This window comes from Carettochelys insculpta, chromosome 24, assembly GCF_033958435.1.
Source record: "Carettochelys insculpta isolate YL-2023 chromosome 24, ASM3395843v1, whole genome shotgun sequence".
In the NCBI taxonomy this organism is placed as follows: domain Eukaryota; kingdom Metazoa; phylum Chordata; order Testudines; family Carettochelyidae; genus Carettochelys; species Carettochelys insculpta.
The window spans coordinates 1,831,313-2,119,670 of record NC_134160.1 but is presented as its reverse complement, the minus strand read 5'-3'; the positions used below and the strand labels follow the sequence as shown (position 1 = coordinate 2,119,670).

Sequence of the window (288,358 nt, the reverse complement as noted above, 5' to 3'; positions counted from 1 at the left end):
CCATCTTTGCTGCCTCTGCAGAATTATGAATATCAGCTGGCAAGATAAATTTTTAAATGCAATGTTCTGTCAAGATCTGGCATACCCAGCCTCATAGCAAGCCTCAACAGCAGAAGACTACAATGGCTTGGTCATGTGAGAAGAATGGGTGACGAACGTCTTCCCAAAGAAATCCTCTTCGGTGAACTGTCATGTGGGTTGAGAACATAAGCAAGACCGAAGCTAAGATTCAAGGATACATGCACAAACACCATGAAAAAGTTCAACATCATTCCAAAATCCTGGGAATCTACATCACCAGATTGAAAGACCTGGCGACGACTGCTATGACAGGGCACATCATCCTTGGATAGTATATGTGCAAGCCACGCAAAAGAACTTCATCTTAGAAGGAAAAACTCTGACTCCAGAACTTGGAAATAGGCTGACATGCGGTTATTGCAATCGACTGTGCAAATCCAATATTGGATGGATAAGCCAAGAGAGAAGCTGTAGCCTCAAACACTGCCCACAGATCCTCACTGCCACTGCTAACCACTGTCTCTCAAGATGAAAAGGGGCCATGGTATTGTGTCTACAAGTGAGGGATGCACTAGAGGTTGAACCTCTCTAGTTTGGCTCTAGATTATGGATGTTGTTGGACCAGGGAGTGCTGGTCTAGAGAGGTTCAACCTGTTCTGTGTTGTTCCATAGGAGCAAATTTTCCTAATCTAGATAAGTGTTCTGAAAATTCTCCCAGGATATCTTGGTTTATTCAGACTGAATTTACCTGTCTCTTGTTGCATCACTTCCTGCCCTTGCTAGCCTTTTAAACTTTTCAGGCTAATGTAGCATTCAGAACCCCATGCTGAGAACTCCCTAGGGAATGGGCAGAATCTCCCCGTGGGGCACACAGGGTGACTCCTTTACCAGAAACTAAAGTAGCTTTTTGTGGCCCATCCCATTTGGGAGCCCAGTACTCCTTGGGATAACGGGTGTGTTGTTCACCAGACATGGGAAGTCATTCTTCTGCTCTCCTCAGCACTGATTCAGCCTCAGCTGGAGCACTGTGTCCAGTTCTGGGCCTCACATTTCAGAAAAGAGGTGGAGAAATTGTAGAGGGTCCAGAGAAGAGCAACTAAAACAATTAAGGTCTAGAAACTGACCAATGAGGAAGATTTAAAGAATTGGGTGTGTTTAGATTGGAAAAGAGAAGGCTGACTGAGTATGTGATACCAGCTAAAAGGGTGTTACAAGGAGGAGGAAGAAAAATTATCCTCTAATGAAAGGAAGCAATAGGCTTCAATTACAGCAAGGGAGGTGTAGCTTGGACAATAGGGAAAACTTCTGAACTGTCAGGGTGGCTAACCACTGGAATAAATTGCCTAGGGTGGGTGTAGACTCTCATCACTGGAGAGATTTAAGAGCGGGTTGGACAAACACCTGTCAGGGAGGAGCTAGATGATGTTTGGACCTGTTGTAATGGTAGGGAACTGGACTTGACAACCTCTTCAGGTCCCGTCCAGTTCTAGGCTTCTCACCTGTGAATGGTCAGAGATCCCTCCCACAGCCTATGGCAGAGGAGGACTGGAAGACCTGTGCAGCTGTGGATCTTCTTGCGCTGGCTGGCCTTTTCCTTTCCTCACCTGTATGGAGCAGACACCAGCATTCCCTGTAAGCTGAACACTTGGGCAGCTGCCCAGGAGAGATTCAGGTGCTAACCAGAGGATTAGCAGAGTGCCCACAGCCCGCAGTGTGTGTTTTTACTGGTGGTGCACATCCCCACATGCTTCAGTGCACTAACAAAATTTATTCTGCACACGTGGGAAAAATTAGAGGGACCACTGGCAAACACCAGCAGTGAGTCTCTGTGAATCCCGTCCCACCTTGCAGGCAGTGAAATTATGCTGGTTGCATCATGAGGGTTTTCCATTGACATCGAGCACCCCCCATGCACCGTGATGCACAGCAGAATTACAAATGCTTCCTTGAGATTTCTGATACCGCCAGAAACCATTTGTTCCAGAGGAAGTGACAAGAGAAGTTTCTCATGGGGCTATGGGGCTACCCATGTGAATATGGCGGGGAAGGATGGCCTTGTAGTTAAGATGCTAGCTAGAGAACTGGGAATTGGGGTTTAAATCCTGGGTCTGCCACACCCACTCTATGACCATGGGCAAGTCACTTAATTTCTTGGTGCCTTGGGCTCCATCTCAAGAATGACTTTGAGTCTGTCCAGTCGATTTAGGTTGCTAGTTCTCTGGGGAAAGGGCTCTCTTACTCCATGTAGGTACAGTACCGGTGTTCTCTGTAAACTGAGCTCTTGGGTCACCCAGGAGAGATTCGGGTGCTGCCCAGCTGATTAGCAGATCCACCTACAGCCTGCAGCATGTGTTTCTATGGGTGGTGCACATCCACACATGCCTCAGCGCACACAACAACATTTATTCCACCCATGGATAGAAAAACTTAGAGGGCGTCCTGGTGACCATATTCAAGTCTAAAGGCTATAGTGCCTGATTCAGCTACCCTAATTCACAGGGTACCTCCTAGTCCATTAAACAACTCCTCTCATTTCAACAGATCCATGCATGCAGCAAGGCAAGTAGAGTTGCAGAACTAGACACCTTGTTGTTTTTAAGCCCTTGGAATGATCAAGAGACTGACTGGGACCGAGGGGGAGAAAGGAGTGGGTTCATTTACCTTCACTTCTGCTAGATATACTCCCAGGCTTTAGCCTAAACTACTGAAAACACAAAAACTTTAGAGCTCATTTACGTTGTGAACTCATTAAATGCTAAGGAGTTACATCTCCTATTTCAACAGGCATGAGGCCTTATTAATATTTATAGAAACTATTAAATAGCAATACATTTATAAGATCTCAGAAAAATGCAGGGCCATTCTTTGTAATAGATTTTTGTAGAACATCATTATAACTGCAGGAGATGTTCTACTCTGTCCCTCCTACAGTTTAAATAGTAATAATATGGATTTATTCTCTCAACGTTTATACAAGATTCCTAAAAAAAGCCCTCTTTTAATTACCTTGCCAGTCTATCAATAAAAGCCTGTGGGCAATGCAATTTCAGCTCTTAGAAGGTTGCATAAACTGCAATCAGAAAACTTGAGTGAAAGTGTCCGTAGGCACCAATCTAATTGAATGCAATACACATGGTCTGCGGCTCAGGAAGGGGCAATTGGGTTTATTTGGAGGACATGCATGTTAGAAATGAGTCTGGAGTCCTCTGAACTCCTTGAATCAGAAAAATGGGGCAGAATATTGTTTGCATGTATGAAATACAGCTCTCTGCAAGGTTGCAAGCCAGGGCATACTTAAAAGCCATATAAGCCCTCAAAGTAAGACTTGATTATTTCATGGGCCAATCACCTGTTCTGCTGGACAAGGTGATTTTCATTGTAATTTCTAGCACCACTTCACGTGGCTCAGCAGAAGATGTCCCTGGAACAGCCTTTCGTGTGGTTTCTTGGTTCATCTGATTTTAGTGGCAGTGAGAAAGTAGGTATGGAATCTCTCGGTGCCCTCCCTAGCGAGCTGATATCTGTGGATCACAGCTGAATCTGTGCCACAAATTGACTTCATCTTGCCTTGCCAAAATATGTTTAAAAATCAGTTTGGGCTTAATGACACATTTCATTTTGAAAATGAAATATTTAATTCACATTTGCTTTATGTTCAAATGACAAAATGTAGTGAATTTGACACACATTTGCAAAATGGGTTGGTTTTCCCAGATCTACTTTTGTGGGGTAAGGAGCAAAAATTGTTTTGGCTGAAAAATATCCCCCAGCTTTATTCGCTGTCTTATAAAAGATGAAAACCCCATTCAGCTGCAAAACTGGGCAAAGGTTCCAGGGGAACACTACTGCATCTGGGCTGTTTTGTCTGTTCCTGTTCTGAATGTGATGGAATCAGGTACATTTCTCTGATCAAAGGCACCATTCACTATGGAGTCTTGGTGTTGAATGCGAAGACTCAGGCGCATAGCATGGTCTTGGAATTAATTCCTCTATGGTGCCAATGAATGGGAGTTGTCATCCCCATCAAACTCAGCATCTGTCCCCCACCACCACCCCCTGCCCCTCTGCACCTGGAAGAAGTCCAATGGAAGGGATGCCTGCTGGGGAGGAGTCAGTGATGACACAGGCATCTCATTACAAGGTCAGATGAGATGCCCTGTTAGAAATTCTAATTAGAATGGTTTCCAGCCATCCGTTGTGAGGGGATGCACCAAAGGTGGAGATAGCTGTGGTGGTATCACATTAATCATTTTACAGCTAGCGGCTTTTTCATTTAATGCAGAAGATGCCTTGCTGGTTAGCAGAAGAGCAGATAGCCTCTCAAAATGGAAACTGAGGGCAGTGGCTTCTGTGCCAGCTGAGGTGGCTTTATTGGCTATTTTTTCTGCATTCCCAGAAACTACATTCGTGGAGGTCATTTAGAAGAGATCCACTTTTTCATAATAATAATACAATGGGCCTCCTCCTGAGCCCTCCTGGAAGTCTCTTTCCTTTTGGGATTAAAAATAAAAGCATTGAAGTTGAGCCCCATTTAAAAAAATTCCTTCTGAGTATTTGCATCCAGTGTTTGGTTAACCTTCGCCTAACTCTCTCATCAGCGGTAATTAAGGTTCCAAGTCTGTAAAATCTTTTCAGTATTCCTTGCTTCAGAGTTAATTTGCTTCCTCTCCTGCCTTGCAGAACCACCTGATTAGAGGTGAAATAACTTTAAATATGCCCAATTCCACACTTACAGCTTTATTTGGTCATTAGATATTTATAAAAGAGGTGCTTTATTTTCTTTGAAAGGAAAACGAGACCTATTCCTCCTCCAAGCATTTCTCATCATGCTCACATAGCTGATTATTAGCGATACAGAATTAATGTCACTGCAGTGACAGTGGCTTTGCTTTGTGAATGATTTCAGTGCCTGAGGGCCCATGTCTTGCTGCTGGAGGTAGACCCACAAAAGGCATGTAGCAGATTAGTGCAAGACAAAGCCAGTAGCTAGGGCCCCTCTTCAGAAAGATATTTAGGCACGTGTGTGGCACTTAAAATAATTGTACAGGATCTTTTGCAGGGGCTAAGGCAAAACACCACATTTATTGATAATACATCTATCTCAATGACCTCCAGAGGTCTCTCCCTGCCCTATGATTCTATGACAATGACCTACAGTGCAAGATACCCGATCCCAATCAGCTTCCCAAGTAGATATCACCTGCTCAATCATGGTTACACCTGATGGGTTCACAGAGGAAGCAGCCCTTCCTCCTGCCTACCCCTTTGCAAGAAGAATTCATTTGTAGGTGTTTAATATCTTTCTGTGATGTCCTTAGCAGCTTGTCTCCCTGTTCTCAGAAGTTATTCTGACTTTAGAAAAAGTTCCCAACACCACAGATGGGGGAAGGGGCTCTGGCACGTTTTGAACTTCCTTTCCAGTCCTCTCCTGCCCCCTTTCTGTTACTCTCCTTGACACACTGAAACATGCTATAAGGCTTTGGTGTGGCTTCATAAATGATTTACCTGCTAAAAGTTTGATGAGTAAAGGGGTGAAAAATGAAGAATCCAGCACAGTGAGATGTTGCATTATTGACAAGTGAAAGAAACTAATCACTTAGTCAGTGTGATTGCCCAATGAATGGGAGAAGGGCTTTCATTTCCTATTTGGAATATCTCTTTCCTTTAGAAATGAGTACAATAAAGGGGGACATAGCCTTAAACCTGGGACAGCTTTTCATTAGGGCAGGGGAGGGATTCTTTCTCCTCTTGTAATTAATTAAATAAATAAATAAGAACCAAGTTTTTGTTGGGGATTCCTGCAGCTTCCAGAGAGGCACCATTTGCTAGATTAATAAACTGAGAAATAAATGACAGCCAAACTGAGAGAGAGCTGTATCTATAGCTACATGCAGCCCTGCTGAGAGCGGGGACCAACTGCCTCAGGCCCAGTGGTTCAAAAGGGCCTGGTGCTCCCAGCTGCTGCCATTACTACAGCAGCAGCAGCAGCAGCTAGAACCCTGGGCTGTTTACATGGCCACCAGAGTCCCCTTCTGCCCAAGTCCCCACCCCTTGCAGGAACACGATGCAGCCCCCCACACCTTGCACAGGGGCTCAGCTAGTCTGTCACCTCCTCTCCCAGGTGTTTGTGTTTGTTTTTATATATATATAACATTTCTAGGTAGTGCAAAACTGCAGGTGACATTAGGATTCTAATAGAGAATCCCACGTAACTAGTTCATAGCAAGAACAGAAACTGGCTCAAATTCAATTTTCTGACCAAAGCTGGAAAGAAGAATGGGACATACCTTCACCTTAATTCATTACTCTTTCACTACATGAACAGTAATGTTATAGTTATTCTTTACAGCCCCTTTTAGACAACTCTGTTCTCTAGGGAATACCGAGTATCACTATTTACGGAGCAGTGCTGGAGATACGTGTTATATTTTGGTGCATCTACCAATGTAATGCAATTATTAAGGTCACAATTTTATTTAAAATCCTGTGAGGCACCCTTACATGAATTTAGGTGTTGTTTTTATTATATCACTTGCCAATTCCTAATATTGTCTTTACACAAATTTTTGTTAGATTAAACTGTTTGTTTATTCCATTATGCATTTCCTTAGGAACCATAAATATATGCATAGAATGCTCTAGGGATACTGGCGGGCCATAAGATAGTATTGCAGTGTACTTCATTACCACCAGCTGTGATTGAAATAAAGAGTCTTGGTGGGTAATTTAGAAACCTACTGGACCAAATAAAATTGAACATCGGGACCTGGTGTATGTGGAACACAGAAAGTTTTAAAGTTTCATTGAAACTTTTCCTCTCACCTCTTTAGCCCTGATTCAGGAAAGCACATAACCTCATACTTCAGACCTACTGACTCTGGTGGGAGTGAAGCACACTCCTAGGGGCTATCTAGAAAAAAATGATGTCTTGATTTGGGGCTGAAGTCTCTTCTCCACAGTGTACCTCTAGAAACCCAACCAGCAAATGCACTGAAGTTTTATTCCTTATTTTTATGTGTTTTAGGTGGCACATTGAGGTTCTAACCAAAACCTGACCCTGCTGTGGTAGGTGCTGAATTATGCATAGTTTGAATTACAAAGAACAATTAGTTACAGTTAGAAATGGTCAAAAATGGGAACATTTTTCATAAACATTTATGAAAAGATATAATCTCTGTAGTGGTGCAGTCACTCACTTCAGCAGGGAAAGGGTTATAGCAGGCCAGGAGAGGCTTGTGCAACCTTGACCAATTAGGGTGAATATCAGTCAGCCAATCAGGGCCAGACGGAGCTCTATAAAAGGCTGCAAGGGCTGAGTAGAGCTCACTCTTGCTCCAGTGGTTAAGGAGGAACAACCTGTCTGCCTGGGAAGTTGCAGAGGGTACCCAAGACAGAAGCATGCTGGGGAAAAGCAGGCAGAGCTGGAGAGCTCGGGCTTCCTCCAGCTCCCAGGCTGCAGGCGTGTTACGAGGGCCTGAGGGGTACTAGCGCTGCAGGGAGGCAACCAGGGCGGGAGAATGCAGCAGATCCACACCCCTATGCCAATGGAGAGTGAATATTTCAGGGGGCAGTTTGCTCAAGGCAGGGGCTAGATGATGACTGGTAGTGGGTCACTGAGGCAGGGTGGGTAAAGGGGGATCCCTGGGATGGGAGGACCCCAGAGTGTGGCAGCATTGCTGTGGGGCAGTACCTTGAGGAGAGGGTACCGGGGGCTGGAAGGGACAGAGGGCTTGCAGTAACTCAGAGGGTGGGTAATTGAGGGTGAGACACTGGTCAATGGGGGACACTCCAGGGCTGGGAAAGCTAATTCCTGAGGAAATGAGCCGTAGATGCCACAGCAGTGAATCGACCTTCCTACTGTCTCCTTGTCATAGAAAACTGTCAACATTTGATTTTTCCCTGATGAGCCCCACTTCCTACCAAAAGCTAGACAAGAAAGGCCAAGAGCAGGCGAACAGGAGCGCTGCTCAGCTCAGGAACGAGGGCACAGAGAAATGAAATTACTTTCACACAGGGCGTCTATGGCAGAGCCAGGAACTGAACCCTCACCTCTGGAGCCTCAGTCCACTGCCTTTCCCACAGAATGTCCTCCTCAGGAGCAAAGGTAGAAATCCAGTTAAGCACTTTCTTCCTGAGCCTGGCATGAAATTTTAGCTGAGTGACACCAACAGGCAACAAGGTTTCACAGTGCCCCAAACATCTGCCCAATGCACGCAGGAGGTTTATTTTACTGGTGTTACTCTTCCCCTCATTGTCACGCCGCTGTTCCTCAGTAGCTGGCCATGCTGGAGGCTAGCAGCCTGCAAAGTCCACAGTTGCTGTAGTGACGGTGGGGCGGTACAGGCGGCTCTGCTGACGTTACAGAAGTTGTCCGCAGAGGATGATGGACCAGGGCTGGAGACTGGTACCTGTCCCTTTCTGGCCAGGCTCATCTCACTTGATAGGTTTGTCCCAACCTAGTGGGCTGAAGCAAGAAGCGGACAGTGTGAAAAAACACACCCCACTGTCTAGGGCACATTGCAATGGCAAAGCTGCTGTCTGCGTCTCTGTCTGTTCAAGTACTTCTCCTAAACCGTGAAAGTGAGGCCCACCACATTTGGCACACAGCTTCCTCCTCTCAGTGCTTAAAGCAAGCTCGGGGTTTGTTTGTGACAAAAGAATAGGCTGTGCCTGGACTGGGATTGCTTCCCAGGAAACCATACAGAAAAAGAGACAATCACCAGGCAGCTGAAAGAGGCTTGTTGAGGGGTGCACCTCCTCCCTCCCCACTGTCTGGGGCTGCTGCATCCCCGAGTCTCCCACGCATCTGGTAGGAAGGATGAGGCGGGGTTGAAGCTTATTGCTCAGATTTGTATGGGGACGTTGCTGGCTCTTCCCCTTTGGCAGTGAGTGAGGGGAAGTACGTACTTTGCTGCATTCTCCTCTCTGGCTGGGGAGCTCGGGGGTGGACAGAACTTAAATGCGTGTAAGGACCTGAGCAATGCTGGCTAAATGTGCTAGTGGGTGTGAGGCAGAGGGACAGTAAAACAAATACCCTGCCCTGGAAAGCCCAGGCAATCCTCAGGCTGCTGGTTCCGTGGTCTGTCCTGTGGAGATGTCAAGGATGCACAATCCCAGCTCCCGTACCAGAGTTCCCACCAACTAGCCCCTCTGGCCAAGGAGAAGCTTGTGGTATCTGTAAAGGATCTGTGATGGGTGATCTCTGGAATGCCATCAATCTTCATGAGTCAGGAGCGGATGGAGTGGTGTAGTCACAAGGGAGTTATCCTGTCTCGCCTGACAAATGAAGATAAATGGCACGACATCAGCTATTTATTTACACAGTTTACAGGGGGTGCATGAGTGTATGAGCAAGAGAGACAGCATGTGCATCCTTACATACTGGTGTGTCCAATGGCTTTTCACCAGCAGGAGTTTTGGATTGCTGTTTCAGAGTAGCTGTCTTCCTCCTTTGTGTGCACCACACGTTAGTATCTGGATTGCTCAGCCATCTGGCTGCTGCTGCGTCTTCCAGGGGACCAAGGTGTTGCAGTTCACCCTCCGGTCTTCTAACTGTGCACTTAGTGACCACATGTACAGACACCTGCATGCCTGCCCTGCAGTTACACTGTGCAGCCTGGGCAAAGCCAAATTTCTGCATTCTGGCTGTCACTCTGGCTGTTCAGTCAGCAGCCTGGGGAACCTTGTTCAGGATCTGTGATCCAGGTTGCCAATAAGTGGGTGTCCATCACAGCTTCCTCTGGGCTGTGGCATTGACAAATCAGTCACAAATCAATCTAGAATTTGGAAAAGCTTTGGCAGGCTAATTCCTAAAGGGCGAAGTTCAGAGTTAAGCCCAGAGCTCTGCATGGACATAAAACTCTGATCTGCAGCATATGAGAAGGCTGGTTTTCCAGTCTATTGGACAAAGTCTTGGGTGGATAGAGACCAGTCCATGTTCTCTGTGTCCTCTGCCTAGGGCTGAACTTAGTAGCTGTGGGCATGAAACCACCAGCTTTGGGGTCATTTGCAGAAGCTTCCGAAATGTGCCCATTAAAGGTGGCTGAAAACAATCAAGTTTTGATTAAAAAGGGGGCCAATTTCTCACAGGAAATTTGGTGGAAAATGTTCCTGTTTTTTTTCAACCATCTGGGAGGCACTTTACTCTCTGCTAATGTGCAATTAACCAATCTCTTTGAAAAACAAGGCACATTTTCAAGTATAAGAAGTCCTGTGGCACCTTATAAACTAACAGATATTTTGGAGCATAAGCTTTTGTGGGCAAAGACCCACTTCATCAGATGCATCTGGCGAAGTGGGTCTTTGCCCACAAAAGCTTATGCTCCAAAATATCTGTTAGTCTATAAGGTGCCACAGGACTTCTCGTTGTTCTCAAAGATACAGACTAACACGGCTCCTCTCTGATAGTCTTCAAGTATTTAACTTTTGGTGTCCCAAACAGAGACTTGGCTAGTTACTATGTGAGTCTCATATACTCCTTTCTCTTTAGGTGTAAAAACACCCCTTTCTCTGAATGGGTAGCTTGTAAAAAGGAGAAGAAATTTATTAATTCAGAACAAACATTTGGCTTCTGCCAGAGACAACTTCAGTATTTCAACAGCAAGAACTTGGTCTCATCCCCTCCATATTCAGCCTTATATCGTGCTCCACCTAGAGGACACAACAAGGTGCTCTGCCAAGATCTGATGTGATGCCCTAGAAAAGTATTTTACATAGGTGGGTGGTGCCTAGGAAGTAATCTGCTCTTTGTGCTGGAACGACTGTCACGTGAAATAACTTGGTGGAGACAAACTGCTGTTGTCTGACAAATGAACACAAAGGGAACTTCTTTTTGCAGGTGCAATTTGTACTTCTAAAATAAATGGCAGATGCAAATGACAGCCCTTGTATGCCTCATCTGAGCTGCTCCAGCAGCTGGGTAGCTCGGAGTGTGAGCTCAAATGAGGGCACAAATTGAAAAGTATCTATTTTTAAAAAGCTAGCCTAAAATGTGATGAAACATCCTGAGTGACACAGCAAACTGCACCCTGCTTTAAGGAGGGCTTTGCCCAGTTCTGCAGTTATGTAATGAACTCTAATGAGCCTGATTTGCTACTATTCACACTTCAGCATCAGTTGTACCTGGCAAATCCTTAAGCTGACTCCCATGTTCTTTGGTAACCTTGCACTGAGCACATATGGGCTAACCTGCTGCATTCTGCTCTCCTGTGAAAGTTTCAGCAACCTTCCATTAGCAGGCAATGTGCAAGAAAGCAGCACTGAGCTGGCAAGCAGATTCCAAATAAAATCCATCACACAGCGCTTGCTTTTTCTGGAATATTGTTCTCCTTACCCCCTTGCATAGTCAGGGATTCCAGAGCCTGATTCATTCTACACACTTCCCTGTGACCCGTGTCTGACACACTTTTGATTTCAGCATTCATTAAGTCAGGCAAATCACAGTGGAGCTCTACAAGCGTCACAATGGACCTGCTTTCAGTATTTTGTCTTTCCAGATGGAAGGAGCTATCAATCATGCAGCAGTGCCTGACTTCGCTGGGTGCAGCGAAGGCCTCTCATGGGGGCACATCAATCAGACTGCTTTGTTTTCTGGATGTCGTTCATTACCACCACTGTTAAGTGGGTCATGAACCACCCGGTTTCATTTGCACTGACTGACCCTTCTTTTAGCAGGGCTGGTTCCTAATCATCTGTTTCCTGTCCCACCCAGAGACTTGAGTCACACCTGGCAGATCATATAACACAAGGATTCTGATTGAACAATATGTTAGCATCACATCCAGGCTTCTAAGGAGCAGAATACTAACAGATAGCAGTTGGCTGAGATCTTTCCAGCTCACTTCATGCATAGGCTACTGACTAGCCATTACATCAGGGTTCGGTCAGCAACCTTTCCAAGGCGGAGTGCTGAAATTTGACCTTTTGACTTCTATGTACAACCCGAGTGCAGGTGATAGATTTTACTGTTGAGATGGTGGTTGGTAGCATTAGCTGGTCTTTTCTTAAGCCACAGGTGGCCTGGCTTTGAGCAAGCTCCCAGCTGCATGGTGGAGGAGGGGAGGGGCTGAGCTCCTGCCTTGTGTGCCAACGAAAATCTGCTCATGCGCTGCTCTTGGCACCTATGCTGGGAGTTGCTGAACACACTGATAGATAGATAGTAAATAGAACCCGTGCTTTGTTTTCTGCTCAAGGCACAGGTTTTAGGACTCAGAAAACTTGGATTAAAATCTCAGCTCTGCCACAGACTTCCTGTGTGACCTTGAGCAAATTCCTTAATATTAAAGCAGGCAGAGATATATATATTTTTCATTTTAAAACATTTCAGTGAAACCAACAAGCCAACTAACATATTCCAATGCAAACAGCCTGGATATTCATTTACAAGGTTTTTCTGTTTTTGTTTTTTGTTTTTTTTTAAATTACAAGCCAGAACATTGTTAATGGAAATAGATCTATTTTTTTTCCTTTTTCTGTTTAATCAAAAAGTCATTTTTCTGAGCACCTCTCTTTAATTTCTCTGGATCTCAGCTCTCCCTGTAGAAAGTGGGAGCTAGAAGACAACCTTTTGTCTGTCTCATCTCTGAAGCTCGGTCTGTCTCGTAAAATGATATTTACTTTCGGAGGAGGGGGAGTGATTCTCCTGCTCTCACACATACTCGTGGTCGCAGGGGCATGGCACAAGCAAGGAAAACACACCTCTAGCTCAGAGTAGCCTTTCAATGCACTTGTGGCTCACCAAGTGTGGAGGGCCCAGATTTCACTTGGGAGCTCTGGTCCTTCCATATTAATGGTGGGTAGGGTTTGAAGCAGTGCCTTGAGGAGAAAGGCACTGTTGTCCTTCACCCACCTGGTCTAAGTCTGATTCATTAAAAAACCCAGCTGGGAAATGTCTCCATGTGAGTTAACTAAGCCTCACTTCAGCAAAGCAAAATAAAAGCCAATCTAATTATATCGGTTACTGTTCCCAGTCACTGCTTTGGTGAGCAATTGACTTGTTGTGTTACTTATTTAAACCACCACAGAACCAGGGCTCTGTATGTTTTATGCTACTAAAAAGCAGGAGGCCATGTGTTTAGAACTGGGTTGTATGCAGACATGCTGGTGGCGGTTGGTGCTGCATTGGTTCTGGTCAGGGAACTGCATCTTTCTCACATACATGTGTCCAGAGTGGCCTCTTAAGTTCTATTCCATGGGAGAAAAACTGCAGTTTGCAGCTAAAGGGAGTTACCTGAGGTGCATTGCAACACAGCTGAGGAATTGGCCCTGTGGTGAAATCTACCATTGGGAAGAGAGCTCACAAAAATTGTATTGGTAGGTACACGTCTCATATGGAGACTATGGACTTTGGTTTTTGTTCTCAGACTTACTCCTTTTTTGACCATTAAGCACCTGGGGCCAGCACAAGAGGTTACAGGGATGAATTTCATGGTTAAAGTGAGAGTACAGTTCTAAAGGTAATATATCACAATCTTTTTGCAGACTGCAGGGCACATCATAAGTGTATCCAGATATTCTGACATCCCATGTAAACAGCATGACACTAAAGGTTGTGAAACACCCTTTTGTGCTGCCTGGCTGGAGAGCCATCCTCCGAGTCTGCATCCTGGTTTTCAGTAAGCAATTCTTAGCCTTTTAGCAAGGCAGAAGCTTGAAATCTGTGCATGGATTTACCCTCTCACTGTAACCACTCCCTCCACCCCTTATTTTCAGCAAATAAATATACAAACTCGTTTATATTTGCACTTGCAAACTGAAGCCAATTCAAATCAAAACCAAAAATGATCTGGCAAGTAAGCAGTTTTCTTCATGGGGGAAAAAAACAAAACCAAACCAAAACATAGCTTTGTGCCCGTCCATAAAAGTGAGTGAATGCTGAATGCTATTTGTTGATTTCTTTTTTCCAAAAAAATTTTTAGCACAAAATGGCTTTTTGAATGCTCTGAACATTTTTGCAAACATACATTGTACTGTTTTACATTTTTCTGTTTGATGAAAAAACTCGCACCAGAAAAAAGTTGATTCAATTTGCATGGAACTAAAATGGAAAAAAAGGCTGATTTTTGTGGTTCCCCATTTGTTCTCTCTTTTCCCCTTTTCCCACTGAAAGATGTGGGAGGGAAGGAGAAGGAGTCTAGAAGAAATGCAAAATTTCCATTTAGGTTCTAATTGTTCTGTCAAAAAATCTTATAATTCTCCAGAAAATTGGAACAATTGATTTTCATTTCATTGAAAGAATGTGGAAGATAACAACTCCCTCCCTTGGACCAGGGTTAGGATTGTCTCCAATTGTGAGACTGCAGATTTTTGTGTTGGTATGGGTCCCCTGCTCATCCAGTCCAAGACTGTAGCTCTCCTATGTCCTGTAGTACAGCTGCTCATCTCTCTCTCTCATGACATTGCTTGGAAAAGAGGAGAGAATGCTAATTGCTCTGCTGCGTGTGTGTGTGCACGCGGATGCATGGATGATCCTTAATTAGGGCTTGTTTTCATATCAAGACAACGGTAACATAGGAAGACTGAAAATCATTCTCTGAGAAATCTGGATCCAGGAACAGCTCTGTGGCAAGACTCTATCAATATTTAGAATGCTCAGAGCATACGTTTAATTGAAGCAGTCAAGAGGATGTAAGGCGCAGAGAGTTGGGGAAGAACTATTCTCTTGGTCTTTATGGATTCAAATTTATATTCAAATTAACCCCCGGCTCAATGGAGTCCCACTAATCCTTTTACAAAAGCTTGGTGCACTAATCCCAGCCCAGCACTAACCAGGCGGCTGTTTAAACAGTTACCTAGATTAGTTTCCATATTTACAAATAAATCCCATCTGGAGTGCAATTTAGCTGGGGGGCTGACTTTTTGCCACCGTTAGGAAGCAAACGCTTCACAGGGGATGAGAAAAAGGTAACTCCAAGCTCCTGCCTGGCTAAAAGGCTAAGAATTGCCTAATGAAAATCAGGGTGCAGACATGAAGGCTGGTTCTCCAGCCATGCAGCACAAAATGGCATTTTACAACCTTGTTTAGCGCCACACTGCTTGCAGCGTCCACTCCCAACGTCCAGCTTTCGGGTGCAACACACTTTCCAACGATCTGTGTTTTGCTGCCCCTTTGCTTTCCAGCAAGGATGGGGGCTGCTGCCTGCAGCATCGGTGAAAAGGTATCCAAAGTGTGTTGTGTCCCTTTCAAAGAATATTTTTAAATTCACCTGAGGTTGCAGCTGTTGCTGGAGGCTGCAGGGTCCGTGCTGGGTGGTGAATCTAGGACATGAAGATGGGCAGCTTTAAAAGGGCAGGGCTGACATGGCTGTAGTGGGAGCTGACTGCCAAGTGACACTGCCACTTGCAGCATTGCTGCTGTGTTATTGGTCCCAGGAGAGAAGAGGAAGTGGCCTAAGGGTATGTCTACATTACGTGGAGGGTCAAGGTCGATCTTCCAGAGTTCAATTTCGTGTGCCTGGAAGAGACGTGCAAAATGGAACTATCCGGTGTCAGCAGTCGATCCCTGTGCTTCTCGATATTGCGAGGAGTAAGGACATCCTCTGAGAAGGCAGTCAGGTGAGCTGACTGCAGTAAGTTCATTCTAAGCATGCAACTGCTGGAACTAGAACTGCCTATCTGCAGTTGACTTAGCCGCCTAGTATAGACCAAGCTTAAATTCTGTAGGGGAGAAAGACAAACTGTTTGGCTGACACCAACCTGAAGAAGAACTCAGGGTAAGCTCAGAGCTTCTCTATCTCTCACCAACAGAATTCGGGCCAATAAGTGACATTACTTTTTATTCTTTGCATAGTATCTAGGATCAGGACTCCAGGGGCCAAGCACTTGAGCGTCTGTTCTCAGTGGCCTTTGGGAGTTGCCCAGGGAGAGGAGAAGAGAGGGAAAGAGATGTGTAGTAATCTGTGTTCTTTCTCATGTGAAATAGGGTTTCGGTTCATCTTGCCAGACCCATTGAAAAAGCAGGAAGTACTTGGGGCCAGTGTTGCAGGGCAGAAAGGGAGAGAGTAAACATGCCGTGGTGAGGACTTGAAAGGGGATTGGTGCTAACGCAGAGGCAGTCGTTTGTTTGTTGCTAGATTTCTGGCTTGAATCTGGTCCAAACAACTAGCAGTGCCTCAAGTCACTGCCATCCGATGGCAGTCTGCTGACGGTTGCTCTCAGTCCATAAGAACATAATGATCAGACTGGGTCAGACCAGAGGTCCATCAGCCCATTGTCCTGTCTTCTCACAGTGGCCAGTGCTGGATGCCTCAGAGGGAGTGAACAGAGCAGGAAATCATCAAGTGGTTCCTCCTCTGTTGCACATTCCAGCTTCTGGCAGAGGCCAGGGACACCATTCCTACCCAGCCTGGCTAATAGCCATTGATGGACACAACCGGCATTAATTTATCTAGCTCTTTTTTGAACCCTGTTAAATTTCTGGTCTTCATAACATCCTCTGGCCAGCAGTTCCACAGGTTAACTTTGCATTGTGTGAAGAAGTACTTCCTTTTTTTTTGTTTGAAATTTGCTACTTATCACCATTTGGTGACCCCTAGTTCTTGCATTGTGGGAAGGAGTAAGTAATTCTTCTTTGTGTACTTTTGCCATTCCAGTCATGATGTTATAGACCTTTATAATATCCCATCTTTGTCATCTCTTTTCCCAGGTGAAAAGTCACAGTCTTATTAATCTCTCCTCATATGGCAGGTGTTCCAAACCCGTAATCATTTTTGTTGCCCTTTTCTGAACTTTTTCCGATGCCAAGATGTATTTTTGAGAAGAGGAGACGACATCTGCACACAGTATTCAAAATGTGGGTGTACAATGAATGCATATAGAGGCAATAAGATATTGTCTATCTTATTTCTTTAACCCTTTCTTAGTGCTGGGAGTGGGAGTCAAAAATCAAGTCTGGTTATTAAACGATTAAGATGCCATCATGCTCTTCCAGGTTATCTCTCTCATTATCATTGCTACTGAGCAGCCCAATTCCACCATAGACTCTCTGCAGCCACCTTCTTATTAAATAGACTCCAGTCTAAATGGTGGATGAAGCAGAGTCAGGGCTGTGTTTGTAGTGGTTCAGGCTTTCTCTGGGCTAGTCCTGAAGTGAATTGCAAGAACGCTCATCCCAGTATATTCAAGTGGATACACTGGAGGTTTCCCAGCCTAGCAATGAGCATAACAACCTTCATTCCAAGCAGAAAGCTGCACTCGATTCTACCCTCCTACCCACCTCCCAGCCAACTCGCCCATTAGTGTCCCGGTGCGTGGATTGCAGACAGCTTCCACTCGCGGAGAAATAAAAGGGGAATTATATTAATAAGCTGGTGCAATTTATGGCTCTGGCATACGGTATAAATAGGGATCAAAGCAAGAAAGAGAGAATGAGCCAATGTAGCAACATTAGCCAGTAATAGCTAAGAACTGAAGTGGGGAAAGAAGCATGCAGACAGGCAGTGCTGCATCTCTTGATTACCCATTATCTCCCATCAATACATTGCTAAACGTTTATCACTAAATTATCCTGTCTAATGTGAAGTTTCCCATCAGGCTGGTATGAAATGCGTTATTGTCTGTCAAATCACTTGGTTAATGGAAAAAAAGACCGATTATCTCCATTAGATTTTGGTCAGATCCCCTTATCTGTTACTTTTACTAACTCCTTGTAATGGAATCAGACTAATCTAAAATGACAAAGAATCAATTAAAGTGACATGCAAATGGGTGAGCTGAATAAACCCCTGTACCGCCTCTTGTTGGAGCTTGTTAAAGAATATGAACTCTGAATTATTCAGAGGGGTCACTTATTATTCTTTGTCACTCACTGATTGTGGATTTGTTTTCAAGTAGTTTCCTTTTCCAGTATTGTTTCCAGTTCAGGAGACCTCCTGTCATTAACTTCAACACTAGCCTTCCTCTCCCCTTGGGGAAGGAAAACTCTAGCTAGTTTCCCCCCAGAGCATGCCATGGAGAGGGAAGGCAAAGTCTGCTATCTGCACCAGTAGAACAAGAATTAAATGCCACCCCCTGCACCCTAGCGAGACCACCTCTTTGCTGGAGGCAGTTTTGGGAAAGCCCTCAGCAGAGTTTCCCTAGTGCTGACAGAAAGGATCATGGAATCATAGAATGCAATGGGACCTCAGGGGGTGGGGGGACATCTAATCCAGTCTCCAGCCCTCATAGCAGAATCAGACCACATCTAGCTCAGTAGTGTCCCACACACTAGCCACATGTGACTACTTGGCCAGTTAAGTGTGGCTAGTTGGCTTGAGCAATAAATATACTTTTGGACTAATGTGGCTAGTTTGCTTCAGAATGGTTTGGACACCACGGAATTCCAGGTCACCTCTGACAGGTGTGTGTCCAACCAGCTCTTAAATTCTCCAGTGATGGAGATCTCACAATCTCTCCAAGCAGTTCATTCCAGTGCAGCAGCCTTTGCAAAGTCTTTGGGGCCTAGGGCAGGAGGAGGGAATGTGCCTCATCAGGAGGCAGCTCGTTCCTGTCCCCGTCTGCAATGGTGGTAGAGTTCCCTTCCCTGTGGGAGTGGGGAATCTAGGTGGTATGCCCCTGTCCCTGGCATTTCTGGTCACATCCAAACTGTAGCCGTTTTTCATCCCCACTCAGAACCTGGGCATTTGGACCTCATGCAGCCAGCCGTGCATTTGGTTTTAGTTTTACAGCAGAAGAACGCTTTTCAGGCAGAGACCCGAAGCCAAGTGCATTTATTGCCTCTCTTGGTTTAAGACAGATGACAGCCAAGATGTGCATCAAATCCCCATCGCAGGTGGCCTTCCTGCAGTTGGGGTGGAGAGGTGGAAGGGATCTGGCTGGGCCAAATCATCCTTGGCCTGCCTTTCGCAAAACCAGCACAAATGTTGAACCATTAGTATGTATTTGTCCCTTCTCCCTCCTTTCAGCTTTTGCCTCTTCCTTCCTATAGCATCACGCAGTGCAGATGAGGCATGTCTTAATCAAACCAGCCAGCTACAGAGCACCGCTCCAAAAACATCCTAAGGGAATAGTCGATATAAGAAAGAAAACATCAGTGTCAAAGTGGCAACTCGACCTTAACTCATCTCAAGTAGTGGAGTATTGCAGTGTGCAAGTAAATAAGAGTCTACTGAAAGTTCTACCATTTCGGAACCCTGGGATGGTGCTGAGTAGCAGGAGACCCCTAACTCCCATGACACTCCATCCAGCAAGGAACAGTGGAGCCCCCTGCACACCCGTCATGCATTAACAGATAATAGGAGCAAGCAGGCTCATTATAGAAGTACCTAGCTTTTAGTATCTGCTGCAGCAGATGGAGAGCAGCTCCTTGCTCTTCCAGTGCCCTGCACCGTGTGTCGTCATTCCCACGTGCATGGAGTGGCTGACAAAGGCTGCTGGTCCAAGCATTCATTGTAATTTGCTATTGTTGGAGTTGTATTGTGGTACTGAATTGTTAGAGGGTGCTCACTTGGGTGGTAGCATGGGATGGCCCTTGATGTGTGTGATCACTAGCATTGAATATTTGCTGGGGAGCACGTGGTAGCTGCTGGGAAGGGAAGGGACACCACCAGCTCAGTGCAGGAGGACAAGGGGAGAGAGAAGATGTGCTTGCACCTCTGCTCCAGGCACAGAGGGCAATATGGGAGAGAGCGAACTCCAGAGCAGGAAGGGAAATCAGAAAAGAGGCTGGTATCTGTCTCTCTAATAGGGCTGGTCCATAAAGAATTAAATATTTTCTTATTGTTCAACACTTACATTGAAATTTTGGATGAAACCAATTGAAACAGCAAATTTCCATTTTGAAGGCAGTTTTGTTGTATCAAAGGTAGCTTTGGAAGGGGGTTAAGTTTTTACCACCTTTTGCTTTTTCTCTGCCTTCCCTTTTCCAGTGGAAGTATCGGGAATAAAGGAAAACAGGGTGGGAAGAGAGACAAATTAAGAAATAAAACAAACATTTTTATTTTGGTCCATTGAATCAAAAAAAAATTGAAACTTCTGAAGAATTTTTCGGGGAGGGGGGCCAGGAATGCTCATTTCATCTAAAATGCCACGTTTCAACCAGCCACAGCATCTGACTCTCCCCTTCCTTTTATCTTGTCCTGAAGAAAATGCTGGGATGCCTTTTTGTCCAGGTTGGGTTTTGATTGGCACGACACATGGTGGAACAGTTGCACTGACTCCCTCTCTCGGCAGGGGTCAATTTACAAGAAACAAATCCAAAGTGTTTGCTATTGAGCATCAGACCAGTGGTGCATCCAGTCCCTAATCTGGCTTCTCACAGCAGCTGAGGCCAAACAATTTAGAAGACATGTACTCTGATGTCCTCTTTAGTGATCACATCACCTCTCTTTCCTGGTGCTGTGGCTGCTCAGCAATTTCCAGAATCACCTTGTATCAGTCCCTGAGCTTGTCTGGCTACATGTACCACCGATGATCAGGCCATGCGCATGCTTTATTCCTCCCCTCTTGGTCTGAGTTCTGCTGCCCCCCCCGCCCCTCCCATAAAACCAAGGGGTCTGGTTGTTTGCAGAATAGGGTGATGAAAGGGGGCAGAACCTGCCCTGGTGCACAGAAGCTGCATTTCCTTATATGGGTTCTCAGTATTAATGCTATGAAGTTGGTTGGGCCCAGAGCCAACACTGAATCACAGATTAGTGGGCTGGGCAATGTATTGGGCTGCTGTTGCCATTGGTGTTCCCCACCGGGCAATCATGGAGCTAGCTCAGCAGCACTTGTTAGGCAGTTGTAAAGACTGCAGATGCCTTTGTGCTTTATCCTCGTCACTGTGATAACTGGACTTTCATTCCCAGTTTATTGCTGTGATTGTTTTCTCATCTGTGGGAGACAAAAGCTGTGAAACCCAGTAAGCGTTGCTGAGTCGAATGCTCCTCACAGACCCAAACCCATGCCTCCCAGGCTGCCCGCCCATTCCTATGTCAATTCCAGCAAAGTTGGCTCTTCTCTGAGCCTCTGATTTCTCTCTTTGGCCTCTCTGTGTGTGCATGAGCTCCAGTGTTTCCTGTGAGCTGCCTGTTTCTCAGTGGTGGGTTGTTATACCCTTTCCTCCTCTCTCTTCTATTTTGCTGTTTGTATGAAAAACAAAAGATTGGTCCAAAAGCCAAAGCAAGAGTAGATTTGAAGAGCAAATAAGAGAGAAGGTTGTTTCCTAACCACAGAGTTGACCCTGGGATTTCACTTACAGAATCACACAGAATCACAGAATCATAGGGCTGGAAGGGACCTCAGGAGGTCATCTAGTCCAGCCCCCTGCTTCAAGCAGGATCAACCCCCACTAAGTCATCCCAGCCAGGACCTTGTCCAGCCGGGACTTAAAAACCTCAAGGGATGGAGAATCTACCACCTCTCTAGGCAACGCATTCCAATACTTCACCACCCACCTGGTGAAGAAGTTTCTCCTCATATCTAACCTACACCTTTCCCTCTTCAACTTCAGACCATCACTCCTTGTTCTGCCATCTGACACCACTGAGAACAGTTTCTCACCCTCATTCTTAGAGCTCCCCTTCAGGAAGTTGAAGGCTGCTATTAAATCACCTTTACGTCTTCTCTTCTGTAAACTAAACAAGCCCAAATCCCTCAGCCTATCCTCATAGGTCTTATGCGCCAGACCCTTCATAATTTTTGTTTTGTTAAATCCACATTCTTTTTATACTGGGGGCCCAAAACTGGACACAACATTCTAGATGTTGCCTCACCAGTGCACTTCTCCTTCGGTCATGCTGGAACACATTTGATTTTAAATTCTAAACTTCGTCAGCGCTCAGGTCTCAGCTGATAGTTATTTTTCTCCTTCTGCATTTCTAAGAAATGCCAGCTTCCCCACCATGAACTTCCTCCACATCAAAGTTTGCTCATTGGCCACCATTGCAAGTGACGAATAATAGAAAGAATGGGTGAGGCTGGGAAGCAAAGAAGATCCATTCAGTTCACACTGCAGGGGGAGTCTTTAATTTCCAGTCCATGCTCAAGCCGTCCAGCTCTTGCTGTCAGCAGGCAATCCTTGACTGTGCCCCTGCTGCTGAAATCTGAGTCAGCCTTTCCTGACGAGCTTTAGGAGTCAATCTAAGTGAATGAAATGTTTGAGTGTCTCATGGGTAATTGAAGGGTCAGCACAGGTCGTGCAGGTCAGTTGCTTCTTTCTAAACATCTTTGTCTGGTTTCTTGTTAGTCCCCAGACAAGCCCCCAGTGAATTAACTTCCTCTCTTTTTTTCTTAACATCCATATCCCAAGAGGCCAGGGGCTTACCACTGCTGTAGCCAGTCATACACTTTCTTCCTTTGCAGATATTAATTTTTTGTTTATAGAAAAATCAATAAAGCTTGAGTTATCAAAAGCTGTGTGTGTCAGTGGAAAAGGCACCAAATCGATAGTGAAATATTATGTTACTTAATGGCTGCTGTAAAGAGTTCTGCTATGAGTCTTTAGTAGACGTAAATGATGAAAGCATTGGAGAGGTTAGTCTAACCGTATGTTTTCTAACGTGTTTTAGCTATACCGTACGTTACTTTGCCCCAGGAGAGATCAGTTGACAGAAGGTTGTGATAGCTCAACTCCCTGATATGTGGCCATCTAATTTTACCAGACGTGGGGAAAACAAGCAGGTGTAGTAGATATGTTTGACTAGTTATTTCAAATGTCCAACTTCTTAATACTCTCCTGGATTTTTGCACTCTGCACTGAGTGAATACACTGTTCTATACACTCACTCAGTGTATGTAGCAGCACTTCAGCTCATCATGTCTCATTCCTGTCATGTTTTTCACCCCTGCTTCTATATCTCAAACAGCAGAGAGGATAAATTTCCAGTGCACAGTGATTGCTATTGTGTAGGAGCACCTGATAATAACAGCCTCTTTAAAGCAGTTACTATTCTCCTAGATGGTTAAAATACAACCTCTGACAAGGGAAGAAATTAAACTTATTGATTCTTCCCCATTTCCCTGTTCAATTTACATTTCCAAAAATGTTGAGGCCTTCACTGATGCATTCAAGGGTGGCTTTTTAAAAGCTTTAACAACCTGACATTTTTGTGGTTTGTTTATATTTTTATTGCATATAATTACCCCATTAAACAGTCCTTCCAAGACGTATTTTGGTGTTTGGAAAACACTGGCATTTTCTCCAAGTTCCCAGAATGTCTGCAGTGTTGGGTTGGATGTTACCATGACAATGCATCTTTGTTTGCACCAGCATTGGTAATTGTTGTTACCGACAAGAAAAAATAAATCCTGATTTATAGATGAATTAAAAAGTCATGTGATAGGAAATTCTGCCTGCGAACGCTTGAAGGTCAAGCTGCACTCCTCTTGGAAGCAATATTAATTGATTTGATTACATATGCAAACTTCTGAGTCTGAAGAGCTTGTCAGAAACTTATAGGAGTTTCCCTGAAGTCTTGAGGCAGCCAATCAGAAAGTTCATTTATAGCCTTGGTCAATATTTAACCACAGGTCGATACAGCAGAAGTTAATATCTGCTCAGTCGTAGGAGACCTCTAGGAATAATAGCAGTTACCTCCTTATTCGGGGTGGGGAAAAGGTTTCTTCATCTAAGAGCTAATGAAGAATGGAATATCCCAAGCTCTCACTTACTCTGAGGGATCCCCACACATGCCTTGGGCTCTATCCAACAAACTATGAGGTACCTTCCTGCTGTTGGTGTCTTGACTCCTGCTACTCCTTTTTGAGGGTAGAACTACACTGCAAAGTTACCTTGCAATAACAGCTGTTTTATCAAAATAACTGCGAGCGTTTACACAAGGAAACTGCTATTTTGAAATAATTTCAAGGTAGCAGACAGTTTATTTTGAATTTTGTAAACCTCATTGTACAAGCAATAGTGCCTATGCCAAAACAGATATTTCGGAATCCAGACTGTGTAGACAGGGAACAGGGGCTATTTCAAAATAAACTATTCCAGAACAGCTTATTCTGAAATAATTCTGCTATTTAGACATAATATTTTGGATTAGAGCTTTATTGTGTGTGGACTGGTTATGTCTACACTAGGGAGTTTTGTTTATAAAACTGGGATTTTGTTGACAAAACTCGTGGAATGTCTATACCCACAATGCATTTTGTCAAAAGAAACTGTCAGCAAAAAAGCCTTATAGGTGCTCCGGGGGGCACTTTTGTCGAAAGAGCAGATCTAAAGATTGATCCGCTTTTATATACGGACACGATCTGTTGACAGAAGTTTTGTCTGAACGTCTCTTCCAACAGTAACAAATGTAGACAAATGCTTCTACTGTAGACCTAGCCTGAATCTCTTGGCCATCTTTGACCTGAAGGATGCCCTAGAACAGAATGTAAGTCTTGCCCAGTGGCAGACAAGTACATTCACCCTTCTGGCTAGCTCACTTCTTCTCTGGTTCCTCTCTGTTTGCAGCTTCTTCCTGCGGGCTTTCACTGTGGGCAAGAAGTCACCAGCTGAGGGATTTCTTTTTATTATGGTTTTAATATTCATGAGACACACACATTAACAAAGAGGCAATTGCCCCAGTTAACACGGAAGCATCTTTCCTCCACTTCTCTTGTAATTTGATGCTTGTGCTTCTCTCATAAAAAAGTTTCCTAGTCAAACTACCTCAGACCTTGAGTTCCTGCAAGAGCCCGCTGAGCATCTGTAATTAAGCTGTGATTAGCCAGCTATAAATACACTTTCTGAAGCCAGCAGTGCACTCTTAGGGCAACTGGAAGCAATATAGGGCAGTGAACTGTGAACGCCAAAGTGGCATAATACAACTTGTGAGGTATAGCCAGAGCAAAATCAGTTGTGGGGCTTTAATTCCCATAGCCTGGCTTTTTGAGAAGATGGTAAAATCTCAGATGTTGGATCAACGTGCTGCTGTTACTATTTGAGAAAAGCCTCCAGGCTCCATTAATGTTGCTGCTTTCGGGTGATAAAGGAACATATCAGGGTGGCATCTCTAGGGAGCTTCTGCATCACTCGGTTCCCGTGACGGGCACTAACAAGTGGAGGAATCTGCTGAGCACTTGGGTGGTCGCCCAGGAGAGAATAGGGTGCTGCCCAGCTGATTAGCAGAGCTCCCACAGCCTCCATGTGTTTCTAGTGGTGATGCACATTTGCACAAGCCCCTGTGCACATAAGAAAGTTTATTTTGCACATGGATGGAAAAAATTAGAGGGCCCATGGGCTCCCCTGCATTTTAAAGGGAGTCAGGTGCCAAAATACCTTTCACACCTGGCCTCCAGGTAACCCGAGAAAGGGTCTGTTAAACTGGCCTTTCCTCCCACGTCATTTTACTGTGTCTCTGTCTACAAAAATACAACCAATAATCAAGACTGGTTGTTTCCCTGCCCTGTAGATATCCTCAGTGCTGCACAGGGTGCCTACCGGAGAAGTTCCTACCCTAGAGAGGAGGTCAAATGGGTGGGTGCCGGGACATTCCCCGAGACATTCCCCAGCTGAACAAGGAGATGCTGTAATTGGGGGTTGGGGAAGTGGGTGCAAAATGAGCAGCATGCAAAGTGGAGGAGCCCTACCAGGGAGAGGTGGTGGAGAAGCATGGGGTTTTTCAGGCCTGGAGGCAGGAATTTCTGGGGGTGGGGTGGGGGTGCTTTCTGTAAAGGTGGACTGCAATTTTTTTTAAAGATAAAGGAGTTCAAAATGGCCATGCAATGAGTGTGCGTAAGAGAGGTTAATGAAAAATTTGAGTGGAAACAGTGACTGGCAAAATGATTTTGTTATAACATACTAAACATTTACACAGTAATAAATCCTTCATAGAAATTACCTCCGGATCTTGCTGTGATATCATACACGGAAAACAATATTCCCTTGCATCCCTCCCTTTCTTGTTGCTAGTGGCCAAAGGCATGCTGGGAAATGTGGTCCCTTCCCTGCTCCGGGGCCAGTTTCCTCGGCAGGTATCGGAGGGGTAGCCGTGTTAGTCTGGATCTGTAACAGCAACGAAGGGTCCTGTGGCACTTTATAGACTAACAGAAAAGTTTTGAGCATGAGCTTTCGTGAGCACAGACTCACTTCATCAGATGCTGGGCAGCATCTGATGAAGTGAGTCTGTGCTCATGAAAGCTCATGCTCAAAACTTTTCTGTTAGTCTATAAGGTGCCACAGGACCCTTCGTTGCTGTTTCCTAGCCAGGGAGCTGGAGAAGGAACTGCAGCTCCCATGGCACATCGGGCTACTCCATCATGACCTGAAGGTTCTCCCTGCACAGTTGTTGTGAACGACCACCTTCACACCATCACCTTACCCTTCCTCCCCCTACACAGGTACAGGCCTGATTTTGTAGGAGGCAATAGGACTTAAGGTACAGGCAAGGAGGAGGTGGGGTTGTGCAAAGCTGCAGATCAAGGCTGGCAGGGGGACTGAACTCCATACACAAGAAGCGGGTAAGAGACTCACGTGGGGCAGATAGGCAGAGGCCCCCGAGAGCCAGCAGTTTGGGTGCTGTGATGTGCACAGGCGATGCTGATTGTTCCCCAGCGGCCTACCAGAAAGTGAACGAAGATGCCCGTGGACAGCCAGATGCTGAGCTTCCAGGAAAAAGCAATGCCGGAGGTGCTGCAAATCCCTCCTGTATCATCACACCAGCATTTGCTTATTCTTCTAGCCGCAGGCTGTGCTGAATGCTCCACTGAGGGCACCAGCAAGTTTTAACTCAACTTCAGTTTGCTTCACATAGGGCAGCAGGTCCACGTAGATGTTTATTTCAAATGAGAGAAACTCAACCCCACGTATGTGTACGTATGTAAAGGACCAGAGCAATTCCTCTCTGGCTGCTAAATCTCCATCTGTTTTGTATGGCCATATTGCCCCATGCAGCTCTGAGTGGGTACCTGCACCACAAAGCTGCATTCACAGTCATCCTGCAATGTTTCTTAATAACCATGGCGCTGCTCGTCCGAAATGGCACTTGTCCTTTAAACTGGTGCTGTCATTCATTTCCAGAGCTCCCCACTTGTCATTAGATTGCCTGGACACAATGTAAGGAGCACAGATGAGAGAGAAGAAAAGGACATTTCTGGAGAAGCACAATCATTTGCTGGCCACTTTCCTTCAACTGGCTTCTAAAATCTATTCTCTGTCCCTGAAATTGTTATTTTTCACTCCATCATATGCCATCAGTGCAATAGGAGCCTAACCTGCCCCCAGCATTGTCTCTATTTCTTTCCATCCATGGGCAGAATAAATTTTGTTGTGTGCATCAAGGCATATGGGGATGTGCACTATGCATAGAAACACATCCTGCCATCTGTGGGTGCTCTACTAATCAGCTGGGCAGCATCTGAATCTCTCCTGGATGGCGCCACAAGCATCCAAGTTAAAGGGAATGCTGTCAGTGGGTCACTAACACACTGGCTGAGCAGGTCTGTGTACTCCTCTGTGGCCAGGCCATGAAGTACTCACCACTCAGAGAAGAGCTCTTGGTTCATTCTCTGCTAGTCATTCAACCAGGGTCACTATTCAAGGTTATGGCTGCATTACAAATATGCTTCCTGCACTATTAACCTCAGGGATGAAAGTAACTTAAATTTCTTACACAGTCCCAATGCAAACCCGGGTTCCTGCTGGCTTTTGCTGCAGTTCAGCCAGCTCTTGCTGGAGCTGCGTACCAGGGCACACCAGCTTTCACCTCTGATTAACAGGTAAAAGTTTTGCTATTAGTTGTGGGCCCAGTTTGAATCTTAACATTCCCAGATGGTTGAGATCTGTTTTTTTCTGGTTTCAGGCCCATCATCTGTTCCCTGGAGGTGCCACTTAATATTCCTGTTGTTATGCAAATCCAGCGGTGCATCTATCCGAGCTCCCTGGAGCGTACAGCCCGGTCTGATCTGGTTAAGATCCACTCTGCAACAAGACATGTGCAACACATTCATTTCAAGATGAAATATTGATACGTTGTGCCTTTGACTACCGGCAGAAGCTGTTTTATCCCATTCACCAAGCATTACCTGTTGCAGCCGTACTGACCCCTGAAGCCCATGTAATGGCTGGGAAGCAAGATAAACATACAGATGGATAAACGTGAGCAAAGCAAACAGCATATCTTTTCAGCTTCTGCAACATCCCCCCTGCAAGCTGTGAACTCATCAGGTCTCAGATACTAAGTGGGGCTGGACTGGGTCAAGATTTAGATGGGAGAAGCTTAAGCAAAATCCAGGTATCAGCAGTTCAGTAGGTGGTAGGTACTCTGCAGTGTTCCCTGTAAGCTGAGCACTTCAGCGGTCATCCAGGACACCCCACTGCTCATCAGAAGTGGTATGGTGTCACCATAAGTGTGTGACGGGAGGACGTGATGCAGGAGGTGCGTGTAGCCTCCCCCCCCAGCACACACCCCATGAGACTTGCCAAATAGCTCTGATGTTCCCACTGAACAGAAGCACCCCATTCCGTGGAGGGAGAAGGGGGCTGAGGTGCTAAAAACTGGTCTTTGCTCCCCCCACACCCCCTGACAAAATCTTCCTAAAATAAGCACAGGTGCATCCGTGGAGCTAAAGTATGTGACTTTGTAAAACATGATCTTGCTCCTCTAAGGTTCGAATTCAATATTGCAGTTACAGTCATCACAGAAACAAAGGAAGGAAATCCGAGGTTGGATATAGGGGCTGTGAGGGGGCAAACACAGCCTGTAATAAGGTACAGCTCCCATACACATCTCAGGAATGCATTCAGTGGGTGGCAAAGGAAGGCAGGTTATCTAGGTGCCTTGGTTTTGAGGCTTGGAGATGAAGTGGACAGGGCATTAGACCTAGAGTGAACAGGTCTCTGCCACTCAGCTGCTGGCTGACCTTGGTCAAGTCCCTTTGTTTTCCCTCCACCCTTTGTCTGCCTCTCAACAGCCAATCCATCTACCCTTAACTCTTGTACTTCACCAGGAGGTAGTGAGTAACGGAAGTGAATGGGAAAGTTTATCACATGGAGCCACAACAGTGCAGATGCTGTAGTAAGTAGGTCTAAACTACACTGATTTAAGTTGTGCTATTAATGTAACTCAGATTGTGTAGCTTAGATCAACCTTTCCCAGTAGTGTAGACCTGCCCTTAGATTGCAAACTCCTCACATCAGGGACTGGCTCTGGAGTTCTTGCAGTAGTGAGCACAGCAGGAACCAAACACAGTCATATACCCACTCCCATTTCCCATCTTATACATATGGGAAATTTCCACTTCATGCATCTGACAAAGTGGACAGCAGCTCATGAAAGCTGATTCCTAAATAAATGTGTTAGTCTTTAATGTGACACAGGACTCCTTGTTGTTTTTGATGAAATGGACTATCTCAGCAACCCCTCTGAAACTTGTCAGAAATGGCAACACTCGCTCATGTCTGAGCAGAACTCAACTCAGGCTGGGTACGTTTTGGAAAATGGAATCACTGAGCAATTCCTGTCTCTGCCATCCTGGTTTCAGTAACAGTAGCTAATGCAAAACAAAACAAAACCACCACCACCACCAACAACAACAACAACAAAAAACCCAACAAGAAGTCCTGTGGCACCTTACAGACTATCAATAGAGTAGCTAGTACTGAGCTCGTCCCTTGACTACAGTGGCTGCTGGCAGTCCAGGCTGAGATACATTGGCTGCACACAGATCCAAAACAGAACATGTATGTGAAGCACAAAACAGGTCCAAGCACCCCTTTGCCTTTTCCAGTCCCATCACCCTTGGGTTTATTTTCTCCGTCCAGGTACCGCCCACCCTAAAATTAACCCACATGCCTCTTTAATGCACCTTGTCAGATGACAGATACCAGGAGAGGAATTAGTAATTAGGAACTCCACTCTCATCAAGGAAAGTAATTAGTGGGAATGCATGCAGTTTACAAAAGCCAGTTCAATTAAAAAGAATAACAAGCTTTTTACAGCAACAAAGAAACAACTAAGTAGACCTCAGTGAGTAAATAAAGCTGTAATCAGTGTGATTAATTTAAAATCTCAGGAAGGGATGCATTGGGTTGATATTGTAAAAAGTCTAATGGATCCCATGGGACAACAGAAGAAATCATTTTATTATAAAAGAGAATGAGGCCTCATTAATCGCAAATAACGAGAAAAAATATAAAACTGACAAACGTGGCATTTTTGCCATAAATTCTTCTTCTTTTTTGTTTGTTTTGTACACAATGGCTGCTTTCTTCAAGGCTCATACATAAATCTCCATGTGTCATTTGCCTAAAATAAACAAAATGCCATGAAGGCATAGCAATAGATTGGCCAGAATTTTATCTGAGCATTTTAAAGGGCTTTTTTCATTTGGGATGTTAATTTAAATGCAATTTCTGCATAGAGGATATTTTTATCGTGAACCAGTGTGGAATTACAAATGTCTCTTATAAAGAAGGCCAAAAATAGAAGTTCAGTTTTGAAGCATTGTGTTGCTCCAGGGGAGAGGCAAGCATGCATTTGTGTACAAAAAACAAGACAACTGTTCATGCTCAAAAGCTTTGAGAACAGTGGGAGAATAAATTGGACACCCAAAGGGTAGGGTACAATGATAATGCATGGGTGTTTATTTCTGGCCATGGTCTCATCACTGCAGTATTTGAGTGTGCTTTTATAATCATCTGCCTCAATACCGGCAGCTGGCAATGCAGCCATGTCTAAAGCACTCTGGAGTTCTCTGCAGCGGAGGGTTTAGCAAACTAACTGGAGAACTAGCCATTACTAGCAGGCTGCAAAGGCAGCTCTGTCCCTGGGGTGGAGGCAGGCAATGTCTCACAGTGCTCTTCCACCCTCTGGGTAATCGTAGAAGCCATAGTGACAAGAGGCTGATGGAAGAAGTTACAGTCAACCTTCCTCATATGAAAGAGCCAGCCTAGTCATCAAGGAGGGGCAATTAGCCTTGGTTTGTCCTTTTGAGCTTCTGCAGAATTGAAAGACTTAAAGAGAGGGGAAAAAACCCCAACACTGTGTTGCTATTTCCCTGTCTTTCCTGTAGTTAATGGGTTCGGTAATCCAGATCTGTAGCAATAAAATAAAATAAAACTGAAGATTAAATTCACGAAGGCTTTTCTTAAATCCGAAATTGCCAAATTGCGTGGTAAACTGAAATGTGGCCCTGCTTGCCGGTGTGTTTAACCTTGTGCTGTAACATGCTGTACAAGAACTTGCCTTGTAAATTGTAACTAACTTTTATTTAGCTCATCTTCTGGGGAAAGATGATGATTTTATGGCATTTTATTACACTTCATAATAATTTAAAGCGCAAGTTTAGTACGTCAATAAAACCTATTTTGCAATAAGCGGGTGATGGGGTAGGAAATGTATATTCATTTGACTTTTGTTTAGGTTGTAAAATATAGGTAGATAATTTAAAAACCTGCTGTCTATTCTGGAGGGGAAGAAATACCAATTTTTTCCCCCTTCCTGGCTTGCTTGCTTCATTTGTAGCAAATAGTTTCTGCATTATCTCTTGCCAGTAATGCATAAGGAATAGAATAAATGCAACTCCAAACTTAAGTAGTTTTAGTACTTTTTTTTCAACGTCATAAAACAGGGCTTCTGTACCATTGGAATTGGTTGACTTTTGTAGTTGAAAAAATTTGGAAAGGAAAAAGGGGGTTTCAACCAATTTTTTTTTTTTTTTGTTTTGGTCCAATATTTTGCTGGAGGTTTTTTGTTGCTCCCCCCAGCAAACAAAACCAGACACTTAAAATTATTTTGGTGTGGTGGGTGCGGTTAAGGAAAATATTTCGGACAATCTCTAGTTAGTTTACTTTTGGCGTGTGGCTAGGATTTGATGCAAAGTCAAAAACATTTCCCAGGAAAGGTTTTAAATGACAATTACAATGGCACTGAAAAATAATTGGCATATTTTTGCCCACCCCATGTAGCGTAGAAATCTATCTGGCTATTATTCAGCCCTCAGCACTGTAAATCTCAACACTTCACCTACAGTGTTGAATGGTATCCTCTGGACATGCCCATTAACCATTGTTCCCTGTAAGGTGAGCACTTGGGTGGCCACTCAGGAGAGATTCAGGTGTCGCTCAGCTGATTAGCAGAGTGCTGACAGCCATCCATAGAGGGCAGCATGTGTTTCTGTTGGCGGTGTGCCTCCACAAATGTCTTGGTCCACTTAATAAATTTTATCCTGTCCATGGATGGAACCCTGCAAGTGACACAGGAGTGTCATTGTAATCACTTTACATGTGGCGCACTGAGGCCCATGCAAACTTCTGGGCAGTCTGCTCCGGCTGCAGCAAAGCACTTGAGCACGTTGGTCGTTCCAACCAAAGGGGTCTGGCCAGCAGAAGCAGATTTTTATTTGACCAAAAGGCCAGTGTCTGGCAATGGCATATTTCTTGCTGGAAGGTTGTTTGTTTCTGTACTAAGCTTGTTAAACAGGCAACTAGGAAATTATGTGCATCTAAGGTTTGTGGAAAAAATAGGACATGATATAATTATATTTAGAAACAGAGCACATGATCCTGTAATTCAATTGACTAGGTCAGATTCCCAAGGCTTATCCAAACAGAAACTTTCTGAAGTTTGCCTTTTACTCACCTTATGTCTAAGGCTACGTCATGCCTGCAGTTAGCAATCACGTTGCAAAGCAACAGCTCTTCTGTCCTGTAGCTGGGGAAAGATGAGCATGGCTTTCCTGCTCAAACACCTTCTGCTAGAAACAGGGTCATTCTGTAACCTTGACTTTACATGACAGAAGGACCAACTGCTTGTAAAGATAAGGCCGTAAGAAATTACTGTACAAGAAAAAGCCACTCCGCTCCAGAAGCCTGTCCTTTTAAAATTAATCCCAGTCCCCACCTCTGCTTTTATCTCTTCTTCCTTAATCCCCTGACTATTCCTCTCCTTCTATTTCTTACCATAAAAATGTCCAGCTGTCTCCTAAGCTCATGTGCACAAGCTGTTCTTTGACTTTATCTGGCAGCTTCTTCCGAAGGTTTGTGCTTCTTTTAAAGGGTGGGGGGAACCAAACCCCGAGGAGTGATTTGCCTGTTTAGGATAGTTTTGAAGGTCTTTGCATCTGGAGGATTCATTATGTTCCACTTTACTGAACCCATTTGTAACTGTGACCTCTTCCATCTGGTAACTCCAGAATCTTCTCTGTCCTTATGCAACTAGTTTCAGATGCTGCAGTCTGTCCTCTCAGGAATAGCTGTGAAGCAAGGAAATATCCTGTTTGCCCTGCCCTATACCCAGTCCAGAGCAATAATATTTATTGTAAGAGAAACTCCACAGCCCTACCTGCCGTAGGGGACACAGTGCCCTTCCAAGCCCTTTGATTAATCTGGCGCCTTTCTTTCAAAGTTAGTGTGAAAAGCTACACACAGTGAGTCGTTTGCTGTATGGCAAAATGACTGTTTTTTATCATTTCTCACTGTTTCCTTCCACAGACCTGAGGAAGAGCTGTGTAGCTTGAAAGCTGACACCTTCCAGGAGCAGCAGTTGGTCCAATAAAAGACATTCTCTCACCCACCTGGTCTCTCTCATGTCTTGGGAACAGCACTGCTGTAAATTCTCAAATCTTGTTGATTGGCCCACCATCTATTAACTCACTGTTTGCATACAAGCAGACACAGTTTACTCCTATCACAGTTTACTTGTTACATTTTTGGATCAGTTTATGTATGATTGGCTTGACAGATCCACCTGCAAGAACTGTACACTCCTGGCCAACTATTTCATTTAATATGCTTTCTGTATTTGCAGCCAGATTGCTTCGTTTGCTTAATTCAATGGGCCAGTGACATCCCAACATGCCCATATTTTTCATAGAATTATTATTGGGATAGAAATACAGTACAACCGTGAAATATGCGCATTCAAGTTGCATGTATCTCAGTTTAACGTGACTCAGGGTGGTGGGGAGCTGGTGCCTGGTTCTGGGCTGCCTGCCGCTGCTCAGGGGAGTGGGGAAACTGACCAGCACTGCAGCTGGTCCAGGGCTCTAGCTGGGTGTGCGAGCTCTGGGCTGAGGCAAGGGGTGAGGGGTTCTGTGTGCATGACCACCCCTAGTCCTCTCTCACCACAGCAGCTTGGCACCAGGTGAGACACCTCTCCATGGTCACCACAGCTTCAATAGGCACAGCACGTGGAGGGGCTCCTGTCCCCAAGACAGGGCAGGCCTGGACTAGACCAGGTGTGATGAGGGAGGTTTCCCCTGTCTCCCAGCAGCCAACATGAGCTCAGAGGCAACTCTGGGTTGGGTGCCTTGGCTAAGAGAGAGGCACATTCCTTCAGTGCCGGCATGGAACTTCTATGGCTGGGGAAGACGGGCCCCTGCCCTGTCCCTGCCATACAGCTGTCGCAGCAGTTCTGCCGCTCATACCAAAGCCCTCCGCCTCAGTCCTGAACCCCTCCGTTCCCCAGCCCCTTGGTCCCACCCCAGATGCACTCTGTGTGCAGACCCGTTTTTGTGGTATGATAATCACCTCCATTTTGGTGCACAGAAGGAAAGTCATTCCCCACACAGATGTAAACGAATTAAAGGGGCCACTGGCAAAGGATCTTGCATTTGATATTTTTAAATTAAAATTCCAAGCATCTGTCATAAGAATGAAGCCCCCAAAGTGATTTATGTCCCTATAAGTATTCCAACTATTTCCTGAAACATGACCTCTTGTCTTAGTCATAACAATGTATCGTGATCCATTTTGGAAGAGCTCTGTACAGAGGTATAATGGACCAGTCTAGTTTCTTTGTCTTGCATAGCAGTGAAACCTTGGCACTCATCCAGTGAGTTAGTTAAGCAAGACCTCCCTCTTGCAAATACAAGTTGGCCGGCTGTAGTCAAATTATGTTTCTCAAGGTCTTCCCTCACTGAGTGCCATGAAGCTATTTTTCAGCTAAACACACACATAGGTTACGGTCACACTACAGTGCTCTGTTGACAGAAGTCCCTGTGGGAAGAGACTTCCTGACAAAACTTCTGTTGACAGAGTGTGGCCACACACAAAAGTCAATCAGAAACGTGCTCCACTCTGTCGACAGAGCAGCTGGATTGCCCAGCTGCTCTCGTGACAAAACAGGCACTGAAAGCACAGGAGACAGGGCTGCCCATTGTTGTGGATGCCCTGTCAGTTGACAGAAGGTCCCTGTTCCCTGAGTGTCCACACAGCTTTTTTGTCAACAGAATATCTTGACAGTGGCATTCTGCCTCAAGGCTTTGTTGTAGAACGCTGCCAGCAAAAGTGCTGTGTTTTGTCCAGATACTGCTGACAAATCCCATTTTGTGCATGCACGCTCCATGAGTTTTGTAAACCCAACCAGGGTTTTGCCAGCTAAATTTGCTAGCGTAACCACAGCCTCTATGGGCCATTGTATTTTGTGTCCTGTTCCTTCATCCTGCAGAGCTATGCAAGATGAGCCAGGTAGCAAGGAAAACAAACTTTAATTAAAACACACCTGAATAAACAGAGATTGGATGCAGCACTGAAATCGACTGGTGACATTGTGAAATCAAGCCCCACCTGTAAGAGATTCCATGGTCCAAGAGCACCCCAAAAAGAGTTCACTTCCGTGCTCATTGGAAAGGGTTTCGTTTTTGCTTAATGGGAGCTGGATCAGGATTGGGCCCTCGTGAGGGATTCTGTGTAAGACAGCATCATCCTAAAGAACACGAGGCCAACAGCCTGCTAAAGTGAACTGGACAGAACCCTTGGGATGCCTTGTATGCGTACTTGTGTATTGGCTCAGGAGTGGGCTAGGTGTCACTGAACTGACCACTGCGAGCTCCAGGGTAAATGAGCCCGTGCTAAATTAACAAGAAGCCTTTCAAGATTTCCTAGACTTTGAGGAAAGCTTGGTAATACAGCGGAACCCCCTCACAGTTGTCACCTATATGCACACTAAGCTGCAGACAAGATGGGGAACGAATCTGGCTAAGAGAGATGTAATTACCCTAAAGCAAAACAGGAGAGACCAACACTTGGACCTGAATCTCCACAGCCTGCTAATTAAGTGTTTTATGTCAAAGTGATGTGTAAACATCAGCTAATTAATCCTCCAAGCACCCCCACATGGTGATTAAGCAAATATCACTGGCTCTGTTTACACAGGTGGGGAAAGTGAAAGTCCAATGTGACTTGTCCAGGGCCAGACAATGAATAAGTAGCAGAGCTGTAATGAAAGCACACATTATAATCGAAGATGAAGTCAGTGGATATCTTGTCATTGACCTTAGCATGCATTGTATGAGTCCAATAACAAGAAGTCCAGTGGCACCTTATAGACCAATAGATATTTTGGAGCATAAGCTTTCGTTGGCAAAGACCCGCTTCGTCAGATGCATCTGATGAAGTGGGTCTTTTCCCACAAAAGCTGATGCTCCAAAATCTTTGTTAGTCTACAAGGTGACACAGGACTTTTTGCTGCTTTTGGAGATACAGACTAACGTGGCTACCTCTCTGACACTTGTATGAGTCCAATGTAGCACGAAAACGAATTTGTGCTGATGTTTGTCAACCCTGTAGCCTGCATTTTATGGACCCATCACCACGTGAGTGACGACTTCTTTGGGTATCTACTGTGTGTTTCAACCTGAGCAGAGAATTATAGGAATTTCTTTCATCTCCTTTCCAATTCAAAAATGTTGCATTACACAGGCTTCTCTGCAGGGACACAGAAGGATGCTATTGACAGCAATGAAATCTTCATCAGTAAGTAATGTTTTGCATGAAAAAATTGTGCTAAGTAGCCAATTTATCTGGCCCACATCAACACAGTATTTGAGAAGTTCACAGTCCTAATTGAACATGGTCTGTAGTGGGGTCAAGTGGAGCCCTGGAGATAACTATGCTTCTAAGCTGTTTTTGTGACATTCCAGCTGCGTTCCATATGACATATACATTGTAATTGTATCCAGTCAAATATTTAATGGAGTTTGAAATGAAAATTTTAGCTTAGCCTTTTACATTCTTCCCCCCTCCCCACCTCAAGCAGCTTGGGTGTTCCTTCTCAATTATCTTCATCTAAACATACCATTTTTACAGACCGTTGCTGGGAAGCCTACCGTAACTTGCATCTTAATGCTTAAGAGCACAATGAAAATATTCTTTCCCTAAATAAATGCTGAAGTCCCTGTGTAGGAAAACTCAGAAGCAAGAGGTGTCTGTTACCAAGTTCAGACTCCAACCGATCTCTTTCCAGCAAAGGGAAATGTTTGCTCTGTTACCTCCATGCCCCATGTATTTCCACTGGAAAAAGATCAAAGTGTTTGCATTAAGTTTTCCCAAACTTTTAATAACATAATTTCACCCCTGAGAATTTTCCAGCAGATTAATACATAGGCCAGTTTTTATGTTACCTAATTCCACTTGCCTGAGATCAGTGTTTTACTGCCATATCAGTGTTTTCAAATTGCTCTATATTTTCTTAGCTTGATGGGAATTTACAGCACCAAGAGTGGAATGAAATGAGGCTTTTTTGGTGTGTCTGGGAAATTATTTTTGTCAATGATTTCTGACTGGACTCTTTACCCCACTGATTAATTTTGATAACGAATTATAAAAGAAGTGGTTAGTGCAAATACCTAAATAATTATGGAGGTCATTAAGAGACTAGGAGCCTCCATACTGTGTGTGTATTTGCTGTGATTTTTTTTCCTTGGGTCAAGAAAGAGAAAATAGACATGTAAACAGAACTCTGCTGAGAGTGTGTACTTGTTAGAACAGATCTTATAGTTTGTATTGAGCTGAAAGGAGACACAGAACCATAGGACTGGAAGGGACTTCAAGAGGTCATTGAGTCTAGTCCCCTGCAATCATGGACCAAGCACCGTCTACCCATCCCTGACAGATATTTATACAGCCTGCTCTTAAACATCTCCAGCGATGGAGATTCCACAACCTCACCAGGCAATTTATCCCCATATTTAACTACCCTGACAGTTAGGAAGTTTTTCCTAATGTCCAACCTAAACCTCCCTTGCTTCAGTTTAAGCCCATTGCTTCTTGTCCTATCCTCAGAGTTTAAGAAGAGTAATTTTTCTCCTCTGAAACACTGTGAATATTGAAATGCTACTTTAGAGATTTCAGGCTCTTGAGAGGTATTCATCACTCATAGAAATCAATCAGATTCTACTGGCTGATCGCTGATTTCACTGACTGATCAGGTATGCAGCTAGTCCAATGAAATGTGCCAACCTTACATGAGTAACCAATATAGATTTTGTTCACTGATCCTTTAGATATATGGGTTCATTTTCTAGGTCATTAACAGAGAAAATCACTATACCAGATAATTGCTGATAATTATTACTGTGTATTGTTTAATGCATTTATGTGAAGATAAAGAATAACTTCCTTTCTTTCCTCAGGAACTTGAGAGCTATTAAGCCTTTTGTGTTGCTTATTATATTGCTGGATGTTTTCAAACCATACAATTAGTGCAAAATGTAACAATTTGCTCATTGCACTTGATTATAAGTGTATGGGGGTTTGTTGGTTTTTGCCCTCCTAAGTATTTTTATGTCTTATTTCCATACAGGAAATTAGTTCCAAATTACAGTCAAGATTCTTCTTTCAATTCATTAAAGCATTCTTGGCATTGTGGGATGGTGTGGAGGGGAACAAGGGCTCTAACAGCCTTCCCAGGCTTTTGGCAAGGTGAAGGGGAGCTGGGCTCTGAGCTCCTGGAAGAGGTGTGGCCTTGGGCCGAGGCCTTAGATGGAAGGTGTGGGGCTGGAGCAGCCAGCCTTCCATGCTGCCTGGAGTGCAGTGCACTTCCCGCCACCCCTCAGAGTGTTCTGTGCAGTGCTTTAAAGGGGCCAGGGCTCCAGCCACCACTGCTGCTGCAGCAGGAGCAGCAACAGTGACCTAGAGTCCTGGGGCCTTTAGTATCACAGGCACCTGGGGCTACTGTCCTGCCCCACAAGCAGCAGGTTTAAAATAAACCAGATGAAATGTTTGTTGACACCGAATGCCCAGCGAACCTGCGGCACTCTTTGCCAGAGGATGTGGTGAGGACCAGGACTTTAATAGGGTTCAAAAAAGAGCTAGATAATTTCATGAAGGTTAAGTCCATCCATGGCTATGAGCCAGGATGGGTAAGGATGAGGTACTTAGCCTCTGTTTTGGAGGAAACTGGGAATGGGTGACAGGGAAGGGATCACTTGAGGATTCTCTGTTCTATTCCTTCCCTCTGGGGCACCTGGCATTGCCCACTGTCGGAGAACAGGACACTGGGCTAGATGGACCTTCAGACTGACCCAGTGTGGTCATTCTTATGTTCATCTATTTATGTATGTTCCCACAAAGCCCCAGGTGCAATCCTGTTGTGCTGGCCCATTCATCTCATTGGTACCTAACTGTGCAGCCACAAGTGGGTGTTCTGATCGCCCCACCTGAAGATCTTACAGATAGCCCTGCTGCTCTCTGGCCATTTGAGTCACAACCTGAAGCTCCTGTGCAGATTTCAGTCACTTTCCATGAACCAGCAGCTGCAGGCTGTATTATTTACTACTTTAATAGTACGTGCTTTGTAACATGCCCGAAGATGTCCTGCTCATCGTCACAGCTAATTTCAACTAGGCCCTTTTCTGAGGTGCTGACAGGTGTGAGTTTGAGGAGTTTGTCAAACTAAACCCAGTGTCTGGATTCTGGTTGGGACCAGAGCTAGAGGTGTCTGGACTCTCAGGACTAAAAAGGCTGCCTCCCACTCCCTAGTCAAGCCCCCTGCACAGGTCTACAAGGATCAGTTATGCATCTAGACCTCTGGATGCTGATTTGAAACAAAGCCAGACGCTGCAGTTTGCTCATTACTAATATGTGTATGATACATGAATTATTTCCAGTTAGCATTATAGGACCTTACTCTTACTGATTGCCTGCAAGAAAAATCCCTTTTAAAAATGACTTTAAAGGTACCCTGAGCACTTCTTTGTGCAGTGTGGGATTGGCCTCCGAAGTGGCTATATGCTATGTCACTTTTCAGGAGCACTCTTACAGGGGATAAGGGCTCCTTTTTTTCTCTTTAGGGGTGATGACAGTTTAAAAAATGCCTTGTCTTGTCTGCACTCTTTTCATTTGGCAGAATTTGGTAGCTTATATAATTTGGCAGCGATCCCCTGTCTAAACCATGTCCAACAATTCATGCAATAAAGTTAATGGACTTTTCCATCTTTGAACAGCTGAATCCTTCCTGAGCAGCTGCTCTGGGTTATTGATGAACTAATTGGGATGCTGCCTGAGGTGTGCCACTTGACTGAAATACATTTTTACATATTCCAGTTTACACCAGAAGAAAGATATTTCTAAATGTTCCTGCTAGAAGGAGCATAGCTTTGAATGTTTGGGTCCAACACCCTGGACCCAGGGAGGCAAGGGGAAGTGAATGCACACAGCAGAATTCAAAAACATAACCAACCAGATTCTCACTGGCAATAAAACCCAGTTGATTTTTTTTCTTTTTTGCTTAACCATTTTTTCTAATGAAAAATTAACTTTTTGCACAAATTGAAAATTGGAACATAGAAAAGTTTATTTGATTTTATTCCTCTCTCCCTGCCCTCTCCCCTTCAGATGGTAGCACAGTGTCACGACGCAGGCTCAAAAAAACACAAAACCAAATATTTTGGTTTTAGTTTCATTTGATGAATAGCCTTAACATTTCCAAAAAATTCAAACAAAATTTTTTTTCACAGAAGATATTTACCATTTTCCAGCTAAGTCTTCTTACCATCCATTTATTCTTCAGCTCCTTAAATGTATTTTGTTCTGATTGACCAGATGCAGCACTGGGGCATGTGGGGGAACCTCCAGTGATTTAAAATGCAGCTTATGGATCCAGTCTCCAAAAGTGCTTGCTCATTCTGATCTAGACAGGACCAGGATGTGTTGGGTGGTTCACCTCTTTGTAGAAAGCATTGCAAATGGAGATGATGCTATTGTCTGCTCTGTGTTTCTATCTTCACTACACTGCTCCAATTCCCCTGATGGGTCTGTTTTTGTTGAAATAGGTCTTAGACAGATGTTGCAATTCCCTTTGTGAAGAGAGGTGTGCTTGGGAGCATGGATACCAGCCATTATTATTCCAGCACTGAGTAGAAGGATTTGAGCTATATGCAAGGGTTTTTCTGCATGTTTTGTGCAGCAAAACAAAGGGAAATTCACTGGAAGTGAAGTCTGAAGTGGGACTTTTATTTAAAGAAAAAGCACTTTCAATATGTGCTGGAGGGATTTTAGCCTCAGGAGCCTCTATTCTTACAAAGTGGTGGCAAGTAACAGAACCCCAAACCTCATCCAAATCAATTAATCGAAGGGAGCAATAACTATAACTACCTGAGCTCATGTGCTGATTTTGGAACCAAGCCGGCTTCCCTGGAGCTGTGCGAGGGAAAGGGTAGATTCTGCTTTCATTCACCCTGCTAGAAACCAGGAACAACCAGCTACGGGAAGCACAAGTCAGGCCCAGAGTCCCAGAGAGTTGGTTTTGCAGAGGCGGCTGAGTCCAATTCAGTGCGGGGGCATCTGGGATATGTTAGGACCTGCACCGAAGCCCCAGGTGCTCAACAAGAATCTTCCCATTGGTGTCAGTGGGCTTTGGAGCAGGCTCTTGGAAGATGTCACGTACAGTACTCAGAGTCAGTCTGCCCATTCCCGTAAGTACGCTAAAAGACTGTGCCCATGAACAGATGTATGGAGATGTCTTCCTCTATCTCTCCCATGTGGGGCATCCCAGGAGTTTCCTTCCCCACCTGTAATCTGTTTACAGATGCCTGAGATAGACGTTAGCATCTTGGGCCATAGTTGTTAGTCTCCTAGCACCGAGCCCCCAAATATTTCCTCTCCATAGGTAGAATAAATTTTATGTGCACTGAGGCACATAGAGATGTGCACCACCCATAGAAACACAGGCTGTCAGGTGTGGGTGGCTGGGGACATTCTGCTAGTCAGCTGGGCAGTACATGAGTCTCTCCTGGGTGGATGCTTGAGTGTTCAGCTTACAAGGAGCTCTGTCTTCTAACCATCACATCCATGACCCCGCAAGCTATTTGGTGCTCTCCGTTCTCCATCATTCCCAGCCCACTTACACAGTCTGAGTCAAAGCCCTGGAATGCGTGGCCCTTGTTATGCCTGGCTGGGTATGTTCTCTGATGGAATATCAGCTCAGGAGGCAGAGACCCTGGTAAGAGCCAACTCTTACTGCATCGTCTGCCTCTGAAATTCCCCTGGACGCCCTTTGGGTGCCTTTGCAAAAGTACAGGGAGAAAGACAGGCTTGGTTCCACCCTCTCAGGCAAGCCCACCTGCTGGGTGTTGCAATCTGGGTTCGCAGGTGGGCGTCTTTAGGCAATGCTCTGCCTCGGAGCTGGCAGGTTTTCTGTGATATGCTTGGTTTGTTTACTGGCGTGCCTGTGTCTTGCAGCTTATTTTGCACACAGAGAGAGGAGACTGGCAAGGGCAAGCATACAGATCAGCAAGCTCTCTCTCTGTGCTGGTTTGCCATTGCCTGTTCCGTCCCAGGAGAGGCTAGTTAAAGGCAGGGGGCTCCCGTAAGCCCCATGCGAATGACCCTTGGAAGAAATAAAGTGCCAAGTTGATTTTATGTTTTGCCTGTAGGATTTTAATGGCACAATGAATTCATGATGCTGAATTTGTGATTTGTAATGTGCATACAAACAGGTCAATACCATAATGCATGAAATATGGACTCCACTAAATGTTTAATCCTGAATTTTCAAAGAGTTCCACAGATTTTATTAGCCACTCAACTCACATTAAAGTGAGAGAGAAGGCAGCCGGTCCATTAAAATTAACAGGATCATTAAATCAGCAGGAGCTAGTGAGCTATATTCTATGAAGCTCAAGAAACCTGGGAGATAACCCTTATTAGAAGACTTACATAAAGTTACATCGAAGTTTAAATAATAGAATCCTAGAACTGGAAGGGACCTCACGAGGTCATCAAGTCCAGTCCCCTGCCCCCATGGCAGGACCACACACCACCTAGATCTTCCTGACAAATATTTATCTAACCTGCTTTTAAATATCTCAAATGATGTAGATTCCATAACCTCTCTAGGCAATTTATTCCAGTGCTTGACCACCCTGACAGTTAGGAAGTTTTTCCTAATGTCCAACAAAAATCTCCCTTGCTGCAATTCACACCCATTGCTTCTTGTCCTGTCCTCATAGGTCAAAGAGAACAATTTTTCTCCCTCCTCTTTGTAACACCATCTTAGGTACTTGAAAGCTGCTATCATGTCCCCTCTGTCTTCTCTTTTCCAAACTAAACAAACACAGGTATTACACTCAGGGGGAGCTGTGTTAGTCTGCAGCTTCACAAATAACGAGTAGTCTTGTAGCACCTTAAAGACTAATAAGCTTATTTATTAGGTAATGAGCTTTTGTGGCTAAGACCCACTTCTTCAGATTTGGACAGTTCTTTCAGTCACACACAACGGCACTTTCACTTTTCCAGTGGTGAGAAAAGTTACCAAGAGAGAGCAAAAGTAGGTGGATTTTTCCATTTTGTTTGTCTTAGTTTCCCCAAATTCTATGCCCAGTGGAAACAAGAGGGAAGATTTTTAAATGTATGGGAAAATGATTTTTTTTCCTCACCAAAACAAAAGGAAGTTTAAAAAAAAATGAAAAGTTTTAAAATTAATTATAAAAATTTTAATTAAGAAATTATTTTGCAACATAAAATTAATGAAAATATTTTTATGGAAAATCACAGTTTCAACCAAATTTATTTAAACTAATTTCTGGAAAACTTTTTTTCTTTGTAGCATATTTCAAAGCACTTTGCCAAGAGTTGTTTCACGTGAACATTGAAATTTGAGCTATTTTTTTACTACAAAAGTCACATGACACATTTGCTTCCCTGATTGCATGAGTGTAGCTCTTAGAACATTGATTCTGATGTTCATTCAAATTCTAAATTTGCTTCCTATTACTCTTTTGCAATGGGCAGCTAAATCATGCTCAGAGGGGTAGCTGTGTTAGCCTGTAGTGAATGCATCTGATGAAGTGCGCTTTACCCATGAAAGCTTACGCCCAAATAAATCTCTCTCTAAGGTGACACAGGACTCCTTGTTTTTCCAAATTATGCTGTTATAGCAAAGATTCCTGCTACTAAAATTGTTTGATGGACCCTTCTAGCAGCATATCATGGGGAAAAGAGGGAAATGCTGTTTTTCTTTAAAAAAAAAAGGGATTAGAGAAAAAATTCCCAAGGTTTCCAAATCCCCATATATAAAATCTGGAGCCATTAAATAGTTTGCTCTGAGTAGAAATGCTTAAAGCTTACAGAACATGTCAGCAATTTTTCAGGTGAAGTTAAAATAGATGAGAGGGAGTGAAAGCGTCTTTCAATTAGCATAGAAAAGCCCAGGCCCTCTAAGAAGCCATTTACTGTACAGTGTTTAAGATAATCACCATTCAGTGCTTGCATCAGCCAGTGCCAGAGGCCCCCTGTTCAAAATGGCTTTTAAGCCCAGTAGAACTCTGGCGTACACTGTAAATCCCATCAGAAATAAATAAATAAATAAAACCCCCACAAGCCCTTCAGCCATCAGAATTTCAGTAATGTTTGTTGTGTGTTATTTTCATTTGCCTGGGTAATGGAATTTGTTGGAATTAGGGGTCTGGCTAATAACATTTTCCAACCCTCTAGAACACACGGGAGCTGTGGAGAATGCAGATGTAAAAAGAGAGCAGTATTGATTTGAATAAATTGGCCCCTGATAGCATCAATTACCCACTTTGGATGGCTGTTTGCTTGGTGGCTGCCAGGCTTAGATTGTGTTGCATTAGCCACCAATTCTGTGTGTTCCCAGTGTTCCAGCAGCTTTTTCTTAGGATTTGTGTGTATGGATATGGAGAAATCTCCCCATGTCCTTGGAGTAGATGGTAGAGGGGGGCTCCATGAGACTAGAATTAAAACGGGCTCTAAGACTTCTCAATGGCTGCCCATCAGACCACTATATTTATTCAAGCCCTGAGTGACTGTGGCCAGTTGACTTACTTAATTATCTCTTTCCTAATGGTTCTGGGTGAATACTAAGGTCTAGGTCTGAGGAAGCTTGGTTTAGCCCAGATGACAGGAGCAAGGGCATATGGGAAGGTTCTGCCAAACTGAAGTCCCGCCTGACCAATCTGATTAGCTTTTATGATGAGGTAACAAGCTCTGTGGACATGGGGAAGTCAGTGGATGTGATATATTTTCACTTCAGCAAAGCTTTTGATACCATTTCCCACAACATTCTTGTCCATAAGTTAACGAAATATGGATTGGATCTTTGGACTATAATATGGATAGAAAGCTGGCTTGACAGTTGGGCCCAACAGGTAGTCGTCAATGGCTCAATATCTGGATGGCGGTCGGTTTCAAGCGGAGTCCCGCAAGGCTCGGTTCTGGGGCCGGTGTTGTTCAACATCTTTATTAATGACCTGGATGAGGGACTGGATTGCATCCTCAGCAAGTTTGTGGATGACACAAAACTAGGGGGAGAGGTAGATACATTGGAAGGTACAGAGAGAATCCAGAGTGACCTGGATAAATTGAACGACTGGGCCAAAAGAAATCTGATGCAGTTCAGCAAGGAGAAGTGTAGAGTCCTGCACCTGGGGCGGAAGAATCCCAAGCATTGTTACAGGCTGGGGACTGACTGGCTCAGCAGTAGTACGATGGAAAGGGACCTAGGGGTTATGGTGGATGAAAGGCTGGATATGAGTAAACAGTGTGCCCTTGTAGCCAAGAAGGCTAACGGCATACTAGGGTGCATTAGGAGAAGCATTTTGAGCAGATCTAGAGAAGTAGTTATTCCCCTCTATTCAGCACTGGTGAGAACACATCTTGAATATTGTGTCCAGTTTTGGGCCCCCCAGTATAAAAAGGATGTGGATTTGCTGGAGCAGGTTCAGCAGAGGGCAACAAAAATGATTAAGGGATTGGAGCACAAGACCTATGTGGATAGGCTGAGGGGTCTGGGCTTGTTTAGTTTACAGAAGAGAAGACTCAGGGGTAATTTAATAGCAGCCTTCAACTTCCTGAAGGAGACTGCTAAAGAGGATGGTAAGAAACTGTTCTCAGTGGCGTCAGATGGCAGAACAAGGAGCAATGGTCTGAAGTTGAAAATGACTCCAAATGTGAGGAGGATGAAATGTAGAACCAGCAATAAAACCAATCACTTTACAAGTGAAAACCAGAAATCCCCTGCACTGCTGGGGTGTCAGTGGCAGTACCAGTGCCTTGGATGCATTCATTGTCTTCTGCTCCCAAACTATTCGATGAGGCTCTGACCAAGACGCGGGCAGTAATGGATTTTCAATGTCTTGTATAAGAACCAGCAGCCAGATCTAGTGGAAGGACGCTGCACTGGGAGCCCAGCTCTGCCATGACTCTGTGTGACCTTGGCAAGCCCGTTTCCTTCCCACCCTTGTCTGTCGGACCTTCTTGGACTGTGAGATGCTTGGGACAGGGCCTATCTCTTACCATGTGGCTGTTCAGTGCCTGGCACAAAGGGGCCCTAATCTTGAGTGTTACTGTGATAGAAACAATAAAATCGTAACAGGGAAGCAGTAAAGAGTGTAATGGGATGGCTGGCACTTGGCAGCATGCAGCTCTGCAAATGAAATAAAAAATGGATCTTCTGATCTGCAGAAGGCGGGAAAAGAACATAGACAATTGGCACTGGAGGTCACAGGAAAAAAAACAGCTTGTGCTTGGAATTCAGTGCAGCTAATGTTCTGCAGTGCTTCATCTGACCTCTGTGACTGCCGCAGTCACTAAGACCTCCCCTGAGCTGCTGAGAAGTGCCGGCAGCTTGCATGAAAGTGGTACAGGGCAGCTTAAATTCAACAAGATTACAGGGGATTTTAAGAAAGGAGACTGGCTGAGTTTCCCCTACGGAGCCTCCCCCATTCCCCACCTCTCAGTATGGCTGGCCCGGACCATATTACAATGCATACCGAATTCTAGAGAGATGCTGCCTGAGTTCCAGTCATAGGGACAACTCCCAGCTGGGATCTAATTTCCCAGTAGCTCACCTGCATTAGTTCAGCTTTCCTGATATCCATACTTTACAGTGAGCAAAAGGGTTGTGTGGCAAGAGTCCATCGGGGCCAACAGCTACTGTGGGCTCTGGGGCAAGGTGGGAGGGTGTCAGGGCCTCACGCAGAAGGGGCAGGACCTCAGGCAGTCAGCCCTCAGCACCCTCCAGGCTACAGTGCCCACCCATCACTCAAAGCTACATGGAGCAGTGCTCTCATGCTCTGTTGGCAATTCAGATGGGGCCCGGGCTCCGGCCACCGCTCCTGCCGCTGTAGCAGTGGTGGCAGCAGGGAGCTCCAAGCCCCTTCGCTATCCTGGTGTGATGCATGTAGAGTCCGTGGCTTTCATCCCAGACTTAACCTTTCTGCCAGGGGGAGCCAGCAGCAGCCAGGGCTGGGTTCAATACCTGGGGGGTTCCTCTTCATCCATCCCACTCAGAACTGGTTCAAGCCCCCACCCAGTAACCTGGGAAGTTCCCACACCACCCATGTGTTCACTCACCAGAACAGAGCCACAGTGTGGGAAAGAGACATAATAAAAGGGAGGGACTTAGCTTGGCATTAATTTGGGAAAACACCGCAAGCAAGAGTTTAGAAACAAAGCCACCAGTGAAAGTCCCACCCCAAGTAGGACGGGCAGTGCCCTTGTCCTGTCAGGTTCTTCAGTCCAGCAATCGAGATGTCCCCGTCACGTGTCCAACCCTTCCCTGCAGATCACTCACAGTTGCTGCCCTTGGTCAGAGCAGGCCCAGAGTTGAGAGGCGCAGCCACAGAGTTCACCTCAAAACCTGGGTTGTGGGAGGTAGAGACAGCACATACTTCTGGTCATTTGCCACCTGCCTGCTCACCGCCGCCACCCTGCTGGCTGCTTGTCGTGTCTCTCCACTGCCGCGCTGCTGAGTGAGAGTCACCATCTGCTGCTGTCCACTTCTTGCCTGGGACGTCTGCCCATCAGTCTCAAGCAAATTCAACATTTAGCAAGCGGGGTTGAAGAAACACGACTCCAACACAATTCACATAATGATGCCTATTTAGCACTTTTTTTGAATGAGGAAGGGGGATGAGAGGTCAAAGCAGCATGATGAGAATTTAAGTAAAATTTAAGCAAGAATTTTCCAGATCTGAAGAAGTGGGTCTGTCCCACAAAAGCTCATCAGCTAATTAATTATTTTGTTAGTTTTTAAAGTGCTACAGGACTGCTTGTTTGTTTTGTGAAGATACAGACTAACATGGCTACCTCTCTGTGTTTGCATAGATACGCTCAGGGTCTCTGTCCCTTCCAGCTAGCTGTAAGGAACACACTGCTTCAGATCCTGCTTTCACAAGCATGCAGAAAGATCCTCCGTGCTAGGTGAGCTGCAATTAAGTGATGGAAGGGGCATAATCTATTTCTTGAAGTCTCTGTTCTGCCACACTCAACATGGGATGGTTTCTTGCACCTTTAGTCAGGCTGAGCTGTAACTCACAGAACAAATTGTCCCGCTGATGTTAGCAGACCTGTTCAAAGGTGTGACAAATACAGGAGAATGAAGCCATAAAGTAATTACAACTCCTGCCAGCATGGTCACCCTGAAGCGAAACTACTGCGTTTGCCACTTGGGAAATGGGCAAGTCCTGTGGTGCCAAATGAGACGATCCTCTCACTTACTAGAGAGGGGCTGTGACTGGCAGGGAATGATTAAGCATCATTTATTGCAAGGTGGTATTCTGTGGATCTGCACCAAGATACAGCTAGGATCATTGAACTACAAGCATTGGCATTGGCTCTATAGGTGCAGGGTCTGCCACATGCCGTGACTTGAAGTGCTCCCATTACATTCAGGACTTCCTGTTTGGTGCAGTGGCTCCCCACACGCCTGGCTGCAAGCTGAGTTTGCTCAGATCCCATGTCTGGTTCTTGTTTGGATAGTATGCTTTGGAAAAGAGAAAGAGTATTGCTTTTTGCATGGCGTTTGCTCTGTGAAGAGGCAAAGCTACAGGGTAGACAAAGCATCTGAGAATTATTGTCCTGGCAAAATCTCCTTTGTTCCAAAAGATTGGAAAGGTTCCAAATAGAAACTGAAGAGAACTTTCTATGCTCTCAGAGAGGAGATGTCATTAAAACTCTGTGAACGGAGCAAAGAGACAAGAAGTCAGAAGTGCTTCTGCCTTTGCTGCAGAGTTTCTATTTCCCCTTCAGCAAGTCATTTGACCTCTTAGTATGTCAAAGGCCCGTGAAAATAGGGAAGGAATATTTATGTGCCTCATAAGACAAGTGTCAATACTAACTCCTATTCACTGGACACCTTGAGAACTGCAGTGAAAGACCTTGCGTAGATACTATTATTTGTATAGTTTTACTTTTATTACAACGTCTTATTATGCAACTATGATGTGAACTAGTTCATTGACCATTGATATCAGAATGAAAACAGAAGCCGCTTCCCTAGGGAAGCCCCCCTGCTTTTCACGCCAAGAGCAGGGGTGCACAAAGTGGGGGGCCAGCCCCTTTGGGGGTGAATGACAGTTCATAAAGGAGGTGTAGAATGATTGACTGCTGGTTCATCCATCTAATTAAAAATATTGAAATATGTCACTGTTTTTATGTCTGTGTATTCACAGTTATATACCAATTAATAACGCTTTTACATTCTAAGACTTATTTTCTTACACGTGCAGAAAAGGAACAGAGAGGTAGCCATGTTAGTCTGTACTCCAACAAAATAAAGCAGCAGAAATGTAGCACTTTAAAGACTAATAAAATGATTTATTCAGTGATGAGCTTTTACCTGAGGAAGTGGGTCTGTCCCACAAAAGCTCATCACCGAATAAATCATTTTGTTAGTGCTTAAACTGCTACATTTCTGCTGCTTTGTTTTGTTGGAGTACAGACTAACACGGTGACTCTCTGTTACTATTAGACAGGTTGTGGGGCCTGCTAATTTCATGAAAAGTGAGGCCCGATGTAAAAAGTTTGTTCTCCCCTGACCTCGACAGACCTGCTTCACCTCATTCCCCACACAGAGAAGTTGGCATGAAACTGGAATTGCGTTTCTTCTAGAGCAGGATTCTCTGCAACTGTGCGATCGGAGTCCAATCCCAAAGTCACTTTGCTTACCAACAACAGCTCTTCTGAGCCTCACGCTGCATGGAGCCCATATGTTCCTCAAGTGCTGCCAAAGGAATTCTTGTTTACTAACATCTTGCTTCACCTGATTTCCAGAGAATGCTAAATGGCCCCATTGGCACCTTTTATCCTAAGTGATAGGAAAGCATTGACTGCTGCTTATAAACTGCCCTGCAAACAGCCAGGCAAGGAAAGGTCTGGAATTCAGAGAGCGTGGGCACAAGCGGCTCCAATGGGAGCTACACATACTCAGCACCTCTGATATATCCGGCCCAAACTTTTTCATCATTTGAACCACATCTTACCTTTTGGACCCACTTCCTCTCCCACTGAGGTCATAGCCACATTCCTCTGCCATTACCACCCCCAGGCAGCACCAGCATGGCGCCCATGGCCAAGAGTAACATTAAGATCACATTTAATGTGTTCTTTAACTTCTCTCGATGCTAGTCAGGGCTGGAAAAACAAGGAGGAGAGCCAATGCCCAGGTGGCCACCGGCATCTGAGTTCTAGGCATGTCTTCATAGCCCCCTCTTCTCTTTCCTCCTGGTGCAGACACTCATGCCAGAGCACACCCACGGCTTCCTGCTTAGACGAGATTCATGAATGATTCATGCCGTAGACAGCTGGTGCAAGCCTGGACCCCCCGCAGGGCAGGGACAGAGCCATTTTCTTCTGCTCCTGTGACGTTAGCTAGCTTGCTTCCCTGACGCAGCCTGATGTGTGCAGATCCCCGCTGAGGCACTGCCACCTTGGAGTTGATGTGAAAATCAGATCAGCGTTTCCACCCCATCCATCTCCCCCTGGTGCTGGGGCTGAGCCTCGGGGGGGAAGGAATCCCACTGCCTCCCCAACCCCCAGCGTCTTCAGCAAAACTCACTTCCATTCTTTTAGCCTTTGAATAGCTCCATGTGCTTTTTGGTTCAGGACCAGGCATGGGTCCTTTGGCCTTCTTAGTCCCCACTACGGTCAGAGCAATGGGCACCTGAGGCTAGTGTAGACACGGCCCCAATGAGCCGCAGTTCACCCACCAGTGTGTAACAAGCCAGGAGATGATCTACAGAGAAGGAGGGGGGTGTTGAGGCACCTGGAGTCCCTAGGAACCCACCTGACAGTGCCAGCAGGCTGATTTTGTGTAGAACAGGGGTCAGCAACCCCCGGCGTGGTTGGCAAGAGTGGCATGAGAGCCAAATGCTCAGCCCTGATGGGAGCTTGCTCAAAGCCAGGCCACCTGTGGATTAGCAGAAGACCAGCTAATGCTGCCAACCAGCACCTCAGCAGTAAAACTCTGCATTTGCATTGATGGTATTAATGAAGCTGCTGTAAGTAGGACTATTAGTGGCTTTAAAGAGTGTCACCAGCACTCGGACTGCACATAGAGGCCAAAAGTCAAATTTTGGCACTCCGCCTTGGTGTAGAAGCTTCCAGAGGGGAGGTGAATAACTGAGCTTCCACCCTCACCATCTAAGCATTAAGTTTTCAAACGGTTGGAGACCCCAGGGGTACATGCTAAAAGGATGAAATTCCCTCCTGCGCAGGGTGCCGGAACCAGGGGGATGCACCTTGTACATACAAGGACTCACCATCAGAGGGGCTGATTGCTTGTGTTCTGCTTAGGGGACAGTTTCAACAACCATGACTATGCATTCAAAGAGGGTCGTTTTCATTGCAACTGGCCAGAAAAGCCATCCAGACACACACATCGAGTGAGCCACTTCCCCCTTCAGTGGTTACACAGAACCCTAGCAAGGCTCTGCTATGTCCCAGATGTTGTCTATGGCCCCATTGTGCTCCCAGAGATGGCATTGTTTTACATTTTGGGCAAACCTGAGACATGCTTATTATTGAATTTCAGAGCCTCCTGTTTGTGTGCAGCTGGCGATGAGCCAGGGAGAGCTCTGAGAATGCTGTGGTCAGGGTGGGTAGGGGGAACAGTCAATAGTAACTTACAGTTTAATGAAGCTGTGGGTCTGTCTTACCTATAGATGTCAGCAGGGTATTGAAGGATGGCCCTTGCCTTGCCACCAGGCTTCTGGCTGGCTTACACAGAAGCGAAAGACAGAAGTGTAAAGGATACCATCTGGCCCACCCCGGATGGAGAATCTGCGATTTCACAGGTTGCTGCATGCAGGGCAGAGGATGAGGTTGTGCATCGAGGTTCTTTCTGAGCTGGGAAAAGCAGGCCCAGAGTTCAGGGATGAAATAACAGTTTGACATCAGGAATACACCAGGATGACCACTCCATCCAGAGTCCACACACCCCTCGATCGATGGGAATTCAGCGAACAGCTGATGGGAGGAAGTGTGTGTGTGCATGTGTGTGGAAACATGTCAGTGCCCACTCATGTAAGGAAAACCCTGCCAATGCAACTCACTCGTGTAGACAAGGCCTCATGGGGTCAAAGGAAGACTTTCCTAACAGAGAGGGACTTGAACTAGTGATGATGTTCAGCTTACCAAAGGGATTATTGGGAAATGAACTGTAAAGCTAGAAATAATTCATCTTGCTGAACGGCAGGAGCAGCCTAGGGACCATTTTCTCAAGGTTTATGTCTGAGCTGTTTCAGGTGCTTTCTGCATGGGGCAGAATCCAAAAGTCTTGGGGGTGTGGCCATCTGCTTGAATGGCTTTGTCCTAGAAACCTACCTGGGAAAGTCGCTAGGACAGGTTTTGTAGCCGGACTCTCAGTATTGTCTGGTTCCAAACAGGTGTTTAAATGTACAAGTCTGGCCTCCCGAGCACTCTGATTTTCAGCTTCTAGATGAATATAGCTGTGGCAGAGGCTCCTGAGGATTCAGGTGTTTGTGGAAAGGAAACGTCCCCCAACACTCCCAATTGTCACACGCAGGTTTGGATTCAGGGTGAGTTTTTAGCAAAGGTTCAGCTCTGGTCTAATTTATTTCAACAGAATTCTGCTCCCTGGAGTTAATGATAGTGAAGCGTTGGAGGTTTCAGGCCCACATCTGCCCTCACATGGGCAACTTCCATGGGGGTGCAAAGCTGTGAAGAATGAGAGAATTCAGCTGGTTTGTCCCTTTTTGCTCCTTTTCCCATAACAAGTCCGTTGATGTCAAGTATCAGAGGGGTAGCAGTGTTAGTCTGGATCTGTAACAGCAACGAAGGGTCCTGTGGCACCTTATAGACCAGCATCTGATGAAGTGAGTCTTTGCTCACGAAAGCTCAAGCTCAAAACTTTTCTGTAAGCCCACTGATGTTCCCCCTTTTCATTTACCATCCCCTTGCAGACAAGTCAGGGATTGGTCAATTTGGATCTAAAGATCTTCAAGTAATATGACCATGAGAGAGGGTAGTTAGTACTTAAAGCAAAGGCCTGGGAACCTATCATTCTGCCATTCTGCCACTGACCTACTACGTGGCCTGGTCAAGTCATTTTGCCTAGATTTCCCTTTAAATCTTTAAACCTGGAGTTTGACATACTCCAAGGGCCAAAGTAACTCCTGCCATAATATTAATAAGTCAGCAAATTCACAGTAGGGCTGAATTTAGCCCAACAGTGAAGGGTCAAGATCCTAATATATTATGCAAATTCTGACCACAGTCTTTGTTCAGAATCTTTAACATGCGCCCGGACAATGCAGGCCTCAAGGTCTGGGGCCTAATTGGAAAAGGCATGGCACAGACAGCAAAACAAAGCTTTTTGTAACTGCGCATAAAACAAGAGCTGAGACAGTATAACCTTAGTGTGAAAGCAGTAATTGGAACTTACCCTGAATTATAGACCCTTAACTCACTGAAGAGGGGCCTGGAAGTCTGTGACCCATTTGAGGGACAAATAACAGTGCATCTTCCTCAAATACTATTTTAAGTTCAGGAAAGGGTCTAACATACCAGCATGAGTGATGGTGTCCAACCCTCAGATGCCAATCTGAGCCCAGAAAGGGGTAGCATTGATAACTGTGTACTATCAATGTATGCACTGCTTATTGGTCTTTTGTCTCAAAGCCACATATGAATGTACCAGTGGAAAAACCTCCAGGAGTGCCACCTGTCATTTCTAAAGACCTGGAATTGGAATTTAACCTCTCTTCTGCAAGAGAAAACTTAGGGGATAACACCTTTGTACTCACCTGTAAACCTGAGCTACGGGAGGGCACTTATGTAATCTTTCAGACTATTGGCTTATTGCGCTCATTATGTCTTGCTGCTAGCATTTATCTAGGGGCCCAGGATTCATTGTAATCAGCTGTTTGTCAGGCTCACTGAGCTTAACAAGCAAAGTGACACTCTGCCAGCTGTAATAAAGGCCTTGTGCTTGAATCGACACGGTGTTAAACTTGTGTTCCTTCAAACAGCATTAAACCACCTGATAGGTCCTCAGATGCAAGGCATTGTACTAGTACAAAGATACTTTCATTTCTACAGGTATTTGCACTGTATTCTTTGCCTTATTTAACCTCAGCACATCATATGTCTCTTTAAATGGGAGAAAAATAATCCTCTCTCTTATTCTTTTGTTATCCTTTATCCTTCCTATAAAATCTATTGGAATGAGTATTTAAAGGCAACAAACCACATCTTGCAGTGATGCATCTCACATCCTTTTCTTAAATGAACTAACCACGCTGTGTTTTTAACTCTGCCCCCTGAGTTTTGACTGTCTTCTGGAAGGCTCAGGCATGTTCTGCTGTGCAGCTCAGAACTTGCACAAATCCTTCACAACTGAAAAGGGTTTAAAAGAGAGACCAAAGAGGGTAAAACATAACAATGTAGCAGCAGGGAACGACTAGAAGTCCAGCTGGACTTTTGCTTTGCACAGGTATAAGGTCCCATGCTGAACAGTGGCAGATTAGATGATGCGGGCTGAGAAGTTAAGAGGGAGAGGCAGAAACATATTTTGGAAATCCAGCCTGGTGAAAACACTCATCTATGTCTAGCAACAAACACCTGGAGGCTCTGTTGGAAAATGAGGCTTTGTTTAAATAAATACACAGGCATGACAAAACTTGCTTTCCATGATCACCTGAAGGCTTTTTGAAAGATTCCTGGTTGAAAAGAGGGAAGTGGGAACACAGGTGGGCAGCTCCCCCTCTCTCACCTTGTGGGACTAATAACAGAGAGATAGCCATGTTAGTCTATATTCTATCAAAACAACAAAGCAGACCAGTAGCATTTTAAAGACTAACAAAATAATTTATTAGGTGTTGAGCTTTCATGGGATGGACCCACTTCTTCAGACCTGGTCTGAAGAAGGGGTCTGTCCCATGAAACCTCATAATCTAATAAATTATTTTGATAGTCTTTAAAGTGTTACTGGACTGCTATTTTGTCCTGTGGGACTAATTGACAATGATCAGCCATGAATTTTGCCTTTTTGTGAGGGACATCTATTGTTAGATTAATTATTCATGCCTGGTGTGACTGGCAGCTGTGAGGCAGCGGGTTCACAGGCAGTGAAAGGTGATCCACTGAATGATAAGGTTAATTGCTCTCTCTGGTTACTGGTGGCATTCTGCTAACCATTTCTATTGAGAATTGTTCATGTTATTAAGGCAGACAGAAGTTTGTGTTGCTGGCCCTGACAAGGCCTGCCTGATCCTTTTCTACTAAACCAAAAACAACCCCTTTCCTGATGCAATCTACCCCAGCTGTGAGAGAATTTAGCTATCGTACATGCCACATTCATGCTAGGTTATGTGGGAGGAGCCTGGCAAAAACATCATCTCCCTTCTCCCTGTTTTGATATTTCTCTGCCTGCTGATCAGCATCCAGAACATAAAAGTGAATCTCTGCTATCGTCCTGACACACTCTCTTGGGCACATATTTCAAGGCTGTCAAAACAAAAAGCAGTCAAGTAGCACTTTAAAGACTAGCAAAAAGGTTGATTAGGTGAGCTTTCGTGGGACTCTGTTACTATTTCAAGGGTGGTGTTTTTCAGGTGTTGATAGAACGAGATTTCTGAGGATGCCAATTAAGAACAATTAATATGGAAAGGAATTGTTTGTCCATTCCTGGTGTACCATAAGTGAAGGTGTTATGGGTGGGTTTTTTAATGGAGCTGCACCACAGGAAAAAAAAATAAAATTCCCACTGAGTGTAAATCGCTGAACTCATGTTCCAAAGAAAACTGTCGTGGGTAGCATTTTCAAAGGTGTGTAATCAACTTAACAGCATCACTCCTATTTACAATAAAAGCAACAAAACAGTCATGTAGCACTTAAAGAATAACAAAGTAATGTATTAGGTGATGAGCTCTCGTGGGACAGACCCACTTCCTCAGATCTGTCAAAGCTCATCACCTAATACATTATTCTGTTAGTCTCTAAACTGCTACATGACTACTTCTTTGTTTTGATAGAATACAGACTAATGTGTCTATCTCTCTGTTACTGTCCCATTTTCAATAGTGATCTATGTTTCACTTGGGGAAATCCCATTGTCTGAACGATTTCAATGAGAAAAGAAGACCCATGTCTCTACTCATGACAGAGTGGTGTCTTCCTCTGTGAAATAACTCCAAAGAGAACTTGGCAGTGTGGTGACCTGTCTTTTCAAATGCTGCCATTCATCCTATGTGAGCAATCCAAGACCCTTGGAGTATGACCCTTATCGGAGAGAAGAATGGCCTGTGGTTAAAGCACTGGACTGGATTTCAGGATGGCTGGAGTCCACTGCTGACTTTCCTGCATTTACATCCCAAGTAACATTGCACAAATGACTGACTCACTCTGTGCCTCGATTTCCCAACCTGTAAACTAGGATTGATTTCTTTTTTTTAATTTTTTTCTTTTTTTTTGCATACCCATTTGTCTGACCTTTCTCTTTAGCCTGTAGGCTCTTTGGGGACAGGATCTTAACTGGAGCCTGTAATGGTTACTGGACATACTAATCCTACTTCTGACATTCTCCTCAGCCTACAAGTGTGGGGCTTCCTGTGGCACATCTCCCTCAAAATGTCAGAATGGAGATGCAAGGCACAGATAGGAGAGAATTTCCCCCTTAAATGCTGAAATCTATGCTCCCATGCCTAATATAACAAAGCAGAACTGTAAAGAGTGCATGCTAATAAAATGTTGGCCTTTAGAGTCCTGTAAGCTTTTATCGAGCTAATCAGATTTTAATTGCCATAAGACTCACATCAAAGAAAGAAAGATGTAAACAGAGGTTTTCTAAGAGCTGGAGCCCTCCGGGAATCTGAGCCTTTCCCAGACTCAGTGACATTAGTACCCATTCATTGACAAATGCACAGCATTAGCCTGAGTGCACAGCATTAGCCTGAGTGCTATGGAATATAGGCAGCAAATGTTCACAGGCAGTTCCTTGTGATTTTATTACCTACCCTGCTTAGAACTACCTCTGAGGAAGGGAGGTTAGACAGGTAAGTCCCATCACCAGTTCATGTTTCTCAGAAAATACGATAAATGTGGAAGTTTTCCTGTTGACTTCAGTGAGACACCCTATTCTCAAAGGTTTTCTTCAGAGCACAAATCCCTTTGATAACTTGAAGGAGAATCCTAGGGAACATTCACAAGCTAAAATTAAGCTTTTAATGGCAGGGACCGTGACTGCTTCTGTTTCTTCTAGAGTCCTAAGCACATTGCTCCATGCTAAGTACATTGCTCTGGGCTTAACAAATACTGATCTAAAAATGCAGCACAGCAGAGACAGTTGGAAAACAACAAATATTTTCTGTGAAGGATTTCCAAAGAAATTCAAAATTTCCCCTTTTTGCTGATTATTAACAAAAGAAAAACTTCAGGAAAAAAGTCTGTGTTCAGTTTCCTTCCTCTTGCATCACCCTTCTTTTCCTTACTGGAAAATGGAGAGGAAAAAGGAAAACAAAAAGTGTTGATTTTTGGTTCTTCATTGAAAACAGAATACAGCAAAATGTGCCTGAAAAGAAAATGTGGCACTGAATCCTGAAGTGTGGTTTTGCCTATGTTGAGTGATATTTTTGTTGACTTGTTACAGGGTTTCTATTGGGCCAGGGGAACTCTGTCTAGAAACAAAATCAATAGGAAAGGCATTAAACGCTTACTTGCTTACTTGCTTTTAAGACACAGATTACAGAAAGGATAGAGGCACCTTTTATACACACAGGAACAAACTCTTTTTTTCCTAGAAATTACTTTTTATTTAAAATTTAAAACCATAGTACCTCATACAGCAAACTGTGCACTTTGATATATCACAGTGTCTTAAAAAGGAAAATAATCAGAATTTTTTTCTTTTTTTCCTGGAAATTTTATTTACATCGGCCTAGAATGATCAGCAAGTAACACAGTTACTATGAAACCAAAATTGTTACAAAATGTTTACAAAAAACTATATTCATAGAAATTCTGCATGTCCACAAAGGAAAATCCCCTGAATGTCACAGAGACCAGTTTTTTGTTGTTTTTTTTTTTTTTTTTTTGAGAAACATGTCAAAGAAAATTATAGACAGCAAAGGGCATTCTGCAACAATACTCAGAAATCCGTATCATCTTGGCAGACTGGATTTAACTTGCAAGGTCCAGTCATCTTTCCAGAGCAAGAGAGCTGCGATTAAACCAAAGGTGTTGAGCAGGTTTCGACCTGGTCTCTTGCAGCAGGTTGGCACATAATACATGGGTCAACTTTGTGAGATCCCAAATAATGACTTCCTAGTGCTCGCTGCACTGATGTCTGTCTGCTATAGGGAGAAAAACTGGAGCTCTGACTGAGCAGAAACCTCCAGCATGGAAACACGTTATAGAATTTCTGACCCCAACCCCATACCTCTAAGAGAACAATAGCTATCTTGAAACATACTCCCGCAAACCCAATTTGCATATTTAATCAGTTGGTGTATAGGTTGGCTGAATGTGAGTTGCTGGAAATTTACACTAGCAATTAGCCAATCTCACACACACACCCCCGCCCACCCCACTACCCAACTTTTACCATATTGACAGTTTGGAAGAGTTTAACCATGGAAAAAGACCAAACCAGCCCATTGTAGTGTTACTTCATTGGTCTTAACAAGAGACTAAGGAGCGATCAAACATTGTAACAGTGAAGGTGAGCAGAAACAGCAGCATTTTATATCAATTTCCCCTCCTCCCTTAGCACACCTCTCCCCCACCCCCAAAATATCTGTTATTCAGTTATAAGCAGTGGAAATTAATTACTTTGTGTTGTATTTAAGAAACATGTATGTGCATGTGTGTGAGCAAGAGAAAATGATTTGCAAAGGATTTTCCATTTGTATGACATTTTCTAGCCATCTCGCTTCCTTTCCAATGGGTGTTTAGCTCCCAGTTCACCACCTCTCTACCATCATTTTTATCAAGGTCAGATGCAAGAAAAGCTACAATTTGATTCCAAGATAAAACATCGCCTTTTTCATGGGGGGAACAAAGCAAGAAAAGTACATTCTCTTGTGAAAAAGAAGCCAAAGTTCTCCCTGGAGCAAACGTGCTCATTCAGCCCAAACTCCAACACCTCAAAAACAAAAATCAAACAAAGAAAAGAAAGAGGAGGGGCGAGAACTGGAGTGTGCCTGAGACTGCAAACAGATTTGTTCCTTTGGGGTCAGGTGCAGTCTCCAAAAATGTCTCTAAATAAGAACATGAAAAATTGGATTAGTTTAGCAGCTGACTCCTGCTGTAGCCAGAAAACCTTCCTAAATTCACACTAAATAGGGCAAGCTTCATCCTGTGAAGAGACCAAGCCCAAGACATTACTTGAAGCCCTGCTAAAGCCCTCAAAGTAGGACTAAGTGGCGTATAAGCTTCATGCTGGCCCAGTATGAGGGAGGGAACATCAGCCTTGAGGATTAGCCTCTGTTCTGATGGGAAGGTGCAGTGAATCCCTATGGCAGATCTCTAGCAATGTTGCATTACGAGAAAGCTGAGCATCACTTTCCTTCACACTAATTCCTCTCTGTAATGGGGCAGTGCAAAGTCCCCGAATGCCTATTTTCAGCACATTTTGTACAACAGTTTAGAAAAACCTCTCTACACGCTGCAGCCTATTGCCGGTTCTGCATGGGGCTAGGAAGGAAATGAGCTGGTGAAATGTCACATTGAACACCATTGTGCAATGCTCTGGGGGTACAGAAAGAAAAAGACAAAACCCCTATACGAAGATTACCTCTAAATCAGCTGACATGTCTTTGGTAATTCCAACCAAATGCATCTGGCAGGCCAGTCTTGAGGGACAAGCACCCTGGGTAGCTGCTGAAAATCCAGATGCTTTTCATGGAGACTGTTTGTTTGCAACAGGCATTTCTTGTTTGTTTGGTGGCTTTTTTGGAAGAGGCAAATGACCATGCAGTTATGTAGTAGGACAATCAGTGCACTGGGAGAGCAGCAGCGAATGGCCCATTCTGGCCTATCCAGGGTGCTATTTGACCCAAGACCAAGATCTCCTTTGCAAGTCTGGGATGGTCCACAAAACCTCCAAATTAAATACTAATTTTAAACCAAACAAACCACCCTCCCTGTCAGAAATATGAAGTCAATACAGTCATGATTCCTCACCGCTCAGCTTGCTGGAGTTAAAAACATTTGGTGTGTCTATATTGCAATGTAAGCCCATGGCTTGAACTCAAGACTGAAACCTAACCTTTGTCTACATACAAAGTGAACTAACCCAGGTATTGGGCTCAGGACCTCATGGAGGGTCCAAACCTGAGTCAAGATGGACCCAGAGTCTAAGCCCTGTTGCTTTGCAGAGTAGATGCAGCCCCACTGGTGTGTGCTCTGGGAGTCTACAGAAATATCCCATAGGATGACTTTCTCTGTCCTCTGGATGGTTGGGTTTTCCCACAATGAATCACAAACAAAGGGCTAGAATGGCTGCATTTGTGGAGGGTGCTAGGAAGTCAGGGACATGGGTGGCTGGACTCAATCCCGTGTAGTGCAGTGTAGATGCTGGAGCTCCAGATTGGGACCCAGGGTCCAGAAATTCCTAACCCAGGGTTACAGATGAGTACAGACACTCAAGTCCTAGGTTAACAAAACAAGGGTCTGCTAACTTGAGTTCTACTAATCCTGGGTTTACATTGCAGTGCAGACCTATCCATTAGCTTCCCCAGAAGCAGCACTCTCAATTTGCCTTTGTCTTAATGCTGATGTCTACAGAACTGTCCAAGGGGGACTTGACCTCAGTGCAGGCTGTGAAGGAGCTGGTGACCTGAAGATGAAAATCCCACCTGGGTATTACAGGTGGAATTGGCACGGGGGTGGTGGTGGTGGTGGGGTTGTTCTTTGTTTTCAGACTGCAGTCATTTTTGGTGCATGACCTAACCCTGTGCCCTGTGTCCGGGAGTACCTTAAAGATCACTCATCCCTTCTTAGCCAGTTGGCTGATGCCGATGTACTTCCACAGGCCTTTCCGTGTCCCACGCATGCGTGAACTTCCTGCTCTCGATGCCAAGAAGCCAGCCTAGCACTGAGGGAAGAAGTCGAGTGAGCTGCGTCGAGAGACGGCAGCAGCCTTGACAATCGTTTTCTTCATTTATATTTTTCCCCTCCACCTGGTCATTCTCTCCTCTGTGTATACATCAGTTTGGAGTATATGCTCACATGGCCATTCACTCCACAGTGGCACTGTACTCACAAAATGTTTCTATTTTATTGCCATGCTAAAGGAAGCCTAGAGTTTCAGGGGGTGGGGGTGGGCTCCTCCTCGTCCACTAAGACTCACTCCAGCTTGATCCTCACTTGCCTCCATGAGTGTTCAGTTTGTAAACATCAGACTCCTGGATGTGTAGCAGGTTTGGACGCCATGGGGCTTATGGGATCTAAGCTTTCCTTCAGAAATAACACCAGATTATAGTCCATGCTTCAAAGTTCCTGTTTCTCGTTCTGGTAACCAGTGGAGTTGTGTTCAAGTCCTAGTTCTTGAAATCGAACCAAACCAGGATATTCATCCTTTCTCCCTAACCAAGACAGCATCCAATCCCGTCTCCAGCAAGCCCCTCCCTCCTCCCCACCCCTGAGTCCCTAGGGAAACACAGGCGTCAGCCCCGTGTTGCATGTCATGTTGTCCTTCCCGGGTAACCGCCGGTCGTTGAATGTATGCATGTTGATCACGGCGTCTGTCTTCACCATGATGGGTGGCTGGGCTTTGTGTTTAACCCTCCGCTGGCAGGTGAGGGACAGTCGGATCTCATCAGCCATGGCGCTGCAGAAGGAGCGCTGTGGAAGAGGGAGGTGGAAGGGTTGTGTTACTCAAAGAAAGGTGTTCCGTCAGCCAGCTAGGCAGAAGGGGCAGCATGCATCATATCCCCATTCTGCTCAGGGTTGTGGAGGCCACGTGGTGAGATTTTCCCTTCACTATATCGAGACTTGCAAACAATAAAGTGCACGTTGCTGTAAGAAAGTGCGGGGGCGTTCCCTGGTGCCTGGGGGTCTGAATGCTGTGGAACACTGAGTGTACCAGGACTCCTGCAGCCTGATCTGCACTGGCTGGTTTACTGTGTTTTGCTTCTGTCAAATGACTTCAATCAGTGGTTACAGAAGTCGTTCCTATGCAGTTTTGATGTTATGCAGAACATCACTGCATATGTAGCACAAGGCAAAATTGTACCAAGGGCATGAACCCTCCTACAATCCTAGGATTGGAAGAGACCTCAGGAGGTCATTGAGTCCAGCTGTCTGCTCAAAGCTGGACCAATCCTAACTAAATCATCCCAGCCAGGACTTTGTCAAGTCAGGACTTAAAGACCTAGGGATAGAGATTCTACCACCTCTCTAGGCAACGCCTTGCAGTGCTTCCCCACCTTCCTGGTGAAACAGTTTTTCCTAATATCCAACCCAGACCTCCCCCACTGCAACTTGAGACCATTCCTCCTCATTCTGTCATCTGTCACCACTGAAAACAGCCTCTTGCCATCCTCTTTGGAACTCCCTTTCAGGTATTTGAAGGCTGCTATCAAATCCCCCTCACCAAGGGCAAATGCCAGACATGAAAGGTGGGCTGACCACCCCTTCTATGAAGCTTCCATGTACAAATAGCATGAACGGGTTAAAACAGGAGGGGCAGTGCATGGAAGTCTGTGCAGCTCTCACCCAGACCATTGCCTTAGCATGGCAGGACAATGTTTAGTGGCTCCTTCCAAGCTCTCAGAGTTGCAGTTTGCCCAGTGCATTTGGGTGACCAGGTGCCTTGTTTCCCTGGGAAATGTGTATTGCATTAGGTACCAGGGTGTTCCCTGCCAGTCACTGGCCTTCTCTTTTCTCCTCATTCTGTGTCCCCCATCCTCAGCATCAGGCCCAAGGCAGATACAATCCGTCATCCCCTCCCTGGAGCACTGTCCTTGAAGGCTGGGGATTTGGTCAGGGGATCCACGCCAGACAGTGTGGGGGAATGGAGCTGGGAATCTTACCCATGAGCATCTTCATTTCCTCCCTGCTCTGGGCTGCCAGGGAAGATGCGTGGAGCTCAGGGCTCCTGACAGCCATGCAGCAGCCGACACTACTGCTAGCCTTGCAGCTCCTAGCTGTGTGCACCCCATGTGCTGCTCCCAGACCCCTGTGAAAGGCCAACCCTGGAGCCCCAGCAAGGCCCAAGACCCTGCAGGGCCAGGCTGGGGCCGGAGGACCAACCGTGCCAATACCTGCTCACGCTCTGCTGTTTTGCGCAGCTTGTAGATGAACTCAACCATCGCCACGAAGACCGACAGCACCAGGCCGGCTGCCAGGACGATGAAAATCCCCCCGATGTTTTGGATCCCCAGCGCACTGGCCTCTTTGCTCTCTTCCTCGGGACAGCCGTTTCCGCGCCACCACTTCTCTTTCATTATGTGCAGCTTGTCTTCCTCTTGCAGCTGTAGGATAGCGATGGTGATCTTATCGCGGTAGGGGGACCCTGCAGGGGAGGAAAGGGGTGATGGGATGCAGTGACACAGGCAGTGAGGAAGGAGGAGGATGTAGGCAGCAAGTCTGTTTGAACAGGGCTTGGCAGCCTTTTGTTTACCCAGCAGCTGCTCCTGGGCATGTGTCCAGAACCACAGGGCTGGAGTGATGAACTCAATGCCAGCGGTCGTGGTTATCGGGCTGTGTATGCAAATGGCCCCACTGTCACTTACCCATGGGAGTGCCAATCCCGTAGCCTTTGGAATCAATCAGCCCTCCAATCTGGGTCAGGTTGCAGTTCCTTTGTGTGATATATTCAATCGTGGTGGACTCCATTAGCAGGGCATATTCTGTAGTAAGGGCTCGCTGGATTCCTTCCTCATTATTTTTAACGAGCACTGAGGGCTTGCTGCTCATGAACGCCCACATCTTTTCAAAGGTGGAAATTTTGGATTTCTGGAATGACAGTAACAAGCCGCCCCACCCCCAGAGATGAATTAGTTTTTTGCTTCTTTGCTATGAAAGCCTCTGGAAAGGTGCAAATTGTGACAAGGAGACCAATAAAGCCACAGAGGATGTGAATGGCAGATTTGGGAAGACCAGTTGGTTAATATTAGCATCCTTCTTGTTCAAAGAAAACCAGAGTAATTCTGAGGTTGTCTGACACCAGCTGCAATCACACCTATTACTAACTAATTGGAGACCCTCAGATGAGAAATGCTATTAACAACTCTTCGGTCCCCCAATGCCCTGTTTACCAAACACATAAACTGAAGCACAGAGAAGCTAAGTAGTTTTCTCATCCTATCAGTATCATACAAACAACCAAATCACAGGAACTCCACCCATTATTTACGATTTGTATTGAGTCACAACCCAGGACATATTGTGCTAGATGATGTATCAAACACATTGTGTTAAATGCTGTATCAATAGCTTGTCCCTGTGCCAAAGAGCTTCCAACCTCAGTGTAAAAATATATTTGTACATTCCCACACTGCACAATCACACCTCGCTTCAATGCCTTGCAGGTGTTGCTGTTATGATAGGCTCCCCATACACCTGTTAAATTATTCTGAACAACAGCAACCTGAATTTTGTTTCTTTACCTTTCTTATCTTTCCACCCAATGACAGAGGAAGAGTGAGTGTTTCAGAGAATAGGTTTTACTTTCTCCCTCTTTCAAGCACTATTGGCCTTTATGCCTACTGGCATGTAGGGCAGCAACAAAGGTCCTTCACTTCTGTCTATCGTTGGCCAGCCTCTCAATAGTGCTCCAAGTGTGATTCATGCTCTTCATTTCTACTTCAGTGGTCCGGCACCATGTTGCTTTGGGTTGTCCTCATTTCCACTTCCTTTTATGGGTCCAGTGCACCGCAGTCTTTGTGATGGAACTTCCATCTTTTTTCAACAAGTGCCCAATCCATCTCCAGCGTCTTTTTGTAATGATGGCGGCCATGTCATCTTGCTTGCACTGTGCAAGCAGGTCCCGATTTGAAATTATTCTTGGCCAAAAAATACGGAGGAACCTCTGGTGTGAAAGGTCAACAATGTATTGAGGTCATACTAAACAGTGGGGACTTTTAAATTCTTTTACTATTGGCAGATATTCCACTGGACTGGGGACCACATGCTCTTTGTAGTGGCATAGGAAGTGAACTTTTGTCTTCATTTGCTCATTGAAAATCCATCAGGATGGAAAGAAGTAATTTGGCTTTCTTTCTAACATGGCCTCAACTGGCTTAAGACCACCTTTTGAAATGTCTTTTAACCAATCTGAAACACAAATTGGTAAAGCATCTGCACTGGTTTAGGAAGGTCCCTTGGAAACAGAGGTACACACAAATACTCTTATAACTGCGGTTGGTTGCTCTTCGTTTCATGGCCAGGTACTCTGTGGAAGGAGTAATTGCAGCCACAAGTGTGCATTTAATGGACAGCCAGCTCTTTCATGAATGAAAAAACCTCACTCAGGAATGTCGTGTCCACCTAGTTGTATGCCTAGTAAAAGTTCTTGTTAAGCCAATGCCGCAACCTTGCCAAATGTCAGGCCCAATGGGTAGTGGTCAATGGCTCATTACCTGGATGGCAGTTGGTTTCAAGCAGAGTGCCCCAAGGCTTGGTTCTGGGTCGGTGTTGTTCAACATCTTCATTAATGACCTGGATAAGGGACTGGATTGCACCCTCAGCAAGTTTGCAGATGACACTGAACTAGGGGGAGAAGTAGATTCATTGGAGGGAAGAGACAGGATCCTGAGTAACCTGGATAAATTGGAGGATTGAGCCAAAAGAAATCTGATGTGGTTCAACAAGAAGTGTAGAGTCCTGCACTTGGGACGGAAGAAGCCCAAGCATTGTGAGCAGATCTAGAGAAGTGGTTGTTTCCCTCTATTTGGCTCTGGTGAGGCCGCATCTGGAATACTGTGTCCAGTTTTGGGCCCCCCCCATATAAGAAGGATGTGGATGTGCTGGAGCAAGTTCAGTGGAGGACAACAAAAATGATTAAGGGGCTGTAGCACAAGACCTATGAGGAAAGGCTGAGGGATTTGGGCCTTTTTAGTTTACAGAAGACTGAGAGGTGATTTTACAGCAGACTTTAACTTCCTGAAGGGGTGCACTAAGGGGGATAGAGAGAAACTGTTCTCAGTGGTGATGCATGGCAGAACAAGGAGCAATTGTCTGAAGTTACAGGAGATGAGTAGGTTGGATATTAGGAAAAACTATTTCCCCAGGCGGGTGGTGAAGCATTAGGATGCGCTGCCTAGAGAGGTGGTGGATTCTCCCTCCCTAGAGGTTTTTAAGTCTCGGCTTGACAACATCCTGGATGGGGTGACTTAGCTGGGGTTGATCCTGCTTGAAGCAGGGGGCTGGATTAGATGACCTCCTGAGGTCCCTTCCAGCCCTGTGATTGTATGATTCTATGAAATGCTGCAGAAAAAGAAGTAGACATATATTACCTGGCCCAGCCATGTGGGAAGGTCCTGCTCTCTGGAAAAACTGCAGGAAGTACACACTGTCCTGAGTGGAACCAGAGAAGGAGGGACAGATTTCAGGATTGGATTCTGTTGGGTACAGCCCCACTGGGCTCAAAAATACAAGCTGAACCAGGTTTCTAGCATACAAACTGGAGCCCCATTATTTAACACTGGCCTCTCAGAGCTCTGATGCACATGCAATCATCTACTGCTCTGGGTTAAGGGTAATTATTCCCCCTTTGGGAATGGATCATGGAGGGCTGTAGCTCTTTTAATAATGGAAGGGATGTGAGGAAACACCCAGGCTCCCCAAAGTGACAGGTCTTTGTAAAAGACATGAAAGGCGCCAGTGCTTGCTCAGTCTTGTTTATTTTTTCCGTGACACACGGTTGGGGAATCTCTCTCCTCAATCTCCCATCCCATATGTTTGCACAAGATAGCAGCCTGATCTGTGGAGGGAGATCCCATCAGCCGAGCAGGAAGGAGCGGAATTGAAGAATGCATCACAGGCTCGGTCTGTTTCTTTGATGAAATTTACCATGTGTTGTGGGATTGGAGGGTGTCAAAAATTCTGTCTTCCCATGGGCTGTGACAGGAATATCAAATCGGACAGGCCCACCAAGCAAAAGGAAGTCGGCAGTACAGGGTGTCCACACCTTGCTGGCGCCTGTTGCATGGGATGGCCCAGTACTCTGGGAATGAGCAGAAAAGCATTGTACTTGCTGTGCCTAAGCGTTCTCTCACTATACACATAACCTAAATTCTTCCATGGGGTAGGCCAGTCCCCAGCCACAGGTCAGGCAGCAGCCCAGGGTCTCAGGAAGAGATGTGCTGGAGGCAGCAGGGTGCAGTCTTGCTGGGTCCCTGTGCAAGGTGCCGGGGAGGGTGGGGTGGTCCTGCTCTGTGCACTGGAGGGGGTGGGGCGTCAGGTGGAAGGGGAGGGCTTGGTCAGCCAGCCCTCAGCGACACCCACACTGTGGTGCATCCCCCTCCGCCACTCAGAGCAGCCCAGACTATGCTGCATGGCTTTCCAGGGTGACTTAAAAGGTTTGCCACAGTAGTGGTGGCAGCAGCCAGGAGCCCCAGGCCCTTTTGTATTGCCGGGCTCTGGGGCAGTTGTCCCTCCCTCCCCTGCTCAGCAGGCCTGGCTGGAGGGAAGCTGTTGAAGTGCAATGCCGGCCCATGTGGCTTAGCCGTGTCAGATGTTTCTATTGCTGCAGCATTTGGCAAGTTGGCTGTCAGTGAGGACAGACAAGGGGATGAATTGGTACGTGGCTGAGTGAGGTCCCCTCGTTCTCGGACAAAATGTTTGCCTTTGATGTACGCAGGGCACTTGGCTGTGAAATGAAGATTAACCAACCACCTGTCTGAGGGGGATTCATGTGTGCCCCAAGGCCAAGCTCCACCTAGGGTAGGTAACACTAGGGGCCCCACTGCTGTAGTATCTAAGCACTTCACAGGCTTTGCTGTGTTCAGCCCCATGGCACCCAGTGAGGGAGGGAATCGCCTGCCCTTATTTTACAGGTAGAGCATGGAGGCAGGGAAAGTCTCCATGTCCCAGGGGTTCCACGGCAGAGAACTGAACACCTGTCTCCCATGCCCTGGGTAAGCTCTCTGCCCCAGCCCATACGTCCTCTCCAGCAGAAAGCCATCTTTTGAGCAACCCTGTTCAATGCATTTCACCTGGTGGGACAGATACTCAACAGGATGCGGTGGAGATATGGCGATTTACACCAGCTGAGGATTGGACCCACGCTTTGAAGTAGCTACAGGGCTTCTATTGGACCTCAGGAAAAGCAGCAGGAACTTTAGGCCACTGCTGATTATTAAATACCTGCACGTTACAATGCACAATTGAAATGAATCACACACTTTCCTTCCCCATCACAACTTGTTTAACACTAAATGGAGGTTACGTTAGTGACCTCTGAGTTCCCTAACAGCCCTGCTCTCGCTTGCTTGCTGCATTGGCTGCTCCCCGGGTGTTGACACAGAGCTCTTTAACAACATCCATGTTCTCCCAGTTTAAAGTGCTGAGTGAAGTAAACTGGCAAAAAATCGATAGGCTGCATTTAGGGACGCTAATAGGCCTTGCATGAGGCAGTTTAGCTCTTCAGGCAACTTAAATCACATGCGACAAGCCTCTCTCCACTTTTCTTCCATCTCCTCCATAACTCACTCCCTTTGGTGGACTAGCAAAACTTAATTGTCATTTGAAATACCATGAGAGCTCATTCCTCCCCCAGCCTTGATGGCCCCTCTTCAGACCCAGCATCCGGCCTCATTTAGTGCCGGGGAATGCGTGCTAGAGCAGGGGTGAGCAAAGTGGGGGGTGGCCCCTCGGGAAGTGTGTGAGATTTTGTAAGGGGGCGCAGCAAAATCAGCTGCGGGGTCTCAGGCTCATCCATCTCATTAAAAATGTAGAAATATGTTCCTGTTTTTATGTCTCTGTATACACATTTCTGCACCGATTCATAGAGTTGTTACATTCTACAGACTTATCTCCTTACTCTTGCCAAAAGGGTTCCTTTTTTTCAGTTCCCCTAATATGAACAGAACCAAACTGTCTGTCGGTTTGAATGACACTAGACAGGCTGGGAGGGGGCCCTGCTAATTGCAGAGGTGAAAAGTGGGGCCCAATGTAAAACGTTTGCTCCCCTCTGCGCAAGGGCAGCAGTGTATCGACTGGCTCTTCTCTGTGCATCAGGAAGTGTGAAACCAGGTCAATGGCAAAGGGTCCCTTCTCTTTGGACCACACTTTGAGTGCACTTCACTTTGCATCAGCTGCCGGCAGACACTCGTGCATGCTTCATGAACCAACCGCCTGGGAGGGCAAATGTGGCAATATGACCCCCAAAACAGAGCCGTAGCTAGAGATTCATGAACACACACTACTTCCGCCTTTTTGGCTCTTCTCCACGCCATGATGTCAGCAACCTCACAATATCCCAAGGCCAAAACACCACAAGACCCATTGTCCTAATATTCACTAGGGTAAAAGATGTGTTCTTAAGCATGTTAGCTAATGCCGGGTAACTAATGAAGGGAAGTAAAATGCTGGTGAAAACAAGGTAGAGCTTAATATAAGGTACAGATAGCTTGTACAATACTATCTTTTTTTCTAATTAAAAGGAAATAAAAACAACACTCTGGACACCAGGGTTCCCCATAAGCTGTGTGCTTGTGCAGCTACTCAGGAGAAATTCAAATGCCACCCAGCTGATTAGCAGGGTGCCCACAGCCAGGCGTTCTTTTATACAGGTGGTACACATCTGCACCTGCCTCAGTGCAGGTAAAAATTTATTCTGCACGTATATGGAAAAAGTCTGTACCTGGATGGAAAAGATTAGTGGGAACACTGCTGTGCAGCTCTAATTAGCTAGATATTTGCTTGCACCTGTCCAGATCACAGATATAGGTTGAGGGAAGAGGGAAAAAATAAGCACACTGGTCTATCAGACATCAGTGCAACTGCGTGTGGCACTTGCCACCCCTCCAATGGCATGCAGCTGAAAGAGACGGTGAGCACCATTCCAGATGGGGATGAGTGCTGGAGTGGCTTTTCCTTATCTTTCAGCACATCAGGACATTTCTGAACTTACAAGATGATGTCTGTTTGAAGTGCACTGTAGCCCATGAAGATGCTATTCCTTCATCCAGCGAGGTTGCTGAGAATTTTAAAGGTCCAGAGCAAAACTTTTCTCCCTGTGACGGAAAAGTCTCCATTCACGCTTCAGGGAAAAGTGTTCTACTTAGGCGTAGATTGTGATTAGAAGCAAATTAACTCCCACTTAAATTGTTATATCACCTCAGAGAGTGTATTCATAGTAATCAAAGAGTTCTTGAACATGCACAATAATTGCCTGGTATGACACTGACAGCCAATAAAGAAAGTAGTTAATTGTGCCTGCTTCAAAGGTAATCGGATATTTGTCACCTATTGATTTAAAGGCTAAATGATTATTATAAAAAAAAATTACTGGGATTCATCATCTGTGCTAAATGGACGTTTGTAACAGTGGTTGGATGTTAGTAACGTGTTCTTACTAATGAACTGCCATTTAATTTTAATAGGGTATTTTGTTCAAAATTAATGGAGTGTCTGAATACAGAATCAATCTGAAGTGATGTCCATCTGCTACCTGGGTATCCAGTCCCACTGGTAACATGCACCATCTGGGCAGGTGGGCATAATGAAGGGTTTCTGACATGTAGCATAGCCCCAAACCAGGCCTGCTGCAAAAGGAACCAGGGATGAGAATCTGCTTGGCTGCTGTGGAGTAGTAAGAGATGGTACTAAATGAACATCTTCTGAATGCAAACTGCCAGAGGTGGTCAGAAATGTCCCAATGGAAAGGCAGGGATCTCCTAGGTGATCTCTAGGTAAAGAAACACATTGGCCAGATCACAGCAAGTGTAGCTCTACCCCATGGGTGTAAATCGAGGTAGCCGCACTGATTTAAGTAAATAGCGGCAGGTGAGAGAAGCTGTAAGGGAGGTAGTTGTTTCTCAGTCTAACCCTCTCTTGTTTTCAGAACCAAACATATGTACCAAGAAACTGAACAACCAGCACACTAAATGCAGCAAATGCTGTGGACATTGCAAACGGCTCTGATTCCAGTCATTATAATCCCAGCTCAGGGGCTACCTCTGATCACTGCTATTTCAAGACAAGTCACATAAATGAATTAGTGGAAGAGAGGAGCCAAAATCAAGGTGCCTTGCCAGACATGTATGTTTTCTCATCAGTGAAACTGGCAAGACAGTTAAACTTTCAGGCTTATGCTTTTCAATTCCAGGCCATACAAAGAAATAAAATTGATTTTCACCAACTGAAGATACTTAATCTTGATAATTTAACATTTCTGTACAAGGAAGTATATATGAATGCTGCAAAAAGGCACATTAAAACCAGCATATCCTTCAGGATATTCTTCAGTATACAGTATTTCTGGTATTTTCTGTAATTGAAACCAGATACAGCTCCTTTTACAGATAAAACTTAGGCTCTTCAATCAATTAGATGTCGTGATGCTGAAATAGGTTTACCATATAAAAAAGAGGACACCTCCAAGAGGGAGTGTATCTGTATCAGTATCTGCCAACTCACGTTGTATTAGTGTGTTATACTATATATTGTATATTAATACAATGTGAGTTGGTAGATACTGATACAGACACGCTACCTCTCAGGGACGTCCTCTTTTTTGGAAGGTCATATATGGTAATCCTAGTGAATGCAGCACCACCTAAAAGCCTTTAAAAGTCTAGGCCGATGTCCCCTGGCCTACAGGTAGGGATATCATCTGGCATGTGAGCAATCTACTCAAGTAACTGTGGGAATGAGGCTTTTGCCTGCCTCCTCTTTATGGTTTGGTTTCCTCCACAAGTGACAGCACTTTACTCGTTCTCTCCTTGCATCAGCAGATGCTCTTGTCCTAGCCCTCAACAGCAATTAACTGCGACATTCCTACAGGCTAGCGAAGCTGCAAACCAAAGTGCCATCTCATGTCTTCATATTGCATTTAGCAAGCAATAATGCTAGCCCCAGCAAACTATGGGGCTGAGGAGCCAGGAAAACAAATTCCCAGACTGAGTGGTAGGAAACTTTCAGAGCTTGGCAGGAGGCAAATTGCTTGATCGTTGTCTTTGGTCCACGCCCTCTGGGGCTCCTGGCACTGGCCGCTGATGGCAGACGGGATGCTGGGCTAGACAGACCTTCGGTCTGACCCAGTAATGGCCATTCTTATGTTCTTAGTTAATCACAAAGAAGGGCAGGAGTAATCATGGCATGGAACAAAGCAAGCAGCCCTGTAGCACCTTAAAGACTAACAATATTATTTAGTAGGTGATGAGCTTTTGTAGGAAAGACCCACTTCTGTTCTCCAGATCTGAAGAAGTGGGTCTTTCCCATGAAAGCTCATCACCTACTAAATAATATTGTTAGTCTTAAGGGTGCTACAAGGACTGCTTTCTTTGTTTTGTGAAGATACAGACTAACATGGCTACCTCTCTGAGACTATTCACCATCTCATGGGGGAATTCCCCTATCAATCAATAATGGGTCATTCTTCCTTCAGCAAGCAGCATGAGATGTCTGAGTCTCTTCAAGGCTGGTCCTCCATAAAATAGACAGCAGAGGCTGCATTTATCTATTTGACCAGAAGATGATCTGTATCACACAACCTAGGTGCACTTGGTCTCCATTTGCCCAGACACTTTATTACATAGGTCCCTGTGTCTCAAGAATGGCTGCTACAGCATCATTCTTGATAACCAGTACAAAGAGCGGGTGTCTTTTGCAAACCCTGGGACAGATCTGCAGCTAATGTGCACAAGCACAGCTGTGCTGAATCATTGTGGAGGTGCTAGATTACACCAGCCAAGAGTCTGGGTTAGAGTTTGGGATGGAAGATCTGGATGACAATGAAGGAATCTGAGCTGTAGTTCTCTTTCCGGAATGAGCAGGACATGCCACGTGAGCCTTGCAGCTGCTCCAGCAAGCAAAACGTGTGCTGGGGGTGGGGGTGGTGAGAATTAATCTCTTTCCAATTGTAATAAAGAAAAATAAAATAGGCTGTGGAAAATAAACAGACTCCACTGGCTGCAAGACAGGAACCCAAAGAAGGGGTGGGCTGGAGATGGCTAAGAAGCTATTACCATACCGTACGTGTGCCCGCGTGCGCACAGTTTCTTTCCCACAGAGAAATCTCATTACAGAGAACAGTTAAAATGCAGCTGTGAAAGTGAACCTCCTCCTAAATAGCCCTTCTAAGCTTTTGCTGCCAAGAAAGGTAACCTGCTCTGGCTGTTCATGCTACAGAGGAGCCTGTGTACACTGCAGAAACCAGACCAACATGGAGTGGCTGAAGTTTGATATTCTGTGCTCCGTTTGTACAAAAAAAAAAACGCAAAAAAACCCAAACCCTTTGCCTTTGCAATGCACATATGCTGCCTGTCAAAATAAGCCTGAGCTTTGGAAAGCAGAACTTCTGGCTACTGTTGTCGTAGCCAAGAGCAAGCTAGGGAAATACTCTGCTCCTTCGTGTTAAAATTCTGAGTGCCAGCTCCCTTTAATGAGTCTTGGCTATTAAACTGCTGACTGGCTAATCTAAGCACTATTACACAGCATCTCCTCAGCAGCTTACTGTTCCAGGCACAGTCTGGCTTCTAAGATGGGAAATATTTTCTTGCATTTGGGTCTGTATTATTTCTAGGTGCACTGAAATGAAAGGAAGGTATAAAGACACTTCAGCAAGGGATGTGCCTCAGCACTGCTGGCCTGCTAACCAGAGCAGAACTGCAGCCACATTTGCATTGTCCTAAGACTCGAACTCCCCATCTCTCTGAATCCTGGTCTCTCCCTGCTGGAGGGAATTCATGGTATTCCCATCCAGAGTTGTCACCTGTTACCTCACTTTGATGTCAGTAGTGGGAAAGAGCACTGAGAGCCTAGGATGGAAATCTTTAAACAGGCACAGAATTTAAAAATGAAAATTACCCATTCCTTCTTCAAAGCCACAATTCTGTGCTTGAGCACAGAAGAACAGTGACAAACCTGGTTCTCTGTAGTGTGACTTAATTGGCAGCTGCACAGTATTAAAAACCCCTGCAGAGGTGCAGTCCATGCAAATGTTCTGCTACATGCTGACTAGACCAAGTAAGAAGACCTGGTTTAATTCCCAGCTCAGCCATGGACTTTTTACATGGACTCGGGCAAGTGATTTTCCCGACACTGGGCTTCAGGTCCCCTCCTGTCTAAACAGGATAAGACGTCCCCATCTGACAGGGGCGCTGTGAAGATGACACATAACATGAGGGTTTGAGAAGCCTCAGTGTGATCCTGGGGTATTGATGCTGAGCCAGGACCTCCTTTCATGCTGGCCAGACAGTCCTCAAAGGCAATAACTTTTCCTCTCAAAGCTCTGTTGTGCTTTGGTGAATGAGGATCCAACATTCCAGCCCAGCTGGGGCTATTACCAGTGGCACATTCTCTGCTCCCAGACTCTTCCTTGCAAAGGAATATTTAAAATTCATCCCCAAAACATAAAACCCCAAAAAGTTATATTTGCAAAGGAGGTGAATTCCTAGAGAAGTTCCTCCCCGTTCCCTGTTATCTCCTCCCTCCCCCAGCCCTTAACACACATACTTTTACATCCCAATTTTGGTTCCAAAGACCATTTTAAATCTTTTAATTAATTGTCACTTTCGAAGCAGCAGTGAAATGTGACAGCTCCTTGCCTGTTCTCTGTTGTGTTGGCCGACTTCTGAAATTAATCTCCTTTTAAATGAAAGGAATGTACACGGTTTGCTTCCATGACATTATTGCGATGTAGTGATAGCATTGCATTGCCTGGATTTTCACAGGTGGGGCTTAAACCTTAATATGAAATTGCACGAAGACAAAGTAGCCTTCTGATTCCTTTTCTTTGGTGTGTTTTCCGCTTTGGCTTGTTGTTTTGTTTTCTTCTCCTTTTCCTTGTCATGGGTCTTTTCCCCCAAGGCACTTAGTGCTTGATAAAATATTAACACAGATACATCAGGGTAGCTAGTCATGCTGTGAGTCCTGTCAGAGGCTTTCATGTATGTCTTGGGGTCCTGGTTCTTGGAAATTACTTACCCTTGCTGTCTGGCTGGATTTGAGAGGGAGTGTGATGGAGAGAGTGAAAAGCCCAAAGGTCTATTGGTAGGGTAGAGTAAAAACCTCTTCAATGCCATTTGCTCAATGCTTTTCCAACTAGTTCAATATCTGCTGAACCTACTGTTTATCCAACAATGATTATTTTGACTGAAAACTAGGTGTTTGTTCTCCGTGGCTTTCATCCACTCTGCCCCTTTAGCATTAGCATTGGGAAGGTGCTAGTAACAGTGGCATCAGTCACACATCAGCTAACTGAGTAGACCAGGGTATAAATTAGCATCTTGAGACACTTTTCCAGGGCCTGGTTTTCAGAAAGTATTGAGCACCCGCACACTGAGAATCAGGCCCCTTTCAGGTGGTGCTAATCCATTCCCAAAATCACACCCCTGAAAATTGAGTTTGGGGGCAATGAATGGGTCTATGTTTGGCATGTTGTATTTCCCTGCTTCTCCCAACATGCAGGGAAGGGTGAGCAGTAAATTACATTAAACTGTTCTCTGAAGCCCATGGTGGAATGATCCTGGAAACAGTCTTACTCCTTGTGATTCCTAAATTCCAGCTCTGCAACCCTGTTGACCTAGTATTGATGAAATGTTTGGCCCACTGTATTCAGAGATGGGGAAGAATACAGTTATAACATGAACCTCTTACCAAGGCAAGAACCTGAGACTACACAAGCTTTGCATGTAATAGGCCCAAGGCAGAGCAAAGGGTCTTTTACTTATTAGCAGTCCATAAAGTAAGGTTATCTGAAAGCTTTAGTCTCTTTGCAATGGAAACCAATGATGATTTTCTTGAGTTGCTTTATTCTAATGATACATCAAAGCTGTAATACCATCTTCAAGTGCCCTCCCTGTTCTGTATAAGCCTTGATAACTGCTGAAATGGACAATTTCATACTACTGTACGCTGTAACAAGCAACAGACTTCTTATTCCAGCCTGGACCGATAAATAGCTATTCAACCCCTACCTAATGCTTCTGCAAGAACATAAAAAGAACCTTCTCTGAGCAAACCTTAGCACTCGTGAGAAAAGATGGGCCACAAAAAAGTTAGCAGACGCCAGCCTTCTCCTAAACAACTCCTCTGTTCTTCAGAATTATTCCATGTGTTCTGAGAACAAGAAGAAGTCCTATGGCCCTTATAGACTAAAAGATATTTTGAAGCATAAGCTTTCGTGGGCAAAGACCCGCTTCATCAGATGCATGAATGGGGGGATGGTTTCAGAAGGGTATTTAAAGAATGGGGTCCCATAAAAAGGGAGGGCCAGAGCTGACAAGGTCTATTCAGCAAGGTGGAAAGGGCCCATTCTTTAAATACCCCTCTGAAACCACCCCCGCACTCATGCATCTGATGAAGCGGGTCTTTGCCTATGAAAGCTTATGCTCTAAAATATCTGTTAGTCTATAAGGTTCCACAAGACTTATTGTTGTTCTTGAAGCTACAGACTAACATGGCTACCTCTCTGATACTTGTCTCCATGTGTTCTGTTTCATTCTATCTGAGATGTAGGCTGTGTCTACACGTGCCCCAAACTTCGAAATGGCCATGCAAATGGCCATTTCGAAGTTTACTAATGAAGCGCTGAAATGCATATTCAGCGCTTCATTAGCATGCGGGCGGCAGCCGCGCTTCGAAATTGACGCTCCTTGCCGCCGCGCGGCGCGTCCAGACGGGGCTCCTTTTCGAAAGGATGCTGCCTTCTTTGAAGTCCCCTTATTCCCATGAGCTCATGGGAATAAGGGGACTTCGAAGTAGGCGGCGTCCTTTCGAAAAGGAGCCCCGTTTGGACGCGACGCGCGGCGGCAAGGAGCGTCAATTTCGAAGCGCGGCTGCCGCCCGCATGCTAATGAAGCACTGAATATGCATTTCAGCGCTTCATTAGTAAACTTCGAAATGGCCATTTGCATGGCCATTTCGAAGTTTGGGGCATGTGTAGACGTAGCCGTAGTGTGTTAGTTGTGGTTAGTCATAGGACGCACATGGGGGTGTTTCTGTTCCCTACCTGGGTAAAGGTAACTCTTGGCTTTCTGGTTTGAAAGTTCTCAGAAAATTTGCAATGTGCTAGCTGAGAGCATGCATGGTAATAAGCTGTGATTATGGTAATATTTCAGTGACTGCACACAAGGCAAGAGATGTTTTTTTAAAAATTGGGGGAAAAAAGAGGTGAAAAGGTGTTTGCAATATTCGTCCAGCTCTGATTTTCATTTCTAGTCTCTCTCAGCTCAATTCAGAGTTCATCTAGAGGCCAATCAGTTTGTCTTTCATGGCTTCAGGGTATCACCACTGAGCAGGCAGAGGAGAAGGACTATGGGATTTGGGAGGGTCTGAAAACAAGACTTTCTGGAAGACTTCAGTCTCAGCTGAGCAGACGTGCTGCCTTGTTTTGAGAATACACCTTCTTTCTGGAGCATCCGAGCCTGCATTGCATTGTGTCCTTGTATCTCTGAAGCTGTAAGATCAAAGCCATTTACTAACACCAGTTAGCATCTGGCAGAAGCCAGCTGTGGATGGGTCATAGCCTGGGTGACTTATAATGGGTGTGGACTAAGTCCTAGCAAAGATGCAAGAAAGGGAACAATCTTGTGTTAAGAGGAGGTGAAATGGCGTAGGTGACTTAGCTGTTTTTTCTCTGCTTTTATTCCCTCTGGTCATAGAGCAATGCTGTGGTGCTGTTCAATGTGTGTTTGCATTTCTGCCTCAGGCATGGAATGCATATGTTTGATCTCACCTTGAAGAAGGTCATAGTAGCTCCATCCTTCACAGCTCCATACTCTATTTTCGTTTGCTTTGCCAGGTCGTCTGCCGAGTCAATGGGGGATTCCATTCTCTCCACAGTCAAGAAGGCGGCAAGGTTGGCTGTGTAGGACGAGATGATGATGAGCGTGAAGAACCACCAGATGCCGCCAATGATCCGTGTAGACAGCGCTTTGGGCATCAGCTCAGAACCTGGGAAAGGAGGAAAAGCTGTTTGAAAGAATCAGAAAATACAGGGAGAAAAGAAATAGAAAGAAAACAGTACATATTTCAAGCACTAGGTCACACTGCTGAACTGTAACAACTGCACAAATTAAGCCAATTGTTTCTAATGCAAATTACCCAAATATCTTGCATGGAAGGAAATCTGGTTGGTTTTTTTTTTGGTAGTATTTGCAGAATTTTCTCTCTTTCGTGCTGACCTTGGGTATAGTGCACAATTTACAGGAAACCTTCAAAACTGAAGTAATTAACTAGGCTGCTTTTATGAGATTTAAATAGTAAGCCATTTATGCACTTTTATGAGTGTTTTGCTTGGTCATTTAAAGAGTGCTTTGCTTTTATATGGATTACTTCTCAAAGGTCTCATTCTGGTGGGGGGATATTCAAATATACAAGTGTTCAGAACATCAAACAGTGCAAGAAAGAAATTATCAGTATCCATTACTTTGAATAGCTGCTGGCGGTAGAAAAAAGTGGGAGGTATTATACTGCATGAAAGGTGTAACATGTCTGAAATGACTTTGACTGAACGGAGATGAAGGACTGAATGGGTTGCATATTTCTGCAGCCTCCTGAGGCACTTATTAAAACTAGGGAAAGGGGCTGGATTTAAAACAGTTGCAGACAGAAGACATCTCTGATCTGGAATTTGCATGGAAAGCTGGGATTCTGCAGGGTAATTTAAGGAGTGTGGTATTCAAGTATGGTACATAATGCAGCCTTTTTCCCAGGCTAAGTGCCTGAAGAGGCAAAGTTGTCATTTCAGTTCTCATCAAGATCTTATTCCTGCTCTGTTTCACCTCCTCCTTTGATGCGGCTGAAGGTGTGGCTTTGCAAATCATTTTGGCATTAGATGCAGAATGGAATTAATAGCATCACAGGACCTCTAATTTAATTGCAGCCAGTAAGGAAATGAATCATCCTGCTACAACATCTTCCTGGCTACTTACCTTGCCCAGCTGAGGGAAGAATCTTTATTATATAGTGCTACAGTGCCAGCAGGGGGAATACAGAACAATATATATTGTGGGTGTCACTACAGCTTTGGGCTCTTTCAGTGGCTCTGAGTGAGATAATTCTTAATTAACGATGTGTGCAATGAGTTTCATTTCTCCGTTCCTTAATTGTCTGCAACCAGACCACAATTTCCTTGAATTTTATTCCTGACTTGAAAATGCCTCCTCAGAGAAATCCTTACACTGGGACTTCTACATGACCAGTATATGTGTCATATTTGACACTGAAAGTATTTGGGACTGGACAGCCAAGCATCCCCATTTGGGCAAGTGTAACTCATAGGGAGAACCTTCTGGTGTAAATGGCTATAGCTATGAATCTAATGGGAGCTTTTTCACTGGCTCCAGAGAGCTTTGGGCCAGGCCTTCTGTGAAATTAGTGAGTGAGACAAGTTTCAACTTAGCATGAAGTTTTCTTTCTACAGCAGAGCTGGCAGGTTTGTCGCCCTAGTAAGTCACACAGCCACCCACGGCACCTCTTGCAATCTGAATCCAGCCTTCCCTCTGCCATTGGAGTTCACTCCTCTCGCAAACCAATCTGGGCAAACGTCAAAACCAGACGGCACTTGACAAGTGACTGAAGAGCACAGATGGAAAAGCAGAGGTTGAAAAGGAGCTGTGATGAGCCAAGTGAGCTGTGCCAGCCCTTCCCCCTTGCACAGAAACTTGTGGGAAGGGAGTGAGTTTCCCTGGCTCTTCCAGAGTGCAGAGGGCCCATGGAACTGGGACAGCTTGCACTACACCTGCGTTGGACCCACGGTGTGCAAAGCAGGGCGCAGCGATGCAGGTGCAGCCCAGCATTGCTCCCAAGGTGAGAGTCGATGGAGGGTCAGGGTCTTGAGGGAAGGACTAGACTCTCCTTGTGAAAGTGGACTTGCCTTTTAACCTTTAAAAACCAGAGGGAATCAAACTATTTTTTTCTCATTGCTTTCTTCTCTCCCACCTCTCTGAGGTACACTCCCCGCCAAGGTCTCTTTCCAACATCTGGTCAGCTGATGTTCTTCCACTGGTCCAGCATCACTGTCCTTCCTGGCCATGCAGCCAGACAAAGGACAGCCAAGTAAGGCAGAGTACCACAAGCATTAATGCCTGCTTTGCACAGAGACATACCTAGGTATTGCTGAGCTCTCACACCACCCCCATGTCAGTCCCCAAGTTCCCTTGGTGGCCTCTCACTTCGATGGCAGCAGATTAATCTCTGCAAGAGGGAAAGCATCCTGAGACTGGGGCTCTAAACATAGCTGGTCACATGAACAAAGGGATCCTGCAGCTGTCTGTTTCCAGCCTGGATAATTCTTTTATGCCCCATGTGCTGGGTCTCCACCACATAATGTGTCTCAGTGTTAGACCACGACAGAGTGTCAGGTCTGGTTTACTTGCTTGGAAAGTGGGTGTTTGAAATGAGCTGTTCCAAGGAGAGCAGAGCCTTAACAGGAGACTTTTCCTGATGTAGGGTCTTCCAACTTTCAGTTCCATCCATCTATTGTTAAGGTTCCTGGAACCACATTAGCAAAGAACCCCCTGAACTTTCACTCATGCAGGCAGCAGCAAAGAGCAGTTTGGGAGAGTGCCCCAGAATAGCTGTTAAATGGTGCACAGCTTCCTCAAGACAGGGGCGTGGATGGGTAGAGCCCTTTGCAAATTCAAAATTGGTAATCACTTTCACATCTGCAAAAGTGATCCATGGGGAATCTGCATCCACCTTGGGGGATGCAGGTACCTGCAGAAATAAAGCAAATATCTGTGGATTTGCAGGGCTTTACAGATGAATTTGGGGATATGGAGAAGACCTGTGGAAGAGAAAAGACACCACAGACTGTGCTTTCATTGGACAGCTCTTCCTAGGAGATGAGCATTTACATGGCTAGTTAAGGAAACAGATACTTTCAATTGGACTTTATTTAACTGGCAGCTATGGCATCTATCAAAATGAGCACTCCAGTGGGAAGACCTGCTACCATACAGGAGTACTTAGGAATTTCTTGTGCCAAGGGTCAGTGAATGTGGTTTTAGTTGTCTAACTTCTCAATTCATTCCACTGAAAACCAGCTGATATTTTGGATAGAGGATCTCCATCGACAGTGACGTTCTTCCTTGTGGCAAACGGCGTACAGCTGTTGACGAAAGCACTGTGTTCTGTCGACAGAACACACTGCACAATCTGGATGCTCTGCGGGTTTTTTCAACAAAACCCTTTAATCTAGACATAGCCCAAGGGTGCTGTTGTTTTAGGGTCTATCCATTGTGTGTTCTCCCTTCAGTGCAATGCGAGCATGGAGTAGCCACATGGGAAGAAACAGGGCACCCCTAGCCTCATGCATTGTGTAGCAACTGATTCTACTACCAGCCAGTCAATGGTATGAGGCAGGTGAGATCTTCCTGAAAGTAAATTAATTGCTTAAATTATTAAAGCTGTTTCAACAGCGAAAGAAGGAGATCAGAGGGTGAGTGGCTACTGCTCCCCTGGTGAATTTAAGCTGCTGAGGTGCACAGTGACATCATGTGTCCTCATTTTAATATTCAAAGTAGATCGATATGTCTCTCTCTCTCTCTCTCTCTCTCGCACACACACACACGCTTCTAGCCGATTCTGAAGAAGTCTATTTTCAGAAGATAGATTCCCTATTTCTAACATAGCTTGTGCTTACATAAACTGCCCCCAGACCATGGAGTTTTTTTGCATGTGTGGATAAGTTACCCACTTGCTGCCACAGCCAGGTTCCAAGGTGTCTACGTGGGGGATTCTGCATTCACGGTAAACCACAGGCACAAAGAGAAGCAGGTACAAAACTTCACTCACCCAAAGAGCTGAGGCTCAGGCCTGGCTGAATCTTGGACCATGAAGATTTAGTAAGTCACTTGATTGTTTATTCTTTATACTGATGTTGCCCCATGCTCTAGGCATGCTCAGCACCCATACAAAACTCCAACATCAAACTCCATTTGTCACTGAGGTAGCCAAAATAATCCATGCAATACAGCACCAGCATCTTCTGTCTCCTGTCCTGCTGAGCACCATCCAGTCATCACCACAGGACTAGTCCAGCTTCACTCTGCCACCATCCCTCCCCACTGGATTGAAACCACCCTCTGTCCAGTGCCAAGGCCAGCTCAGACGGATGGGCTTTGCAACACAACCAGGAGTTCAACAGGGCCGGGGGTTTGGAAACCTGGAGAGTAGGAAGGGCATGACAATAGAAAGGGGGCTTCTTTACAATGGGAACAAAGCATGAAGTTGGAGGTCTCTGCTGATGGCAGATCGGGCAGCATGGCTTTAACTAACCATCCTCTTGGTAGTGCTTGTTCCATTCTGCACTGGCTCAGCTTCTCTTGCCTTTGATCAGGCGCTTCCCCAAATAAACTACAGTGGCTCCTACAGTGGAAACAACCTCTCTTTCCAATAGTTCAGAGCGGGAGGGGAACAGGCTGCTGCCACCATTGTGAAGCAATAAGAGCATTCCTGTCTTTCCAGGGGGAGCCTCCTTTGACAGATGAAGAGTTGTTCAGGCATTCCGGAGAGCCTCAGAACTAGAGGCTCAGGCTGGGTTAGTCCTGCCCCAGATCTTTTCCATGCTGATGTTAATGCCCTTTCCCCCTATTTCCCACCTGCTACACAAAGCTGTCCACAAAGTCCACCAGTAACATGAAAATCATGGCAAGTGACTAATCACCTACACAATCCCCACCAGGGTTCCCACTAACTTTGTCCATCCATGGGTGGAATAAATTCTGTTATGTGCATGTGCAGATGTGAACCACCAATAGAAACACACAGCCATTTGTTGGTGCTATGGATGCTCTGCTAGTCAGCTGGGAAGTGCTGGAATCTCTCCTGGGTGGCTGTCCAAGTACTCAGATTACAGGGAACACTCTCCCACCCTCCTGATCTCCAACTCATGGCTAGTTTCCACTGACCAGATTAATTGCACTTAAGTGTTTATCTAATTAATCCCTTACTGGCCTTGTTTGCACTAGGCTGAGTGCAACACATGCAGCTGGATAACGCAATGCCCTGAATTGTATGCAACACATGCAATCCAAGCAACTCTCTGGAGAATTGCTTCTTGCTGCGCTAACCACATGGGCATGGTACATCTCAATCAGCAAAAGTAACAGGAGAGACAAATACTTCACCCCACGGTGGATACCATGAGCCGTAAAACTGTCAGCGGAGAGCTATCTTCCCCGTTCCTGCAGCTAGCAGCCTTCCCAGCACAGAGACAAAAAGCTGGTGTTGACAAGCACTTCTGTAATTGCTAAGAGACAAACTCCACAATTTCAAACGCAATGTCTGTGCTTGTCAGCGAGCTGTGACGTAGCTTCTCTCTGTGGCTCTATCGCTGTGTGACAACCAGGGCCCAGGGCTGCTGCATTATTCTTTTGGCTACAGTTGGTTGTTTCTGACAAGCACAACTATGTTTTAACTTGCTCCTGTCAAAACTCAAGTACCAAACAAAAACTCTACCAGTCACAGACAACAGCAGAGGGCATCCGGAGGCGGAGGGCCAGGGGAGTCAGTCCTACCTTGCTGCATAAGCGCTCCCATTCCGAACCAGAAGCTGTTGAGCAGGGTGAAGTTATTTTCCACAATGTCTGAGCCTGGGTTGCAGGGGTGAGCGTCATACCATTCGTAGGGGCTGAACCTGGGAGGGCAGATGGAAAGTAAGAATTTGTTACGGGGGGGGCATGAAAAGGGGGTAATGGACCAGACAGGCAGAGCAGTGATGCACCTGGAGCTCGCCTATGACACTCACTGCACAGACAAGCTTGGCCAAGGATTTCAGATGTGATTAGTGGTTCAGGAAACCACAAGTTTTGGAAGCTCAACTTGAGACTCCTGATAAAGAGACCTGCATTTCAGATGTGGGAGTGGAGTGTGGCACCGGGCCCTTTAGTGGTGTCTCAGGCTGAGCCCCAAAAATCACCAGCAGCTTTTGGAAATCATGGCAAAGACATCCCAGTCCCACACAGGCAACAGAAGCATGCAGCTGAGAGAGCGGGATGAGGCACAAACACAAGAGCTTTTCCAAACCACCTGTCGCTCTAGGAAGTGTAACCTCTCTTCCCTGCACTGGGGTAGCCCTGCAAAAACTTACCCAGAGCTAGGATGCGCTTAACACAGCAAATACCTGCCAAGCCAGGGGCATCTTGAGTGGGTTACTTAACAGAAGCCTCATCTGTAAACCCACCAATATCTCTGCTTGCATCTTGGCTTCTGAGATGTGTAGCCCTAGTGCAGGTGGTGAATGGAGGAGTCAGTTAATTGCACCAGTCTGTTCTCATGCCTAGCTCATCAGTTTGCAGACAAAATCAGCTGCATGCTGTACTGTCGCCTCTCTGCCCAGCAGTCACCGCTGACAGCCCTGCCTAACATGGATGGGTAAGTACAGCTCTTAGCGCAGCTCACTCAGGCATGATGCTCATCAGGAGAGATGTTAATATTTTTAGTGCTGTTTATTCACATTTTCTCAGAGTCCCCAATTTTTCCATGATTAAATTAAAGGCATAATTGGCATAATTGCTTTTGAACCAGACATATTAATTATTATCAGCTCAGCTTCCTTCGGAAATCCCTGTGGCTTCTGCCTCCAATCCTGCAGCCCAGCGTTTGTCTTAGGCGAGGTGATTTAAAATAACTCAGCATTCTACACCAGGTGCTGTTCTATTTAGTTTCATGGGACATCATTAGTCTATTTTGGGCGCTGGAGACTTACAACAGTGCTTTTGCACAACTGACACACATTTTCACTCAGGTACCCAACTAGCAGTAGCAATGCAGGCTTTCCTGGTGCTGCCCTACTAAATTGTGTCAGCCCCCAACTGCCATGGACATGTATCTTATGATCCAAGACTACCAACAAAGGGGCAAGTGGTATCAATTTGGTGGAAGATTTTTTGACATGGGCCCCTGTCCTGAAGCCACCGAAGTTCTGCAGGAAAGGACCAGGGGATCACGATGAATGAGAAGCTGAGTATCAGTCAACAGTGTGCCCTTGTAGCCAAGAAGGTTAATGAAATAGTGGGATGCATTAGTAGGCGCATTACCAGCGGATCAAGGGAAGTGATTATTCCCCATTATTCAGCGCTGATGAGGACACAGCTGGAGTATTGTGTCCAATTCTGGACCCAGACATTGCAGAAAGGATGTGGATGCATTGGAGAGAGTCCAGCAGAGGGCAACAAAGATGATTAGGGGGCTGGAGCACATGACTCACGAAGAGAGGCTGAGAGATTTGGGCTTACTTAGTCTACAGAAGAGAAGAGTGAGGGGCAATTTGATAGCAGCCTTCAGCTTCCTGACGGTGGGGTTCCAAAGAGGATGGCGAGAGGCTGTTCTCAGTAGTGACAGATGACAGAACAAGGAGCAATGGTCTCAAGTTGCAGTGGGGGAGTGCTACGGTGGATCTCCCAAGGGAAGTGATGGAACATCCATGGCTAGATATTTTTATGTCCCAGATTGACAAAGCCGTGGCTGGGATGATTTAGTTGGGATTGGTCCTGATTTCAGCAGGGGGCTGGACATGAAGACATCCTGTGATCTTGTCCGGTCCTGTGTGTCTATGTTTCTGCGCACACATTGTTAGCTGAAGCCTCAGTCACTGCCAGGCTGCGTTTGAGAGGAAGGATGACCTTGACTCTGGAGGTCTGTATTCAATTCCTGACTCTGCCACAGCTCTGCTGTGTGACACTGGGCAAGTCACTGCCTCTCCCTCTGTGCCTCAGTTTCTTATCCATCAGGTGGGGACAATATTCTCCCCTTCCTCTCATTGTTTGCCTGGTCTGTTTAGCGGGTGAGATCATTGGGGTAGGAGCTCTCTCTCACTTGGGTTTGCGCAGCACTCTGCTTTGGTTTGAGCATTACAACAATAATGGTCCATCTAGGCACCAGTTGATCTATCTGTTCTCAGCACCCAGCTGCCTTCTGCTTAAAAAAAAATTACAAAGGATGAAAAAATTGTACTGACATCAAAGTCAGCTTTAAAAACTGCCCCTTTCTTTAATGGCTTGGGCTCACGTTTGCCAATGGTTTAAACTGAGAGTACATAAAATACCTATTGACTAAAGCCAAAGTTCAAGCATTAGATAAAAACTTTCTCTGCTGCCAACTGACAGAATATAAAACAGAAGAGGAATTGGGAAGATCAAATGAGCCCAATAAGATGACTTGCTGAAAAACTTCAAGGTTTCTGAGTGAGACCCTAGCAGCGCTGCTCAAATTACAGAGAAATATTCAGGAGATTGCAAAGCACAGGCAGTGACTTCAGTGCCTGGAAAGGCACACTGGGCCATTAAAGCAAGGGAGACATAATGAAGGGTTCTTTCAGTCCTTCTTGCTGGGGCCATAATAAACAGAGGCTGCTAAGGATTCATTTCCTACTCCCTCCCCATGGCCCCCGACTGAGGAACAGGTTTCAAGTGAAATGGTTCAGGAGAAAATACAATTATTTTGGTCTCTCTATGCAGGGAGAGTTGGCGAGTATTTCAAAGGTGGCGTAAGCAGAACAGCCAGGACCTATCACAAAGTACTTTGATGCTAAATTGCATGTCCTGAGAAGTCTCTCATGGACGGCATGGCCCTTGTCAGGATTCAAATATTTAAAAACCTCTCTGCCTTTTCCCCTGATTAGTAGTAATTTGGGGATTGTGTGACTAAGAGCAGCAGGTGGCGATTTGAAGGAAACCTCCAGCCACACTGCTGTCTTGGATTTTTGTATGAGTTTCATCAGACAAATTACCTCCATGAAGCTGTTCCGTCTCTCTAATGTTTATGGCTCTTTGGGGAGCCGGGGGGGGCTAGAGGCAGTAGCCCCATCAAGAAGCAGGAAAGACTGATTAAAAGGGGTGATGGATCACCAAATATGTCACCTCCCTCTAGGCTGTCCAGGAGTTGGTTTTAAGTGTCATTGACCTATGATGATAGTGTCGACAGAGGCCCCTGCTGCCTAGTTTGGGAGGCCAGGGTCTTAGAATGACAGGGGTAACTCTTTTGTCTGCATTCTTCTCTCAAGAACAGAAATTCCAGAGGCTTTGCAGGGGCCAGGAGCAGGAATTTTTCCCATTATATATAGAAACCATAAATAAATCCAGCCTTTTTGCCGTGATATCTCTCACTCTTCATGCGGATACAACTATTAGCACACTGGATGCTAGAAATGCCTTAAAAGGGCACCAGAGCAAAGGAAAATGGTGGAAGCAGAATCTATTGGCTAGAAAGAAAAGGAATGAAGGAAACTGCCAGTGCAATGGGATTTATAAAGAATTGCATCCTGTAAGCATTCGGAGAGGAAAAAATCCATATTACATTGTAGACATCGTGAGGTGACTCAGGCTTTGGGTTTTGCTGCAAATCTGAACAATTTTCAGTACAAAGGAGATTGAAGGAGACTGGATGGAAAGCTGGGAACAGCAAATGATAAATGACAAGGAGGAAATGAGTACTAGCTCATCCCAGCACTCTGGTTTGGGGTGTCATATGAGAACCAGGCTTCAGACTTTTCCGGGGCTAAGACCCTCAGCTGGAGGAGGAATGGACACACTGACATGGCACAGCCAGACTCATTGGAGATTTCAAGGTGCTTTGGTATAATCAGGTCGACAGGCTCATTCTGGCCTGGATCCGCAGTGCACCAGGAAGTGCAGTTGAGCATCCAGAATGTCCCCTTTGGAATCACCAGGCAGCGTTTTCAGAAGGGTCTGATTGCAGTGTAATTGTGAATGCCTGTTGTGCCTCGGAGCGCAGTGACAGACGTGTGACATCCATCGAAGCCATACAGAGACTTTTCTGCAAATGAAGCAGCACGGATTGGCCCTGTCCTAGTTAACTCCAGACATGAGGCTTCTGATCCTTGCCCTTCAGCGGCACACGTGGTGGTAACATTAGCACAGTAGGCAATGACGGGATGAGAGGAATAATACGAACAGTAGCTAGGGTTCTTTCAGGTGTGAGTTTGGTTCTGCTGGCAGCCCATGCCTGCAAGCACTCAGCCCTGGAGTGTTATATATATGGAGCTACACATCTCGCAGAGCTGGAAGGGACCTTGGGAGGTCATCGAGTCCAGCCCCCTGCCCTCTTAGCAGGACCAAGCAACATTCTTGACATTTTTTTTTTCAATATATTTGCCCCAGCCCCTAAATGGCCCCCTCAATGACTGAACTCACATCGCTGCACTTAGCAGGCCAATGCTCAAACCACTGTTCTTGAGGGCTGTTGTAGAGCTTTGCAAAGGGCATACAAGCCATTTCACCCACCGCATAGCCTGCCCCACCCACACCTGCGCTTTCCAGTCACTCAGCCCCATTAGCACTCTGCAGCCACCCTGCCCTAAGGTCCTGCTGCACACAGTCCCTGCAGTCCTCCCCAGCAGCACCGTGCAGATGCCAGTAGCTGATTTTAGCTCACAGCAGGGTAGCTGCAAATGGGGTTTGCTCTCCAGCTTGCTCTTTCAGCAGGAGGCCCCCCCAGGCCAGTCTGGCCAAGACCTTCAGAAGAAATTATTCGGCAATGGGAAGTTTGCCCAAGGAAGGAAGGCAGGAGTCAAAGCTGCTCTTTCCCTACATTTGTCAAAGAGGCAGGAGAAAACCCAGGAGGTAATGCTGCTAGCCCCTTCCATTCCAGGAGCCAAGACTGTGTCCCACACGGTGCTAGCATTAGACAGCTCTTGCTCTTGGTATTTACATGGTCCTCTACTGCGGGGTGCCACACCAGGAAAGCAAGCCTGCTCCAGACCTCAAAGTGGAGCCCCAGAGAGAAGGCAGCTCTACAGATCCCTCCCTCCACGCCTCCTCCTGGTACTCTGGCCACAAGCCCAAGCAGATCAGAGCATTCTGACCCTTTCCTATCACTAAGGGGCAGAAAATGAGAGAGCTCCCCCCACGGAGTGCAGGTACACGTGAGGCAGCCAAAATCCCCCATCAGGCTGGGGAACAATTCCCCCTCTAGGGGCAAGCAAGAGCCAGTGCATGTCCCTGGGCAAAGAGCTCTCCACACTTTATTTTGCCTGGGAGTCCACTCAGCCTGATGCTGAGTGCGTAGGCATATGCCCCTGTGGATGTGCACTGGGGTTGGCAGAGCCATCCCTTGTACAATACACCAGTTGGCCCAGGGTAAGGATAATTTTTCATCTCCTCTTTGTTAAGGTCAGTTCCCTAATGTCATGCCACCTGTGGGGGAGCTGGCAATTCATTTCCAGTTTCCTTTGTGCCTTTTATTGCTATCCATTGAAAAGGTTTTTCTATTTTAGGTTTAATCAATACATTTTAAAATGCTTTGAAAGGAAAAGCAGGATGAGCTTCAGGGATTTTTTTTGGTCCCCACTGTGAAGCAGGAAAAGTAAACTCATAAATCTAAAAATGTATTAGAATTCTAATTTCAAACCACACAAGAAATCAAACACAGTCATTATGTCAAGTGAGTCCATCTAGCAACGTTCCGCATTGTTAGCAGAGACAGAGAGCAGAGATAATGCTATTACTCATCACAGCAACTACTTCGCTAATCATAATTAGCCTGTGTTCATCTTCCCAGATGAACATCTCATTCCCTGCTAAATGTCTGGTAGCTTCTCTCTATGGCACCGTAGAAGTGCGAAGGGTGTGATCCTGTGCCCAGTGTGATCAATGGCAAAACACCCAGTGGTATCAGGAGGTCGGGGACAGAGCTGCCAGGGAAGAATCCTGCAGGTCTCTAGCACATTTTCTGTAGCTCTTCAGCTGTGTCAGCGAGAGCGGTGAAGCTTCCAGATCCCCATAGCTAAAGGCTGAAACGCTTTGGTCTAATTCAAGTCTTTGGGCTCCATGTTAGGTGTATATTAGTGAAAACGAAAGGCTGCGGTGACATGACTGAATAGTTGCTGCTGGTCATACACTGTGAAGCTGTAAAAGCAGTGAAGGTAATTCAGCCACTGGTGTTCTCTCTGGCGCTCCCTTCATAGCTCCTCCTACAGTATTGAAGGGAAAATATTCCCAGAAATGAACGTCTGGTGTCTTGTGTTGCTGTGTGCTATGTGCAATAATCTCTGTGGTACAAGTGACACACAGGGATCCTCATCCTCCCATACTGGGCAGCGAGCTATGGGATGAAATTCACCAGCTGTCTGTTACTTCTCTAATAGGGATTGGCTCATAACATCGCCCTGGGATCTGGACACAAATATCGTGCCTGGATCCATGTCTGCATTGGAAATTGTTTAGGTACGACCAAGGGTGTTATGTAAATGTACAACCATTGTCATTGTTGATCTTGTGGCAAGATTCCTATTGAAGTCAACTGTGGCTCAACCTTTGGCATCACCGAAGGACACAGAAAATACTGAGTGCTGGTCCCCCCACCACTGCTACTGACTTGTTGCATGACCATGGACATGTCTAGAAAATGGCATTCAATTTTCATGAAAAAAGTGACTCTCACCCCCACCCTAAAAATAAATTTTGAATTTCATTGTTTTTTTCAAACCAGCTCTGCTTGTTGCCTCATCTGCAGGCTGGGGATAGTGATATGGATCATTACTGCCCTTTGTTATTTGTATTGCAGTAGCGTGAGGAGTCTCGGTCACAGACTAGCACCCCAGCGCTGTACGAACACCCCATCTCTTTCCAACAGAGCTGTTGTTAATGTCTGCAGAATGACAGGAAGCTGGGAAGGGTTAGATACATTCTAAATATGGTCACTTGCTAGAGCTTCATTGTGAGGGCTGGTAAGCAAAGAGTTATCGCTGCCAGTGCCAACCTTTAACTCACCCGCCAAACGCCCTGGGACTAGTTACATCTTTTCATTTCTGTGGAGTTACATCTGATTTACATTAATGTCAGAAGAATCAGCTGCTTCCTCAGCCCTGATGTTCCGGAGAGAACAAATACTCTGCCAGAAAAGCAGCATTTACTTTGACAACTGCTATATGTGTAATTAGGGTGTTACACGCTAAGCCCAGGTAATTGTTCCTAAACGCTGCTGAGAACCCAGGAGGGCAGCTAGCAGCAGCAGTGCTGTAACATTGGGGTTAATGGATTCTGGGTACTGCAGTTTGATAATTAATCTCCACTTTGAGTATGTGGCTGAAATGGCAGTGGAATAAAAGTGGGCTGCTCTTTGAAGGATGCTTTCAGGAAAACGCTCTTCCTAGGAAGCAACTGGACACCAAAGCCTGCCCAGAGAGCTGGAGCAGTCCAGGGTGCTGGAGACTGTGCGAGGTGATTTCTCAAGGCACGAATGGCAGCGATGCCTAACTCGCAGTGGGAATTGGGCACCTGCCTGCTATTTGTGCCTCTGGCAAAGCCCGTCTCAGGCTGATCCGTAGCACACAGATGGTCAATGGCTTGCACAGGAAATGTAGCCCAACAAGATAACATCAGGAGCCACTCGAGGGACTGGGAAAAACCCCACAGCAAACTCCAGCTGCATTGCACCAGGCAGAGTGGCACTTCAAAGGCAGAGCCACAATGGAGCCGTCTGCTCTGCACGATCCCAATTTATGAGCTTTGAAATGATAAACAGCCAAGCGTGGCCATAATAGCTCATTTATGTGCTGCATTAAGCACCCCGAGGACCCCTTCAGACAACCAAAACAAGGCTGTCTCCGTGTCCCATAAATATGGATGAGTGGCAGGCAAAATGGAAGCAAAGCCATTACGAAGCGGCTCAATTAAGGAGACTAATCAAAAGGAGAGGGAGGGCTAATGGGGACTAGAGCTTCCAAGAGAGACCTTCCTGGTGCATGGAGGGCCCACCAGCTGACGTGTGGCCCATCGTTCAATGGGAGGGACGTGGCTGCTTCGCCTGTGCACATTTGGAAGTGGCCCCAGACTGTGCATCTCATCAAACAAAGCCTGTATTGAATTAATAACGCATGCAAATGTCGCTGCTTTTAAAAGCAGGAGTGGATTTTAAGCATGACAATTAGCGGCATGTTACTTTTGTAAACAGGCACGTCAGAGCCATAGCAACAGGCTTCCCATGGCTCTGCGTTCGAGGTGGTTTGGGGGTTTGCTCGCAGAGGGTGCAGAGAGAGGAGGTGAAAGTGCTCAGGGCTATGGTGCGATTGGGGCCCCAGGAGAGTGGAACTGTTGGTGGACGTGAATGAAAAAGGCACTTCAGTAATGAGCAGCAGAGAGGAGATCAATCCTGTGCTCCCAGGATGCTCCACCACAACAAGAGCATGTTCAATGAACCGGAAAAGCAACAGGCTTTACGGGGCCAAAAGGGGAAAAAAGCCCAAACCACAGAACTGGCCTGGGGAACTCACAGCGTATCACTGCAGCCAAGCAGTTAACCTGATTCGAAAGAGGCTTGTGCATGAGAACACCCACAGCTGTTTTCAGTCAGGTAAAACAGAACTGGACAGGCTGTAACTCGATCTCTAATGAGGGCCGGGGAAAGGAGCAGAACATGCTTCAGCAACGGTGAGCTAACCCAGCACATGCACGGCACAGTTTCTGGCACTTGCCCCGGAAGCAGCCAGCGCCGGCAGTCTGCCGATTCCCGCGGTCCCTGGCTATTCCATTTCGAAAAGCACCACCCACGGCTGGGCACCAGACAGCAATACTGCAATGTGCACCGCAGGACACCAGGATGAAGAAAGCCCATCGTAACCTCATCGCATGGTCAGCCCTACAGCTGATCAGAGACGTCACTGTGTCATAACAAACCGGAGTCTTGCCCCAGTGCTCAGGAATAACTGACCCTACCAGCGCACAGAGAAGTAATCAGCCACCCTTGCGGTTAAGAAGCCTGACTTGGCTTAGTGAGTGACCCTGCCATAAATAACTAAAACCCAGGCCCCAAACACCAGCCGTGATTATAATTTCACTTGCAGAATAAACTGCAGCTGCAATGGTGTGAGATCAGAATCAGGTCCTAAGGAGCAACCCAACAGTACCCTAATAAACAGTGAGGGGCAACCCAGTGGGCTGCAAGAGGGGCCCTCCTTCATTGCAGGGGGCCACAAGATTGTTGTCACCAAGACAGTCTCCCGAGAGAGGGTAGTTTTGCTCACTGAGCTGGCGTATGTAGAATTTGGGGTGTGTGGCAAGTGAACCGGAGCGGTGCTTTGATTGGCTGCAGAGGGAGCACACGGCTCTCATAGGCAATGCGGTGTGCAGTCAGCACAGACCTCACTTCACATGCTCTGGCTTTACGTGCGGGTCTCTAGTACCACTGGTAGGGAGAACCAGAAAACTCGGACAGCCCTGTTCATGGGCAGCAGCAAACGAAATGTTTCACGGGCCACACGGAGAACCCCAACGGGCCACATGTGGCCTTTGGGCTGCTGGTAGCCCACCATACTGTCCCTGACTGAGGACCAGCCCTACAATAGTGAAGAGTGCATGACTTACCCTGCAGTAAGGAAAGGAAAGGAAAAGAAAGAGTACAAGCAGTCTGACGCCGAGGAGTGACCCTACAATAACCGACCAGCCTGTCCTTGTGCAATGGGGGAAAGTAACTGAATGAGGGAAAGCACAGGCTGAATGTGCAGGCTTCTGGTGGTGGGGTTCCGAACTGAGCCGAGGGTCTGGTGGAATGGCAGCAGGCATGGTGGTGGTCTGGAGCCGTGCACTGGCGTGCCCCTTACCTGGCTATGACAAACAGCACACAGCTGACCCCCAAGTAGGCGAGCAGAATGTACATCCAAATGTCGGGAGACAAAGGGTTGAGGAAGGAAAACACACTGGGATTGGTCCCGTTGGGCTTCCGGTACAGAATGCTGACCCCCAGTGTCATGAAAGGCTTGGAGAAGTCTATCGCTTTCTCCCGGACGTGGGTGATGGTGAGAGGAGCAACGGCCAGATCAGCTTTCTGTGCGGCAACACAGAGGGAGAGAGAGAGAGAGAGAAGCCATTAGAAACTGAGACACTTCCACCCCCATCTATGCACGCTGCTTCCTCTGACAGGCCGCCCTCGGGGAGCCTGACTGGCACTCAGGGCAGGGAAGAAGCTACCGAACGCAGACAGCAGCAGCACGCATTTGGCACTTAACATGGACTGCCATGTGTGCTGGCCCCCAGCCCCCAGCAGAAGACACTGTGAGGGAGCAATCTGGGTCCCAGCTGGGAGGGGGGTCTGATCGAGTGCCACAGGAATCGTTTACACCAGCTGTGCATAAGGCCCAAGGGTTACAGAGTTCTGGAGGCATCACCACACCTCGCGGGGTCCCGCACCCACCCGGCTCAGTTCCACATCCTATGACGGGATTCGGTCAAATCATCAGAACTCAATGCACAGGCAGCAAAGGGCTCAGCGTTCATGGCATGTCCAGGTTTGCCTGGTGATGAGGGGCAGAGACGGAAGGTAAAGGGGGAGAGATGGAAAAAAGCACATAAATATAAGTGGCAGGAGGCGATGCTCTTTCCCTGGCCTATGTACACACAACTCATTAGATTATTACTACTCATTTGTATAACAGTAGCATCTAGAGGCCCTGGCTGGAACAAGAGCAAGAGGTACTTCCTCCAGGACTGTGCAATATAAACAGACACAGTTTGGAGGGGAAACTAAGGCAAAGAGTACCCAAGTTGTCAGTGGAAGAGACCAGGTATCCCCACTCCCAGACTCTCACCACACAGCTCTTCTGTTAGGGTTGTTTGAGTTCTCAGCATGTGTTACCTGGAGGCCAGAACCTCAAGCTTGCTAGATCCTGTCACACAGTGTGGGGGTCACCAGGCCCTGCGTCCCATCTGCAGTCAGATGTGACGCTCACTAGGCAGGGAGAGTAGACGGGTTATGAGGCAACAGGGATACAGTGTAGAACGGACTTGTCAGCACAGAAACCAGAAGCCATCAGCACCATCCATCCTGGGGAGAGGAGCCCCAGAGGGGTCCCTGAGCCAGGGCCCTGGCCCCCTTCCTCCCTCCCCAGCCAGATGAGACTGCCCCACTCAACTTCTCAGTTCCAATTCAGACCAGCCCGGCCCCTCCTCCCGCCTTGTCCTGTTTCTCCAGGGAAGAAAGAGGTCACCTGGCTGCCTAGGTTACAAATGGCCATGGAGGCACATCCATGTGAAAAGTCATCAAAGTCACCAAAACTCCCCTCACCAACTATGCACCGATGCTCTGCCCAGGGAAACTGAGGCTCCCACCTTGGGTTGCTACAGGACAGTAAGAAATACATGCAACCGAACCAGGGGATAAAATTCTCACCCACCCCACTAGACCAGAGCTCCACAATCAAGCAACCCCAGGCAGGCCCCATGCCCCAGGGAGTGTGACCATGCACCACGTTGGGCACTTTCCAATCCCACTGCAGTTGCCAAAGGCAAAATTGTAATCTTGGCTCCTCAGGGCACCTCAGCACCAAGATTTTCCTCCTCCTTGTCCTCTGGGAGTTTGCTACTGCTGGAGCAAGAAGAGAAATCTGCACCCAGTGCATCGGTTCGTCCTTGCCTGCTTGCTGGGTGTGTGTCTGTCAGTCCGGGGTCCACATCTGGCCTGTTTCTCACACCAGTGCCCATGGAGGCCCTGCAGTCATCATCATCACTAAGAATTGCCATGGCAACAGAAGCTTTCTGATGCCCTCAGGGCACCTGGGTCTGTCAGAGCCCAGCACTTGGCGAGGCAAGTGGCTTGTGGGGAGAGATGTATCTTCGAGGCAGCTTCAGATTATCCTGCTTCTCTGAGTCTCAGCAAGGCTGGGGGAAGGCCTTCCTTTTGATCATTCAGTTTGCTCCCTCCATCCCCCATGCCTGCTTCACGACCTCTTTCTTCAGGCCCTTTGTTTGCCCCCAGTGGGAAGCGCTGCTTGTAGGCAAGGTCTAGACTCCCATTCATATGGCGCTGTGGGGAGAGGTACTGCTGCTCAGATGCCCCATTGGTCCCGCACAGCTACTGTCTTCCTCCTCGCTGGGTGTAGGCAGGGCTGGGACGATCACAGGATGGCTCATTCTGGCTTCCCTGAGCAGGAGCCCCTGTGAGCCTGCATGTAGGGAGCATGCGGAGGCAGCACTTACGCTGGATCCCCCGAGTTTAAGGTCTCCTCGGCAGTCTAGCTAGGGCTGAAATGCTTCCTCAGAGGGTATCTTCACCTCAAGGCCAAGCTGTCCAGTGACTCCCCTTCGGCCAGGGGTGACCATTCCCTTGGGCCCCAGAGCAGCTTGCTTGCTTCTGGGACATCAGTCCCAGCCTGTCCCACCCCGCGATCCCTTGTGCTCTCCACCGGTTCTCCTGTCATTAGCCATTGTCTGTAGCCCCTCGTTGCATGCAGGTACTTTATTTTGGCTGCAAGCATTGCCACGAGTCTTCATCCTGTTGAGCGAATCCAGTGGCTCAGACCTGCCTCAGGCTTAGGGACAGTTCTGATCCACTGGTTGAGAACGCTGTATAAATTCATTCCCAAGTCACACCTGGATGGCCCTGGTACAATTCATGACCTGCAAGGTGGTGAGTTCAGATGGGCAGCGCATGGGCAGGCAAAATTTGGTCCATCATGTTCAATAATTACTGCCCTAGCTTTGCTGCATAGCTGTTCCATAGATCCTAGTGTATATAAATACCTTGCTTTCCAGCGGGTGATGTTCTGTTCCATGGGGCTTTGACTCAGCTGTGATCTGTCCAGGAATGAGTCTGCATTTTAATAGACTTCGTTACAGAGCCAGAGATACTGTATTTTAACATGTCCTAACAGCCTCCTGCAGCTGAACACTTAAAAACCAGAGATTTCAGCCTGCTGCAAATGTCATCCCACACAGAAGGCATATTTTTTGGCCTTCATTTCAATGTGGCATTGAGTATAGAATGTCACAGAGGGATGCCATCCTAGAAATTAAGTGGCAAGAAGTAATATTCGAGCAGCATGCGGTAGAGTGTTCATTTTCTTTCCCCACAGTCAATTTCATGATGAACCTTCATAGGCTCCCTGCATAGGAAACCTCGGAGAGGCAAAGAAGGAGCAGAGCTCTGGGATGCTGGTGGGCATGTCCCAGTGCTGAGTGTGAATGAAGGAAGGGAGACTTTGTACTACGGTTTGGCTCCTCACATCTTATTGCGAACACCTCCTGAGCCCCATGTCATATCCAAAGTCTCCTCTATTTTTTTTCCATACATGGAAATAAATAAATGTTGTAATGTGCCCCGAGGTAGATGTGCACCACCAATGGAAACACATGTTGCTGGCTACGGGTGGCAGTAGGCACTCTGATAATCAGCTGGGTGGCTGCCCAAGTGCTCAGCTTACAGGGAACAGTGGTCATACCTCTTCTGCTGGCTTGCTGCATGCGGGGGGGCGGGGGTGGATTTTCACCCTACTTAGCCATGTGGGAATATATAGTTTCAATAGCTAGACAGGCTGGTTTCACTGAAAGATAAAGTCGTAGCCTTTTCTGTGGCTCTGTTCGGGGTAATGAGCGTAATTCCTTGTGCATTCAGAGTTCAAGCAGACACATGGATGACAAACATAAATAAACACAGGTGAGCCAGCTGGCTGAGTGGCAGCTAGGGACAAACAAAACAGTAATCAAATACAAACCAGCCCCGAAGCACAAACCAAACAGAAACAGCACCTTTGTCCTGGCTCCAAAGCACTCCCTGTTGGCTTGTTTTCAGTGTTGTCCAACTCCGTTTCCTGATTTTTGACTTGAAGCAGAAATACCAAGATGCTACACAAAAGGCTGTTCCTGCAATGTCCCTGGCTTGTCTTAGGCTGCAAGCTTCGGGGAAAGGGGGCCTCTCTTGATGTATGTACAGCACCTAACACAATGGGGGCCCAGAAAGCCTTTAAGCACAACTGTGATGCACAGAATGAGAAGACCCATAAGGGGTTCAGGTGCATAAATGACTAATAACATAGCAACCCTAATTGCAGGGAGGGATATCGCAGTGGTTAGAGCATTGCTCTTGTTAAACCCAACGTTGCAAGCCCAAACCTTGGGGGGCCTTTCAAAGGTCTGGGGCAGGTTATATCTAAAAAAAAAATCTGACAGGGATGGTGATAGATCCTGCTGTGAGTGCAGGGGACTGGACCTGATGACCGCTTGAGGTTCCTTCCAGTTCTATGATATAGGTATAGCTCCATGTTTCATTTGTTTTTAGCTGTAGTCTGTGGCAAACTGTCCAGCATGAGGCCCAAAAGCTATTCCGAGGCTGAGCTAAATTCCAGACCTGCTGTGGTTTGTCTGTCATGGCTTCCGTTTTCTTTGGGCTCCTTTCGGTCTCAGCCACAAAAAGATGGTGAAGTTTGAAATCTTTGTCCATCTGCCCCAAACCAGCAAATTCTACCCACTACTGAAACAGGGCTTGAACTCTGGGTCTAGCAGTTTACGCAAAACCGTTGCTATGTTAACAACCCCAATCCCCCAGAGAGGTAAATATGTCATGGGCCCAAGATACAGACTCATTCTTTTCCGGCTCTAGTCTCTAGAGGTTCTCAGACCACACTCATCACCCTAGTATCCAAGTGACTTCTCCTACTGCATCAAGCAACGTGACTCACATCTATCTGGAGCACATGGAAGCTGTGCCAATGAGTCACTTTCACCCGATTGTGAGGAAGCCCATCCTCTGAAAGTCAGTTTATTTTCCTGGACCTGTGGGGTGGTCATTTGGAAGAGCTGAAAGCCGTGTTTTTGTCCAAGTATAGAGTGTAATTTCTCCAACTCTTCCACAGCAGGAGATCCCTGGCAGACCTCACAAAAAATCCAAAGTTCGGACAACTAATTTTCCAGTCATGTGAAAAACTTGCTACAGCCCATGTGACCCATGTCATTTTGACACATTCTTTGTACTCCATTAGCACCATTCCTTGATTCAGGCTGGCATTGCTTGGATTGTTGCTTCTTTTCCCTGTCAGAAGGAGTAAGACAGCACCTATGTGCATCCTTAAAGCCACTCCCACGCGTAGCTTTGCTGGCTGGTTTTAAAGGACAGCCCAGCAAGGAATGGGGGCTTGGCAACAAGAAATGCACTCAGCAAGTTTAAGCCTGGCAGGTGGAAACTGCAAAACATTCCACTGCCCTGGTTGAGTAATTAACAGCATTTCAATGCACCAGACAGCACAATCCTGGAGGCATCTATGTCATGTGCAAACTGAGCACGTACACTGCTGTGAAACCCACAAATGGGAAACACCTCTGTTCTTGGGGAGGGAACATTTTCTACCCTCCCCAGCTGTACTTTTTCTGCCCAATTACACGTGCATCAGCTACAATAGACCACTGGGAAACATATAAGATAGTCTTACAAAGGCCATCACCAATCAACAGGTGGCTTGATTTCTAGGTATGTTAGCTAGTGTCTCACTTGACTTCTGTCTTGTTCAATGTCACTCACATAACATGTGCTTAACACACAGCTAAGATAACCCTATTTTATTTTTTGCCCACGTTTTGATTTTAGAAGTGATGAAACTGTATTAACCATTGTGGCAGCTTACCTAAGAATGCTGCGGTTTCACCAGTAGTTCAATTCTTGAAGTCAGTTAGGATGTCTAGGTCTGCCTGATTTTGCGGGAAAAAGCAGACATCACAGGGGTAAATCTGTGGTCTGTGTTATCAGGAATTCAAAATAGTAATTCCTTCTGGCCTTAAAAAATATAGGAACATTTCCCTTTGAATGGGGCTCCCTTATGATCCCCTGAAAGAGTTATATTGAAATTATCAGGTCCCAGCTCCAAACCACAGTGGAGCTAGGACCAGAATTTTTTAATATGGGCAAAATGACTTATTTCCCCCAACACTGATATAAGCAATGGTCAAGGTGTTCCAAAATATGTCAGCCCAAAGCCAACCACCAACATGGAAATGCCAGCAGGTTATGCTAATAAAGATAATGCAGAACTGAACTTTGATAGCCCTTTATATCAATGCAGATGTTATGGAAGGTGGCATTTAATGAAGGATTTGCTGGCAAAGAAGATGTAAGGCAAAAACTAGCAGCGGTGAAGATTGGCGCGTTCTAACATTACAAACCAGAAAGCCTTGCACTCATCCCTAGAATTTTACACCGCTAAATAGCAAAAAAGGTTTTCCATTCCAGCCACAGGATTATTGCAAGAGCCCACTGCAGAGGGGCCCTGACTCAGCAAAATCTCTTAAACACAGGCTCACGCCTCATTGGGGACGTAAGTATCTGCTTAAAGTTAAGCAGCTTCTGAAGTGCCTCTCTGAATCAAAGCCAAAAGCAGAATTTTGCCCAACCCACTGCATGCCAAAAAGGGAAACTTCCTCAATAATCTTTAAGGGGGTTGGAGTCTGCTCTCCCATATATGGTTTATTTCCCACTGTAGCCTCCTGGTTTAGACCCATGTAAGAGGATGGAGACTTGGACTCTGAGAAGAGATGTTCAACTCCTGTAAAAAAACCTCTGGTCCCATTAGACCTTTCAGCTGTACATGGGAAAGGGGGCTGGTTGGACAGAACAGCTCCCAAACAACCACTGTACCCTTGCAAGGGTCGTCACAGCCAATTCTCATTAGCCCACAGCAAACAGGGGTCCCAAGATACATATTTATTCTTGAAAATAGAACATCTCCGTGCTTACTTGACCAGCTTGAGCTAGATATTTGCATAAACTAATGATGTCTGCATTGCCGAGAGGTGGGTAAATAATGCATATTTTATTTAACGCATTAATTGTTCTTTGGAGGCCTGATTGACAGTGCTGGAGAGCACAGTCCTCAGTCTCTCCTACCAAAGAGACAGAAAATGCTGCTGCTAAAATGTCCATCTTCTCCTGCTGCTTTGACCTGGTCACTCCCCTGGCTTCTGGTCTCCTGCCGCAGCAACCAGATCAAGCCTCTTCTCACACTCCCTGGCTGCCTCCCTTGGGTTCCTCTTTCCTTGCCTGTCTGTTCCTTCCTGCTTCCTCCATGCTGGTCTGTCCATTCAGATCCATCTCCTTCTGCTCTTCCTCCAAAACCATCTTCTTCCATGGCAGTGAGGGGCCCCTGCAGATCCGTGTCCTCCTCTGACACTGCACCTGCTGCTGGTGCACTAAGTGCCTGGGTCTGATTCGTATCATGAATTCCCTTGCCCAGGACAGCATCTGCCTCTTCTCTATAGTGGCACCAACAGCACCCTGGGCAGAAGATGTGTAAATTACCTGCCCCTACATGCCTCCCTGCCATGAGCTGCAGCCCTGGTTTGGGGGCAAGTAAGGAGTTCTGTCTTTCCCCATTTGAGCTGAGCTCACAGGAGGCCCGTTAAGAGCAGGACTAAGACTACCAGCAAATGACATGTCAGGCTGCAGCCTACTGAGCTGGCCAGGAGCCTAGAGCTAGAAGGGCTCATATGCCTCCCCCAGGCCCTGAGCACTGCACTCCCCCATCTGCGAGTGACAGCTCATCTGGCTAGTCTAATCCCTCAGCACCAGAGATGATGCTTGACTAATGACCCCAGGCCATCCCAGATACTTACACTTCCTGACATCATGTGACTCTGTCCAGGAGGATCCCCACTCTGACACTCCGAGTGCAGAAGGTAGGTGGGGGGTGGCGCAAAAGAGACCTTAAAAATCCCTTGTCTCTACTGGCTTCTGGTTGAAAGCTTCCCAAGGTTCCAGATTCCCTGACCTGGGAGGTAGCTGCCACCACCCAAGTGAGAAAACCCCTTTTTAGAACTCTGGAAGACACACTTGGGATGTCTCCCTATGTAATAACCCCAAGTTCTTAACCCTCCCCTAGGAGAGAGCTTGAAAACAAAAAGGAAGAAATTAAGCTGCACTCTGATAGCTGAGGCATGGATATACACAGACCCTTCTCTAGGACACAAGAACCAAATCATTGCCTTAAAAAGGTGATTTGTTAACACAAGAGTTACATGATAAAGCATATTCAGTTGCTGGGTGTTCCAGAGCACCTTAAAAAATAGCAGATAAAAGCACAGAAAATTACTTCCCTGGAATTCAGTTTAAAAGTCACAGTGAAGAGGGGAGTACATCAGCCAGGCTGAGAAGTTCCACACCCAGCCCCAATTCAAAAATAACCTGATGGCATCTGATTAAACAGTTCCTTGCTACTTACATATCAGAATGCCCAGATTTCTTTGAGACCTGGATATTTCCTGAATCCTCCAAGCCTGCTCCGGCTTAAGCCAGCCACTGAAAAGAAAGTCCCCCTCAGTAGGTAACTGCTTCAATTAAAAAAGCCACCTCTCTCCCCATTGGCTCACCTGGCTCCTTGCCCACAGAGAACCTACTCCCTTTGTGTTTAACCTTTTACAGACACTCATTCATGTCAGAATCTCTGACCCCTCCGGCTCTTAGCAGCTGCCCTTGCAGCCTCATTGAGACATCATGCTTGGCCAGTGAATGTATTTAACATGGGTGGGGAAGCACACCCAGCCAGGGAGGAATTCAGGAATGTGCTGTACATGGGAAACGAGCATCACTGACAAAGTGGGTTTTTGCCCACGAAAGCTGATGCTCCAAAATATTTGTTAGTCTATAAGGTCCCACAGGACTTCTTGTTGTTCACATCTTACCAGGCATCTTGGTATTGCAGTTGTTCCCTGCTTCTCTCTCCCTGAGGGACATGCCCTATTCCACAGCATGCTATTAATATTTCTAGGCTGGCCCGGCCCAGAGGCCCTGCCTGAGAAGCCCTGTGGTGCTAGGTGCTGTACACACACAAAAAGGAGATTGTCCCTTCCCTGCAGAGTTTACTCTCTAGCTAGGCTTTGCCCACAAGGGAATCAGAGGCTCAGAGAAAGGAAGAGCTTTGCATAAAGTCCCACAGCAACATGGTAGTAGCAGCAGGGCTAGAACCCAGGTCTCCAGTCCATTGCCCCATCCACTGGGCCGTGCTGCCTTCCTGCTGTGTTCACTGAATTTAAAAACACTGCTCCACCTGATTAATTAGATGCCCCAGCACACACACAAGGCAAACACACAGCCAGCCAGCTGGAAGCAGTGTGTTTCCTCTTTTTTTGTGCCTTCTCCTTGAAGCTGAATCCCTGCAGTGCACAAATAAATATGAAATACACCTCAGGACCAAACAAACGGGTTCTTTCCATTCCCAAGGCGATGGCTTCCGAATGAGTTTCCAGCTAACAGGCACTTGAAATAAACATCCCCCTGGCACCCACTGCACAAGCATTAATCAGAATGGGGCCACGTGGTCATAATATGTAATTTCACCAGAATTTACTGTCAATAAACGTCCATTTATTGTGAAAGTGTTAAATCAACTGTCATAAATTGTCCCTGAGGACAGATATTATGTCTCCACTACACTTACCGGTCAGCAGGAATTTCCATTAGAAACGCTATTATTTTTCATGCCGTTCTATTTCCCACATGAAATTTCACACCAAATGGAAATCTGGCACTTTGGTTTTATTCTTTTGTCTGTGCATGTGTGTGCAAAACTTCATTTTTCTGCTGCTTTTATGTCCTACCCATGCCATGTCCTGCACTCTAGCAACAAGGGATTTCAGGATGCTTTGGTTAGAAGGCTTGAATTTTTACATGACATTTTAGGGGTAACTGATCCATAATGTAGGTGTAATTGCATTTGTTGTTGGTGTTGTGTGGGGGGCAGGGAGAACATGCATGAACATTGCAGATGGAAGGAGGTGGATTTGGTTTTCTGTTCATTCATAAAACCATAGCACTGAAACGTCCACCTCTGTACCATGAGTGCCTCCCAAACCTTCCCAAAATGAGCATCACTCCTGGTCTGAGACCCGGTTCAGCCCCCATGGGTCAATCCCTTCATGGCTTTCCTGCTGCAGCTGCCAACCTCAGAGCATCGTTAGTAGCAAATGTAGCAGTGCTTTCAAGGGATGAGCATCACGCCATGGTCTCAGGGCCACCAGACTCCTTTGCCCCAGACGATGCTCTTTGTTGTTAGGAGGAAGGAGGGTGACAGCCAGCCCAGCAGGACAGGACATACCCTTTGCACCTTACAGTAGTAGGCAACTGCTGTTGCTTTTCCTTTTCATGCTTAAAGCCAGGTTAGACCCAATCCAGTTTACAAAGGCTTCAGACTAAGGCTTTAGCACCTACGGTCAGCCCTGTCTGGATCAGGAAGGAATGTACGAGGGGGATTTCACTCCAAAGGAAACAATAGGGGACCACCAAATATACACCCAGAGGTCATCATCCTTTGCATCTTGCACTGTTGCACTGGGGAAGTGATGCAGAGTGTACACGTTGAACCTACTCTCGTCCAGCAACATCCGTGATCTGGCAGGACATAGGGGCTACGTCTACACGTGCAGCCAACATCGAAATAGTCTATTTCGATGAATAACGTCTACACGTCCTCCAGGGCCGGCAACGTCGATGTTCAACTTCGACGTTGCTCAGCCCAACATCGAAATAGGCGCAGCGAGGGAACGTCTACACGTCAAAGTAGCACACATCGAAATAGGGATGCCAGGCACAGCTGCAGACAGGGTCACAGGGCGGACTCAACAGCCAGCCGCTCCCTTAAAGGGCCCCTCCCAGACACAGTTGCACTAAACAACACAAGATACACAGAGCTGACAACTGGTTGCAGACCCTGTGCCTGCAGCATGGATCCCCAGCTGCTGCAGAAGCAGCCAGAAGCCCTGGGCTAAGGGCTGCTGCCCACAGTGACCATAGAGCCCCGCAGGGGCTGGAGAGAGAGCATCTCTCAACCCCCCAGCTGATGGCCGCCATGGAGGACCCAGCAATTTCGACGTTGCGGGACGCGGATCGTCTACACGGTCCCTACTTTGATGTTGAACGTCGAAGTAGGGCGCTATTCCTATCTCCTCATGAGGTTAGCGACTTCAACGTCTCGCCGCCTAACGTCGAAGTTAACTTCGAAATAGCGCCCGACGCGTGTAGACGCGACGGGCGCTATTTCGAAGTTGGTGCCGCTACTTTGAAGTAGCGTGCACATGTAGACGCAGCTAGGATGTTGCAGGACCAGGGAGTCCTGGACTGGGGCCAACTTAATTTCTGGGGCAGGAGCAGCAGCTGGCAGTATGGAACCGGAGCCAGAGCCCCCACCTGCTGGGGCCTGGGGTAGGGGGAAAGAGCCCTATGGCAGCCCGGGAAGTTCAGAGTCCCAGGGAGTGGGAGGCTGGGGCTGCATGTGGCAAAAGCCCTGGACCTCCAGTGGTCTGGCAAATTCTGTCGTTCAGGACCTATGAGGTCCCAACTATGCCAGACCAGGGAGGTGCAACCGGTGTAAAGCCCAGACATATCTGTCATTATAGGATTGTAGCGGGTCATGGGCACATGCCTTCCTTACAGGCTTACTGCAGCAAGTGTCCTAGCCCCTTCTGAGCACCCTGGGCTATGGCTGCAGCCCTACACAAGCTAATTTCCTCAGTTCCAGCTCTGTCCCTTCAGTCTGCTCTACCTCCTGAACCGGACTCAGCCGCAGAGCCTTTGGGCACCTTCTAAGTGTCTTAAGCAACATGGCTTACGTCTCTCTTCTTGGCTGCATTTCCCAAGGCACATGGGAGCTCAGCCTGGATGTGGCATGCCTTGCTTCTCCCACACGGTCTTCCCCTAAGCTATGCCAGCAGAATCCCATCTCTGCTTCAGAGATTTCAAAGGCAACCCCATTGCCCATCAGTTTCAGGCATTGCAGACACGACACAATTCCTCTAACGCAGCAGACACGGATCTCAGAAAGCGGGAGATTCATCCTGCGTGGATGATACAGGCATACTCCTAAAGTCCCCTGCCAACCTGGCCAGGCTTAGCACCACGGATGTTCCAGAGAAACCCTGGGAGATCAGGACAAGACCCATGTGCTCCGTGTCTTCGTGGAGTGAAGGTTACCCTATGCGCTTAGCACCGCAGAGGGACTTATGGTCTCATCTGCCCTCGATGGACTCGCTTTGTTGGTAAGAGGATGTCCTGGAGGAAGTCCAAGCCCAGGTCTCACAAGCCCTTGCATGAGTACAGAATCTCCAGCCCACCATGCAGGAAATGAGTGCTCATCAGCTATTGCTCCTTCTGCACGTGTTCCGCGCCAGCATCTCTGCTGAGGACAGGCCCCGTCTGGTTGCACTCAAACAGTTTTCCCGGTTAATGTTTTACATAAACACGCCTAGAAAATGTAATGACCCATGCGTAAAGTAAATCATGGCTTGAGCTGGGGTTTGGGTGATACTGATCAATTACTGCAAGACTAGCACCCGCCAACCCTCGCCTGCTGGAAAGCAGGATTGAAGGAACCAGCCATGCTCCAGCAAAAAAACCCCAGTTCCGCGCAGCTCTGCTTCCCTTCTATATGTCTTCTGAACGCTGCTTCCCTTGGGCCCAAGTACTTAAGCTGAGGCCCCTGGGCAGTGGGAGTACTCAGTAGGAATCTTGGGCCGTGTCTACATTAGCCAAAAACTTCGAAATGGCCATGCAAATGGCCACTTCGAAGTTTACTAATTAAGCGCTGAAATAAATATTCAGTGCCTCATTAGCATGCAGGCGGCTGTGGCACTTCGAAATTGATGCAGCTCATCCAGATGGGGCTCCTTTTCGAAAGGACCCTGGCAACATCAAAATCCCCTAATTCCTATGAGCAGATGGGAATAAGGGGACTTCGAAGTAGCCGGGGTCCTTTTGAAAAGGAGCCCCATCTGGACGAGCCATGCGGTGGCGAGCCACGTCAATTTTGAAGTGCCATGGCCGCCCGCATGCTAATGAGGCGCTGAATATGCATTTCAGCGCTTCATTAGTAAACTTCGAAATGGCCATTTGCATGGCCATTTCGAAGTTTTTGGCCAGTGTAGACGTAGCCTTGGAAAATGGAAATGGCACTGAGATTTCAAAATGATGCAATGGGCTATTTTCCCTCCATTTGGGGTCATGCAGCATGACAGCCTGTGTGGTGCAGAGCCCCAGTGCTGCTATGTGCCAGGAGAAGGGGTGTGAAAGCAGGTCTTCTGCAGAGGGGTCCCTGCAGCGTCGGTATTGCACAGACACAAAGTGGGCCAGTCCAGCCTCCCAGGCTGTCTCTCTTGCTTGCTAGGAGGAAGTGTGGGAGCTAGAGTGAGTCAGCCTGACTTGCTCACACCCGAGATAGCAACACTCAGGTCTCACCAGGAGCATTAATGCTGTGAAAGAAACAGCCAAAAGCCAGAGCTCTGCAAGCAGTGCCTGACGTGCTCTGGTCTTTATACAGCCTCGGGCAGGAGCTTTCAAAGTCTGGGTCACAGCTTGGAGGGGTAAGCCGCTGGCTGGCCGTGAGATGCTCTGTTCCACCCATGCTGCTTCTGGCAGCTCCGAGTGGCCAGGAACGAAAAACAGTCACAGCCAATGGGAGTTGCAGGTGGCTGTAGCTGGAGACTATCAGGTAAACAGAGCATCTTGCATTCAGCTGACTGCTTACCCTGACAAGCCATGACCCAGACTTACATAAGAACATAAGAACATAAGAATGGCCATACTGGGTCAGACCAAAGGTCCATCAAGCCCAGCATCCCATCTGCCGACGGTGGCCAATGCCAGGTGCCCCAGAGAAGGAGAACAGAAGACAAGTGATTTATCTCCTGCCATCCATCTCCTGCCCTTGTTATGAAGGCTAGGGCACCATACTTTATCCCTGGCTAATAGCCATTTATGGACCTGACCTGCAAAAATTTATCAAGCTCTTTTTTAAACCCTAATAGAGTCCTGGCCTTCACAGCCTCCTCGGGCAAGGAGTTCCACAGGTTGACTGTGCGCTGTGTGAAGAAAAATTTCCTTTTATTAGTTTTGAACCTACTACCCATCAATTTCATTTGGTGTCCCCTAGTTCTTGTATTATGGGAAAAGGTAAATAATTTTTCTATATTCACTTTCTCCACACCATTCATGATTTTATATACCTCTATCATATCGCCCCTCAATCGCCTCTTTTCCAAACTGAAAAGTCCCAGTCTCTCTAGCCTCTCCCCATATGGGACCCTTTCCAAGCCCCTAATCATCTTAGTCGCCCTTTTCTGAACCTTTTCTAATGCCAATATATCTTTTTTGAGGTGAGGAGACCACATCTGCACGCAGTACTCGAGATGTGGGCGTACCATAGTTTTATATAGGGGAAGTATGATATCTTTTGTCTTATTATCGATCCCTTTTTTAATAATTCCTAACATCCTATTTGCCTTACTGACTGCCGCTGCACACTGCGTGGATGTCTTCAGAGAACTATCCACTATAACTCCAAGATCCCTTTCCTGATCTGTCGTAGCTAAATTTGACCCCATCATGTAGTACGTGTAATTTGGGTTATTTTTTCCAACATGCATTACCTTACACTTACCCACATTAAATTTCATTTGCCATTTTGCTGCCCAATCACTCAGTTTGAAAACCACAGGCCAAGAGGGTCAAGTCAGCCTCATTAGGGGAAAGTGGCCACTTCTTTTCATGTTTCCTGCCTCTTACCATCTCCAGTACTCTCCCATTGCCACCCTAATGGGAGTATGCGATCAACTATGGGGCTGTTCCATTTTACAGGATCTGTTCCAGGAAATCTCTGGAGAAAAATCAGCATGAAAGACACTTCAGTGAGTTGGCAAATAAGCATTTCTGATCATTGCAATTTTTATCCAGTGGTACAAAGTTACAATATTCCAAAGCATTGCATTACTTTCTGCACATGGCAGAGCAGATTAATGAGCTGATGGTTGAAATAAATTATGAATGATTATGATCCTCTTAATAACTACTGTGGCAGGGTCAGGCCAGAGGGCTCCAGCAGAGTGGGAGACTGGCAGCCCAAAAGGGAAAAAGACCTGCTAAATACAAACAGAGGGCTGCAGAACAATGACAAGCAGCTGGGAGGGAGGTGGCTTAGGTTGATTGAGGCCAGCTGACTGCACTGTTGGCTTGATAAAGGTCTTTAAAAAACCTCCCCGGGGGAAAGTGGGGGAGAGAGTGGGTGAGAGAGAGAGCAAAAGAGCAGAAGCCTGAGAGGGAGTCAAACCAATTCTAGCTTGGAAACAGCATGGGAGGGAGTCTCAGGAGGAGTGGCTAGGCAGTTTGCAACCCCCCAGCAGCTGAGGGGAGGGGTGAGAGACTGATTAAGAGCAGCCTGGGTGAGAGGGACCCATGTCACAATATGTTGTGCCTGATTTAACTGACCCACTCTGTATTAGTTAATCAAGGGCTCCCATATCATCTCCTATTATTAGCATTTATTGGTATTACCATACTACTTCAGAGCCATGCTCAGGCAGTGCCCTCTTGTCTTGTGGCTAGGCTACTTTCAAAGAGTATGACAAAGCCAGTGGTGGAAAAAACACATTAGCGTCGCCTAATACGAACCAAGAGGAAACTGTGTCTAGTGCAGAGTAAAGGATGGGAGTCAGTCTTCCTGCGTCCATTTCTTGGCTCTGCAAACATTTGCTGTGTAACTTTCAGCAAGTGGTTCCATGTTTCCATTAAAATATGCCATGCAGGGATGCTGATTAATAATTATATAGTTATATGCCCCCTTTATCTGAAACTCTCAACACACTTTGCAAATGTTATTATTTGCACCAGACAGCAGTAAAAACCAAAACCAATACACAGGTTAGTCACACTTATTAGGTGCCTATGGGCTGTGCCCTTCCTTGCCCTTCTAAGTATGAATGGCTGATAAGTGTCAATACCAACTATAAAACATCGAGGCTGGTCTCTCCCCATTCTCTGGAATGAGCAGATTGGAATGAAGCCAGGTGGGGAGTGCAGGAGGCTGGTGCAGCTGAACAACTCTTGCAAATAGAAAACAGTGACCTTCCAGGAAGGCTCTGAATAGACCAAACTCTGCCAATGGTTTCCCTGCTACCAGTGTTTTGGTATTGTGCTGTGCACTCGATGCATAGGAGACAGGAGGAAAGATCCATCAGTGGGAAACCACTGAAACACCACTTACTTCAATTGCAAAATTATACAGAGTAAGCTGTCTGTCCCCAGGGCCACACTCCTCCTTCCTCACAGGAAAGCTAGTCACTCCTTACAGTAGGTATGTCAATAGACACACTTGCTCACAGATAACACAGAGTTCCAATTATGGCCCTGTTACCCTGGCTCTTGGAGCTTTGCAGAAGGAAGCTATTTTCAGGTCATTTCTATGAATAGTTTTTCCCAGGGACCACTAGAATTTTGTCTGGGAAAGGCTGGAAGCAATTCGTCAAACCATTTTTTAGTTATGCATGTTTTGAAGTGACACTTAACTCTGTATCTACATATGTTACATATTCAAATTATGTCTCATTATCCAGCCCTCCTGCCCAACAGCCTGGCCTTTTCCACCATAAAAAAAGGAAAAAGCCTCAGAACACCTGCTCAGTCATGCGTGTTGCATTCCAAAGAACACAGAACCAAACAGTCCATTAGGATATCATGCAGAACATGCAAAGAGGAAAAAGCTGCAGAGCTACACATGGGTTTGGAGGCACAGACTAAAATAATTGCATTAAAGAATCAGTAGCTGGGCACAGCTGTAAAGCCAATATCTTCTCTCTCTCTCTCCTCTTTTTTTTGTGTGTGTGTAAAGATGTAAGTCTCATCTTTCCAGCCGAAGCAAAACAGGATTTCAGTTTCACTAACAAAATAAGGGCTTTTTATTATAGACTACCCAGCACAGGGAGGCTATGTTAACCTACTAACACACTAGCAGGCTCAACTGGAATCCAAGTGTTTGCAAGAAAACCTGACAGCTTCTTTCCTGGTAAGCAGCTAGGAGAGGTTCCCTGCTGTACCTGCCCCTGCTCTGCTTGTCACCTCTCCTGAGCTTAAAGCATTTTATGAACACAAAACCTCATAACACCTGCACAAAGCAGGGAAGCTTTACCTTTGCCATCTGATGGATGGGGGAACTAAAGCACAAGCCACATGCACCCGGTTACCCAAGAGTTTGAGGCAGATGTAGGAAGAGAGCCCAGCTCATCTGACTTCCAGGCCTGTAATTAACCACAAGGCAATATTCTATTTTCTGTTCGGAATGCAGCTAATTTACGGATGTGAGTCACCCAGCATGCACATTCCCCTTTCATAAACTACAAGAGGCTCACAGCCGCCACAAAAGTTACTCTGCTCAAGCAGTGATTTCATATCGGCGCCAGGAACTTCAGGGGCCGTCTGAGAGGCTGAATCACTTGAAATGGGTATGAAATAACTGCGAGGGGGCGGCTTGTCTCACTGCCCGTACTGCAAGAAGACAGGAGCATTTGTCATTGTGGTGTCTCCGAGAGACTGAGTCTGGGATTAAGAGCATCACAGAAAAGCGAGATTGCCTCCCCTCTCCAAACTGGCTGCAAGGATTCCAACATGCACTGGAACCAAGGCGGCTAATTAGGAAGCTGAGGGTCGTCTGGCTACGAGTTCAGGTCTCTGGCTGCTTTGGGAGCAAAGCTGCCACTGGAAATTCGCTGATGTTTAATGGGCTGTTTTCAATGGCAGTGGAAGCGCAGCCGCAGCTGCTCTGGATGGTGACGTGGATATCCCCACTCCCCTTTCTGCGAGTCAGATGGCTTTAGCGAATAAGATGAATTTATAAATAAATTAAACTGTCCCCTGCACACCTGCTCTCGCCCTCTGTGCCGCTGAAGGGTCACTCCATAAAGCATGAGAGCAGATCATTAGAAGCAGGTAATGCCCCAGGGATTCACGGCTAAAAATCATTCTGCTCTGCCTGTTTGCTACACATGCTAGATGGAGCTGTGATACTGTGCAGGATTCATCTGAAGCAGACATTTGGCAGCTCTCAGGTGGAGAAGCACGTCTTCACCCCCAATGAAATCACACTGTGGCTGTGTCTACACGTGCCCCAAACTTCGAAATGGCCATGAAAATGGCCATTTCGAAGTTTACTAATGAAGCGCTGACATGCATATTCAGCGCTTCATTAGCATGCGGGCGGCAGCGGCGCTTCGAAATTGACGAGCCTTGCCGCCGCGCAGCGCGTCCAGAAGGGGCTCCTTTTCGAAAGGACGCCATCTTCTTCGAAGTCCCCTTATTCCCATGAGCTCACGGGAATAAGGGGACTTCGAAGTAGGTGGCGTGCTTTCGAAAAGGAGCCCCGTCTGGACGCGCCGCGCGGCGGCAAGGCTCGTCAATTTCGAAGCGCCGCTGCCGCCCGCATGCTAATGAAGCGCTGAATATGCATGTCAGCGCTTCATTAGTAAACTTCGAAATGGCCATTTGCATGGCCATTTCGAAGTTTGGGGCACGTGTAGACGTAGCCTGTGTTACTCAGAGGTGTAAAGCGCACAGGATTCAGGGCCCTTTGCTTGCCTTCCCTGTGTATAATCCCCTTGAATCCAAGGGCAGCACAAGCACAATCACGTTCTGTATTGCAAAGCATCTTTCACTTCAAAGTGTCCCCACTGGTGCTGTCCCCTGGGGGTTGCCAGGTACACAAAGCTCTCTCCCAGTGGTTTTGGTTCACGTGGAAATGAAATGCTCTGTGTGCAGTCTGCTGGGAACGTGAATGGTGGGGTGGCAGATTAGCTAGGAAAAGAGAGGGAAGTCTTATCTAGCATGCTACATACTCCTCCAGCGATCACAAGCTCTGCACACCTGCACACCTCTCTAGCTACGGATCACGTATTTATCCCAATACTATTGGCATCAACATCGCACTTACGAGACTGCAGCCAGGGACAAAAACCAATGTTCCCTCTAATCTTTTCTGGGGCTATTTGAGAGCGGCCTTCAACTTCCTGAAGGGGGGCGCTCCAAAGAGGATGGAGAGAGGCTCTTCTCAGGGATGGAGGAGGGCAGAACAAGGAGCAACAGTCTCAAGTTGCAGTGGGGAAGGTCTAGGTTGGATATTAGGCAAATCTATTTCACTAGGAGAGTGGTGAAGCTTTGGAATGGGTTACTTACAGAGGTGGTGGAATCTGCATCACCTCTGGGGGTTTTAAAGTCTGAAATTGATGAAGTCCTGGCTGGGATGATTTAGTTGGGGTTAAGCCTGCTTTGGGCAGGACTTGATTACCTCCTGAGGTCCCTTCCAGCCCTAGGAGTCTATGATTTTCCATCTACGTGGTGAGTTTTTCCATCCAGGTGTGGAATAAATTTTTATGTGCACTGAGGCATGTGCAGACATGACCCACCTGCAATGACAAAAATCCTAGCTGTGGGTGCTCTGCTATCAGCTGGTACCACTCACATCCCTGCTGCATGCTCACACAGGCACGCAGATCACGGGGAACACTACTGGACCTAACTGTGCATTTTGTGTGAGCTCTGGAAGTACCTATTGGTCAGCTTGTCTATCCAGGGCAGACATGGATTCTCAGCCAGCTCCATTCACAGAACCCACCCTAAATCCAACCTGTTCTGCGGTACCAAGTGGCTTTTTTCCTTCCTCTCCTCCTTATTCTGTGCTTCTGGCCTACAGCTGAAGCGCTCCTTGGAAAAGGCTGCTGGGGGGAAACTCATGGTCCGGAGTTCTGGACGTCCCAGAAGAACGCCTGCTCATATGAGAATGTAACACCACCAGTTCCAGAGGTCCAGCCAGTCTCGCTCCGAACTGTGACAGTTTCATTGCAGGGAATGAATTCATCCCAGACTGATTCATTTGCTGGGATTTCCCACAGCTCCGCTGTTTGGCTTATCTGCTCCTTTCCATTGCATTGCAGTCAGAATTCTCTCCTCCCCATGAGACAGGAGCCCTTGCCTTGCTGAGCCTTGATAGGCACAGAGCACCAGCCAGCTAGAGCACCCCCCGACACAGTGCCTTGCAAGCAAACAGCTATGAGGAAAACTCATCCCACCATTCAGGGTGCCTCAGCCAGGGAAGGAGATGTATTGACTGTGTGACAGCAAGGCTCTAGTGGGCGGTGCATTGGACTGGGTTCTAATTCTGCCGTGAATGTACTCTGTGCCCATCATGCCTCCATTTCCGTGCCTGTAACTGTTGGGGTGATTTGCAGAAGTGTTGTCATGAGTGCTCGTAAAGCAGTTTCAACTCCTTGGATTAAGTCTGCGAGAGAAGTGCTAGGTATTTTTGTCAGCTGCAGTAGTGATCAGCTGTTTACCCAGCAGCCAGGAAAAACATAAGGAAGTGCTCCCAAGGGACAAGCATGCCAGTAAACCAGAGGAGCAGGAGATGTCCTATTTCTCTGCTCACCAGCAATGAAGGAAACTGCCAGTGAAATAATAAAAATAAATCCTGCTGATGCCCTATGGCGTTGGGTCACACATGTCGCTTCGTTGAGCATTAGCATGAAGTTCTCCGGAATCAAGCCACACAAGGTGATCTGGTGCTGTTGTTCCCTACAGATGCTTGTTTACTACATCAGCTTTCTGAACATACCAATGATGAGTGGGAGGGAAAATGGGTGATGGAGCCCAGCTTGGTTTTTCCAGAGGGAGCTAGTGGCTCAGATTTAATGGGAGTTGGAAACTTAACTCCTTTCTACCTCTTTGCACATCCCAGGCGGTGTTCTTAGAGGTCCCTGAAGCCTTTTACATAGAACGCTGTGAAGAATGCAGGAGAGCACGGGAACCGTGCACAGCAGTCCAGGATGGGAAAGGAGGCAGAATCCTGCCTAAAACACCCTCTGTGAAGTTAAATAGCAGAACTGGAATCAGGCCAGGGCACTGAGTTTAATGCCTCCCAAGTCTTGGGAAAAAAAAACAAAAAGAGCTGTGGGATTCTTTTCATATCTACAAACAGGCCTATCAAGTCTCTTCTGGCAGACAAGATTTTTGAGGATTTTGATTGTTTGTCCTCCTCTGCATTGCTGGGCAGCCTGGCAAACAGCTGTTGGAGAGTGAAAGCATGCCTGGGATCTTACAATGTCCCACCCTGTTACAGTGCATATGCTCACACCCACCCAACTCACAATCACTCACTGGCAGAGCCGCTTTCTAAAATGCTCCCCCATTGCTCTCATCACAGGCATGTGAGGGTCTTTTTGTACTAAGATGCATCACAATTGTTAGCGTACATTATAGGTTTTTCTTCAGGAGCTGTGATCAACTAAGACTTCCAAATTACTGGCAGCAACAGAAGGACAACTGTCACCGTCGATGAGTGACAGGACTGCAGGGTGGGAAAAGACATCTTGGAAAGCTTAGGGGGTATAATCACAGACTAAGGCAGACTGAATGGGCTTCCTTCAGCTTAATAGCTAGTGGCATGTTCAGCACAGCCAGTAGCTTGCAGTGCTTCAGTGAGGAGGTGACTGGGTTACTTGGGACCTTCCAGCGGGGGAGAGAAAAGGGAGCAGAGCGTAGAGATATGGTTTGTTTCTCAACTAGATTCTGACCAGCAAAGCACTTTGTGCTTAACTTCAGATGCATGCCTGAATCCCTCTGAAGCCAGGCAGATGGAAGCATCTGCTCACTGACAAACATGCTCTGCTGATAGGAGACCTTGCTAAAGTTTGCACAGGGTACAATGGGAGAAATGGTGCATGCCACCAGCCTGGGACATGCAGTGAGACTTAATGAAGCAGATCTCTGCACGAGGGGACCGGCCATCCTTGGGATAGTACTCTTTGGCCCTGCTCAGCTGAAGCCCACTTAAACGGTGGAGCCAAGCGTGCAGCCTGCTAGTCCTTGCTATCCCAGGGTGGCACAGCACTCCTACACTGTACATTTGTCATCCCAGAGGACAGGCATACAGCAATGGCTCGTTCCATGATGTCCTGTCTGCAGGACTGATGACCCCTGGCACTGGGGGCTACTCCCCACCAGATCTTTGAGACCTCTCAGCACTAGGGCCCGAAGTCTGGTTATGGGGTGTATAAAAGCCTTGGAAAGCTCTGTCAGACATTGGCTGTAGAGATCGAAAAACCCAGCACATGACATGGTCACAAGTCAGGACTCCTCTGAGCTGTGACTGAGGCAGGTGTACTTAATCCTGCCTGAGCACGGGCGGGGGCCAGACCAGATGGCCCTCATAAGGCCCCTTTGAGGCCTGTGACTCCCTCCCCTGAGCAAACACTTTTTCTGGGACACACTTTTAAACACACTCGGCTGGAGGTCGCCTGCCATTCGAATACAGCTTTACACCTCACACTGAGGCTGATGCACTGTCCATGAACGCAAGGTGGAGATTCCGACCTCCATCCCCCAGAAGAGAAAACGGGCAACAAGCCAGGATCGCCTGAGCACCCCATTGCCCACAGAGGGGTCTGACTGCTCTGAGCACTGACCTTGGTGGCAACACTCCCCTTTGGCTCACGGGGAGAAGGACAGGGCCCTGTTCTGTCCTTCCACCCATCCAGAGAGCTCTTCTCAACTGTGGCTGGGGTTGGTGTGCATACCTGGGGAAGGGACTTGGGCCATGGTGCGTTATGGTTATACTTACCAGCATGACTTGCTATTCAAAATACTTGATAGCCACATTTCTCAACCCTGCTCAGGCTGTTTTGCTAGACTAGAGGCCCAGAGTCTAAGGCAGCAGGTTGCCTCCTTTGTGGCCTGCACCTCTCTCAGGAGCTCTCAGGAGCTGCTGAGGGATGGTTCCATGCAAGTGTGACTTGACAACCACCAGGAGGTTCAGCAGCACGAAGGCCGTGTTTCTTAAGCTATGTTCTGTGGAACACCAGTTTTCGGTGAACTACTCGCAGGTGTGCTGCCAGCGTCTGGAAAAATACACAGATGGTCGGTATTTTCTGTTATTGGAACTAGATCCAATGTTACTTCTTCATTGCTGTGATACCTGGTTAAATTACTTCATTTAGTTTTTGCTGTATATGTTGCTGTTTTTGTTTTTGTTTTGTTTTGTTTCACAACAATTTTTGAAGAAAATTTTCATAGGTGTTGCGCATAAAAAATATTATTGTTTGGTGTTCTGTGGTCTCCAAAAGTTTAAGAAACACTGTGCTAAGGCAAGTAAGAGCCCATGGATCATAACACTGGTCACTGATGTCCAGAGCTTCTCTGTGCTCTGGCAAAGCCCCAGCACTGGCTGTGCCCCCTGTGCCAGCAGCTACAATTAAAAGTGGCTGAGGGCTGGGATGTAACTCAGCTGGGGCAGTGGTGCCCATCGTTCTGTGCTGATGCAAACGAGGACATCTGTTGGTTGAGTTAATTCAGCAGTTCTCAGACTGTGGGTGGTGGACACATTTTAATGGGATCACCAGGGCTGGTTTAGACTTTACAGAAGCCCAAGCCCGAGGCTTCAGCCCTGAGCAGCAAAGCTCAGGTTATAGGCCCTGGCCCGGGGCTGACGGTCTGGGGTTTTGGCCCCCAGCCTGGGGTAGTGGGGTGTGGCTTCTTCCAAGGCAGGGGGCTTGGGTGGGCTCAGACTTTGGTCCCTGCTGCTGGGTCCTGTCGTAATTTTTGTTATCAGAAGGAGGTGACGGTGAAATGACCACTGAGGAACCCAGGGCTAATTTGTTCCCTCTCTGAATGACCTTGGGAGAGCTGGAAGTGGCAACGATTCTGAATATTTGTTATGCAGAGTATGTTCCATGTGCATCGGGGATGACACAGCACCCTCGCACGAGACGAAATGCCAGAGCACAGGGAGGTTAGGCTGCTCCAGGTGCCCTGAACCTCAGTACAGGCTGCAGCTTGGTTTATCCCTTAGGCAAAGGCAGTCTTACACAGGCACACCCCGGGGTCTTACTCACATGGTCGATGAGCTCCTTTACCATGCCGTTCCACTGCCCCTTCTCATCCTGGGCTCCGTACTTCCCATCCTCCACTAGCCGGATGTCATAGGTGAAGCCCAGGATGTGGGCCAGCTCCTTCAGGAGGTCAATGCAGTACCCTTCGAAGCGGTCATTGCCGAAGAGGGCTGTGTCCGACTTGCGGAACATGACAAAGGGCTCCTCCTGCACAGGCGAGAGAGAACAGAGCAAAGAGCCAGTTAGGGCTGGCGGCCAGTCCCCTCACTCACAGGAAAGCTGGGGAAGCAGGTGGCTGCTCCTTCAGGTAACCCTGCGCAACGTGACATGGATTGTGCAGGCAAGGTTGGCACCAGTACACGTTGGAAATAAATTAACTTTGCATGGTACATCAGCTAATTAGCAACCTCGGTTACCCCCTAAATTTAATTTTGTCTCTTCAGAGCAGCCAACTGTTTTCCATTCCCTGGGATTTCAGAGGGTGAGAGAGAGAGAGAGAGAGAGAGAGAGAGAGAGAAAAAATAACCCTTTCATGCCCTGCAAATGAAAACAAGGGAGCTGACAAACAAAATTGCACATGGAAAAGAACTAGCCACAAATTCCTGATGTTAGAAACACAAATGAACCGAGCCCAGGATGGCTGCAGACTCATCACCACTGGGGTTTGTAAGGCCATTTGGATGCAGTACCTTGCTTGGCTGGTGGCTGGCATAATGTTGGCTTTATTTCTTTATCCCCCCAGGATAGGTGAACAAGGCAAAGAATGAGGCAGGGATGCTGGGTAGGTCAGCAGGAGGCCAGCATGTGTCTCAGCCCTTGTCCTTTACAACACACCGCAACCCAACTCCTATTTTCCTTCTGATTTTTTTCCATCGCTGTGTGATGTGCACCACCAGTAGACCCACATGCTGCCGGCTGCGGATGCTGTGAGCACAGTGCTCATCATCTGGGCAGTGTTTGAATTTCTCCTGGGTGGCCACCCAAGCACTCAGCTTACAGGGAACACTGCTCACCTCCACTGCAGATGCCCCTGTGGGCTGAGAGCACAGGTCTGTACTGAGAGAGGGAAGTGCCTAAAAGCAGCTGGTTCCCAAGCAGGCTCCCTGGCAGCTGCTCCAAAGGGCCAGGTTTCCATGTACATCTGGATCTGATCGTGCCCTATAGTGTCCCAGACACATCCCCTCTACTGCTGATCCAGAACTTGGCAACCTAACTGACTGGTAGAGGAATTGCCTTGCCCACTGGCTTAATGCCCAATATGACCCCAGCCTCTCTTTGGCTGTCGACGTGGAGGACACACCCAAGGGGAGGGGGTGCTCCTCCACTGAGATCAGGTGCTGCAGGGACAAGTGACAGCAGCTCCAGGCTGGCTCTCATTTAAGCGAGCCAGCAGCAGTACTGATGGCTTTTGGCATCTCTTCACACTCCCACATTGCACTAATTGTCCAGGGAGGTTGTGGCATCTCCATCACTGGAGATATTTAAGAACAGGTTGGACAGACACCTGTCAGGGATGGTCTAAACAGTGCTTGGTCCTGCTGTGAGGGAAGGGGCCTGGACTCGGTGACCTTTCGAGATCCCTCCAGTTCTAGTGCTCTAGGATTCTAAGATCTGCTCAGACACAGCCCAGGCTCAAGACCCGGGTCTTTGGAGTAGCCAGGTATCACTCTGGCCTATCAAGCAACAAGCCCATGGTTGCAGCCCTGGGCACTAGTAGTCAGATGTCCATGTGCTGTTGGCTGGTTGCATGCAGCTGATGGTCTCTAAGGGCAGGTGTACAGTAGGCAGGTAAGTCAATTGTAGATACACAATTCTAGCTATAGCAATTGCATAGCTTGAATCAACTTATCTGCAATCCACTTATCTGGCCATCTTAACGGAGGGAGGTCAATGTCCCATCAACCTCCCTTGCTCCTGGCAATATTGAGCAGCACAGGAGTTGACTACTGCACCCAGACAAGTTGATTTTGTGCGTCTCTATCAGGCACGCAAAACTGAACCCCAGAAGAGCAACGCTGAACAGGTCCCCTGAATAGGTCAATCTTCCACATAGTGTAGACATACCCTAACAAACCGTGGCACATGGCTTAACGAAGGCCTGTTCTGTTCTCATTGCTTTCATATTCAGAAAAGCTTCTGAAAATTTAACAAGCTGCAGCAAAGTGCTGCCTGGTTACCTAGCCGACCACAGGCAGCTCCAGGAAGCATCGTAATGGATAGCCCAGCTAAAAGGAATGCTCCACAGCAAACTTTCTGAAACACACAGAGTCGAAGAGACTGCACTTCCGCTAATGCTCAAAAATAGCCATTCTTTTTCCTGGAAAGATGTCCAGCTTGGGCACCTTGAAAGGTTCAGAGAAGTCAGGCTGATAACCCAGCTGCTGTCTGACTACAGAACTCTTCTGAGAGAATCCGGTCCAGAGGCAGAAAGCAAGCTCTGCTTTTAATTAATTACTATTCCATTCCACACTGGAAAACTGATTAATGCCTAAGATATAGGGCACACCAGCAGACCCCGGTGGAGAAGGGGGCCTGTCAAATGCAGAACTGCTGTTTGGTACAATCACCAAATTGTACCATAGTTATCTTGTTCTCCCTGTCTTTCTTCCAGCAGGAGTCACTTAGGCCCTGTGTATGCTATGCAGCGGATCAATGCTAAAGTGACCGATCCATCGCCTGTCAATTTATTATATCTGCTTTGACATGATAATTGATTTCCGTCGATGCTGATACTCCACCAAGGTGAGAGGAGTAGCCAGTATCAACAGGAGAGCAGCCCTCACTGACCTTACTGCACTCATGACACTGCAGTATTTCAAATTCAGCCTTGCTATGTGTACAGCTGAGGTTGATCAAAGGCACCACATAGTGTAGACAAGAGTCCTGGCCCGAAAGCTGAGCATCTGTGTGTGTGCACTGCAGGGCTCCCTCTAAATTTTCCATCTATGGGCAGAATAAATTTTATGTGCACCATGGCATGTGCAGATGTATGCCACCCATAGGAACATGCTGCCGGCTGTGGGTGCTCTGCTAATCAGCTGGGCAGCACCTGAAGCTCTCCTGGGCAGCTGCCCAAGCACTCAGCTTACTGGGAACCCTGGTGCATCCTCCAGCACGATGGTGCCTTGATCTACAATGGGGGTCAGCAGGTAATGTTACAGTCCTTGTCATAATGAACTCGTACTAGCAGCCTTGTAACAGGCTCCTGCACAGGACAGTTCCATCTTTTTTCTCATGTCCAGTGATGAATGGGGTCATTGTATACAAGTCAAGACAATAAAATGTGCAATAAAAATCATAGCACTTCACAAAGCAAGACACTGGAGCTGTGCGTCATGGTGACGGAAGGGGACCAGGAAGACTGGGAAAGGCCAGAGAGAAGGCAGTGTTGAGAAGATCGAGGTAGGCTATCCAGCAGGCATAGGAGACAAGGGTGGTACAGAGCCTGGCCTGCTTAATAGAGTGAGCCAGGGATTAGATCCAGTGACCCACACTGCTACAGTCCTAGCTCGGAGGTGCCCCAGAACTCACCCTAGCGCATGGAGGCTCTCCTGGAATTTCAGCTGCATCCCTGCCTGTGCCCCCTGCCTTGAGGGATCCCCACTCCCCCAGAGGACAAAGCCAGGCCATCTGCATTTGGCTGCCCCAAGGCAGTTCGCCCTGCTGTGGGTGGTGATGGGGAGTGGAGGAGAGAGAAGCTGGGCCTGGGTTTGCTGGAGAAGAAAGCAAGTCTGGCAATCCCATGCTGAGGGATTCAGTGGGGTGCATTCCAGCCCATTAAACTCCCTGGCTCTCCAGGCTCCTCCGCAGCCCTGTCCCCCAGAATGAGCCTTTGTTTGTGACTCCGCTGAGCCGACAGATCTTGCTGTAAACATGCCCACTCCAGAGCAGCCATAAACGCTGTTCGTTTTGGGAAGCCCTGTGGGGATGACATACATATTTAACAGCCAAAGTGCCAACACTGGGAGGCCACTTGCTTGGTAATGTATCTCTGGGTCTCAGGCGTTTCCTAGGGGGTAATTCCGATCTCCACAAACCACTTATTCACAGACTGTTTTGCAATTTAGTCCTGTGAATGGCCAGACGTCCAATTCACAAGCTCCCTCGGCTGCTAATCGATTTCTCAGCGAAGGTGCCCTCAATTTTCTAACTTCTCAGCTCGCATTGCTCAGGGAGAGCAGCGCTGGCTGCCAGGTAATATTTCTCCTCCAACAAGTTACTGCAATATGAGCAAAAGGCAGTTGGAGGTTGGCAGGGTGAGGAGAGGAGACGAGAGAAGAGAAGAGAAGAGAAAACCCTTCCCAGTTTTTCCTTTTAAAGATTCCTCCTCTGGCTTCTCAACGATCATTCCCACCAACAGACAAGGCACAAAGGGCAGCAGTGAAAGCTGAGTTGTGTTTTTGCTTATTACGAGCCAGGACGAGGGCACACACGGATTGCACAGCTCAGAGCTGCGCTGATAGAGCTGTGCTCAGGCTGAGGGTGGCTCTGAGCTAGGCGTCTCTGTGCATGGTGCAGCACACAAACCTGAGCAATGAGTGGGCAGTGATTTGCTCAGTGGATGCCTTAGAATTGGAGAGTTCCTGGGTGTGCCCTGTGGGGCTCCAGGCTCCGCTGATGCAGCTTATTCCTGACGTGCACCACTACCTGGCTATTCCAGACCAGTCCTGCCCAGCTCAACCCAGAGGTCTTATTTCTGAGCTGAAGGATTCCCCCTTCCAGAATGTCTCAGTCGTGGCTCCTGACCTCAACCCCCTCAGCTGGGCTAGTGCATCTCAACCCTTGGCTTCAGTGTTACCAGCTGCCCCCATCGGATAATTTCCCCTCCCAGCACGGCGCTAACTTTAAATTAGATACAGACGCAGGTGGACAAGGGTAGGAGGAAATGAATCACTGCTCAACCGCTTAAGGGTCTCATTGGGTGGAAGTAACTCAGGGGTAACTGCCCCACCTCTGTCCACTGGACTCCACTTGGGTTTCATATCACTGTGCTGCATTTATATGGCATGATTCCCTCAGCTCCTGGGCTGGCTCCAGCTTGTGTGATCCAGCTGTCTTTCTGCTGGGCCCATTGGAAGTAACCTGCTCCACATTCCTCAGGGCAAAACTTTCAGAGGAAGCCAAAAGTGTTTAAATTCCAAAGAAATGAACAGAAAACAAAGGTGACGCTCCCTCCCTCCCTTGGCTGGCCCAGTATCAGAAGTCACCCTGCATCTCCCTCCCTCTCTTGAGGAAGAACTACACCAGCTGCAGCATTTCAAACAGACCCAATCTAGGTGCAAATTTATTTGGGCCTGAGGTCAACACAGCAGTTCTGTGTCTCCCTTCCCCAAAGAGGGCGTTCCCAGCCCTTCTTCCCAGAGTGGGGTCCCAGGTCAAGAGTTACTCCCAGAGATGCCCTGGCTTGGTTTCAGCCTCTGGCTACTGACATCTGGATTTCTAGTTGCACACTCTACCCTGTCCGTGGTTTTTACCACTCATGGTGGGTTCCTGAATTTCTTTCCTTCCTACAGCTCCCTCAGCCCTTTGTATAGGAATGAGCTGTCTGCTCTCTGCTCCCATTGCTCCGGTGGGCTGGAACCAGGCCATCAGTCATAACAATAAGGAGTCCTTAAAGAAACCAAAACAGCAGAAATGTAGCACTTTAAAGAACTACATTTCTGCTGCTTTGGTTTGTTGCAGTACAGACTAACAGGCAGACTCTCTGTTACGAGTCCTGAAAAGTTAGTTATTGAGGTGCTGGAAGACTCCTTGTTGTTTTTATTGAAACAAACTCACACAGCTCCCTCTCTGCATCCTCCAGTCACAGGACTTTTCTGCCTGTTTCACTGTGCAAAACCTGGCCCTCTTCCGAGTGCCTGAGTAGCAACACCCAGAATCTGAGTGCGCCTGAATTACTTTAGCGCCTTTTGTTCCAGCATTTCCCTTCCGGGTTTTGCAGCAGCCTTGGGAAGAGACAATTCTTCTGAACATCTGCAGCCAGTGGGGAATCGATTGTCATTGCTCCTCATGCTAATGCAAACTGCATCAGGGTGATCTAGTTAGGCAGCAATATCTCTGCCTGGTACTCTGTGTGTGTGTGTGCGCACGCGTGCATGCAGGGATGGCATTTAGAGAGACTGGGGGTGCTGTAGCCCCCTGAAATTTGAACCCCTGACTTTTAAACTTGGTCTGCTCGTGGGTGTGTAGTAAGAGGGGACTTGGAGGGTGACCAGCCACAGGATCCCCACAAAGAGAAGAGCCAAGATAGCCCCCCCCCCAGCTCACACCTCTCCCTGCTCCTGCTCTGCCCCTCCCTTTCCCGCCTCTTCCCTGCTCCTGCTCCATCCCCATCATCAAAGCCAGGCCACCTGTGGATTAACAAGAGATCAGCTAGTGCTGCCAACCACCACCTCAGCGGTGAAGCTCTACATCTTCGTGTATTCATGAATGAGGCTGTTGTAAGTAGGACTGTTAAGCCGTGTCTACACGAGCCGGCTACTTCGAAGTAGCTGCGCCAACTTCCAAATAGCGCCCACCACATCTACATGTGGCGAGCTCTCTTTCGAAGTTGAAATCGACGTAAGGTGGCGAGACGTCGAAGTGGCTATCCCCAACAGGAGATGGGAATAGCGCCCTACTTCAATGTTGAACGTCGAAGTAGGGCATGTGTAGACGATCTGCGTCCCGCACCATCGAAATAGCGGGGTCCGCCATGGCGGCCATCAGCTGAGGGGTTGACAGACGCTCTCTCTCCAGCCCCTGTGGGGCTCTATGGTCACCGTGTGCAGCAGCCCTTAGCTCAGGGCTTCTGGCTGATGCTGCGGCAGCTGGGGATCCATGCTGCATGCACAGGGTCTGCAACCAGTTGTCGGCTCTGTGGATCTTGTGCTGTTTAGTGCAAGTGTGTCTGGGAGGGGCCCTTTAAGGGAGCGGCTTGCTGTTGAGTCCACCCTGTGACCCTGTCTGCAGCTGTTCCTGGCACCCTTATTTCGATGTGGGCCGCTTTGGTGTGTAGACGCTCCCCTGCAGCGCCTCCTTTGATGTAGTGCTGCCCAACGTCAACGTTGAACGTCGACGGCACCAGCCCTGGAGGACGTGTAGATGCTATTCATCGAAATAGCTTATTTCGATTTCGCTACATCGAAATAAGCTATTTCGACGTAGCATCCCCGTGTAGACGTAGCTTTAGTGACATAAAGAGTAGCACCAGCACTTGGGCTGTACATAGAGAACAAAAGATCAATTGTTGGCACTCTGCCTGGGAAAGGCTGCCAACCCCCGCCCTAGACACAGCTCCTAACTGCACCAGAGTGTGTGCTGTTCCCAGTCTGCCTTTGAGGCAGGGAGTTTGTTATCTTAATTACCCTGCCTCTCTCTCTGTAGAAACAAAGGGCTTGTCAGTCAAGTCACTGAAGGATCCTTAGATGATCATGACAACTTCAGTGGAGTACCTGGAGATAAAATAGGGAACAAAAGGTAGGACTAAACAGTAGTGTGCCCTAGGGTCTGTACTGGGACCAGGGCTGTTCAACTCACCCATAAATGATCTTGAAAGGAAACTCAGTCTCAGGAGACTGAAGGCTAAAAGCAAGGCCTCCACGACCTCAATCATGAGCTCCAGTACACAGATGACAACATGGTTGCTGCTTTTTCCTGCAGCCCTTCAGACCATCTTAAGTGTCTTCAGTGAAGCATACGAGATTGTAGGACTAACACTGAACATCAGAAAGACCAAGGTCCTCCACCAACCCTTGCTGACAGAACAATCTCATGTACCCTCCATTGCAGTCAATGGAGAACTGCTGGAAAATGTGGAGCACTTCCCAAACCCACTCGCCCTTTGCAGAGTTAGTAATGAAGTAAGAACAGACATTAAAACTTTAAGCCTAACCAGAGTCCATTATGTGCCTGGCCACCAGATGTCAGGACATGTTGGTATTAGAGCTGAGTGGATCAAATGTTTATTTTCTTTCGTTTCTATAGCAAGTAGATACAGTGCTCCTCTTAGCTAATTGCTAAGTTACCTATCAAAAACCCTGGAGTTTTCCAATGCCTTTGTAGCCCTTGGAAAGAGGTGATGTGTGTGAGGGAGGACAGACAAGATCCCCCTCCTCCTTAGTTTCTTGACTCGTCCAGAGCATGTTCAGTAACACTGCTGAGGGTCCATCAAATTCCATTATCCAACCTCTTTGCCTGGCAGACCAGATCATTGCTCTGTCTAGTCTAGTGTGGCTCCTCTCTTCTGCTGCACAGGGTCAGGTTATGCAGCCACTGTGTCCAGCCTCTCTTGGGAGATGTGATTAAATGGGCTTCTTCCTGGATAGCGGTGTCACAGCATGCATGCCTCGTTTGCAAGATAACGACGGAATGAGCATGTTTTTAATGGCTGCCTTCCTTAGCCTTTATCGCTCTGGGAAGAGGAGGAGAGGGCAATCACCCTGCAGGAGAGCCCAAGCACAGCACAAGCTAAAAATGAAGAGCTGCAATTTATCTCTTGTGCCTGGGTCAGAAGGATGCTTCAGGGACTAGAAGACAAGAGAGCTGAAGGATGGGAATGAGGTTCATTGGCACAGTTCACTGATGACGTGTTGAAGGCCAAGACTACAGCAGGATTTAGAAAAGAACTAGATCAATTCATGGAGGACAGGCCCACCAATGGCTATTAGACAGGATGGACAGAGAGCTGTCCCTGACCTTTGCTTGACAGAGCTGGGAATGGGTGACAGGGGATGGATCACTTTAAGGTTACCTACTCTGTTCGCTCCCTCTGAGGCATCTGGCACTGGCCTTTGTGTGAAAACAGGACACTGGGCTAGATGGCCCTTTCATCCGACCCAGCAAGGCCATTCTTATGTGAAGCTGTGTATGATTTCCAGAAGTGTTCTTTTATGTCACAAAATGCAATGTCATAAAAAGCAATCTTTTACGTCATCAGATGTTCTGCAGTGTCATAAAGATGGCCCTCTCTGAACCGTATGTGGCCTAGCCGTTCTTTCCCATCTCTGACAGAACCAGTTTCTTGAAAGCATGGCATGGAAATGGCCTGGAAAAAATGATCAGCACAAGCAGCATTTCAAACCTGAGCTATGCAACCCACTCTAGTTTATTTGTTTCAGGTACAGAGCTATTGGCGATTGCTTCCGATTGGCATGGCATGACCCAATGTTGTGTGATATAGACAAATAGAAACCCCCGCAACTAGTCATAAGTCATTCGATGTTAAATAAAAATTCATTCTGATCTGATTCCTGCTATCAAATCCAATAGCGAAGGCGAGAAGAGGAGAGTGGCTAAGTACCCATGCTTTGCTGGATAACTCAGTTATGTTTGGCTAGGTTGTCACATACATTGTTATGAGGGGGAAGAAACACAAGCACTGCAGTCATAACCTGTGTGCACAAATGAACCCTGGGATGGTGATAAGTGACAGACTGGCAGCTCTGCCCCATGAAGTACCCCCAGAGCAGGTCCAACGCAGGCCATGCCAGGACACAGAGCCGTGTGGTACCCACCCTGATCCAAAAATGAAGCTTCAGCTTGTCAGTCTCGAAGGCCCATTAAGCCACTAGGGTCTGCGCTGAGATTCCCCTCAAGGCAGTTAATTCAGGGCTGCTGTGTCCTTGGAGTCCTGGTAGCAGCTGTGCTGCGGATAATCCACTGAGACTGAGAAGTCACTTAGCCACTGAGCAGCCACCTGATACTAATGGTGTGACAGAATGTTCCCCTCCTTAGCTCAGTGACATAAAGAGGAAAGAGACTTCCCCAGTCCCTTCCTCACCCCAAGGCACAAAAGCCCCAGGTGGGAAGGCTGAGGCATGGGCCTCCTGTTATTTTTTTGCTGGAATGACAACATTTACAGCTGAAGCAGACACTCACCCTGCTCCACTGCCTCTCCTGCTAGTTGTGAATGGCCTTGCACAGCCTGTGCGGTATGGCATTAAGAGTCTTGCTTGTGCCTGGGGCAGGAAGCCCCTCGCTGACCCATCAGCCTGCATAGGGCCAGAGAACAGACCTAGGATTCGCTCCAAGAGTTGATGTGGAGAGTAAAAAAGGGGAAGCAGGAACAGGAAGCATCCCCCTGCTAGTGGAAATCTAGTGGCTCTGGCTGACGTCTGCCAGCCACACACACAATCATTCAATTGTCCACTGGCACGTGTGAATAAGGAGCAGCTGTTTCTCAGGAGTGCAGGGACAGCAGGAGATGCTGCAACTTAGCACCTTGTATGTGTGTTGGCAGAGCTGTACGTGGGAGTTTGCACTATCCAATCTGAGCCTAGGTGGAACACCCGCTTTCTCTCTGGGCACCAAATCCCTCTCCTTCTGGTCTTCCTTTTCCTTTTCATTCAATTCCTCCTTCAGTTCATGTATTTGATTTGTCAGTTTTTATTGCAATTTCTTTTTGGACCTCTGTGCTATATATCTGCATCTCAACTGGAAATTCTATAGCTCTGAAGAAATGGGTGTGTCCCATGAAAGCTCTTCTCCTAATAAATTATTTTCTTAGTCTTTAAAGAGCTACATGACTACTGTTTTGTTTTGTTAGAATACAGACTAACATGGCCACCTCTCTGTTAGGATCTAGTATGGTGTTTCTTAAACATTTTCAGACTACAGAACACCAAACAATAATATTTTTTTAATGTGGAACACCTAAGAAAATTTTCTTAACCAAAACAAAACCACCAAGCGGCAACCTATGCAGCAAAATCAAAGTGAAATAATACAGTCAGGGAGCAGAGCAGTGAGGAAGTAACATTATATCTGATTTAAATAACAGAAAATATAAACTTGGAATTATTTTTCCAACCACTGGCAGAACCGCGAGTTGTTCACAGAGCACCAGTGTTCTGCAGAACATAGTTTAAGAAACATGGCTCTAGAACATTGAAGTCTCAGTGTCTCTTCTCCCTTGTCATCTTAAGTAAAGGGAAGAGCTGCTATATCTCAGGTACCTCAGTGTGACAACTGTTGGCATCTTACTGCTGACCAGCGTGGGTTACTGACCTAGCCAGTAGCACAGAGAGCCAGACGAGAACCCCTAAACATAAGGCAAATCCACCACAGCATTGTATAAAGCATCAGAGAAGTCAGGCATTTTCAGCCATATATATGGATGAGAAATACAAGCCTGCAGCCTCCTACCAGGACAGTGGTGACAATAAGAGATCTGTTGGTCAGTGAGTCTGTGACATTGGGCCCTCGTCCCTTCGAAATTTCTGTGATGTTCAAACCATCAGATGGGTTCCAGACTCCAACCTGAAATGAAGCAGAGAAACAAATCACTAGATGCTCAACATGCTTTGTTCAGTCTCTCCCAGGATCCTACTGGATTTCCATCTTCTGTCACACATTCATGAGAGAGCTGAATGTACCATGTTGCCTACCCATAGAGAAGAGAAATTACCCCTCCTGCTGCCACCCGTGCCAAGCAGACATTACAAATATCGAATGCTTTTCCTTTTTGCTGCCTTCTAAATGGCAACACTGGCACCTGTGGACAAATATGAAGGTCCATAATGTCCAGTACTCATTCAACAATGGACAATAGCCCCAGGTGGTACAGGAGCTCGGGATGCATTGAACTCCATCCAAACCTCACAGCAACGAAGGGTCCTGTGGCACCTTATAGACGAACAGAAAAGTTTTGAGCATGAAACTCAAAAGCTCATGCTCAAAACTTTTCTGTTAGTCTATAAGGTGCCACAGGACCCTTTGTTGCTGTTACAGATCCAGACTAACACGGCTCCCCCTCCGATACTTCAAACCTCACAGTGACTATAGATATTCCTGAATCAAAGCATCTCCAATGCAGATCTTTAATTCTTTGGTGAAGGGCAGGTTTGGCACCAGAAGCCCCAGATGGCAACATTTCCAACCTTGTTAAAAGAGTTTAAAATCTAGACCATAAGTTTACAACTTGGGCCCATTTCCAGCAGTAACTAAAAAAAAGTCAGGGCACCGGCTGCACAGAAGGCTTGTGTTCACAGTCTTTAAAGTTCTATGCGCTGCAAGGAGTCTTGTGTATTACAGAGACCAGAGGACGGGGCTGGAGTCACGTTCAGTCTATCCTTCCCATCGTATGAAACGGGAAGCCATAGCAACTTTGGTGGGAGGGAAATTCTTGTGTGGAAAAGGTTAGAATAGAGTTGGCTAGCAAAGGATATTTATGATAAAAAAATAGAAAATATGTTGGGGGTAATTGCTGGAATTTGTCGGTTTCTAACAAAAAAGAAGAGAAACGTTGGGTTTGGGTTGGTTTCTGTTTTCAAAAGTCTGAGAGTGTTTTCATGAACAAACTAGAAAGTTTCAAATGAAATAAAAAATTTCCATGAAAACTTGTTTCTTAAAAAAATTAAAAATCCAGCCAAAGGTTGTGTAGTGCCACTTAGAGGTATTTGGAATACATACGATGCCAGGCCTGTATGCAGGGAGTGGGCGGGGGTTCAAAGGGTAAAAATGCACCCTATCCCCCTCCAGTTTCTCTCCCTCCTTCCCTGCTGCGCTGTGCAGGAGGAATCTGCAGGGCATGATGGGGGGACCAAAGCATCCTGGGAGCTGTAGTTCCTTTGTCAGCTTCCTGCCTAGAAAGCTGGCCCTGGATCAGGGAAGGGACTATATTTCCAAGCATGCCCTTAGCTGCTAGCAACATGAAAGGAAGGGGGACAAGGGAATATTGTTTTTCACTTACGATATTACAGCAAGATCCCAGAAGGTAATTTACACCTTTATTACTGTACAGATTTTTAGTATGTATAACAAAATCAGTCACTGTTTCCACTAAATTTTTTCATGAACCTCTCTTATGCACATTCACTGCACAACTATTTTGAACTCCTTTATATAAAAACTACAGTCCATATTTGCAAAAAAAAACAAAAAAAAAAAAAAACCCAAAAACAAAAAACACCCCTCCCCTCTCCCCCGAGAAATCCCTGCACACAGACCTGGGTGTGCATCACCGTTCATAGCAAAAAACGTATCTGGGCAAGTCAGGCACTACCATACGTACTAATAGGGAAACTATAAAGATACGATTCTGTTGTCTGGTTTGCATTTCAGGACTGCTGCAATATATTGTTAGTCAATTCTTCCAAGACGGCAGCACTCAATTTTGCCACTGGTGAGAGTCATATCCCTGGATCCAGCACACAACACGCAGTGCAGAGCCACACCATCAGTGTGAGAGGAGGAATTTACTCAAGTAACTTAATGAAGAATTTTCCATTCAGATAATATAGTTTGAGTTACAAGCATTTGATTTTTGCCAGAGGGTCATGATGTCCTTGCAGAGAAAAGTGCTGCGTGGCACTGGTATTAGAGAGAGAATTGAGAAATATGAACTCTTGTGACTCCAGGTAAGAGGGCAGATTCTACACTGCACCCAATAATTACTGCACTGGCGCCCCTGGAGACACAGACAGAGAGCATAACACGAGTGTAACAGAAGGGAGAGCAAGCTCACCTGCAACTAATTTTGCTCCATTTTGCACTAACATAAAAACTAGTAACTCTGGGAATGAATCTGAAGTGGACACACAACAAACAGCCGTGAACACCCAACATTCACTTCTCGTGGTGGGAGATTGCCTGTCGTGCGGTACTTGCACTTTTCTCTGCAGCAGGTGACAGTGGCCATTGTCCAAGACAGGATCCTGGACTACACGCACCATGTATCTGATCCAGTCTGGGAAGTCCTGCATTCCTCTCTATACACATATTAGGTGCCTTTATGAAATGTTGCAAATAGGGACCCCATATTCATTTTAAACAGCTCTCTTCTAATGAGAAAGAGGGGCCAGACCTTTAGCAAGGCAAAATGTTACCATCTCATTAAAGCCAGGGGAGCTGGTGGAATTTACAGAGGACCTGGTCCAGCATCATCACCAATATTAGGTCCAATTCCTTTTATGATGAAGATCGACATGCATGTCCGGCTGGCTGCTCTTAGGTGCTGCTTGGGGTGTTACAATTCAGCTCCCTTGCGTGTCCAGCCACCATCTATATTTTACAGGTGTTAAAAACCTTTTAATCTGTTGTTAAAGGCCTGCATGGCTGTAAATGGGAAAAAACAAGACAAAGAGCACTTTGGGAAAGGAACCTCTCAGCAAAGCGCTACGCTCAGCCTCCAAACCCACTTTCCTCCACTGCCATGGACAGAGTTCTGGAACGACCTACTCAGTGTTATGATGTATATGCCAGTGGTGTGCAGAAGCCCTGTGGTGGTAGACATTCTGGAAACACAAAGAGAGAGACCACGTCTTCCCTGACCAACTCATAGTCCAAATAAACAAGGGTGGGAAGGAAAGCCAAGGCAGTGAATTACCCGTTGTCACAGAGGAGCATAACAGCACAGCTGGCACTAATATCTGAGCCACCTGGATCCCAGTCCAGTGCCCTGTCCTCTTCACCATGCTGCCTCCTGAGTTTAGAACCTCTGATCTTCTGCAGAGTCCTTCATACTTTGATCTCACACCACTCACCCAATGCTAATGACTGTCCCACCACACAGCAGGAGCAGCATTTGACCACTGGGCAAACAGAATTCCTGAAAGGGGAAGGCCTGGCCATAGCCAGCAGATGGGTTTGACTCCCAGGGCTCGCAGGCATAAAGAGGTCCCTCTCCAGTGAAAACACTGGGCTGCTCCCATTCACACCTACAGATGATCCTGCCCCTTGTCCTGCTGTAACCACTCCTCTACACTCTCTCAGAGCACAAGAACTGAGGTTTAACATCTCGCAGCACATTCAAACCTTGGGGTTGTCCCATGATGCCCATTTGAGGTTATTATGCTCCCAAATAGACAGAGACACAAGTAAATAGGAACAGCAGAGTATATAGGAAACGTAATGAAAACAGAGAGCCCATGAACCAATCCCACTGGAGAGCCAGGTACACCCAATTATTGCTTTGTTTGTTTATGTTTTGTGTTTCTTTGATTTTTTTCATTTTCTTTTCTACTTTTTTTTTAAATAATTCAGTCTCCCAAGCCACCACTGCTTTCAGTGCCTCCACAAAAAGAGTTTTTGAAACAATTAATGCTGTTTGCCAGGAACAGCATAAATTTTAAACGAGTTTCTGTGAACTTTGTGAGAGTTCCTAAATATTTCACCAAAGCCAGGCACGCTTCCCTCCCTCATCCAATCACACAGTAGTTCAAATGTCAGGCGATTCTTATTGTTAAAGGGAAGAAAAGCAATAACATAAAAAGCCTTTGGCAAGGCTACCCACTGAGCTAAGAAGCCCTTGCTAAATTTTCCTTAAGAAAAATGAAATATGTGGAACTTAAGTCTGCATTAATCAATTTAAAAGTTAAAGAAAAAGATGCAAATATTCCATTAAGAGAACTGTGCAAGTGAGATAGTTAAATTGCATGTAATTATGGTTGGATAATACCACTTTAATCCGCCGAACATCCAGGAGGTAGCAGGATCAGATGTACAATCCTAAAGCTCAACAAATATAAGCTGTTATCTATAATGCAAAGTACACACTGGGATTCACTTGGCTGGGCATTTCATTATTTCAGATTACCTATTAAGAGAAACTTAGTGTCCACAGAGATTTGCCATCGATATTTTAAAACAGCAAAGAGCTACAAAATTTCTTGGAAAGATGGAGATTAAGCAGGAAAGCTGAACATCTTTGAGAAATATGCACCAGGGTTTGGCAGTTTCCTATGAGCATTATGTAACTCGTGGTAGTAATAAACACCACCTGGGTCAGTGATTCTCTCACACAGCCGAGGAGTATTATATTGCCTGATGGATATCTTGGCAGTACTTTAAGGTTCAGATTCACATGAAATTGAAGACTTCTGCCATTTTCCCCTCTTTACTCCTTCTCATAAGACAAGACCAGGGTCACCAAATGCAATCAATAGGCATGGGTTTATGACAAAGAAAAGGAAATACTTCTTCACGCGATGAAATCAACCTCTTGAACTCCTGGCCAGAGGATGTCGTGAAGGCCAGGACTTTGACAGGGTTCAAAATAGAGCTAGACAAATTCACAGCGGGTAGGTCCACCAATTAGTCAGGATGAGCATCCCTGCCCTCCATTTGCTGGAAGTTGGGAGTGGGCAGCACAGGATGGATCTCTCAATGATTTCCTGTTCTGTTCATTCCGTCTGGCCACTCTCAGAAGAGAGGTACAGGGCTAGATGGATCTTTGGTCTGACCCAGTGTGGCTGTTCCTGTGTTGTGTTCTTATGACTTCACCAGTATTGTTGCTGGGAAGCAGGCCACTGGCACAGTGAGCAGGCTGGGCTGATATTATTCACTGGCACCAGTCCTAGCAAATCCCTTTGCTAAGAGTCAGCACCTACATCAGGAATAAGCAGGAAAAACTCAACCCCCAAGGTTTCTGCAGTCCCTAAGTTTGATGGCTTTCTAACAGTGGGGAGTGAATTGGTCTGTACTGGTGTGCATTGTCCATGGTAAAAACCAGGAGTCCACTGGCACCTTGAAGACTAACAAAAGTATTATGGCCTAAGCTTTCATGTTATACAATTCAATGCATCAGCACTGGCCTCCCACCCCTGTGTCCAGCCATGAGCTGTGCTAACTGAGAGACGCAATAGGGTTGTGTCTGTGCTGCTAGCTTGCCCCCCGCTTCAATGGACAGCAGCTGTATGCACGCCCCTTCCCAATGGGCAGTTTCCAAGCAGGCCAGGAAACTGACCTGCCCTCGGTTTTTACTACTCTTCCTTGGATATCAAAACCCAGCCAGCCAAAGAACAAAACCCACAGGGGATCATCCATCTCCTCCCCATCTCCGGCTGCAGAGGGCCAATCAGGGCTGTAACGAGCTGCGTATATCTCCAACCCTTAGGCAATTCTCACAGTAGGAGATCAAACTAAGAGGGAGCTTTAAAGAGCTGCTGTCGCCACAGGGGAACTGCTGCAGAGCACTTCATAAACCAACTGTGTCGGCAGCACTTGGACTGGGCTTTTTTTCCCCTCCTGTCACTGGCATGGAAAAAATACTCCAAGCTCCTGGTTGCTCCGCAAGTTGCGGCTGCACCATTTGCCATGTGTGTGCTCCTGCAACGTTCTTACCCCGCAATTCCAAGCCGCAAATATCCTTACGACAAACACAGAGGCAAAGATGAGGCTGATGTGAGGTTTTCGTGGGACCCTGAGTGGATCTTTTGAAGGTTTCATAAACTCCATAACTAGCCAGAAGGACAAACTGTACTGACCTTCTCAAGTCCATCTTCTTTGAGGCTGATGATGTCCAAGTCAAAATCTGTCCTTAACCCGCTGGTTTTGTTGAAGACAATTCGCCCAGTTAATCCTTCCCATTGGGCCTGCAGAAGGGAGAAAGGGCAACACAGCCATTACTCAGCATCATAAATCATCGTTTGCAACTGCTGTACAGTGCTTCGTTTTAATTACTCCTTACACCGATCCTCTCTCCCTGACGAGCATGATTAATTAATAATCACCTCCATCATTGCTCATGCTGCAGCCCAGGCTGAAGTTTGCCATAAATTCTATTATAGTTCTTGCCCTGATTTACATTTTCACCTTTTGTATATGACATCTATCTCAGGACGTATCCCTGGGATGCTTGTTCAGTGCAAAACGGGCTGTGTTTCTGCTTGTGTCTTTGTACCTCAGACTGACAAGGTTGGGAAGGGTGTATCCTTCGGCATTGGACAATGTCACTTTAATACATAAACTAACACCCCCTCACCTCCCGCCACCTGCGGGAAATGCTGATTGTTTCCTTGCCCTTTGCAAGGTGCTTTGGAGTTGAAAAAGTACTTAGCATTCTCTTCTCTGGTTTCCCAAGGGGGAAGCGAAGCACAAAGAGGGCAAGAACTGCTCAATGCTTCAACATTGGGTGCTCAGAAACTGTTGGGCCTCTGAGTCCCAGGGCTGGGGCTGCTGCTATGCACAAATATCCCTGCAGGGCTTGCAACACACTCCAGGCTTCCGTTTTTGCTGCGAATAATCCTGAAGCAATTCTCTCTCGCAATGTGTCACTTTGGGCAGAGAACAGCTGCATAACCGGGTGCTTTCAGCACTCACCCAGCATGGGTCTCCCTGCTTCAGCGATTCTTTCCTTACTTGCCCACAGTGTATCATCCTCAACAGGAGAGACTGCAGGACTCCCTGACTAGAATATCCTGCTGCTCTCACCCCAGAGGCGACCGATCATGCCCTCAAATCCAGAGGGGGGAGGAGCTTAAATGGGAGCAGGTGTCTCCCACCTCCCAGGTGTGTGCCCTAACCACCGGGCTACAGGTTATGAGGGAGGTTGCTGCCCTTCTCTCCCCAACCTCTGGGCTTTGGCACAGCCACCCCAACTCCAGAGAGGGCTCTTGGCTGGGATGTGCAAGCAGAGCTATCACCTCCCTGTTGCTTGGCTGCCAAGAGAAGGGCGGCACTTAGCACACACGTTGGGTCAGCATCTGATTGGCTTAGGTGTCTCCCTGCTTAATGATCCTCAAGCTGTGGTGCCTACCTCTCCCCACTCCTGGTGTAGGTACCTGGGCACTTTCCTCAGGCCTCGTGAATGGTGCTGAGAAGTTAGGAGTTAGCAGGCTGAGCGTCACAGCCCCCAGCTCCTTGTATTTGGTGCTGTGCCACTTTTGCTAGGGCTGAGTTACTCGAGCAGCAGCGCCTCAGGCCACTGCACACACAGATGCACTTGTGAGAGTACCACTGAGAAGGAAACTCTTCCGGTACAAAGCACTTGCGAGGAATTGAGGACTTTCACCAGCACGACTGCATCAGCAAAACTCTGCAGCCCTAGCTAGTTACATGGCTAACATGTCTGAAGTTTTCACCAGGGTGGGGATTAGATCTCCTGGCTCCTGGTCCTGTGTTCAGACCATTTGAATGTGTTTCTCTCTGAGAGCTGCCAGGGGTACCCCCAGCCAAATGGATCAGTGAACAGCACCATTGGAAAAGCCAACAGCAACAAAACGCTCCGTTTCTTCCCAGAAACCACTTGCTTCTCCTTTAAAACAAATAACCGTTCAGATTCTTTGGACTTGAAGGTCAGACACTGAACTTCCAGACCTCAGTTCAGAAGTCCGCCCTAGTCCAGAAAGCATGTAAGGGCCCCAGGGGCATTCTGCTCTCTTGAAATGCAACCCCTTCCTGGATAGAGCATAGGCTGGACCAGTGTGGAAGGGAGATTGGCAAATGGACCTGGAGCCAGTCCCACTCTTAGGAAAAGAGCAATGGTATTGCTAGTGCCTTTCTGTCTTGCTCCTCTGCTGGTGTTTTTATGAACCATGGCCCAGAAATTAACCTCTCTGGCTTCCAGGGCCAGACATGCTTGTGACATTTCCCTGACTGCAGGATGCCCCGACGCCCTCCTCCCATGCACATTGAAGGACAGGAGCTTGGCACGTGCTGAACTTTAGGCTGGTCTTTCCCTGTTCCCTTTCTGAAATGCCAGCCTGGGAGCATGCCTGCTCAGCGACGAAGGCCCGGCTCTGCTCATTTGGCTTTCAGAGCTCAGGTGCAGCGTGCTCCTCTCTGACAAGTGAATCTCCCTGGGGTGCATGAGCCAGAAATATCCCCTGACGATGAAGCTGGCACAAGCTGGAGGGGGACTGGCATGTTTCCCAAATCCCCATCAGCTCTCCCCGGGGACAAGCCTGGTTGATTCCTCCAGGAATGAAGGCCCCAGCCCACCTCCCAGGCCTCTCGCCCTGGTGCTTGGGGAGGGCTGCGCGCCAATCACTCTGTGAAGCCGGCAGGTGGGAAGTGCAGCTGGGGAGTTCGCACAGTGTCTGAGGTAGTGAATCGGAAACAAACACAGATGTGCTCTGAGCACTTCGCCTCCTTGCTGGGGCTCCTCCCCCAACACACTGCAGGCGGGTGACGGAGCTGGCAAAGCAGGGAGGTGTCACATTAATGCAAGGGCCCAAGGGAAGTTGGAGCACAGGTCATGCAGAGCCCCCTTTCTATGGACAGCGACTGCAGGCAGTGCTCCCCCCTTGCCTCCCCCTCTTCCTAAGGTGCCCGCCAGCCTCAGGCTGCTTTACCCCTGCACCCAGAGCCACGTCGGCCTCGGAGGAGACCTGGCGCACACCTGTCCCCCAGGAGGATCTGTCGCACCTTCGCTTTCTCGTGTCCAAAATAAATGGGAACAAGATAGGGTGAGCTCAGCCGCTTGCCCCAGGGCCCTCTGCAGAGAGCAGACCACAGCTCGGTGCTCTGCTGCGCAAGTCCTGAGGCCAGTTGGCCTTCAATCTCTCGCCAGGTCTGGTCTGGAGGTGCCCAGCACTGGGGAGGCCCTCCCGGTCCTGGAGGGGATGCCCAGTGTGGTGGCACTGAAGAAAGAGGCCAATGAATCTGTGCCACAGGTCCCTCTGCCAGACCCAGTGCTCCTGTCTGGCTGCTCCCATATGAGCCTCTTGAGCAGGCGCTGGCCAAACAGCGAGGAGACCTGCCTGCCTCCTTGAGTCATTCAGCAGGGTATTGGGCTGCCCAGTCTCAGCCCCGGGCCCCACTCAGCTGAGGCTGCAGAGGCAGAGTCCAAGCCAGCTGCTAGAGGTTTCCAGGGAGGCAGGACAGGAAGCTCTTACAGGCGATAGCAAGCCTGGCTGTTTCCACAGCTCCAGCAGCAGCGTAAAATAATGTGGCCTGAATATGAAACTCACATGTTAACAGGCACAGCCAGAATAATGTCACAGGGCCTTCATTAAATGGGACTCAAGCCCTTAATCACAAAGCGATCCCCAGCTTGCATCCATCTAATAGCTGGCCCATATCCTGGGCCCCTCAATGAGCCCTTTGCCCAGGGGACTGTGGTTCACCCTGTGCACCTCTCTAGTTTTTTTAGGCTGGGATGGTCCCCCTGGGAGGTGAGCTACGTTCCCCTAGTAGGAGCAGTAACCCAGGGAGTAAGTGGAGGGCCAGCATGGTAAGAGAGCAGCTCCCTGCCCTGCAGGACTGCTCTCACAGTGCACACCTGGCCGCATCTCCTTCCTGTCTCTCTGCCATGCTGCGATTTGCTTTGCTGGTTGCTCGCAGTCACTGCTGTTGCATTGCTGTTTGCCTGCGTAAGCCAGCTGCAAACAAACAGTTATGTGGGCTGAACCCAGGGAATTCATAATTACACAGACCAGAGGCAATGAAGCTTCCACTTCACTCCTGGACTCCTGTCTTACCAAATTCACTCCTCTGCCCAGCCCAGCAGTCAGCACAGGGGCAGAGATGCAAGACGCTGCCAGTTTTGCCACCAAACCAGCATCAGGGGCCACCGGGCAAACATTGCCGCAGCAGGCAAAGTGCTCGTGCTCTGCTGGGGAAGGAATCGCTTTGTAACAAGAGCAGCCAGCAGCAGGCACAGGACAGTGTCAATGACAGCATGGCAGATTTTAGCTCCTTTCTGCCATCTTGCTGTGACCCCACGGAAACTATCTGGAGGACAAAAGTGGGATGTGAGTGGAACGCAGGCCCTGCGCAAGCCTTCTGCACGGGGTGACTATCACCCCCTTGGAAACAGGCACACTTGGGATACTGTCACGAAATGCCTCCCACACAGCCAAGAGCGATGCCACGCTCCTTTTCAGGAGCTCAGCTGTCACACGCAACAAACACAGACCAACGTAGCCCGTCTCCGGCCCCCTTACGGATGGGGCTTCAGACATCTCCAACTTCAAATGGGGCCCACTCTGTGTGCGTGTGTGTGTAGGGGAGGCATTCAGGGGCCTGGAGACAAGGCAAACAAAGGGTGGGAGGGGACATGTGGAGTCATCCTGCAGGTGAGGGGCTAAGGCAGGAACAGATGTTGCAGGTCTTGGCTCCCAGCCCCATATCCAATCTACTGGACCGCCATGACCGGTCTCTGTCTGCGAAGGCCAGGGTAACCCAGCTGCCTCACCACTCAGGTTACTGATCAAAGCTCCACAGTCTGTTCTATCGCCACATCTATTTTCAAGTGCATCTTATTGGGTCCCAAAGGGCACAGCCAACAATCGGACTCCTGGAGCCTAGCGCCCCTCCACCTCCACACAGGCTGTCCCTCATGCTCCCTAGTGTGTTGTCCAAACTCTGCACTGCTTCTCATTCCGGGCTCTGCACAGTAGCGCCCTGTCTGCCCGCCCGCCACCGAAGGAAAGGTTCACGCAGCAAAGCAGGCATTTACCTCTTTTATGAAGTTCATGAAGCGGCCTCCGAACCGCCAGGCCTTATGCCGATGGCACTGCAGGGAGTTCACAGTCATCTGCGGGGCCCGCTGGTAGCACACGGAGACGATGTGAACAGCATCATACAACAGGGCAGCATCTGTCTAAAATGAAGGGGAGCAGCATTTGGGTGGATAACAGTCGCAAAACAAACAGCCATAATGAGGCAGAGCCACACGGTGCCCATTGCACTTGGAAGCTCTTTTTATCCAGACCTTTCTAACAAATGCTCACAGCCAGGTACTGACCCATGGGGGGTGTCTGGAGGTCACAGGCACCCTCACTGTCTGCCCACCCTGCACTCACTGTCAGGGCAGTGCCGCTTCCAGAGCCAGAGGCGGGTGGGGGCAGAGGATGGGTGGAGCAAGGTGTTGCAGAGGTGGAGCTAGTGCAGGGAGGGGAGGGAGTTAGGGCTGGAGGGAGCTGCACATGGCAAATGGCCAGTACACACCCAGAATTATTATTTCTGAGTTACTTCTGGATTTGGACTCAAAGTTTCTGGACAGAATCTATTGTTTTGAAAAATTTCATTTATTTTTTGATGGAGAAAATCCCAGTCTCCATTTTTATATTTTTTTTCAAATTGTGGAAGTCAACTCACTTTCTCACACTGTTTTCTCTCCTGTTCCCACTTCCCTGCTTAAAAATCAGAGTAAAAATAAATGGCAGTGAGTAGAATTTTTCCCCTAACTTAAAAACAAACAAAATGTCAATTTTTTTTAAAAAATGGTGTAAAACATTTTTTTTTAAAAAGTTGTCACTGAAACCACTTTAAGAAATGCTGACATCATTTCAACCAATCCTCATCTGAACGGGTTTGCTCATTGGGACAGAAAATGTGTCTGCTCAGGCTGAAATTTTAGACTTTAACGGAACTGAGAAATAGCTGCAGCTATTGAACAGCAAATAGGTTTGCTTTTGTGGGCAGTACTTGTGGTTTTGTTCTTTTCTAAATGGATAGTTATGTACACAACAAAGAAATTCTTCAGAACAGGAGGTTTTTTTCCATTATGTGGTAGTTTACACTAAAAGGCGACAGTCATCTCTTTAAATCACAGACTACGAGACTATCATCTCGCTATCTGCAGCTATTTTAGGTAGCTCTTATGCACCTTCCACTGTCCTATCTACATGTCACACACAAAGGATTGCTAGCACTTTCTAATGAAATGTTGGACACAGAAGGGATCTAAAAAGATTCTTTTTAATGGAGCCCCTTTCCTCTAAGGATTTCAAAGCAGAAAAATAGTGGTGTCTATTTCTCGGTGGGAAAAATGAGGACTAGAAAAGTTAAGTGACCAAGGTCACACAGCAAGTCAAATACAGAACTCTGCTATTCCTTTTTAGAATCACTGCAACACAGAGAAGTCAGAGCTGCCGTTACAAGAAAACAAAGGCAAAGCATTCCCATTTGGAGAGAAAGTTGCAATATGAGGAACTGGACTCTGAATAAAAACTTCCCCGCTTCCCTGGCATCTTTTCCTGGACACTGGTGCCATGAAATCTTCACCCCAGCAGAGATGCCTGGCTGTCTTGCTCTCAGGAAATGGCCGTGATGAAACTGGGACATTCCAGGCTGCTGCTGTCTAATGTGATGGTGGGTGTGGGGTGTGGAATGGTTTCACAACTTTGCCCCTCATCTCCAGACACATTAATACAAGGTGAGTGGATAGATACTGATACAGACACAGTCCCTCACAGGGGTGTCCTCTCTCGTGAAAGTTCAGGCCTGGTAACCCCACCATCAGCCACAAGGCAAATTTCAGCTGCAGCCCTACGAGAGACGCTTTTCAGAGGTCAGAAGAGAATTCTGATTGTGCAGACCGAGCTCCTGCCTCACACAAGCCAGAGATCCTGAACCATTAAACGTTTGGAGTACAGGGAATTATTCCTCCTGCAAATCTCACGTGTGACTGCCTGGGAAGGAGCGCTGCAAAAAGGGATCTAGAGAGGTCATAGTGGACCACAAGCTAAAAATGAGTCAACAGCCTGACCCCAGGAAGCCAGGCCTGGGGGGTTAGGCACCAGCCTGGGGAGATGAAAGCAGCTACTGTACCTTCACCTACCAACCCGTACAGCCTTATGGGGCCGCAGGGAAGCCCAGCTCCCAACACACGAGTGTGAGCTCTGCTCCTATTCTCCACACACTGAGCTCCCAGTGGAGTCTGTGGGAGGCAGGCGTGCAATGAACCTCCCAGGGTACTCAGCGTCTTACAGGATTGTGCCCTGTGACATATCACCCAGCTGTCCTGAATCCAGCCCAACCCTCGGCTGAGTTCAGTGCACAAGCTGACCAGAGCAGCAGATGTGTCCCTGGCACATGGCGAATAGTGCACAGCGTCTGGGATTCCCAGGGCCTATTCTCTGAACCAGGCTGCTCATGGACGGTGAGCCCCTCCCAGAGCTGCCTGCCCCAACCTGACACCCGGCTTGTGGGGAGCAAGGAGGAAAGAATTCTCTGCTCAGCCTCAGAACATCAGGGGTTTTAGCACATGCCTCATGCATCTGTCTAGTTCCTGGAGTGCTGTGCATTGGGCCAGTGCAGAGAAATCCAGGCATGTTCCAGCAAGGAATCCAGCAACTACTGGATTAAAGAAAGAGCTATACTCCTTTGCCTCCCGTTCCCGGCACAGACTGAGCCGAGCAGCATCCTGAGCTAACAGCTTTGGATTAGTAGCTGTGCATCAAGATTTGGTGAAGGAGACGTGACAGGGGGCTGCACCATTAAGACTAGTCAGAGAGCTGTGTGGAAGCTCCAGCTCTGGACATGCTGGCTGACACAGAGGAACTCTAACAACAGTGGCACAGCGGTGTTCCTCTTAGCTGAGTTTCAGGTGCCGCCCAGATGGTTATCAGAATGGCTGCAGCTGACAGCCTGTGTTTCTATTGGTGGTGCACATCCACACATGCCTGGGTGCATATAATAAAATTTATTCTACCCATGGATGAAAAAAATAGTGGGAAAGTTGTGGTGCAGAGCTGAGACTGCAGACGTTAAACCCCGGGAGTTCTACTGTATTTAAAAAGGGATTCTAGAGAGCAGCTGCGGCCAGATGGGGGAGTACCTGGGGCTGGGGGTTGCAGTGGCAGCAGGGGGTCTCCCCCCAGCACTACGTGGGTGGCAGGAGTGGCAGCCTGCTCCACTCCACCTTACTCCTGGCTGCGCCTACCTTCTCTGCAGTGGGTGGGTGGTGCTGTCCCCACCAACCTGCTGCTGCTGCCGCCACCGCTGCACACAACCCCAGCCCCATGCCTGGTGGAGGGGATGGAGTAGGGGAGGGGCAGGGTTTGGGCCCTGCCCCTCAACAGCCCTGCTGATACTCCAGGCAAATATGGCTCCTTGCTGCACTAACACCGAGAGGGACCTCTGCAGCTTGGTGCAGGAGCCTCTACAGCTTGAGCTAAAAGCCAGCGGTCTCTCAGCTCAGGCTGTCCAGGACACTCTTTCTTTCTCTCTGTAAGTGGTCTGATTGCCACTGCATGGGACAGGGAAGCCCACCCCAGAGGTGCACGGCTTACACTGCTATGATGGGGCATCCAGCAATGATCTTTTGTTAAATTTCAAAACCAGAGAAATAATCATCAGGAAATTAATGACAATCCTGAGTAACATCCTCAGGAAATCACTCCCTCACTCCAGCCCATAAGGAGTTAGTGGCGTTCATGTCAGGGCTCCTCTCTGCAAAGCAAGGCACAACACACCCACATGTGCAAGGGATTGTAAAGTGACCCTCGTACCATCATCACTCCGTCGAGCAGGCCTGACTCCACCCGGGGCGCAGCCTGCAGCCTCTCCATGGACCATTTCTCAGTGATGGCAGCCACGTGAGGGTTCTCCACATTGAGGATCCGGAACCCCGTCAGGTTCACGCCAGAGTAGCGGTACGGTTCTAGGTCTAACGCATAAAGATCCTTAAAAGAAAGAAATCGGTTTTAACATTTGGTGACTTTCTTTCAGTGCTCTCATCCCCGGGGCGGGTCTTTGTAGCCAGCTAGAGAGCTCAGGAGTCACGAAGCAGGATGCTGCTATAGTAAATGCAGGGTGTAACTCCAGCCATTAGCACCATCAGTGTGTTAGGATGGAATCCTGGGGTGTCACTGTGCTCACACACACAGGAAAAGACAACCTCTTACAAAAGAGTTTGCCATCTAACCACTTAAGACAAACAGTGAAAAAACAAGACAAATAGAAATAAAAATGTTTTCTTCAACCCAAAATGAAACATTTTGTTTCCAAAGTTTTGTAGGCATTTTTTAAAATAAAAGATAAAGTCATTTTGAATTGAAAAAAGTCAAAATGCTGAAAGGAAACATTTCCATTTTGTTCTGAGTCGGTGTTTTTTTTTACTGAAACAATCTGACCAATTCAATCAGAATTCACAAAATGTTTTCCAAAGGGGAAAGTGAGCTGGTGTGCTCGGTGTGGTGCTCTAACAGGATGAAACTGGCCAGCTGGAGCACTTGGCCACAGCTCCTCCCAGCTGGGCTCCCAGGGTTCTCCTGCAGGCTACCTTGCTAAGAAGTGGGCTGCGAGGCAGGCGGAAGGCGCTGTACCTCCTCCACTGGAGGGGGACTGCTCCAGCCCCTAGGTCCCCTGTGCCCTTTAGGGGCAGTGAGGGGCTGCAGCCGCATGTACCCAGGACTCTGCTGCTCTTCCCCTTCCCCTGACACTCAGGGAGAGAGGGGAAAGTGCCTGGCTTGTGTGCCTCCATCCCACTCCTGGATGCCAAGGGGAGGGGCAGCGGAGGGCTTTGCTCAAGCTGTGCACTTTCTCCTCACTCAGCCCCCTTCCCAGTGCTCCCGAAACAGTGCCCTTGCCTCACCCACTCCTCCTGCCCAGCCCAGCTCTGAGCCCCCTCCGACTCCTGCACCCCCCACAAGCCCGTTCTGAGCCCCCCCAATCAGCTACCCGCCCCAAACCACTCCTCACCTCCCAGCCCAGTCTCCTGCACCCCCCACATGCCAGCTCCCTGCCCTGATCCTCGCCCGACCTCTAAGCTTCTGCCCTGGCTCCTACATTGCCCCATCCCTGAACTCCTGCCACACACATGCTAAGCCCCTGCCCTCAGTCCCCTACACTTAAACTTCTTCAGGTGCTGTTGTATCACACTGCACCAACCCCCTGCCCTGGGGACGTCCCCCACCCACCCCTGGGGATGCAAGAGGACAGTACTTGTAAGAAACTTAAGTTACTGTCACCCACATGGCTGACCTAAATCTGCATTTTTTCAAAAAAAAAAAGCTGTCTGAAAAATGTCATCCAACCCCAGCCCTGACACTATGCCTGCGCCCCACAGAATAAGCTCTTCAAAGCCGTTGCTTCTGCCTTTGAATTTCATCCCACAAAAGGCTGTAAGGTTTTTCCTGGAGAATTTGCTCTGGGCTGAGTCCTGAACTGTGCCATGGATGACAGAATAACTCCCAATTCAGAACGTCAACTGCAGATCACTAGAGAAGAGGCGCAAAGATGAATTTCTTGACATTACGACCAGTCAACACAGTTTGCAAATGAATGCATGTGGCCTTTATATAGTCAAGAGAGCGCAAGAGAGAACACAGGCAATCTCTAGCCGCATTGGAAACCAGCCCAAAGCTGTAACTTGGCAGGCAGGGAGAGGGGGTATTTGCAACCCTTCGTTAGAGCGCTTCCTTAATGCGTCTCTTGGCTCTGCCTCATCTGACTATTAACTTCAGTACAGGGAGGTCTGCAGCTCAACTCTGAATGGGTTTTGGATCCAAGACACGCCAGGCACGTACCACAGCTGTTTCACTCAGCAAAAACCAAGAACAGCTCACCCAAGGGAAACGAAAGCTGCCCGGCTGAGGAAAGTGAACGAGGGTTCCTGGGAGCTCACAATGGGGGAATCATGACAGAACAGGGCAGAGAACAGCAATCTGCAGAGAGCGTCTGTCCTGGAATAATCTGCTTAATGAGTCATGTTAACCATATTTTATTTTGGATGGTTTTCTGCAACAGCAATTGATTTTGTAATCCTGGATCATCCCATTCTTGCCATCTCTCTGCTGAGTCATTCTCTAACCCAGATGAGAAGTAACAAAAACAAGATAGTTTGCGTACAAGACCTTCTCGTGGGCCAAATTCGAGAAGATGATGAGTTTTTGTTTTGACTTCTTATTTAGAATGAGAACATCCCTGCAAAGCATGGTGAAAAACACCCACAAATGAAACGGTGACAAATGTCAGAGGGGTAGTCATTAGTCTGTATCCCCAAAAACAATGAGAAGTCCTGTGGAACCTTGTAGACTAACAGATTTATCAGAGCATAAGCTTTTGTGGGCAAAGATCCATTTCGTCAGATGCCCTTGAAAGCTTATTCTCTAAAAAATCTGTTAGTCAAGGCGCCACAGGACTTCTCGTTGTTCTACAGATGAAAAGGACAGTTTTAATTATGTCCCAATGGGTCGTGTCTGCTCTCTGGGATTGTCTCTTTATTCTGCGTTTGCACAGCACCTTGCACAACAGGGTGCTGAGCCACAGCTGGGGCCACAAAGTGGTGTGGCAATACCAAGCAAATGGTTTCCCTGCCAGATTCGATTTTATCCTGAGTTCTGCTCGTCAAAGTCAGAGCCCAACTTCCACAACGACACAGGGAATGTTGCAATTTGACTCTGGCTCCAGATGCAACAGTTGCAGAATTTCCCAGGACGAGGACACGCTGCTTGACCTCTCCGGGATCAGACACAGGATAAAGCCATGGAAATTACCCTGCGCTGTGGAGTTCCTTCGCCTATGGCAAATGACACTTTCTGGAACTTCAGCCTGATGGTGCTTTATTACTGGCTGCACTAGGTCAGCTGGCCCCTGGCTGTCTGCAGAGTTGAGACAACCAATGCTGCTTAGTGAAGTGGGGTCAGCCTCAGAGTTCCCATAAGCCAGCACTTGTGTAGCTGCCCAGGAAAGGCTCAAATGCTGCCCAGTTGATTAGCAGAGCGCCCACAGCCAGGCTTCTGTTTCTGTTGGTGGTGCACATTAGTACAAGTGTCAGTGCACATAAAACTATTCTGCACACTGATGGAAAAGATTAGAGCGAAACTTTGGTCAGGGGGGCTCCTTGTCAAGAGCAGAATGGTGGAGCAGCAGATCGGGACATGGGCACTGTGCAGGGCAGATAAAACCGGAGCTGGATATGAAAGTCTGTGTTAAGAGTACAGATCTCCCCACCACCCAGGGATTCCTGGGGGGTTGTTTGAAGCATTTTGGCCACAGGTGCTGCACCTACAGGTGCAGGGGGTATGGTAGTGCACCCTCCGGGATGGTTTTTATCACACGCGAGGCTCACAGTTTGGTTCACTGGTTCTCAGCACCCCCACTGCACAAATTGTTCTGGTCCCCCCACTCCCCTGGTGCTGGTTATTGAAGACTAAGACTTGCTTGAATGATTTCTGTAATTAAATGGTACCTGGGTGGGGGCACTGTTAGCCACCAGACAGACTGCGTGGAGTTTTCAATGGGTCTGCAAGAGAGGGGTCAGCTACACTGTGGTAAATATCAGGTGAGCAGATATCCTGCTTTTATAGGGACAGTCTGGCTGTTCCAGGGTTTGTCTTATGTAGGCATCTATAGGCACCCACTTCCTGTCCCAATTTTTCACACTTGCTGTCCAGTCACCCCAGGTAAATAGTCTTCAGCAGTACAAGGGAGGGGACCTCCAAGCTGTACGGAAGGCGGGGAACTTTGCAATTACAAGAGGCCCTTGATCTGAAGGACATTGGAGAGGTGTGCTGACTTCCACCTCATCTATGCTACCGCGGGCTGTTGAGCTCAGTTATGCAATTTCAGCCATGTGAATCACACAGCTGAAGTGGATGTACTTAGAACTGCTTGCTGCAGTATATTCACCATGGTAAGTCAACAGCCGATGCTGTCCAATCAAATCCACCTCCTCTTCTCGTTTTGGAGTGGATTACTGGAGTCGATGAGAGAACATTCAGTGGTTGATTTGTTGCCTCTATACTAGACATGATAAATTGAGCACCGCTGGATGCATTGCTGTTCACCACCCCCATCTGTAGTGCTGACCTGCCCTCAGTGATTTACAAACCCCCCCCTGGATTAGATGACCAGCCAGCCTGGACCCCAACACTAACTCCACATGTGCCAGTTCTTTGCTCAGCGTCAAAACCACAAAGAACACATTGTGTGCAGTTCTGACACTAAGCTGGAATTTGGGAATTTGTTCATCTCCTTCACCTTCATTCCTTCTCCACCATATTAGTTACATGTGTTATATACAATGCCCATGGGGCTGCAGAAACTCCATGCCCTTTTGTTTCCCCCAGCCTTCCGGACCCCCGCAACGTAGGACCCCAGCACATCAGTGCCCAGTAGGGTTCCCTCTCCAGAACTAATGAAGGAATTTGTCAAAAGGGGTAGGGATTAAATCTTGCTCTGCTGCTTCCCGGAAACTTGTGCTCTGACCTGCGCCAGGGCCAGCTGCTATTCCTGCAGGTGGTTTGTGTAAGCCGCTTAGAGAGTGCCCTGCTGGGCACACAGTCCAGCTCAGTACAGTACGTATTCTGAGCCACGAAGGCCTAAGGTTGTCTCCCTCCAAGACTGCAGCAGTCCCGCACAACAGTGGGGACAGACCATGCGTGCACGGACCAGCTGTTGGCAGGCTAAGGAGCTCACTGCCCTAAGAAAGAGCCACCACAGATTAAGCCAAAGGCTAAAGACAAGACTCTTTTCTTCAACTTTCAGAGTCTGTATCTGCAAAAACAACGAGCAGTCCTGTGGCACCTGACAGACTAACAGCTCTATTGGAGCATGAGCTCTCATGGATAAGAACCCACGTGCGCCATCCCCTATGTGCCTACATGCATGCAGGGGCCCTAGGAACCCAGCAAGTGAGTTCTGTTTCCTGATGGGAAGGGACAAAGGGAGCAATTGTTGTCATTGGTGTTCCTAAAACCTCTGCCCGATGTGTGGCCAGGGGCTGTGTGAGGAGGAAGCATTTCTGGAGTGTGCCATGACTGGCTGATGCTGGGATTAACAGGGTGGGAATTCCCGAGGAACACTGTCCACCCTCAGGATCCAGTGCTTTACTGTGGGGAGTAATACAGACCCCTCACTCTAGTCCGTGGCGGAGGCCCTGCCAAATTCATGGTCCATTTTGGTCAATTTCACAGTCACCGGATTTAAAAAATGGTAAATTTCATGATGTTGGCTATTAAATCTGAAACGTCGTTGTATTAGAATGGCAGAGGGCCTGACCTGAAAAAGTGCGTGCGGGTGAGCGTGTACACGTTGGGGGTGCGAGGGGAGGGGGCTGCAAGGCTACTGTATGGGGGTTACAGAATTGCTACTCCTACTTCTGCTCATCAGTCCAGCTGGATCCATGGAGTCAGCATTTCATTCCCCCTTTATTCTCCCTCGTCTCTCAGTGTACGCTCCCTGTTGTTCAGTGGGGACACAGCCTTGCAGCCACTTTCCCTCTGAACGTGGGGCGCAAAGTCGAAGGACACTCGGTTGTTGGAACCTCCGGCTTTCCTGCTCTGCCCTCAAGCAGCTGCAGTCACTTGACTTCTTTTTGCACAGCTGTGGCCCCATCCCACAAGCTGCTGAGCTGCCCAGCGGGGCCTGAGAGCAGCGTGGCAAGCCGGGCACTTGTGCAACCACTCAGGAGAGATTGGAGACTCCCCCACTGACTAGCAGAGCGCCTACAGCCAGGTGTTTAGTTTCTATTGGTGGTGCACATGTGCATCTTCCTCAGAGCACACACAAATATATTCTGCACGTGGATGGAAAAATCTGCATATGAAGGGAAAAGCTTAAATGGAACATTGCCTGAGAGGGCTAAGCACCTTGCTGGATCAAACCCTAAATCACAGGGTAGCCTCTTCTAGGGGTGCCATGTCCCACTGACCCCAACAGGACCTGAGAGTGCTAAGCACCTCTCCAGATCAAACCTTCAATCACATGCTTGACAGCAAACAACAGCCTCACAGCGCATCTTGCTGGATTCGGGCTCCCTTTTCTGTTAGAAGGAAGATACGGAGGGGACCCTGCATACTGAACTCAGCATTTGCCATGGAAAGCTTCAACTTTTTTTCTGCTGAGCAAAGCTGATGCAGTGTACTCAGCACCGATGAGGGACCTTTCAGAAACATTCCCTCTAACATTATAGACTAATTCATTAGCACCCCTGGGTTTAGTGCAGCCCAAGCTGGAGAATGTGCTTTACATGCTAGGAGAACATTGCCTTCAAGAATAATAGATAGAAACATCTTCCGGGCGGTGTAACTGTTATTTCAGGACAGTGGCATTAATTGTGATGGCTTATCTATTAATTTATTATCATTCTTCCTCCTCCCACCTCCAGGCTTTACCTACATATAAGCTATACCATAGGCTCAGTTGGGGATGATTAATAAGAAGTTATCAGAGAATTGTGTAAAGCTGCCTGGAATAGATAATGGCAGTAGGAGTAATTAAAATGTCTTTTGCATTTGCAAAATAAGATTTGCAAATTTTAAGGGTTAGTCTATTATGTTTGTTTCCTAAAGGGGAAAGATAAATGAGCTTTTTTAACATCATACCAAATTCAGGAGAGTCCTAGACAATAACATCTTAAATTAAAACAAAAAAACCCTGCAAGTCAAGAAGAATGCCTCCTCAAGTCAGAGGGGAACTGGCCTGTGTTTAATGAGGCTGAGATAATTTCAAGGGGAGCTCTTCTCATGCAAAATAAACCTGCAGTGTTGAAATACTGACTGCAGGAGGGAGGTTCAGGCTGTACTCTAAAAAGAGCTTCTGGCAAAGAGGTTCCTGTTGCCTCTTGAATCGTGGAACTATCACATCCCATCCACCGTGGCTAAGGTCCTTGTTCACAGGCTCGTCTTTCAGCCTTGAGCAGTTGCACCAATATTAAAGTCATGTGAAGAAATGATGAATCAACATTTGGGGCCTGATTCTCTCCTTGATACTATTCATGTATATCTGGAGTAACTCCAGCAAGGTAAACATAGTTATACTAGTGAAAAGCAGCATGCAAGGAGAAATCAGGGTGTCTGTTCACAGGAGCAGTTATGTGATGCTTCAGAGACACATATGGTTTTAAGAAAAACCTCCTATTCTTTGGTCTGCCTATACAAGTCCAACCCCATCTGCTGAGCCAGGGTCCTGGAGCTGTATCCCACACCCAGAGAAAAGCATTGTGTCTGGCTCTGCAGCTGCTCACATTTTACCCACAGTCTGGGGGGACAATAAGAGGAGTTGCACTGATGTGATACATTACCAGAGTGGTGAAGATGAAGTGGTAATATTCTGTCATCATTCCCATTGCCATGGCCTTAAGAAGAGAGAGGGGAAAAGAGAGTTAGCAAGAGTTTTGGTAAAACGGTGAAGGAAAAGTACCCCGAGGGATGATGCATGCAGAGGGAGATGAACCAGGAAACACCTTTGGATGCTGGGCTGATTCAGCAAAGCTCCTAAGCACGTGCTCAACTTTGAACCTCTCTAATCTGGCATCCTCAGGACCTGGCTGGTCCCAGATGAGAGAATTTGCTGGGCCATGGGAGATTAATATTATCTAGCATATCACCAACACGTCCACTGCTTCTGGGGCTCTTAGAAAAGATATAGGGGCAAATTACAGCTCCATAACAGTGCAGAACACTGAGAGCCAGGACTGGTGGCTGTAAACAAACTTTATGAAACGGTGGGGAGCTTGGCCACACCCATGAGAAGCGGTCGTCCGGCTCACTGAAGTCATGCCAGATTATGGATGTAGCCAGACGAGGACGTGCCGGATTAGAGATGTTCAACTTGTACCACCTGAAATCCTGACTCCAGGCTGCTGATGGGGAGGGAGTGGGAACAAAGGGGGTAGTTCCCCCCAGGGCCCAGTGATTCACAGGGGCCTGGCAGTAGCGATTGACCAAGGGCCAGCCACATGCTCCCCTCTGTCCCAAGCCCTGCTATCTCCCCACCCTTGCCCCACACCTGCTCTGCCCCCACCTCAACTCCTCCCCCACCTGTGGCTTCTGGTGAGTGCCAGGTGCCCCTGCCTGTCCCTCTGGACTGATGCAGCCGACAGCAGTGTGAACTGCTCTAGCCTGTGCTGGGCTTGGACCCTGCTGCTCTGGGGTAAGGTCAGGACTGCCCCCACACTCACTGGAAGCAGCACAGCACTTGGGGGTGACCCCATGAACTCCCTATGCATCATCCCAGTGGATCCAGGATGTTCCACATTCCCTAGGAACCTGCAGAACCCATCAGCCCCCCTGGCCAACCCAGACTGGCTGCCACTGCTGGCTTGGCTGGAACTGGGGAAGAAATACTGTTGTGTTTCCTTCTCGAGGAAGGCGCTTGTACACCACGGTGATGGGTAACTTGGTAAAACCTAGGCAAACCGATCAGCAGCCTACTAGCAGAGCACTGTAGCGGTGTGTTGATCCGAAGAGGTGACAAGTACAGCTGTTTATTCCTTAAATGACTGTGCATTTCCTTCTGTTGCTGCTCATGTTGGTCTTTGGAGCCTACCACTTTCATACAACTGATTTAAAAATGGCAGTGCCTCTTCTTACTGAACATAATCAACAGAGGATTATAATTGGCATTTGGGACTCTAATTAGGAACATTTGGGGGGGTCAGCAAAAGTCTGACGTGGGGAGGAGGAAAATGGAGGGAAGCCAGACAGCCGTTCTGAACTATTCTATCAAGGAAGTCACATCAATTAGTATGTGTTTAAAATTGCTTGATGGGCTGAAAAGACTGCTCCAGTACTAGCAAGAGCAAAACCTGGTGCCCAAGAAAACGTTTACTATTTCCAAGAAGCAATGAAGGAGATCTTAACAGCTGGTTGGAATGGAGCGCAAGACAGCTTCTGACAGGAAGCAGGAACAGCAGAGATCCAAAAAACAAATAACTTTTGTTTTTCATAGCTGCCCTAACTCCTTCAGGCTGGGAGGAACAGCCTGTCAGCATCTTTGAAGCACAGGACACAAAGCAGTGTCCAACTAATATATGCAATATTTCAGTGTTTTCTTCTACATCCAATCTTTCAGATGTAAAAGGGAGCAGGGCAGTCAAAGAAGCAGAAGTCCCTATAAATTATGACTCCCACACATCACTGCTGTGGGGCTTATTAACCGTGCTAGATTGGATACATAATTATATGATACAGAGCACAGAATTTTTGGACCAGAAAGAGCCTAGTGCAAAGTACCAAATCCATTCCATTTGCAACAGAGCATAGCCCCAGTGAATCAAGCAAAGAAACCCTCCTGGAAATGTCTTCAGACAGAAGGGATGTTGGGGGTTTTAGATAGGGGTTACAGTGTCTCCATGTGCATTTGGGGAAAGCAGGTCTTGGAGTACTTCAAAATCTTTAACAACAGCCACTCTGCCTCTGACCTCAGAGGACCTGTGCTTCTCTTGGCTGTTTATTTGGTTCTGCTAAAATGACTGGTGCAGAGCTTAGCTTAGTGGAAGAGAAGGAAAGTTTGCAAAGATTCAGGAGGGTTAGGAAACATGACAAGGAAGGGCCTATCCAGACTGCAGGAATCCAAAATCTGGGGTGGGAAGATTTGTCCTAATTCCTTCCCTTGACTGGGACACTGTTAAAAACACAACACGGTTAATGCAAAACTGACCAGGTCTCTGGTGTAAGTTGAAGATTTCACTCCAGAAGGCAATGAGTCACCCCTGATGGTATATTTGAATGTGCTAGGGCTTGATCTTGCTATCTGATGTATGCACTGGCCTCCGGCTGGTGGGATGCGTGAATCCAATGCAGACAATGCCTCTGCTTTTATAAAGAAATAAAATTAAAAAACGAGCCGTAGACTTGTAGGCTGCCAACAAACAGCAATGGAGAAGAGAGTGAGAGCTGTATTGAAATTAGGACTGTGCAGAGCAATGCGTTCACCAGCTGCCTTGGAGGAGGAGAAGAAATGTTTGAGTTCAGAGAGCAGGTGTGATTGGAAACTAGTGCTCAGAAAGTCTGAGAGTAGAGCTGGCCAGTAATGTGGGAGAGACTTTTTCTCAAGCTAAAGAGTGGGCAAGAGGACAAACCAGTAAATGCTTGAATTGCCCCGTGCTAGCTCAAGAAATGCCACATCCGCTGGCAGGTGCATATGTGCTCTCTGGAAAAACTGCAAGGGAAGAGACAATTGGACTCAGTTCCCCTAGCCATCCAGCAGAGAGCCAGGCTCTATTTCATGAGGCTCATGCAGGATTCATGCTCCCAGGCAGTCAGATTCAGGAAAATAACTGGAACAAATCTACCCCCACACCAGCTCTGAGACCTCATGGAGAGAGCTTTGTACACAGCAGGGAACTCAGTCAGTACTGAATGAGTGCCAGTGCACAAAAGTCCAGACACCCATTGAGGAGTGGCACGAGGGGCTTGGAACACTCTGCCAGAGCTCTTATGGCCATGTGGTGCTGGAGCCTGGACAGCCAGCAATCCCCTGTACAGCAGTGGTTCCCAAACCACAAGCCATGGGCTGCTTGCTGCTCAGGCAGCACACAGTTGCAGCCCAGGGCCATACAGTGGCTAATATCTGTGGCATGGATGTGGCCCCCATAGCACACAGAGAGCAGCATCCACGTTGATAAAAAGGTGGAGACCCACAGCTCTATGGATTACAGGCAGCCACCCCTGGGTTTTGTGTCCTGAAAAAAATATGTACAGGGAACCTTTCTGCCTCCCTGCCCCCATCCCGCCAACCTTTAGTTTTCATGCACAATAGTGAGCAGAGCAGATGGCACAATAAGCTATAATAAACTGCATAATAAGGGAACAGCACCAACCACAGCCCAGACAGTGTGTTAAAATAATAGGCAGAAGATGCTTTGTTAAATAATCCCACTTATGGCTTTGTTAAATAATTCCTCCCTGGCTTTCTGACCTCAAGGCACTTTCCATCATTTTGCAGTAGCACTGGAGTTACACAGATTTTTTTTCTTCTTCTGAGTGCTAGGCTGTTTAGTCCTTGGAGGGCAGAAAATTTATTTAAACAATATGCTGGGGTCTCCCGGGGCTGGGATAAATTGCACTTCTATTTATTGATTTTTTAAACTCTCCCAGGGCAGGTATTTCTTGCTATAATGGAATTGTCCTATGGGGGAGAGGAAGGGGTAAAATCCAGTCTGGCTTGTGTGTGACAGACACAAATCAAATTGCAAAAGAAGAAAAAGCTGTTCAGTGGGAAATCACAGACATCAAGATTCAAACTCAGAGACTCATCCAACATGCCAGTAAAAAGATCCAGAAATGTGGTAACTGTGGGCTTTCCATTTTGAAAAGACATGTGGTCATGTGTGTGTGTGTGCGTATGCGTGTGTATACACATGGGTGCACACACACATCACAGACCTTAACCAAAATGTAGTTTTGGCAGGATGTTCTTAGATGTGTGTGTCCACACACACCTCCCAGCGGACCTTACCGAAATGTAGCACCTCATCTAATGCTCCCGTGTGTGCTCGCCTACAAGGGCTGAGGAAGGACAGATGGGAAAGATGACATGAAAGCGGGAAGCAGTTCACATTTGTGCAGGGACAGGGCTAAACGAACAATGACAGAAGTGGCCTAGAGCAGAATTCCGTTTGATACATTGGCTGACAGAGGGAGACACAAATGCTACACATGTGCCTCAAGGGCCAGAGAGCCACCTGCATGGCGACAGAGGGTTCCTGGTATGTGGTCCCAGAGTTAAAGACTGAAGCCAACACATGGAGCCCTGCAAATCTGTGAATATCCATTTCACATTCATGACTCCTTTTGGCAGGTACAGATGCAGATAGAAATTTTGTATCTAGAAACCTGCAAATGTCCAGATATCTGCTTTCTGTCCACTCATATCTCCAGCTCATTCTTACATCTTCAGATACAAAATTTTGTATCCACAAGGGGCTCTACCACTGAAGCCGCACCCGCTGATGCCAGCTGAGGGTCTGGCTTTGTATCCTAACTAGAGTGGGTCAGATTTTTTTTCCCTCACTCAAGAGGAAAAAAATTGACTTTTCCATGGATCAGTTTTACTTTTCTTTTTTTTTGAGGGGGGGAGGGTTAGGGAGGGTTCAAAAAAAGTTGAAAATTTCTGCTGCAGTCAGACACTTTCCTGAAAAGTTTCATTGAGTCAAAAACCTAATTTGGTATCAAAAAATTTTTGACAGAATTTTTTTGGCCAGCCTTGATTGACTACAGATGCAGAAGGGAGTTGAATGCGGATAACTCACTGCAGCCCTCAATCTCTTGTTCCAGGTGCTCTACAGTCCAGACGGACCTTTGCACAAAACCTGTATTTTCTGATGTAAAATTAAGAGTAGAAGAAGTGGCTTTCACTATAGCCTTGCCACATTGCCCTAAAGAGCCTAAGCAAAGCATTTGCAGCAGCGAAGATGCCATATTTATTATCTCAGCTGGATTGTTACCACTGGATGAGCTTAAAGATGTCACACTTTTGCAAGGGCCTCCACTTGCTGCAGCCCCTCCAGCACTCACCTGTTTGAGGATCTGAGCTGCCATCAGGTGGCTGCAGTCGAAGATGATGCGAAATTCCCGGCCTCTCTTCATCTCTTTCAGCAGGGGTCGAGCATCATCCGTGTCAATGGGCAGCTGGCGGATCTTTAGCCGGATGTTGTACCTTGACGGGGCCATGATCAGCTCCTGCAGCCGTATCAGGCCTTAGACAACAGCGTTTCCAAAAGACAAAACACCACAGCGTTATGCAGAGCTGGTTGTCTTGCCACTCATGTGTCCCCTCCACATCCACGGGGCTCAGGGCGCCTACACAAAGTTTTACTGGGAAACTGCTAATTTTCATTCACAATTTGATTTCAAAAATTAATCTCTCCTGGAGTATTTAGCATTTTTAAATGTCGGTCCAAACTATGGAGGCAGCTGGGCCATGGTTTCAAATAGTAATCACACCTATAGCAGTTGTTTTCCAACTTAGACCATCTCAGAAACCTCATTCCTAATGCCCACCCTCCATCTGGCTGAGATTTAACCAGTATGTGTGCTTCCCCTGACACTCATGCCTCTGTTCAGCTCTATGGGATGGACAGAATAGTCATGAGCACCTACAGCCTTGGGGTCCTGCACCTTCAAGCTGAGATCCAGTGATCTAGAAGAGAAAGCAAGACAACCAGCCAGCCAACAATCTGTTTCATTCACTGTGCATAGATTAAAAAAGCGGGGAGGAAAAGTCCAATTAACTGACACTTAAGATAAACTGACTTTCTGGAGGCAATTAATTCCAATCTGAAGAGACAAATCTCTTCTCTATAATATGAAATAACTGCCCTAATTGGGGGCAGAAAAAGAAAACAGCTGGAGACTTTCTTTGTAGCACCGCACTTATTTCCTTCCTCTGAAGAGCGCACAAGGTCCCTTTGGCCACAGCTGGTTAATGGTAGCGGGATCCAGCACTTCAAGAAAAAACTGAATAGAAGGGGAAACAGCAATGCCAGGTGTCCTTGTGCAGAATGGAAGCAGCACATCTGAGCCCATCACAGAGGGAGATATACAGCGAGCCACCTTAGCCAGCAGCCAGGTCACACTGCATTCTCATCAGCCCTCCCCCCCAAGAAATGATCCGCTTTGGTGAAATTGTCTTGAATGAGCCCCCCAATGTGCTTCTGTCCTGAAAGCTGTCCTGTGCTCCACCCACAGCAGCCCCCTCTACGTGCAAGCATGGGCCAGGTGCATTTTAGTGGATGAACCAGACCACAAGGGCTTTCCACGCTCAGTTACATCACTAGTCGGAGCTTTGTGTCCACCGTGGCAAAACTCCAGGCCCAGTTCTCTGCTCGTCTGAATGGACAGGGCACTGCTGCCTTCAAGGAAGTGGCACCAGTTTACACCAGCAAACAATGTCATCATTCAGGGAAACACCCCAAATCGGAACCCTTGGGAGATGAGCTGCCTTGCTCCCCCTTCACCTACCTGTGCTGTCATCGTACACCACGGTGGCTGATCTCCATTTCAAATACTGGACAAGGTCCAGAATGGCATGGCTGAGAGAAGCATAGTCCGGGTAAAGGTTGACATAGAAAGTGTCCTTGTTATCCAAAGGGTGATGCTTCCACCGCAGCTGTATGTGGGGGACTTCCAGTGCATTGCAAATAGACTGAACAGCATTGGTACAGGAGCCCTGAGAAGGCCCAAATATTGCTACAACCCCCAGGGCGAGCTGGTCGCAGGCTGCAAGAGAAAGGGAGTGAGTGAGGCTGTCAGGACACCAAACATATATACTACAGGAAGTGACAGTCCCTCCTTTGGGCTTCACGCCTTCTCCTCCACTGTTGGAAGGGGGCCACATCCACCCAGACTGAATGGGCCTCATTAGCACTGCTCTGCTGCATAGAAATGTAACACTCCTGTCCTTGCACCGGGGTATATCCCTGCCAAACTGAAGTGCATCTGAGGAACTGGGCTCCAGCCCAGGAAAGCTGATGCCCAGATAAATGTGTTAGGCTTTACGGGGCCCCAGGACTGCTCTTCCTATTCGCACTGGGGAAGCCAGCCCCACCCTGAGTACCATCACGGCACAAATAGCACAACTCTGGTGCTTTATCTTGGCACATGGAGAGAGAGAGGTGTGTGGGGATGGATGGTGAGATACACCGAACCCTCCGCATACCAACCTATATGCGAAGGACGAGCGGTGAGGTTCCACATGGCCACAGAGACAGGGGAGAGCTGATTGCTGAGTTTTCTGCCCAAGCACTGATTACCAAAGCCTGATACAACTGATGGAAAACTTACCAAGTCTTGCGATTTTGAGGATTTTTTCCCATACCCATAAAGATTTCTATTTTAATGCCAGCTCTGCATGTTGGTAACATTTGCTGCTCTTTAGTTAATGGCACTTCCACAGCACTGCATCACTGTTCCCTCTCACACATCATAACGAGTGACCACAAATCCTAGCCCCAGGGATGAGACATTCTCCTTGGCTTGACTCTGTGACCTTCACCTACTCCAAGCATTCTTTATGCAAGTAGTCCCATTGATCTTTGCAGAATTATTAGCAGGCGCAACTACTACCCCCAATGGTGAAGAACAGAATTAGGCCCTGCTGCGATACTCACGTGGGCAGCAACTGCTACAAGGAGAGAGTTGGGCAGAAAATTCCCATTGAAAATTAAAAGTGGCTTTTTGACAAAACTGAACTTTGTGTCAAAATGTTGATTTGCTTCTCAGTGTTGCAGGTTATTGTTAAAAAACTAAAAACCTGAACTATTAGAGTGTTGGGATTGGAGACTCTTAAGGAAAAACCTGAATTTTCACAGAAAACTGACACTATTATTCCCTAGTCATCTCGATCTGAGAAAGGATTCATTCCAATTTTCATGATAAATAATGGCTTTTTTTTTTCTGGGCTCCTTTCTGACTTGAACCCTATGCGACTGACACATACCATAGCCACTGGCACTTGAGAACACCCCTCCACCCCACACACACATCTTTCCATACCCATAGTAGCTGTAATTTATCCACTTTTATTTTCAGTGGGCAGAAAACAGGGTTGGATGGTTGGTGAGATTTTTGGATTTTGATGTGCAGGCTTCATTGAGTTTACTATGGACGCATAATTAGCACACAACTATTTTGCATATGCTTAGCACAGACTAAGTCTTTGACTATTTCTTTACATTAAATAACATGCAAATTATTTCATTCTGAAATGCAGATGGTGATTACTATTTAAAAATAAAAATGAAATAAAAATAATGACCGTAATTTCAGCTGAAACCCGGAGGGACGTACTAACACTCAAAGGATTAACTCCCTAGTCCTTATGCATGTTTACTGCCCCTTTCTATTGACTGCCAGGTGACAATGAGCTCAGCAAAGCTGGTCTCCCCACCAGCATACCAGGTGTTTGCTGTGGATCAAGAGTCGAGCCCCGTAGCAGTGTATTTTTCTCCTCCATGCTGCTCTACTCAGGGAATTATCCGATATAGGATGACATCCAGGCCCTGTAGAAGCTGGAGCATTGTGCCACCGTGGGGCCAAAAAGTCAATCATAACTGTGTATGGCGTGACACCATAAATCACCAGTGGCGACAGAACCCAGATCTTCTGTGCCAATGATTAGATCTGCTAGCTTTTGGCAGTAACAGGTTGTTATCCTCTATGCGGGGAAGTCCCTGGATCACTTACCAAATGAAATGAGCTGACCTTTATGGGCCTGGGTCCAGTGCTAGCAGCTCAGACAAAAGGCTCTCTGAAGTCAGTGGAAGTTCTCTCTGATGTAACAAGAGCAGGCCTGGGAGACTGAGGATTTGAATGTCATCATCTGTATTATAAACATAGAACCCACACTGCCCAGAGGCTTGCATCCTGGGGCACACAAGCTGCATTGCATTTGGTAAGATGGGAACTGCACTGCTTCCTGCCAAGTAGGGAACATGTGCACATGATTATTCACTTGCACACTCACGTAGGGACCTGCACAAGCGCCCCTTGGTGGGCTCCTGTGAGGTTTAACATCCAACAAAAAACTAATATCTCCCTGGAGAGAAATGTGATACTTATACCTCAGCCTAGCAGATTGCCAAGGTCATAGAACCTAGGGGAACCTCCAAAATCAACCCCCCCTGAAAAACCCCACTATTAGCCTCGATTCCTGGCCAACCCTGTCATTGCCAGTTCTCAGCTTTGTTTATTGATGCCTCTCTGGTCTGTGAATTCAGACAGTCAGGCCGTTGCTGAGCAGCTTTTTTCCCGGACTGAATCATCCTCATCATCCTCACCAGCTGACAGGCAAACCACACCCAGAGCACTTGCTGCGCGGTCTAGCTTCTTTCTCTCGCCCTCTGGACCTTGCTCACTAGCAGCTGAAATCAACTGGGATCCAATAGCTCTGATGGCTTTTGGTGGTGGAGAGATGGAAGGTGCAATTCCTCTGTGCTCAGAATATACAAACTGGTTGGGATACAATAAATTACACAGCCACATCGTGGCCTGGAGGACTTTGCCAGTAACGAGAATCAAACCCGTACAGAAGTGTTTTCTAGGGCTCTTGAAATATGTAGAGAGCTGTTCTTCTGGTGCCAAATGCTCTCAGCAGGTCGGCTCCTGTGAGCTTTCCAACCTGGAGTGTCAGAGTGGAGTATGACACATTTAAAAAATCAGAATGTGAAATGCTGATGAAATCTGTCATCAAACATCTTGAATTTCAACCAAAAGAGAAAAGAAAAAGAAAGGGGTTGTCAAAACTTTCATGCAACTTGATATTTTTTTCTTTTTTTGTTTTGGATCATCTACTCTGCAAGTTATGGTGCGGAGACCAAACCTGCATTCTCTCATTTCTAAGCTTTTTAGGGTCCACCATTACTATTCCACATGGGTGCATATTTTTAAAGATCACCAAACCACCACCTCAGAGATTACAGAATATCACCACATACAACAGTAGCAAAGACCATTGAATAACTGCAATCCATCATTTCATTGTTCACTTTTTACCTTTCTTTTAATGTCTGTGTGTGGTGGCGGGAGAGGGATTCTGTTTCATTGGATGCAGTTCCTAATCTTTATTCTGCAGTGCAAATGTGCTGGGAAGTGGCACATTAATTAAACATGAGGGAGAGGTTTAAGAACATTACTTTATTTACTTGTCATATTCCATTAATATCAGGTCTCAGTGGAGCTGCTCCAAAGCCTTGTGAACTTTGGAGTTGGAAGAGAACTGGGGGAGCTGTGTAGGGCTAGAGGGGAATGGAGGTGTATAGTCTAGTGACTGACACATAAGGAGCTGGAAGATACAGGTCTGAGCCTGCGATTTACAAGGAATTCATTTGACCTCTTGTTGCGTCAGTCAAGTTAGCTATAGAATCAGGCAATCTACCCACACATACTGTCTGCTACAATGGTCCTAGAAACTCCAGGAAAACATTCCACCCAAGTATGAAAATTCTGACAAATGAGAATCAGGGTTATTTTTGCTTCTGCCACCCACATTTTTGGCAGCAGCTTAGCATTTCCTGTTGCAGAGGTTTAATTAAAGAGAAACATTTGCATGAAAAATACAGTGGATCTCAACACTTATCCCTTTGTTTGTTTGAATAAAGAAACTATTGAACACTCTACAGAAAACCAGGCGGCTCTGGTCGGCTGGCTTGAAGTTCCATCAGCGGTCTACCTTTTCTCCCCGTTACTTCAAAAATGTGTACCCAAGATGTGCAACAGCCCCAAGTCAGAGGTAGCTATGTGAATGGCTCTGAACACAGTGTGGTTACTTAGATTCCTCTGGGAGATGCAGGTTCAATGTTTTATAGGCTCTACCTGCCTCAGGGGAGCACAGTGTTTGACACACTGCTATAGCATTCCAGGTAGGTCCTAGTCTCCCTCTCCACCATGCACACCAGGTGAGGTACTTCCAGGAAGTATGCTGACAAAGGTGTCGTTCAAGTGGGCATATGGATGATGTCTCCAGCAGCGCATCATGGCCATCACCAATAGCACTGCTGGAACGTAAGATATTTATTTTTCCTGCATGCATAGTTCAGTCATGGGCAGGTGTTCATCAGATGACATGGAGTACAATGGCAAAGGGTAGAAGAGATGACATTTATTAAATAAATAAATAAATAAATAGAGCCATTAAAGACCTTGAAGCTCCTGGTGACAGGCGAGCCCAGTGCAGTCCACCACCGCTCAGGCCCAACAGTTGTGCTTCACCAAATGGCTGGCTGTGCAGGGGCTGAAAAAGATGCTCTCTGCTTACCTTTCTTAGTGGCTTCAAAGCTGTCATGGAAGTGTATCCTCTGAATGTCATAGGTCAATGTGGTGTTAGGCAGCAAAGTTCTATTCCTATTGATAATATTGGCAGAAAATCGAAAGGCTTGTTCCTCGGCGCTCATAACCTGGGCATTGGGGCCATCGGCATACTCGAAAATTCCCCCTGCAAGACAGGGCAAAGAGAGAGTTGCCAACTAGACGAAGGTCCAAGAGTTCTCTGGCCCACAGCATGGCCGCAACCAAACGCTCAGGAAAAGCCTACACATGTCAAAGCTGCCTTAGGGCTACAGCCAAGTGGTAGGGTAAATGAGCTCCATTTATTCACATTTACACTTGGTTACACTATAGGGTTTATCAGCCAGGGGGAACTTCCATGTCTCCCAAACTGCCCTTCCCAGTGAGGGCTCTGCACCCAAGGAAAGCATACGCTTATTGCTCCGGCTGCACCTTCCTCTTATCCACTGCATCTTCCCTGAAGCCCTCGGCTAGGAGAAAGTGACAGAGTGGCAACCACAGATATGGGTTTCTTCTTTCACTCATTCCTCGGCTGCTGGCAAAGGGGGGCTAGTCTGAGCTCTACAGAGATGCTCCTAACCAATCCTCACATTCCAAACACTGCCGAGATTCAGGGAGAGTCTGGACCACCGTTTGCCATAAGCTGTGTGCTTGTGCAGCTGCTCAGGAGAGATTCAGATGCTGCCCAGCTGATCAGCAGAGCACCCACAGCTGGCTTTCATTTCTACAGGTGGTGCACAGCCACATTGGCTCGGTACACATAAAATTTATTCCAAAAATTAGAGGGAACACTGATTTCGACTACTACAAAAATTGGGTGGAACATTTTTGTTTTGGTCAAAATATTTGTTTTTTTCATTAAAAACTGGAAATCAAAAAAAAAAATTAAGGTTTATTTTTTTTCAGTTTTTGATTTAAATATTTGGTTTTCACAATCAACCATTACACTATTAAGAAACTTTTTGTTTGTGATCTGGTTTTTCAAGAATCTGCTGAAGTTTGAAATATTTTCAAATGAAAGTAAGAAAGAAGTACATTTAAGAAACTGTCCCACCAAACCTAATTGGTATTTTCCAACCAGCTCTTGCTAAGAGGATAAGACTAAAGTGGGTGTGGAGTTTAAGGACAGCTGGTCAGGAATTTGCCAGCAACACTTTTTTTCTGCTGGAAAACACCAATTTGTCAAAGCCGAAACTGTTCACAGGAAAGGGTCAATTCCAATACATCTCCCAAGCTGAAAACATTGAAAAACAAAGTTGTCAACATGAGAAATTTTGATATTTTCAATAATTTTTTGGTTCACTTTCAAGTTCATAGAATCATAAAACACTAGAACTGGATGGGACCTCAAAAGGTTATCAAGTTCATTGCCCTGCCCTCAGGGCAGGGCCAGGCACCGTCCCATGATCCCTGACAGATGTTTATTTAACCTGCTCTTAAATAGCTCCAATGATGGAGAGTCCACAACCTCCATGGGCAATTTGTTCCAGTGGTCAATCACCCTGACAGATAGGAAGCTTTTCCTGATGTCCAGCCTAACCTCCCTTGCTTCAAGTTATTTTGAAGCAACATTTTGTGTTTTAGCTAATTTAGAATAAACAAGAGTAAACCTTTTTAAAAGATCAAAATTAAACTAAAAATGAAACTCTTGTTCCCATTATTAGCTCACTTTTTCTTTTTTAAGATTTTGAATTTTTATCTCCATTTGGAACAGAAGATTTGTATTTTTTGGTTTTTTTGAAATCTTGAAAATTCTCCTGCAACACTTAAATTCTTTCCCACCCTGTACTATAGGTTCAACCTCTTGAATCCAGTACTCTCTCATCCAGCAACATCCGGCATCTGGTGTGACCAGGGATGCTTCAGGACCAGGGAATTCCAGGACTGAGGCAGGACCTGAATCAGCAGGGCAGGGGCTGGGACCATAGGCGTTGCCAGCAGCTTGGCCTGGGCCAGAGCTGAAGCCTGGAGGGATGCGGGGGTATAGCCCCCACTGGAGCGCAAGACTGGGATCAGAACCCCTGCGGGAGCCCTGGCCAAGCCCCTGCCAGTGGGCCTGTTGGCTGGGGAACTAGTCACGGAGCAGTGGGGCTGGGAAGCTGAAAAGCCGTCAGGAAGCTGACTGGGGAACTGTGGGCCGGGCGCCAGCTGGGGAGCTTCAGGGCTAGGAAGCCTCCAGCCAGGGAGCTTCTGGGGAACTGGGGGGCAGGAGTGGCCAGGGAACAGTGGAGCCAGTGGGAAGTGTGGAAGGAGGCTGGGAGACACTAGGAGAGCCTCGGGGGCATTGACCACCCCTCATCCAGCAAAGTCCCTCATCCAGGACTACTCAAGGCCTGAGGGTGCCAGACAAGGGAGGTGCAACTTGTAGTGTTGCTCTGGGAACAAAGTATGGGGCCTTTAATTCCTAAGCTGCCATCTTGAACATGGTCCAAGTTGATAGTGACCAGCCTTCCCCTTCTGCCTCCACCTCCTGCCATGCTGTCTTGTCTTCTCCAGGTCTTAGATTCTCCACCAATGAGGTAATCAGCGCATTGACTTTTACCGTGCACGGTCACGGTGCCGTGTGAATAATGCAGAATTATAATTAATATAAAAACTGGGAGTGAAATCTCCAGCTGTTTCCTGCTCAGCCTTATATTTCCTATTTGTCATTCCTTATTTTTGGTTCTTTTTTTGGTCTTCCTTGTATTTGGCTCTCCAAGTCCTTAGCTCAGGCAATCAGAAACTTCTCGTTTACCTCCACTCCAGCCGGCACTGCTCAATAATGCACAGCTTGAACGCACGCTTTTCCATGCTCGGACGTTGTTAACGCCATTATAATTCCCCAAAGGCAGCGAGCTCATGTCATGGTCTTGCTGGCTTCCTTGACTCTGCATTTGTAAGCCTTGTCCTCAATTCCCCACTGGCAGCCTCCCTAATTGAATTGACTGAGTGAGGGCGTAAATTATGTAATTGTATATCCTTGCCTCCGAGCTGTAGGAACAATCATTTGCCCCTCAAGAGCCCTGGAAAGACAGACAAACCTGACTCTGCCTGATACCACTGCAAATCAAGACATTTAATAAATGAATGAATGAGCTCGGCAAATGCTGTTGGTAACAGATGGTCTCCAGGTTCATTAGTGGGAAGCAAGACTTCCCCTTCGATTTAGGAAAGCCTTTACAATGTTTTGTTGTTGTTGGCAGAGACCTTGTCAGCTCTGTTAGTATTGAAGTAACTACCTGCCTCCGCCTGCTGGGTCCAAACCACATGGTCCATCTGGGCTTGTGTTCGTTTGCTGCTGGCCAAAAGTGCCAGTGTGATGGCCATTGTGCCTAAAGCCGGTAGGAGGATGGATACACTGCAAGTGAACTGCCTTTGGCCTGAGTCCCTGAGCTCATGTCATAAGCCAGCCCTGGGTATTTAACTGCAATCAGCCACTTACCCGGCAGGGACCCAGGGCAACCCCCCGTCTGGCTCAAGAACTGCTCCCCTGCCTGCCCCATCCTTCCCCAGTTGCACCCATTCCCTGAAGTCCCCTCTTCTGGGTGATGCAAAGCAGAGGACTAGGTGGGGGTGGGGGTGGGGGCTGATGTGGGATGGCAGCAGCCCCCCTTCCCCGTGGTGGCAGGCAGTGGAGTGACCCAGCCTGGCCCACTCGGCAGACTCAGAGGAGTGGAGCAGGCTGGGGCCAGGGCACCCCCCTTCCTGCTGGGGTGAGGTGGAGAGACCCAGCTGGGAGATGGTGGCTGAGCGACGCTGCTCAGTTGCTCTGCTTCCCACGGCACCTGCCACGGCAGTGAGTGCGAGGGGGCCGACCCCTGCTGCCACACCGTACAGAGCTTAGATACAAAACAGATGAGGCATTTATAGGGATAGCCATAATGTCCAGAACTAATACTGCAGGGATTCAAAAACCACCCACAGTCAGCAGGGCTGAGAGCACCATGGGCCTTGGAGCAAGGTGGTAGGGAGCCTGGCTCTGTGCTCTGGAAGGGGCGTGGACAACCGCAGAAGGGGCAGGGCCTAGGGCAGTCAGGGTGCTGCTCAGCCCCAACGCCCTCAAGCAGCAGCAGAGTAGCATGGCCGGCACTTTGAAGGGGTCCAGAGCTCCGGCTGCTGCCAAAGTAGCATCAGTAGTGGCTGGAACTCTGGGCTGCTTTGGAATGTGGGGACCTGGGGAAATTGCCCCATTTGCCCCTGACCCCCCCTGGCAGCAGGCCTCAACATACACAATTCCAGGGCCCCCACCCCCAAGGTCTGCAAGGGTTAGGGCTCTCCCGCTTCAGGGCATAACCAGCTCGCAAAGGCTGGAGCTTTTCTAAAAGCTCTGCTCTGGGACCGTTCTGGGGAACACCCTCTGGCTTGTGCTATGCTGAGGTCAGGTAGAGGATCCCAATGGACCCTCCTGGCCTGGAAATCTATGCACATCTGAAAGTTCCACCAGTCACCCAGAGCCCAGTTCCAGGGTGCTCAGTCTGCTCGGCCAGCTCAGTCCTGTGCTGCTGCTGGCATGGTGGTGGTGGTGATGATGATGAAGAAGAAGAAGAAGAATACATGGTCACTCAGGCCTGCTCCAGAATACTTCCCTGTTCCTTTCATACAAGACAGAAGCTCTGTTTCATAGCCATAACCTCTGGTTATAGCCAGCTGGGACAGTGCAACCAAATAACTGTGGGAGGTCTATTGCCAGCATCAACACTGTCTGGTCTCCTTATTCAGACTCTCCTGCCTAGTACTGCTGTGCCCTCTAGCAGTGCTTGCTGCCGTAGCATCTCAGACAGCAATATCAGCAGCGTGTGAACATGACAAGACGTCCTGCTGCACCTTAACGCTGCACTGACTGGTTGGAGCAGAAGCTTTCATGGGGAAGCCCCACTTTGTCAGAGACAGCTGTGCAATTTTGCCCATGCAAGCCGATGCCTAAATAGATCTGTTAGTCTTTAAGGTGTCCCAGGACTCCTCGTTATTTTGGTGGATACAGACTAACAGGGTGACCCCTCTGAGACTTTGCAGCATGTGGCTTGTTTAACGTGTTGCTCTGCTCAGCCAGCAAAGAGCTTCCTTCCCCCATCCAAAGGAGCCTCTTGTGAGCCTGCAAACACGGGGCTGCATGGAGAGTTCCCTCTCCTGACCTTTTGATCCATGTGAAATACCTTCAGGGACACAGCCATTCCTCAGCCCAGTAAATGTTAAACTCCACCTCGCAGAAATTAACCATTCAGCAGCTCCCTGAGGAGTAGCTCTCTGGCGTGGAGTGTGGGGATCATCAGGCCCAGCCCCCACCTGCAGTCAGATGTGACGCTCACTCAGGAGGGAGAGCAGATGGGTTACGAGGTGACAGGGACACAGTGCAGAACAGACTTGTCAGCACAGGGACCGGAAGCCCTCAGTACCATCCATTTTGGGGAAAGAAGCCCAGAGGGGATCCCTGAGCTGTGCCCTGGCCCCCTTCCTCCCTCCCCAGCCAGATGAGACTGTCCCAGCCAATAGCCCAGTTCCAATTCAAACCAGCCAGGTCCCTCCTCCCACCTTTGTCCTATTTCCCAGGGAAGAAAGGTGTCACCTGGTTGCCTGGGTTACAAAGAGCCTGGAGCCCCATTGTCCAAGTGTGAGAAGTCATCACACCAAAACTTCCATCAGCACTATGCATTGATACTGTGCCTAGGGAAATCAAGGCACCCACCTGGTGTTACTACAAGACAGTAGGAAACCTACCCAGGGAAATAAAATCCTCACACCCAACTTCATTGCATTCTCATTCAAATTAGAGAGATTTGAGATTCAAACATCACATTAAAAACACCCTCAGCTCAGAGAGATGGCATCCCAGCTCTCCCTCGGCCCAGCCAGCCAGGCAAGGTGCAGACTTAAACCTGGCCAAACCAGCTGGGCCCTGCAGGGCCAAAGCACCTTGGAGGTCAGGCAGGGAGCAGCAGGTCAGTGGGCGGAACAGACCAGCCAAGCAGTAAGGAATGCCTACAGAGAGCTCTTTGTGTGATGTGTGCAAAGAGGAGGCTGGGGTCAGAAGTGGGGTGGGCAGGGTGCTGGAATAATTTTTATATTGGGGTGCTGAGCAGTGTTCCCTATAAGCTGGGTGCTTGTGCAGCCTCCGAGGAGAGATTCAGATACAAGCTACCTGACTAGAAGAGCACCCACAGCCATCTACAACTGGCAGTCAGCACATGCCTTTGTGCACATAAATTTATTCTGCAAAGTTACCCCAAGCATAAGCATTTTCAGGATTGGGGCCTTAATGTGTGCTTCTGAAGGTAAGGGCAGAATTCCCTTTACAAAAGTCTGCATGACTCCAAACGCACAGCGCTTACTGCAGAAACAAGGCACCATAAGAAAAATAAAACACATTGTGAGGCTCACCCCTTGCCCTCTGCACAAAGGGTCTCCACCCAGCGCTTTTCAGAAGCGAGATTTTGTTCTTCAGCATTATGCTGAAATGATAAGTGGCTTCCTGTTGCATTTGATTAGCAAATGGCTGACGTGTTTTCTCCCAGCTCTGAGCTTTCAGAGTTGGTTTGGAGTGTGTCTTATTGTGACAGAACACAGCTGAATTCGGTATGCGGATTATCAGTACTTGATCCCAAATAAATTAGCACTCCAGACATCTATTTGGCTCTAATAGGCTTTCCTTCAAGAAAGGATTTTCTGAACTACCAGCCAGCAACCTGAATTTAGCAGCCGGTGATGAAAAAGGAGGCAGGCACTAATATATTTCTGCTTACAGTGCTGGCTGAAGAATTCATTGGGACAGATGCAACACGAGATCTCCCTGCTTTTGCTAAAGCATTAGAGGATGGCAACAGGTAGCAATACATGACAGACTAATCTTTTATACAGAGGCTCCGGCAGGGGAAAAAAACTGGTGACAAACTTCTTCAAGTCTGCTCACATGGGCTGAAGAGAAGACCTACATCCATTTGGAAATTCCCTCCTGCCTTTCCCCCCAGGATTGACATGGGTTGCTCTCTTAGCTCGCGTGCCTTTTCTTCACATGTTCCTCACAATCATTATTTAAAGAGCCTAATAACTAGCTTGGAAGGGCTGATTAATGCATAATCTGCATCATGATTACACAGTGTAATTGGCATTAATTTGGAGAGCTGGCTAATTATGAAAATAATTGTCATGGTTTTTCCGTTTTAATAAAATGCAGAAAACGGGCTCACCCTGTTGAGACGTGGGGATACGGTAATAATGAGCAGACTTCTGGATTATGCAGATCTGCTTTGTTCCACATATGCCCCGGCACTTGAGTTGAGTGGAGGCACGCATGATCTTTCAGGATTGGTATAAGAAAAACTAATGGCAGAAAAGCAATAACCTCAGGAAAATATCCCCACAAACCAGCCTCTGCTCACCAGTCCCCTGAGTAACACTGAGGTCACCACCAGCTCCACAAACAGCTCAGCCACCCTCAGAACAAACAGCTTGTTTGCATTTCACGGCAGAGTTTTCCCTGTTGCTTACATCGTGTGAAACAATTCTCACCAGCGGTGAAGTGGTGAGAACAGAGGCTCTCACCAGTGCCCAGGAAAGCCAAACCATTTTCATTCCTGACTGTGCTGTGATGTTATTTTAGGAGGGGTGGAAGGAAGCAGCTACACACATTGTTTTCAATTCCCGTGAAGATGGATAGTTACCAGCAAATAACACAAACATACTGAGGAGAAATTTGACATTGTTAATCAAAAATGGAGAAATGTTGCTTGTGAGATTCACATTTGCACATGGAAACATCAGCTTGTACACACGATGACTGAATCAGAATTAATTAGCCCATTCATATTAACTGCATCAGCTAGGGCAAACAGCACTCTGGCTAACAGACAGGTCTAAATCCTGGTCTCTGTAATAGCTGGTGCAACACAATTAGTGTTATTATTATTTGTGTGTCCCTCTCAAGTGCCTATAGGCACCAGTAGAGTGCAGGACCCTATGGTGCAAGGCACTGCACCGACCATAGTAAAGGACGGAGTCAGCCTCAAGCTGGTAATGACACAAGTAGCAATATAGACAATGAATGGAGGTGATCTCTGTGATGAAGAGGGAACACCAAGGACCAAACACCAAGCTCACACGCACAGCCTGTGGCAGACAGGAGCAGAACAGTGTTCCCTGTAAGCTGAGTGCTCGTCTAAGCTCTGGCCCAACACCGTCGCCTCAAGTCATCATTATTCTTGCTAGGTACTAGGCTTAGCTGGTGCAGGAGAGTCCTGCCATTGTCTTGAGATGTGAGCGCACCTCACAAATCTCACTCTGCAGTGCAGTGGATTGGTTCATGTTTATGAAGTTTGGATGGCTGCAAGTGCTGAAGGTTTGCAAATTGACCTGTAAGCAGTTTTGAGGGGGCACTGTGAGGAGGCAGTTGCCCCACACTTGACTGGAAAGGGTTAAAATAACCCTGTGAGTGGCTGAGGCTGGAAGCCAATCAGGGTAGGGCTTGCGGGCGCCAATCAGAGCCCCACAGGTCTGTATAAAAAGCTGGCTGGCCAGAAGGTGCTCACTCTTGCTATAGCTCTGGAGGGTGAGGGGCTTAGGTGTGTGCTAGCAGGGGTGCCTTGGACACTGGAGTGGTGGGGGAAGGCAGGGGAGCTCAGTCCTGAATAAACTGCAGGCTGAGGCCCAGGGAAGTATTAGGACTGCAGAGGAGTAGCTGAGCAGGGGCAGGAATATGCAGCAGGTCCAACCTCCACCCTCTGCCAGTGATGAAGTAGCTAGCTCAGACTGCAGGGAAGGAGCTAGAGGATGACTGGCAGTGAGTCATCAGAGCTCACTATTGGGCCGGGCAGGGTAAGGACAGGACTTGTATTTGGCAGCAGGGGTGGACAAAGGTGGTTTGGGGTTTGCAAAAACATAATCGGTTTGGCTTTTCCTTTCTGAAACGGGCTATGGCCTGTGACCAGCCCCAGTTCTCTTTCAACAGAACAAATGGTTTTAAGCCAGAAGAGGATGGATTTAGTTCTTTTGCCAAACTGTGGCCTGGCAGATTTAAGCTCTGGTGTCCTTTTCACTGCTGCCCCTCCCCCCAAACCCCCAGAGTCCGACTGTCCCAGATCCCTGCCAACTCTATCTCCGTAATTCACCTTCCCTCAGCAGCAGTCCTGTTCCTGGTCTCCAAACCACACCGCAGGCACTAAGCCTAACCCATTGCACATATGGCTGGGCAGACTGCAGGCATGCAGCAGTCAGCTGCTGCACAGTCTTTATTCCAGAATGCTGATGTATCTTATCGTACCCAGAATTCACAGAGAGCCACATGCCACCTATGGGAAACAGGCTGCTGCTGCCAAAGTGCTGTTGTTTCTGAATACAAAAGAATATAGCTGAAATCATCCCCAACGGGGATATTTCACTTTGGAGGAAATGATTTTACAGCGCTCTGAAGGCTGGGCCTTTAATGTCCTCCAGTGCACAGTAATGCAAGCTGTGTCCCACATCAAAGCGTGCTCACAACTTTGTGTCAAGAGCTAATAAGCAAATCATCATATTCCTAGATAATTCCACTGGGCAACTGCAGCGAGCCTGTTATTTAGGTGGTAAGTCTATACTGTGCGAGACTGATTTGATAGAATTTATCTTAGGCAAACATTGGGACTCCAGTGTTAGCATGATGAATAATTGTGACACTAGTGACAACAGTTTTCCTCCGAGTCACTGCTGGTTATGGTCTGCTCAGCATTCTCCAGACAGAAATGTCAAGGCACAAAAGCAACTGCATCTGCTAAGATATGTGGTTGGGAGGAAGCAGTAGATAGACCATTAAATATTAACAAGGGGAAACAAAGTACGTTGTCTCTTCTTACACCTTTCTTTGTGTGTTTTAAATATCAGTCACGCGGCAGGTGAAATATTTATTCTGTTTGAGGGTTTGGTTTTTGGTTTTAAAACATGCCAATTGCTCTCCAGAGAGTGTCAATCTGCAAATCAGAAAACGCAGACTCGTTTTTATTTGTCGTAGCTTCTGACCATTGAAAGTGTTGCCAGACTTGGGAGCTTCCAAAGGTGGAAAAACTCAAACTGAGAAACTGAAGACAATGTTTAAAACTCCCATTTAAAATCTTGGCTCGGAAGCGACGGTGCAGGCCTTGCACAGGGACAGGGAGCCATCATAGCATGCACAGAGAGGTTTGGATGCAAAGACCTGGTCGGATCCACCTCTGACTCAAGCAGGGAAAACCAGTCCCTCCTTTCAGAGCAAAATCCAGATCCCATGAAACAAAGTTCCACTGCATCAAAACCAGCCAGATTGAGCCTAGACACAGTTGGCATAACGAAGTCTAATTCACCCCCTCCTCTGGCACATGACCAGACCAAGACAACCTCCAAACAGACCAACCAGCCAGTCAGAATGCTGCTATGGACAAGGGTTTTAAGAGGCCTAGGAGAATTAGGTACACTACCAAGGCCGTACACTGCCACAAGAGCAGAAAGATGTCGTTCACAATTTTCAGTGCTTGCCATGCTCTACAAAATGCCCCTCTGTACCATTTACTAAGCAAATGAGCCTCACCCATATAAAAGAGAATCTCTGCATGTCTCAGGACACGACCCTCTAACCACATCACTTTGAGATGCTTTAAGTTTCTCAGGTTACACCCCATATTCTGAGCTTTGTATCCTTCTCGTTGAATTCTTGTCTAGTCCAAACCCGCCAGGCAAGTTTTCTGGCCCAATGCCGTTTCCCTGACAAGGCTGGTTATGTTTAGTCTCGCAGCAGTTAAATGCACATGAAAGTCAACATGTTTCAGGTGTTTTCCAATTTAACAAAACAAACCTGCTTGGCCGTGGAAAGGGAACGTCAACAGCACTCTGTCTGCAGTGCGGTCATGTCCCTTTTCCTCCTTAGACCATTGCTGTGCTGGTTAGCTTTGAAAACCAGTGACACTGGTGCACAGTCCTCCCTCCCCTGCTGAAGGGGTCACCAGCCCACACAGAGGGAGTTCCAACACTCCTGTTCCACTGACGGAACCTGGGGAGAAACGCTTGTTTTGAAAAGGACCTTTCGGAGGCTGCCGAGAGCATTGCTTCCTGCAGAGACCACACGGAAGCAGCCTGAGGAACTTCTCACACTTCCAGCCTCCGCATTGGTACTGTACTGGGTATTCTCTCAAGCTGGGGGTCCATGGGATTTCATTCCCCTGCAGTTGTTTTCTTGCCTTGCCTAGTTCTCCCTAACCTGTTACCCTCCACTCCAGAGCTCACACCTTCTGCACCCAGCGATGGGGCTGGAAGAACATCCCTTGAAATAGCACTAACTCAGTGTTTACTTCCTGGGGCAGTGGCAGAGACCTGCTCAGAAGCAGAGACTCGGCCTCCTTTGTATGCAGTAACTGGGAGGTGTGAATTTTAATTCCTCCACGGCCAGAACACAAAATAATTTTGCGAGGGCATAGCTCAGTTTTCTTGCTCCGACAGAGCAGCTGAGGCACTGAATTCCTGGCCCCTTATGCTTTAGTAAATGTGCATTGGTCCTGTCACTTCAGCTTGGCAGAGCCTAATGTGATGCAGTGTGGTCCGGCAGCTGCTGCCAGAGGAGACTAGGAGGGCGTGGGCTGAATGAAACAGAAACCAGAGGACTGAGCTGCCAGTTTCTTATGGGACTGAGCTATCTAAAAGGGATTCTGTGGGAGAATATGAACCGTTCCCGACTCGCCCCAGCGTCAGAGACCCCAGCACTGGCAGGCTGCGTTGCAAATGGAACATCATTGGCACAATTCTAATAACTTCTTTCCTTTTCTAAAGGAAATGAGACAGTACTTGACCCTTTCTGGGGCAGCCATAAATTCTTCCTCCCCGCGGGACAGCTGCTGTCATGGCTACCTGCATTTTCTAAGGGACTAGGGCTTCTTTCCATGGCAACCAGTGCTCCCTGTAAGGTGGGCACTTGGGCAGCCACTCAGGTGAGATTCAAATGCCACCCAGCTGATTAGCGGAGTGCCCACGGATAAGTTTTATTTCTGCTGGTGGTGCACCTTTCAATGTGCTTCAGGGTACATAAAACGTATTCTGTACATGGATGCAAAAAATCCTCACCCAGATGGAGATTTGATTTCTATCTTTTGCTCCCAGAGTCCTCTCTAGGTCAGGATATTACAAAAAAAATCACGGCCTTATTCCCGACTTAATCCATTTAGCCCAGCCCACCTTTGCTCACACACAAGACTGCGGCAGCAGATCGCTGCTTCAATTCAAAACCCTGCCCCTCTCTTGCCATTGGCTTGCCTGGCGGCTTGCCAATACTGGGTTTAACCCTTTACAGGTAATTCAGTTAACTGAATTGCTGGGATGTCTAGAAAACGGGTAGTAGCCCTCCCATCCATCACAGACTCAGAGACTCAGTGTGGCCTGCACAAGGCCACAGCAGGTGCCTGTGTTGGAGGGAGCACGGACCTAGTGCTCACCCGGCATCCTGCTCCAGGGACCATTCTTCCTTCTAACCCTTCCTGAATGGAGGACCTTTGTGGCATTCTATGGCCAAGGCAGTTTTCTCTAGCCTGGGAGGAGCTCTGGGAAGGAAATGAAAGGGGAACCATCTGCCCAGCATGTCACTGAGCTCAGTTTCCAGGTGGTTTATCCAGAATGTAAGTCCAACACCAGAGCACAGCCATGCTCAAGAGCCTGTCTCAAACCACAAGGACCCTTGAGGGCAAAAGGCCAGGGAAGTGCTGTTGGACAGGACATGCAAAGACAACTCGTGCCCCTCAATTTTCAGCCAAACAGAAGATTCCTCTTCACTTCTGCTCACCTTGTCCTTGGAGCTCACAATGATGGGGAAACCCCAGGGTTTTGTTTGGGCTCCAGTCCCAAGGGGGATTGGGAATGTCAGGCTGAAAACCAAACCCTCGGTGCTGAGGAAGGGTCTCTCTGAAAGACAGAGCAGCAGCGAGTGATCAGTACTGCTTGCTGGAAACCCTTGTCTCCAAGCACCTCTCCAAGTGCCATCGCAACGGTTGCATTTGAAAAGCCTTTCCATGCAAGATGATAGTCCAGCACAACACTGAAGAGGAGGGTAACCAAGGAGGAGTTGGCAGCATGACTTAGTCAGGCAGAGCTGCTGTGTGTCCTGCTGTCCTTGGAGAATTGTCCCCACTGAGCAGATGCTGCTGTGCTTCCAAGCAAGGCTGACCAGAGGAAGGAGAAATCTCCACAACAGTCTTTCTCCCCTCAGGGAGAGCAGCATTTTCATTTTGTGTGCCATGATGTGACAGCACATTAAACACTGGAATAAGCTGCTTAGGGAGGTTGTGGAGTCTCCATTACTGGTGATATTTAAGAGCAGGTTAGACACACACCTGTCAGGGATGGTCTAGATGGTGCTTGGTCCTGCCATGAGGACAGAGGACTGGACTTGATGACCTCACAAGGTCCCTTCAGTTCTAATGTTCTGTGATTCTACCAAGGCTGCTTCACAGCAGGATACGTCTTATCACTGGTGCCTGTAGTTCCACTGAGACAGTGAAAAGATGTGGAAGGAAGGTAAGAATGTGACCATATACTGCTAAGTCCCAGGCATTCTCCTCCTGCAGTGCTCAGACTCCTGGGGCCAAACCTGTGAGGGGCCAGGACTTCAGCTCCCTGGTGGGCCTTAGGACAAGCTTCCAAAACTTTCAAACTTGGGCAGCTAATAGGAGATGTCACTCTCAATTCGGCCACTGGAATTAGTGGGCTGGTTTCTAGAGGTGCTGAAGAACAGCTCCCCAATAGCTTCAGTAGACGCTGCTCCCCTGGGTTTCAGGTCCCTGGCCCACATCTGCATTTAAGGGGCTTGAGTGTAGGAACTTAGTTAAAATATTTATATATTGATTTTAATCCAGCAACAGCAGTGAGGCTGGTTGATACATATCAGCCTGACTGATGTTGCTGGCTTCACTGGAATAATTTGATAGGGAGTATTTGGTCACGTTGGAAGCTGCTATTTCGAGGGGACCAGTAGAAGCTCTGAAAGGGAAATTTCTAAGTATAGGCATGAGGCCCCTGGGCTACTAAGGCCTTGCCTCAGACCAAAAGTGAGGTTCTACTTGGGACTCGGTCACTACACAGGCCTCTCTTGCAGGCCTCCTGCATGTCACCTTTGGAAGCAGCTCAGCTCTCAAGTGGTCTCTGTGCTTTTAGCAGCAGACATTGTGCCTCAGTGAGATTGTCTGGGTGGAGCCCATAAGAATGGCCAGACTGAGTCTGACCAAAGGTCCATCTAGCCCAGTGTCCTGTCTTCTGATAGTGGCCAGTGCTGGGTGCCCCAGTGAGAGTGAACAAAACAAGGAATCATCCAGCAATCCATCCCAAGTCATCCATTCTAGGCTTCTGGCAAAGAGGGGCTGGGGACACCATCCTTCCCCATCCTGGCTAATAGCCCTGGATGGGCACAGAAACCTGTATTTAACCATGACTTGCCGCAGAACAAAAATGTGCTGAGAAACACCAAGAAACCGAACTCAAGCAGAAAATGAAGTACAGAAAATATGTCCCCTTTCTGGAAGGCTTTGATTGACTGCTAGGAAAGACAAGCCCTGTGCAGTGGTTACATTCATCCCATAATATCCGGTCCCAGAAGTTGGTATCTTCCTCTTTGCTCATTTTGGCATTAAACAGGCAAAATCCTTTTCCACTCACACTGTATTAGATACTTCATGTCACAGGGGAGACATTATTCTCCCATGTATAAGCTGTTTAACAGATGAGCAGTCAAGGGGCAAAGAAATACATTATTAATGTTTCTGGTTAAATTAACTGATTAAAACTGCCCTGAGTAAAATGTACATATCAGCATTTCCCACACAGTCAATGGGAGACTAATGGAATATGGGGGCTTGTTTTTTTTTTAATGAAAAACAGATAGGGGAGGAAGAGGCTGTAAAGGTGAGCCACCTTTAATGGACATTGCATGTCATGATAGGGGAACCCATCAAATAAGTAGGTGGAGGGTGTGGATAATGGAGTGGTGTCGTGTCGTCTAAGTGTCTTTGTGCTCGTTAATGATCTTTGGTTTCCTGCCCATGTTTCTGGAGGTGGTTTGAAGTGATGGTGCCTTTGGCTATTCAGCTCTGCCTCAGCTGTGTTGAGTGCCACTCTCATACACAGGATGGATTCCCCAGGGAAAACACTCGAGGGACTTGCAGTGTCACTTGCGGGAGGGGGAAATGTTTTTCCTCATCTGGTCTCTCCTGTCCCCTCCCTGGCTTTGGCCGGGTGTGCTAATTGGGTGAACAATCTCTGTCTGGGTATGTCTCCAGCAAAATTATTTTGGAATATCTTATTCCAGAGCTATTATTCCAAAATAAACTATTGCAGAATAATGCATCAACACGACAGGGAAGCCCCAGAATAAGCAAACCTTATTCCAAAATAGAGTATTGACGCACAATAAAGTCTATTTCAGTATAGAGCTATTGGACGCTCTATGGCTTATTTTGAAATAGGCTCTATTCCCTGTGTACATGGCCTCTATTTCAAAATAGGTGTAATTCCTCGTACAAGAAGGTTCACCTATTTCCAAATAAGACAACGGCTATTTTGAATTGATTTTGAAATAGCAGTTGCATTGTGTAGACACTCACAAAGTTATCTCACAATAGCAGCTTTTATTCCAAAATAACTTTGCTGTGTAGACACACCCTCTGTGCCCAAGGCCATCCTTAGGATTTATAGGGCCCTATGCAGGACGAGTAACCTGGTGCCCTGTTCCCCCAACAACAGCCTGGGCAAAGGGATGATTTTATTAGCATTGTGATTTTATAGTCTTCAGCAACGGACAAATGAAATATTTTGAAGCCAATGTTAATCTAAAATCCTGTAGACAAACACAGGACATTCAGAACCTGACAGTATATACCTGGGGTTGGCAAACATGTGTTAAAGGGTTGCATGACGACTTGAATGGCTGTTTCACATTTCCATGTTCTGCTAATAGGTCTGACAGGTTTTCCAATTTTCAGTTAACTGGACCCTCTCTGGAGGAAGCAGAGCCACAGAGCAGGGTTAGGAAGAGGTGGGTGTCTGTACGAGGAATAATGCCCATTTTGAAATAGGGGCCATGTACACAGTGATGCCCCAGATTTTCAGATGCCCCACACAGCTGCATACTCTGCACATGGGTAAGGGCAGCTTTGTCCATGCCAGCTGTGAAGAGTGGTTGGGTAGCCGTGAGTGATGGGGAAAGCTAGCCAAGCAGCAGTCTCAAGCACAGGACTTGCCCATCCTGGGTGCTCCTGGAAGTGAACAGTGTGTATTGGGCAACGTTACTCACCTACCCTAAGCCCTGAAGAATGTGAGACTCTTGTAAAGTGATAATTCAAGGCTGTTGTCCCAATCCTCAAGTGGCACAAACTGGCTTCAAAGACTCCAGTGGAGGCCCACCAATTTATAGACTCATGGAATTGGAAGGGACCTTGAAAGATTGCCATGTCCAGTCCCTGAACTCATGGTAGCAGCAAACACTATCTAGATCATCCCTGTCAGATGTTTATCTTACCACCCCTAGGTACTTAAAAGCTGTTAGCATGAAACACATTTGAGGCTCTAACAAGGATCAAATGCACAGCACTGGCCCTGTAAACCAAGAGCTGCAAGCACTGACCTATTCAGCTGGGCATCCCTGGATCGATATAAGTGGTTTCTGTTAGTTAACTTTCAGTCATCTGCTCAATCTCAATGGCGATGTTTATTATGCTATTTCTTTGAGTGATCCATCTGGATTTTATTTTTTAACATCAGAAGAAAGAGCATTGACTGTAGACAGCATGTGCATAACGCTGATCAAGTGAGCAGATCAAAGCACTAATCTGAGATCAAAGGCCTTCAACAGTGCTACAGTAGAAACAAATTAAGTTAGCAACAGATTTCTCCATGATATTTACATTTATAATTTGCATAAGCCATGATTGAAATGAAATAGGCTTTCTTTTTGGCATGCTCTATTAATTACAAAAAGATCCGCCCTCTCCTGGGAGTAGGGCACCATCAAGATAAGGGCAGTGAAAATACCAAGAAACTTTTAATGTTTCAGATAAGCAGACTTGAGAACAGCTGAGATTTGCAGATCTGATCAGGGAGTTTGGACACATCTATTATGTTTGTTCAGCTTGAAACACTTTCAAAAGGGGCTGGTTTTCAGACATCATGGTGCACTCACTCTCCCTCAAGAGAGGTTCCCAGACACTGACGTCTTTACAGCTGTGAGTAACTGCAATGGGAGGTCATTTAACGAGAGATTCTCTTGGGCTTATTCTGCTTGGTTTCATTACAAACCTATTTCTTCTTATACTGTATTCCAGAGGAGTGTTATTGGAATGCAGTATTTGTCCACCTCAAAGTTAGCTTGTGTTGTGGGAGAGCACATGGACTTTCATAGTATACACACAGCCAGGCAGGCTGATTCCAGAGCCAGGGTGCTGGTGAAGCCCACATACGTGAGAAGAAGCCCAACTTCATTTTCAGACACAAGACTGAGCTGGCAGCACAGGCAGTCAGAACCTCAATCCCCACCACCCTTCCCCACAATCTTATTTTGACTTGTGAAAACTCAGCAGATTTACCTTGGAAATTTACGGCTGGGAGAATAATTTGGGCATGCAGGCTTGTCATTTTATAGCCATTCTTTGGACCAAAAGCACACTTTCAACTGTAATGCAGGGTATAAAAAAAAAAAAAAAGGAAGTGTCTCAAAGCTTGAAATTATTCAGGATCCACAATACTGTTTTTAGGCAACCTGGCCATACCTATTTTTTCATTGTGTTTATTGGTCTGTGCTGCAGTCTAGTGTCATGTGTGTTGTCCATCTGAGGCAGTTCACCCAAAACCTGGAGCAGAAAAACAATGAAAGAACTGAAATAAATCCAGGGTGAGGAGTAGGATGCATTGGGCTGGTAACAAAGACTGCAGCACAGTAGAAGTTCTTTGCCTTTATTCTAGGTTCCAGAGCTCAGCACTTGCACTATATTTCCCAGTCTATCTTCTCTGCTTCCTCTTCGTGGTATGCTCACCTGCTGCTATCAATTCACGTGGCCATTAAAGTGCACACCCCATAAATGGTTTTAAGACCATTGCATTGTGGTCACCATCCTTCTACATTACAGGTCAGAGCCTCCTCTCATTACTGCCAATGTAGATCAGGTGTGACTCTGTGTAAGTCAATGGAGTTACATACACTAGTAGAAATTGATCAGAAGAAGAAGAGGTGGTTGAAATCACAATGACCTTTTGCAGGGATTTAGGATGGCCCAGCAGTTTGGGAGTTGGCCTGTGGCCTAAAGCCAATTCTCTGCTTTGCCACTGATTTCCTGTGTGACCCTGGGCAAGTTCCTTAGCTTCTCTGTTCTTTAGTTCCCTCCCTCTGTAGAATGCACTGCATGACCTCACAGGGGTTTTGTGACGATAAATGTCATAGAATCATTGAATCATAGAACACTAGAACTGGAAGGGACCTCAAGAGGTCATCGAGTCCAGTTCCCTGCCCTCTTGGCAGGAGCAAACACCATCTAGAACATCTCCAATAGGTGTCTGTCTAACCTGCTCTTAAGTATCTCCAGTGAGGGAGATTCCATAACCTCCCTTGGTAACTTATTCCAGTGTTTAACCACCCTGACAGTTAGGAGGGTTTTCCTAATGTCCAATCTAAACCTCCCTTGCTGCAGTTTAAGCCCATTGCTCCTTGTCAAAGGCTGACAAGGGCTGGAATACTGCAGTGATGGAGCTATATAAATATCAGAGGTGGACCAAATTCAGCATACTACACAGGCTGAAGGAAAGTCCTGGGTAGGTCTGTACTAAAATCAGAGCCAGGAAAAAAAAAGCATCACAGACGATATAATCTGGTTCCGTCTCAATCCCTAGCCCCCATGAAATATGTCCCTTTGTGTGCTTTTACACTGTATTATGCAGATTTCACAGGGGAGACCAGCATTTCTCCAAGCGGAGGTGGTGGGCAGGTCATAAGGTTATTAGCGAGGGTCAGAGTATGCCCACCCTTACTTCTGTGCTGCCCTGTGAGCTGGGTGGCCAGAAAGCAGCAGCCGTTGGTCAGGTGCTTGGCTCTGAGGGTCACAGCACCCCATTAGCAGGAGGGCAGAAGTAAGGGTAGCACTACCATATCCCACTCTACCACAGCTCGGAGACCCCCTCACAATTCCTTTGGGGTCGGGACCCCTACAACTACAGCACTGTGAAATTTCAGATTTAAATAGCCGAAATCATGACATTTACAATTCTGGAAATTGCACCACCATGAAATTGACCAAAACGGACAATGGACTCAGTAGGGCCATAAGCACTGGACTTTTTTTTTTTTTTTTTTAAAGTGCAGATAGGAGATGGTTCCAAATCAGCTTATCCTTATTAACAGGAAGACATTATGAAAAGCACCCTCATTTTATTCTAAGGCTCTGATCTTTCAGCTAGTGGCTTCAGAGATACTGGCTTCCCTGCAGTGGAACCAGGTATGTAGCATATGCTGAAAAGAACTGTGCAACTTTTTCAAACAGCCTTTTCTAGTAACGATGGATTTTGGAAAAATATTTTTAATAATGTAAAGTCAAATAAATCTCCATTAAAAATGTTATCAAAGCCACAAACATTTTTTTGTTTCCTAGTAAATAAGTAAACATTTTCTATAAACTTGCAAGAATGTTCTCAATAAAAAATGTAGCCAATAAATGAGTCAGTTTTGAATTCTTTGAGATGCCAGAATGTTCCGGGAGTAACTTTTCACCTCTCAATCAGCTCTAACCCCAGGTGTTGGGAAGGGGGAAAGAGGAAGGATTGCCAGGGATCAGAACAGAACAGTGTACAGGACAGATATATTATATTTCACTGTTCAGATCCAGCCTGGAGTGGAAATACCCAAAGGCTGTAATGCTCTGGTCATTATTTCTGTAAGCCTGGGATGCCATCCCAGTCCAGGCCCACAGAGTGCTACATCCCCAACGAATGCCAGTAACCAACACCCTTGTCCAGGGGCAAGCAAAATGCAACCCATGGTCCAGCTGCAGCCTGCCAAGCTTCCAGATCTGGCTCGCCTCCATCCTGCAGTTTAGTGGGACCCTCAGGCGGGCTCCCTGCCTGCCCCACCTTGGTACACCACTCCAAGTGGCCAGCTGCTGGGGCAACGTGAAGAACCGCCCTGGCAGCAGGATACTGCTGTGCTAAAATGGCAGTGTAGACACGGGGGGCAATGCTTGGGTGCGCAGGGAGACATGAAGACCGTGTACCTTCCTGCCTTTCACCTAAGAAGTGTCTCACCATCTCACCTGCTGTTTACACCCAAGCCAGGGGGATATGCAGCATCTATACTCTACACCCCGATGGGCAGCCTAGGCTAGTGAGTGGGTCACACAAGTGTTCCTCCTTCATCTCGGTGACTGCAAGGTTGTTGCAACCAAGACAGCCTCCCAGGAGAGGGTAGTTTTGCTAGCTGTGCCTGCACACCTAGAATACACTGAGTGAACCGTAGCAGCACTTTTGATTGGCTGCAGAGGGAGCACACGGCTCTCATAGTCAATGGGTGAGCGCAATCAGCACACACCTCACTTCACTTGCCCAGGCTTTACATGTGTGTCATTTTAATAGTGCCAGTGAGGAAGAAAATGGTGTGGATGGAAACTAACTGAATCTGGCAACACTGTGCACAGTAACAAAAAAGAGACTGTCTCATGGGCCACACATAGAGCCCTGATGCGACAAAGGCTGCCCACCACTGTGCTACACTCTGCCATAACACAACCTAAGGCTACAGGCCTTGTGCTAGCCCGCTCCACCCAGGTGAATTTTTCCTACATCGACAAAAAGTGCCCATCTCACTTACCATTCCCAAGCACTAAAATTCCAAAGAGAACTGTTTTCCAGGTCTGATTCTGCATGGGCCACAAAATAAACAGGTGCCATATATGAAAATTCAAATGCAGCGCCAACAAGGATTCTATGTACACCAAATTAGAATGATTGTATGTGAATTAAATACCTCTTAATTATGCATTGCTAAACCTTGGTTAATTAAAGTTACTATCCACCTGGTATTTAGCATGCAATATTAGGTTTATGAAGTCTAAATTAATTCTCGCACTCAGAACCAAATACTGGCAGTCATTTGATTTGGTTTTTTTTTATTCTTCTGTTGCTGCCTGCAAAAGTCAGGACTTTAAGTGAAACGATGCATCAGACAGCAAATGCAATTCAACAAATATTATGACATGCTGTTCATCATCTGCCCTAAATATTTAGCAGTTCAGCTTTCTGTGATTTTGATGCCACATGCTTTGAATTTGCTCTTAATAGATGGCGAATTTTCAAACCGCTACTCTTTTACCATTTGTAAAATGAATACAGTGCTAATGACCCCAAAAAAATGAGCTAATGACCCCAAAACTCAGCTTGGTTGGGCCTTTTTATATGCATGCTTGTCACACAAAGGTTTCTTTAAAACTGAAAGAAAGAGAGCAAAAGTAGAGCGAGCCCATGGAAAATTTGTTTCTGTTTAATGCTATCCACTCACTCCACAATGCCCTTTGTGTAGGAGGAGATCAAAGGTCTGTAATAGATTTCAATGGGTTTCAAAGGGCCATGTGGTGTAGGCTCCAATGCCGGCGCTGAGTGATTGACTCGATTATTCTGTGCGGCTTGTGCCAAGGGGCAGGTGAAAGATGTAAGTGGGATGTTTAGAGACCTACTTTAGCCTCACCTACTGTTCTCATGGAGTTAAAATAGGGAGGAATCGTTCTAGAATCCAGGGTGTGGAAGAGGAGGGAAAACCTGCCAGCTGGCACAGACACACACCAGCATTTACAGGGTTCAGCTGCAGTGGGGCAACCTGCCCCGGCTCCCTGACCACTGCTCTGTTTCCGGAGCAGGCCAGACAATGTGTTGCTTCTCTATCAATCCAGCTTGCGGAAGTGTTACTTCAGCCTGTTCCTGGCAGAGTCCACATTCCCCTCTGTCCCCAGCCAGCTCCATTGGCCATTGAGGCCAGGAACTTGCCCCAGCTCTGCAACTGGCTGTCAGCCAACCCTATGGGGTGAGCAGCCTCCTGTCCTCTCAAAGGACAGGATCAAAGGGCTGGAAGGGACCTCAGGAGGTCATCTAATCCAGCCCCCTGCTTCAAGCAGGATCAACCCCCACTAAGTCATCCCAGCCAGGACTGTGTCAAGCCAGGACTTAAAAACCTCAAGGGATGGAGAATCCACCACCTCTCTAGGCAACACATTCCAATGCTTCACCACCAGCCTAGTGAAGTAGTTTTTCCTAATATTTAACCTACACCTTTCCCTCTTCAACTTCAGACCATTACTCCTTGTTCTGCCATCTGACACCACTAAGAACAGTTTCTCACCCTCATTCTTAGAGCTCCCCTTCAGGAAGTTGAAGGCTGCTATTAAATCACCTCTAAGTCTTCTCTTCTGTAAACTAAACAAGCCCAGATCCCTCAGCCTATCCTCACAGGTGTTGTGCTCTAGACCCTTAATCATTTTTGTTGACCTTAGCTGAACCTGCTCCAGCAAATCCACATCTTTTTATACTGGGGAGCCCAAAACTGGACACAATATTCCAGATGTGGCCTCACCAGTGCCGAATAAAGAGGAATAACTACTTCTCTAGAGCTACGTCTACACGTGAATGCTACATCGAAATAGCTTATTTCGATGTGACATCGAAATAAGCTATTTCGATGAATAACGTCTACACGTCCTCCAGGGCTGGTGCCGTCGACGTTCAACGCCGACGTTGGGCAGCACTACATCGAAGTAGGCGCTGCAGGGGAGCGTCTACACACCAAAGTGGCCCACATCGAAATAAGCGTGCCAGGAACAGCTGCAGACAGGGTCACAGGGCGGACTCAACAGCAAGCCACTCCCTTAAAGGGCCCCTCCCAGACACACTTGCACTAAACAGCACAAGATCCACAGAGCTGACAACTGGTTGCAGACCCTGTGCATGCAGCATGGATCCCCAGCTGCAGCAGCAGCAGCCAGAAGCCCTGGGCTAAGGGCTGCTGCACACGCTGACCATAGAGCCCCGCAGGGGCCGGAGAGAGCGTCTCTCAACCCTTCAGCTGATGGCCGCCATGGAGGACCCCGCTATTTCGATGTTGCGGGACGCGGATCGGCTACACATGCCCTACTTTGACGTTCAATGTCGAAGTAAGGCGCTATTCCCATCTCCTCATGAGGATAGCGAGTTCGAAGTCTCGCCGCCTTCTGTCGATTTCAACTTTGAAATAGCGCTCATCACGTGTAGACATGGCGGGCGCTATTTTGAACTTGGCGCGGCTACTTCAAAGTAGCCGGCACGTGTAGACACGGCTTAGATCTGCTCGAAATGCTCCTTCTAATGCACCTTAGTATGCCGTTGGCCTTCTTGACTACAAGGGCACACGGTTTACTCATATCCAGCCTTTCATCCACCATAACCCCTAGGTCCCTTTCCATTGTACTGCTGCTGAGCCAGTTTTTCCCCAGCCTACAACAATGCTTGGGATTCTTCCGCCCCAGGTGCAGGACTCTACACTTCTCCTTATTGAACCGGATCAGATTTCTCTTGGCCCAGTCCTCCAATTTATCCAGGTCCCTCTGGATTCTCTCTCTAACCTCCAATGAATCTACCTCTCCCCCTAGTTTTGTGTCATCTGCAAACTTGCTGAGGGTGCAATCCGTCCCTCATCCAGGTCATTAAGAAAGATGTTGAATAACACCGGCCCCAGAACCGAGCCATGCGGCACTCCACTTGAAACAGACCACCATCCAGATATTGAGCCATTGACCACTACCTGTTGGGCCCAACCATCAAGCCAGCTTTCTATCCATCTTGTAGTCCAAGGATCCAATCCATATTTCCTTAACTTATCGACAAGAATGTTGTGGGAGACCGTACCAAAAGCCTTGCTGAAGTCAAGGTATATCACATCCACTGACTTCCGCATGTCCACAGAACTTGTTACCTCATCATAGAAGCTAATCAGATTGGTCAGGCAGGACTTGCCCCTGGTGAATCCATGTTGGCTACTTTTGATCACTTTCCCCTCTTCCAAGTGCTCCAAAATGGATTCCTTGAGGATTCCCTCCATTATTTTCCCAGGGATTGAGGTAAGGCTGACGGGTCTATAGTTCCCTGAATTGTCCTTCTTTCCTTTCTTAAAGATGGGCACTACGTTTGCCTTCTTCTTGTCATCCGGTATCTCCCCTGATCTCCTAGAGTCTTCAATGATAACGGCCAAAGGTTCAGTAACGACCTCTGCCAATTCCCCCAGTACCCTGAGGTGCATTAAATCCAGACCCATGGACTTGTGCACATCTAGTTTTTCTAAGTAGCTCAGAACTTGTTCCTTCCCCACAGATGGCTGCCCTCCACCTTCCCATACTGCATCGTCTAGGACCGTCATGTGGAAGTTGACTTTGTCCGTGAAGACTGAGGCAAAAAAAGCATTGAGTACTTCAGCTTTTCCTGCATCATCTGTCACTAGGTTACCTCCCTCATCCAGTAATGGCCCCACACCTTCTCTGATAACCTGTTTATTGTTCACATGCCTGTAGAAACCCTTCTTGTTACTCTTCACATCCCTTGCCAGCTGCAGTTCCAATTGTGCTTTCGCTTTCCTGATTACTGCCCGGCATTCTCCAGCCATATGTTTATACGCCTCCTTAGCCAACTGTCCACATTTCCATTTCTTGTATGCATCCTTTTTGAATTTAAGCTGCCTAAGGATTTCCCTGTTAAGCCAAGCTGGTTGCCTACCATGTTTGCATTTCTTACTATGCAGTGGGATCGTTTGTTCCTGTGCCTTCAGTAAGACTTCTTCAAAATACTGCCAGTTCTCCTCAACTCTTTTCCCCTTCATGCTCATCCTGTCTGCCTCCCTGCTGGCCCCATTTCAAGACTTTTGCACAGCTGACAGGAGGACAAGAGGGAACACTAATGACCAACCATAATTATATACAGAGACATGTTTAAAAGAAACAAAGCCTCCTTTTCTGAGGTGTGTCCAGCTAATTAGTTAATGGAACTGACAACATTTAAATATAAATTAAGCCAAATAGGTGTTAACAAATATGCAGGCTCAGTCTGTTAAGAGTAAAGCTAGCGAAGAACCAGTCAGGAAACAAAGCAGGTAAATTACTAGTCTGGCAGCTCAAAGAGTTGGAAATCTCCAGGACCACTGCAGTTACAGGGGAGACTGAGGGGAAACTTACCAGTCAGTTCAATTCACATTGTTCTGCATTGTGCTACCTCTCTAAATCACTTAAGATTTAGATGCAGGGATCTCACCTGCAGCTACGGACGGAGCACCTAACGCTCACACACCACAACCTGAGGAAAGGCCACCTTCTTTGTGAATAGAAGGGGGAGCCCAGCCACAGTGTGCATTGCAGAGCTGCTTTTTCTTTAGCTCCTCCCAGCTGCTGGAGAGGGAGGTGCTGCATGGGTTGGGGCTGGCTGTGTGAGTCTCCTTTGGATCAGGTGGAGGGAGCTGAGTGGTCAGAAGCTATTTGGGGAGGGGCTAGGGACTATAAAACTGGCTTCTAGGCTCTCAGTATGTTTAGAGGGCTATCTGGTCTAGCTTGGGGGTGATTGTTGTGGGTGATTAGCACAGCTCAGGAGTTTTTCTTTCTGCCTGGGAACACAGCACAGCACAGCTCAGAAACTTGATGAAGACCAGAATTTAATTCAGTTCAGGAGCCTGGAGCTGGAGCTGGAGCTGGAGCTGGAGCTGGAGCTGGAGCTGGTGCTAGCAATGGGAGTCTAGGGCAGTTTCAGAAGCACATTTTGGGTGAAGGAATCGGCCCAAAGCAGCATCTGGATCTGAGAGGGCTCAGGTGGAAACCTTTCTCCTTGAAGAGCAGTGGCTCTAAAGGAGAGTCCTTGCCTCAGAAGCTGCTGCCCAGGTTTTGTCAAATAAAATCTGTTTCCTGAGGGATCTTCAATTAGTCCCTTATTTCCCATCTCTCTCTTTTTAAATAGACTCTGCACCTTGTGTCATTGGGTGTGTGTGTGTAAGTCTGTGCTTGTGATGTGATGGTTACGCAATACAGGGTGAGGGGGGGAATGGTGAGCTGAGAACTTTGCTCTCCAACAACTTAAAGTGCAGCTGGATGTGTACCTTGTCATAACCACCTGAGCTAGCGACACTCAGTGGTGTTCTTGTGGCTCGTGGTCGTGAAAGGGACTGTGAACACAGCTGCGGTCAGCTGGCTCTACCTAGATTTCCGCAGGCTCAGGCTGGCAGAGAAAAGGGGGGAACCTCATGGATAGAGAGCTCTTCCTACGGCTTTCCTTGTAAATCCAGGAAGCTGGGCTGAAATCAGCTGGGCTGAGCAAATAGCTGTGTGTGGGAGAGGGGGAGGGTAAACCATGCCGGGTTAGGTGGGGCATAACCCACTCCCCTAACCCGTGGGAGCTGCTCATCTGTGGCTATCGCTGCTGTGCCAGGGTGAGAGTGGGGCTGCCCAGCTCTTGTGGATTTAAGGCCTATCATGCAGGTCACGTAGTACTTCCTAATGTGGGGTGTCTCTGAATATACAATGGTAAATTTCAGCCTCTTTGCTCAAGTGTTCAGGAGGGATGTGAAAAGTCCACAGGCCACAGAGAGCACTGAAGGTGCACACAGCCTATTGCTGTCTGCATGGCAATAGCTCCCAGTGGCCCTCATGAGATCAAGGCCCCATTGTGTGGCAGGTTGGACGGACAGATGGGAAGATAGTTTTCACCCAGGAGACCAGACATGTGCAATTACCATCGTTTAATGATGGGGAAGACTGGGACACAGAGAGAAGAAATGATTTTTCTCAAGAAAGTCTGTGATACAGCTGAAAACTACTGAAGTCCTGAGTACCAGCCCATTGCCTTAACCAGAAGGCCCTCCTCCTCCTTGGGAGGTCCTGCATCGATAACTCCTCAATTAATAGATAAAGCAAAAACCATATCGATAACTAACTTAACGGTGGGGCAAAGATCACAGCTCTGCCTTTGAGGACAATAGCTCCAAATCATCTTCTGAGTTAGGAGAGAGGGTCGGTTTATTAGAGCTGAATTTTACCAATGCCCTGGGCTACAAAGAACTGAGCAAGGCACCACTCAGTGAGGGAATGTGAAGCATGTGTGCAGTGTGCTGCAATGAATTGATTTAATTAAAAAGTCACTAGTTCATACAAATATCTGAGGGTCACAATAATTAAAATATATCACTGTGGTGTGACAAATCAATGAGAATTACACTGTGAGCACTGCAATGCATAGGCTGCGTGGGACCACATCCCTGGCCCTACAAGAGATTTTTAAGCCAAGTTTTCAGCATAAGTTGCAAGAGTTAATTGCAAAGTATAAATCCTTTGCAGCATGCTGGGAATGAGTTGTGGGAAGAAGCTGCCATCCTGTGTGATATTTCACAACTAATGTGCACATGTGAAACAGACAGATCCCTAAGTACATGGTAGAAAATCCTCCATCTGCCTCTTCATAAGCCACCACATGCCAAACGTGGTAGAACCAAGTCTATCCTGGCAGAGCTGTATCCTGGTATTCTGTCCAAATACAGGCCGGACCTCTAGTCTAGCACTCTCTGGCCTGGCGACATTTGCAATCTGACATGATTTTACTTAGCCAGATGTCCACTTGTCTTGGGAGTGGCCAGGTTTCCCGCAGTCCCATACAGTTTGTTTCCAGCCACCAGTCCTGGTTCTCAGTGTGCTGGGCTGTTACTTAGCTGTAATTTACCCCTAAATGTCTTCTAAGAGCCTAGTAAGCAGTGGGAGTGTTGGTAATGTGCTAGACAATATTGACCTCCTGGGGTCCAGGATATTCTCTGGTTTGGGACCAGTCAGATCCCAAGAGGGCCGGACTAGAGAGGCTCAACCTCGCATAAATTTGTGATACGGGGAGGGGGTGTTAATTAAGAAGAAATCACTTAAAATTGAATGAACTTAAGAACGAGCTGTTTAACCTTCCTGTCATGGAAGTGATGGGCTGTCTGGGCCCATTGGATCTGCGTGGGTTTGTCTCAGTGCAGAGCTCCCTGCCCTGCTGCCCTATGCTCTTTGTTCTCCTTGGTAACAGGTAAGTTGCTTCCCCCCGGCCCCCCCGTCTCTTTCATTGCTTAGCCCGACTGCATTATACCACTTTCAATTTGCCACCTGCTCCCTGCAGCTGAGGGGTGACTTCCAGGGCTAACAGGTCGCTGCTGCTGTTGCTGACTCCAGAGAGGGGCACGCAGCTGTCGCAGACCAAGGGGGAATGAGCACCTCTCACTGAAACCAATGCTTTCTCCAGACTGAAGTGAACATTCTCCCAAGAAATAAAGTGTGATCTAAGGTGTCCCTGTGCCCCCCACTTTCATTTACATCTTCCCAGGGGACAGGCAGCATTGCTCTCTCCTGGCCCTTGCTGCTGGTACCTTCTGGAGAGTGGCTCATCTCCACAGGGGGATAGGGAGGAAGCTACTAAAGGTGGGCTCAGAGCCTCAGCACTTGGATCCAGATCCCAGCTTGCCACAGACTGTACACATTTAGGCTGATAGGCCCAGACAGAGCCTATCTCCAGCAGCAACCTGCATGAAAAGGGGCCTCTGTCATGATGTCACTTTTATGCAGACACTGCCTGGAGTGACCTCAATTACCACACTCCCGATTGCTTTTGGGCTCATCTTTTCCAAATCCCTTATTGAGACAATGAAGCTCCGTCACTCGAAGCAACCCTCCTGCTTATCATTCCACCCCTTGGGGATTAACTCCCACTGACATGCCCTCTTCAGCACAAAGAACGTATTGTTATCCAATTAGTACTTAACCAATACTTCTTGCATGTTGGCAGACACGGGCTTATGGAAAAAGCCATCATTTTCCCAAAATATCTACTATTGGCAGCTTCACTTGTGGCAGCGAGGCTATAGCAAAAAGCTCAGTCTTTACAGCCAGTCGCTCCAGCTAAGCTAAAGCTTGATGTCAGCCCCGGGCTTTCTAAGTCAATGTCTGCTGGTCCCTTGCTGTCAGACCATGAAAATGGCACCAGATGCAAAGCAGCAGAGTTCTCCGCCCGCTTTGCTTCCTCATTCTGTGCTTGCGTAGAAGGGTTACAATATGTATGTGCTCTACAGCTGTCCTAGAGGCCCCACCAGGGGCTGTACTGCCAGGCACTGCGGACACAGGGACATGGATGTGTACACGGGCTTTGCCCTGAAGAGTTTAGTGTAAATAAGTGAGACAAAGGGAAAGGGGAAAGGAAATGATCTCCTCTGTTTTAGAGGCAGGGGAAGTGAAGTCAAGAGAGATGAAGGGAGTTGCCCCAGTCCCCTAGGGAGTCAGTGGAAGAGCTGGGAACTGAATCGAGCTGGTTGAATCCCAAGTTGGTTCGGTATTTTAACTGCAGACCCAGACTCTCTCTGAACAGTCCTTCCTTCCACCAACTAATACCGTGGAACTCAGCACAGCCAGCTCTCTGGACAGGCTGGGGGCCTACACTTCTCCCTGTTCAAGACGGGTGTCCGACTCTACCGCCCTGGAGCTGGGAGCTGGACCTACCCCCCTGCAGCCATAGAGGTGCACACGGGTGGCACGGCAGAGTGAGAATCGGGCTTTCTCCTGCCAGGGAAGCATCTCCAGTCATCTGCTCACAGCATCTACTGGCAGGTTTGTAAAGCTCCAGTGCTGGTCCCTGAACCACACCGCCTCTGGCCTTCCCACTCTGCCCAGCAGCTGTTCCAGTGCCCATGGTGTGGACTGCCAGATGGACCCAGCAGCGTGTGGCAGCTGTCCTGAGCCTCAGCCAGGGTCCTGCAGCTCCCTCGGGAGATACAGCCGAAGAGCAGCTACAAGATGGCGATGATGATGGTCACCTGCACTTTGGAGGCTATTGGGGCTGATTACAGGATGGTAGGACGGGAAAGTGTGTCGCCCACCTGAGCAGTCAAGCGGAGGAAGCTGCCTCCGAAGGGAAGTGGTGGAATTCCCCAGCGCTGGAGTGAAACCGGCTCCTGTGCAGAGACCCGGCCTCTGGCCCCTGCCCTGCCAATCCCTGGGGCTGGCGGGCTGCTGAGGGGGATTTCAGAGATGTTCTCTGAGGAACAATCCCAGGTAGGCCAGGAAAAGATGCAGGAACGACTATACTGCACAGAACATCCTCAGCAATCAGCTGGAGCTCGGCAATGTCGGCCTCCTCGGTGTCCCCATCCAGCTCCTGGGGGGGCCTAGGGAGGGTTCGATGCTCTCGCAGGTCTCCTGTTGGGGTGTGCTCGCTCAGCCCTGCCTTGTGATGCTCCCCAAGCTGCTCGCCACACTGGGTCACCCTGCTGCCTCGTCCTGCTCCCAGCTTCCTCTGTCACTGGCACGTCCTGTCTCCCTGCAGGAAAGGCTTTGCCTTCAGCATGTCTCCAAGCGGCGGCATGCCCTGTGGGCCTGGGTGTATGAGCAGCACTGACAGCAGGGCATAAGGCAAGGTACTTGCATCCTCGTGAGTAATGTGCCTAGATTACTGGGGCACAACCAGACCGCCCCACCCCTGCCATGCCCATTCATACAAGAGCTGACTCTACTGCCTGCAGGCTGTCTCTTAGAACAGCCCGCCAGGCACGGGCTGTTTGGGTTGAGCAAGGTCTGACAGGGCTATACCACAGAGGGTTGCAGCCCCAAGCAGGGAAAAAGCTGTGTCATTGCAGGAGTGTTTCCTATGCCCTCCCAAGGTCTCGGTTGCCTCCTCTCCCCTAGCTCTGGAGTTGATCTCTCCTCTCCCCAGCTGTGCTAAGGAGCCGCCAGAACCAGCCGCCCCTCCCTGCTAGCTCTGCTATGCCCACAGGCAGCCCCTTGCAGTCGGTGTCTGTATGGCTAAACCTTCCCCAAGCCCCAGATGCCGCTGCCAGCTGCAGACGCAATGATGTGCAGGATCCCTCTGATTCCTGCTCCACCTGTTTTCATCTTGGGTATCACGGCCACTGAGAACTCCCCAGTAATTAGTGAGGTTGCAGACAGAGCTCGGCTAGCTGCACAGAGCCCAGGGAGAGTCGCGTGGCTTTCTGTATCATTTTCTTAGCAATCTGCTTTGTTCTGTTTGGTACCATTTAAAATACACCTGGTCATAGTGAATAAATTTAATTTTGGTTTATAACATAACCCAGATTATGTAATTTCTGACAGCAGGGGGGTGGGGTGCGGGCAGGGTTTTGATGCTGTGCAGCCCTTCCTATACACTGAGGAAGGAGGTGAACTTCACATAACTTTGACCTTCTGGGTTCTCCAGTAAGTCCCTTAAACTGAGTCTTCCCAGAGCTGTTCTCAGTGTCTTGTGTTTTCGTCAGCTGGGCTTTGCTAGAGGCCTTAGTCTATTCTGCCAACATGGGCCTCCACTTAAAACCTGTCTTGCTGAGCCAGGCACTGACTCACTGGTGTCTCAGCACCTCAGCTAGCACGCCAGGGCTCCCATCCCACCACTGCAATCACATCGGTGGCCCTTTGCTACCCAGGAAAGGTCTGGAAGATTGTTCATCCTCTCACTAGGGCCCTGGAGGAAAAGTCTTGCTTGGGGCTCTGAGTGCACATAGAACTGGCACTTTCTCCTTGGCCTCTGAGGGTAGGACCAGAAGCAATGGGCTTAAACTGCAGCGAGGGAGGTTTAGGCTGGATATTAGGAAAAACTTCCTAATGTTCAGGGTGGTTAAGCACTGGACTACATTGCCCAGGGAGGTGATGTGTAAGAACAGGTTAGGTAGACATCGATCAGAGATGGACTAGATAGTGCCTGAGCCTGCTAGGTGGGCAGGCAGCCGGGCTTGATGAACTCTCAAGGCTCCTTCCAGTTCTAGTGTTCTCTGATTCCCCACTCAAGAGACCTATGAAAATGGGGGTAGGGAGCAAAGTCACAAGTTTACTTTGGGGTGTCTGAGTTTTACATGACTCCCAAATGGGGTGGGAGCTTGTGACCCCCACAGCCCTGCTCTCCCGAGGAAAGGAACGATATTCTCTCATCCACCTCAGTCATGGTACAGTTCTCTCTGCATAACCTGAGCACCGCTCCTGTGACCCCACACGGGAGCATGAGAGGTCCCTCCAGCAGCTGTGGGAGAGGTGCGCTGGCTGGGCTGGTCTGCCCCGAAAGGAGCTCACTGCTGCAGTTCCTCCGAAGGGATGTGGCACCTTCATTAACAGCTTGCAGCTGTTTGATCAGGGGAGAGATGTCGTGGAAGTGTTCTCCAGGACGACAGGAGCAGTGAACTGAAGAGCTCCTCAGCAATAATTGCTTTTCTCAGATAAAACAGCAATGGAATGTGGGAACAAAACGGGTGCCGTGTTAACACGTTCAGCAGGAGCGGCAGTCAAGAAATCTCTCCAGGCCCAGCATAGAGAGCTAGGTATTCCAGGGCCTTTCCCCAGGCAGTGTGGGAGAAGCTTTTAGTTATTACAGCCCCCTGAGGACAGCCCTGACCAAGGGCAAGGCTGCATGCCTGCCTGCTGCTCACTCCGACACAGTTATTTTTAGCAGCCACTTCCACCAATGGAACAGTGCTCTGCAGAAACGGCTTACACTGGAGCCACAGGGAGCCGAATGGTGGAGGAGGGAAGGGCTGAGCTTGACGTGAGCCCTGCAGCTGAGATGGCATTTTGTGTGGAGACGTAAGTAGAAAGTAGGGGAGCCCAGAGGTACAAAGCAAAGAGCAGGCAAAGCGTTTGCTCAGCCATCAGACTGGGTAGGCACCTGTAAGCTGAGTGCATGAGCAGCCACCCAGAAGAGATTCAGGTGCCACCCAGCTGATTAGCAGAGTGCCCAGAGCCAGCAGCCTGTGTTTCTATGGGTGGTGCACATCTGCTCATGCCTCAGTGAACAGAACAAAATTAAATCCACCCAGGGATGACAAAAAATTAGGGGGAATGCAGACAGGCACACACACCCATTTGCATGTGCACCTGCCCTCAATCTCCTATCAAACTGATCTGGACACTTGGAAAAGTTCTGTTAACTTTCTATTAAAATACAGGCTCCAAACACTTGGCTTCCTGCCATCTTTCAAGCCAGTGTTCCCTGTAAGCTGGGCCCTTGGGCAGCTGCTCAGAAGACATTCAAACGCCAGCCAGCTCATTAGCAGAGTGCCCGTAGCTAGATTTTTCCTACTGGTGGTGCACATTTCCACGTCTTGGTGCACATAGAAAAAATTATTCCACCCATGGGTGGTAAAAATCCACATGTGGATAGAAAAGTTTTATAGGCAACATTGTTTCTAGCCATGTGCACACTAGTCTATGCTGCTGAAACCTACCTGGTGAGGAGCTAGGAGCAAGTGTAAATTAAAGCAGAGCAAGGACTGCCATCTAATTCCATGAATTCCCATGACGCAAGTTCCTATTTGCCCGTAGCACATGTCTGCCCTCCTCACCTAACACCTGAGCTGTTACACAGGTCCCTACCACCCACACCCTCCTAGCAGGTCGTTATTTGATGCATCCACCAGGCAGCTGCAGCCCTGGATGCCGCAGCTGGAATCCTGATGCACGACATGTCCAGTTTTGCTTCCCCCCTCTTCCTAATCCCACCCTGCGTGCAATAAATAATTCATAACCTCTGTGTGAGAAGCATTCAGTATCCAGGATCCTAGGCTCCCACCCAGTCTTGAAAGGATTCTAATTGCCCTAATCCCTTCCAGCAATACAATAAAGCAAGTTCTTATTTCCATAATAAACGTGAATTCCTGGGGCCACATTCATGCCCTGTGAGGAGCATTCAGAGAGGGGAGGCCTTTCCGAAGGCATTCCTGTTGAACTAACAAATCTTCCTTAATGCTCTCCAACATAAAGCAACTCCTGCATTAATGGAAATGAAAATGAGGTGTTATCTAGTCGACAGGCTCAGTAAGACCCAAAAGCCCCCCTGGTCCCACCTCTACCCTACCTGCATTGTGTAGCTGAGTCTTAATGCAATTATGATATTGCACCATCCTATCAGAGATGACTATGGAAACCTAAGCTGGATTAACATGCTGCACTCTCATTCTACTGCTTATTCCTGCTGCGGTTCCCTAAGCTTGCTGGCATCTGGCTGGACTTTATTGGTTCATGCATCACCAACGCACGTGCATGGAGCTTAGCCGAAATGGGCGCTTGGGTATTTTCATCTCCAAACACCTGGCTGGCTGCTTCTCCCCATTTCCGGCTGTGCAGAGACAATAAGGCAAAGTTCCAGACTTGTGCAGCCGGAGCAAAAATGCAAATAGGGCTGAGATCACAAGGGATTCGCTTCCATGCCCTTGTAATCCTAAGCGGGGTGATGCCAGGGGGAACCCTATGGGAGGATGCCATCATCCCATCAGCAATTTCACACTCAACCAGATTGAGAAGGTTGCTGGGGAATGTTGCTGCTGGGGCAGCTGCAGGGTTCTCTTCTCTGGTTACCTTGTGGTCTTTCTTCAGCACATAGATCCCCTCTACTGGGGCAGCAGAACAGGCTGCAGAAATAACCAGCAGTGGAAAAACTGCCCCAAAAGTTACGTGAGTAAAAGCGCAGTTGCTGGAGGGGTGTACTTAAGTACAAGTTACCACAATCTCTCTGGAAAACTACTTGACTAAAAGTACAAACGCTCACATGCATGCCACATCTAGATTGTACTGAAGTATCCAGAAGTGAAATCAGCTGCACTTTTACTCACATAAATTTTTGGGTATCTTTTCCAGCTCTGGAAATAACCAAGTGACCTTTTTACCCAACTTACTCATAGACAGTCTGGGCATCTCACTATGATCCCCTTTCTGCTTGTAGTAGTACCAAGAAATCACAGCCAAGATCAAAGGCCCCATTGTGCAAGGTGATGTACAAATGTGTATGTCAGTCCCTGCTCTGAAGAGCTCTCAGGTGAGCAGACACAACAAAACAGGGCTAGGAGGAAGGTCAGATTGTTATCCCTATTTTACAGATGGCAAACTGAAGTGTAGCGCGATGATGACTTGGCCACGGTCATCCCCAGTTCGAGTTTTCAGATGTCAGTAAAATGATGCAGCAACGAAGGGTCCTGTGGCACTTTGTAGACTAACAGAAAAGTTTAGAGCATGAGCTTTCGTGAGTAAACTCACTTCTTCAGATGCTGGTCCTGGAAATCTGCAAGGCCAGGTATAAATAGGCCAGAGCAAGGCTGGGGATAACGAGGTTAGCTCAGTCAGGAAGGCTGAGTTGTATTGTCATCAGGAGATCTGGAGGTGTGAACTCCAAGAGAGGGGAAGCTGCTTTTGTATTTAGCCAGCCATTCACAGTCTTTGTTTAATCCTGAGCTGAGGGTATTGAATTTGCAGATGAATTGTAGCTCAGCAATTTCTCTTTGGAGTCTGGTCTTGACATTTCTTTGCTGCAGGATAGCTACTTTTAAATCTGCTACTGTGTGTCCTGGGAGATTGAAGTGCTCTCCTATGGGTTTTTGTATATTGCCATTTCTGATGTCTGATTTGTGTGCATTTATTCTTTTACGTAGAGACTGTCCAGTTTGTCCGATGTATATGGCAGAGGGGCATTGCTGGCACATGATGGCATAAATTACATTGGTAGATGTGCAGCTGAATGAACCCACGATGGTGTGGCTGATCCGGTTAGGTCCTGTAATGGTGTTGCTGGTGTGTATATGTGGGCAGAGCTGGCAATGAGGTTTGTTGCATGGATGGGTCCCTGAGATAGTGACTGTGGTGCGGTGTATAGTTGCTTGTTAGGATTTGTTTTAGGTTGGCAGGTTGTCTGTGAGCAATGATAGGTCTGCCTCCCAAGGCCTGTGAAAGTGTGGGATCATTGTCCAGGATGGGTTGTAGATCCCTGATGATGCGCTGTAGAGGTTTTAGCTGAGGACTGTAGGTGATGGCTAGTGGTGTTCTGTTGGTTTCTCTCTTGGGCTTGTCCTGTAGCAGGAGGCTTCGTGGCACACGTCTGGCTCTGTTGATTTGTTTTCTCACTTCCTCAGGTGGGTATTGCAGTCTCAAGAATGCTTGGTGCAGATCCTGTAGGTGTTTGTCTCTGTCAGAGGGGTTGGAACAAATGCGGTTATATCTAAGTGCTTGGCTGTAAACGATGGATCGTGTGGTGTGTCTGGGATGGAAGCTGGAGGCATGAAGGTAGGCGTAGCGGTCAGTGGGTTTACGGTACAGGGTGGTACTGATGTGTCCATTGTGTATAAGTACAGTAGTGTCAAGGAAGTGGATCTCCTGTGTAGATTGGTCCAGGCTGAGCTTGATGTTGGGGTGGAAGTTGTAAAATGATGGGTGTGGTAAGTACTGAAGAGGATGGAATCACTGAGTCCCAGTGACCTGGGTAACTTGGGGAACTGGGGCAAGCAAATACCATGTGTTTTTAACTTGACTGAGTGGAAACGTATGTATGTCGGTACCAAAGATACAGGCCTTACAGGATGGGGGATTCTGTCCTGGGAAACAGGGACTCTGCCTGAGTGCCCCATGTGAGCCTGTAGCCAGAAGGACTGAGGAGCTTCTGGGGTGTATATACAGGAATCTCAAGCACACCTAGGCTACGTCTACACGTGCGCCAAACTTCGAAATGGCCACGCAAATGGCCATTTCGAAGTTTACTAATGAAGCGCTGAAATGCATAGTCAGCGCTTCATTAGCATGCGGGTGGCAGCGGCGCTTCGAAATTGACGTTCCTTGCCGCCGCACGGCGCGTCCAGATGGGGCTCCTTTTCGAAAGGACCCCACCTACTTCGAAGTCCCCTTATTCCCATGGGATCCTTTCGAAAAGGAGCCCCGTCTGGACACGCCGCACGGCGGCAAGGAGCATCAATTTCGAAGTGCCACTGCCGCCCACATGCTAATGAAGCGCTGAATATGCATTTCAGCGCTTCATTAGTAAACTTCGAAATGGCCATTTGCGTGGCCATTTTGAAGTTTGGGGCACATGTAGACACGGCCCTAGAGAAGTTATTTTACAGGGAGTCTGCAGGAACTGAACCCAGCTCTTCCAAGCTCAGTCTGGTGACTTAATCTCCAGCCACTCCAGCTGCTAGCTAGCCATCTGTAACTCCCCTCCCTGCTGCTAGCAGCACCACTCTCCTCCCCTGCTAGAGTGACACACTGGCTGGGTACACCTGCCATCCTGTGTGGGGCATTTGGCTCTGACTGTCCTCAACAAGTGGAAGTAGAGCCGAGCTTTTCAAAAAACAAGCGTCGTTGCAGGGGAGTGCTCTGGCCAGGCTTGTCCGGAGGGCCGACTCGACAAGCACAGTGGGCCCTTCTGGCCTTGGACTGTCCAAAACGGGTAATCTCTCAAGTGGGAGCCTGCTGCAGAAAGTGCCAACACTTCCCCCTCTGCATTCCAGGAGAGAAATAGCAGCAACACATCAAAGATTCTGTAAAGGGAACAATGTGAAAATACTGGCACACCTTGGTGTATGTAACTAGCCCAGCGCTCCCAGGGCACAGCCAATAGGTGGCGATTCTCATTCATGCAGCTGAACTCACCCATCAGTAAGCAAATGGCTCATCATGGCTACTAAACACAGCACAGAGGGCCCTGTTGCCATTAGAACTCGGTTTTAATCAGTGTGTTGAAGGGCCTTTCTCTAATTCACACATTTAAAAGGGGATGAGGCTCTTGATGCAACAACTTTAATCAACTTGCTTGGTTTCAGAATAAACACCAGCATAATGATGCTTAGCAACCTGGGCCATTTGTTAGTGTGTTCTCTCTGCTTTGGGAGCAACAGCCCAAGAAGTCTCTGAAAAGCCAGGCAGCACAAGGGATTTCAGTGCAGCAATATGTGCTAAAAAGAGGCTCCAGGGGGGAGCAGGTTCCTTGCTGTCTCTCACGCTTCTCCTGCTGACTCATCTGGAGAACACCTCCCCTTTGGCTCCAGGGAGCAAGGCCAGATGCTGTTTTGAACCTGCTGTGTGCCTCATGTCCTCTACAGTGGGGTTCTGACATCTTGCGGCAAGTCATGTTAGGGACACGGTTAGCATTAAAATTTTAATATCTGTTCTTTCTTTTCTAACTCGGTAACTGTGTCTGGAGTGGAAATTCTTCCACAGGTCTGAAGCAGTGGGTCTGTCCCATGAAAGCTCATCACCTAATAAATCGTTTTGTTAGTCTTCAGAGTGCTGCATGGCTGTTGTTGTGTTCTGCAGAGGGAGACAGAGCGAGAGAGAGATCATCACAACTCGTGGGTTCTCTCTGAGCTTTGGGGGCGGAGTGCGATCTAGTGGGCTACAGCAGGCGCAGACACACCTGGGTTCTATGTAAAAGCATCAGAATGGCTACACTGCGTCAAACCACAGGTCCAAGTAGCTCAGTGTCCTATCTTCTGACAGCGGCCAAGGCCAGGTGCCCAAGAGGGAATGAACAGAGCAGGGAATCATTGAGTGATGTGGAGGAGACAGAAAATATGGGGCAATTGGCCTGTTTTTAAGAAAAGGTCAGGGCACCTGCAGGAGGACATAAATACGGAACTGTCCCTTTAAAAATGGGACTCTGCACCCCTGCCAATGGGTGAGGGCGGCAGGGACAGTTGTCCCTGGGCCCAAAGTAGCAGCAGAGGCAGCTGGAGCTCAGGGCCCCTTTGAAATGCTGCAGAGCGCTGTGCTGCCGCTCCGCGTGCGGCTCGGAGGGACAATGGGATGGGCAGAGCCGACTGCCCTAAGCCCCGCCCCTTCTGCCCTTGGCCCTGCCCCTTCCGGGTTGCAGAGCCAGGCTCCCCTTTCACCTTGCCCTGGGGCCCGTGGTGGCTGTCAGCGCCGCTGGACGTCTGTCACCCTAATTAAGATGCTGCTTCTCACTGACTCTCCTGCTTGATGCTCATCCATCATGAGTGGAAACAATGTTTTCTTTAAAAGTCAGCAAAGAGAAGGCGCTCTCCCCTCCCACGTCAGGATTCGTGCTCTCTGGCTGCATTTCAGTGCAGCGCGGCCAGAGCCCAACTCCCCAAGAACGTGTGTCTGCTGTGCAAAAAGAAAGGAAAAAAAGCTGCTTGTTTCACAGTAACTAAAGGAGTGGGAATGCTTTTCTGATGACAAAGTGCTGTCTCCCCTGTGTGAGAACAGCTGTCTACAGAAACACGCACACATTTCCCTGTTCTCTTTGTTCCATGAACCACCACTACACAAGCACATTGCACTCCTTCTCAGTGAAAAATCAAACCAGAGTGTTCGACCTATTTTATGTGAATTACTTATTCCAGACAGTAAAATGTATTATGTTAGACTAGATCTTTCCAAATGGTAGAAGTATAAATGAGGGCATGAGTATGGATCTGTAGCATACGTATGTAGATATAGACAATACGATTTCTGATTTTTTTCAGATGTGTTCAGATGCTAATTAAGCAAAGCCTCATTCCGAGTTAATAATGTGCCAGTAAGGTCATTTCTCCCCTCTGTCAAAAGATGCATTAGACTCTCTAGTTAAAGCGCCAAATAATTCTCCAGGTTTCCTGGTGACCTTTGCAGTCTGTGCTGAGACACAATTTGTATAAATTGGCTAAAGCAATATTGAAGGACGGAGCTTCCTTCAGTGCAATAACAAAAAGGGCTTTCCAAAAACAAACATGGTAATTGCGTGTGGAAAGGTCAGGGCATTGAAAGTCAAGTACCAGCCACTAAGAGCCTGATATTTAAAAGGCTGTGGCCCTCCTGGAATGGGCACACGGTTGTGAGTTTAATCCTTTTGGAAGCAGAAACAGGGACACTTACCAATCACAACTGCACATAGATGTCTGGCATTTGCCTTTGCCTGACAAATCACCCCCTATAATTATCCACAAGTGCAAATGGGGGAGGACACATGAAAGGCCCCTTAAAAAACAAACAAACAAGTCTGGATGGCTGAAGACTTCAAAGTGCCTGGCACAATGGGTGGGAGAAGTGCTCTGCCCTCTTGGTGTGCATGACTCTTTTCAGCTGGCAGCCACTGCCCAGACACCAGTTCAGCTGGGAGAAACATTCTTCCCCCTTTGAAGCTGTTTGTTGTGGATATGCTGCTCTTCTCTCTGTTTAACTAGTAGATTTGTAAGATGTCCATCACCGTGGTATCTAGGCCTGAGGGGTACGAATCACCCAAGATGCTTTGCCAGATGGCAGATATTGCACAGCAGTGCTGGGTGTGCCGGGCCTTTGAAAAGACTGAAAGATTTGGGTTCAGATGTCCACATGTATTACGTGTCTCTCTGAGTTGTGTGCGAGTACAAAAACTACCAAGTTTTCCCCACTTTTCACTGCTGGCAATTCACTGCATCATGGACTCAACAAGGCGCTGAGAGATTTCCGAGATGTGCTGAGGAAAAAAGGATGTTTCTGTGATTGTACCTGTGACCTGGGACTTGGGAAATCTGAGTTCCATCCTCAGCTCAGTGATCCACTCCCCTTGTGAGGGCAGACAAGTCAGTCTCTGTGCACCTTTGTTCCCATGAAATGAAATGGGGCTTCCTTTTGCCCAGCATTTCCCTATCTTGTTTTGTAGACTGACAGTTCTGTATGGCAAGCTCTTTGGGTTTCTTGCAAAGCAAAGCAAACAGAATGTTTGGACTTATTAGGCAAGGGATAGTTAATGAGACAGAAAATATCACACCACGTCTCTATAAATCCATAGTGCCCCCATATCTTGAGCACTGTGTGCAGATATGGTCACCTCCTCTCAAAAAAGATGCATTGGAGAAGGTTCAGCAAAGGGCAACAAAAATGATCGGGGCATGGAATGGCTTTTGTATGAGGAGGGATAAATAAGACTGGAACTGTTCAGCTTGGAAAAGAGACGACTAAAGGGGGATGTGATTGAGGTCAATAAAATCATAACTGGTGTAGCGAAAGCAGATGAGGAAGTGTGATATACTCCTTCTCCTAACACAAAAACTAGAGGTCACCCCATGAAATTGGCAGGCCGCAGGTTTCAAGCAAACAGAAGGAAGTATTTCCTCACACAGTGCACAGTCAGCCTGACAAAGGGTGTTGTGAATGCCAAGACTACAGCAGGGTTCAAGTAAATAAATTCATGGAGGATAGGTCCATCAAATGGCTGTTAGCCAGGATGGGGAGGAATGGTGTCTCTAGTCTCAGTTCGCCAGATGCTGGGAATGGGCGACAGCGGAGGGATCACTTGGTAATTCCCTGTTCTGTTCATTCCCTCTGGGGCACCTGGCTTTGGCACTGTCAGAAGACAGGACGCTGGGTTAAATGGACCTTTAGTCCCAGTATGGCTGTTATGTTCTATAATGCTGTGGCTGACCCATGCCAGCTGACTGGCTCATGGAGTTCAGGCTGCAGGGCTCTTTCATTACTGGGTAGACTTCTGGGCTCAGGTTCCAACCTGAACCTTGGAACCTCCCACCTCACAGGGCCCTAGCGCCCTGACTCTGGCTTGAACCCCAGTGTCTACACAGCAGTGATCCAGTCCCACAAATGTGGGTTGTCTGGCCTGGGCCAGCTGTGTGTCAAGAAGCAGTGTAGACAGATCCGTGGTGTTAGGCTACGTCTACACGTGCAGCCAACATCGAAATAGTCTATTTCGATGAATAACGTCTACACGTCCTCCAGGGCCGGCAACGTCGATGTTCAACTTCGACGTTGCTCAGCCCAACATCGAAATAGGCGCAGCGAGGGAACGTCTACACGCCAAAGTAGCACACATCAAAATAAGGGTGCCAGGCACAGCTGCAGACAGGGTCACAGGGCGGACTCAACAGCAAGCCGCTCCCTTAAAGGGCCCCTCCCAGACACAGTTGCACTAAACAACACAAGATCCACAGAGCCGACAACTGGTTGCAGACCCTGTGCCTGCAGCATGGATCCCCAGCTGCCGCAGCAGCAGCCAGAAGCCCTGGGCTAAGGGCTGCTGCCCACGGTGACCATAGAGCCCCGCAGGGGCTGGAGAGAGAGCATCTCTCAACCGCCCCCCCCCAGCTGATGGCCGCCATGGAGGACCCGGCAATTTCGACGTTGCGGGACGTGGATCGTCTACATGGTCCCTACTTCGACGTTGAACGTCGAAGTAGGGCGCTATTCCGATCCCCTCATGAGGTTAGCGACTTCGACGTCTCGCCGCCTAACATCGAAGTTAACTTCGAAATAGCGCCCGACGCATGTAGCCGTGACGGGCGCTATTTCGAAGTTAGTGCCACTACTTCGAAGTAGCGTGCACGTGTAGACACAGCTTTAGTGTGATACAGAGAAGAATTTTGGGGGTTTACACCAGAGAAACCCTTCAAGGGAAACAATTCTCCCCACCTTGTTCAACAAACTTTGATACAAAGTGAAAGTCTGTACAATGATATTTCCCCAGATGTCTATTAACCAGCTGTGCAAAGTAAACTAGCAGAAAGTCAAGGTTTCTCCAGCCATCTGTATGCTAATACCCCCAGAGTGGGACAGGACCGTGTTTTGCAAACCAAGACACCTGTATCTCCACTTTCACATCACTTTTGTCCTACTTCTGCCATGGTTGCATATGTGCTGCGCATGCAGATTGATGAGAGGTGTTGTTGGGCACAGCATCAGGGACCTGCTTAATCTCCAATCTTACAAGTTACTTGCATCTCACTCTCCTCCCCTTTCCCAAACTTAGACCAACATCCTGCAACAATACAGCATTCTAAGGGTTTCCCTATGAAGCCACACGGATTGGAATAAAGGGCAAAGGGGATTCCATTGTGTGCTAGTTTGAGCAGGGCTGACATCCGCATGTGCCCCTGAATAAGGCAGGGTGGAGCCCTGCTCTGCATCCCCGGCAGAGACAGGACCTCAGGTTGGAAGGGGTGGAGCTAGGGCTAGGCAGCTCTCAGCTTCACTCAGAATGTGCCATGCCTCCCTCAGACAACCCTTAGACCTGCCAGGAGTACACAGCGCAGTGGTCCAGCAGCAATGGAAACGGCCCAGAGCTCTGGCCTCTGCCACATAGGCAGCAGTGGCCAGGAACGTCCGGCCTTTTTGTATCATCAGGCCCCAGGGCTGTTGCCCCTTTACCCCTCCCAGCTCCATCAACAGGCCTGGCTAGTGTAAATAATAAATACACTGGTATCTTCTTCAGTATTCCTGTGATGCAGAAGGCATTGTTCAGAGGACACAGCCAGGGCATAAATGGAGATATAAAAGCATCATCGTGTCACACAGCTCAATGACAAGATGCGGTCTAATTATGGAAACCACAAAGACACCTTCAAGTGACATCTGAAGTGGAAAGGCAGCTGTAAGGATGACTCCGCCTAGATAAATCCCAAAGAGAGTGGGGCAGGGAAATAAACCTTGATTTACTGAAAAGACCTGAGCAAATTCAAACAGAAGAACTTCAGAAAATGTGGGACTTTGGGGTAACTAACCAGGAAACAGCCAAAACTACCCATCAAAAGGGAAACATAAAACAGAAAATTAGCTAATAAATCTCTAACCTCATGAAGGAAGTACAGTGCTACAGAAAAAATACACAAGCTAACATTCTGGAACAGTGCAGAGTGGAATTTATAACCTAATTAAACAGGCACATCTAAAAAATGATACTGACAGTGAAAAGGGGTGGAAGGGAAAGACAGCTGCAGAGAGAAGGGCAAGTAGAAAATGCTAGGGAACAATCAAAAGGGACTAAGCACGTAATGACTTAACTAGCGCTCTCCCCCTTTAAACTCTGCATGTTGGCTCCTCAGCTGGTTGCTCTTGCTCTGTTGAGTCTGATGGAGTGAAGCCACCTGACCCAAATGGAGGGGCTGGCCCTGTCTCTCCAAGTCAAGGCAAGGGCACCATGGCATGTACTGTTGCAGAGCACAGGGGAAGGATGCCTTGCCAAGGTTGTACCTGTTGCACAACTACACAGAAGTCTCCCGTTTTAAGGGATGAAGGTGCTGCACACAAGAGAATTCAGGCTTTGCTCAGGCAGGCATGCATTCAAAGAGTGCTACTCTGAATATTTATGAGAGATCTGGAGGAAAACACATTGGCCAGTCTCCTGCATAGGGCAGAAAATGAGTCTGGTCTTACGTGAGCTGTAACTGTTGTATGGAGGTAGCATTTACAGCTGTTTGGGAAATGCCTTTTGTTCCTGTGAAGAGTTTGGATGAAAACCAACATGTTTGGGTTTTATTTTTTTTTCTGGGCCCTGGTTTGGTTTGGAGGAAAGCAAAACAGATACAATTTGTCAGAAACGGTCAATTCCTATGAAAATATCTATTCTTAGGGGAAAACACTGTCAACTGCTCTCCACACACAGAAACTTTGAATGAAAAGTAGGTGTTACATACAGGCTGTGTGATGTTCCTACTGCAGTAATTCTTTCCCCACACCAGGACCCTCCAGCCTTCAAAGCCCCATCGAAGTCACTGGAACTTCTCTGGTGCTTACAGTTAAGCATGTGCTTAAATTCTCTGATCTGGACCAGAAGCCTAGCCAGGGTGTAACTAGAATACCACTCCATTCACCAGTCTAGGAAGGGCAGGGTGATCGTGTCACCCGTTTGCAACACTCCTGCGATATTGTGTTTCACCAGATGGCTCTGAGCACGTCTGCTCTTGGTTACCCGAGTCACACTTGTCCATGTACTTTGAATGTGTACACACATTTTTGTACACATGTCAGCTATCCATGCTGTGCACACAGGCCATCCTCTGTGAGGGTTTGGAGCTGCAGGCCTGTGATTTTAAACCGGCAAAGTTTAACATTCATGTGTTGGAGATGCTACTAGGTGCTGGAGGCGATACTGGGTGCTGGAGGCAGGTGGCGGCTTGCTGCCAGAAAAGCCTATCATATGAGGTAAGATCTGGGGCATTTTCCTCTGCCCAGAGAGACCTGGCAGCACAACTAATCTCATGGGGGAATTGCTGGCTGATGCATTCCCAGACCTTTCTTTCTCAAACAAGCCATGCAGGGTTCAAGGACAGAAAGTCCCTGCCTGCCAGCAAAGTGCTTCAGTAGGGAATAAAAGAAAGTTCAAGCAAAGGGGAAAGGGAAAAGCAAACACCATTGTTATTATGAATGTCATTGAAACACACTGAGCAGCTTTTACATGAACAACCAAAGCCAGGCAAGCAGCACAGCCATCTGGAGCTCCCTGTGGGAATTCAGTAAAGTTCTTCAAGTTGCATTGGCCATTTTCATTTCAGTGCAGAGTTCAGTGCTGCACAGTTTCCTGGTTGGATGCTGCTTGTCACTTCAGTTCTGTGCCAGCAAGTTACCCTGATGGCTTCACGTCTTGACTGTCCTTCCTGCTGCCAGGTTCTCACACGGCAGCTGTGGGAGCCTGGGCACACAGCACCATGCGGGCTCAGCACAGATGTGGCCTACTGCCACTGCCCTGGGGTTTTGTAGAAACAGCAGTACCTACCTGCATTTCCTGGATAAAACATGCAAGACAGAGAAACAGGGCCAAGGGGCATTAGCGGGAACAAGCAGTAGCTGCTTAGCAGTTAGGAAATAACTCTCGCTGGCAATATCTTTCTCTGCACAGCAATGACTGTGGATTTAGACACAGATGCAGGCTGGGACATTTGCTGCAATAATGTCATGGCTCTAACAGTTTCATGGCACCTCTAGAAACCTAGGCACCTTCTAGCTAAAGACAATGCAACCTCCTAAAGTATGAAATAAGGAGAAACCCAACATCTTAGTCTGCGTGGACAGGCATTCTGAACTAATCATGTGGGCACCCTGGGGTTCCAACTCTGCTGTGAGGTGCTGAGCCTGACCTGCTTGGCCAGGATGGGCTGGTGGGCTGTGTAAGCTGGGAGGTGGGGAACGGATTCAGGAGTGGGGCTGGGAAGAAAAGCGAGTCTAGTGATGGAGTCAGAAGTGAGAAGATGACATGGGTAGGTCCATGCGCAGTTTAGCATGGATCATCCCAGGGTTTGTGAAAGACAATCAGGGGGCTGGCAGAATTGCTGGGCCCCTAATCTAGATGGGGAGGCCTGGTTCCATGCACCCAGAAGGAGCAAGGCCTCAAGCAGGAGGTGTGGGGCCAGGGTGGCCAGCCAACCACACTGCACCTGGCCCCATCCAGCCCTCAGCACTGTATGGAGCCTGCCACCAGGGCTCTGGCAGAGAGTTAAAGGGCCCAGGGCTCCAGCTGCCTCCACTGCTGCAGTGGCAGTGGTGGTAGCTGGGAGCACTGGACCCTTCTGAATCTCCCGGCACTAGGGTGGTTGTCCCCTTTGCCCCCCACCTGTTGGCAGGCCTGAAGACACGGGTCTTGCCACGCTGGAGTCCTGTGTTTGTCACAGGGTGGGAGTGGATGAGGACATGTCTGCTCACAGGGATGCCCTCAGGAGTGACTTTGTGAGGGTGGGAGTCAGACAGTGAGATACGAGGCCATGCCCACCTGTGAGGCTGGGTTCGAAGCAGTGGTCCAGAGGTGAAAACCTGAGTCTGCTCTTAGCTCCCCCAGGCAGCCCCCCTCCCTTTTCACTGGGCAGCATCCTACATTTCTCTTACCATGACTAGAAACCAGTGCCAGCACTGGGCATTTCAACTGAGCACAAACTGTCACTCAAGTCCCCATGTGCCTTTCATGAGCTCACCTACTGCCAGCAGCATCCTCCAGAGTCTCCTTTGAGAAGGAGGGGATTGGAAACCATTCTCACAAGGGATTTAGCCTCCCTCTGTTTTCCCCAGGTAGCAAACAGATTCATGGAAAATCAGAAACCACCACAATGCCAGGAGACTTTGCGGCTGATCGGCGAGTAGATGGCGAAAGAGAAAGAAAAAGGACGCAGTTGTTTGCTCCTTCACTTCATTTGTATCTGAACTGCTGTATTTTCATGAAGCACTTCTTCCCCACTCCAGCTCCAGAACAACTCTGATCATGCTGCAGTGCAGGCACCGGTGCCAGGAGCAACAGCTGGTAACCATGTTTTTATCTGTCTGCTGCTTATCAGGAGTCGAACCACAGACTTTCCACACTCCGGCAGTGAATTATGGCATAAAAAATAAATATTGCCCTGATTATTGGCTCTTTGTCTGCTTTTTGCAAACAGATGCTCCATTGTTTGCTGAGCTTGTTCACTCAATCCACTGACATGTATACAGTATGTGCTATTGGGACTGGGAGGTAAAGTCTTGTATCTTAATTCCTGAGGTATGCACCAAGGAAAATGTTTGACAGTTGTATCTGGAGTATTGTCTCTGCGGTAACACGACTCCCTTCAACATCACCTGTCTTCCACACAGTCTACGACGGAAGAGACAGCATCTCTAACAGCTTGCCAAGTTGAGAAGACCTTTGTTTATGCACCCTCATTTAAAAATTCATCCCTGCTTGGATGGGTTGCAAAGAAAAACTCTGTCACAGGCTTCTACCTTCAAAGCTCAAGGGACAGATGCATCTTCTAGGAAGGGGTAACTTGAGGTTTGTCACATTAGAGCTGACCCTGGGCTCATATCATCTGCTCTCCATCTTTTCACCAAGACATAACACAGGATGAGGTCCTGCCCCTTTTAACCCCTAGTGATCCTGTCACAGGAGCCAGGGACTCCATCCAGACCATGCATGGTGCCTCACTTGTTGGAAGAGAGTGGGGGGTGGTGGGGACCACATCAGGCACCAAGGCACTCCTGGTTATGCTCAAAAATCAGTTTCCATCAAATAGGGCATTTGCCACCGTGAAGTTAGCTAGCTTCGAAAAAGCATTGCAGTAAAACATATTAGCAGGAGGTGAGCGCACCAAAGGGCTGAGTGGATTCATTTAAAAATCCAGGCAAGTACACAGTGTTCCTGTGCACCCAGCTGGTTTTTAGCACTGGTCATTCCGTGCAGCATTTTCCCATTGCCTATCAAGAGTGTGAGCTCTGACGTGCTCAGCTTCCCTCATCGTTCTGAGGAGATGTCAGGGAGGGTCAGCAGGGGGAGGTTTAGAAAACAAATTGCCCAAGAACTGTACGTGACTGTACCTGTCACCTTCCCAGTCATGGCTGAGCGGCAGTTCTCTCTTTCAGAGTTGCTTTGGGGCTGCTGAGTAAAGTTTCAGGCCTCAGAGATTCTGCAGTGACTTCCTGACCCCTGCATAGACCACATCCATACCAACCCAGCACTCATCCTGACCAGTGCTCCTACTTTCTTCCATCTATGGGTAGAAGAAATTTTGCTCTGTGCACCAAGACACGTGCGGATGTGCACCACCCATAGAAACGTGTTGCTCTTGTTGGGTGTCTGTGGGCACTCTGCTAATCAGCTGGGTGGCATCTGAATCTCTCCTGGGTGGCTGCCCAAGTGCTCGGCTTACAGGGAGTGCTGGTCCTGAGTGAGACTGAAATTAAAGCCTACTTCTGAATATTTGATTTTTTGCCAGAGTGTCTTAAGCAGAACGACCGTTTTCTGGTACCAAGTTGACTCATGCATTCAACCAACTGGCCTGTAACCAGCCAAGACATTTCAGCTCCCAAAGGACATTCCACAAGAGGCAACAATTATATATTACTTTGGGTCTAGACCAGGGGTCAGCACCTTTCCAAGACGGAGTGCTGAAATTTGACCATTTGACCTCTATGTACAGTCTGAGTGGTGGTGATACTTTTTAAAGTCACTAATAGTCCTACTTGCAACAGTTTCATTAATAAATAAATGACGATGCAGAGCTTTACTGTTTGGGTGGTGGCCAATGGCATTAGCTGGCGTTTTGTTCATCCCCAGGCACCATGGCTTTGACAAGATCCCAGCTGTCTGAGGGAGCAGAAGCAGGGCTGAGTTCCCACCTCGCGTGCCGATGAAAATCAGCTTGTGTGCCAAGAGCAGCACGTGTGCTAGGGGTTGCTGACCCCGGTCTACATTTTCAGTGCTGACCAGTCATTACATGTGCCCTGGTGTCTGGATGCCCCAACTGGCACGCCTTAAAGAGGCTGATTTTCTCAGGGTTTTTCAGTATCTCACAAACGCTGAAACAATTCTTATAGCCTATAGCGCTAAACCGCTAGCTTGCCTATAGCAACATGGATTTATTATTTCCTTACGGGTTTGATTATATGTTTATTATAATAAGTTACAGTTCAGTTTCTACTGGCAGTTTGGCTGTAACACAAGGGACTTACGGACCATGTGCTGTGTGCAGAGCTGCAGCCAAGCCAGCCTGCACAAGTCTATGTGCATATTTTCCCACACTTTCACCTAGCTGAAGCAACCTTCAGTGGCACAGAGGTTCCAAGAGTTCCCCTGCACTTCGCAGGTGCATCATGACTTAGAGAAAGCTCAGCCCCTGCCCTCAGGCTTCCACTCTCCCTCCCCATCAGAGCCCACCTCCTAACCACCGAACCTGGGCCACCCCCGTACTGAACCCTCCGCCCTGAGCCCTCCAGCCCCTGCCCTCATTTTGCCAGCCCCCACACCACCCTAAGACCACCCCCTTTGAAGCCCTGCAGTGAAGTCTGCACCCCCATCCCACACACCCCACCCCCTGACCTGAGCCCCCACCCTCTGCTTTCACTCTGCTCCCCTCTTCCTGCCCTGAGCCCCTCCCCCACCCCTCCCAGCCCCTTCACTCACCCCCTGGCCAAAGCCCACAGCCATAGCCCCACAGCTGCTCTGAGCTCCCCCTTATGAATTCGACCCTCTGCCCTGAGTCTCCCGCCCTCACTCTACCACCCTCCCCGCTCCTGCCCTGAGCCCTGAGTTTATCCGTGCTATTATTAACCAGCCTGTCCACAACAATACCGTATCTTAGTTCAGCTGTTGGTTCTACTGCCGGAAAGCTACCCCATGTCTCCAAAAATCATAGTTGAAACTGGTTGAAAAATCCCAATGGATTGCATTGACTGATCAACCATTTCCACAAAGCAACCCTACATGAAACTGACTTTTGCCTCAAAATTCTTACAGCCAAAACCCCAAAGGTTTTCAGCGAATCAAACTGAATTTTTACCCAAATCATTTGTGGATTTTAACAAACTTGATTCTTTTCAACTGAAAAAAGGTATTGGTGGAAAGATGTTAATCAACTCTGGTTATGTTGCATTTGTCTAATGTCACTGAAAACTGCAGAAATGCAATGGGTCAGTGCCATGCCTAGTTTGAGGAGTTAAGTGACATACAGACCTGGAACTGTCCATCAGCATGAGTGAATTTTGCCCATAGAAAGTACAAGGGGAATAAATTAATTTTCAGGCTGGAAAGTTGTTAGTGCTACGGAACAGGCACCACCAAGTGGAAATTCTCCAGCTTCCCCGAGTAGAAATGAATCAGTAGGGAGATTGTATTCAGTTGTTGCTTTTGGTAGCCAGAAAATCTCCCTTGTCAATACAAACTCAATGGAGACTGAACTTGGGGAGTCACATACTAGATTTACATTGTGGAAATGCACATAAAACAAAGTCACTTTTATTGAGCGTCCCCACAGCACAGGCCATCTGAGAGAGAATTCAGGTGTCTGAACCAATTGGAAATAAAGCTTTCAAAACCAGGATGTGTCTTTCCTCACATTCCCTAATGCAATTATTTTGAGTCTGACAACTATACAGCCAGAAGTTGGAAGATTCGTTAGAAGACAAAAATGGCATAGAAAATTGATTGGCGTGCAAGAAGGATGCAGAGTACAATACAAGGGCTAAGCTAAGTGGCTGCACTCTCCACTTGTAAATTCCCATAATTGTCTGTTTATAGCTGAATATTTAACTGTTTCAAACATTAGCAGTGTTCTAATTTTCTTTCTTTCAATTAGAGCTGGCAAGTCCCTATTGCTTTTCACTGAAGAACACATAGGACACGCTCATTTCTACTAACGATTAAAACACAGAAAGAAAGAAATATACAGACTGGGGTTAGGGTTACGGCCAACAGAATAGCCATTTATACCCTTGCTTTCTGCCAGGAATGCAATTCAGATATCAATTCTCTGAAGTATTTAAGACAAATGGTGTGAGACTTTTTCCCTCAATTCACGGGTGTAAACCTCACTACAACCCTCAGAGGGCAAGAGAACGCCCACTCTCCTTGAGGGCTTTTTAAATGTGTTGTTATTCCCTTTATTAACAGAGAAGGACTAGTGGCCACTCCACCTTCAATGCACAACACCTGCAGACTCCTCCAGGCCCAACGCACCAGCTGTGCTTTTAGCGCTCTCTCCCTGAGGTTCCATATTTCATTCACTTCCAAACAGTAGATGTGCGTCTTCCACTCATTTGCTCCCTGTGCCTTTATCCTACAGTATCAGTTTACAGTGGTGATTCCGCTCTCTTCCAAAGGGACCCAATGGCGTGAGAGAAGCAGACGAACCCTGCGCTGTGCTCCAGGTTAGCTTCCTTTGCCAGTGTGTTTTTGTTGTGGCCTGTGATCTCCTCTGCAGTTCAGCTCCAGTAACATACTGAGTTTCACAGTCAATCTAAAGACCTACGCAGCTGACTAAACCTATGTGTTAGGTAAGTAAGGATGGCTAGTTCACAGAAGCCCAGACTATGCTGGGCCATGTGTTGTCTCCCCTTTATTTCTCTTGGATGAGATTGGACAGCAACCTGGTAAAAACTTGGGAGAGGTTCTTAGATTCCTAGAGTTCGAGACTAGGCGATCATCATCTGGTATGTCTCAGGACGTTACATTTCACCCAGTTACCTCTGAGATGAGCTCGGAAATGTGTGGCTGACCAGCATGTATCTTCCAGAAAGCCTTCTGGTCTCCATGTGAAGACATCAAGCAGAAGAGAAAATATTGCTTCCCTTCACAATTGGTTCCACTTATTTGTCTTCCTCACTGTCAGACGTTTGTGCCTGGCTTTGGCTTAGGCCATTGGGTCTCATTCTGCCTTCCTCCATGTGACCAAAGAGCATTAAAATTCCCATGTTTTCCTCCCCAATTTCTTCAATCAGCTCACCAGACTGTGGTCTTGAAGACCCCCATTGTGAGGCATTTTTGACCAATTTTTGTAATTCTCATCTGCACCTTCTCCTATTTTTCAACACTGTTTCTAAAAAGTGGATGCTGGGCGAAGCTACCTGCCTGCTCCTATTCCCTATTCCCCATTTATATGTGTAAGGATTTGATTAGCTCTTCTTGCTCCAGAATCATACTGGGAGCTCATGTCAGGCTCCTGTCCCCGCTGGCCCCTATATCCTTTTCAACACACACACACACTGTAGTTATGCCCAGATTTCCTTGCCCCCAACAACTATAACTAGGCATCTGTCTCTCTTTCAGTGAACTTTATTTGAATGGGCCCACAGCAATCCAGCCCAGACCGCTTCATGTGTGTGATCTGTCCTCTTGGTTATTTACCAGGCTGCCAATCTATATGTCATTTGCAAATGTTACCAGCAGTGATTTTAACTCTGCTTCCAGAGCACTGATTAAATGCTGACGAGCACTGGGCCTAGGGAACACCCTGCAAAAGGACTCTGGAAACACTGACATTTGATGACAATTCCCCATTAATGATGCTGTTTGTGATCTGTCAGTTAGTCGGTTCTCAATCCACTCAGTAGAGGCTGTTCTGCTCTTACAGTGAGAGCTACTGTTTAAAGCAGAGTGTTCTGTGGCGCTCAGTCCTACTCCATACAAAACACAACTAAGTGCTGACCTTTATCAGCCACACTTGTAATCTCATCAAAGAATGAAATCAGGGTGTCTGATGAGCCGTTTTCAATAAACTCCAGGTTGACTGACACTGTCTGTATTCCTGGCATTTAATCCTCTAATAATTAAATCCTCTATCCAGGGGTGTCCTCGGGGGACACTGAGCCCAGGGTAACCATCCCAGGGCCCTCCAGGAGCCCCCACTCTACCCCTTCTCCAAGCTCCTCCCCCTGCTCCGCCTCCTTGCACCCAACTGCACCCCTGGGGTTACAAAAGGGCCTGGCTTGGGGCAGCATCAGGGCTCCTCTGCACCCACTGCAGCAGTGGGATCCAGAGCAGCCCAGCAGCCTGCTGCGCTCAGCCCAGAACCATTTCCCAGCCCACTGCACTCCTCTTCAGCGCAGCGGCAGGAAGCGAAGCTCTTTGCAGCTGGGCCCAAGGCCAGGTACTGCACATCCCACTGGCCCAGCGAAGCCGAGTGCAGTGGACAGGGAGAAGGTGATGGAGCAGAGCAGGCTGCCAAGTTGCTCCGGCTCCTGCTGCTGTGGTGAGCGCAGGGGAGCTCATCCCCAGCTGCTTCCCTATATTAGGCCCCCCAGGCCACCCTGGGCTCCACAGGTCCTCTCCCTAGGATGGTTGAGACAGCTGCCATGGGGCCCCCCAAAGTGTAGGGCCTGGAATGGCCACCTTGAACTCTCCTAGAGATTGGGGTTGCTCTGGCTATATCCCTTTTTCCATTATTTGGTCCAGGCTGGATGTCTGGCACCACTAGCTATGGTAACCCATGGCATCCCACTATCTGAGCATCGGCACACTACTGCCCTTCAGTCTCAAGGAGTCTCCCCGGTGTTCCAAGCTTTGGAGCCAGAGAGCTCCTCAATGCATCTTTTTTAGGATTCTTGGAGCAAGTTTTTTGGGCCTGTTGAGTTTAAAATTTTTATCCCTAGCAGATATTGCAGAACCCCATCCTTGGTTACGGATGAACTGAAAAGCCCACCATCATCCTCAGATGCATACCTCCGCTTCTCTCCTAACTCAGAACAGACATGTTTATGGGATATGTTTGCTGTTTCTGCCTCATTATTAACAATTCTGCCATCTCCAACTGAAAATGGGCATATCTGATATCACATATTTCTTGTGTTCCTAATATACCCCCATATACTCCCAAAACTACTTTCCAGGTCATTATTCTTCCAGCCATGGGTTTCCCTGAAGGCCTTGGCTTCCCTTCCCATTCTTCTATATTTCACAACTTCTGGTTAATATTCATTGCTTCTTATTTCTCCTCTCTCAATTTATGTATGTATGTATGTATGTACGTATGTATGTATGTATGTACGTATGTATTATTTCTAAGAGCAGCTTTTGCTTTGCCACTGTGTCAGGATGGCTTTTACCCAAAGTCTTCCTATTTCTCGATTGTGGAATCATGGCTGTTTGGTCATCTAATAAACTCTTGAACTCCCAATTTTCATTCACATTTTTCTGTCTTAATTTGTCATCCCAGTTAATGTCACTCATAATTTTTCCTCAGATTTAGGACATCAGCCCTTCCGAGGCACTGTGTGTGTGTGTGTGTGTGTGTGTGTATATATCGTATCTGAGTGACTGGGACAATCCACTCTTTGGCAATATGGAAGGCTCAGCATGAGATTTATGTGAGCAGCCTGTGCTTAGGTTCACAGTCAGATGCCAATGCTGTGTAAGCAAATGCCCAGAACAGGAAAGTTACTTAGATAGATTAAATGACTCAATGTCCAGCCTCTCAGCCACAGTAATTTAAATGACTTGGAGTCTCAGACAGTTGTGAAATGACTACGTTTTGAATGGACAGATGCCCAAATGCTGCTCTTTAATGAAGTGATTTCCCTCCTGCTGGGTCAGATCTTTGACAAAGAGGTAATTTGCTCTCCTTAACTTCACAGCCCCAGTGCAGCTCAGGGAGGGGGTCATGCCCCTTGAAAAAGATGTTCCCTTGGTGAGCTGTAGTAAATAGTTAGCTGCATAAATTGAAATCAAACTTGATCCAGTGGCTTTCCAAGCTTTTCAGGAAATTATTCCATTACCAAGCTAAGACCTCAGCTAAGGCAGCTAATGCCTGTCTCCTGTGGGTCTGCTAAGGAGCCAGGTGTCAGATCCTGGTCTTGCCTGGAATAACACTCACACATTAAATTTATCTCGGGGTGTGGGGCACTGCGGCACCCCAGAAGTGGAGCACAAAGCCCTGTTCCAAATCAGGAAGTGACAAACTGGCATGGAGGTGATATGCCTCTCAGGCACGGTAAGCGGGCTGGAGCGGGGAGCAGCCATGGAGCTCAGACATCAGCTGACGCCTTCCTGACAGTTTTTTTAAAGCTGCTTTTTGCTGAAAAAAATTACTAAAAATCTTGGGGCCTTTGGCATTGCCCAGGAGGTGAAAGTGGGCCAGAGAGACACCTGCTCCTGCCCATTTCAGCACAGGAAGACCTCTGCAGTCCTCTTGCACAGCACAGAATGCAGCAGGCAAGAGCACGGAAACCGGGGACTGAGCTGTTAAATTCAGGATGACTGTGGGAAAGTCATTGGCCAGCTTCCAGCAAACAGGAGCTGAAAGATTTGCTGGGGTCAGGAGCAGCACCCAAAGCTCTCCCCCCATCCTGAGCTGCAGGGCTGGCTGCAAGCTGGATTAAAAAGGCTAGGTGAGCTGGATTTGGCCCCTGGGTAACACCGGTGTAGACACTTGATACAGCAACAGATGGGCTTTTCTCCATCATGTTAGTTAATGTGGCTCGTTGCGAGGCAGTAGCTGGGTGGGCGGTAGACTTCATCCATCCACCCAGCTGTGTCTACACTGCATTTGGGTCAACTTAACTATGTTTCTCAGGCCTCAGAACAGATAGAGTACAGGCCAACACACCCGAAGGGGACACTAGGCCAGCAGCAGGACCAGATTTAACAACCTGTGAGTCAGTGTACAGTGCTGGGGGCCCAGTTAGATGTGCCTTTCGGCAGTGAAAACACGTAGCAATCAGTCCAGATAGAGATCAACTTCCATCTCCAGCTCAGGTGCTGCTTCCATTTCCTGGAGTCTTCTGGACACAGACGCAGTAGTGTTGCTGCTGACCAGAGGGCAGTGTGCTCACAACAGAGATGTGTCCCATCAGAGGGCAACTGTTACATGTACACAGCAGTGCTGCTTTTCATGATGGAAGGTGTGAACCAGAGAGGTGCTGAATATTTGCACAGTCTTGAACAGACTCTTCAGAGCTCACCATGTTTCAAAGTCTGGTCCTGAGTCAGCAGAGCAGCTCAAAAGTCTTACTCTAGACATGGCACATCCAATGGGACTCCATAATATGCTCCGAGACATCCCCTGTTCCTTTGGTTTCAATTTCCACCAAGCCCCAGTGATATTTGCTGTGGATTATTGTGAGCTCTGGAGAGAAGTTCATTGATAAACCAAGGTGAATTCACAGCCCCTGTGACAGCCTCATGATTCTCCGGGGGATGCTGGAGGCGAGCAAAGGCAGCAGCCATGTGAACCTTTCATCTCCCTGCTCCAGGAAGCCCCTGCTGTCTGCTCTCCCCCAGGTCCACTCCAATGGAGTTGCTTGAGTTACAAGACTTCAGCCACTTCCTCGCATCTAAGGCACAGCCAGAGACGGCAATCTTCTAAAACCATAATGAGAGAGGGGTCATTTTCCAGCCATTTCCTCATCTCCCTGCAATCTGTGTCAGCAAGGAAGTATTTTTGTGCAATTTTCAGTTCTAACTGTAATGTTTCTCCCAAAGATGATGCTGAGCTATTGTATTGCAGGGGGATACTGTGAATCCAGCTGCACTCTGGCCCTCCCCAGTGTAGTAAAGAAAAAGTGACTCGAACAATTAAAACAAAAAAGCAGTAAAGTAGCACTTTAAAGACTAACAAAATAATTTATTAGGTGAGCTTTCGAAAGCTACTTTACTGCTTTTTTGTTATAGACTAGCACGGCTTTCTCTCTGTTACTGGCTAGAACAACGTATGTTCTGTCCCCAGCTTTAGTTATCCACTACAGAGCACATGCCTTCAGAAGACAACCCCTGCAATCTATGCAAAACCAGGCGCAGTCCTGAGTATTGAATCCTTATGAGTGAGAGGAGAAGCTGTTGAGGTTTCAGTAAATAGAACAAGATGTGAGTGAGACACATGAATGAGCTACCGCACCAAACATATGTCTCATGAACGGGTCACTGGCAGGGCCCTGGAGACATATTAGGTTGTGGTCTGTCATTTTTCTTCAGTATTTTCACTTCAGGGGAACACAAATCCCCAGTGCTGAAGTGCTGAGTCGTCCTATTAACTGGGCTGGGATTAATTGCTGTGGGTGGAAGGGAACACAAGAATCACATATTGTCCAGGAAAGCTGATAGGGCTTGGAAAAGCTCCTGGGATGAGAGGGAATTGCACCACTGAGTCTGGCTGTGCAGGAGTGTGCGAAGTCACAGGCAGAGGTGGCAGAAGAGGCCAAGGAGATTTATCCTGTCCAGACAGAAGGAGGTGCTTGCTGACTGGCTAAGAGTTCCCAGCTCTGGCCCCAGATTCTGGTCAAGGATAGAAATCTCTCACTGGCTGCCTGTGCTATTTCCCGAATGCGACCACTCAGTGCTTGGAGTCCTGGCTTGGTCAGCAGGAGAAAACTCCAGTTGGTTTGACAGGAAGTCATGCCTGAGCAGCAACTGAGCCAGGACTGCTGGGTGTGGCTTCTCCTTTACTGAGGGGAATAACTACCAGCAGCAGGATGGGGCCAGCTTTTTGTTCTGTGTTTGTTCAGTGCCCAGCTCTACGGCTCCTCGGCCATGACCGTGACTCTGAGGCAGGGCTCCCTGTAAGCTGAGCACTTGGGTGGCCACCTAGGAGAGACTCAGGTGCTGCCCAGCTGATGAGCAGAGCACCAACTACTGGCTGGGCAACCCCACAGCCAGGTGCATGTGTTCCTACTGATGGCACACATCTGCACATGCTTTGGTACACATAACAAAATTTATTCCACACCTGGATGGCAAAAATTAGAAGACACATTGTTCCTCGGCCCCACCACAATGCAAATAAAAACATGACTGTTGGCGTCTCTGGCTAAGGAGGCATGTGCTCCCTCCCACAAGTGGTCACTGCCAAGGTGGTACTGGCAGCAATTGCCATTGGAAGGGATGCCATTTGTACAACAGGCTCGAGGGCCAGAACTCACATGTGACCTAATCTAGGGAGGTTCCTAAGTGAGTTACGAGGTCCCAGTGAGCCACAAGAGGCCTCTGCCAGACGTGCAGGTTTGTCCAGCTCTTTAGTGAAACACAGCCTGGGAACTCTGTGCAGGGGAATGTGTGTTATTATTAAACTCAGCATAGCGCATCTCATCTTCACAGGTGCTTGCAGACAGGTGTCCACCAGTCTGGCATTCTGGCTCTAACGGTGCAGGATACTGCAGGAGATCAGCGAGTGTGAGGTTCCTATGTTATTCTGAGCTGGGAAAGCCCATATGTCAGGGTGGACGTTCCTGGCTGACTCCAGATAGTGCTACACTCATGTCCTACAACATGAGGGTTTGGAGCCTCAGCCACTATATTCCAGTGCATGTCACTACAGGTGTTGCTGTTTGTCATGTAACACACCCAGAGATCTGTCTGCAGGCCTAAAGGCCTTAAAGAGTGGCCTAAAGGCCTCAGACAGCAAGAGTGGGAACTTCCATTCCTGTGGCACAACCATGTTCCCATCCCTGTGTTGCAGCCTGTTACAGCCTTGAACCCCATAAACTTAAACATGAGCTAGGCGTATCATCTCCTGACACCTGCATTTAGATGTGGGAGCCAGAGAGACCAGTAACCAGGGCAACCTGGGCTTCATCCCTGTGACAGCATTGAAAGAGGCGTTGAGCCCATATGTGCACACCCAGTAAATAGCTAAGGGACAAAATCACTGTGAAGTCCCGCCCCTAGCTGAGTTTTGACTGGGAATGCTCAGCCTCAGGAGTGACTTGGACTGTTTCCCCAGTGGGATCAACGTCCACTGTAGGGCTGATGTGAGGCACTTATGGACCAGAACTCCCTGTGGCAGAAAGGGACGTAAGCATGCCAAATAGCCTCTTGTCCAGATATATATACATGCCTGTTGTACTTTGTTTATCAATGTGTACCTTGTGAATAATTTGCAGTAACTTGGAGGAGATAAGCTTAATAAAGTACTATTACCCCTAATTGGCTCTGTTTTGAAGCAACTCCCATAAATCCTGTCCAGCCTCCGCCTTGTGAGTTGACACTCTTCATCATGGCACAGCGCCTCATTCCTTGTTGTACTCATTGGGAAGAGAGTGGAAAGGCAGAGCCCTGCACAGATACAAGATCTGTATCCTCATCCGCATGGGCAAAAATGAGCTGCGGCTTTTCACATATCTGTCCACGGACACCCTGGCTAGAAAGCTGCTCACTGCGGATGTGCAGGGCTCTTCTGAAAGGCCCATAGCTCCTGGAGGTGGGTTGGATGGCAGAGAGTACAGCTAAGTGGTAACAGCCAAATTTGTTCCCGCCCCGCCATCTAGATGCTTCCCTCCCTCCCTGTGGCTAGTGTGATGGAAGCTGGCTCCACAGGGCCAAAGGGATGCAACCAGGGGGAGAGGAGAAGTCAAGGGGACATCTTACCTATGCAGCCGGGCCCATGGGTAGGGCACAACATTCCTGCTGCAAGAGGCACTGTGGCTCTGTCTCCACAGCTGTGCTGGGCCACACAGACTCTGTGCACAGCAAGAGGGCTGGGGGCGTTGCAGGAGGTGACACTGCAGGCATCTGGGACATGAACTAGTGTGGGCTGGAAGGATTAAGGAGCTAACATGTGAATATGCTGTGCCCCAGGTACGTGCTACGTATTATGAAGAGGCTGGCATTTCCAGCAGCAGCTCTTTATCTGGAGAGCTCCCAGCAGCTAGACAGGTGAAATGAGCTCCATCTACTGACCCTGCAGTGCAGTGCTGCTGTGTTATACAATCGAGGGCAGGGGTTGCTACGAGGAGGCTGTTTTTCGCTCTCCAAGCAGATTGTACCAGACAAGTGGCTGCATGGAGGGGCAGCATTAAATGACACTGGCTCTAGGATGCTCTTTCTGGAGCCTCTGAGAGAGGGGAAGTGCAAAGTTGTGTTAGTAGGAAATTGGAACAGAAAAATCTGGGCAAAGCAGCCTCCACAGTGCCCGTAAAATAAAAAAAGTGCCTCTTGCGCTACATGCCAGAAGCCATTAGCCAGAAAGCAAATCATCCGGGGGAAAAGATGTGACGGGAGCGCTGCAGCTAATACACCATCATGGCCTTAAGCAGAAGGCTTGTGTCACCGCCAGCCCCGCTGTCTCCTAACAGTTTGGGACATCAGGGTTTGGAACCAAGTTTGCAGGCTGGCAAATGCAAACAAGCCGTAATGTTCAATCCGAGCATGCTGGGTACAGGGAGGAAAACCGAAATGAGCATGTCAGACCCATTAAACGCTGGAACCCTTTCCCTGGGAAGCAGGCAGAGTGGACGCTGGGAAGTTGTTTAAAAATAGAAACGAGAAAGAAATCATTTTTCTATTGGTGATGTTCTGAGGCTGATCCACTGTTGGAGGATTTTTCACTTTGCTTTTCATAGGATACACCAGAGAAAAGTCAGGCTGCGTTGTGTGCATTTCAAACCCACTTGAATTTCAAGAGTTCAAAAGATTGACTTAATGTGTTATTGATTTTGTGTCTCAGCAGGGAGGGTCTTTGACTAAAGGAGATGAGAGAAGTGAGGGAAATGCAGGGCCTGATTCTCAACTGCTCATTGCCTGTGCCATCACGGACACTTGTGCAAAACGTGGTGACCTATTCTCCCTGCAGAATGGCAGCACTTTGCACCCCCTTTGAATTCTGTCTCCCCTACGTGCAAAGTGCAAGGCAAGGCAGACTCAGCCCCACAGTCTCTATCCTGCCTATATGGCACTACTTAGGCTTGGATGCTATTTGCTATATTAATGCAGAGAACAAACTAAGACCATGTAGTTGTTTGGATTTGAGCTATACGGGGGACAGGTCCTTTTAAAAAATTAATTAGATGTGCAGCCCATAGCAATCACTTGAGGTTTGAAACACTTCCCATTTGACAAGTGCTGTAGTGCAGGCGTCAGCAACCTTTCCAAGGTGGAGTGCAGAAATCTGACCTTTTGACGTCTATGCACGGTCCAAGTGCTGGTGATACTTTTTAAAGTCACTAACAGTCCTACTGACAACAGCTTCATTAGTAAACAAATGAAGATGCAGAGCTTTGCTGGTGAGCGGGTGGTTGGCAGCATTAGCTGGTCTTTTGTTCATCCGCAGGGGCCTGGCTTTGAGCGTGCTCCTGCCTTCATGGGGGAAGAGGGGCAGGGCTGAGCTCCCGTCTTGTGTGCCGATGGAAATTGGCTCATGTGCCAAGAGTGGTGTGTGTGCTGGGGCTTGCTGGCCCCTGCTCAAGTGCCCGGGGCATCAGGGCTGGCTCAGTCTTATGCCCCACCAAAAGCAGGGAGTTGCGTGCAGTTTTCTCTGGGTGTGGAGCTGACTTCTAGATGATCCCTTAAAAGAGCAACAGTAAGGTCCCCCTCAGTCTGTAGGGACAAATACCCTCATGGGATCTACTGCACGTGCTGAATCCAAAAATACAAGGGCAGAGTCACCAGGTGCCCATCCCACTAGTACAGTGTGCGGCTGCTGCTTTCCCCTCCCTCCTGCTCTCTGCCACCCACTGCAAGAGAGAGCTGGCGTGAGACAAACTCGGACTAGAAATAAAGGGTTAGGATCTTGGGTGCTGCCTGCCGGTGGTGCTGCATTGAAGACATTCCTGAGTTGCTTCGGGACAGGAGGTACCATATAAATGTTGACTATTCCGTCTCGAGGGGAAGATGGTGGTTTCTCTTCTGAATGGGCACCAGGCACCCGAGAGGCAGTGAAAGGGTTAATGATCCATATTTCACCTGCCTTGTTTTGCTCACAGCACGTGTCATACTGCATGTAATTCAGCTTTGTCTTCCCCATCAGGAAGGGCTGAGGGAGATTAATCTGGCTTTCCCACGCAGGAGAAATTTTTTCTCACCTGCACTGTTAGTACCGGTGTGTAACCCTTTGGATTTTGCTCTCTGGGTGCCAGTGACAGCAGGACTAAGCTAGCTGTGCAATAAAAAGACCTAAAAATAAAAGTGGCTAATGCAAAAAGGGCCTGATTCTCCTCTCCTGTCATTATGCACCAGTGCAGCTCTGCTGATTTTGAGGGAATTGCTCCTGATTTACACCACCACAAGCAAACTGAGGATCAGGCCTGTGATAGCAAGTGCTAGCCTCACTCCACAGCTGGAAGTTCTACACCTTTTTTAATTCCCAAAATCTAACAACGGTTGCATGCCCAGCCGCTGTTTGGCAGGGCTGTGCCTGAACAGGCTGCCAAGAGCTCTCTGGCAAGCCCAGCATGGTTCCATTCACAGAGCAGATATGGGATGCACAATATGGATGAGGACAGATAGCAAGCAAACAAACCCCTGCGCCTACCAGTGTCTCCCTGGCTCACAGATCATCCTTCCCACGCTGCATCCAGGCTGTGTCTCTTGGTGGGGCCTTTTGCTTCATGGAACTATGAATAGCATGAAACGAGCAATGGACTTGGTTCTGGCTTAACCTGCCTCCTCTATCAGTTCCCCAGATTCTTTGTCTTTGAAACCAGCTGCAAAACAGCACAGCCTTCCCAGAGGAGCCAGTGGCAAAGCGCAGGGGGATAGGCACAGCGAAGTGACTCTGGCCAGTACAGGGGAGTGGTGCACGACCGGGAGAAACGGGGGGGTTGAGCCTTCGGTTGCTTTCACTGGCATTAACCAGGAGTAACTGCTGCACTTATTGGTATCATGTAACCACCCACAGGCGGACTTAAACCTGGGACACCTGGAGCTTAGTGTAGGCGCCACTATAGTATTGAGCTAAAAACCTGTGGGTGCGCAGCTAAGTTCTTTCTCTGTGTAACTGATCTAGGTGCTACTACATGGGCCAGTGAACCACACCCAGCAGGTGTATGGATTACAATCGCACCCTTGCAAAACTGGTGAATGTGAGAAGTGAGTCAGGCCCTTCTTTCTGGCTCTGCTGTAGCACCTATTGAGATAGACCTGGAACAGCCTGGTGTGCCTCTTCTGCCGGAAGAAGTGCTCGTGTGGCTGTACTTCTCTGGTGGAAGTGTCACCTGGTATCCTTCCATTTTCCTTCAGTGACTCTGACCCACCCTCCACGAGCTGAAGGCTGAGCTATGCTCGCTGCAGCATGCTTCAGCCCAGCAATGTGGGACACTTCTCTCCCTGCCAGCTGACCATCCTGCCTCAGCAGCACTCGGGCAATGGTAAAGCACATTCACAAACTGCCTTTATCAATCCAGTTAGCCCACTGGCATTTCCTGGACACCACAGGAGATATTTTCATGCTGCTGCAAATTCTAAGATTATCAAGATTCCTCATTGGCCACAACTAATGAAAAAACAAAGATGAAGCATCTTAGGTGTGTTGAGTGTTCTAGGTGCTTCATATGTTTTAGGGGTTCTGAGTGTTCTAGGCGCTGACATGTTCTAGGTGTACGAACATAAAAACATTTCTCCTGATGCATTTTTCTTCTTGCCTGCAGGAAGACCAGCCTGCTACATCATTAGAGCTGCAGTGTAGCTTAGTAACCACAAGCCAATGCCCTGCAATGTCTTATTACATGATGAGATTGATGAATGTTCAAGAGAACCCCCATCGCTGCCAGGGAATCTTGAGTAGGATTCAGGAGGTTATATTCCCTCTTTACTTGGCACTGGTGTTACTGTTACTGGAATACTCTGTTCAGATCTGCTATCCACAATCCAAGAAGGCTGTTGATAAATTGGAGAGCGTTCAGGAAGAGCCAGGGGAATCATTAAAAGACTGGGAAGCAGGCTGTGTGGTGACAGACCCTAGGAACCCAATCTAATTATTGTAGCAAAGAGAAGGCTAGAGAGCGACACATTCACAGTCTCTCAGTATGGACACAGCGCACAGAAACTTGATAACAGAGGGCTCTCCAATCTAGCAAGGAAGGTCTAATGAGCCTGAGTGGTTGAAAGCTGAAGCTCGACAAAGTTGGACTAGAAATAAGGGGCACATTTTTAAAAGTGAGGATATTGACTTGAGATTGGCTGTTTCTCTAAAAGATCTGCCCCAGTTCAAACATGGCTATTGATGTGGAACAGGAGTTAACTCAGGGCAGTCCTGTGGTGGGAGCTGTGCAGGAGGTCAGACTGATGATCACAACTGTCCCTCTGACCTGGGATCATTTGGCTACACGAGCTCGTGATGAGGAGCAGCACTTTCCCATCAGGGGGAACAGCTGAGAGCATTAAACGTAAATAAGCAAAAGGAATCCTGGGCTTGGGTCTTCATGAACACAGTTTCCAGATCCAACACAGGCTTTTTGTATAACCTTGGCCAAGTCCCTTGGTCTCAGTGGGCCATCTGCAAAATGGGAATAATAAGCCTTCCTTCCTCCCACCCACTGTCTACCTAGACTAATGGCAGGGTGACCTGTCAGAGTTCTAGGTGTGGCCTGTGGGACATTTAATTTACCGTTGCCCATGTGCAGGGTTGCCAGATTCCATTGGTTTCTGTCCAATATTTTTCCCCTACTGGTGGTATTAAGTGACACGGGGGACAGGCCTGCTGCTGGTGGTGGGGCAGTTGTCCCGGGCCCCTTTGAGATGCTATGGCAGTGTTGTGCCACTGGTCTGCATGTGGCTCTGAGGGAGCATGTGTGGGGGGGCACAGCTGACTGCCCTAAGCCATGCCCCTATCACCAATGGGTGGAGAGCTGGGCCCCTCTCCAGCCTTGGTAGCTGTTGGCCCTGCTGCAGACATAAAGCCAGTGCACACGAAGTGAGCTGTGTGCTGACTGCACACACCATTGACTGTGAGAGCCAGGCTCTCCCTCTAGCCAATCAAAGTGCTGCTGTGGTTCAGTTGCCACATCCCCAAATGCCAGGTACACCAGCGCAATTAACAACACTACCCTAAACTGAGAGACTGTCTTGGTTTTGGCAAGCTTGCAGCCCACTGCCATGAAGAAGGGCCCCCCATGTGACCCACCCACTAGCCTGGGTTGTCCATCGCTGGTCTAGGCCAGGAGCCCTTCATAGCAGAGACAACCCTTTGCCACAAGTTGGTGCAGCACTTAGGACAACAATGCCTTCATGCTGGTGGAGCCTTTAGCGTGCCAGCATAATCGCAGTAAAGCTGACACAGCGTCACTGGCTAAGCAGCATTTCCCCCAGCAGCACAAGCTGTTCCTTTGCCTAGATCCTCCTTGCACTCCCTTCCCTGGTGTATGTCATCTTGCCTGGCACAGGTGACACTGACGGGAGAATCTGCAGGCAGCAGCGTATGGCATGCACAGTGGATGGAAAGTGAAAGGATACTGGAGGAGCTAAACTGAAGACTATAAAAAGCAAGGGAAAAAATTATGAAGACTCAGATTGGGAGATTCACATCCAAGAGGACAAAATGAGAACTGGCTGCCAATGCCTGTAAATGAATTCCAATTCAGTAGCCAAGCTAGAGCAGCCGACGGGAAGAATTATCGTTCTCTTTATCATTTCAATTACCTGCTGAAAAGTGGATCACACAGAGACAGTGGGGGAGCCACAGGCCCTGTAATATACAGAGATCGGCTGTCCCTTCACTCGGAAAAGGGGAGGGATAAAGACAAAATTTGCAGATTCTCTGAACAAAATCAGCTCCCGCAGTATTATTGATTGGTCTCCTATTTCAAGGAGAGTAGGGGAGAATAAGCCATTTTGCTTTACCCCAGTGTCACTCTCTTAAATACTGACTTCTCTGCCTTGGTGCATTTGGTTTTATGCAGCCACAGGACTGTCCACAAAGCCACTGAGTCAATAGCTCCATGCTGCAGCCAACACATGCCTTGTTGCGATAAGACAAGGGAAATATTAATGCATGAGTAGGGATGGTATCACTGGAGTTGCTTCTGTGCTGCCTTTAGAAGGAAAATGAGTCCAGACTGAATGGTGAGTTTGGGCTGGGCTGGAGAACAAAGGCTGAGGTCAGATGAAGAACGCCCTCCTTTTGCAGGAAAGCCAAATTCCCTCATTTCCTGCCCCCACAGGAAAGGCGTTGGGTTCGGAAATGATCAGGCCCGGCTCTTTTTGAGCAGTGTATGATCAGATCTTTGAGGCCTGTAGTGAGTAGGATGGGGTTGGTAGACAGGAACTGTGAAATGAGAAGACTCCAGAGGAAGAAATTCCTCACTAATTGAAATAAAACGGTCTGAGTCTTCTTTTTATTTTACAAAATCTGCAAAGTTAGCAATTTAAAGGGGGAAAAACACAATTTGTTTTCAAATTTACAGGCACTAATGCATGATTTAGGGCCCTGTCTTCTTTCTGTACCGACTGTGCTATAATTTAAAGGACAATAAAGTTTGGGGCCATAATATCACTGCCACAATAAATTAAACACAGCTATTGCCCCTCAGAACAGAAATTATCAATCTGTGTCCCTAATGATATGCCTGCCTATTGCTTATTTTAGCTATTTATGCAATTGCTGAGATAGCACTTTTCCCCTCCCCTTAGTAATTTTTTTTTTCACTTTTGCAATGAAATACTTTCTGCTCCTGCCAAAGCAGTGTCTGTGACACTGGATAGATAAGGATAGCCTACTGGACTGTGCAGACAAACTATTCCAGTACCAGGCTGTGCTTTGACAGCACACCACAGACTTGCTCAAGTGTCGGCTGCTTGCAATGAGGAATGCACTATTTCCTTTCCCTGTTGGCCCCCTGCAGACTGCAATGAAGTGACAGGGACACTCATGAGACACTGGAAGAGATGAGGGCACTGGGCAGCTCAGAGAGGTCACTCCTCAGGGGCTGGACACCAGTAGCTCCAGCCTGAAGTGCTGGCCGTTTTATGTCACCGTTCTGTGGCTGCTTCCTTTCGTACATAGACCACGGAACCACTTTTGGCTTTCCAATCTCACAGGCTCCTTGAAAGCTGGAGACCCTTTTCCCCCCGATGGACCCTGGCCATGGATGGCAGGTCATGAAGGCAAAGGAAGGGTTTGCCTTCCCAAGACTGCCTACGTCCTGCTGCCTGGGCAAGGCTGGGGAGAGGGGCTGCACCCGTTTGGCCACCTAGGGAGCACTGGAACCAGGGCCACATATGTTTGGCCTGCCGGCCACCAGGACGGTTGGGAAAGTTTGGGCCACACCACCAGCTGGGACGGGGGACTAAAGGGTCAGGAGCTGGGGACAGTAACCTGGTGGGGGGCTGGCCTTGGCTGGGGAGGCGGCAGAAGGGGCAGGGCTGGGACCTGCCATCCACAGCTGGCCCCTCACCCACCACCCATGATCCTGACCAAGAGCTGCCTACTCCATAGCACCAACACAGCCTGATTTCTTGGCCTCTGCACCCACTGGCTGGACTGCTTCCACCATGCTCCCTGCCTGCTCTGAGACCTGAGCTGTTCTGGATGAGACTCTGTGCTAAATCCACAGCCCATCTGGGAGCAGGAGACTGCAAAGCCAGGAACGGGACTCAGATCTATAAAGGCAGTTCGGTGCCTAGGCAGACCAATGAATGGGTGTTTACTGGGATTACCAAAGCACGTAAGTGAGTCAAGCACCTGATTCCTGCTGAAATCAATGTGAATTAGGTGCCTAACCAATTTAAGAGGTTTCGTAATCCCAGCAGGTGCTTGTAAACACCAAAATGCCTTTATAAATCTGGCCTTGGTTTCTTAAATCCCCCACCAGCTGCTTACCCACTACCTTCCCTCTGATCTCCAGTCATGTGCGGATTTTTTCCATCCACGTGCAGAATACATTTTAATATACACCGAGGCATGTGTGAATGTGCACCACCAGCAGGAACAAAACACCTTGCTGGGAGCACTCTGCTCATCAGCCGGGTGGCATTTGGCTTTCTCTGGAGTGGCCCTCCAATGCCCAGCTTGCAGGGAACACCAGCCACGAAGGAATTTTGCCCTCCAAGGAATCAAGAACCGAATATTTCACTTTCCACAGAGCACTGAGCTAGGGTTGTGTGCTAGTCTCACCTGATCCATTTCCTGACAGGACAGGGGGCCCTGAGCCAGGGCTGCTTCTAGATTCTATGTGCTTATCTTTTTTCTGCTTCACTCCCACCCCCTGCACCCACCTGACACGTACACAGCATTACGCCTATGTTTGGCTTTGCCCTTGCAATATAACTGCAACAGGGCTCTCCTCCCAAGAGAAAAGCTGCAACCATACAATCAGAGTAGAGTTCATAATATTTGTGACACTTACTGGGATCAAGAAGGCTGCAGAGTCCGGAACAAAGACTAGAATAGATGTTTTGAAATAATATTAGCATTCTCCCTGACATTTACAATCCCTGGCCTATGAAAGATAAGACGTAATCACTGTTGCTCTATATTCCCTTAGCATCTTATAGTCTTCTGAACACCCTGACCACTCTGTGTTCACTCAACCAACTTCCATGTTCTCATGAAAGTGGCAGCCCTGATGGAAGGATCACCGCAGAACCATAAAACAATGGAGAGTTAATGGCAACATCCCTAAATATATTAACATTCCACCCATTTCACAGCAGGCTGGAAAATCTCTCCCCCTGTGGTGTCAGCAAGGCTAGTAATTACTGAATTACAAAGAGACATCCTCCAAACATCTTTATTTTGTACCTGTTTGCCCTCCCAGCCTTTTACTTTCTTTCCTGGTAACTAGAAATGTGAAGACTCTTTCCTGAGAGCACTGACTATTACAGGTTTGCGTTTGCTGAGGCTGTATTACACCTGATTTTTTTTAAGAAGAGGGTGATATATGCTGAATGAATCCGTCTTTCCAGTACAGAATACAATATGATAAATGCTTGCAACACAAGACATATCCTTCAGATTTCAAGAGGTCAGTAAACCAAGGGCTAAGTCCTCACTAGAATACCACATTGACACAATCTCAATTGTCGGAGCAGCTGTTGAGGACTTAAAGAGATATTGCTCAATGAAAATTCATATATTTAAAAAAATAGGCGTTATGCACTTTACTGATCACTTCAATTTTTTTCCAGTCTTCAGATTTTACTAATCTAACTTAATGTCTCTCATTTTTACTGCTGCTATTAGAAATGGTGAAAAAAAAAGATCGCCATTCACATTTAGGAAAATTTAGAAGTGGTTTTAATCCAACACAGTGAGCTGAAATGTAATTTTCTACCATTGTTTGCCGAATTAATCAACTGTTTTTGAAAACTAAATATCCAATTTGAAAAAAGCACAACATATGACGGAAATGACCAAATCAAAACCAGCAGGTCAAAAAAATGAAAAGTCTCCAAAGCAAGAAACTTTAAAGAAAAGGTGGCCAAATGTGGACAATTTCTGTTGTCGCTGTTCAAAATGATGACCAGCTGGATTTGCACTGGGGCCAGCTACAATTTAAATGGGTGGGAATGGAGCTGCTCTCTGGAGCATAGCATCTCCTCCATCCACCTCCCCCCTCGAGTCTTCAGCAATTCAGTTCTCTGTAGATGAACTAAATTAGCCTATTACATGACCTGAGAGGCTGGTATTTCTTGCTTCTGGTTAGGCCAGGTTAACCAAAAAATTTACCATTCTCACAGAATCTGGGGGCGTTTACTCCCTGGCCAACCTGGGTCATGCAGTGTGAAAGGAAGAGAAAGAGAGGGTGTGTCGGGAGTGGGTAATTTTGAACTTCAGAAACAGAGTGATGGTTCAATGGGTCTGGGTTTTATTTGGATACACTTCCAGAAGTCCTCATGCTTTTCAGAAGCCTTTGCTTTTAGCAACGGTGGCTTCAAGCCGACGCAGTCAAGTGGCCAGACCCGTGCAAAATTTCCCAGACTCCCCTGCCCCATTTGAAAAAGCTGGACAATCCTCTGAGAATGACTGCGCCACAGAAAATTTAGGCTTTTCTTTCTTACCTAACCTGAAAATCATAAACCAAGGACTCAGCAAGAAAACTGAAAGTAAACAAGCCTGTACAAGGCTTTTGAGTCCTCATGGAAATGTCCATGCCTAGTTCAAATGCATTTTGGGCCAGTTTCTGTCCCCTGGTTACATGTGCGGATTTTACACGGGTCTGCTGCCTTCATCTTCATTTTTCAATGCCTCTTGCAGTGTTTCCCACTAAAAGGTCAATGCAGGTGCATGGTAACTCTTGGTAAACATTAGCTTTTTTAATACTGACAACCATAGGTCAAGCCCTATAAATCTGCATCTATCCGCTTTACAGCTGCTGGTATCCACACCTGCAGAGGTGGCTGCAGATAAGCACAGCTCATTTTTGGCAGGATTCAGTCAGTGTTCTGAGTGCCCACTGGTGGAAAGGTGAGTTTGAAGAGCCAGGTGAACTCTCTGCAACAAACTTCCTCTCCCTGACTAGCTTTAGCCAAACTCCCTCTTATGGTCTCAATGGGCCAGAGAGTCTCCTCTGAGCCTTTCTCCAAACCTCACCCACGAAGGGGCTTTCCAAAGGTCAAGGAGCAAGTTCAACATCTTTTGGGCTGTCCTTAGTCTTTGTACACCACTACCAAAACCCTGAGTCAGGCTCCCAAAATATCACAAAGTTGGCTTACAAATAACAAGTATTTAACACATTTCAGGATAATTTTATTAGACCTTATGAGGGAGTTATGTTTTCTAGACCTTCTCTGAAAACACATTGGCTAGACCTATACAAAAAAAAAAAGTGGGATTCTCAAGTAATCACAGGACTCTGGGAGCTGAGGGTTTAAGAAAAACACCAACTATCACAAGGCTTGTGATAAATTCCGGACAGTTAGCCCCACTTTGCAGCTAGCTCTGAATCCAGGAGATCCATTAGAGCCATTGGTAAGACCCAAGAAAAGACTGTTCTGAGGCCCATGTACTGACAAGTCACCATTGCACCTTCTGGATGGGTGAGTGGAGGGAAGGAATGGCATAATTTCCACGGCAAATTGAGAAATGTATTAGCAAAAATAATGTCCTTTTACTTAGGATAAAATACAAAACTAGTGACATTAAATTTCTCTGTCCTTCCCCCATGAACACCATGAACACCTGGGATGATTGGCTGGTCCAACGCCACCAGAAATAAATAAAGCACAATTTGTTATGTCTATTAGTTGATTAATATATTGGAATTTGCAAATTCCCAGGGGAAGCAGCATATTACGTCTCAAGTGCAGCCCATAGAGCACCATACATGCAATGAGAGGAGACACTGAACCCTGAAACTATCCCCAGAACTGGCCCCAGTGGCTGTTAGCTTTCCCCTGTCACGCTAACTGGTAAATATCGCTGAATGAGAACACAGGGTTGCATTTTTAAAAAGCTTCTGAAGTTGCAATAATCCTAATGCACCTTCAGTGAAACAGATTCTTTTCTGTCTCTGACATAAACGCGCCTGTGTGCTCAGCATTCTGATTCAGAGCTATTTATGGAGTGGATGAAATACGTTCCGACTGCTGAGCTCACTGTCACGCCAGGGCTCCCGATGCACATGCAGAGATGTACTTGCCCACAGTAATGGGCTGGGTGAATTCTGATATGAGGGTATCCGGCAGCTGCCAGGGCGTGACTGGGGTTCAGCCACTCATTGTCAGTGGGACATCAGAGACATGGAGTTAGCAGTCCCCTTTGCTTCGGACCATTCTCCCTGAGGGGCTCCCCACTTCATGGCACCCACTTGAATTTCCTTTCCTTGCTCAGATTGGTAACCAACCCCCGCCCCCCAGCTACAGAAATACACTCACATTTCTTTATTTGCAAGCAAAATAGAGAATGCTGGTCTGCCTTTAGAGAGCCCACTTCATCAGCCAGCAGTCCCACAGCATAGCTCCTTGTGTTTCCTATTCACTTACTCCGCCCTTGATCCCCCTTAGGCTTGGTCTATACCAGGCAGGTAAGTCATTCTCAGATACACAGTTCTCACTGTGGCAATTGCAGAGCTAGAACAGACTTATCTGCAATGGACTTCCCTGGTTGTCCACACGAGAGGGTGATGGGAGAAAATCAACTGCTGACCCCATATAATTCTATTTCACCCATCCCTACCAGATGCATAAAATCAAACTCCAGAAGATTGACCCTGAACAGGTTGATCTTACCCGTAGCATAGACAAACCCTGAACACGAGGGAAAGATTCAGGGTTATGCAGAAACACACTACGCGATATGGAAGTTGCCAGTCTACTTCCAACTTCTTCTCCGCAGCCAGTTTTATTGTCTCTTGATCGGATCAGATTCATCACTGGTGTAATTCATTTAGCCCATGGTCTGCAAACAGTGTGCAGGTTGAACCTGCCTAGTTCAGCACCCTCGGGATCTGACTGGTGCCAAACCAGAGAATTTGCCAAACTACAGGAGATCTATATAGTCTAGCAGCATTACCAACACTGCCAGTGCTTAGAAGACATACAAATAACAGCACGGAACACTGAGAGCCAGGACTGGTGGCTGAAAACAAACTTTATGGGACCGCAGGAAACTTGGCCACTCCCATTATAAGTGGACATCTGGCTAACTAAAATCATGCTGGATTATGGATATTGCTGGACCAGAACATGCCAGACTAGAGAGGTTAAGGATATAAGACCATAACATATGCACAGCCATACTGGGTCAGACCAAAGGTCCATCTAGTCCAGTAGCCTATCTTCCAAGAGTGGCCAATGACAGGTGCCCCAGAGGACTGAATAGAACAGGTAATCATCAGTTGGTCCCTCCCTTGTTGCACATTCCCAGCTTCTGACAAAGATTCAACCTTTATGAACAAATAGACATCAATTCCTGTTCTCTGGTTCTCCTGTTCTCTGGTTACCTCCAAAGTATATTCCCCATCTCTCCCTGGCATAACAGGACAAATCCCCCAAGGTTCAGTGACATCAGTGGAGTTTCAACAGGGATGAATCTGGGCTAATGAATTACAAGTTTCCCATTGCTGGGTCACAATACATGTCCCTCTCCGATAGCACTCTGGCCTGGCCGCATCCTCTGCGCCTCTCCTCTCTTTCCATTTCCATGCTAAAGCTGAGCAACTCCCACTCATCTCTCAGCTCAAGGTGAAATACCAGGCGCCAGATTCATGCACCTGTATGTGCCATCTAGCGCACATGAGTCACTTCTAATGTCTGGATCAAGAGAACCATCAGGGTTGGCTCGGATTAATTTGATTTGTCTGGGAGAGTTTCAGTTGCCTCTAATATTTTATTCAACATGTGCCCCATCAAACTGTGACTGGAAATTTCCAGATTATTTTCATCCAGCCACCTCATTTGTCCAGTGATTCCCCACGCTCTGGGGATGCTAGTGCTGAAAAAGCATCTTGTAGTATCAAAGTACTATAGACCAGGGTTTCCCAAACTTTATATAGTTGGGACCCATTTTCTTGCAGTGCCTTTTTTTGCAGCCCCAAAATATCAACACGTATAAAAAAAAGAATGAATAATGAATACATATTCATTGTTTATTATTTATTCACAATAATAATAGTACACGGTGATAATCTGTACATTTTCCAAAGACCGGTATTTATTTTCCAAGGACCAGTACCGGGCTGCGGACCACACTTTGGGAAATGCTGCTACAGACTAAAACACATGGATTGGACTCATATAACACCAAGTACTCTGCTGGCGAATAAACTGCCCTGGGAACCAACGTACGTTAATAGCTAATCTCCTTTAGAGTGTTGGTGCTTAATGCAGGGTTCCTGTGTCCTTATGTTTTCTAGGCAGTGCGTATCTCACTTTTGGAGTACAAAACAATATCCATGCAAATGTACAAAATGTCTATCCGGCTACTCGCATGGCTCCTTTTGCTGCTCTCAGAGTGGCGTGAAGTGATTTATGACTTTATCCTCATGCAGGGAAGTGTTGTCCCCCTGTTTTATCCAGGGGGAAACAGAAGTACAGAGAACATGAGGCACTAGCCCAAGGAATCGTAAGCATTCTCTGGAAGAGCTGGGAATGGAAGCCAGTATCTCCCGAGTTTGGGGTCAAGCCTCTGAAGCACAAGGCAATCCCACCTCTAGAAAACAGTGCAAAACAAAACAAAAAGCAGTCAAGTAGCACTTTAAAGACTAGCAAAATAGTTTATTAGGTGAGCTTTCGTGGGACAGACCCACTTCTTCAGACCAACAGACCAAGTGGGTCTGTCCCACGAAAGCTCACCTAATAAACTATTCTGCTAGTCTTTAAAGTGCTACTTGACTGCTTTTTGTTTTGAGAGTGTATAGACTAGCACGGTTTACTCTCTGTTACTATTCAAAGTGAAAAACAAACTTACTCTAGACTTAAAATTTAGAATTGCATTGTCCAAAATAAGTGACCAAACAGCCTGAGTTGCACGGCTCTGGGGGAAAAATGACCACTATAAAAGAAGGGGAATAAGTGTTCTCTCAGCAAAGTGATTAATGACAAATGTCTAGAAATGGGGCTTGTTTGACTTGGGGGCAGAAAGTAAAGAAAATTTTCTGAAATGGTACTCAGGGCCCAAATGAGAATAAGAGGATTTGTCCTCAGGACTCCAGTGCTACTTTCTGTTTTGTAAACAAAGGCAATTCAGGATATGTACAGTTACTCCTGTACAGTCTATGAGTTGTAAGAAGCCAAGTGTGTTGGTGACTAGCTGTGTCCCTATTATACTGATGATGTCAGTGTAGCACCATAACACGCACAAGATCTAGAGCAGAATGACAAGGTCAGGTAAGTGTGCCTCTTATTAGTAGAAGCAAATATGGCCCTGATATTGCAAATTGCTGGCGCATTGTTAAAGTAACACATATTGCAAGGTAAAGTAAAAAGAAATCTGTTGCCATAAATTACATTTCAATTTCCTTCTTGTTAATTAGAATAAGAAAGTCAAACATAACGGTGCCTCTGTGACTAGCTTCTCATAAAAGCACTTCTATTGTTAAAATTAATATGAGAGAGAAAAAAAGAGAGCGAGAAAGCAAGCTGGTTAATCATTTCCTTCACTGTTTTGACTAGGAAATGTGCAGGTGCTTATGTGCTGGCTAGTACAAAGGAATCTCAGTACACTGCAGGTTTCCTTGGTGAATGTTTAATGTCAAGTGCCAGCTCTCTGTCTTGGCTCTACCCAGCTGGAGACAAGTGCGCACTCTTCCTTTTGAGATTACAGCTCTTCTTGGAGAAGGAAGGATGTGGAGAGGGACGGTTGCAACAGCACAAAGGATCATGTGGTGTCACATACCTTTTCATTACTCTCCAAGAGAGAAGTCAGGGTTAACACTCAGTAAGGAGTTGAGATGGGGACACCCGCATATGCACAAGCGCACATGATGTGTGCTCTTTGTGTTCCTTCAGAGCCGCAAGAGGAACATGGGCGTGGTATAATTTTCCTCCTCCATGTGCCGGATACTCAGCCTGCCTCCCCTGGAATCTTTATCAGTCCCTCAGCAATGGCTGCCATATCACATTCCTATTTCTGGCTTAGCCCCTGCAGGTACACACTTGAGTGACACTTCAGGGAGATGCACACTGTTGTTGCTTAACAGAGAGGCGGGCATCTCCGGTGGCAGGTGTAGTGGTCAACTGCAGAAGAACTTTGTGCGTGAAAGCATAGGGGTGATGAGACAGGCACCCCCACTCCATGTCTAACGAGCCAGGAACAAGCCTCAGGGAAAAACTACAAAAGATCAGCGGTGGCCTTGTAGCAAAACAATTTGTAACTAGAGATAAGATGAAGGGCACAAACATGCAACAATCCTGTTTGAGGAGATGTGGTAAACATGTGAGCAGGATTAAAGAACAAGAAGTAACATTACCACTAACAGATCAGTAACTGACAGCTAAGGAAATACCGTAAATGGTAATGAGTGACCTAACGGAAGTGTATAATGAGAGAGAAAAACTGTATATAAGCAACACAGAAACCAATGCAATTTGGACCTCACCGATGGGCCCCAGCGCCGGTGCCTCGGAAGACCAGAGAACTTCCACTAGCCCACAGGTGACAGGGGTCCCCAGCTTGCTGACGAGACGTGAGATGCCACTTTCCTATCATGCTTTTGCTAAGGGTTTATTGCTAAAGCTGGTCAGGGCAATAAACTGCTTGTGGTTAACAGGTATCTTGTCAGCATGTTTTGTACTCTGAGAACCCAGTGTCAAACTTGAGATCACTTTTGACTGCAACAGCAGGGAACTGTACTCAGCAAGTGCAGGGACACTTGGGAGGGTGGTTGGAGAGTTTCAGGGGCATAAGAGGAAAATAAGCAGATGACATGCTGGCCAGCCACCTTCCTTGGAATCTCAGCACAGTCAGGTAGCTTGCAAACTGTGTATTTCTCAGCATAGTTTGCAGAGTAGATTTAATGTTTGCTTTTGTTTTTAGTAACTGGAAAAAACCCTATGGGAAATCTCACAGACAACCCAGAACTTATCTATGGGTCTCCTAAAACAAATCTACAGGATTTTATAGACAGGATATAAGACTCTGCAAACAGTGGGTGGCAGAGAAATGGATACACATGACAGGATAATTGCATTCCAATACGTTTCCTAGGCTAGTGCAAGATCCATTTGTTTCCTTCCTGTTCATTCCGTAGGACTTATCCAAAAAAAGGAACAGCAAATGCCAAACACCAGGGTGAGGGAAAGTCCATTGTAATTAAGCTGACTGGGGATTCTGGAGATGACTAAAGTGAAGTCCATGCACGCAGTTGGCCGCAAAAGAGGCTATCAAATGAGATCTTACAGAAACTGCAGGTCTCAGAGCCCTGTTTGGGGGACTGTGCTTTTGCCTCCATGCCCTCCTCTGTTCTGTAGACTGACATGGAGGTGGATGCCTTTCAGGATTGCTGGAGATCAGCAATGCATTTGGAATGCTTTGGGCTCCTGCAGCAGGAAAGATCCATGTGTGTGACTGATCCTATTCAGGCCACATTTGGGTCACGCCAGAGTGAGAATTTTATTTCTCATATGCAGGACATTTTTATTCCCATCTGTTTTCCCCAATTTGATCTGAGCAATAACAGGATTAGCATACACACCAGCAGGCAAAACCTGACTCAGAATGCTGTCAGCCATCCTTTCCAAGCCACTCAGCTCCATCCCTTTCAATTAGCTTTTTTGGCTCTCTCTAAGTTAATTGCGAAACACTCAGCCTGGCGGTGTTGTAGAAATGAAGAAAGAAAAGAACAAGGCAGAAGCCAACATGTGTGAATTGTTCTGGATGCTGCGCATGTCTGCAGGGAACCCAGGAGACAGCTGTTAACATCCAAGAACTCAGAGGACACAGAGAACACGATGGAGTAAATTCAAACCCAACCTAATTAGTACAAATCCTGGTCACATCCCCTTAAACTCCAGCTACTTCCTCGTTCCTGCAGCCTAACACTCCAACCTTCATGTCCACAATCTACCTGAGCATTCTAGCCGCGAGTGCCAGCTTGGAAGACTTCTGGTGTTACTTTTTCTTGACTTGGTCACTCTTCTCCCAGTCCCCCAGAGTTTCCTCCCCTCCCCACGCCACTGCTTTACTTAGTCCTTCTCTTTCCACAAGCCTTGTCTTGATCTAGTCCCTCAGCCTCCTAGCTGGCGGACCTCCAGCAGGGCCTCCTGACACCATGCCAGGATACTGGGGCTTCTCTCTCTCCTCAGTTCTGGCCACCGGCATTGTTGGAATTTAACCTACTCCAAGGCTTCCCCCAGGTCAGTGGGCACTGACCCACCACAGTTACGAAGTCGGAAGGCAGCAGTGGCTAGTTCCCAAGATGCAATTCAGCAGAAATGAATGAGTCACACTGGGGGAAGAGAGCAGAACCGTCCCAATGAGCCTGACTGGGGGCGCCCCTGTCCGGTGGGTGGGGCCAAAAGCAGCATGCTTGCAGCGTGGCCTGGCGAGGGCAGTGGATGCTATAGTCAATTGGAGCACAGGACTAAAGGCAACTGCCTTGCCCTAAGGCCAGGCAAGGAGGAGGGGGGAGTTAATAACGCAAATGGTTTCAAAGCTAATAACTGGGATTTGGATTCAGTTATCACCACAGCAAGAGACAATCTCTGCCCTCCACACAGCTGAACCTTAACCTACATGAGACAGGATGGGAAGGGAACATGGGGACTTGTCCACGTCCCACAATAGGTCACTGAGGATACAGAGGTATCCCGAAATAGCAATGCCACAACATTTCACAGCTGCTGAATTAGCGCTGCCATTTTGGACGTGCTATTCCAGTTCCAGTACCCTTCGTTGTCTGAGGAGCAACGGCACATTTGGAATAACCCCTTGTAGCAAAATTTGTTGCCATTTGGACAGCACCAAGTTCGGAATAAGGTATTTTGAAATAATTAACACAATTTACATAGCACAAATTGTATAATTATTTTGAAAACATCCCACCATGTAGACATAGCCTGGGAGAGTAAGAACTAATGTCTGTCTCTTGTATCTTGGACTCCCATGCAGTGTTCTCTCTCAGCTCAGCGCTTGGGCAGCTACCCAGGAGAGATTCAGATGCTGCCCATCTCATCCACACAGCACCCGCAGCTAGGTTATGCTTCTACAGGGGGTGCACATCTGCACATACCTCAGTGCACATACAGAAATTTATTCCACACATGGGTGGAAAAGATTAGAGGACATATTTCTCCCATACCTCATCCTTCACTGTGCCACAGCTGTCTGCAACCATGAGCTGTGTGTTTTGGCCACTTGTTAACTAAGTCGCTCTTAGTGAGCAAGGCCAAGACCAGTCACATGGAAAGGATTGAAAGCATCTGTCTATCCTGAGAGACTGACAGTTAAGTAAAGCAAAACAAGGAGCAAACCCAGTAGTCCAGCCTGGAAAGAGAGGGGCAGGCAGCACAGACGTGAAGGTGAGTCACAGAATTGCAGGTGGAGATGAATCACCCTGCACTGCAGCAGCCAGGAAAATGAAACCAGCCCTTACTGGGCCAGACCACTTCTCCACTTAGCTCAGTGTCCTGGTTCAGACAGTGGCTAGCCCCAGTGCTCCAGGGGCAGCATACAGGACAGTGACCTTGGCATGTAAGTTAGGGTCACCCTGCATGGCAGTTTGCCTCCCTGATCATGCTGGATAATTACTGTGAGTGGAGCTATTCTCCATGGACTTATCTAGTTCTTTTTTAAAACCAGTTATGTTTCAGCGATCCCAGTGTCCTCCGGCAATGAGTTTCACAGATCAGTTGAGTGTCATGTGAAGAAGCACTTCCTGTTGCACCTGTTGTCTATAAATTTCATCAGGTGATCCCTGGATTTCATTGTGTAGAAAAGAGTAAATAGTGCATCTCCTGTCACTTTTTCCATGTTATTCATGAGCTCATAGACCTCTAAGATAAACAAACAATCATTTTAGTCTCTTCTTATACAGAAGCTGGTCCATATTCTGAAACATCTTTGTTGCCCTTCTCTGAACCTTTTCAGTTCTATTACATGTTTTTCTGAGATGGAGTGACTAAAACTAGACAAAGTCACATGCATCTGATGAAGTTGGTCTTTGCCCACGAAAGCTTTATGCTCCAATAAATCTGTTAGCCTTTAAGGTGCCACAGGACTCCCTGTTGTTTTTGCAGACACAGACTAACTTAGCTACCCCTCTGACACTTAAAACTAGGTTCACTACGCAAGCTATGGGATCACTAAGAATTTATACAGCAGGATTTTCTGTCTTGTTTTCTATCCCTTTCCCAATCATTTCCAACATTCTGCCACCCACTGAGCTGAAGTTTTCTGAGAACTGCCCATGGTAATGGGAGATCTCCCCAGCCCTCTATTCTTTCCGGGTCACCTGATTAAGCAACTGTACAGCAGTATTCCCTATTATAGCATAAACTAATGCATTATGTCTTTGTTATGTTAATGCCATAGCACTGCACAATTTAAATAGCACTTCCAGAAAAATTAAGCATGTTCATTGACACAATGAAATGTTTTCACCCTCCATGTAACCTTCACAGTTTCTGTACAAAATCTATCAGTCAGTAAACTATTCATCTGCGAATGCTTACCAATTATTATGCTAATGCATTACAATACATTACAGTGAATTCTTTTTAAATGCCAGGAAATGCAGCTGTCTGGCAATCTCCCTTACCATATTATGGAGCTATCAATAAACAACAATATTTGCAACTGGATTTGACTGCGCTGTTAGAGCTGTGCCGATTTTTTTTATCATTCGATATTATGAAGTAGTCCATAACATAAAGTAGCACAATAGAGTCTTCCTACATGAGAAACAAGACAGAGATCAACATGCAAAATAGGGTAAGACTTCACTGAAACAACTTGGGGCTGTGTAGCCTGATGTACCCTATGAATGGTATTGTGTGTCTATATGAATACACATCCTGCACACAAACACACCTGCTCAGTATATGACAAATCACCTGTATGGAATTGGATGGTACGACACTTTAGTAGCTGTTTCTCGTTGGTTATAGCCTGTAAGCCCTGAGAACCTTCTTAACTATGGTATATAGACAAGGTGACCTTCCGTCCCATTTTTACAGGCACAGTCCCTTAATTAAGCTGTCTCACAGGCATCCCGACTTTTTAAAGAAAATTTACCAATTGTCCTGTATTTTGCAGGGTTCCCGCATCTTGGCACCCAATGTCCCACGGTGGCAGCTTCTTCTGCCAGGGAGCTCCTCCACTGGGTGGCTAACCTGTTCCCCAGAGCTCTGCACCTTGTGGCAGCAGCTCCTGCTGCAGAGGAGCTCCTCTGTGGGGCAGCTGCCTCATTCCCTGGCACCCCACTGTGGCACCTCTGCTGCCAGTGAACACCACAATGGGGTGGCTGCATCATTGCCTGGTGCCCTACTCGTAGGGGAGGCAGCTCCCACTGCCAGGGAGCCCCTCCATGGGTCAGCTGTCTCGTCCCCAACCTCCCATGCCTCAAGGAGACAGCTCCTGCTTCATTCCCTGCCCCCAACAAGCAGCTAGGAGGCTATGGACCACCACCCCACCGGGGGGTTCTGGAGTCCCCATCCTCCACTCCCCTTCATCCCTGGTGCCACCCCATTGGAGGCTACAGAGTCCCCATCGCTGGTGCCTCTTCCTGGAGCTGCAGCCCCATCGCCAAGAAGCCCTGCCCCATCCCCAGAGGCCAGAGTCCTGTATTTGCCAGAGGGCAATGTGGGCACCCTATATATAGAATATCAGAAGCTCTCACTACCGAGATTCCTTACACTAAGCACCAGGGCTGCTTCTAGCTATAAAAAGGGACCATCTAGTTGATCGTTTGTTTTAAGAGTTTCTTGGTGTTCCTGATTTGTGTTATGCAGTATGTAGTTGCAAGCAGTTTAAAAATGGGTTAATTATCTGGAATTAATATTTTTGATTGGGGCCAAAGAATTGCTCCATCCAAATATTCTGAATTTGAGTGGACTTTTAATAAATTGATTCTAAGGGGAAGATTGGCTGTATGCTAAAATACCTACCAATGTTTAAATATGCTATGCAAATTTTATGAGCATTGTACCTGTGTCTGTGCAGACGCATAACACCTTACAGAGATGCATATATATATATATATATATACTTGCTTGTCATTTACATAAATTTACATACAGTTAGATATTTTTAAACATTTACAGCTGCACAATACTTCATTGGATCCATTTATTCCCTTGTAGCATGGTGCAGATTATAGAAAAGGAAATATGCATACATTACACCTGCAGTGAGCCACTGAGCCCCCAGGCAAACTCTGACAGTCACAGCACTGGGCCTTTTGTCGATGATCCCTGCGGCACACAGCCCTGACTGCACACAGAGCACAGGACTTGTGGTAAATATATAAAACTAAAAAAGTTCATGCCTGAGGAAGAGGAAATTTCTAGTGTCTCGCAGGGGATAATGCCCAGGGCCAGACCATGGCACCATCACAGCATGGGGCATTCAGGACTTATAATGGGTGTCCACCACAGAGGGAAGACTGAATTCAGTATGGAGGTGGCAATTTTAAGCCTCACCAACACTGGCGTTGGGGAGGTGTGAAATCAGGAATCCAAAAGCACCCTGTGTGATACGTAATAACTGACTACAGAGACAGAGGTGGCAGACTGGAAGGTGGGTGACCTCTGATGGGTACTTTTCCCATCCGGAGAGAATTCTCAACACTTCCAATGCCTTTTTTTCCCATTGCAAATCACAACAAAAAGTTAAAATGTCATATTGTTACGAACTGAAAATAGAAAAATGGTTCAAATTAATGTTTCATTTTGATTTTGAGCTTTTTTCTCCATCTAATCGTTATCATTGTAAATTTCCTAACAAAATGTGTTGATTTGTTCAGGAAAGCTTCTATTTCAACAGCCTCAAAACTTTTTTACCCTGTGTTTTACTTTTTTATACATTTGGTTGAGCTGAGTGTTTCGCAAACATTGTGGAGCTTTTTTTTTTTTTTTTTTTTATGAATTAGCATTTTCCAGCAAAACCTTCTCAGTGAAAAATTCCCACCCAGCTCTCCTCATTGCATACCCCTCAGCTTCTTGAAGCTCTGCCACTCCTCTCTCCAGGGGCCTTCCCATACTGTCAGTCCAAGGTGGTGTTTTCTATCACTCAGTATGGTGAGGTGCTACATTGTGAAGTGGGGTGCAGCTACAGTGACTTTGATGGGTGAAGTGACTTTGCAATCGGCTCATGACAGATTTCCAGCCCTCACACAAAGTCCAACCTCAACACTGAGAGACATAAATTCTTCCTCCCAACCAGGGCTCAGACCTTGGCAGACTCTCTGCCCCTTCCAGGCTTCCCAATGTGCCAAGAAAACAAACTCTTCCACCCTGTCTTTGCTGAAGTTGTCAGTCAGTGGCAGCTGAGCAAGGCTGGGTGAGGCCAAGCCAACCTATCTTCAGAGAGGCTCAGACAGGCAGGTGGCTCCCTCAAGCCCTGACCTCAGCCTGACACCAGCTGAGTTGCTCTCTTCTCTTCAAGTTGCCCCTTCAAGGCCAACGCTTGCTTCGCATGAATATGGGTGGGACTGATTGGCCCCCAGTTGTCCACCAGCCATCTCCTAGCTCTTCTGGGGTTTGCACACCACTACAAGGAGGCTGATAGACACAGCCAAACATCCCTTAGAGCTTGTCTGGGTCTCTCTTTTCCTTTTCTTGGGCAATAACATGCATGAATTTGCTTATTAGAGCCACAGTTATAATTAGAGTATTAAATGAAACAATTATCACTGGTGATTAATCCTGGCTACGGCAGATATGTTGGAGCATCTGGAAGGCATGTTTCAATGAGTTCTGCATGATGAATGTTTAATTCAAGTTAACAAGTGCAATAGCTAGAGGTGAAGACGCTGGAGAACAAGAGGAGGGTTTCCAGCTTCTGAGCAAACACTGAGCATTTTTGTGTCTGTTTCTTCCCACAACTGGCCCCCTGGGCCCAACTCGAAGCTGAGATAAATCCTGCAACTCCAGATGAGAATTTGGCCCAATCTTAGGAAAGCGTGTGCTGTTCAAACCAGTGATGACGAGTCTGCTCGCTGGCCATCCCCAGCTCATCCCAGGGCTATGCACTACATTAGTGCTGCTTCCACTCACTGGCAATACAGTCCCTGAGTACATGTATTCACAAGTGCACCAGCATGGGACTCGGTCTTCTGACCAAATTCCAATGCCTGTCTGCCAGCCTGTGTCTCCCTCGGCCTCAGCCGTCCAGGCCATGGTTGTCACACTGGGGCCAGAGGGCTCAGCCTTGCTAATGTCCATAGCTGTTCATGTGGGTTCAGCTCCTCCTCCTCATGCCCAACTGCCCCATCACATTAAAGGATGCAAAAAATGCTTCAAACCCTTAACTGCACCATGGAAGCAATTGCTGTTTGTTGCCAGGCAGGTGTCTGATAAACTCGCAAATGAGAAAGAAGAAGCTGCCCAGACGATTTCGCTTCAGCTCTGGTCTTCAGTGCAGAACCAGACACGCCCCAACTGATGGCATTCTTACTTCCTGTCCTAAATGGCTGTGAAGCCATTATTATACTAGATAACTTAGTCCTGCCTTGACTGTGGGGTCTGGACAAGAGGAGGCCCTTTCTAGGCCTAAGGTCTATGCTGTGTTTAGACTCAGCTAAATTTCACCCAAGAAGTGGCTAAATTTCAAGGGTGGAAGAAGGGATTCACTGTTTCCACGTCAGTGCTGGGGCTTCATGATGTTGTAAATCACTTTATGTTTATATTGGGCACTTCACCGGGGGATCTCCAAGTCTAACCGTGCCCATTGTGACGGGATGCTGTCCATAGAAGGTGCTGATGTCACAGCCTAACGACAAAAGGCTGCGTGAATTTTGGCCTTTACAGCTGACATAGATCTCTGTATTTCTGAACAGATTTCTTCATTGGCGCACCCTCAGCCTTCAGTGATTGTTCTGTACAGCATCTCTTGCTCCAGGAAGATTACAAGTGCTCCACGGCAAAAGATTTCATCTTCTCTGCTCTGTAAAGTGCTGTGTAGCTCTGCTGCAAAGACACCAGAGCTGGGACTGAGCTGAAAAGTTTGCATATAGAACTCCACCAAAGGTCTGGTTGATGGCTGAGTCTGGAGCAGCATTCCCTGAAAGCTGGGTGCACGTGCAGCTGCGCAGGAGACACTTAAATGCCACCCTGCTGATTAGCAGAGTACTGACAGCTAGGTTTTGTGTTTCTATTGGTGTTGCGCATTTGCTCCAGCCTTGGTACACATAAAAATTTATTCCACACATGCCTAGAAAATGTCTGCACATGGATGGAAAAGATTAGAGGGAAGATTGATCCAGAGTTTTGATTAGTCCCTACTTCAGTGATGCAGAAGACCACAAAATTCAGCTCCAGCTTCACATGCATACACCCAAGCCCCAAAAACTTTGTGATGTTCAGCTTTAGGGATTGTATTCAACTTCCCCTCCCCACATAACATCCATACACATAGAGAGGGAACAGTTAGACCAGGACTTACTATGCAGCTGGTGTGACTCTATCAGGCAAACAGCTCTAGCTAAAGAGGTGTTTCTATAAGGTAGTTTACAATGCTGTTTAACACCTTCAGGTCAAAGACCTGTAGATACAGGCACTTCACAAGCACAGATACTGCCTGGGAACAGATCCTGATGCAACGTGTGTCAGTAACAGAGGTGAGTGAGTACTGACGTTGTCTCTGCACATACAAAAAGAAGAGAAGCTAGGATTGCACATTGTTCCCTGCTCTTTAACCATGACTGTAATTAACCACCCGGGACTCTCAAACTAGACTCTGCCGGGTCAAAGCAAACACTTCACAATCTTTTCTCTTTCCATATAAAAGTTCCGAAGCTGCACACAGGGTAGCCTGTCAAGTTCAGGAATTATGGATCGGCTCCTGGCTTCTCTGTCCATCTATCAACATAAGTACCAGTCACTCCACTAAAATATAAACCAAGGCTGCCTCACGTGACAAAAGGTGGTTTGGTTTATGTGCTTTGAAAGGTTGTAAGCAAGAGAAATACACTCTGTACACTACGCTCCATTGTGCAGAGCTCTTTTTTCAGCCTCTGTGTTTCCTTTCCTACAAACCTGCCTTAATAATGATAAAATAACAGATGCTTAATGAGTGCTCAGATCTGATTCCTGCTGCAGATATGCAAATCTCTTTGCACGGAGAACATTCCAATATGAGCCCCCTTCACCCACTACCCAAGTCAGAGCATTTTGGAAGTTCAGGTTCTCCAGGGCCATGAGTGCTGGACACAAAAAATTAGCCTGGGCTATATAACTTACCACCACAGGAGAGAACAACCATGGAGCTTAGAGAACTACAAAGCTCATTTCTTCACCCTAGCTTCAATCATTCTTTACACACATGCACTAATAACAGCTACCGGCTGCAAAAGAAGAAAGCGAGATTACTATTTCTATTTTTAAATTCTTTGGAGGCATTCAGTTCCCACAGTGATGGGAGTCATCTGCAGATGGAGAGATTGAATTAGATTAGATAGAAGAATCTGCCAGACAACTTGAACACTTTTCAGGAGAGTACATCACAATGGTCCAAGAAAAAAATGTCACAATATTTGAAAGTTGCAATGGTGCCAAAAATGTGCACATACACTATGCTGGAATCTGGGGCCACATGACTGTTTAATTTCAATGTGAAATTGGTGAAAAGAGTAGTAGTTTAAAGAACAAATGTTTCACCAGCAATGCAATGCTGTTGAGGATGGAAATAAGAGGCAAATTGTGAACATTTTTCAGAAGAAAAGTTTCTCTTGTGTACAAAAAGATAGAATGAAATCTGCTTTCATCTTTTCTTAGTTAGGATTAAGTGACCTTTGTGACCTTCATTGAAGACTCAACTTTCTTTGCATTGGAGAGAGATACAATATGTAATTTACAAAGCAAATATTCTGTGTTGCTACTGTAACAAAACTAGTAGACAGGCTGTACTCAGCCAGCAAGGCTGCTTCTAGCAAAATAAGGAGTTAAATGGGCTAACTACAGTCCAGCCAAAACTGAGGAGATTTGCAGCTGCATGTATCTTTGAGGTTACACTGGAAATATAACAGTTCAAAGACATCATATGCAGGTGAAGAAAAACATTAGAGGCTACGTCTACACCGGAGAGTTTTGTCTATGAAACTGGAGTTTTGTCAACAAAACTTGTGGAGCATCTACACACAAAACATGTTTCGTTGACAGGCACTGTAGGCAAAAAAGCTGTGTAGACCATCTGGGAGGCCCTTTTGTCAACAAAGCAGATCAAAAGATTAATCCACTTCTATGTGTAGACACGAACTGTCAACAGAAGTTTTGTCGGAACATCTCTTCCAACAGTAACTTCTGCAGACAGATGCTTCTCGTGTAGAAGTAGCCAGAGTGTATAGGCTAAGAAGCAGGCATCTAAGGCTTGGTCTGCACTTACCTTTACCATCCGTCTATTTCAGCTACTCAGTTTGCACAGCTGAAGTCGACATAATCAAGGTGATGTATTCCACATGGCGAGTGTGTAGGATGTACATTTCTCCCATCGACACTGGCTACTCTCCTCATTTTGTTGGAGTACCAATGTCTGTGTGAGTGTGTTCAGAGATCAATTTATTGCCTTAATAATGGATTCCACCCCTGCAGCTATGCCGTGGTCTTATGCGCTCCAAAGTAGCAGCTGCAGCCCATGATGATGTCCCAGTTCGCGTGAAACATACATCCAACACGCTCAGTGCTGCAGAAATGCTGCTCGAAATCCAGGATGCAAGGCCAGGCTTAAATGTTCCCTGCTGGATCAATCTCAGCATAGTATAGATATACCCTTAGAGAACACACATGAAGGGCTTGTACCGCTAGCAATGTCCAGAGATGAAATGTAGATATGAAGTACATGTCTAGAGCACTTCTTCCTACCTAGTTCATCTAGCAATTCCGAATTAGTGAAAAGCAGCTTGTGGGGCTGGGAAGGAAGGGAGAAATATGGGTTTTTTCTGTCTCCTAAAAACAGCCAGTGGTTACTCGGCGCGTGCTCTGAAACAAGGAGCCTCTGCATTCTAGCTGGATCTGAAGGAGAAGTCATCCCCTGCATCCCATCTCATGTGCCACTTGCTGCTCCCTCTCTAATTTGAAGGCCTAAAGGTGATGGAGCAGCATGTCTCCAACCTTGCTGCATTCTCCACATACACCAATTACTAGGAAGCTGTAACGTGTCACTCGCTTCTTTACCCAGAAGCATCGACAGCCAGCCAGTGGTCTACCATTCCTGGTGCTAGTCATTCTCCTGCTTTGCACATCCCTCAGCACAGGCTGATCAGACTCACAGCACTGTAAAGTCAGACGCTTTCCCCAACTCAGCTGAGACTGAGCTGTGCTTGGGATTCTCCCCCTTGTGGTCTTCTGCCAAGAGAACATGGTGATGGGAGAACATGCATGGGGCACTGACAGATTAGTGACCATGTGGCTGTAAATCTTCCCTTTGTCTCACGAGATGGGCTTCTTTCTGCCCCTGGGATAAATGGTCCTTTTGGGGTCTTGGCCTGTGTTGCAGAATTCCCCAGCACTTTGCTGCAACCAGCAATTGGATGACGAATGAGAGAGTTTCTAAATAGGCAGGATGCTGGACAGCCTCCTCATTAACACAGAAAGGCTGCGTCTACACGTGCACGCTACTTCGAAGTAGCGGCAGTAACTTCGAAATAGCGCCCGTCACGTCTACACTTGTTGGGCGCTATTTCGAAGTTGAAATCGACGTTAGGCGGCGAGACGTCGAAGTCGCTAACCCCATGAGCGGATGGGAATAGCGCCCTACTTCGACGTTCAACATCGAAGTAGGGACGTGTAGACGATCCGCGTCCCGCAACATCGAAATAGCGGGGTCCTCCATGGCGGCCATCAGCTGGGGGGTTGAGAGATACTCTCTCTCCAGCCCTTGCGGGGCTCTGTGGTCACCGTGGGCAGCAGCCCTTAGCCCAGGGCTTCTGGCTGCTGCTGCTGCAGCTGTGGGTCCGTGCTGCATATACAGGGTCTGCAACTAGTTGTTGGCTCTGTGTATCTTGCACTGTTTAATGAAAGTGTGTCTGGGAGGGGCCCTTTAAGGGAGCGACTTGCTGTTGAGTCCGCCCCGTGACCCTGTCTGCAGCTGTGCCTGGCTCCCTTATTTCGATGTGTGCTACTTTGCCGTGTAGACGTTCCCTCGCTGTGCCTATTTCGATGTTGGGCTGAGCAACGTCGAAGTTGAACATCGACGTTGCCAGCCCTGGAGGACGTGTAGACGCTATTCATCGAAATAGCCTATTTCGATGTCGCAACATCGAAATAAGCTATTTCGAAGTTGGGTGCACGTGTAGACGTAGCCAAAGAGTCAAAAGGGGGCCCTCACAGACCCCAGATGTTCTATTTTCTCCTTTCCAAAGGCACAGCTGGAGAAGCAGCAGCAAGCCTGAGCTACAAGAGGAAGAGGCCTCCTGCTGAGCATGTCTCCTCCTCTCCTCTTTAAACCAGGGTGCCCATCCAAACACAGATCCCAGCCCTGCAACTATGCTGTGGCCTTTCACAATTCAAAGTAGCAGCTGCATCCCATGGTGATGTCCCCATTTGGGCAAAATGTACATTCTACATGCTTGGCACTACAGAAGTGCTGCTCAGAAGCCAGGACGCAAGGCCAGCTGGGGCCAGTGGCGGTGTTCCCTTAAAATGTTCTCTTTACCACAGCCCTGTGCACTGGCAGAGGCCTGGCTTCCTCTCAGATACAGGCACCTTTGGCCTCCCACCTTACGGGCTGAGATGCTTATGTGGCAACTGGCTCCCTAGGGTTGTGCTTTGCTGCTTTTGCTTTTAGCCTGGAGCTTTAGCAAAGCCAATAGCAGCAGGGAGAGAGGATGGATGCTGCTCCAGCAGAACACACACAGCTCCTCTGCCCCCTTCCTGGGTACAGCTTCTCTGCTCAGTCCCATCCTGGGCAAAGTTAAGGAAATGCAACCTACCAGTGAGGCTGACAGCAACTGCAGGCTCCGGGGCAAGTCAGGAAGGGGCAGCTCCATGTCCCCAGAAGGGGCATGGCCAAGGGCAGAAGGGGTGGGGACTATGATGAAAAGGGTGGAGCCAAGGGCAGTCAGTCCACCGTGTGGGGTGGGGTGGGGGCAGCCCTCAGGGCAGCACCACAGCTCTCAGACAGCAATTCAAAGGGGCCTGGGGCGTGGACACCTGTCCCTCCCACAGTGGTGGTTGTGGCTAGAAGCTCTGGGCCCCTTTGTCCTGGTGCAACTGCTCCTTTACCCGCCCTACCACAAGCCCATTGGCAGGTCTGCAACTGAGGGGCAGAAATGGAGACATTTTCAGGAGCCCAAATGAGCTACGAGCTGGGGGTAGGGGGAGGAAGGGGAATCATAGAATCATAGAATGCTAGGACTGGAATGGACCTTGAGAGATCATCATGACCAGCCCCCTGCCCTCATGGCAGGACTAAGTACTGTCTAGACTATCCTTGATAGACACTTATCTAACCCATTCTTAAATATCTCCAGAGATGGAGATTCCACAACCTCCTTAGGCAATTTAGTCCAGTGTTTGACCACCCGGACAGTTAGGAACTTTTTCCTAATGTCCAACTGAAACCTCCCTTGCTGCAGTTTAAGCCTATTGCCTCTTGTTCTATCCTCAGAGGCCAAGAAGAACAAGTTTTCTCCCTCCTCCTTATGACGCCCTTTTAGATACCTGAAAACCGCTATCCTGTCCCCCCTCAGTCTTCTTTTTTCTAAACTAAACAAGGCCAATTCTTTCAGCCTTTCTTCATAGCTCATGTTCTCTAGACCTTTGATCATTCTTGTTGCTCTTTTCTGGACCCTTTCTAATTTCTCCACATCTTTCTTGAAATGCAGCACCCAGAACTGGACACAATACTACAACTGAGGCTTAACCAGCACAGAGTAGAGCGGAAGAATGACTTCTCATGTCTTGTTCACAACACACCTGTTAATGCATCCCAGAATCATGTTTGCTTTTCTTGCAACAGCATCACACTGCTGAGTCATATTTAACTTGTGGTCCACTATAACCCCTAGATCCCTTTCTGCCATACTCCTTCCTAGACAGTCGCTTCCCATTTTGTGTGTGTGAAACTGACGGGTCCATGTGCTCTTATGAACAGCAACAGAAAATATAAACATCCTTCGCCTGTGTGAGCACTGGGCACAGAGCAGTCCAAACCTGCCAGTAACCAGGCCCTGGTGTGACTGACAGCGTCACTGGCTCCTCAGCTGCATGGCCCCATTTACAGAGCCGTGAATATTATCAATACCCAGACAAGGCCCCTCTCTTCGAATTTGGTGCCGATCTGTTTGTTTCCAGTGTGGCAGGTGGGAGGGGCACCCAGCAACACTCTCTTAGGAGAACAGTTTTCAATATCTTCTTAAGTAGCAAATTAATGATGAGCATGAAGTAGCTGCTGCAGGTTCCCAGGCTTGAAGTGGTGGCTCAATAATCAATGATGTGATTTTTCCAAAAGATTGTTTAAAAAACAGCCTCAGTGCTGTGGTCATACAAGGTGCTAAGAATTTCATTTACAAAGGGTCTAATTCTAGGGGAGGAACACTATCTAGGTAGGGTAGATATAGCTCGAGGAAGCATCTGAAGTATTGCTTCTACAGCAATGCACTTTTCTGCTCCAAAGTGAAACTCAGTAAAATGCAGGGCAACAGCAAATGCAGAGAACCTCTGCATGCAGAATAACATGTCAGTAAAACCCAACGACAAAGTTAAATAATTTACCATAAATATCTAACGCTCTTGAATTATTCCCTGCGTTAACTGCCGATGTTTAAAATGATCTTTGCATTCACTGTGTCACAGATGGCAACATCAGACAAGAGAGTCCTTGACAAAATCTAGCTGTAATTATTCTTTCCACAGCTGCAGTTATTTTAATGCCTTTTCAGTTAAGCTGAAAGGGACGCACACATTATATCAATAAGGGCTTTTAACCAGCTTGACAATGGAGCATTTGAAATGTACAGAAAAAACCCACAAACTTTCCCTACGTTCTGAAACCTGGATGAGAGCGTGCCGCAAAACACAAGCTCCCGCAGAGGAAGACCACCCTCCTTGAGCCACCTTGAGCAATTACAGCTAAAATTAGACTGACTACATTGGCCTTAGACTGTTACCAGAGGCTTTCTGAGTGGTGGAGGCCCAGTCTAACAATTGCTCTTGTTTTGGTGCCCAGCTGAAGAGGTCCATCTGTGCTGAGAAGCTGCCCTTTGAGGAAAGCCCTGTGGAGGTTGACCGATAGGAGAAAAGCAATGCTTAAATGAAGTCAAGGTGAGAGAGTGTTCAGGAGAGACAGCTCTGCTGAAATCAGAGGGTTATTTTGAACCCCTTCCTGACACTGAGAAAAGCAAAGCTCTGTTTAATCACTACACGCTTCCACCACCAGCACACCTGACGGGCTTGCCACTTGGTGAGAGTTCCCAGACTGCTGTATTTCTGAAGCCTGCAAACGGCACACACCTCACCTCTGGCACCATACACCAGAGTCAGCGCCTCTAACCTGGTGGCACCTCCTCACTCCTAGCCGCACGCTGCATGTAGAATTATTATTTGTGTCACAGTGGCACCTAGAGGACACAACTACATGCTGGGTCCACTCTGCACATGGACCCTGCTCCAAAGAGTTTGCAATCGAAGTAAGTGAGAAGCATGGCAAGGGCGGCTTGACTTGACAAGATCATCCTGCAGAACTCCTGCCTCTGCCCTGCCACCTGTGTACCTGACCCCCAGAGCACACTGTCTCCCTGAAGGTACAGCACCTTCTTAGGAACTCCCTTAGAGCAGGGATGCTCCAAGTGGGCGCAGACCCCATTGGGGGGTTAAATTTCCTTCCGGGGGCACAGCACAATCAGCTGCTGGGTCTCAGACTCATCCATCTCATTAAAAATGTTGAAATATGGGACGGTTTTTATGTCTGTATGTTCACATTTCCATACCAATTAATAAAGTTTTTACCTTCTACAGACTTATTTTCTTACACATGCTGAAAGTTATTTTTCTTTCCATATGAACAAAACCATTAGTTTGGAACACATTAGATAGGTTGAGGGGGCCCTAGTAATTGCAGGGGTGAAAAGCAGGGGTAAAAAGTTTGCCCACCCCTGTATAGAATACTTACATCAGCCAGCTGGTGCATACGTAATAGTGAGTACCACTTGACTCCCTGGCTGATTCTAGTCATACCAGAGGGATTACTCATGCTGTGAAGGACTATTCAGAGTACAGGAGGGCCCTTGGGTTCTCAGAAACTAACACCCAATTCCAACAGATCAGCGACCCTGTTTGCACGTCTGGTCTCTGAGTCAGGGAGCTCCATCTTGAGCAGAGCCTTAGCATGGAAGGAAACTTTGCCTCCCCTGTGATGCCGTGTTTAAAAATAACCTCTGGGAGTGCTGCAAGAACTCAGCACTGTGCAGCCTTTATTCCCCTGCTTCCTTTGAGCCTTTTGTGGCTTTCCCTGGGTTCTCCAGCCTACTTCAAAATGGGAGCCTACGGACATGTCCTTGAAAGACTGGTCTTTAAGGAACTGATTGGTGGCAGCTGTGGCTTTCATCTCACTGTCAGTGATGCCATAGGAAGGATGCGTGATGGTTCAAGAGCAGAAGCTACCCTACGTGCATTCTAGTGCTGGATGGCAGAGCTAGAGCTGCACCCTGACACAAGCTGTTTCTCAGATCACATGAATGCTGACTCAGGATTGTGAAAAGGCCGTCTGTTGACCTGAGTGAGCATCTCATGATTTAGGGCCTGCTCTATGCATCTGTGTTTTCAAAACTACCTGAAGGCAGAATAGATGTGTGATTCTACAGACACAACAGAAAACATTCTAAAAGTAGACTTGGACAGGTTAGATTTTTATCTGTGAATGTTGCTAGCCATTGTTTCACATTACACAAACGCATGTTCCAGCAAACAAATATTTCCATCGACAATCATCAAAATGTACAGATAGGCAATGTAAGAAGAGTGCTGCTGGGGAAATTATTAGCAAAAACAATCCAGTGACGTAGACCTTTGAATAAATGCCTGGATTTTTAAAATGATTGAGTGCCCAGGAACTCTACTGAAGTCAAAGAGGATATCATTTTCCAAAGCATCCCGGGGCCTTGCTTTTTGAGTAACTGAAAAGAGCGGACAATGCTGGGTAAGATTTTCAGAAGTTTGAGTCACTTTCAATTAGGTTCCTAATATTCAGTCTCCTAATTTTGAAAATCTAAGGCCTAGGATTAGAAATAAACAAGGTTTGGTGCCCTTGGAGTGGAGCCTTTTACCCCAAGTTGCATCTCAGATCCATCAGCAACACACCACTACCTGCAAGATTGCAGCACTAGGAGTTCTTTAAACAAAACAAATTAAATTAGCAGGCTTGGGGCTCGATGGAAGGGATTTCAAAGAGTGACTCCTAGCAAGCTTTGGCCAGAAGACATCCTGGTCAGGAAGGCTCACTGGAGAGGGCTGATTAATGAAGGTTATTGTTGGGAAAACCTAGTTTCTATGAACAACACTGAAAGGCACCAACCCTCAAAGTGTTCAGTGCCACACAATAACAGATTGTGTGCAGTTAGCCTTAGAAAACAAATGTGCTGTCTCTTACATAGCATTACAGAGCATCCATCACATGCCAGCATTAAATAACAGACAGCACAAGTGTACATAATTAGCAACACATTCAATCCAAACAATTAAATGGCAGCTTTGTTTTATGTGGGCTGAGAAAAAACGTGTTTCAGTTTTTCCCCCGTCTTTTACTCTTCTGCCCCTCCACGAGGTGGTGTTCTCCAGCCAATGGATTTCTTTGAGCTCAGACAACTTTGCACTCAGCCACATCAGTTGGGGAAAGTGGTTTTGTAATTGAAGGGAACATTCCGCCTTGTTTCTGTCTCACATCTACGGCCCTCATTTTGCTGGCTAAAGGACTTCAGCCACTTTGGCTCCCCACTCTCCGGGCTAGAAAAGGCTTTTCTGCCAAGAACTATGCTGATCCTCTTACTAGATTTAACCTGTAAATGAAATGTAACCATGGAGCTGAAATGGAGAGAATGGGATTTTTAAGAGATGCAGTATGCACTGTATTAATGCGCTGCTCAGAAACCCCTGCTTACTTTACCAGCCCTTGCAAAATCCAGATACGTGCAACATCACAGCTTTGGACTGGCTTTTTTCTGCTGCCCAGAGGAAACAGGGACATCCATTTCCTCTAGGAAAACTGACCCTGCATTTGTCAATCCATTTGGTTTGTTCTGCAGTTCGCCACCATTGAGCAGCTACAACAAATCAAAACCAGAAGTCTACAGACTGACTTGGGAAAGCCAAGTGGCATGCCCTGTGTTGCATGGCACATGGGCCATTGCACAAGGCCCCAGTTAGGAGGTCGCTCCTGAGACAGGTTACTGCAGCACAGCTAAGTCCTCACCTCTCTGCATCCAAGTTCCCCTCAGTTACACCAGTGCCACTGCAATGCAGTGACTGCAGAGGGTGACAGTGCTGGGCCATAAGGTCCATCATATGTCTTTTATTTGACTTTCCACGTCCCCTTGCTCTCCAAAACAGTTTTGTGGAACATGATGGGCAGGTCATTAGATACAAATACTGGCTAAAACTGCCACTGTCTAAACCTCGTTGTTGATTATTATCATTATTATTATCCATTTGGGAAACAAGCTCACCATCCCTCTGACAGGAGCCTCAGCACAGCAACATCCCACGGGCACTGAACAACGCCAGCCGGAACAAGCACCAGGTCTGCTCCATGTCTTGGTGAGCTGTGGAATTTGGGAGGTATCAAATAACAGGAAGCACCCGCAGCCGCCTGCTCCATCCAGAACAAAACCTGGAGCTTACTGCTAAGGAAGACGCAAGCACATGTTCTCATCAGATAAGCCGGAGCTGTGTCAACTGGAAGAAAATCTCCTTGTAATATCACAGCACAAAAGCCAAAGCCCTGATTAAAAACCCAGCCATAATGCAGTAATATATTCGATATGTGCAGCGTTTGTCTGATAGTAACGAATGTGCACCATGGTAGAGAGAGATCACTGGGATCTGCCTAGAAAGGCAAATGCTCTGGAGCTTATTATAGTCCCACTTTTAATTAAGTGTCTCAAATAAGGATTTAATTGGGATGTAATAGGACACACTACTGTATGTTAGTTAAATACTAAGGGATTATTAAGAGAGTATTTTAAGGGTTTATAGCCCTGTATCTTGTACGCACTGGTTCAATCTCAATAAATACCCTTGAAAATCGAAATTACGTATGCAGTTAAGTATATTTAAGGCACTTGATTCTCAACATGCCTGGAACCAATGTGTCTCGGGGCATAAACACAACATCTCGCTAGTCTGGGGAAGGCAGCAATATAACTTGCACCACTGGAGGAGCTGAGCTCCTCTGCCCCAATGTGTAATATATTTATGCTCACGCCTCCCTGTCTGGAAGAGCGGTGCCATCATCCCCATTACACAAACAGAGAAGTAAAGCCCTGAGGATTCAGCATCCAGCCTGCAGTAAGGAGCCCCTTGGCTCAGGTCCACAGACATGAGCTTGCAGAGCTCACAAGCAGTGTACCCTGTAAGCTGAGCTCTTGGGCAGCTGCCTGGGAGAGATTCAGGTGATGGTGCACATCCCGCATGTGCCCTGGTGCACGTAACAAAATTTATTCCACACAGAGATAGAAAAATTTAGAAGAAACATTGCTCAGAAGGGAGCATAGGCTGCAGCTTAAGTCTGAAGCCTTGGGACAGTGCTCCCTGTAAGCTGAGTGCTTACACAGTTGCCTAGGAGAGACTCAGGTGCTGCCAGCTGATGAGTGGCACATGTTTCTGCTGGATCTGCACCTGCCTGAGTGCACATAACAAAATTTATTCTGCCCATGGATGGAAAAAATTAGAAGGAACTCTGCTTGGGAGAGCACCTCAGAGCCAAGCCACAGCTTGAAAATATCTACACAGCTGTTTTTCATGCCTGGGCTGGCAGCTTTGCTGCCACGGACTGCCACATGTGGTGTAGCTGCACTGAGGGAGACTAAAGGACTTCCCCAAGGTTCCAGGAAATCTGTGTCAGAGCTGGGCCTAGAATCCAGGAAAGTTCATTTAAATAATGTCATGTTGAGAAGAAAAGAGCCAGACAAAGCAAAGAAACAGCAGTAACAAATGGCAGCGTTACTCAGACGGACAAACACCTCCATTGACACTGGGGCTAGTGAAGGCATTAGCAATAGATACACAAGTGGCCCAGAAATCCTCCCTGATTTAATGACCACTTAGAGACATTTGTCTCTGGCATTCACCCAGCCCCAGGAAAGAAGCCCGGATTGCTGTGGAGGAGAGGAATTAGCTGAGTTGCCATTCGAATGGGGCTTTCTGATTGGAGGGGTTTTGCAAGGTGGCACTTGGAGAACAACAAGCAGAATGGATGCCGGTAACCATGACAATGAATAATTTAGGAACCACTTAGCCTTTCTATTAGGGTCAATCTGAGCTGCCGGCTGTCTACTGAAATGAAGGTCTTTTTCCAAGCGTGATCCTTGGGCCCTGGAAGTCACCCAGACCGACTGAAGCTTTAAGGCTGGCTGCATGTGCTACCTGGAGACTTGTATCTCCCACAAGCCTGGACACAGTGCTGAGAGGAAAGCAATGAGAGAGTTCTGCAAAGGGGCAAGACAATGGGAAGATTTTAGAAAATCCCTTTCTCAGTCCAGCTGCTCACAGCCCACGAAGGAAAGACCAGATGCAAGACAGATCCTTTAGCTCAGACAGATGTGCACCAATGTTCCAGCTAATCTTTCCTCTCCGTGTGCAGACTTTTTCCATCCATGTGAAGAACAATGTTATGTTCACCAAGGCGTGTGTGAATGTGCACCACCCATAGAAACAAAACACTTCCCTGTGGACACTTTGCTAATCAGCAGAACAGCACCAGACTCTCTTTGCACTTGCACACAGCTTACAAGGAACTGGGGAGTGGCCCCTTTTCCTGTTCAAAATGGCATCCGACAAAATACAGCAGGGAAGGGGACCACCGTCCTCTCGCTCCAGTTGGAATGGGGTGGAGTTGTGACAAGTGAAAATCACCATCAGGGAGGCACAGTTTGCAGACCCATGAACAGAGACCACATAACTAGAGCCAACACAAATATCTGGCGACTGGGAGCAGGGGGCACCTGAGGCGTGATGGCCAAGATTCTGTGTGTGACACTTGATCCCAGTCCACCTCCCCCCTCCCCACACACTTCCAGGCCTCGCGCGCTGAAGGAGTCGGTGTGTGTGTGCATGTGCTAGAGGAATGCTGGGTAGAGATTCCCAAACAGGCAGGAGGAAAGAGGAACCTATCACCCTGAAAGCAGGGCTGTGACAAAGGGGGAAGAGCTGCCACAGCTCCAGAATATGCATCACTCATCACTTGATGCAATTCAGACATCATCTCGCAGCGCTCCAGAGCTGGGCAGCACAGGACAGACACCTGATATTCAGTGCATGCTACATTCAAGAGAGGAAGCCTTTGTGTGACTGCAGGAACTGAACCAGGAGACTTGGCAGATAGCTGTGTGTTTGGATCAAGCCTGGGCTGTATCTCATGAGCTGGGCTGTATCTGGGACAAACTCAGGTCCTCTGAGGCCTGATGCAGACACTGAGCACTGGGCTGCAGCCACGCCAGCATTGACAGGCCGGTCTGAACTGGGTCTGTGTAGGACTGATGCCCTGGGCTGAAATCCATTCCAAGAATCAAGGCAAGAGGGGCAAAAGCAAACAGCTTTCAGCTTCTGATGGGATGAAAACGAAGACTGAGCCTTTAAATTCCAGCTCCTGCACGTCTCCGACTCCTCCAAAAGAGCCCTGCCCATCATTTACGTGCACCCTCCCCAGTGTGCAGAGATCCACCAGTCATTTCAAAGGGCAGTCTAGTCTTAACTTCTATTGTGTCTGAGCAACTGGCCACGTGTTGCACCTCTGCAAACAATGGAATGGAAAATTCAATTTGCAGAACTCCTGTCAATGTGTCCAAGGGGTTGCCGTGCTCGTCTGTCTCTGCACACACAATGAGGAGTCCTGGGGCACCTTAGAGACCAACAGATTTATGTAGTTTTACCCACAGGAGCTGATGCCACAGGACTCCTCATTGTTCTTGCAGTAAACGCGACAGTAGCGGGGTGCTCGCCTGGAGCTATGTTGCATGCCAGACTCCCTCCCATGACAGCCCAGGAGGAAGCGCCTGAACTGTTCAGCCGAAGGGAGATGAGGAGAAACCAGCTGCGCTTTCGAACCCAGAGCTGTGGCTGCAGGCAGCAGTTTCACGCACTTTCTGTGCTTTGCAAATTCGCAGTCCCTTGGGCAGCCAGAGCCGCTGCTCTCTAGAACAGCTGCTAGAGTGGCAGAGCCCTGCAGCAGGCTCTCCAGAAGCATTCTTATGTACCCAGAAGCAATGTGAAGCTGGCGAGACACAATCCCAACCCATGGGCTCTGCTTCAGGGCACACGTTATTCTAGTCCCATTCAATTCAATTCCCTTTACAGTATGCTCACTCCAGCCAGCTTCTCCCATGTCTTGTCTCCACCCCAGCTGCTGACCCTGTTCTCACTACATACATGGTTCCCTTTTCGACTCTCCTAATTACAATTTATTTGTAGGACAGCAGCATCTCGAGCTGCTGGGGATAGTTCAGCCCCATAGTGAGAGACAGTCCCAGCCTCAGACCTCATAGCCTAAGCAGCTCATCCAGACAGAGAGTGGGAAAAGCAAAAGGGTTGTTATGCCCAGACTATAGATGGGAAAGGAGAGACCTCAGGGACTTGCCCAGAGTCATGTGCGGATTCAGAAATAGATCTGGAATTTGAACAAGACCACCTGAGCCTCAGTCTAGTGAAGTGGTAGGCAGTCTACAGACCGCATGAGGCCCCCTGGGCTCCCGCTGTGGCCCACATCCCCCCATGCACTACCCCCCTCCCCCATGCAGCGCTTGCACACTGGGGAACCAGAGCCCCACACTCACCTGCCCCTTCCCCTCCCTCCCAGCACTTTCAGAGCTCACCACCCACCTGATCTGCACTCTGTTCCCACGCCGCTCTCCCCTCCCTGATCTGCAATGCCCCAGACAGCTGGTGTTCTAGCTCTGGGAGGGAGGGAACGGAGCACAAGCCAGGCCCACTGAGGCGAAGGACAGCCGCTTTTGTGGCCCACCTTTTACTGGTGGTTGCCCATCCCTGGGTCTAGCTTCTTGCCCTCATGCCCAACCCTCTTCCTGTCATTGCTCCTTCTAGTCATCAGGCACGACCAGTGTTCCCTGTCAACACCAGCCCAGGAGAAATTCAGGTGCTGCCCAGCTGATCTGCACAGTGCTCACAGCCACTGGAAGTGGGACGCGTGTATTCCTATTGGTGGTGCGTCTCTGCACACGCCTCAGTGCAAATCAGAAAAATTATTCTGCCTATGGGTGGAAAAAATTAGAGGAAACACTGGTCATGATTTCCTCGCCCTTCTCTGGGGTTTCAGCACCTCTGCAGGGCAGCTCCCTCCAGGACCCTATCCAGAGTTACCATGTCCCAGCCAAATGCACCATGCAATTGACAAATGCAAGAATGTGATGATTTTAGGCTCCATATTAAGCTGGCAAGAAAGCAGTGACAAGTAATATCACAGTGTTCAAAAGCCAGCCAGAGAAAACCCCAGCACTGGACTTTTCAAAGTTCCTTCCAGTCCTTCATTAAGAAAATAAATCAGCCCAGTGAATCTACTCAGCTGCATTATTAGCCAAGTAATGCTAGTAAAGACACTCAGAAATCTGACCCTGCAGCATCCAGTTATGCTGTAAAATTAATGAGACAGTGTTTAGGAACATGAATAATCAGTGTTCTCCATTAGATTCCGTAAGCAGCAGTTATCGCAGCTTAAGGAAAAACTGCACCCATGCCCCCAGCTATTACTTCTTTGAAATTAATCATTGCTAATGTCCAGTTTTTGTCATTTGAAAACCCAGAGCAGTTAACCCTTTAACACACTGATTGTTCTCCGTGATAGCTGATTTAGAAGTAACGATTGCTATTATAAATTGAATGTGGTGGTTTATGTCAGCCATAAAAATGTAAAAATCCCTCTCAAGTAGCATGGGCTGCAGAGGAAAAATCATTAGCTCCCTAGAGAGTTTACAAGTCATTTGCAACCAATAAAAATGCAAAACCACATTTTGTTGGTAATAACCATAAATAATCCTTGGGCAAGAAATTTTTCCAAGACTCAAAAGTCCACTCCCTTGATGGCAAGGTTTATTACGCTGGTTTCCCTGTGTCTCCTTTCAAAATGCAGCTGTCATAGCAAGTTACAAATTACAGTCCTGTTGGCATAAACATTCATTATTCATATTCTACCACCAACACTTGCAAGGCACAAAAAGCCATCAGGCCACACAAAGTGACCTTAATAATGCAGTCAAAAATACATATCAAACCAGCAGGCAAACACTAAATATAGATAGTCGAACTGTAGAGGGAGAGGGGAAACAACCCAAGCTGAATGTATCTGAGCAGCAGGTAGGTGTATTTTATCGAGCATAGCCAGCAGAGCATTGCTTTAAAACAATTAGTAGTCACAGTCAACCTGATGTGACCTTTTGAGTACTTTGAAATACAAAGAAACCTACTCAGGGCTCTGTTTCCCAACACCAGTGTGCTGAAAAGCCAGAGGGAAGGAGGCACTTAAGGTCAGACATTTTAGTGGCTTAATTTGTCCACGAATAGCAACAATCTCTGCCCAGTTCAAGCATGACAGCAACTTTGCCAGGACTGTGCACAAAGGATTGCAGCTGCTCAGGAAAAAACACTGGACTCTTAACACTCACAACAAGGTCAGAAAAACAGGCCTATTTGCAAAGAATTTTACAACTGAAAACCAGCAAAATAAACTTATGCTAGATGGCTAACCAAGCCCATCAGCGTTGCTCCCTGTAAGCTGAGTGCTTCGGCAGCCACTCTGAAGAGATCCAAATGCTTCCCAGCTGATTAGCAGGCCACCTGCAGCTGGCAGCATGTGTGTCCATTGGTGGAACACATCTGCACATGCAAATAAACAAAAGTTATTCTGCCATAGATGGAAAAGAATTAGAGGTACCTTTCCTTTGAGCCCCAGTGAATCACTCCTCTATGTTACAAGACATCTTGTCTAATTCCTGTTCTTTGCCTTTAAGGCCACAGCCCTGGAGTGTTCCCACGGATGAAACTCCCACAGAAGATATGTAGTTTCCCCTGCATGAACAGTGCAGGGTTTCAGCTGGCTGGCTTGCTAATTACATCTAGTATGAATTAATGGATTTTTTTTCTCATCCATCTTCATTTCTCAGAGAAAGATTAGCCTACTTAGAGCTGGTTAAAATTTTGTATATTATGTTGGAAACTGGTCACAAAAAGGTCTCTGCTGTTTTTCAGCTAACTAGAGCACTCAAGGGCTGTTTGGAAAATTCAAAATTTCCATTTTTTTTTTTTTTTGTGAATCCTTGTTCTGCAATTTCTAAGAAGCCAGATGTTCTCACATCAGTTATAGCCTCTGCCCCAGGAACTGTGGCTCTATGTTAAAGACATTATTCATTTAGATGACAGAATAAACAGGCATTTCAGTGCCAAGGATGGATAAACTGACTGTTACTTTAGCAAATGCTGAGAATGGGGCCAAAATTAACCCTTGTTAATTACTCCTCTGCACTGATGCACTTACTGTGGTAAGTTACCCACTTCGCACTAGTGCAACATGTTCCAACAAATTACTGATTTTGCACTAGTGCAGCACATCCGTGTAAGGGAAACAGCAGAAATGTGGCACTTTAAAGATGAACAAAACGATTTATTCGGTGATGGGCTTTCACAGGACAGACCCACTTCAGACTGATCTGATGATGTGGGTCTGTCCCACGAAAGCTCATCACTGAATAAATCATTTTTTAGGCTTTATAGTGCTACATTTCTGCTATTTTGTGTAGCCGGAGTACAGACTAACATGGTGACTCTCTGTTACTATCCAGGGTAAGGCGTTCATCCTGGTGTAGATCCATTAAGGGAGAAACAGGAGACAAGCCTTTTTTTTCCTGCAGATTCCCAAGCAGCTTATCAAGCAAATATTCTTAGATGTCATGCCTGAAAATTCACTTAGGTAAAGGGGCTGGCTGCTTCCACCCCTCCTGAGCCTCTGAAACCAGGGCCATGCATAGTGAATCTTGAGAATACTGAAGGGTAGCGCCAAAGAAACTGGAGGATTGTCGTTTACCACTGTCCAAGGTGCTGACCAGTCCTATTGCTTATCAAAACCAGTGCTCTGTTGTACCGGTACAGAGAGAAAATAGAGCTGTTGCTGTAGGGTTACTGTGCTTTGTATTAGTGATCTCTGGATGAAAAATGTTGTCATATGTCTTGCTTTGTCATGTCCATTCTTTCCCCTGTCTTTGCACTTGTAACATTTATGAATGACATGGCAATAATTAGTCTTGGAGGCTGGGGGTGGGAGTAGCCATTTGAGTCTGTAGCTTCATAAATAACAAGCAGTAATGCATAAGATAGCTAAGAGCTCTGTTCAGGGTACATCTGCTAGATGCCATCATGTGCCAGCAATGCCCTTCTGCCATGTACGTTGGACAAAGCGGACAGTCCCTGCACCAAAAGATGAATGGACCTAAATCTGACATCAGGAATTGGAATACACATACACCTGTGGGGGAATACTTTAACCTCCCTGAACATTCGATAGTGGATTTTCAAGTAGCTATTTTACAAAAGGGTTTTACCAACGATTGCAGAGGGAGACATCTGAACGGGAATTCATTTACAAGTTTGACGCATTTAACCTGGGGCTTAATGGAGATCTTAACTAGCTTATGCCTTACAAGGGCAACTTCCACACCTTTGACGTTTGCAGGAATGGGACACATCCTGCTTCATTTGCTTCATTAACTGTTCCTACTAGGGACAGTTTTTCCCTTTTTTTCCTTCCTTCCCTCTACCCCCCACTATACAAATGCTGGATTTTTTATTTATTTTTTCTTTTTGCACTCCAAGCATCTGAAGGAAGTGAGTTTTACCCATGAAAGCTCCTGACCTAATAAATGTGTTAATCTCTAAGGTGCCACAGGACTGCTTGTTATCTGTGACATTGCAGTAATTAATCCAGTTCTTGTCCATGTGAGTTAGCTTGTCTTTTTGAGAAGCAGAATTGTAGATAGTGATAGCAATATGGCTCATTTTAAGACCCTTCTGTTTGTCCTGCATCTATGAACACAAATCTTGGCCAGCTTCTAAGGAAGCATGTGTCGCCAATTTATTCTTTCAATAGGAAAAAGATGTCCAAGCCCTAAGCTGTATTGATTTATTCTCTCTACTTTTGAGGCATGAAGTTGATGAATAGAGTTTGGGTAATTTGCAAAATGAGGATTTGAGTGAATGGTATTCAGTGAATTATAATGGAAGCAAAGTGAGGCTAATATTTAAGCAAGTCTAAATGGCAAACCACATCTGCCAAAGTTTCAATCCCAACAACTGTCCTGTGGCTTTCTCATGGCTCAGCTGTTGTCTCAGACAAAAAGTGGGGGAGGGGGAGTGTCAGATTCTTGGAGAAAGAGCGAAAGAGAAATGTAATTAGGTTCAAATTGCCTCCAAAAAGTACTAAAATTCAATGTGAATTCATAATGTAAAGCATTATAGAAAATCATATGCAAATTGGGCTGGGTTACAGATTTTAGTGTGCTATTGCTTTCCCTCTAATTGGTAGAAATAGATCCAACCCTAAAAGCCTCAGCACTCAAAATGTAAAACAGCATCACAGAGAAGAAAATAACTTCAAGCTCCTTCGCTCACAGTACAGCGAGCCGACCTTACATTGCTATTTAAAAGTGAAGCAAATTTGGAGGTTGTTTTAACTAATCATCAACCAAACAGCATATAAATAAATGGGTGTGTGCATAAAGCCAATGTTGCCTAGTGAGCCCACAGCATCAGGACGGAATTCTGGGGAGGACAGAGGAATGCTGAGACGATAGATTCTGCTTGGCAATTTTTTTTATAGTTCTCCTTAATTTAAAGGGCAAGTGAGATGTGACAGTTCATCAACTACGTCTTTGTCTGGGATTTGACTCCCCCATTTGGATGACATGCACCCAAAGCAGGGGGCCAGCCAAAGGACCAGGTGATGCATAAATCTTAATCTGAGTATTCGCACAGCACTAAAGAGGTGTGCAGATTTGGTGCTGGATCCTCTGCCTAGGGTGAATTTTACCTTTCTGAACCATGGTCCTTTCCATGGCAGTCAGCTTTGGTGTCACAAGCAGAGGATTCCACTTCAGGTGAGGGAGAAGGACACAAATACTATGAGACACAAAACATTCTATTTCATTCAGATATTTATGGGTCAAAATCCTGGCACCTTCCTCTAGCAAAACACCCACTGATCTCATTTGCAGTTGTCTCACACTAAGCCCAGCAAGGTTTGGTCTGATCGAAAGAAACTGTGTGGGAAGGGAATCCAGAGACTATGGTGGGGGGAATTAAAATGGTTTTTACTTTCCCTGTGAGGCCAAAGGGGTCTTTGAGGCTAGTGAGTGCCTCTAGCTGTGTTTGTGTGTATGGCAGGGAGACTGCGGGGCATCATCTGCAGCTAACACATCATGTAGACAGCTTCAAAGCTTCTGCAACCAGGTAACAGCTTCAGCAGATTTGAAGAGTTTGGATGAAGGCTGAAACATGTTGCTACCAGTAGAGAGCCAATGGGACTTGCAGAACATACACCACAGCTCTGCAGAGCTTTTGCAGGGACTCTCAGCGAAGGAGGAGAGGGGTCTGGATTCTTGTCTTTGTTTGTATGGGGTAGTTGCTAGGACCCCCAGGCACAGCCCAGGTTGCCTTGGGCTGGGTGTTGTACAGCCACTGCACACAGAAGTGGGACCAGCCCCAAAGAGCATGCATGATACATGCCCACCGTGGAGCTGCAGGAAGTACAGTTGGTGACTTTGGAGATGTTGTTCTCACCTCCCCATGCAAGAAACCAGGGATGAGCAAACTTCTTACATCCTAAATCTCCCTGTGGGAGGGGCTGAGAGCTGGCCCTGCCTTGCTCCCCCTGGTGAGCACTGACCTGCAGAGCCCCAGCCCCTGGTCCCTGTGGCCCTTTACCCACCTGTACCTGCTTTGGGCTGCCTACCTCTTCCCTGCACAGCCCTACCCACTCATCTGGCTTCCCTGCCCTCTCCAAGTAAAACCCAGATGGTGGATGGGACAAGGAGTTGAGCCTGGTGGATGCAGATCCCCATTTTGTGTCCATGCAGGGCTCCGCACGTGAGAGCAGCATTCATTCGAGAGGGCAATCTTCTTGCAAGCATTCCCAAGCATACTCTCCCCCCAAGCTGGCTGATGTCAGACACTTCTGTGCCCACGTGCCCTGCCTCCCCAGTGCTAGTGGTCCCCAATCTCCTCCTCCTCCTTGGATTCTGAACCTTGGGCCCTGTTGTTCTGCCTTCCCCAGCAGTGAAGGGCAACCCCTCGACCTGGGGCTAGCACTGAGGCAAGAAGCTGTTTTGCCCTTCCCTTTTGTCGGCTTGGCTCTGGAAACGTACAGAAATATGCCAGGAATGGCTGAAGCACTGACGTCTTTCCTGAGAACTGGGCTGGCCTGGGTTCCCACTCTGATTGTATTACTGCCCAGGGGAGGGTCCTGCTGCCCTGACAGAGGTGTGAGTGGGGGCAGGGGGCAGCAGAGCAATGCACACTGAGCTGCGGAAATCTTCATACAGCGCACCTCTGTGCTGGCCTGCAGGGCTCCAGGGCTACGTCTACACGTGCACCCAACTTCGAAATAGCTTATTTCGATGTTGCGACATCGAAATAGGCTATTTCGATGAATAACGTCTACACGTCCTCCAGGGCTGGCAACGTCGATGTTCAACTTCGACGTTGCTCAGCCCAACATCGAAATAGGCACAACGAGGGAACGTCTACACGGCAAAGTAGCACACATCGAAATAAGGGAGCCAGGCACAGCTGCAGACAGGGTCACGGGGCGGACTCAACAGCAAGCCGCTCCCTTAAAGGGCCCCTCCCAGACACACTTTCATTAAACAGTGCAAGATACACAGAGCCAACAACTAGTTGCAGACCCTGTATATGCAGCACGGACCCCCAGCTGCAGCAGCAGCAGCCAGAAGCCCTGGGCTAAGGGCTGCTGCCCACGGTGACCACAGAGCCCCGCAAGGGCTGGAGAGAGAGTATCTCTCAACCCCCCAGCTGATGGCCGCCATGGAGGACCCCGCTATTTCGATGTTGCGGGACGCGGATCGTCTACACGTCCCTACTTCGATGTTGAACGTCGAAGTAGGGCGCTATTCCCATCCGCTCATGGGGTTAGCGACTTCGACGTCTCGCCGCCTAACGTCGATTTCAACTTCGAAATAGCGCCCAACACGTGTAGACGTGACGGGCGCTATTTCGAAGTTACTGCCGCTACTTCGAAGTAGCGTGCACGTGTAGACGCAGCCCAGGAGACCTTTTTCCCATTTTCTGCCCGAGCTGCTGGTGTGCTCACCTCGCATTGTTGGAAGGGACTCAGCGCTGTGAATGTTTGCACAAGAGTCCGGGAACAGCAGGGAGTGCATTTTCCCCTCTTACAAGATCTACAGTGGGACTGACAGACTCATACCCTCCCCTGCACTGGGCTCTCTCTTCAGAAAGGGCTTGCCAGCAACACTCCAGAACCTGCTACAGACTGACCTCACCACTCTCAGGCCATCCAGCACTAGGAGGCACAGAGTTTAACCAACCCTCCAACCCAGCGGTAGCACCAAGCCTGGAGGCTAGGGGCCTAATTCCCACAGATTCCAATATTTAGGTGCCTAAATACGTTTGTAAATCTTGCCCATGGTCACTCTGTACCTCATTTTCCCCACCTCTGCAATGGGATAGCATCACTGTCCTGCTTCCTAAAGGGCTGTGAGGATAAACATGCTGAAGATTGTGAGGTGCTCAGCTAGTATGGTAATGGAGCCTTTGTCAATTGGCCAGGATTTCACTCAAAAACCCTGCCTAGGCTCAGAAAGTGCTTTTCTTTGGGAAGACACAGAATTCTACCTCTGGGCTGTGTCTACACGTGCACGCTACTTCGAAGTAGCGGCACTAACTTCGAAATAGCACCCGTCGCGTCTACACGTGTTGGGCGCTATTTCGAAGTTGAAATCGACGTTAGGCGGCGAGACGTCGAAGTCGCTAACCCCATGAGGGGATGGGAATAGCGCCCTACTTCGACGTTCAACGTCGAAGTAGGGACCGTGTAGACGATCCGCGTCCCGCAACATCGAAATAGAGGGGTCCTCCATGGCGGCCATCAGCTGGGGGGTTGAGAGATGCTCTCTCTCCAGCCCTTGCGGGGCTCTGTGGTCACCGTGGGCAGCAGCCCTTAGCCCAGGGCTTCTGGCTGCTGCTGCTGCAGCTGGGGGTCCGTGCTGCATATACAGGGTCTGCAACTAGTTGTTGGCTCTGTGTATCTTGCACTGTTTAATGAAAGTGTGTCTGGGAGGGGCCCTTTAAGGGAGCGACTTGCTGTTGAGTCCGCCCCGTGACCCTGTCTGCAGCTGTGCCTAGCTCCCTTATTTCGATGTGTGCTACTTTGGCGTGTAGACGTTCCCTCGCTGTGCCTATTTCGATGTTGGGCTGAGCAACGTCGAAGTTGAACATCGACGTTGCCAGCCCTGGAGGACGTGTAGACGTTATTCATCGAAATAGCCTATTTCGATGTCGCAACATCGAAATAAGCTATTTCGAAGTTGGGTGCACGTGTAGACGTAGCCTTGCTGTCCCCTTTCCCCCGGCACGGGAACCAGGCTGTCTTTATCCATAAAAGTCCAAGGAGGCCTCTCTTTCTGAAGAAAGAGGTCAGTTGTAATGCACAGGCTCAGGTAAGACCTACTCACCTCTTAAGTGGTGTGGAATTGGGGTTGCCCTTCTGCACAGAGGTGAATTCTATGCATGCTGAGCACACGGTATAGCAGATCCTCTGGAGAACAGGATAAGACACCAGGGCAGAGGACACAGATCAGGCAAAGAAAAATGTAAGTGGCCCAGAATTCAGAGCAGATACCAAGCATGCACCTGACTGATCTAGAGCACGAGCGACAGCAAATATCTTCTCGCTCCTTAAACAGGAATGACACCTGGTGATGCTTATCCACTTAAATTTATCTCCACACCATCCTGTGTACCCTTCCGCCTTTAAGAATGTCTCACTGCCCTCTGCATTATAGCATTGCCCTTTATATTCATGCTGCATAAACCTCTCCTGCCCTGTAAAACTTGTAAGGCGTAATATAACATTGTGATGTTCCCTTTATGCACCATAAAGAAAACCCTTAGGGGGAAAAAGGGAATAACTTGAAAACGAAAACTTCATTTGCCCTGACAAAGACGCACAGACACCCAGCACAAACACACATACACACTCCCAGGCTCGACTGATTATCTGGCACTGATGGATTGCTTCAAAGTATTAGATAGATAAGGAAATTGATTATTCAATAAATCATTGTCTATACTCAGACTCCAGTGATGGTGTTTAAAAAAAACACAGAGGGAAAAATATTACAAATCTGTCTCAGGGCTTGTCTACACTTGAAATGCTACAGCAGTGTGTTCACTAACCTGGATAGGTTGTCTACCTCCCGGAGACTTCCCCCATCGACTCTGCACCATGGGTGGCTTAACTACGCTGCATCCCTGAGTGAGGTGGCTGGGTTGGCTTAACTTTTCAGTACAGACCAGGCTTTTGTGTGGTGGGAGCTGTGTTGATCCCAGAAGATGAGAGAAACAAGGTTAGGCAATATTTTCTATGGGAGCAACTGTCAAGCTACAGACCTCGTCTTCCGATTTGGGGAAGGAACTCACTGCCTCAGGCAGGCCAGGAAAAGCCTCAGCTGACCAGGTGACTTATTCTGTCTCTTTTGCTAGGCACCCACAGAGGAAGATCTCAGCAGTACCTTCCTGAACCTGTGAGGCCAGTGAGGAGTTGCAGGGGAATAACTTGATTGTGCAGGACTGTGGTGACACAGGTCCTGCTGTCATGTCATGGGAAGCATATCGGAGTCACGCGGGCTGACACTCGGGGTTTCTAGTCAGGACGCTGCAGTGTCAGACACCTGGCCTAGCTCAAGAAGAAACAATAAGGCCACATACAAAGCTGCTTCCAGTAGCAAAGGTAACACAGCAGAGAGGGCCTGATCGGCCGCCCTTTCAAGCCAGGGGACAACACAGATGCCTCCTGGGAAGGACTGTGTGGCACCCTGTCCGGCAAACCGCCATGGGGGAGCCCCGAGGCCCAGGTTCTCACAGGCCTCAAATACAAGAGTGCACTTGTGCCAGCCCCAGCCCACCCGGGGTGCACAACCCTTCAGTGAGGAACATATGATGGCAGCAGACAGCAAGCTCAGCAGTGAAACATGGAGACAAAAGGCAAATCCAAGGCAAGATGGAGAGAACATGGGTGCATGGTGAGCGGAGCTGGGCAGGAAACCCACCTGCCAATCTCTTACTAAGGGGTCCAGCCAAGAGGGTGAGGGTACCTCTCCCTTGCTCACTACCAGTGGGAGCAGCTCTGTCTCGTGTCTCCATCTGCCTTCCTGCTGTCTCATATTCACTTCATGGACCCACTTTGCCATCCATCTTGAGACTGCCAGCCACATGCTCACTTCTGCCTCTCCTGTTCTGAGGGAGCAGGAGGGGGCATAGGAAGGCATTTAAACAAACCCAGAAAGGAATCGCAGCCTCGACGAGCTCTCTGGAAATGCAAACGCCCGATGACCGTGTTAACAATTGCTGGCAAAGGCCGAGGCACAGGCCTTTTCGAGAGGAACTATCCAATGAGGGGGATGCTTTTTCCCAGGGGACAGCCTTTGATCCTGCCCATCGCAGCCATCCCATGTTCGGATCCAGAGAAGAGGATTCAAGTGGCTCAGCAAATCAGAGCCAGGAGCTACAGACCTTGAGAGCCCCTTGAGTCTCATCCCATCCCCATTAAAGCCAATGGAAGAATCTCTGTTGATTTCAGTCGGTGCAGGAATTGGCCCAGTTCTACCCATTTTGGCTGTGACTGGAAGCAGGTGCCAGGGGTTGTCTGCTCTGGAGCCCTGGGTGAAATGAGTTTGTGGTCACCTCAGCCCAGTTCTTCATGGCTAGCTGCTCGTTGCACGCCTCAGCAGAAGAGCCAAGGGCAGGATGGCCACAGACACAGAACACTCGCAGCCCTCAGGTGATCCCCACAGGTCATGCTGTAGATATGGGAGGGGGCAAAGGTGCAGGGGAGAGTATTACCAGGGAGCGTGTGAGTTGTACTGTTCCTTCGTACGCCCCAGCAGAGAAACTGGAACTTGCAACCACCTTAGAATATTAACCAAAAACCGTCTTCCAGTGTCTTCTTGCACTTTCCAAAATGTCCTCAAGTTACATACTGCAGAAGGCACCTCCTAAAACCAGCACTCTCTGGGACGGCATCATCCGTGGGCCAGCAGCACTGGAGATCCCAGGAGTCTAAGGGTGGGAGGGCCAGCAAGGGCCAAGGCAGAGCACAGTGCTGAGGCTGGAGCCTGATAGCAGTCCCACAGCAGCAGCGCAGGGCCGGGGCCAGTGCTCCCCAGCAGCCACAGGGAGCACAGAGTTAGAGAGCGGAGTCCCCTGGCAGCCCTGTGGGAGTGTGGGGGCAGCACAGTGGCGGCCCCCCACAGTGCGGGGCCAGGGTTTGGAAGTGGTGGCTGGGGACCTCCCCTGCTCTGGCAAATTCTCTTTTTTGGGACCTGTCGGATCCTGACAGTGCTGAGCTTGGTACAACCTGCAGCTCCAAATACAGCTGGCCCCCACATATGAACAGGCTGTCTTCCAGAAGTTTGATTGTAAGTCCGTCATTTGGTACTCAGAACACGTTTTCCCATAGAAAAAATGTCATAAATGGTAGTTACGTTCCCAGACTAGCCCGCAAAAGCCTATTTAACCCACAATGTAGCTGAAACGCTGTGTATTTGCAATGAAAAATAGTTGACAATAATGCTGTTACAAGACCAGTAAATAAATAAAACAGAAAAACAATGAAATTGACTGAGGAAAAGGTTGTTTAATTTAACTTCAGCTGCTGGTGCTTGAGGAGAGGAAGGTTTAATTAGAGGAGGATAAGGAGGCAAGTGGAGATTCTGAAGGGGACTCCTGGGCATTCCTCACCTGCACCCACCGCAGGCTCTGCACCAGCTCCTGTGGTCAGCCCCATCTCCCAACCCCTCCTACCTCCTTGAGAGCTGCACCCAGCTCCTTGTGCTGCTTGCCACACCTGAGCCTCTAGCCTGCTCCCCTGAGGCTGCAGGTGAGCTTCTGTTTGTAGGTGCAGAGGACTGTAACTATAGCTTTCTTCTGATGTAACTGTCATTGGATGAGTTACTAGCCTATCATTCTACAGAACACATAAGGGATGAATAATTTACACCAATGTGAGACTTAAATGACATTCAGATTTCACAATAGCACTTGTGCAATTTACAGGAGAAGCTTTTTCTGACAGTGGGAACACTTACACATCCCTACCAATGTTTGCTCTAATCTTTTCCACCCATGTACTGAATAATTTTTATGCACACTGAGGCATGTGCGAATGTGCACCACCAGCAGAAAGAAAAAATCTAGCTATAGACACTCAGCTAGTCAGCTGGGCAGCATCTGAATCTCTCCTGAATGGCCACACAAGTTTACAGGGAACACTGCTCCCTTCCAGACACCCCAGGGAGAAGCACAAATTGCCCTGGCTTGACTGAGTTAAAAGCCAAATGTGCAAAAGCCCAGTTTTCCTTTTGTAAGTACAGTTTTACAACAGCTGTGGAGTAGTGGAAACAAATCAGTCAGCTGGAGCTGAAAGTCATTCTGTTCTGCACCTGAGATTTGTTGTGCAAATACAGGTGCAAATTTCCATGTGCAACATGCACTTGCAGAAAGAGAAGCTGTCCCATCGCCTTTCTGAAAATCTACTCTGAAATCCTTTGCTGAACACGTGCTGTGAGCATGCCTTCCATTCATCAGCAAATCAGCCTGGATTATGACGTGCTACTTCTGTTGCAGGCATCAGAAAAATCACACTAGATTTGATCCTGCCCAAACAGCTGCAGTATCTAACAGGGAAGTTTTCTATTTCACAACCAGTGGGTGGATTTTAAAATGACTTACTTCCGAGTATTCTAAATTGACTGCAAAAAGTAACCCACAAGTCTAACACTGAATCCCAGCAGACATTATAACTCAGCTAAATCGGTGGGTTATTCCACATGTTATTTACTGTTCCATTGTAAGAGGCAGGCAACAGATGACAGCCATTTAACAGCCTACAGCAGACATTTGTTCTTTCATCATGCTACACTTTTGGGTCTTTAGACGTGTTTGGGGTTTGATTGGCTACAACTGGTGTTTTTAGAATGACCCACTCCTGTACTTGTAAGTGCTAGTTGGCACAGAGGGTTGGACTTGTCCTATCTAAATCTCTTCTTTGATACAGACCATGCGATAGTGAGCAAATAGCTTTATCACCCAAGGGCCAGCCATGGAAGATGAATCAGACAGTCACAGAATACTAGAACTGGAAGGGACCTTGAGAGGTCATTGAGTCCAGCCCCCTGCCGTCATGGCAGGACCAAGTCCTGCCTAGACCATCCCTGATAGACATTTATCTAACCTGTTCTTAAATATCTCCAGAGATGGAGATTTCACAACCTCCCTTGGCAATTTATTCCACTGTGTGACCACCCTGACAGTTAGGAACTTTTTCCTAATGTCCAACTGAAACCTCACTTGCTGCAGTTTAAATCCATTGCTTCTTGTTCTATCCTTAGAGGCCAAGAAGAACAAGTTTTCTCCCTCCTCCTTATGACACCCTTTTAGATACCTGGAAACCGCTATCATGTCCCCACTCAATCTTCTCTTTTCCAAATAAAATAAGCCCAATTCTTTCAGTCTTTCTTCATAGCTCATGTTCTCTAGACCTTTGATCATTCTTGTTGCTCTTTTCTGGACCCTTTCCAATTTCTCCACAACTTTCTTGAAATGTGATGCCCAGAACTGGACACAATACTCCAACTGAGACCCAACCAGTGCAGAGTAGAGTGGAAGAATGACTTCTCATGTCTTGTTCACAACACGCCTGTTAATGCATCCCAGAATCACATTTGCTTTTTTTGCAACAGCATCACACTGTTGACTCATATTTAGCTTGTGGTCCACTATAACCCCAAGATCCCTTTCTGCCATACGCTTTCCTAGACAGTTGCTTCCCATTTTGTATGTGTGAAACTGATTGTTCCTTCCTTAGTGGAGCACTTTGCATTTGTCTTTATTAAACTTCATCCTGTTTACCTCAGACCATTTCTCCAGTTTGTCCAGATTATTTTGAATTTTGACCCTATCCTCCAAAGCAGTTGGAGTTGACAGTTTCAGTCCAGTTCTAAATGGACATCACAAACCACCATCATGACATGAACGGACCATCTTATATTCAATCTGAACAGATATCCAGGACTGTAGCCTCATTCCAGGGGTCAGTCTCATTTGTGATATCCCCAGCACCACCATATATCAGGACACTGGACAACCCAAGGGGTTGTCCCTTAAGACATGGTTGGTACTGAGATCCCATAGTGCTGAGTGGAATACAAATCCCAGCCTCAGGAAAACACTTCAGCCAATGCTTGAAATGAGGGAAGTACCTACATCCCGTTGCTTTCAAGAGGGTTATGTGTGTTCAAATGGGGATGTTTCCCTGAACCAGGGCCTACATAGCTACAAGAGAAGAAAAGCGAATAAAGTTTAAATATGTTGCCCACAAGCTGAGACACCAAGCTATGCCCCTCTGAGGGAAGTGCACCTGTTCTGAAAGTGCACAGAGCGGTTCCAGGGTCAGTAACCTGGCACTTTTCACTGGCAGTAAATGAATACCAGCATATCATTTTCCTCCAGCAAATCCAAGGTGCCAATACCCTGTGTTTGGGGGTTTGGGTGAATCCGTCTGGCATGGGCCATGGGGAGAAAGCTGCTCCCCTCAATCCTTTTCAAAGGGGCCTGTTTTTATTTTGGGGAGTTATTCAGGGTTGGCTTATTTTATTTCAGGGGTTCACTGTGAGACCAAGTCAGCCCATCTGAGACAAAACTGGATTACAGCCTCTGCTTCTTTGGAGCTGAGCTAACAGCTAGTGTGACAAACTCTCCAGCTTGTTACAAGTAACAGCCATGATTCTTTCCCTGCCCTAAGTGCCCTGCACTGCTGCTGCCAGACGGTGACATCTTGTTTCACCCATAAGGAGTTACATGAAGGTGATCCTTACCCAAACAAGGACAGGCTGCACTCTCATTCCACTAGCATTGCTTCTGCGACTTACTAGGAATAGTCTTCAGTCTCCGTCTTTTAACCCTCTGCTGGGTTCAGCATCTTCCCCACTGTTTCCTTCAGAACTGTACATTGTTACGGTAACTCCTCACTTGATCTTGCAGTTAATGTTACTTGAATAAATGCAGAACTGCTACTTTAAGCAAAATAATCTTAAGTGCACTTAATTTTCCCATAAGAATTAATGTAAAAGGGGGCAGGGTTTAGGTGCCAAGGAAATGTTTGTCAGCAGACAAAAGGCAGCATATGTCCAAAGCAGTTTTGAACAATGTAGCACTGCACACAGTGACGATGATTGTGATACTTGGCTGAGGTGACCGAGTCAGAGGGTGGAATGTTTCCCAGGGAATGATGAACTAGCACTCAGCTGCGCCCTCCAGGGCTACCGTGTTGTTAACGTAGCCGCACACTCCAGAGACAGCACGGATGGCGGCAGGAGGGAGAAAGCACAACAGACACACGGCAGGGGCTGCAAACACATCTCTGCAGAAACTGAGCATGATGCTGAACCTACACTGTCCCACTGAGGTGGACCGCTCTCTCCTGCGGGATGGTGCATATACAGTTGAACAGTGTCAAGGAGTGCATGTGTCTGGGATGGAGACACGCACACTGCATGTGAGGACAGGGACACACCCCTGTCAGAGAGAGAGGCAGACAGAGGCGTGCATTACCCTTAAGCACACTGGCCCCACATCAAGTCCACTGCATGGCTAACCCCAGCTGCGCCATAAGAAGGCCCAGGAAATGGAATCCCCCACTGTACCTGTTATGGAAAAACTGTTCCTCAGATCAATTCCTTCCTGAACCCCATAGTTAAAAGCTGGCTCATGTCTTGGAGCAGGCGATTTTATGGCATGTCGCAAACTTATTGCTACCTTTGTAACCCAACCTTGCTTGGCACTGCAGCATTCGGAAGCACTAGACGAGACCCACACGACTGTGAGCTCCTTTGGGCAGTGCACCTGTTTTGCTTTATGTATGATGCTTAGCACCACAGGAGCCAGATTCTAACAGGGGTGCACGAGTGCTAATGTAACATGAGTGCTTAATAATGACAGGGTGGCGAGGTCTTTTATCATTGCTAGTTGCTGATAGCTTGAGCATCTCTTGAAATCATATTTCAAAGGAAGAACAACTAGGTACATTCACAGAGAAAGTCTGAGCTGAGTCATGGAATTATTTATACCACCGCCCTAATAGGCAACGTTAAAAAAATCCGACATTTTATTGATCGCAGCCACCTTCTCTCCTTGTCGGAACAAACCAGCTCTGTCCAGGGCAATATATCTGTGCCATAAAATTATCAAGTTGTAGCAGAATATATAGTATCTCCCTGGGCCTGAGGTTTTCAGTGCACCAGAGAAGATTAAACAGCTCAGGTTATGCTTGGCATGTGAAACTTCCCTGTCTGCCTTGAAAGCTAAAGAAATAAAATTGTAATGGAACCAAGAAGGGTGCCAGCTGCACAGTGTAGTGTGCTGAGGCTCTGGAAGCTGCTGGCATGCGACATTGGTAGTGACTGTTGCTGCAGATAAAGAGTGAGGACAGAGAATTTGGAAAGGGGCTTAGAACAGAAAACCCCAAGTAGGGTGAACACAGAATGCTGTCAGCCAAATAAAGATGGAGCATGGAACTGGGATGACCCCAGGCTTAAAGCTCCTCAGTTTGTGATGTCACCTTTGGATTTGGGTTAATGTTCAGACTAACAAACACCCTCTCGTTATTGTTATTAAACATTGCAGCACTATTCAGAAGTCCTGCAACTAGGGCTCTATTGAGGTGTGTACTGCACAAACACAATAAAAGAGAGGCCTTGCCCTCAGAGCTAACACTCTTGTGTGTTTTAAGACAGGGAGCAATCTGCAATGTGTGACAATGGATCACCAAAATCCCTCCATGGCAGCGCAAAGAGAGGTATATGCTGAGCATCCCTAAAGCTGTGTACAAATAGCTTTAGGACCAAACTCAGCCGATCTGCTTCAGCAAAAATCCTGTATTCCTGACTCCACATTTCTGCCATTTGGCCAGTAGCACTAATTTTTAACCTTGTTTTCAGTGGCTGAATTCCTCCTGGGTTTATGTGGTTTTTTTTTCAAACTGGGCTCTGATGATTTCTAGCTGTTATCTATGTTGCACAGAGATTCTGATCCGTCCACATTCTGAGAACGCAAAGAAAAAACACTGTCTAGACTGCAGTACATTAAACCGCTAGCCAAGAAAAGAAGGGGGAGGGAATGTCAGAGAGGGGGAAATGCAGTGCATTGGACTGTTGGGCTTAATGCTCCCAACCAACAGCCTGTGTAATGGGGAAGATTTGAGGATCGCTGCAGGGTGGACATAGCCACAATGTTATTTCAGGTGACAGGACCCTGTGAGCCACATTGTTTTGTTTTTGTTTTTTTCCATATTCTGTTTCTGTCCAAGACACTAATAATCTGCCTAGGTTAGCAGACCCCTTCCAGGAGCGTGCTTGGAAATTAGCTGTGAGGGCACATATCAAAAGAGCAACATGAAACAGCTGTAAGGAAAGAAGTGGCTGAAAATATGATTTTCTCTATACCTACAAACACTGCCCTCTGCTGAAAGGAGAGATCAGCTTTCCTATTTGCTCTCTTATATGCCACTTAGAACATAAGAACATAAGAATGGCCATACTGGGTCAGACCAAAGGTCCATCAAGCCCAGCATCCCATCTGCCGACGGTGGCCAATGCCAGGTGCCCCAGAGAAGGAGAACAGAAGACAAGTGATTTATCTCCTGCCATCCATCTCCTGCCCTTGTTATGAAGGCTAGGGCACCATACTTTATCCCTGGCTAATAGCCATTTATGGACCTGACCTGCAAAAATTTATCAAGCTCTTTTTTAAACCCTAATAGAGTCCTGGCCTTCACAGCCTCCTCGGGCAAGGAGTTCCACAGGTTGACTGTGCGCTGTGTGAAGAAAAATTTCCTTTTATTAGTTTTGAACCTACTACCCATCAATTTCATTTGGTGTCCCCTAGTTCTTGTATTATGGGAAAAGGTAAATAATTTTTCTATATTCACTTTCTCCACACCATTCATGATTTTATATACCTCTATCATATCGCCCCTCAATCGCCTCTTTTCCAAACTGAAAAGTCCCAGTCTCTCTAGCCTCTCCCCATATGGGACCCTTTCCAAGCCCCTTGTCAGTTTCTTGGCCATATTGCAGTAACTGATTAGCATGGGGCAAGCCCACATTTTACTGAGCACGGTTAACTTACGGCAATTCCTTATCCATGTGAAAGAAGTGCCCGACTGACACAGAAAAGAGAGAGACTGCTTTGCAGGAAATGGGCTGGGTTTTACCATTGCTCTCTGCACAAATGAATCAAAAAGGCTTTTGAAAGTCTTCTCCTGAGTGGGCTGAGGCTGTGAAAACCAGCCCTTCTGTAGTTCTTGAAACAGAAAGGGTCCAGAGAAGGAGGAATCAGGATAAGAAGGAGGGCTTTGCACAGCAGGTAGAAAACGGTAGGTGGCAAGGCAAGAAATTAACAATCTAGCCTTTATTAGAGGACATTCATGGCAGACAGGATGAAGCCAGGTACAGTTAATGGCCCCATTACCATTACGGATTGAGTGCTGAAGCTCACCCCATGCAGAGCTCCTCCAAGGCCCCAGCTTCATTTCAGTTCTGCATAAAACTTCTGCATGGCCCTTTGTGCAAAGGTGTCTACAGGTCAGTGCGCACAGTATAAAGGAAGTGTTTGTTTCTTATGAGGAAGCAGCAGCAGTTGTGTTTACTTCAGCTGTGTTCCCCTCTCTGTGTTTAACCAGGCTTAGTTTTCCTCTTTCATCTTAATCCCCTGAATGAGGTTCTCAGGAGGAAGCTGAGATGAAATAATTAGACTTCTCTGCAATAAAGGAGTAATGTTGTTATTCAAATGTATTAAGAACGAATATAACACCACCAACAATTTACATTGCTGCCTATGCAGCCTGCTGAAATTACTTAAATACGCTATCTGGCACACAGGGCCCTATAACCTGAAATAACATTGTAGCTATACGTCCACCCTACAGCGATCCTTCAAAAGAAGTTCTTCTGGAAGATCTCTTCTGGGAAAAACTTCTTTCAAAGAAGCACATCCACACATAACAATATGCATTGAAAAAAACCAATCTGCTCTTTTCATAGAGAGCGTCCACACAGCTGGCGCTCTTTCGAAAGAAGGAGCCAGGAATCAAACAATCCAGCACCAAGCGGATGGCTCTTTAGAAAAAAAGGACCCAGGGGCGTCTAGATGCTTTTTCCCAAAAGGAGCTTTTGAAAGAAGGCGCTTCCCGATCCAGGCACGGACGAGGGCTCCCAGAAGAAGAGCCATGTTCTTTCGATTTACTTTCGAAAGAACACATTATTCGTGAAGATGGTCTCTGTGTTCTTTCAACAAAATGGCCAGATTTTCCCAAAGAACTCGCTAGTGTAAACACAGCCTTTCAGTTATAAAAAGCTGGAGCAGAGGGTCCCTGGTGCTGGAAATCAGAAAGAGCCACAAACACATCAAAGTATTTATTTTCATGTCTTAACTTGCAACAATGCAACATGCAAACAAGCATAATCCTAAGGGCATCAATTTGCCAGTGGGGACTTGCATCTCCCCCTTGATATCACTGGGAGCTAGAAGATGATCTCATTCACCTCTTTGTAAATTGGGAGACTCTCCACCGACTCCCAAAGAGACATTCCAAATTTACATGGATCAGAATCTGGGCCAAGGTGCATTTTTGCCCTCAGGCCGGGAACGACCAGCTCTGCTAAGTCAGCCCCATGGGATTGAAGTTTCAGGCCCTTCTGTGACCATCTCCCATTAAAGAATAAAATGGCTGGAGTCTGTGCCGTCAGCTTGGCTGGGAGGGAGATTCCTTGAGTTAATGTTTTGGAAGAGTGTGCAAATCCCAGGTGGCAGGAAGCCACTTGTCTGAAGCTGTTGGCTTCCGGGAGTGGATGGGGGAGAGGCCATATTGATCTCCATTCAGCTGCTGTCTGCTCCCACACACCAGTGTTTCATCACATCACCAGTCACGGAAAGAAATCTCCCGTTGTTCTGCCCTCAGCAGTTCCCAAGCATTCAGGCCCATTCGGCAGCAGGGACACTCCGCGTCATAACAGACTGAGCAGAGTTGCTGTGCACTGCATGGGACAGAGTCTGATCTCACCCACATGGGTGTAAATCTGGCACCACTGAAGACAACAGGGCTCCGCTGGCAGAAACTCAAGTGAGTTGGCATCTGGCCCTCTGTCTGTGTGTGTAGGACTAGGAGGGGGTTATACCAAAGAACTATGTAAATGAGCTGTTAGTGTCTTGCCTGATAGAAGGATGAATGGGGTTGAGTTCTGTCCTATATGCACCCTGCATTAAAAAAAAAGGAACTCCCCCTGAATGCAAACCATTAAACCATTACCTACTGGCTGGGGGGCCAGCAACTACACGACTTAGGAAAAGGCAGGCAAAGGAAAAGGCAGGCAACCCCACACACCCGTGAGCTCCCGATTTATAGCTCTGCAATAATTCAATTCAACCCTTCCCCTCACATTCTCACTGCAGCAAGACTTTCTCCAGACTATTAGTCAAGCCAGAGCTATATAGAATAATACTGGACCAGCCCGAGAATCACCTCCTTATGCCTTCATAGATCCCGGCAGAAAGGCAGCTCCTTCGCCAAGGAAAACCTGGATTTTTAAAAAAAGTAAAATGGCCTTTGGTGAAACTAGAAACCTGGCTTTAAGACTATCCCAGACACACAATGAAAAGCCATGAAAAAGCTGATCACACAGGGAATAATAATGATGCACCAAATTTATTTTCTATGTATTTATATAAAATAATCAATGAGCATTTTCTCTTGACAACTACAATCCAATTGTCTCTCTCTCATGAATTACTTGCAGAGCTCCCAAACAATCAATACCCTGACCTCTTCCCTTACCGGAGACAATGTAAAAAGAGAAAAAAGAGACAAAGCCCTACAATTCAGTTAAGACCATTACTTTAAAAAGTCTGTCAGGGACCAATCTTGTTAGTGATCTAGGTGGCAAAATTCCCATAGACTTCAGTGACACAGGATTGGGCCCTGCTATCAACTTTGAAGTATAACTATCTAGAGAAACAGCTAAAAAGAAAAATGTGATCTCAGTCATGAAAAAAAATGTACAGCTGAAGAAAAATGAATATTCTTTGAAAGACTGAGAAAACACAATGAAACACGCTCTCGACAATAGCTCCCTTGCATGCAGAGAGAAGAATGCGGTATGTACGTACTGAGGGGTTTGGTGACAATACAAGAAATAAAAGCACTAGTTCAAGTAATTTGCACCTACATATCACAGAGCACTTCAGAAAAAGGTATGGTCCTGCAGCCTTTATTCACTGCAGTAATCCCCTAAGGAAGGTAGGGTGACCTATGTACATAAAGGCATTCAGGTTGGACTCAGGAGACGCATAGAGCTGGTGATACATCATACGAAAACACCAGACAACCAAAAAATGCAAATATTAAAGTAGTGGACGAAATTCTTCCCCTCACTGTCCCTCTTGGATATTACTATTTATAAGAAGTCTTGATTTCGTATTGTCTGGTTCACATCTACTATGTTTTGCTTTCTGGTCTTGTAGTGACGTCATTCCGGGTTGTTTCTGAAGACATTTGGATGCAGCACAGCAATGGAGAGTAATTTGTCAAAACCAGTCAAGGCTTGAAATCCTACGTGTCACATCATCTCCAGTAATGACACTTTGCATCGTTAGGGTTAGGAACTTCAGGCATTACAAGATGACCTCAAAGCTCTCATGTGCCCCTTGTGAAGAGCGCTGCAGCTTTTTTTAATCAAAAAGAAAGGCTGGCTACATCTGCTGTTTAAAATCACTTAATCATATTACACACATTCAGAGCGGGAGCTTTTAGTACCTACCGGACATGATGCCAGTACTTATCAAGCATGGCGCTTATTCCAGAGAAGTCCCATTGATTACATTCAGGCCCAGAGTCTGACTATCACAGACCTCTGAGGGCTAAATACTCTTCAGTGGCATGGAGTCATTTAACTTAAGGCAGTAGAGATACTCTAGATTTACCACCCCTGCCCCCCACAATACAACCAGGATTGGAATCCAGTCCCCTGGATTGAGAAAAGAGCTGTTCAGAGTTTCTGTGTAATGTCTGAAAATATTTGCTGGATCACATAAAAGTCAAATAGCTCCTGAAAAAGCTGAGAAAAACTTGCATGCAATAATACAGACACAATAACTAAATTGTATATTTTGTGCATTATCTATCTCTTTGCCACATCCCTCCTTTCCCCCATGATGAGGACTGGAAATAAAAAGCCTGCATTTTCTGGCTCTTCCCTTCCTTGGCCTGGCTGCCTTCCCTGGAATTCAAATGGCCCATATGCATCTGCCAGTTTCATTTGAAACCAAACTAGCCTTTAAAATGTGCCTGCTTTTAAAGCACAACAGCTACTTCTTCAGGTGTTTCCCAGGCCCCAATGCCCTCTATTCATTAAAAGCCGAACTTGGAATTGATGTAGCTGAGCACAAACGGACAGGCAAATTCATGCAGAGAGGAAGATCTGCTTTTTCGTCCGAACCCACCAGACGGAATACACGTTGCCACTGTTAAATGAATGGTGCTAAGGTATTTGAGGCTCTGCACATTTCCGATTCCACTGACCAAAACCAAGTGACCCTCTGCCAGAGGGTAGCATTTGGCCTTTTATAAGGTTAGAAATTAAATGCCGCTCTTTCCCACCATCTCTGCTGACAACACTAATGGGTGCTGTGAGCAGAGATGCTTGCAAGGCAGGGAAGATCAGACTGCCTACTGTGGAGCCACTTATGCCCGGCCAGCCTGAGTGTAGAAACCTGCACACCGGCCTTGGCATTTGGCCCTGAGAAAGGTGATGGCTGATCAGGCCCACAGTGTCTCCACCAATAAGAGCAATCCAGGTGGAAGGCTCATGGTGATTTTTACAGCATTTGACTGTGAACGGGCCCTTCCTTCTCCCTCCTGCTGCAAGCACCTGGAGCCTTTTCACACTCCAGCAGAAAATATTTTTCTTGGGAGCTTGAGGCCCTCAACTACTGTTGAATGATCCCACCTTGAGGTCCTACTCTGGGTGGTGCTGAGCACCCTCCCCACCCAGTGACTCCGACAAGCTCTTTTTCAACAGTCTGACTGGGGCTCTCAGGCAGCCGAGCAAATCACGGGGCTGGTGAGCTAGGACATGATGGTGCATGCCTTTCTGGGCTAAGTGACTGGGCCAATTCCCCACTGCCGTACACCCTGTGCAGTCCTTTGCACCATTGCAAAGTGGATTTAAATCACTCCCCAGTCAGAATGGCAGCACCTGACAGCCCCTTTGCCAGGATGACAGGACTGCCCTAGAGGCCTGGCAATGAAGAATCCATTGGCTCTAAGCCAGCTGGATCACAAGTTGCAACTCCTAACGCCACAGGATTGTAATTAGAGCCATTAAATGTCAGAGCCCTGCACTTTGGTACAAGCATATCAAGTTGCAGGACTGGAACCAGAGATGCCTGTTCCCTGGCAGATAAAACTTCCAGGGATGTGGGTGGGAATTTAGCCCGAGTAAAGACGCTGGGACTGGTCCCAGGGCACTTCTGATCCATAGGGCTCATGGAGAGGTGCACACCAGGGAGCCCATGCAGAGGTCTGCACACACTCTCTGCCCCAGACCTTCCACCGCCCGTGCTCCCTGTAGGCTGAGCGCTTGGGCGGCAGCATAGGAGAGATTCTGGCGCCCCCCGCTGATTAGCAGAGCGCCCACACCGGCAGCCTGTGTGCCAGTGGTGGTGCACCTCCGCCCCTCTCGGTGCACAGAACATTTATTCCCCCCGTGGACGGAACACGCCGGCGGGACCCCTGGGGCCGGCGCTGTGGTAGTGGCGCAGTCACACGCGCAGCCTGTCCAGGGAGCCGGGCTCTCCCCGGGGGACCCCACCCGGGCTGGCGCTGGGGAGCCCTGACCTTGCAGGGTCCCTGAGCTCGGCCAGCTGCAGCGCCAGGCACCGGGCGACAGCGTCCCCTTGCGCAAGGCGGCGGGCGCTCAGCCTCCCCGCACCGGCCGCTCCTCCAGCGGGACCTTCCCATAGGCGGAGCGATGCCGCGCGGGGAAGCCGCCGCCGCCTCGCGGGCCAATGGCAGAGGTGCGTGTGTGAGGGGGGCGGGGGGGGCTCGCTCGGCCCCAGCGCCACCCGCCGCCCGCGGACACCGGCTCGGGCCCCGCATCGGGCCCCGTGGTCAAACTCCGCCGCCCCCGGCTCCGGGCCCTGCGGGAAGCGCCGAGCGAACCGCGCCCTCAGCACTATCTCGGGAGCGCCCCGGCGGCTCCCCGGCACCGCCTGCCCCCACGCGCGGCCGGCTGGTGCGCCCCGGCGGCTCGCGGGCGGGCAGGACCCGGCGGCCGCTCACCCTCCCGTGCCCGCGGCCCCGAGGAACAGCCGCTGCCTAGACTTTCCCTCCGGCCGCCCCTGCCCGCGGGTGCAGCTGCCGCGCTGGAAGCCGGGCGGGGCCGGGACCCCTGCTCGCCCCTGGCCCGCTCCGCTCCGCTCCTGCAGCGGGTCACCGGGCCAGTCACCGCCGCCGTCCAGACAAGCCAGCGCGGCTGGTGTGAGGCCGAGACCGCCTCCTGCAGCCGGGACTCCGCTGTCCCCTGTCACTTGGCAGCAGCCCCGCCGCTCGCCCGGCCCCGCTGCCCGCGCCAGCCTCCTGGAGAGCCCCAGCTACTCCCTGGGGCTCCCCCCCCCACGCAGTCTCGGGCCGGGCCGGGCTGGTGGGTGGGCGCTTGGCGCTTGGCCAGACCCTCGCCCGCCCGCCCGGGCGCCCAGCAGCCCGCAGCCCCGGGGCGAGCGCTCCCCGCTCCGCGCCGCGCCGCGCTCACCTATCCGGATGACATGGGGCATCCCCTGCGAGCAGCGCGTCCCGAAGAGGCACAGCAGGAGCCCGGCCCAGTATTCCACAAGCGCACTCCGCAGAGCGAGCCAGAAAAGGGGCATCGTTGGGGAAAAGCGCCTCCGAGCTCCGCGCGGGTCCCCTGACGGCCCTACGACTTCGGCGCTGGCTGGCGGCGCGGGCAGGCCGGGCCGAGGGCAAGCGGCGCAGGGCGCATCTTACTGGGCGCCGCAGCCCGCCGGGGGGTGCCGGGGCCGAGGCGGGCTCACCTGCAGACAGCCCAGCGCGGACTGCTCAGCCTCAGCCTCAGCCTGCCGGAGTCTGTCCCCTCCTACCACTGATGCTATCGCCGGTGAGCGCAAAGCCCCGGAGTGGAGTCTTGCACGCGCGCACACGCGCCGGGCGGGGGGGGGCGCGTGTGCAGGGGGATTGGACCCCCCAGCCCAGGGAGCTGCCCCCTGGGGAGGCGGGGGGAGGGCAGGGGCAGGCGGCCGACTCAGCTGCTCAGGGGACAAGAAGCGCCATTGCCCCACCCCGCCTCCCGCAGCCCGGGCCCTGCCCGTCGGGGGGCGCTGGACTGTACCGGCTGCGCGCAGCCGGGCAGCCTCCCGCTAGCCGGGGCGGGAGCGGGCACTGGTAGGGGGGTGGGGCGTGTCCCTGCCCGGGGCACAGGCGGCAGCGGGGCGGTCGGGAGCCGGGAGCGTGTTACACTTCTCCGGGGAACCGCGGGGCCCCGGGCGCCAGGAGGCGGCTAGAGCTGCAGCTCCCGGCGGCTGGCATGGGGAGCGCGGCCCGGAGTCCCGCCGAGGGGTGACGGAGCGAGGGGCCTTCCCTGGCAGAGCCCGCGGCCGGGGTTCACCAGCTCGGCGCGCTGCGCGCCGCATCCCCCCAGCTACTCTGGTCTGCTCCGTCCGCCCCGCTCGCTCCCGGGCGCCAGCAGCCTGCCCGCCCCGCCCCGCCCCACCTGCCCCGCCGCCGGGCACGGCTGCAGTTGTCTCAAACCACGGCGAGCGCTGCCGGAGCGCCCGAACGAGTGACCGAGCGCTGTGCGCCCGGCCGCCGGCCCTGGGCAGCCCCGAGCCTGCCTGCGGGGTGCTGGTACCTCTGCCTCGGCCGGCAGTGAGACCGACCCAGCTTGGGGGCTGCGGGTGGCTCCTCCTATCCCGCGTTATCCGCCTGGCATACAACGGGCCCTTCGGGGTGCTCCGCTGCAGCTAGCGAGCCGGTCTGTGCGGCACAGGGGCGCCCGTCCCCGCGGTGTCTGAGCCTCCCTGTGTGTCCGGCGAGGACAGCAGCTGTCACAGACTGCCCTGAGCGGCGGACAAGCCACCCCCGCTCCGCCATCGGCTTCGGGCATACAGGGCTTTCCCCGCCG

General features: G+C 47.6%; 1 protein-coding gene across 1 annotated transcript; it reads right to left on the bottom strand.

Annotated features, from left to right (window-relative positions):
* Nucleotides 1-61,999: 61,999 nt before the first annotated feature.
* GRIK3 (glutamate ionotropic receptor kainate type subunit 3) lies at nt 62,000-287,249 on the bottom strand. The gene is made up of 16 exons (XM_074976648.1): nt 286,973-287,249; nt 162,718-162,894; nt 157,926-158,183; nt 156,480-156,661; nt 151,262-151,315; nt 143,745-143,918; nt 139,967-140,110; nt 135,051-135,158; nt 128,992-129,105; nt 117,871-118,074; nt 94,029-94,252; nt 83,989-84,107; nt 78,201-78,418; nt 64,087-64,309; nt 63,616-63,866; nt 62,000-62,194 (listed from the first exon to the last, which is right to left on the bottom strand). Exons 1-16 carry the CDS (start codon nt 287,085-287,087, stop codon nt 62,000-62,002), a joined length of 2,760 nt encoding a protein of 919 aa, XP_074832749.1. The 5' UTR covers nt 287,088-287,249.
* Nucleotides 287,250-288,358: the final 1,109 nt, after the last annotated feature.

What these genes read in the sequence shown, in the direction of transcription:
- GRIK3 (XM_074976648.1), bottom strand. Translation starts at nt 287,087, where the DNA reads ATGCCCCTTTTCTGGCTCGCTCTGCGGAGTGCGCTTGTGGAATACTGG. An exon ending in GCCCCATGTCATCCGGATAG is followed by an intron (nt 162,895 to 286,972) that starts GTGAGCGCGGCG and finishes CCTGTCTTGCAG; the next exon opens with GGGGAATTTTCGAGTATGCC. An exon ending in CGGGATTGGCACTCCCATGG is followed by an intron (nt 63,867 to 64,086) that starts GTAAGTGACAGT and finishes CCTCCCCTGCAG; the next exon opens with GGTCCCCCTACCGCGATAAG.